Consider the following 288,358-nt stretch of genomic DNA (forward strand, 5'->3'; position numbering starts at 1 on the left):
GACTTGTGATACCTCTATTGTTGCTTTTCTTTTTCAACATTTCTTTGGCTCCTGAGGGTCTTTTTTAATTTTTTTTCATTTTATTTATGATAGTCACACAGAGAGAGAGAGACAGAGAGAGGCAGAGACATAGGCAGAGGGAGAAGCAGGCTCCATGCACCGGGAGCCCGACGTGGGATTCGATCCCGGGTCTCCAGGATCGCGCCCTGGGCCAAAGGCAGGCGTCAAACTGCTGCGCCACCCAGGGATCCCTGAGGGTCTTTTTTTATTCCATTCAAATTTTAGGATTGTTTGTTGTCATTCTGTGGAAAATACTGGTGGTATTTTGATACAGACTCCATTAAATATGTAGATTGCTTTGGGTAGTATGGACATTTTAACAATATTTGTTCTTCTGATCCATAAGCACAGAATGTCTTTCTGTGTTTGTGTCATCTTCAATTTCTTTGTCATCTTCAATTTCTTTTATTGATGTTTTATCATTTTCACAGGACAGGTCTTTCACATCCTTGCTTAAATCTATTCTTAGGTATTTTATTATTTTTGGTGTAATTGTAAATGAGATTTAAAAAACTTTTCTCTTTCTGCTGCCTCATTAGTAGTGTATAGAAATGCAACAGATTTCTATATATTGATTTTATATCCTTCAACCTTACTGAATTCCTTTATCAGTTCTAGTAGTTTTTAGGTGGTCTTTTGGGTTTTCTGTATATAGTATCATGTCATCCACAAATAGTAAAAGTTTTACTTCTTTCTCACTAATTTGGATGCCTTTCCTTCCTTTTTCTTGTCTTATTGCTGTGGCTAGGACTTCCAATACTATGCTGAGACTATACTATACTGTGCATAAAAGTGGTGAGAATAGAAATCCTTGTCTTGTTCTTCACTTTAGGAGAAAAGCTCTCAAACGGTGTATGATGTTTGCTGTCTTGTTCTTCACTTTAGGAGAAAAGCTCCCAAACGGTGTATGATGTTTGCTGTGGGTTTTTCATATAAGGCCTTTATTATGTTGAGGCATATACTCTCTAAATCTACTTTGGTGAGGATTTTTATCATGAATGGAATTTGTACTTTGTCTAATGTTTTTCCTGGATCTATTGAAATGGTCATATGGTTTTTATCCTTTCTCTCAATTGATGTGATATATCACATTGATTGATTTGTGAATATTGAACCCTCTTGCATCCCTGGAATAAGTCCCACTTGATCATGGTGAATGATTTTTTGTAACGTATTGTTGGATTTGGTTTGCTAGTGTTTTGTTGAAGATTTTTTAAAAAATCTATGTTCATCAAAGATATAGGCCTGTGTTTCTCTTTTTTGTGGCATGATTATCTGGTTTTGGAATCAGGGTAATTTTGGTTGGCCTCAGAATGATTTTGGAAGTTTTTTCTTCCTCTTCTATTTTATGGAAAAATTTGAGAATAGATATTAACTTTAACTGTTTTTTAAATGTTTGGTAGAATTCACCTGTGAAGCCATCTGGTCCTGGACTTTTATTTCTTGGGAGTTTTTTGATAACTGATTCAGTTTACTTGCTGCTAATCAGTCTGTTCAAATTTTCTGTTTATTTCTGCTTCAGTTTTGGTAGGTTATATGTTTCTAGGAATTCATCCATTCCTCCTAGCTTGTCCAATTTCTTGGCATATAATTTTTCATAATTTTCTTTTAAGATCCTTTGTATTTTTGAGGTACTGGTTGTAGTTTCTCCTCTTTCATTTCTAAATTTGTGTCTCATCTGTCTCTCTCTCTCTCTCTCTCTCTCTCTCTCTCTTTGATGAGTCTGCCTAGAAGTTTATCAATTTTTTTGAACTTTTCAAAGAACCAGCTCCTGGTTTCATTGATTTGTTCTATTTTTTTTGTAGTTTTTATTTTATATCATTTATTTCTTCTCTAATCTTTATTCCTGGGATCCCTGGGTGGCGACAGCGGTTTGGCGCCTGCCTTTGGCCCAGGGCGCGATCCTGGAGACCCGGATCGAATCCCACTCCGGCTCCCGGGCATGGAGCCTGCTTCTCCCTCTGCCTGTGTCTCTGCCTCTCTCTCTCTGTGACTATAATAAATAAATAAAATTAAAAAAAAATTGATTGGAGCTCCACCAAAATTTCAGAATCATGAAAAGCAATACATGATTTTTGTACTAAATTCTAATGTTACACTTGGGTCTGTTTCTGTCTCTTATCATTTAGGGGATTAATATCATCTGAGGTTTTTTTCCTGCCCATCTCTCACATTGCTGTTAATATTATTTCATTATATATTTTAATCTAGTAGTGTAATTCCCCCTTTTATTCTGGATTAAAAAAATTCCTGTTCTTTTCATTCAGGTGAACTGCAGAATATTTTTGTCAATTTCTTTTTTTTTTTTTTAAAGATTTTATTTATTTATTTAAAAGAGAGAGAGATAGTGAGAGAGGAGCATGAGCAGGGGTTGGAGAGAGGGAGCCTGATCTGGGGCTTGATCCCAGGACCCCAGGATCATGACCTGAGTCAAAGGCAGATGCTTTAACCAACGGAACCACCAGGTGCCCCTTTTTGTCAATTTCCTACACCCTTTGGAATTTCATTAGGCTTGCATTAAAGTTATGGTTGTTTTGGGAAGAATATTTACACAATTATCTTTATAACTTAAATCACGATTTGTCTTTTCATCTTTTCAAATACTTTTACATTCCTTAGTAATTTTTGTAGTCATTTACATTTTTTAAATTTAACCTTTCATTGACTCATTCATTCATTACTAATTCACAGGGCACATTTAAAAAAATATTGTTTTAATTTCAGGATAGTTAACATATGGTGTTACATTAGCTTCAGATATACAAAATAGGGATTCAACAATTCTCTACATGACTTAGTGTTTGTCATAAGTGCCCTCCTTAATCCCTTCACCTATTTCACCCATCCCCCTACCCACCTCCCCTCTGGTGACCATCAGTTTGTCTCTATAGTTAAGAGTCTAGGGTTTTTAAAATTTGTTTTATATTGGTTTTAGTTTGTCTCTCTTTTTCCCCCTTTTGATCATTTGTTTTATTTCTTAAATTCCACAAGTGAGTGAAATATGGTATTTTTCTGACTGACTTATTTCATTTAGTATTCTACTCTCTAGATCCATCCATTTTGCTGCAAATGGCATGATATCATTCTTTTTTATGGCTGAATAATATTCTATTATATATATGTATATATGTGTGTATATATGAATGTACACCACATTTTCTTACCCATTCATCTATTGATATATACCTGGGCTGCTTCCATAATTTGACTATAAAATAAACATTGGGGTGTATATACCCTTCAACTCAGTATTTTCATATTCTTTGGGTAAATAAACAGTAGTATGATTACTATGACATATTGTAATTCTATTTTTAGTTTTTTGAGGAACCTCCATACTGTCTTCCATAGTGATTGCACCTGTTTGCATTCCCACTGATAGTGCCCAGAGTTCCTTTTTCTCCACATATTTGCCAACACTTGCGTCTTGTGTTTTTGATTTTTGCCATTCTGACACATGCGAGGTAATGTTTCACTGTGGTTTTGATTTACATTTCTCTGATGATCAGTGATATTAAACATCCTTTCATGTGTCTGTTGGCCATCTGTATGTCTTCTTTAGAGAAATGTTTGTTCGTGTCTTCTGCTCATTGTTTAATTGGATTATTTGATTTTTTGGTATTGAATTGTTTAAGCTCCTTATATATTTTGAATACTAATCTTTTATTGGATATGTCATTTGCAAATATATTCTCCCATTCTGTAGGTTGTCTTTTAGTTTTGTTGATTATTTCTTTTCCTGTGCAGAAGCTTTCTATTTTGATATAGTCCCAATAGTTTATTTTTGCTTTTGTTTCCCTTGCCTCAGGAGACATATCTAAAAAGATGTTGTTATGGCCCATGTCAGGGAAATTACTGCCTGTGCTCTCTTCTAGGATTTTTATGGTTTCAGGTCTGACATGTAGGCCCTTAATCATTTTGAATTTATTTTTGTGTATGATGTAAGAAAGTGGTCCAATTTCATTCTTTTGCATGTTGCTGTCCGGTTTTCCCAACAGCATTTGTTGAAGAAATGGTCTTTTTCCCATGGCATGTTCTTGCCTCCTTTCTCAAGGATTAATTGACCATATAATCATGGGTTTATTTCTGGGCCTTCTATTCTGTTCTGTTGATCTATGTGTCTGTTTTTGTGCCAGTACTATACTGTTTTGATTACTGTAGCTTTGTAATAGAACTTGAAATCTGGACTTGTGATACCTCTATTGTTGCTTTTCTTTTTCAACATTTCTTTGGCTCCTGAGGGTCTTTTTTAATTTTTTTTCATTTTATTTATGATAGTCACACAGAGAGAGAGAGACAGAGAGAGGCAGAGACATAGGCAGAGGGAGAAGCAGGCTCCATGCACCGGGAGCCCGACGTGGGATTCGATCCCGGGTCTCCAGGATCGCGCCCTGGGCCAAAGGCAGGCGTCAAACTGCTGCGCCACCCAGGGATCCCTGAGGGTCTTTTTTTATTCCATTCAAATTTTAGGATTGTTTGTTGTCATTCTGTGGAAAATACTGGTGGTATTTTGATACAGACTCCATTAAATATGTAGATTGCTTTGGGTAGTATGGACATTTTAACAATATTTGTTCTTCTGATCCATAAGCACAGAATGTCTTTCTGTGTTTGTGTCATCTTCAATTTCTTTGTCATCTTCAATTTCTTTTATTGATGTTTTATCATTTTCACAGGACAGGTCTTTCACATCCTTGCTTAAATCTATTCTTAGGTATTTTATTATTTTTGGTGTAATTGTAAATGAGATTTAAAAAACTTTTCTCTTTCTGCTGCCTCATTAGTAGTGTATAGAAATGCAACAGATTTCTATATATTGATTTTATATCCTTCAACCTTACTGAATTCCTTTATCAGTTCTAGTAGTTTTTAGGTGGTCTTTTGGGTTTTCTGTATATAGTATCATGTCATCCACAAATAGTAAAAGTTTTACTTCTTTCTCACTAATTTGGATGCCTTTCCTTCCTTTTTCTTGTCTTATTGCTGTGGCTAGGACTTCCAATACTATGCTGAGACTATACTATACTGTGCATAAAAGTGGTGAGAATAGAAATCCTTGTCTTGTTCTTCACTTTAGGAGAAAAGCTCTCAAACGGTGTATGATGTTTGCTGTCTTGTTCTTCACTTTAGGAGAAAAGCTCCCAAACGGTGTATGATGTTTGCTGTGGGTTTTTCATATAAGGCCTTTATTATGTTGAGGCATATACTCTCTAAATCTACTTTGGTGAGGATTTTTATCATGAATGGAATTTGTACTTTGTCTAATGTTTTTCCTGGATCTATTGAAATGGTCATATGGTTTTTATCCTTTCTCTCAATTGATGTGATATATCACATTGATTGATTTGTGAATATTGAACCCTCTTGCATCCCTGGAATAAGTCCCACTTGATCATGGTGAATGATTTTTTGTAACGTATTGTTGGATTTGGTTTGCTAGTGTTTTGTTGAAGATTTTTTAAAAAATCTATGTTCATCAAAGATATAGGCCTGTGTTTCTCTTTTTTGTGGCATGATTATCTGGTTTTGGAATCAGGGTAATTTTGGTTGGCCTCAGAATGATTTTGGAAGTTTTTTCTTCCTCTTCTATTTTATGGAAAAATTTGAGAATAGATATTAACTTTAACTGTTTTTTAAATGTTTGGTAGAATTCACCTGTGAAGCCATCTGGTCCTGGACTTTTATTTCTTGGGAGTTTTTTGATAACTGATTCAGTTTACTTGCTGCTAATCAGTCTGTTCAAATTTTCTGTTTATTTCTGCTTCAGTTTTGGTAGGTTATATGTTTCTAGGAATTCATCCATTCCTCCTAGCTTGTCCAATTTCTTGGCATATAATTTTTCATAATTTTCTTTTAAGATCCTTTGTATTTTTGAGGTACTGGTTGTAGTTTCTCCTCTTTCATTTCTAAATTTGTGTCTCATCTGTCTCTCTCTCTCTCTCTTTGATGAGTCTGCCTAGAAGTTTATCAATTTTTTTGAACTTTTCAAAGAACCAGCTCCTGGTTTCATTGGTTTGTTCTATTTTTTTTGTAGTTTTTATTTTATATCATTTATTTCTTCTCTAATCTTTATTCCTGGGATCCCTGGGTGGTACAGCGGTTTGGCGCCTGCCTTTGGCCCAGGGCGCGATCCTGGAGACCCGGGATCGAATCCCACATCCGGCTCCCGGTGCATGGAGCCTGCTTCTCCCTCTGCCTGTGTCTCTGCCTCTCTCTCTCTGTGACTATAATACATAAATAAAAATTAAAAAAAAATCTAATCTTTATTCCTTTCTTCTGTTACTTTTACATTTTGTTTGTTCTTTTTCTAGCTCCATTAGGTATAGGTTAGGTTATTTATTTGATATTTTTCTTGCTTCTTGAAGTAGGCCTGTATTGTTTTATATTTTATAACTGCTTTTTTGCATCCCAAAGATTTTGGATTATTGTGTTTTCATTTTCATTTGTCTCCATGTCCTTATTTTCTCCTTGATTTCTTAGTTGGCCCATTCATTGTTTAGTAGCATATTATTTAACCTCCAGGTATTTGTGGTCTTTCCAAATTTTTTCTTGTGATTGATTTCTAGTGTCATTGCTTTGTGTTCAGAAAAGATGCATGGCATAACTTTGATCTTTTTGAATTTGTTGAGATATGTTTTGTGGGTTAATACATGATCTATTTTGGAGAATGTTCATGTGCACTTGAAAAGAATTTGTATACTGCTGTTTTAGGATGGAATGTTTGGAATATATCTGTTAAATCCATCTGTTCCAGTGTGTCATTCAAAGCCACTGTTTTTTATGTTGATTTTCTGTTTGGATGATTTGTCCATTGATGTAAATGGGGTGTTAAAATCCCCTAGTATTATTATATTACTATAGATTAGTTCCTTTATGTTTGTTATTAACTGTTTTATGTATTTGAGTACTCCCATATTGGGTGCATAAATATTTACAATTGTTATGTCTTTTTGTTGGAATGTCCTCTTAATGATTATATAATGTCCTTCTTTGTCTCTTGTTCCAATCTTTGTTTTAAAGTCTGTTTTGTCCAATATAAGTATTGCTATCCTGGCTTTCTTTTCGCATCTGTTTGCATGGTAAATATTTCATCCCCTCACTTTCAATCTGCATGTATCTTTAAGTCTGAAATGAATCTTTGATGGGAAGCATATAGATGGGTCTTGTCTTTCTGTTCTTTCTGTCTCTCTTTCTTTTTTCTTTCTTTCTTATCCATTCTATCACCCCGTGTTTTTTGATTGGAGTATTTAGTCCATTTAAATTCAACATAATTATTGATAGGCATGTGTTTATTACAATTTTGTTATTTGTTTTGTGTTGTTTTTGTAGATCTTTTCTGTTCCTTTATTCTTTTTTTCCCTTTTCTCACCATAAGTTGGCTTTCTTTAGTGATACAATTGGATTCCTTTCTCTTTATTTTTTGCATATCTATTACTGGGTTTTGAATGTGATTACCACTTGATTTATAAATAACATTTTAGGTGTACAACAGTTAATATTAAGTTGATGGTCACTTAAATTTGAATCTTTTCTTTACTCCTCTTCTCTCCACATTTTAGGTGTATGGTGTCATACTTTACATCTTTTATTTTATGAGTCTTTTGACTGATTTTTATAGATACACTTATTTTTACTGCTTTTGTGCTTCCTACTTTTTCTTTCGTTTTGGTCTTTCTTTTCCACCCAGAGAGTTCCCTTTAACATTTCTTGTAGGGCTGGTTTTGTGGTCATGAATTCCCTTAACTTTAATTTGCGTGGGAAACTTGTTATCTCTCCTTCTATTCTGAATGATAGATAGCCTTGCTGGATAAAGTACTCTTGGCTGCAGATTTTTTTTTTCATTTCAGCACTTTGAATATATCATATCACTCTCTTCTTGCCTATAGTGTTTCTTCTGAAAAATCCACAAATAGCCTTATGGGTTTCCCCTTGTATGTAATTGTTTTCTTTTCTCTTGCTACTTTTAAAATGATCTCTTTATCACTACTTTTTGCCATTTTAATTATTACTTTTCTTTTTGTGGGCATCCTTGAGTTAATTTTGTCGGTGTATTTCTATGCCTCCTAGATTTTTGTTTCCTTCCTCAGATTAGGGAAAATTTCAGCTATTATTTCTTCAAAGAAATTTTATGCCCCTTTTCTCTTCTTCTGAGATCCCTATATGTGAATGTTATTACAGTTTATGGAGTTACTGAGTTCCCTAAGTCTATCTTCATTTTGTGTAATTTCTTTTTTCTTTACCAACTCAGTTTGATTACTTTACATTACTCTATCCTTTGGGTTGCTGATTTGTTCTTCCACTTTTCTGCTTCCCCCAGCCTGCTATTTATTCCATTTGGTATATTTTAAATTTCAATTATTGTGCTTTTCATCTCTGAATGATTCTTTTTTTTTTTTTTTATCTCTGTGAAGGGTCTGACTAATGTCCTCTACTCTTTTCTCAAGTCCATTGTGTCTCTTTATGATCATTACTTTAAATTCTCTAACAGGTGTATTACTTATATCTGTTGTGCTAGGTCTCTTGCTATAATTTTGTCCTATCTTGTCATTTGGGACATGTTCTTCTGTTTTATCATTTTGTCTAACTCTCTGTGTTTGTTTCTGTGTTAAGAAAGTCAGCTAAGTCTCCTGCCCTTGAAAGTAGTGGATGGAGCATGAGCTCTTAACCAGGTGGTAGTGGTCCTCTGCCAGAGGGGATATGCCTCTGCTGCCAAGACATAGCCAGTGGGGATCAATCTCCAAAGCATGTGTGGATGGGGTGTGTAGTGCCTGCAAGTTTTGTGAGCTGGTTCTCTTCCACAGGGGACTTGTAGCCACTACTGAAATCAAGGCTGGCTGGGCCCATCCACAAAGCATGTGGGGGAAGGTGTGCAGTTTTAACAAGGTGTGTACATCCTCTGTGGGAGGTGGTTGGTGGCCACTAGTACTGAGGCACAGCAAAGCAAGCGGTTGAGAGACTTGATGTTGGCAAGGTTTGCTCAGGTCTTCTAGGGAAGGGGACCCACAAAGCCTGCTGGTGCCATGCTGGTTCTCACAGTTGTCTGTGTGTTTGTTCTGAGGGGAGGGGTACGCAGAGGTGGGAATGGTGCCTGCCAGCTCCTTTGTTTTTGAAATCTCCTAGTGATCTCTGTCCTTCTGGGACAGTAAATAATTCTCTCTCCCATACCCCAGGCATTTTTCAAACTGATGCTTCTATGCTGCATTTCTACAGGCTATTTATTGTACTGTCTCCTTAAGGCTGGGGACTTGGCTTTCTATCACCCTCTTTCCCCCAGAGCTGAGCCCACTGATTGTTAAAGTTCCAGGTTTCAAGTCCCCCTGGTTGTGAGAACTCATGAAATTTGGCCCCTCTAGTTTTTGCCAAATATTGTGAGGATTTGTCTTCCCTGTGCAGGCTCCCCAGTGTGATACTCTTTTTCTCTCCCTTCTCCACACCAGAGGCTTCCTCCCTCCTACAGGCAGTCTCACGTGTCTGCCTAGCTCCTCACCGTGTCTCTGCCCTTCCTACCCAATCTGATGTGGCCTCTTCTCCACATTTAGTTGTGGAGCTTGTTCTTCCAGTCTGTGGGTCATTTCCTGGGTTATTTACATGATGTGTTATCTAGTATCATGGGAGGAGGTAAGCTCAGGGTTCTCCTATTCTGCCATTTTCCCTGGAACCAGAGAGCACATTTCTCTCTCTCTCTCTCTCCCTCCCTCCCTCTCCCTCTCCCCCTCCCTCCCTCCCTCCTGGAGAGAGAGTATGGGCAGGGGAGGGGCAGAGGGACAGGGAGAGAGAATCTCAAGCAGGCTACATGCCCAGCACAGAGCCCCACATGGGGCTTGATCTCATGACCTGAGCCAAAATTAAATTAGACACTTAACCAACTGAGCTACCCAGGTGTCCCAGAGGATACATTTCTTATGAAACTCAAATTTGCAGCCCACCACTAGTGAGTGTATAGGACTTTATAGAATGTGCTTTGTATTCTAATCCTATCACCTGGTATTATTTTATTCTCTACTTCATCTTCTTTTTATATTTATTTTAGTGTGGTTTTGATACATGAGGGCCACCTGGAATCAATCATACTGCATACATTAATGACTGAACCTTTATGCCCACAGCTTGCTAGGTCTTTGGATATAGGCTGCCCCAAGGAGGGTATGACCCTGGGGAAAGCAGTTATAGATAGAGGAGGCTGACCCTGAAATTTCTGTCCACTGCTGGCTCCAGTCCTCTCAGCTGAGCAGTGAGTCCATTCTTGAAGGGGGACCCGCACAGCATACTGCTGTGTTCACCACAGTTCTGAGAAACTTGAGGAGGTCATATCCTTGGCCCTGCCAAATGGGGGTGGACAAAGTGGTTCTCTATCATATCTGTTGCTTCTTGCTGTTTTGAATTCTCTCTGTTTTTCTCAACCACAGCTTTTCCTCTCTTCCCTGATGGGTGTTTATTTAACTTGCTTTAAAGTCACTGGAGAAGCCTGACTTACAGCTTTGATGTAAAGAGTGACTGCAAGACCCTCAGCATGTAGCTGTTCACACATAAGCCACAGCAAGACACAACCCTGACAGAGCAGGAGGCCCCATTTCTGGCCCTGAAAGGAGATCCCAATTAAATTGCATTCATGGCTTTACATTTAATTGAAACCTTTTGGCATGCCACTTTTATTGTTTCATCTTTCTGCAGTGTTTTTGTGGCTTGAAGATTTGCATGCAGTGCTAAATCCTAGACTTTCTGTAAGTAAATAAACCTGAAATTTCATTATTGCAGACTTGGCTGCCATTTACATTTGTCTCCATCTAGAAGATGATGTCTCTGATATTTTCAATGGACATTTTGTCCCTGAAGCAGTTTAATCAAATTCATCTGATGCCATCAGTTTTTAAAAGTCCTTAGATAGGAGCACCTACGTGGCTGTGTTGGTTGAGCATCTGACTCTTGACTTCAGCTGGGGTGTGGTCTCAGGGTCCTGAGGTCGAGCCCCATATTGGACTCTTATGCTCAATGGGGAGTCTGCTTTTCTTTCTCTCTCCCTCTCCCTCTTCTCCCCCTTCTCTTTCTCTCTCTCTCAAATAAATAAATAAATAAATACATCTTTAAAAAACAAAAAAAAAAGTCCATAAATAAAACAAAGTTATTTTTCCCCTTTTTACATTGTTTGTTTCTCAAATCATCTCAAGCATTTTCCTTAGGACCATTATCTAGGGAAAGGAAGGCAGATTTTGAAATGAAAATGATGGTAGAAGAACCACAAATAGGTTTTTATTAAAATAAATTATGTAAATAAGTTATTTACAAAGTTATATACATTTAATTTCCAAAGAAATATAAAAATCTATTTACAACCAGATATTCTCAGCAACTAATTTATTTATTTATTTATTTTGCAACTAATTTAAAACAGTAATCTGTGATTAAGATGTTTTAAACACTCTTGGTAATGGCAAATTTTTATAAAACTAAATAAAGATCCTAAAACCAAATAAAACTAAATGAATGAAGCACCTAGAAACTATGGATACTAGGAGACCACATTTTAGAGAACAGAGGGAAATTCCATCTGCTGCAGTGACACATAGGCTGGGTTGAAACTAAAAGATCATGACCTATACGTTCCCCTACTAATGCCATAGCCTGTGGCAGGTGGGAAAATAAAGCAGAAGGAGATTTTTAACTCACCTCCACTCTCTGGCTTTAGCTCTGAGAGGTGGAAGTTTTGCTGGGCAGAAAGGCAGCCTCCTTCACCACCATATATATATGTATGTGAATTTTTTGGTAAGGGTGCCAAGTATTCTTCTCTCTCCTTCTCAAATTCCTAGTCCTCATCAACTGTGCTCTCTCTTTTTTTTTTTTTTTTCCACTCATGGCAGCAAACTGACAGTTGCACAAACTAAAAGAGAGGAGTACAGGGATGTGTTATTTATTTTCTAAGATGTGTATTTACTTCAACTGAGAGGTTACAGGTCAGGGAAGAAATGAAAAGAATGTGGAGGGTGCTAGGAAGGCTTTCAGGGTAGTATACACCTGAGCAGAATAAACCTGAGGCTGTAACCAATGTCCTCTTGTGGCCAGAGGCCTGGAGCCACACAGATAATAGAAGGTGGAGTACCTCAGTGGGTCTGAGGTGGAGATCCAGTCAGGATTCAAATAAATGGAAGAGAGAAGAGAATCTCCTTATTCTGGTGGTAGACAAAAACAAGACCTGAATAGATGTCTGCTTAAGCATGAAAAACAAAAAATAACAATGCAGCCTATGAAGTGTTCTTAAATTTGAATTTTTCACACTATTATAAGCATTTAACAGTTATTAGAAAACTACTTTAAATATATTTCAGTGGCCATATATTACACTGAATGGGTGTACTAATCATATTAGCTATTTGTGTTATTTGTATTATTATTTTTCACTACCATAGATAAAGGTGTAACAGCCAAATCTGTGATAAATATCCTACTATAATCAATTTTTTTGTTAGAAGGGAATTCTAGAACTGAGATTATTGGTAAATTACTATTAGTTTTTAAATTATATACCATAATAAACTACAAACTATACTACATTCTATATAGTTACTTTCTAGAAGCTGTAGTACTTTTCCCACCACCAAATGAGAATGCTTATTTTATTTTATTTTATTTATTTATTTTTTTAATTAACTTTTATTGGTGTTCAATTTACCAACATACAGAAAAACACCCAGTGCTCATCCCGTCAAGTGTCCACCTCAGTGCCCGTCACCCATTCCCCTCCAACACCCGCCCTCCTCCCCTTCCACCACCCCTAGTTCATTTCCCAGAGTTAGGAGTCTTTATGTTCTGTCTCCCTTCCTGATATTTCCCAACATTTCTTTTCCCTTCCTTTATATTCCCTTTCACTATTATTCATATTCCCCAAATGAATGAGAACATACACTGTTTGTCCTTCTCCGATTGACTTATTTCACTCAGCATAATACCCTCCAGTTCCATCCACGTTGAAGCAAATGGTGGGTATTTGTCGTTTCTAATTGCTGAGTAATATTCCATTGTATACATAAACCACATCTTCTTTATCCATTCATCTTTCGATGGACACCGAGGCTCCTTCCACAGTTTGGCTATTGTGGCCATTGCTGATAGAAACATGAGAATGCTTATTTTAGTGGACAGCTGCCATCAATAGGCTCTTGTGTTTGTTTTCTTTTAATAACATAATTGGTGAAAATATTTATTATTGTTGTAACCATTTCCTTAATAGGAAGGTTGAACATTTATAATTGTTGGAAGCAATGATTATTATACTCTTTCTTTTGTGAAACTTTTGATCATGTATTTCCATTTATTCTGCTGGTACTAAGAAAAGTATTAATGGTTTAATTTTCTATCTAGGTAATGGGGAAAGACAGTTTTGTAACAGTCGACTGGTAGGTTATATCCCTAAATTAAACCATGAAAGCTGTAAGATCCTCAGTATTTCCTTCAAGTATTTATTTATTTATTTATTTGAGAGAGAGAGAGAGAGAACCAGTGGTGGCAGGAGCAGGGGGAGAGGGAGAGAGAGAATCTCAAGCAGACTCTTGCTGAGTGTGTAGTCTGATGAGGGGCTCAATTTCATGAGCCCGAGATCATGACCAGGGCCCAAATTGAGAATTGGACACTTAATCCACTGAGCTACCCAGGCACTCCATCCTCAGTATTTTTGAAGGCCTATTTTTAGAACTTAAATATCTATGAGTAAGTATTACTAATTATAGTAATAATATTAATGACATAATATTTATTATTTTTGCTATGTATTCTAAGTATTAAAGAAAAAATTGTTCTAAGGTAAGAACTATATATTATTTTGTTAATAGGCAGAAAAAGCAAGACTTAAAGGGGCAGAACTAGAATTCAAATACGATATATATGACTCCAATACATAGATTTCCATTCTTTGGTCATAGTCCTTTACCACATTCACACCTGCAAGTCCTTTTCAGAAACAGACTGTTTAGCTCTCAGAATTTTGTACCTTTAGCTGTTTTTTTTTTTAAGCAACATTTTTTTAAGAATGGAAATATAGGGATGGCTGGGTGGCTCAGCAATTGAGTGTCTGCCTTCGGCTCAGGGCATGATCCCAGATCTGAGGACTGAATCCCACATCAGGCTCCCTGTGAGGAGCCTACATCTCCCTCTGCCTGTGTCTCTTTCTCTCAGTGTCTCTCATGAATGAATAAACAAAATCTTTAAAAAATGGAAATATAACTTTTTTGTTTTAAAGATTTGTTTGAGAAAAACAGAGGGAGAGGGAGAGAATAAGTTGGGACAGGAGCAGGGAGAGAGGGAGGGAGAGAGAGAATTTCAAGCAGACTCCCTGCTGAATGTGGAATCGATGTGGGGCTGGATCCCAGGATTCTGGGACTGTGACCTGAGCCAAAAACAAGAGTTGGTGGCTTACCTGACTGAACCACCCAGATGCCCCAGAAATATAATCTTAAAACTAATAATTATCCTAGGAAAACATTAGTTTTGCTGGGTCAGTGGTACAAATTAGTATAATGACAGTAATGGAGAATGTTTGCAAGATATTTTGTATTTTACAGACTATCTCATATATCCATATTTGCAATATATTGTGAAATAAAAATGGAATTTACAAAATAGCATGTATCTCTGATCATAATTTTCTTGTAAAATATGTACGTCTTCACAAATATTTGCAAACATATGCATAGTCAAAATTTACATTTATATTCCAACTTGTACACTGGTGCATGAAGTTGTAAGTTTTAGTTTTTTGGATATCTCTTTATTTAAGAACTATAGCACTATGCATTCTTTTCATAATCATTGTGCTTGATTTTTTTTATATTTGAAAAGCAACCAAAAGAGAATTATAGGCAAGTGCCAGACTTACAAATTTTATATATGATTAACATATTTAATATATAAAGAACCTATGTAGTTTTATCAGACACACATAGGAGTCCTATTGTGGAATGGTAAAAAGTTATAACACTTGATCCTCATAATAATCTAAAGTACATAGGACAGACTTTTATTTTTTTTTAGAGAAACAAACTACAATTTAGAAAAGTGGGAGTGATTTTTCCAAACTCAGACAATTAATAACTTATGAAGCCAGAATGAGAAAACTTCCCTGAGTATGAATAGGCAGCTATAAACTCTTAAACCAGTTAATATTCCATTTTTAAGGACGAGCATAGCCAAATAAAGCAGCTGCAGTCCCTCGTAACCAGAAAAATGAGGAGAAAATGCCTTGGAGAAAATGAAGTCAGAACTTGGAAAATCAGGTGGTGATGGGAACCCCCTAGGTTGCTGTCTGACGTTGGGTGTGCTCTTTCACAATGGAGCCAGTGGTGTGAGGACACCCTGAAAATCCAGGGGTGCGGTACCCATGGAAAATAATTCCAGCTGGCCTCTGGCCTCCCACACGGAAGGCCAATCCTTACTGGATGTACTCCAGATTACTCTGAGAGGCACCAGCCACAACCGTGCTAGTGTGTCAGCTTCAGAGCCAGGTTTTCTCCTGACTCACATAAACACGGCCCAAATGTACAGCTCTGAAGCCAAGTCTCCATTCCCTACTCACAAATTTTTGTTGAAATTGTTAGTTATTTCAAATCCAGTTGCTTAAAATGGCTTAGTCTTCTCTGCAGACTTTCATTGCTCTCCTGTGTCTAAGTAGTAGCTCTCCTAAGAAGCAATCATCCCAGAGCATTCCTGTTCTAGAGAGAGTAGAACGTAGACAGATCAGGTTAGTTCCTTGAGCTTTCTTAAGTTCTGATATATTGTGTCGGACAAGCAAGTTGGACCAAGGTCCCATCTTCTCCAATATCCAGAGACAAATTCCTAATCACAAAATAGACCCAAACATACAAGCTGATCTCGGTTTAGATACACTAGTACGGGATCTGGAAGGTGACTCAGGAAATTCTTAAATCCTTAGCCAGCATTGGAAGTGAGTATAGGGAGATGATGCTTCTTTATGAAATTTTGGAATCTGGGCTGAGAAGGGGAGCAAAAACAGGACCTAGGAAATTTTAGTGGAGATTTTAAGATGCCCACAGAGTTGGAGTGATGCAACAAGAGAAAGAGATGGATGGGAAGCCCAGTGGTGTTCGAGTAAATACTATAGTGTCAGTGTCTGGTGAGGGTGACAGAGTAATATAAATACACTGTCATCTCTGTTTTGTTTAGTTTTCTTTGTCTTGTTTTTTGGTTATTCAGCATCTGTCCCAGTTTCTTTTGGAAACAGTATCTGAGTTTTCTTTTGAAAATAATCTTTCTTCCTATTAAATACAGTCTGGTGATCAAGGAAGGCAGATAGAGCAAAGTAATATATTTAGTTCATAATTTATTTAGACCTGGGTGGGAGAATGTGAGTTGATTTCTTTTTCTCTCCAGCATTTTATTATGAAAAATTTTAAACATACAGCAAAGTTGAACAAATTTTACAGTGAACACCCCTAGAACACATCTACTTGCTTTGTCACATATCTGTCTAACCATCCCTCTTAAACGTCTATTAATCCATCTTATTTTTAAAAAGATTTTTACTCATTTATTTGAGATAGAGAGCGCAAGAGGGTACAGTGGGGGGAAGGGCAGAGGGAGAGGAAGCAGACTCCCACTGAGCAGGGAGCCCAATGAGGGCTTGATCCCAGGATCCTGAGAACATGACCTGAGCCAAAGGCAGAAGCTTAAACAATTGAGCCACCCAGGTGCCCCAACATTTTTTTTATCTACCTATCTCCCCAAAGACATGTAAGTTGTTTCCATATCTCAGCCACTGTGCATAACACTATAATGAATATGGGGGTGCAAATATCTGTTCAAGATAGTGATTTTGTTTCCTTCAGATATATATCCAGGAGAGGGATGACTGGATCATATGGTAGATCATATGGTAGAATGGAAGTTCTATTTTTAACTTTTTTGTGGAACCTCTATACTGTTTTCCATAATGACTATAACCAATTTCCATTCCCACCAACAGCATATAAGGATTTCCTTTTCTCTACGTCTTAGTCAACATTTGTTATCGTTTGGCCTTTTCATAAGAAACATCCTAACCAATGTGAGGTGATATCTCCTGGCACCACCTACATTTTTCTTTATAGGTGAAGAAAACCCTTTGAGAGAACTAAGGAGCCTGCCTGTCCCTCTGAGGTCAAGCTTAAAATTGAATTACGCTAAGTGATCAGATCACTCCCTCTGTCAATGGCAGGAAATCGTAGTGAGAAAAGTAGAGAGACTATGTCACAATCTGGAGTTTCACCAATTCATGACAACCACAGACCATTATGGAGCCTTTTGTAGGAAAAAAAGAGAAAAGGGAGTTTATTCTGTCCTCACCAGACTCTAGTCCATTCCCTTCCATTGTCCAGGGCCTACCATCCATGAGTTTAAAACTCTACCCTCTGTTCCTCCCTCTTTCCAGTCTTCTCAGTCAAATATTCTGTAGCAAATGCACAGGAGTTAAAAATCTGTGTCTCCTAGTTAGTAATTAAAATGACATGAACAGAAAATTGCCATACATTTATTCAGCACACATTTTCCATTCAATTCAGGCCCAGAGACATCTGAGGATTCATAGAGATAATTTCACATTACAGGTAGCTAACCATATGAATACCTTCACACAGATGTTACTTAGGTATGTGTGCATCTTTTTCTCAAAGGAGAAACCAGCTGAGTGTCAGTCAGGAGGACATCAGGCTCCTCTACACTGTCCTGGAACCAGAAATCCATTGGCTGGGACTAGAGCTTGCTTTCTAGAAGCCAATTCTTCCCACCCCAAGTGTCTAGGCAAAACATTCTTTAACCACCTACAGAACTCTCCCTGAGAGTAGCTGTGCTAAATACCATTTTCTCCATACAGTTATATTTCCAGTAAGGTTTTAGTACCCCCTATAACTAGGAACCCAGGTAGCTATCTTGCTGGCTTATACCTGTTTCCTAATATAGGAAATCAGAGCCATGATGAAAAATCAGAGTAGCTGATGTTGGCAGGCAGGGACCAGGGGCAGGGATTATCCAAGAAGAGGAACAAGGGAAACTTTCTAGGATGAAGGAAATATGGGCTACACAAGTATATGCATTTGTTAAAACTCAGGTAATTAATACCTAAGACTTGCGCATTTCATGGCATGTAAGTTTTACATTAAAAATGTAAGTTAATATTCAACTCCTGTCAATGACATGTATAATACAATATACAGATATCAATATACTAGAGTTTGCGATTTACCTTGAGTTACATCATCAAAAATAAGATGGGCTAGGAGTTCCTGGGTGGCTCAGATGGTGAAGCATCTGCCGTAGGCTCAGCAGGGGAGTCTGCTTCTCCTTCTCCCTCTGCCCCTGCTTGTATTCTTTCTCACATGCACTCTCTCACACAAATAAATAAATAAAATCTTAAAAAAGAAAATGTTGTATATGCACATAGTGGAATATAATTCAGCCGTAGAAAACAAGGAAAAAAAAAAAAACCAAGGAAATCCTGCCATCGGTGACAACATGGACGAACCTGAAGGGTGTTATGCAGGAACATCTTCTTTCTGGCACCTCTCCTTAAAAACTCAGTATGGCTGAATCAAGATGGTATGAAGGGCTGAGGGTTCTGGTATGCAGGGCAGGCACCTCTGGATGCCTTTGGGAGGACCCACTGGAACCAGGGCTGAAAAATGGGAATCTCTGGCTGACTGGCTACCAGAGCCCTAAATTACCTTGAGGTGTTTTGGTTATGGTCCCAAAACTATGGAAGCAAACAGACATCACATATATTTTCACATACAATTTTTCTTATAAAGTTAATTTCATTGTTCAAAAAAAAGTAGAGAGAAAAATTTGACTTGTCACCTTAATAACTGCTACTAGCATTTTGTTATGTTTCCTCTCAGTGTGTTTTATAAACACAATGTAGGCTCATTATATTTGTATATTTTATATTATTTTTACCTTTATTATTCAATCATAAGAAGTTTCCCAGGGTACATCTTATAGTGTTAACTTAAAATTTGATTAGAAAATTATTTTCTGAGGTTTCTGAAGTATTTCAGTGAGCTTTTTTATGATGGGACATTCAATGATTTTCCACTTTCTAGTCATTTTAGGTTGTGTCCATATTTTACTGGTATAAATAGTACTGTGATGGATGGTTTTTTTTTTTTTAAGATTTTATTTATTTGAGAGGGGGAGGGGCAGAGGGAGAAGGAGAAGCAGGCTCCCCACTGAGCAGGGAGCCTCAATGCAGGGCTCCATTCCAGGACCCTGGGATCATGACCTGAGCAGACACTTAACTGACTGAGCCACCCAGGCACCTCTGGATGCCTTCTTGTACATAGTATTTCTTCCATGCTTTGGCACTTATGAACGAGAATGAATGGAAGTTACTCCTGCAGGCTGTTATGGTTTGCTGAAGAACATGTGTACCCTACCCTCCACATATGTAAGAACAGAGAGTGAAGGGTAAAGAAAGGTGCTCCACTGCCTGTCCAGGGTTGGCCAGTGCTCCATTCGACCAGGAATCAAAGCCAGGGAGCCTATTTTGCCGTGAATACACTGCTGTCCTTTTACAACTCAATATTTTCAATATTGAAAATCTTTCAACTGCTTAACATATTATTCGCCATTTCACACTCATGCCGCTGCTTCTTTTACTTCTCTAATTTTATATGTGATTCCAAAACTTTTATACTCAGTGGTATAAATAATAAATGTGTCTCCTTGTCATCATTAGTCAGTGTTATCTCTGCCAATGAATCAATATTTTTTGCTTTTCATCCCAAAGCTTTAAGGCATTTTGGTAAACCTTCAGTTTATTTTGTTTTTTAACACCTTTTTGTGCTTCCTCTTATATTTTTGATTTATTTTTTAAAGATGTTTTCATTAAGTAGAATTTCAGGGTTTAATTACACAAATAGTTTGTGGCTCTTTATTCATGTACCAAATATGAGGATGCCACATTTATTGTACCTTCATCTACATTCTGTGTTTTTTTTAAAAAAATTAATATTGTTTATTTTGAACTAGAACTTTAGAACAGTAATCATAGTGCCGTGTAGCAGGAGGACACAAAAGCATCTGGAAAAGTAGTTTCTGTCTCACTGACTGCCTATGAAGTGAATTTATTGATTTGTAACCTAGGGGTTGTTGACCTCTATGGTTGTCAGAATTAGCACTTCCCTCTAATTCTGAATGAAAGGATCTGAGCTCTCATTATGTTTGACCACAGGAAAGTTAGGCTTTCCCATTTTACACCCCGCCCCCCCCAAGGTCTCTGGGACTCCCTATAGAATACCCGAATGTTTCCCAGATCAGTCCTCGATTTTACTATGTCCTTGGGCCAGTGACCTCCCTCTGGCCTGCATCTCTAATCTTTGGATAATAACTTCTTATTCTTTCCAAACTGAATTTCTAAGGCCACTGCTCTCACCCTATAGAGCTGTAACCCAAATGGGGACAGAAGCCCATCGATTAAGTAGGCAGAGCTAGCTGAGATCAGGCTGTAACATTGAAACAAAACTCTACTCACAATGCTAGGTAACTGGATAATATTGGATGCAACATAGAAAAGAAAAATACTGGATATTAGATATGATAATTTTCAGGATTCATAAAGCAAACCCATTTTCCATTTCCAGAAACATCTGTCTTGTTACACACCCATCCTACCACCAAGTTGTTGGACTTCATTCATGCCCCCCAAATGGGGGCATGTCTTTTACGTGGTGCCCTACAAGAATCCAGACTTCTTAATTCCTCTACCAAAGGGAAAATCCATCCCTGCTGCCACTCAGTTTTTGCCCAATATCCCAACTGAAAAACAAAATCTGTAGGGTAAACACCTTTATCAATAATGAAGCCTCCATAAATTCCAAAGAGGATAGAGATTGATTTTTTTAAAAAATAGATTAAGCAAAACACCCATTCATAAGGAAAATTTTAAAAATACTATATGAGACAGTATTAATTCAAAATTGGAAGGCAACTACTAGGGATGAATATGAATAAAAGAATATGTGATAAAATAGTGCTACTCAAAGTATAAACAATAGTCATTGTGATTTGGAGAAAATGCCAAAAAGTAAATCTAAAAATTAGTAGAATTAGGGACGCCTGAGTGACTCAGATGGTTAAGTGTCTGCCTTTGGCTCAGTTGTGATCCCAGGGTCCTGAGATCCAGCCCTGTGTGGGGCTCCTCAGCTGGGAGTCTACTTCTCCCTCTGCCTCTGCCCCTTCCCCCTTCTTATGCTCACTCTCTCAAATAAATAAATAAAATCTAAAAAAAAATTAGTAGAATAAAATAGACAAGTAAAGGGTCTGTAAAGAAAACATGTGCGGAATTAAATGGTTTTAACCATTTACTATAATGGATCATGAAGAAGTATAATGAGGAAATGGAATCTTAGAAAAAGAAAATACTTAATCATAACTCATTTCTTGAGGGAATTCTTGTGGGAATCCAATTAACAAAGTTCTCAAATATCCTGAGTGTTTAAAAAATTGACTTAAAGGTAGAATCCTATTATTAATGCATCTGTTCTTAAATTCCGCAATGATTTTTTTTTTTTTTTGTCTATATTCCAGGGATAACATTTAGCACTGAGAAGCAGTACATCAGTGAACAAGACAAACCTATGCTCTGCCCTCATGGAATCACTGCCTGTTATGGGAAATATATATTTTTAAAATGTGCATACTTTTAATGACATGACTAGTTAAAACTGTGCTGATTGCAGTATATAAGGTAGGGGCTACCTACACGTGTGTAAACCATGAAGTAGGAAACAGTGGCACATTTGAGGAATTCCAGGAAGGCCATGGTGCTTGAGGGCAGAGAAAGAATGGGAAAGAATGAATGGGAGCCGCAGAAAGAAGGAAACCCGGGATCACGTGGGGGCCTTGTTGACCATATTAAAGATTTTGACCTTTATTCCAAGAGCAATAGGAAGCCATTGAAAGGTTTTATGAGGGCTTAAAAAATATTAATGACAGGAAACAACCTATCTATCCAACTGAAAGGAGAAGGCTTTAAAAATTATATTATAACCAGGGATAAAATACTTTTCATTATGAGAAATGTTTACTGGGAATGTTTAATGGCATAGAAAAATGGAGATAACTAAAGTAAAGTTTAATAGCAAGTGTGGTATCAACCATGTTAATAGATGTACATGAGTAGAAAAAGTTAGCAATGGTAAAATCTATGATTGAGGGCTTCAGCGAATCTTATTTCTTTAATCTTTTTCTGAGTTTTCCACAGTTTCTACAACAAATGTGCATTAACCTTACAACTTGAGGAAAATAACCATTGTAATATTTTAATTTTAATTTCTGATCTCTTCTGAATTGGTCACTTCTGAAATAATTTATTTGTGGACTCAATAAGAGTGAATTTTAAGGTAAACTTCATTCACTTTTCTTTAACTTTATTTGGATATGAATGAGACTAACGTGTGTGTGTGTGTGTGTGTGTGTGTGTGTGTGTGTGATTGCCACACCTGGTGGCTTGATAACTTGCAACATGTGTGTGGAAAAGAGTTGACACAGCAGGCTAGAAACTGTTCTTTGGAAATATCCATTTGCAAGGTGGCCCTTGACTGGCATCTGGAAACTTGGATTTCCAGAAGGTTTCCACCATTTGCAGAACTGGTAAGAGTGGCTCTCTGTGTCTAGACAGTTCGCACAATGTGGTTTCTGCTGAATACCTGCTTTCATTTTGGGAATTTGGAATTTTGGAACATGCTAGGCAAAGGGTGCCTGTTTGACCAGCCCCCAGTAAAAACTCTGGAGGCTGAGTTTTTAATAAACTTCATCGGTAGACATTTTACATATGTTGTCACAATGTATTGCTGGGGAATTAAGTGCTTCCCCTGTGACTCCACCGGGAGAGCACTCTTGGAAGCTTTCATGATTTCCTCTGGTCTTTGCTTTGATTTTGCTTTGATATTTTTGCTGTAATAAATCATAGCCATGAGTATGGCTTTATGTTGAGTCTTGGAGTCCTCCCAGCAGATCATCAAAACTGCGGGTGGGCTTGGGGACCCTCGATACATGTTGTTGAAACTCTTATGCCAGAATCGTGTTTTTAATTGACTATTAAAACATCATTTAGGGGTGCCTGGGTGGCTCAGTTGGTTAAACATCTCACTCTTGGTTTGGCTCAGGTTGTGCTCTCAGGGTCCTGGGATCAAGCCCCCAATTGGGCTCTGTGCTCAGCAGGGAGCCTGCTGAGATTCTCTTTCTTTCTCCCTTTGCCCCTCCCCCTGCTTGTATTCTTTCTCTCTAATAAAATAAAATAAAATCTTTTAAAAAAAATCATTGAAATGTGGGAATGAATTTAAGTGGAGAAGCATGCTGATGCCATATCAGTAAAATGTGATAGTATATTTATATTTGCATATGACTGTATAGAACTAGTGAAACTTATACTCATTTATAGAAAGTATATTACTGACTTGGTTTGGATATCAATGATTCACAAAGACAGCACAGTTGTATTTGAAAACAAAAATTTCTAAAAAACATCCAAGTATTATGTAGGTCATCTAAAACCAGATAGTTTATACTTTACCATATTTTCCTATTCAGCTCAAAGTTACTAGAATTCAACACAGTGCACAGTTTTAGCTTCAGACTTCATGAATGTGTATGTATGTCTGTATTAGTACTTTGTTTTGCCTGACATTAAATTATGAATACTTTCATATCAGAAAATATCCTTTGAGACCAAAATCTCACTTGCCACAAGGTTCTATCTTATGGATGTTCTGCATAACCAACTCATCTCTTCTTATTAATTATACATTTAGGCAGTTCCTCAATTTTTAGTATTTAAACAATACTGCTATTAATATCCTTGATCCAGATTTTTGAAGGATGATATTTTTAAAGAATAAGGGGACTATGTAACTGATAAAAAGATATCTAAAATTTAAATATACAAAAATATTTAAAAATTAGATTCTAAAGATAATATAATTGAATATTTACATAATCTTGGAGGAAGATTTTTAAAGCATGGTTTCAAACAATGGCAGAAACCACAATACAAGGATTGTTTGCATAAGAAATAAAACATATTTGCTATAAAGGTAAAAAATCATAAAAGGTTAAAAGACAACAAAAAGTGGGAATAGAGAAACAAAGAAAATGAGAAAACTGCGACCCAAATAACAGTAAAAATAACAGTGGTAACTTACATGTCTATTAGAAAAAATAAACACAGCAATTGATAAATGGGAGTCAGTGGGGAATTTGCAATGGCCAAGAGAAATATGAAAAAAAACCTTTTATTGAAGATAATAAAAATGTAAATTAAAATAGCACAACTATATTTATTCTATCTTGTCACACTAAGTAAATGAAGAATTATAAGACCCAGTGTGAACAGGAGTTCAATGCAAAGTTCTTACCACAGGTAAGAGTATAAATTAGAATATTTGGCATTTATCAGCCCCTCCCCTGGTATTTGGTAATTGAAAGAAAATTTATGAAAGTTAACTCTAGGACTGATTATTAGAAAAAGCTTTGTGAACACATATAGGCAGCATTGTTCATTAGAAGGCAACATAGGCTTTCTTGCACATTAATTCCGTTCTCTTGATTAAACATAAAGCTAGGGTGGTGGGTGAAGTAGATTCAGTAGACACGGCATCTTGTCTTCACCAACACATATGACATGACCTCTCCAATATGCTTATCATCAATAAAGAGAAATGTAGTCTTAGATAAATCTCAGTGTATTTCTGTGGGTGTTAGACCTGTTGAATCAGAATCCCTACAGGGGGTCCAGAGAATTTGTAAGCTACCCAGGTGACTCATGGGTACACTAAGGTCTGAGCATCTGTGGATGAGATGCTAGAAACACAATGGGAATTAATTCATGCATAAAACTTTTCATATTATCTGCAGTGTGTCCCCTAAGATGTCCTGATAATTCTTTTCATCAGTGACTCAGATGATGATCAAAGGATTGTTCCTTACAAATTTCAGATACCACAGAGCTGGGAGAGTTAATGAACGCCTTGAATGATTGCATCAGATGCAAAGAATTGGGACAATAGATCAAGATGAAATTTGATGGAATGAAGGTAAGGTCATGTACTTTATTCCAAATGTCACTGCGCAAGGGACAAGATGATAAAGATAATTTTGACTTGGCAGCACTGATTATGAACACATCTCGGGTCTTTAGGCACTAGTCTTTGAGTTAATTTTGGCACAGTATGAGTTAACTTTGTGCACTAACTGCCCAAAGGGCTAATAGGATTTTAGGATGCATCCATGTAAATGAAGTAACCAGAATGCCCAAGACAATAAACCTTTATTGTGGGCCAATCAGTCCACATTCAATGTATTCAGGTTAGGTGCCAAACTCTAGGGAAGCTATTCATAAATTAATCTACATGCAGAGAAAATCGACAAGGCTGAAAAAGCAACTTGACATTATGCATATGAAGATGTATCAAAGAGGGATTTTTAGCCTAAAATGGAATAAATTAACATTGGAGAAGGAGATACATGGATTATTTATTTTTTATTTTGCCTTTTTTTTGCTTGACTTGTTTTAGTATTATAAAAGTAATACATTTGCATTATTTTAAAAGTTAAAATGGAAAAATATCTTACTGCATATACTTTTAGACCCTGTAGTATTTTAACACACAAAAATAATATTTAGGAGAGCTAATTCAATGTCCACTTACTTATATTTTGTAATATTTTGCAGAGTTTTAAAGGTGAATTCTTTTGTGTTTATTTTCTCAAGAAATTTATAATCATTTTGTCAGGTGAGAAAAAGTTCTATTAAGATTTTGGTTGAATCTGTTTGGAATTTATGGATTAATTTAGGGAGTTTTTCTGTCCCAAATAAAACATCTTTTTATAGAGTTCCATCTTTCTATAGAGTTCTTCAATTTTAAAACTGAGATATAATTCAAATACCATTAAATTTACCCCCATTAAAATGTGTATAATTCAGTAGATTTAAATATATTCAGAGAGTTGTGCAAACATCACCATTAATTCTGAAACATTTTCATTTCCCTAAAAGAAGCTGTCTGCTTCACTGAGTATACTGTCTTCAAGGTTCATCCATGTTGAGGCATATATTAGCACTTCTCTTTTTATGGCTGAATAATATTCCATTGTGCATATAAACCACATTTTTATTTTTATTTTTTTTTTTTTTTTTAATTAACTTTTATTGGTGTTCAATTTACCAACATACAGAAAAACACCCAGTGCTCATCCCGTCAAGTGTCCACCTCAGTGCCCGTCACCCATTCCCCTCCAACACCCGCCCTCCTCCCCTTCCACCACCCCTAGTTCGTTTCCCCGAGTTAGGAGTCTTTATGTTCTGTCTCCCTTCCTGATATTTCCCAACATTTCTTTTCCCTTCCTTTATATTTCCTTTCACTATTATTCATATTCCCCAAATGAATGAGAACATACACTGTTTGTCCTTCTCCGATTGACTTATTTCACTCAGCATAATACCCTCCAGTTCCATCCACGTTGAAGCAAATGGTGGGTATTTGTCGTTTCTAATTGCTGAGTAATATTCCATTGTATACATAAACCACATCTTCTTTATCCATTCATCTTTCGATGGACACCGAGGCTCCTTCCACAGTTTGGCTATTGTGGCCATTGCTGATAGAAACATCGGGGTGCAGGTGTCCCGACGTTTTATTGCATCTGAATCTTTGGGGTAAATCCCCAACAGTGCAATTGCTGGGTCGTAGGGCAGGTCTATTTTTAACTCTTTGAGGAACCTCCACACAGTTTTCCAGAGTGGCTGCACCAGTTCACATTCCCACCAACAGTGTAAGAGGGTTCCCTTTTCTCCGCATCCTCTCCAACATTTGTTGTTTCCTGCCTTGTTAATTTTCCCCATTCTCACTGGTGTGAGGTGGTATCTCATTGTGGTTTTGATTTGTATTTCCCTGATGGCAAGTGAGGCAGAGCATTTTCTCATGTGCATGTTGGCCATGTCCATGTCTTCCTCTGTGAGATTTCTCTTCATGTCTTTTGCCCATTTCATGATTGGATTGTTTGTTTCTTTGGTGTTGAGTTTAATAAGTTCTTTATAGATTTTGGAAACTAGCCCTTTATCTGATATGTCATTTGCAAATATCTTCTCCCATTCTGTAGGTTGTCTTTTAGTTTTGTTGACTGTATCCTTTGCTGTGCAAAAGCTTCTTATCTTGATGAAGTCCCAATAGTTCATTTTTGCTTTTGTTTCTTTTGCCTTCGTGGATGTATCTTGCAAGAAGTTACTGTGGCCAAGTTCAAAAAGGGTGTTGCCTGTGTTCTCCTCTAGGATTTTGATGGAATCGTGTCAATTCACAAGACTTGAGATTTGAAGTCTTATGTTTGCATCAGATGACAAGGATTGGTCCATTTCATTTCAAGATGAATTGTGAATTGCAATTATTGAAGATGTACTTTTTCTTCAATGGAAGTGTACCATATATAAAGAATTTGATGGCCGCACATTTAGGATCACACTTCTGGTGTTTTCACTTCATTGATCTATTTGCACGTTGTTACTTTGTGCCACTAACTGATGACCAAGTTGTAATAGATTTTAGATGATCATGCAATTGAGAACCAGCAATGCCAAGATTCATATTTTAATTGCCACTCAGTCGCTCATGTTTCAGGTTAACAATCTAAACTATTGGTCAATCTCTAAAAAGTCATGCAGATTGATAGGCATGGCTTAAAAGCATAATTACCTGGAAATTGAATTTTAACAGGGATTTTTACTTACAATGAATGAATAAATTTCGAACATCATTGGTTTTATTTTTTTCAGAGTGTTCTTGTTTTTGTGTATAGATCTTTTACCTCTTTGGTTAGGTTTATTCCTAGGTATCTTATGCTTTTGGGTGCAATTGTAAATGGGATTGACTCCTTAATTTCTCTTTCTTCAGTCTCATTGTTAGTGTATAGAAATGCCATTGATTTCTGGGCATTGATTTTGTATCCTGCCACGCTACCAAATTGCTGTATGAGTTCTAGCAATCTTGGGGTGGAGGCTTTTGGGTTTTCTATGTAGAGTATCATGTCATCGGCGAAGAGGGAGAGTTTGACTTCTTCTTTGCCAATTTGAATGCCTTTAATGTCTTTTTGTTGTCTGATTGCTGAGGCGAGGACTTCCAGAACTATGTTGAACAGCAGTGGTGAGAGTGGACATCCCTGTCTTGTTCCTGATCTTAGGGGAAAGGCTCCCAGTGCTTCCCCATTGAGAATGATATTTGCTGTGGGCTTTTCGTAGATGGCTTTTAAGATGTCGAGGAAAGTTCCCTCTATCCCAACACTCTGAAGGGTATAAACCACCACATTTTTAAAATCCATTCATCAGTTGATGGACTTTTGTTGATTTACACTTTTTGGCTTTTATGAATAATTCTGCTACAAACATTGTAAGCAAAAGTTTTTGTGTGAACATACATTTTCAATTTTCTTGTCATATGCCTCGGAGTGAAATTGCTGGGTCATATGATTAATTTTTTGAAGAATTGCCAAAGTATTTTCTGAGGTGGCTATGCCATTTTAAAATCCCACCAACAATGTATAGGGTTCTAATTTTTCTTATCTTCAGTTGTTATTGTGTTTTCTTTTTATTATAGCTATCTTATTGAATGTGAGGTGATATCTCATGGTTTTTATTTGCATTTCCTGATGGCTAATGACATTGAACATATTACCATGTGCTTATTGGCCTATTTGTTTGTTATCTTTGGAGAAATATCTGTTCAAATCCTTTGTCCATTTTTTAATTGGATTATTTGCTGAGTCGTCAGAGTGCTTTGTATATCCTGGATACAAGTCCCCTATCAGGTATATGATTCGCAAATGTTTTCTTCCATTCTGTGGATTTTTTCACTTTCTTGCTAGTGTCTTCTGAAGCACATATATTTTTTTGTTTTGTTTTGTTTTGAGATTTTATTTATTTATTTATCTGACATAGAGAGCTTGCACAAGCAGCGGGAGTGGCAGGCAGACAGAGCAAGAGGGAGAAGTAGGCTCTGCTAAGCAGAGATATGGGGCTCCATCCCCAAACCCTGAGATCATGACCTGAGCCAAAGGCAGATACTTGACTGACTGAGCCGCCCAGGTGCCCCAGAAGCACATATGTTTTAAATTTTTGTAAAGTGTAGTTTATGTTTTTTCTTTTGTTGTTTGACTTTAGTGTTATACCTGAGAAATCATTGCTTAATCCAAGCCTTAAAGACTTGTGCTGTGCTTTCTCCTAAGAGTTTTGTAGTTTTAGGTCTTTAATGTAGGTCTTTGATCTGTTTTGAGTTAATTTTTGATACAGTGTGAAGTAGTGGTCTAAATTCATTCTTTTGTATGAGGATAGATAATCCTCTTAGCAATATTTATTGAAAAGTCTACTCTTTCACATTGAACTGTCTTGGCACTCATTGAAAATCAATTGGCCATAACTATAAATTTATTTCTAGACTCTATTCTATTCATCTGTGTGTCTATTCCAATGTCCTTTTTTTTTTTTTTCCTATAGCTCCTTTAAAAGTTTTCTCTGTAGTAGTTCAACTGTGTTAGGTTTGATTTTGATTTTGATTTTCTCTTAGTTTATGCTATTTGGGGTTTGCTGGGTTTCTTAGATCTGTAGGCTTATGATATTTTTAGTCATTATGTTTTAGAGTATTTTTGACTCTTGCTCTCCCTACTCTGAGAGTGCAGCTTTTACATAAGGTTATGGTCCTTGTTCCTAAGACATTTATGGAGTTCTCAACAAGGCCTCTCCATACTGCCTGGACTAGAAATCCCATATCCTGTAGCTCTGTATGAACTTTCTTGCCTCTAGTTAGCCCTCAGTCCTGCAGTATCTACTCTTTGCTGGGCCTTGTGGCATCTCATCCTGTGAATATATAGCCTAGCTTGGTCTAGTAACCCACTGGACTTCCCATGCCAACTTCAGGACCCCTCCTCTGTGCAGTTACTTCTTCTCTTGAACAATAATGCACACATTCCAGTTGCCTCAGTAGTTCCAAACTCTGGCTCCCAGTTCACTAGCTGAGTGACACTGTCGTACTCTGCTTGGATTTCACCCCTCTACTCAATCAGCTGGAAATTGTCCCCAGGCAGCAATCTAGGAAATACATGATGTTCATCTGCTACATTTTCCTTCTCTTAAGGATCATGATCCTGCTTTGCTTGTGGTTCAGTACCTGAAAGCAGTTGCCTTATACAGTTTGTCTAATCTTAGAGTTGTTTAGGGTGGTTACTCTGTCATGGCTGGAAGTGAAACCTGCCTTTTCTTATTCAATACTGCAGAGTACGTAAAATATGGAGTCAGGCCCATTTAGTTTAAATAAGGCTGACAAATTTAGATGCCCACAGGAGTAATCCAGTAACATTAAAAATAAGTAAGGTGGTCTAGATATAACGCCTTTAGCTACTGCACTCTATGTATTTCCTTTGAGAATGTGAGGGCCAAACAAAACATTCAAAGTATGTTTCCAGCCTATTACAGTTCATGAGCCACTGATAGCAATGTCTGTTGAACATTGGGTCCTGGCTTTGCCATGTTAGTGTCTGTAAGCCTCTGTTTTCCATTTGTAAATTTAGAATAATTACACTTAACTCAGAAGACTTTTGTAAGGATTAAGTGACATAAATACACACAATACTTGATATATAATCTTCATTCAATAAATGCAAGCTCATTTACTAGCTAGTTTTATCTACAGGTTCTGGATCCACCATCAACTCAGCCAAATGAGTTAAGTCTTCTGGCTTCTGGGTCTGATGACTGCCTTTCCCAGAAAGACTGTTGAGACCAGATCCTCCATGCTTCTCATTCTTTTTAATCAGTCAAAGTATAAGTGAAATCCCTATTGTGCTTGCTACTTCCTTATTCTTGACCTAGCCACCATATTACATCCCAGACGCTTTTGCTGTTCTCTCTTCAATGGCTGCTACATAACCAGCAACACCCACCCCCCTATTTTCACCCTCTTGCCTGAGTACTCCCTCTGCTTCCTTACCTTTAATGAAATCTGGGTCTTTCCAGAGAAGACCTGACACTCCATAAGTGGCTGTGGCTGTTGACTTCCATACAGCCTATGTACCTTAGGACCAGAGGCCAGGGCTGGTGTCTTCCCAGCTTACTATTGCCATCTCTGCTTCTCCACTATCTTGTAAAAACCCTCTCCACCTGAGGCTTTTTCCATTTAAGTTTATTACCCTCCACCCTACTGCTTGCTGTCACACACCAACTTACCCAGTCATTTCCCTGCCATCCATCTAAAACACTGGCACTGGCTAATCTTCTTCACCCCAGTTCCTCCCATCTTTCCACATTACCTATGGATGATCATGGCATAGGTGACCTGTTCTATGCTATTAAAGAAAAAAAAGTAATCTCCATACCCAGTGTAGGATGACCTTGAGATCAAGAGTCACCTGCTCTATCACTGGCACTCAGAGCCAGGTGCTCCTCTCTTTTGACCTAACATTCATTTCCACAGGACTCCTCAGCACATTCAGTTCCTTTGCCACAACTATGCTTTACTCACAGCAACGAGGTCAATACTCAGCCAATCCTCAATGACTTCAACAATTAGCTTTCTGCATTCTTTTTCTTGAGTTGCCAAGCCTTGGTGGAAAAAATAGCCTAGTTCTATAAGTTCGTATTACTGTAAATTCTTAGATCTTAAACTGAACATGGCACTTACTGCCATTCAGCAGTTCTTTGGTTATTTCTAGTCAATTCCTTTTATAGATAGCAGGTTGTACCTTGATTCTACAATTCACTAGGTTGTATGACCTTGGGTAAGTGATTTAATCTCTCTGATTCTCCATTACTTAATCTCAAAAATGAAGACAGTGGTACCTGTGTCAAAAGATTGTTTTAAGGATTAAAAACACAATGTATATTGTGTTTTCAATATACAATTAAAGCAATTATTTAATTGCTTATACAATATAAGCAATTTATCCATTGGCTGGAACTCAGTTAATACTTGTCCTTGTTTTAATGGCAAATCCCAAGTTTTGCTCTTCTCTTTATGTCCTTTCTTTCTGCTTTTCTGCTTTTCTTTCCTGTTGATCTCTACTCTTGACAGCTGTCTTGATTTTATGTAGAATAGAAGCCAACACTTGTGGATCTTCTGCTTTCCTTTCATCTCCAGATGACCAGGAACTGTATTCATTTCTTTGTACTCTGAATGACTACCACAGTCTTAGCACATGAAAATATCCGGTGTTTGTTCCATTGGATTTAAAATGTCCTTATTTTTATGTTCATTCCATGAGATTAGGGAAAGATAAGGCAGCAGGAATCACAATGCAATAATAAGTTTGGAAATTAGGCTAAATATTTGCTTGTGATGGTTGGTGAAAAATAAATCCCCTGGTATTCAAAATCTGCCTGAAGGAGACTCAAAAATCAGGAGATGTCTAAACGAAAACACTCATTTAGCTCTGATAATTAGCAACATAAACAGAAAACAGATGAATAAGCTGGATTTATTTGTAAACAACCATTTATGGTCCAAATCATTTCCCTCCTATGACAGAGACTTCCCTGCTCAATATTGCAACATCTCTCAAATATAAACAGTAAAACCAAATGGCTGCAGACAATGATCAATGTGTTTTATGATAGTAATACAGAGGGAGAACAAACATTCCCCTACTAACTAAACACAACCAACCAAGCAGAACCATTTTAACCTTTCTTGGGTCAGGATTGGAGTCTAATAATGTTTTTCAACATATACCCAAACTGAATTTTCTATGACTAATTCTGACATAAATTTTCTTTTCCTGAAGCAAGCTTAGATTTAGGAGAGAACATTAGAATTATGTTATTTTCTTGAGGGTATTTATTTTCCTAGAGAAGATTTTAGGCTAAGATCTTGGTATAGAAATTTGAGATGGGGAATTTCAGCAGAGGAAACTTGTGGATTTAAACTCCATTGAAAAGTCATTTTCTCAACAACTTTTTTTCCTTAAGAATATCCATTTTATTTATGTTCCCCCAGTGGGGATTATATAGACTTTTGTAAGCCACTGGTGTTCATGGGGTTTGAGGAGGGAAAAGGTCCCTAGTAATTTGTGAAATGTGAGTACCTTGATAAAGCGAAGTCAAACTGGTTGCGAGTCAAACATGCAAACATTTAGGAATTTAGATAATTCAAAGATTATCTACCTTCCACACAAAATTTCATGTGCAATTGCAGTGATCTGTTCCTAGAATTGATTATATAGATTTAATGGGTTTTCTGCTTTTGTAGTAGAAAAACTATATAACACACATCCTCCAGTTTCTTTTCTTTAACTCTTCTCCATTCAATCAATACATGTTTATTTTTCTTTTCATTAATTTCTCAGACTTTTCAAAAAGAATCATCTGAGATTGAGAAGGAAACATTGACACAAGTTTAAACTGACATGAAAGATTAACGTATAAAGTTGTGTTAAACCAAACTATGCACTAGATTGATCATCTATTAGTTAGGAGTCTAAGTAGCAAAAACCAAACTCTAATTAAACTTAAGCAAAATGCAGTTGACCCTTGAATACTGTGGAGTAAGGTGTGGTGACCCTCCCATGAGGTAAAAAATCTGGTTATAACTTTTGACTCCTTCAAAACCTAACTACTCATAGCCTACTATTGACCAGAAACCTACTGATAACATGAAGAAGGAATCAACACATATTTGGATGTTGTATGCATTATGTACTGTAGTCTTACAGCTGGAGAAAAAAATGCTATTAAGAAAATCATAAGAAAGATAAAATACATTTATAGTACTGTACAGTGTTTATTGAAAAAAATTGACATATGAGTGGACCCGTGCTGTTCAAACTCATATTGCTCATGGGTCAACTGTAGATGAAATTGTTTGAAGGATTCTAGAGAATCTTATGGGATTCAAGGCAATATAATGCTGTGTTTCAGGAATAGTCTGAGAAGGAACTGCTTTATACATCTTCTTTCTCCATTTTTTCCCATGTTTTCACTACACATCTACATTATTCTTGACCCTATCTTTACTGGCTTACTCAGCACTTGAGACCACATAGATGGACTGGTTAAAAAAGGAGGGTGGGATTCCTAGAAAAGCTATGTGTTGGGCTAACCAAACAGTATATATTAAAATATATACTATACATATTTATATATATATAAATGTTCACTATAAATCATTATAAAAATAATTTGTAGATGTATCTTCATGCAATGAATGATACACATTCTAGGTAGATCATTAGTTTAGTCCTTGTTGTCTGAATGCACAGTCACATAAACTTTTTTTGTTTACGCATTTTTGTGCTGATTATTGTTTCCCTACCCCCATACCCATTATCTACCCTCTCTGCATTATTGTTTACCCTAGGAGCCTGATCTCTTCCCTGTGTATTGCCAAGTTTTGTTGACTGACTTTCAATAGGATTTAGCTGATGGAGATCAGAAGGTGGTATGAAGGGTATCAGAATATTTATTCCCTGACTCTTACTGCTTCAGCGCTACATCTTTGGCAGTTGCTGTGACTGTCCATGAGTACAGCTCTCTACTTGTGCTTCTCTTCTCCCTGGGCTCCAGTAACACTGTTTTATCACCTTGTCTCCCAAGCCTAGGGGTGGTGTTGGCTCCCTGTTCATGCTTAGGGTACCTTGACATTCATTAATACTGCCCATATATTTGTAAGTGGTATTTTCATTAAAGTCTCTTAATTTGAGCTACTCAGGAGAATTCTGTTTATTGTCAGGACTTGTATTTGGTACAAAACCTAGGCCCAGTAGCATGGGAATTCTTGGGCAAGATTGCTTTCTTACTTAAGGAAAATAACCTCTCACTTTGAGAGTATGAGGGAATGAGGAAATGGTGAGATGCTGAAAGCAGTGGCTTTACTAAACTGGATTACTAAACTTACCATCAGTGGTATCTCTGCAGCTGCTATTCCAAATGTGATATTCCTGCTGGAGAAAATGAACACATTCCATGGTGTATAGTGAGATATATGCATGCCAAATGGTGGGAAATAGATGCTGACTGTTCAGCCAGCGGGTCTGGACTTAGAAAGAATACGGTAGGTAATGGACCTCACAGAGTAGCCAAAGAGTTTGAAGGTATTTGTATTTTCCAGTGCTGAAAACCTGATATGTCACCATTTCCAGCGTGACCTGCCATCCCCATCATGGAGGGTATAGCAATTTATTTTTAAAATACATACAAATTCCTGACAGAGATGTGCCTCACCCTGATAGCACTGCTCTGTGGATTTATAGACTGGCCTGTCCATTGTCATGGTATTCCATGCAACATTTCATCTGGCTAGGAATGATAAAAGAAGTGTCAAAGATATGTGCCCAAGAAATTCACTAGTAGTAGTATGTACCACATCCTAGAAGCAGTGAATGACCTAGTGAAGGGAGTTGGGAGACGAAATCCTGCATGATTGGGATATTCTCCTACAGGATGCAGCATATGCTTTAGATCAGCATGAATATTTGATCACATAACTCTTTAGGCTTTTTAAAACATCTGGTCACTGTTTCTCACAAAACCATAAGATTTAGCTTATTCAAGGCCACTCCTTCAGCTGATTTGAGGATTCTTCAGGAACTTTTATTCATGTAGACTAAAAAAAATCACATATCTAGAGTACCACAAGTGCCGTATCTTGGTCATAATCAATAGCAGCAGTTAAAAGTTTTTAGTAGACTGACCAAAATAGTCTTAACATTTTTCAATACTGTTGTGCTATTGTTACTGTTAATTTCTTTTTATGTTTTATTAAATGTATAAAAACAGCCATGAATATTATTTTCTTATTTTATTTTTATTTTTTATTTTATTTTTAATTTTTATTTATTTATGGTAGTCACAGAGAGAGAGAGAGGCAGAGACACAGGCAGAGGGAGAGAAGCAGGCTCCATGCACCGGGAGCCCGACGTGGGACTCGATCCCGGGTCTCCAGGATCGCGCCCTGGGCCAAAGGCAGGCGGCCCAACCGCTGCGCCACCCAGGGATCCCTATTTTCTTATTTTAAATAAATCTTTCTTTAATATGAATTGCCTTCCTGGACCCAACTTATGCTTTTTGTCTTTGATTCAAATTATCTGATATTAATATTGTGACCATTGCTTTATTTTTGCCGGATACTAGCTTTATATCTTTGACCATATTTTTATTATAGCCATTTTTGTATTATTTTTGGATTTTGTTTTATGACACATCTGAGAGGATTTTTATTTCCTAGGGAAAGTGATTCGATGTACACTGGTTATAATTAACTTACTTTTTCTAATTTCTGGCATTTTCTATACCTTCCCATTTGTCTTGTTTTCTTCATCTTCTATCTTTTGCTCTGTGGACTATGCTTTCTTTGCTTTCAACTTTGCAGTGCTGTGGAATATTACAAGTGATATCCTGAAATTTTTTATCCTGTTCTTCTCTGATTATCAGAGAGTTGAGTATGAAACAATGTGCGCCCTCCCATTATTTTACTTCTTTTTCTCCCTTGTGTTAGCTGTTTGTACAAAAATCACATGGAGGTAGGTATTAATCTGAATTTTTCTAAAAACTGCACATGGTACATTTTCTAATTGTTTATATATTTGGAAGTGTGAATTTCTTACTGCCACTCAGGATAGGCAATTTGGCTTTAATCATTTGGACATAATCACTGTATGTCCTCTGGCATTTTTGTGAGTGGTGGGCAGATATAAAGTTATCAGGTAAGATAAAGAATGGCTACAAAGAATCAAAAAACATCTTAAATCCTACAAATAAAGAGAAAGGGGGAGAATTGGGGCTATGGAAAAATCTCATCAACAGAGTTCAATACACAGTGGACATGTTCCTGCAGGATGTACAAGAAAAGGATGATGATGAAAGTAAAAAAGCCATGGAAGACAGAACCAAAGATTTCACACAGGTAAAGCCTATGATCCTGCAGAAGAGACCCTAAACAAATGGAATGGTGGAAACAGTTCAACTGCTAGATAGAAAATTGTTCCTGATGGGGCAGCCCCGGTGGCTCAGCAGTTTAGCGCTGCCTTCAGCCCTGGGGCGTGATCTTGGAGAACGGGGATGGAGTCCCACGTCAAGCTCTCTGCATGGAGCCTGCTTCTCCCTTTGCCTATGTCTCTCTCTCTCTTCTCCTCTCCGTGTCTCTCATTAATAAATAAATAAAATCTTAAAAAAAAAGAAAGAAAATTGTTCCTGAGCAAAATTCACTGAAAGAAGTACCATCAAACACATTCTGGAAACACTTTTAATAATAAAGATTGAGTACAAAAATCCTGTGCATTTCTAGGCAGATAAAAAGTAATCTAAATGGGAAGGTACTTACTTGATTTCATTTTGGTTCATGATCAGTTTGCTAAAGTCTTTCCAGTCTTCCTAGTAAGAAGCAGACAAGCTAAATGGGAAACTTCTGGCCAGATGTCATTGTAATCCAGAAATATTTTACAGAACTTTTAAAAATCAGGCAGGGTTTAGTTATTTTGAACTCTTAACTGTCCCAGATACAGCAATTGCTCCTTGTTAAGTGGATGTTACTGACCAACCAATGATGTTGGTGATCTTTTACTGTCTCATGCTGTCCCATGGCAAGTACTTATTTCATTTCACAGATGCCAATTTCAAAATAGAAGCTTGGGACACTGAACTCTAATAGGATGAGACTCAAACTCTCTTTGCAACATTGAACAATCAGCAAGAGACAAGGAGAATGGGAAAAAAATCTGCTTTTTATATAATTTCCCTAATTCCTGTGTGCCCTTGTATATACTGGTCTGAATTGATGTTAGATATCTTGGTCCTTTTGAGTCAGTTGTCACAAGGATTTTCAGGCAGATTGGCATACAGTCATGGGTCAATGGTTTTAAAATCCGAGTCTTCACAGGGCCTGGGTACCGAGTATCCTGGAACGGTCATGGTTCTTCTGAGATTTGAAATGCTATTCACTGGATGGGAGTTGTGTCTGCTGACCAGGGAGCCAGGTTTTGAGTGTTTAGCTAGAGCAGTTGCTACTGATCATCAATGAATGACTCAGAAAAGATAACTTCCTTCTAGTGAAAGAAAGCAAATAAATAAAAAGCTATCTCAACCCTCTGGGCTACCTTAACCTCTGTGCATTTTAGCAAACAAGTTGTGTTGAGGGGCATGAAAGGCATAATGTTTGTAGGTGGAGACCCAAGCCCTGTCCACCCCCACTCTTAATACTTGAAAATGCTTTGAAATTTTAAACACTCTGATATAACCTGAAGGTGATAGGGACACTTCTGGAACCCTGCTGGGATGCTGCCTCAGGGAAGAAATTGTGGCTCAGAGGCACCACACTGTGGAATGTAACCTGGCCTAGGACCAGAGCACTGGGCTCCAGATCCTGCCCCTAAATAACTGCACATACCAATTCTCTTCTCCTTCCTTTGCCTCTGTTTTCTCAACTCTAAAACAAAATGGTTGGTGTTGATTAATATAAGGATCAATAGGGGATCCCTGGTTGGCTCAGCGGTTTGGCGCCTGCCTTTGGCCTAGGGAGCGATCCTGGAGTCCCGGGATGGAGTCCCACATCGGGCTCCCGGCATGGAGCCTGCTTCTCCCTGTGCCTGTGTCTCTGCCTCTCTTGCTCTCTCTCTGTGTCTCTCGTGAATAAATAAAATCTTTAAAAATCAATCAATCTTTAAAAGGGGGGGGGGCAGATCCTGGGTGGCTCAGCAGTTTGGTGCCTGCCTTTGACCCAGGGTGTGATCCTGGAGTCTCAGGATCGAGTCCTGCATCGGGCTCCCTGCATGGAGCCTGCTTCTCCCTCTGCCTGTGTCTGTGCCTCGCTCTCTCTCTCTCTGTGTGTCTATCATTCATAAATAAATAAATAAATAAATAAATAAATAAATAAATAAATCTTAAAAAATATATAAGGATCAATAAAGAAGTAAAGCATGTACAGTATGTTCTTACCTAATTATGGAAACAATTAGGAAACTGCTTCCTATAGATTAAGCTTCACTATTTGTTTTGTGGGAATGCATGTATGTGCTTGTTCTTATTCAACGGTTAATTGTTGGGCAATCTGAAGAAGAAAGAAGTTTGTCCATAACTTAGGTGGGTAAGGTGGCCTAGAAGGGGAACCGGAAAGGAGCACCCAAAAGCCAGCTCTGATAGTCACATCAAGACAAGCATAAAACAAAATCTCTTGAATAAATGTGGAAATTGACCACTGAAAGGGAAGAAGGCTTATGCATATTTAAGATGTCAAGTCTGGTACCACTTCCAATATTGCTCAATACATTTCTTCTCCCAAGCATTATTTATCAGATGCTTACTCTCTGCCGGCAACAGAGATAGAACAGAGCTCCTGCCAGTAGGATAATTACAATCCAGAGAGTGAAACAAGCAAATAAACAAAATAGTTGCAAATCCGTGGGGTAGGTGCTTGGATAAATTTATGCACAAGAAGCTTTGGTTGTATCCAGGGCTGCTGCACGTAAGGCACCGTTTCAGGGGAAGGGGCATTGGTAAGGCTTCCTGGAGGCAGTGACTCCTGAACCCCGAAGGATGAGCAGGGGTCAGTTCATCAAAGGAATGGATGGAGGAAACTCACGGATGGGCGCTGTTGGAAATACATGGACAGATTCTGGCAAGTGTGCTGCATGAAGCATGGGTGGCCTGGGCTGTTTAAATGTCAGGAGGGCATCCGCCAGGTATAGGGTTTAGTAATCGTGTATTGAGTGACTGCATGAGAAATTTGGTCAAGTGCCCTGCTAAAGCCCAGATAAGTGTCTTCTACTGCCTTTTTCCTCATCAGCCTATCCTAAATCTGTTAGAAGAGAAACAAGATCGGTTTACCACGATTCATTTTATGTAACTTTAATGGTTGTAGTGATCACTGATTTGTTTTTCGATGGTCACAAGTTGGCCTCTTGATAAGGGTAGATAATAAAATTCCTCAGTGTAGAGTTTACGGAATCTACCTTTTTTGGTGTTAGAATTCTGTTTTTCTCACGTTTATATTTTCCAGAATTCAAAGATGGAAGTGGTTTAGAGATTTTATCAGTAGGTTCTCTCTGAAAGTGGTATAGAAGAGTCACCCGCCCCCCTCCCCGCCAACAGATTCCTCTGTATTGATCAGAATTAGGTTCTAGAAAGGAAGTAACTTTTGTAGAATAATGAAAAGTGTGGATTTGAGAATGAAACCAAATCTAGGGGTGGAGCCTACTTCTCCCACTGGCTAGCTGTGTAGCCTGGGGTAAGAGTAGCAAATGTGACAACATCTGTGAAAGCAATGATTAATTTTCCTTTTCTGTCCCCTCTTGCGTAGGTTGTCCCATTGATTTCCTCTTTTTAATTTTTCCACAAAAAATGACAAAATTTTAAAGGGATGGTTTTTCCCAGTAGCACCATCTCAGGGTTTCCTTTTCCATATTCTATTTTAATTCTTCTATGTACTCCGATCCTTTATTATATTACCCCATTCCACACTAGCAGCGCACTGCTTGGATTATTTAAAAATGTAGTGTTTCAAGGAAGAATGTTGAAATTTTTTTGTTGGAAATTTTTTAAAAGTTTGATAAATCTAGAGGTCAATTTAGAAGTGAATTTCAGACTTCATTGATAAGTTGATCATCACTGTGACAGAGTTGGGACACAAAGCCAGGTTTTCCCCCATAGAACCACGATACCTTCTATCTGATGATACTCCTCATGTTTTATGCTTTTACAGTTCATATGAATTCAGCAGTAGCTTTATTCTTAAGGTTCCTGTGGCTGTTCTTGTGGCAGCTGCCAATGACCTCTATTCCCCATTAATGGAGTTGATAGAGGTTCATAATATGCCATTGTTGCTTCAGATAATTTCTTCTGTGAAAGAAATAAAAGGTTACCGATACAGTGGAAGCCCATCTTCTCCTCTCCCTCCCTCTCGGGAGCTAGCCAGTACCTTGGAGTTTTCATGCATGTCTTAAATCTTTTACCACAAATGCATATCCGTAAATATAGTATTTAATTATGAAGAATATAGCCAATTTCTCATATATGTTTTCATATTTAAAAGAAGCCAGACATCATTTCAAGATGAATCAATAAAGCTGATGTATCACCTAACAAAAATGTGGGAGGAAAAGAAATCTACCAAAACATTATATTTAAAACAGATGCTCTAGTATCTGAATTGATTCAAAGGAAAGAATATTTTTGAAATCACGGGGTGAAAAAGGAAAAATGGTCACTGCAAAAAAATTTGTGTTACTTTATATTTCAGGAGGGAGATATGTTAAAATAGTTACTTTGGTTAAAACTAATCAAGTATGGAAAAATTGATCCTAAAGGAGGAAATGAAATAAAAAGAAACCCAACGAGGCTTTTATACACTTTGCATCCTGAGGACTGCAAGATTTCCTGGCATGTTAGTTAAAAGCTCTATAATTGGAAAGCTTACTGATGAAACAAATTAGTACAGGGCATTTCTCCTTTGTCTTATTAGACTTCCTAAATCATGGAATTTAAATTATATGTGGAGATGCTCTGTTAAAACAGACTCTCCTGCTTCTCAAGTAATTGAAAGCACCTGGATGTTTGCCCCTGGCCCACAACATCTGGGAAACATCCATCTCCCCCGCCCTACCCCTCCCAAGTATCTATACATGAAAAAAGCAAATACCACTATGGTCTCCCAGGTAGTTTTCAGAATTTTCCCTTATTCGATCTTTTGTTGAATTTTAATTTCTTGCTAAAATGATGCCATAGACATAGCAAAATAAAATCAAGATGAATGGAAGCATAGTTTAAACTCGCCTGCAATTCCTGTATGTTTTTACCTGGGCCATGTGTTTACCCTGGCTTCAGGTCTATGCCAAGACCATGGCATTTCAGGCTTATTTCACTTGGGTTTGGGATTCTTCTGTGGCATGCGGCCTCTGAATCGTAGCCCCTGGGAGCCAGGAAAATTAGAATGGAACTCAGGTGCATTCTTCCTTGGATGTTAAGACATCCCCAGGCTATTAGGCTTCTGAGGCCAACGATGGAGTGCTTTTCCAAAGCCCTGGGATGACTTAATTCTCCATGATGGGTCCCAGCCCTGACGTCCTCTTATCTTTAGCTTGTCAGGTCTTTCTTTTGAAGTGAGGTGGAAGCAATTACTACAATTGCAGAATGGAAGGGATCTTAAAATTTATAGGTCTGTAGATATTTTGATTGTTTATTAAAAACACCTATAGGATTTGTAGTAGAAATAACTATACTGAAGCCATAAAGCACTGATATTCAAATAAATATTTGTATAACTCTATTATAAATATAATGTTTGGAACAATGTAGAACAATCCTATGACCATTTTAGGATACTTAGGCCAAAAGGAAGTAAATCAGTTGTTAAACTCTTATCAATATTTAACTTGGAATATGTCCAACAGATATGTTTGAGATTGCTCTCAGTAAATATGACTTTAGGAACGGTTTCTAAAGACATTGATTTTTAAAAATGGTTTTGAACAGTGAAAGAATAGACTTTAAAAGAAAAAAAAAAAAACTCCCCGCACAATTGGTAGGCTTTTTGGCAATATAAACAGATCTCAAGCTTTGAAACCAAACAAGGAAACTAAAAATATACCAGAAAAGATTTACGTTAGGTTCAGGTGTCTAACGTAGTGATTCAACAAGAATATGTGTTCTGCTGTGCTCACCACGGTGTAGCTACCATCTGTCACCATAGGAGGCTGTTACAATATCATTGACTATTCCTTATGCTGTGCCTTGTAATCTCATGGATATGGATTCTCATTCGATCCATAACTGGAAGCCGGGATCTTCCAATCTCCTTCACCCATTTTGCCCATCCCTTCCTCCCATTTTTCTCTGGCAACCATCAGTTTCTTCTCTATTTATAGGTTTGGTTCTGCTTTTTGTTTGTTCACCTGAGCTTTTTTGATTCCACATATGAATGAAATCATATAATCATATAATCATATAATATAATGAAATCATATAATCTTCCTGAGTCTGACTTATTTCACTTAGCACATGCCCATCTGTGTTGTCGCAAATGGCATGACCTCATCCTTTTATGTGGCTGTGTAATATTCCATCGCAAATGGAGTAATTTTTATTTTTTTTCCTGAATATTTGTTGTCTATTAGAGACAGGTGTCACCTACACAGACCGAATTTCCAAGTCTCTGCACAAATCATCTGCTTCATTGGCCTGTCACTGTCATAACCACCCTCCCTAGCTCTACTAAAGTTCCTGCCTGGAATCCTTATCACTTAAAACCTCTTTGGGGAATTAGGGGTTGCTGAGAAAACCTCAGACTAAAAATACTTCACATTAGACTGAACTGATTATATATCAGAACCTTTTCACTATTCTCTAATAATTCTAATAAATTCTTGCCTCCCCATTCTTCAAATCCCAACTTGAGGACCTTCTCCATGAAGCCTTTAATAGCATCCCCACATGCTTCCTTTGCACCCCTCTTTCAGTTGGATGGATGGCTTCTTTTGTGCTATCTCCACACCTTGTATAGACCTTAATTGCATGTTTATGACCACGGAATCACACTCAATTACTGACAGCCTTGTAAAATAAACTGTGACATCTTTCAGAATAATGTATTTTTTAAGACTCCAAGCATTGTAGAGAACCTGTCATATGGTACACTCAATATAATCCATGCTTCAAGAGTGGATAATGGGTAGGTGAAGAAAAGTCCTGCCCCCTGGGCCCCCACCCCTGCCCCGTGTGGCACATCACCTTTGCTGATCGTCGCTCTGGAAGCTTGAGAGGAAAGATTACTTCAAAACCAATTTTGAGAGGAATGGGGAGTGGTTATTTAATAGGTGGAGTTTCAGGTTTGCAAGATGAAAAAGTTCTGGAGGTTGATTCCACAATAATTTGATTGCCCAGGAAGGGGACATATGAACCCAAAAAATCCTAAGTGACTTAAAGATCTCTTGACTGTGTCAAGCAGAGGTAATAACCATGTTAACTGCTCAAACTTGTCTTTTTTCTTTGTGGTACATAGTATTTTGCAACTTAATTCTTGCTTGATTTCCGTACAACTCTGTGAATGAGCACATGGCTTATTCTTTATTTTAAAGACCAACGGATGAAGATAAAAAGAAATGATTTGTGTGAATTGAGGTGAGGATCTGCTGAGCTTGGCAGTCAGCTGTCCTGTGTTAACCATACAGGCTGGGCACTCAGTCCTACAATGACTGTTCCCACCTACAGTGTACTAGGCTCAGGGGAAACCACCTGCACCCACCTTCCACAGAGGCTCTCTGGAGGCTGGTCCAATAGGCTGCTTAAGGAGGTCATCCTAGAGTAAATAGGAGAGGAAGAGTTTTCTCTTAGAGATGGCAACTGTCCTGTATCAGGACCAGAGTTCTTTGAAGCAGCTAGTCTTTTTGGTGGTAGACCACATCAAAACCTGTGGTGAGGTCCACTCTCCATTCATGTTCCCTCGATGCTACTGATAAAGTAACTAGGCCTGGTGGATCATGGGAGCCTGAGTGCTTTGCCTGTACAAAATCAATGTTTGTACCTGTTGTCCTTGTATGGTTGGCCATCCCTGAAGTTCAGCTGTTATATAAGGGGAAAGCTGAATGGGCATATGCCCCAGCAGATATTATAAATGCCGCTCCCCAAGCCAGCTTCAGCTGGGCCTATTGGATCAAAATATTGATCTACTACCAGCCCTTGGTCTCCTGGATTGTCCGGACATCCCCGGCATTAGCCTCAGCCTCGGCGGTGCTTGCTGCTGTAACAAAACTACCTTTACACCAACTCAGAGAAGTCTCTTTGAATGCCCCCACGGTCCAGTTTTGGGACTATGACAGAGACCTCTAAGGCCTCCCTTCTGGTAACCGGGATGGAGGCCGGGTCTCCAGGCCTCTGGACAGTTGGGTGTGGCCATGGAACTGAGTGTTGGCAAATAGGCTGTGAGCAGGAATAGTGCACGCAGCTTCTGGAATGGCTCTGTTTAAGCAAATCACTTTTCCTCTGCTTCTTCTCTGCCCTCTTCCCAAGGATCTGCCCAGTGAGCTAGCTTCAACCATGCTGACTTGGATCATCTCAAGAGCAGGAATTTTCAACTGTTTTGGTCTCAGGACCTCTTCAGACTCTGAAACTAGGGTTTGTTTGTATGGGTGAATTTACCACATTTAGAAAGTAGAATTAAAAAAAAAAATTATTCAGTCCTTTAAAAGTAACTATAATAAACCTATCACATATTCACATAAATGGTACACTTTTATGAGAACAATGTATTTTGCAATAGACACTTAAATTATGTATTACTATATTTAAAATAATTATATTTAGTACGTGTTACTCTAAGTAATATTTTAATTAAAAAGAACTGTATTTTCTAAGACAAAACGTTTAGTCAGAAGAGGGTAATTATTTTACATTTTTGCAGATCTTTTAGTGGCTGCTTTAATAGAAGACAGCTGGATTCTCACATGTGCTGCTGCAGTCAATCTGTTGATATGTTCTTTTGGTTGAAGTATATGAGGAAAAGTTAGCCTCATGCGGATTAGTAGTTGGAAAAGGGAGGAGTGTTTTAGTAGCCATTTCAGGAGATTTTATTCTCCTTTGATATTGCACCAAATGACAAGTGGTAGGTTCTCTGTCTTTCTTAGAAATCAATAAAGAAAATGTATTTCAACAGAAAACCCTATTATTGTGCTCTACATAAATGTGCTGGCTGGTCTCGCTTTAAATTTACAACCACAAACCTCAAGTGGGCCCTAGGGGCTGCCTAGCAATCCTCCTCCATCCTTCACTCAGTTCCTTCTCCCTTCTTTGGAGCTCTTGCCTCTTGTTTCACAGAGAACATTGCAGTCAGGACAGAGCTCCCAGATCTTCATGCTTCTTCCAAATTTCCCCGCTTCCCTCTATTTGTCTCCATTTACTCCACTGTCCTTTCTATTGCAATGGATTGTCTGCAATCCTCAAGGCAGTCTATCCACCCATGCTCTGCAGCCTACACACAGCCTTTATTCCAGAAATTACCCCTTGACAAGTGGTAGTTTCTTAAAAAAAAAAAAAAATTAAAAGATTTTATTTATTTATTTATTTATTTATTTATTTATTTATTTATTTATTTGAGTGTGTGTGCTTCAGTGGGGGGAGGGGTAGAGGGGGAGACTTTCAGGCCAACTCTGCCCTGAGCTTGGAGCCTGTGACTGGGCTGGATCTCAAGACTCTGAGATCATGACCTGAGCTGAAATCAAGAGACAAATGTCCAAATGAGCCACCGAGGTATCCCAACAAGTGGTAGTTTCTTAAAGAATAATTGCACTGTGAAATCTGAAACTGTATCAATGAACTTTCATATTGGGTTTCATGAAAAGTCCATTGGTCTACTTGGTATTTTGAATGGATCTTTGGCCCATTCGTGATGTTATAGAATCGGGTCACTGAGTTATACAGATCTTTAAAATGTTGACATATTTTATTATACAACATCAAAACACCCCAACTATTTATATCAGGACCAGTCTCAGAAAAATAATTTAAGCAATGTAAAGATGTTTCTACATCTCTAAGTACTGGGAGGATGTCAATTTCATGATACAGGTACAAATTTTCCAAGATTGTAATTTTTGCTTGAAGCCTCAAACTTTGTAATTGGCAACAAATTCTGTCCATTGTTAATTAAAGTGATAGATTCGCTTTTTAACGTTCAGAAAAGTATCTGTCAAACACCCAAAATCTGAATATTTGTCATTCCGATTTCTTTCAAGTAAAACCGAATGCTTCATGGAAAAAAAAAAAAGTGGCTAGTTCAGCTTGAAATTCAAAATTGCACAAGTGCTTTTCTTTGAGACAAACATGCTATGCGTTAAGCTTTCGTGACGGCTGCCAAATCCATCAGAAAGAATATGAAAAAGAAGAGTTAAAGTTATGCTTTTAGCTGCTTCATCAAAGATATTTAACAGGAAAGCTGGCTTTCCCCTGATGAATGTGTGGCAGGAAAGAGTACAGTGACAGCTAGCCTGCTTGTACATTTTACTGTTTCTGCCTTGATTTGTGCCAACGGTTTTACCTATCATTGCTTTCGTCCCATCAGCCCAAATGTGAATGCGGTGGCCAAGACATGGTATCTTAGTATTATGAAAACAGTTTTGACCTCTGGATCTCCTAGGGACTCTAATGCTGAAATATTGAGGAAGAGGAAGATGTTCATGTTCTTGGAAATCTCCCCAGTGCCCACATGGAGCTGCAGCAAGAGGTTAAACGCAATACCACAATGCTCAGAACCTGTACTCAGCTAGGAACCTTCTTCCTAGCTGAGCTAAATTGTCAGGAATGGGCAAGTGAGCTCCTTACGAGGTTATGAAACCTTTCTTCAGGGCCTGGGAGGATGGGGTAGGAGCAGGAAGAGGTGTGGACTGGTGGGTTGCCAAAGTCCCTGCAGCCACGAGCTTCCTGGGAAGCATAATGGACCGTGTCGTTCCAATGCTTCTGAAAACCCAGATGAGAAGAGATGTCGGAGATTACTTTGCCTTGGAACTCTTCCACCAAGGACTTTCTGGCTTCTATAGCCCCATTTGGAGATTACAAACCCATCCCTCTGTTTGCTAGTCCTACAAAACAACTTCCCCTCCGTCCCACCTCAGCTCAAGGGATCAGAGGGAGCTACATGCTGGGTGGGCTTTCTATGCTCTTTGAGTCTGCTCTGTAGATACTGCTCCAGAAGGCTCGCAGGGTCCCTTCCAGGCTACTGGTGGTCTCCCTTGAAGAACGTGATCGTAAACGAAGATTGCTTCAAAGTAAAGGACATATGAGGGAAATGGGAGAAGTTATGTCTGACCCATCGCCTTTGGAATAGGAATTCTGATGGCATTTTGGGAATTCTGTTTGTGGCGAGGATCTATTTGTAGTGTAATTCTGATGATGTCTTGACTTTTCTTGTTTCTGGTCTAGGATTCACCTTTCTTTGGTCTGCTAACTTGGTTACTGTTCGTCCTCCTGTGTTTTTAGCTTGCAAAAATCTGAATCAGCTCTGGAAGGGTGACAATAGACCCCTTTATCTGGTGTTATGATGTCCAATTGGTCATGGTCCATACCCTGAAAAATTCCTTGTATTTAATCAGTACATGAGGACCCAGGGCCACTTTAAATGGTTGTAAAGCTTGTCCATCTGACAGACAAAGGTGCCTGACCCAGGAGTAAGTGATGGTTGGCATCTAGCATGGCTCTGCTCATTGAGCTGTGCTTCCACAGGGCTGGACCTGCCCAGAGTGGGGATCTTTTTCTGATATCTCCACAGAAGGGTTGCCTTTCTCTATTCATACAAAGATGCTTTTATAGAGGTTAGTGGCCCTATCGGGACCCACACTGGCCCATCCTGGGTCCTTTGGATGATGTTTTTCCTTCATGACCTGTTCATGTATGTTTTGCCTTTGTCTGTAAAGGCCTTCCAGATACAAACCCAATTGTTTGTGTTCTTCTTGCCCAAAGGAATAGGGCCCTGGAGGAGTGGGCCAAAAGCTATACTTCCTCCCAGCTGGAGAGCTGCACTTATTTCCTTCTACCGAGTAAGTTGCAACAGCTAAGTTCTACCAGTTAATCTTCTTCCTGTATCCACATCTAACACATACCCTTGTACTCAGCAAAAGGAAGGCTGTTTTTTCTGTGTAAACGTAGGAAAGAGTATCTGATCAGCCAGAGACCAGGACACGGTGGCCAAGCACCAAGCACTCACTGGGAGACCATGTGAATGAGGACACAAATGTGGTTTTGCTCTTATCACAACCAGATGAACCAGAGAATGACCAGATCATGCACAGACGTAGTAGTGACTACTCCTGTTGCTGTTACAGTTCCTGTTGTGCAACTCTTTGTGCAGGGTTGCAGCACACAAGCAGAATCTGATACATACGATTTCTTTCTTTGCCCTGCCCCTTCACATCAAGTGGTGCTGTTAGCTAATGGTACACTTGCTAGTCCTCAAGTGCCCTTGGATCCCTGGATTCCTTTCATCATGGCTTACATGACCAATTCTTTTATTAGAAAGTCTAAAAAAAAAAAAAACAAAGTCATTTGGGAATGTGGCGAGTTTCCTGCCCTTGGCTGGTACACTCAGAATCATGAAACTATAGGATCCTGGCAACAAAGAGAAAATCCTATAAGCTTGGGGGTTGAGGGGTGGGGGTTGGGTGAAGATGTTGGCAGTAAATGATTTTGATTTTCTTAACAGCAACAGAGGAAGCTGGAGATTCATGGAGACTTTTCTTACAAACTCTGAATGAAAATGATTTTCAACTTCGATTCTATTCCCCAGAGAATATCAGTTAAATATGAAATAGACTGAAGATGTTTTCAGACATGTAGGGTCTCTAGGAATTGACCATCACAACATCATTTCTCAGGAACTTACTGAAGGAGATGCTCCACCACAACGAGAGAGTAAATAACAAAAAAGGAAGACATGGCACTTGGGAAACAGGAAATCCCATGGGAGACGGAGGTGAAGGGAATCCTCAAGGTGAGGGCCAAGGGAGATCCCCAGGTGGCAGTTGGGTAGCTGGCATAGGGAGCAATCAGACTAGTGAAAACACGCCAATTAGCTCCAGGAGATAAGGCTCCACAAGAAGAAATTAATGGAGTCTTAAAAGGACATTTAGATAATGGAGAAGAATTTGAAAATGTATTAGTGATAAATATATAGAAAATAAAGCAAAAAATGCAATTATTAATACTATCAAAGGCAAAAGTTGTTTAAGAATAGAACACGTAATTATAGCACACTTCCTGGCTCAACTGCAGGTAATGTGAACACTGCCTATTGATCTAACTCCGGTTAATATATAAACATGTTGAGAGTACAGGAGATAAGATATGTGTGATGTGTGTGTGTGTGTGTGTGTGTGTGTGTGTGTGTGGTAGTGATAGTAGTGATGGTGGAAGTGGGAACGAGATGCAGAGCAGTACAAAGGTTCCAACCAGATAATAACATCTAAAACTTTCTTGAGAAATCAAGAAATATTACTGTAAGCTTGCTATTGAGATATATGGAAGTGAACATTTAAAGAATCAGCTGAGAATTGTTTAAAGTGGTTGCCTTTGGGCTGCAGGACATGGGAGGGATCTATGATACAGAGGATGGCTATTTTTGTTTGTGATTTATTTTTATCTTTATAACAAGCTTTATAAACTTTTAGTTTTGTGTAGGTATCATTTTGAAAAATATGGAAATAAATTTAAAATACATTAAGAGAAAATACTTATAGAGTATATTAATATAATGGAAATAATTTTGATTTTAAGAAGTTTGTTATAAGACAAAAGCAGGGTACAAAAATTGCATATCTAGTGTAAGCTTACTCATTAAAAAAAATAACAAAACCCAAGCTAAAACCTAAAAATGGGGAAAGAGACACAAGTGTGATGGGATTCATGTGATTTTTTTTCCTTTTCTCTAATTTGCCTTATTAATAAATAATCTTTCATAGGACAAAAACATAAACCTTTAACAAGTGGATCTGAAACTAGAGAGCTGGGCAGGAAACACTGTCCCCATGCTGCTTGCCCTGGGCTTGCTCGAGGACTATAGCCAGATGGCATGCTCAGCACTCAGGCCACACTGGTCTCTGAACTGCAGATGAAAATCCCATTTCCTTTCCAGGTATGGTCAAAACTCTCCATTTTCTAATCTCTCTTCCCTTCTTGACCTCTCTTACTCTTGACTGTTGTTGTTACTTTACTGTTTGTGATTTGTTTGTAGTTGTGTTTCCCAAAAAGAGATGTCCAAGTCTTTACCCCACCTACTTTATTAAGAAGTAGGGACTTTGTGTTGCTTGTGAAGTTAAGCATGTGAAGATGAGCTCATCCTCGTTTTAGGGTGAGTCCTAAGTCCACTGACTGGTGTCCTTATATGATAAAAGGGAGGGAAATTGAGACACAAAAACACAGAAGAGACACAGAGAGGAAGGCCATGTGAAGACGCCTGATGAGACTGGAGGGATGTAGCCACAGGCCAGATGGCGCCAGGGGCCATCAGAAGGTGGAGGAGGCAACAAAGAGTCTCCCCTAGAGCTTTTCAGGGGAGCATGGCTCTGGTAGAACTTTGATCTCAGAATTCTGGCCTTCAGATCTCTGAGACAATAACTCTGATGTTTTAAGCCTCAAAATTGGTGGTAGTCTGTGGTGTCAGCCCTAGGAAGCTTCTACAACAGGCTAATGCTGGTGGAGAAGAAACAAGCCTTGGAGCCCTCATGTTGCTCAGGCACTCCTCTCATTAGCCAAACATTTACTAAACACCTGTTGTTCATTAGGCTCTGTGGGCTGGAGGGGAGAATATGGAGGCCCAGGCAGCTTGATGAAGGCACTGTGGGCCACGTGGAAGCATCTGGGCTTCAGCTCACAAACCGGAATAAGCCACTGAAGGATCAGAAAGATGAGTTCTGTGCTGTGGAAAAAAGAACTCAGGAGCTTGGTGTCACAGGGAGAATGGGTTACAATGGACACTTGAAAAATGTCAGTGAGGACGAGTTTTCCCATTGGAAGACTTAGGCGCCTTCATTGAGGAGACTCGGGTGGGAGAAACTAGTGATATTTGAAACAGAAAACTCAACATGTCTGTTGTTTTCAAAATATCAGTCACAAGAAAGCCAGGCATGAGAAAATCTTGGCTGGTGGAATTATGCAGAAGAGAGCATGACAAAATGTTGTAAGGTGATGGATTTTAAAAGATTCATGTTAGTATATCTAATATTTTCTGAGTATCCTATATGTACTAGTCCAAATGCTTTTTTACTTGTTATTTCGCTAAATTCTCCAACGGCCCTATGAGGAGAGTACGGTTATTACCTCTGTTTCAATCATGAAAATTTGAAGCTTAGATTTGAGTGAGATTACAGTTTGTCAAGGGCAGAGCTGGGACTGTTAACTCGAGAGACTATGCCCCTTAACCTTTACACAATGTTGTACCCCCTCCGAAAAGTTTAGTTAGGTGGATAAATAGAATGGGCCAGAAATTATACAGGTTTGGATGAAGGCAGTCACAGTCAGTATGGGTGGGAAAACCAACATGAGGCCAATTTCAAATGTTGTGTCCATCGGACTTGGGAACAAATTGAAGGGGAAAAAAGTGACTTGTCACACAAGCAGAGACATTATCCACAATTTTTTCTTTCTGCTTTTGAAATGTCATATTATATTCAGGATTTTGTTTCAAATATTAAGAGTTTTGCAGAATCAAGTTAACACAGTCTGCCTACCTAAAGCAGTTTACTACATCTTAAGGTACAATAGACACAGGTCAAATCCCGTCTGAGCCACAGACAGGATGTAATTCCATGAAACCCTGTCAGTGAATTCTGTAGCAATGACGATTCAAAACTCAAATACCCACAGGCTAGCTTCTCTCCTGGATGGTTAGACTTCTCTAGAACTTATAAATCAATTAACACATTATTATACAAGACAGTTGTGCATCATCAATACCCTTAATTGTAAAATAAGCCTGATTTTTTTTCCCACTTAACTTATCTGGGAAACCCTTGGCACACATTTTATACCACATTTATAATTGCCTGTATTGGTTTCTAGGCATGCATAACAAAGTACCACAGACTAGGTGCCTTAAACAACAGAAATTCCCCCCCCCCCCTCGAGGTTCTGGAGGCTAGAAGTCCAAGGTCAGTCAGGGTGTGGGCAGATTTGGTTTCTTTTGAGGCCTCTTTTCTTATCTTGCAGGTGGCCACCTTCCTGTTGTGATCTTCCATAATCTTTCTTTTGTGTATATCTGTGTCCAAATCCCTTCTTGTAAAGACATCAGTCATATTGGATGACTGTCCAGCCTAAAGACCTTATTTTAACTGAATTACCTCTTTAAAGACCTTTGTCTCCAAATACAGTTACATTCTTTGGCTTCAACTATGACTTTGGAGGTGAGGGTGGCAGTGGACGTCATTTGGCCCAAGGTCAGAACCATATTCACACTGTAGTAAGCCATTTCTTGAGATGATGGGATCCAATCTCACAGGCCATTTGTACAATCAGAATGGAGCCAAAAGTGACTTCACTACAGGACGCTTAGGGAAATAACCTCCCTCTTCCTTACTGTGTGGCCTGTTTCCCAGAGCTAACTAGGGGTTTCAGTCATTCTTTGGCTTTCTTGCTGGCCATGGGGAAATCTACATCTGATATTTGAAAGGGATGAGAACATGGGTGGTGGAAGTTGCAACCATTTGTTTAGATACAAGTACATGGAGAAGCTGAATGAAATGTTGTGATCTCAGAGAGTGTCTTGGAACTGTCAGGAAACTTTGAAGGTCAGTCCTCTGGGGCTTCTAAAAGTATGCCCCCTTTTCCCCTAGTGCATCTCTCCCTCTGAAAGGTCATCACACATTCATCAACTTGACATCATGGAAGAAAGATTTTCTCCAATCTTGTTTTTCCATATATGTGGTTCAAAGGTTTTTTTGAGGAGAAGATTTTTAGGGGGAAATATTATGGAGGTATGTGTAGATCTCTTAATAAAACAAAGGGAGGGGGAAGGTTTTTTGCAACATTTTAATTAAAACATCTATTTCCAACTAAATCATTTCTAATAACACAAAACACTATAATAACCCCCCAGTGTTTAAACTCTTCTTCCCTCTCCCCAGTGGAAAGATTCTTCTGCTTCTGTCTTCAGTGAATGGCTTTCTGTACCTGCCTCACCTATGGCCTTCAAAGCTGAAACTACTGTCTAGAATTTTCTCTTGAGCTTTAGTTTCCCCTAGGTCTTGCCACTTGACAGCTTCATGGGCCTTATACTCAGTATATACACTCAATATATACAAAACCAAAACTCTTAGCATCCCTCAGAAATCTGCTCATCCCTCTTAGTGCCCTGTCTTGGTTCGTGAAACTTAACCACCCAGTTCCTTAAAGAATTTAGAGGTACATTTGCTTTATCCTCACCCCTCATCTTCCACATCCAGACCCCAAATCCTACTGACTTCTGTCTTAAACACATTTATATCCTGGCATTGCTTTCCTCTTCACTCTCTTAACTTTAGGTCCCAAATAAGCCTTGTGCATTTGCTTTCCTGGGTGTCTCACTGTCTCCCATATAATTTCTTTCTTTCATTGGCCTATAACATGAATTTCAACTTTCTTATCCAAACATTCCAGGCTCCCATCCTGTGCCTCGCCAATTATCCAGCATACTTCATCAAAGGATGAAATACATCCTTTGCTACAACTATTTACAAACAACTTACTGTTGCTTTAACATAACCTAATGTTCCCTGGCTTGAGATCCTGAGCCTCAGGGAACAGGACAAACTCCCATTTCTCTTGCAAGCAGTACCTCCTGGGGATGCCTTGTGTGGTCCCCACAGCCTGGCCTTGGTACTCTTTGCTGTGTGGCTCTTGGCATATTTTGCAATCTTTTGCATATTTTGCAGTTCCTTCATTTAACTTATCAACGGAACTGAGCTAGTTTCCTTGTCTGTCGTATATATCAGATTTCCAGTTCCTTATACTCAGGGACAGTTTTTTTTTTTTATAATTTTTTTTTTTTTTTTTTTTTTATTTATGACAGTCACAGAGAGAGAGAGAGAGGCAGAGACACAGGCAGAGTGAGAAACAGGCTCCATGCATCGGGAGCCTGACGTGGGATTCGATCCCGGGTCTCCAGGATCGCGCCCTGAGTCACAGGCAGGCGCCAAACTGCTGCGCCACCCAGGGATCCCTCAGGGACAGTTTTAAACACCTTTGTGCCTCCAGCATCTCATCAGGACATGGCACGTGGTAGTCCCTTTAAGTATATTGAGTCAATGTGAAAATGCTTTGAAAAGTTTTAAGTTTGATGGAAGTAGAAGAGATTTTTGACAACGTTGTCACTTAAACATCTGTAATGAGTTATTATTTAATTGTAAGAAGAATGATGGAACCAGGGGCAGAAGCTTTAAGTGCCAGTCTGTGTCAATCTGTAGTAGTTAATTTCCTCAACTGTAAATTGGGGATAGTGATACTATCTAAGCCAGCTGTTGTGAGAATCAACTGTGGTCAGGTGGGCAAAATTCATTTTTAAACTATAAATACTGTTCTGTGAAAACATGAATTATGAACTAATATCAGTTGTGCTCAAATCTTTCCAAAACTGAATGTATGTATTTGTATTTGTATACACGTGTGTGTGTGTGTGTGTGTTTGTACTTTGTCTTCCTTGACTATTTTCCCTCGAATGGTGAGACAGAAATTTCCTCATTTTTGAGGGAGAACAGTAGGTTTTGTTGGGTAAGATTAAGTCTCAGTGAACTGCTCATTGTGTGTCAGTGTAATTAAATATAGAATGACCTATCAAAATTCAACCTGTTCTCAGAAAAAATTGGGTCTTATTTGAGTCGAGAGAATTGTTTCAAGTTTGAAAACTTCGTGGTTGAAAAACCTGAGTACTACTTTTATTTTATGTGAAAGAACCAATACGTTTTACCAGAACCTTTTGGTAATTTGAGAAAAGGTGGGAGTTAGCACTGATTTTTGAATGTAGGAATGAAGAATAAATAGCACCTTTACCCACTCCATGGACCTTTTCTGCTTTTACACCATGTATGTGGGAAGTGCTCAATTATTAGGGTGATTATACCTCCCATTTTGTTTCAGAATAGTCCTGGTATGTCCTTCTGTCTGGGTAGAAATAATAAAGCATCCCTTTCATTCTCTAGATTATCCTCGTTTGGACAATAAATCATATATATGTGCATCCTAACCTCAGTATGTATTGATGAATGAATGAATGAATGAATTCCTAGCTTCATCCAACATGAAGAAAACAAAGATAGACATTTCAACTGCAGCACTCTGCATTATATCATCCAGCAGTGTTTTACCTGGAAGCATAATTCAGCCAAAGAAATAGATTCAGATTCCCTAATATAGAAAAAGTAGAAAGATACCTCTTCTCTCCTCATTTCTCTTCTCCTATCTCTGAACTTGCCCCATTTTCTTCCTTAAAAAATTAACACAGCGAGAGCCTGACAGAGCAATGGAGCCATCGAGGTTCAGGAGAGGGAGAAGCTATTGTGATAGAAACAGAAAGATTCTAAGGATCACTAGATTTCAGTGTTATTATCTTATTATGTGTGATTTTAACTTTAACCTGGTGATGAGATTTATAATGTTTACTTCTCGAATTAACATTGGTTCCATTGGATTAACAATTTGAGTTGCCTTAATCTGACTTTTAAAAATGGGATTAATATTATTACAGTTATGGGTATATTCTGTTTGTCCTTTGACCTTTCCATTTCAGAACACCTAGAGGTCATGGGAAAACATGTCCTTTCACGAGGCTAAAATGAACACCTGCTGACCCCTCTGGAGACTGGCTGGGAGTAAATGCACAGGTATGGGAGTTCTTAGGGCAGGAACTCTAGGGCTCCTTTGGCAAGAACTCAGGCAGACAGAGCAGCATCACTCCTGGGGACAGAAAGTGTGACACAAGCAGTCCAATTAGCATTAGCAGAGGCTGTCTGGGCAGGGAGCCTGCTGTGGACTGCAAAAAGCCTCTCAAGCTCCAGGCCATGGCTCCCAGGTATTTACTTAACACACCCGGGAGCCAAGACAAAGGAAAGTTTACCGGGTAGGATCTTGCTAAGGGAGCAAATGCCTCAGGGAATGGAGGAAGCTAATTAAGGAGGAAAATCAGAATCCTGCTGGGATTTCATTTCCTTAAGTGCTCCAATCATGGGCTGGTTTACTTGGCTCTGCTGATGTCATTTTGTGGTCCTCCTCTGGGTGCAGACCCCACCAAATGTCAGCCTCCTGTATTTGAGAACACCCACAAGGACAATGAGTGTAAGGACAACGAGGGCCTCCAACCTCAAATCTGGGATGCAGCAAATACAAGATAGGGTGCCATGACTAAGAATGAAGGGAGGGACTGTGTGAGCTCATTTATATGTGGAATCTAAAAAAAGTCAACTTGGGACGCATGGGTGGCTCAGTGGTTGGGCATCTGCCTTCAGCTCAGAGGTGATCCTGGGGTCCTGGGATTGATTCCCACATCTGGGTCCCCGCAGGGAGCCTCCTTCTCCCTCTGCCTGTGTCTCTGCCTCTCTCTGTGTGTGTCTTTCATGAATAAATAAATAAATACAATCTTTAAAAATAAAATAAATAAAAATAAAAAAAGTCAAGTCGCAGAAACAGAGACTAGAATGGTGGGTGCCAGGGGCTGGGGTAAAACCTGCCAGTGACAAGAGGAACAAGTTCTGAGGATCTAATGTAGAGGGTGGTGACTATAGGTAATGATACTGTATTATATCCTTGAAAGTTGCTAAGAAAATAAATCTTAAATGTTCTCAACCACACATGTACACACACAAACAGGTAACTATGTGAGGTGGTGGATGTGTTAGTTAGCTTGATTCTAGTGACCATTTGACAATGTATACACACATCACATCATCACACTGTGGCTGTGTCCCCTTCATAGAAGAAGCACTGGGGCAGTCCACAGGTGTGCAGACGCTCACGCTGTGCCAAGGGGCAAGGACAGCAGGTAGGTGTGAGTTCAAGGTGGTAGGACAAGGGCTCAGACTGTTAATGGAATCCTCCAGTGGGTGAGCTGGCATCTTCCGGCTCTGCCTGACATCCCAAATCATCATGAGGAAGGTTACTCCATAAACAGGTAAATCAGGCTCAGCTGAATTGAGAGGTCTCTCGAGCTCCTGAGTGAATAGTTGCTATCTTCCCAACTTCTTGTTTGGAATCTGACTTTTTTAAGAAAAAGAGCTTTACATTCTGTAATCTGAGGTTGTTTCAGGGGACAGAGGTCTCATTTTTCTTATGGTTGAGTGTCACCTTACAAACAACTTGTCTTTGGTTGTTCTGATAGTGTGGCACAGTGGACATTTGTTGGGACAGTTAGGAAGGGGAAGGTAAAAGAGTGGTTGCAATCTGGTCTAGGGAGACAGACCCAGATTTTAGTAGTTGCATTGTCACTTTCTAGACGGTTCCCATTAGTGAAGTGGACTAACAATTAGGAATCTAATGAGATTTAAACCCATGTGTTTTCGTTGTAAGCTCTCATTGAATGAGACCAATTGGTTTATGAATGGATTTGTTAGGGAGGATGAAATCACTGTTGTTCTACTCACTTTCACCGTCTCTAAGGAGTTATCATTTGGTCAATCATTGACAGATTTTGGTTTTGCCTGACTGTATTCCTGTCTGCAAGTTCTTGTATAATAGGCATAAGTCTCATTAAGCCTCCTGGGACTGATTATGACCCCCGACGTGGAAAGGTACGGATCGGTCTTCTGAGATATACGTTAGACAAATTCCATCGTTATAGTAAACATAATATCTAACATCTTTTTAAAATTTCTGTGTGCCAGGGACTGTCGTAATGTTTTAAATGAAGCTTCCCATTTAATCCAGTAATAACCCTAGGAACTGTCAATATTAAATAAATGTCCTTTATTAAGTAGATCAGATAAGCAGAATTTATCAGGGGGTTCTTTAAAATTGTAAGCCCTTTCCCCCTGCTGTAGTGATTTTTCCCACCAGCTCTACTGAGATATAGTGGACGAATAAAAATTATATGTATGTAAGGTATACAATATGATAATTTGATATACATATACATTGTGAAATGATTGCCACAATCAAGCTAATTAATACATCCATCACCTTACAAAGTTACCTTTGTGTGGGGGTGGGGGTGGTGAAAACACTTAATATTTACTCTCCTAGCAACTTTCTAGTCTATAGTACAGTATTATTAACTATAGTCATGTTGCTATACGTTAGATCCCCAGAACTTATTCGTCTTAGAACTAGTTTATTATCTTTGACCAGCATCTCCCCATTTCTCCGATTCCTACCTAGTCCCTGGCAATCTCATCTAGTCTCTGTTTCTGGGAGTTGACTTTTTAGAATTCTACATATAAGTGAAATTGTAGAGTATCTGTCTTTCTCTGTCTGGCTTATTGCATTTAGCATAATGTCCTCCAGGTTCATCCATGCGGTTGCAAATGACCGCATTTGCAGTCATTGATGAGATATCCCCTCCCCCCTTTTTTTTTTTTTGAGATATCCCTTTTTATGGCCATATAATATTCTATTTTCTTTATCCGTGTATTCACTGATAGACACTTAGGTTGTTTCTATATCTTGGTCATGGTAAATAATGCTGCAATGAATGTGAGAGAGCAGATATCTTTTTTGAGATCCTTTTTTCATTTCCTTAGGATATATACTCAGAAGTAAGATTGCTGGCTCATATGATAGTTCCATTTTTAATTATTTAAGGAAGCTCCATAGTATTTTTTATAAAGGCTGTACTAATTTACTTTTCCACTAACAGTAGTACACAAGGGTTCTCCTTTCTTTACATCCTCACCAACATTTGTCTCTTGTCTTTTTGATAATAGATGTCCAGGGGTACCTGGTTGGCTCTGTTGGTAGGGCATGTGATTCTTGATCTCAGGGTCATGAGTTTGAGCCCCACATTGGATGTAGAGATTACTTTAAATTTTTTTAAAAATTTGATAACAAAAAATAAAATAAAATAAAAAATAAAAACTTGATGACAGACCACAGGTATGAGTTGGTGTCTGATTTTGGTTTTGATTTGCAGTTTTCTGATCATTAGTGATATTGCATAGGGATTCAAAATATCATTGGATATATTTGATATATCCCTTGAGGCCTCCAAGCTGGTGCTCACTCTGGTTAGGCATGCTGGTGTTCCTTGGGCAACACGGAGTTGCTCAGACAGGAAGTAGACTGTACAGTCTGCCTTGATCTTCCAGCTCATTCCTGGGAATTGTGCCATATAGTTCCATCTTTCTCTTAGTGACCTTTGGGGCCCTATCTTTTGCTTTGCTTGCATTACTTCTTTCTGCTCCCTCACCCTGTACTCTGGGCACTTAGATGCTCCTCTTTCTCTCCTTATCCCCATCAAAGTCTACTCTCTACACTAAAGCAGTGGTTTTCAGACTGTGATATAGAGTACATGTGTCAGAATTCTAACCAGGGTTTGTAAAAATTGCATATTCTGGGCCCCATTCCTGAAGTTGGGATGCTGGGAATCTGCATTTTTATTTAATAAGGAATAGAGTAGTTGTCTTTGCACGTTAACATTTCATAACCGATGTTGAAAAATAGTCTAAGGATGCCTGAGTGGCTCAGTGGTTGAGCATATGCCGTTGGCTCAGGTCATGACCCCAGGATCCTGAGATCAAGTCCTGCATCAAGCTCCCTGCAGGGACCCTGGTTCTCCCTCTGCCTATGTCTCTGTCTCTCTCTGTGTCTCTCATGAATGAATAAATAAAATCTTAAAATAATAAAAATAATAGAAAAATAGTCTATAGTGTTACATCTTCCAGGGAACTTAATTTTTTAACAGAAATTGTCACTACAGCAAAGGCTATTGAATTAAAAGAAGAAAAAAATCCCTATATTGATGTTTTTAGTCCTAAATTTATATTAAAATCCTGTGTGAAGGTTTTTCTGTTTGTTTTTAAATGAAAATTAAAAACCCAAAACTCCAAAAGACCATTCCTGGGCCATGCTCTATCAGAATCTCTGGACGGAGGACCCATGCATCAGTGTTTCTTAAAAGGCTTTTCCAGATGATTCTAACGTAAAGCCCAGGTTGACAACTACTGCTCTGAAGAATGGAAGGGGGATCAGAGAAGTCGAGCGATGTCTCACACTGAGTTTGTGTTTGAGGCATGTGGGGGTTTTTATTAAAGTGGAGATTCTGATTTTGTGATCCAGATGTTGCCTGAGATTTGCATTTCTAGCAAGCTCCTCGGACCACACTGTATGTAACAAAGCAGTAGAGACCTTGTTCTCAAACTTTGATGCATTTTGAGAATCCGCAGGGGACTTTACAATAAGCTGATGCCCAGGCTCACTCTAGAGCAATTAAGTCAGAATTTCTGGGAATGGGTCCCAGGACTGAGTAGTTTTTGAAACTTCCCAGGTGATTCCATTGTACAGCAAGGGCTGGGAATCAGTGCAGGAGAGGGTTAGTAAATACATCTAAATCCCAAAGAAGGCAGGAGGTTTTAACCACACTGACCCCCCAAGAGCAGAAGACGTTTAACCCTTACTTGGTTTTGTCACAATCTAGCATCACTGAATTTTTAAATCTTAGTTGGTTTCCCTTGGTTTATTGGAAAATTATTCTCCCTTAAGATTTCCACACTTACCTCCATGCACCTGCCTTGTTCCACCTTCATGGTGAGCACATGCTTCTGCAATTTCCTGGTCCCCAGCACGACTGGGGTGAGCTTCGCACCCAGTTATTCTGTTAGACATGGGCTGTGCTGACTTTCTAAGTAAGACATGAAAAGCCCTTCCAGTTTAAAAACATGTGAGGTCACAGGAAATCTTTTTAAAACAAATAATTGGTGCTCATGGAAACAAGACGCTTAGTGACATTGTCTAAGAAAGTTGTCTGGGGAGACTTCCCACAGCTCTCAAGTGGCTCTTGGTTATCAGTTGCTGGGAGCATCCCAACTGGCGGGAAGGAGATCTGTTTGATGGCATAGAAGAGCTGCTAGATAGAGAATTTTAGAATTTTGCTCCATGTTCAACTCCATAGGGACAGATATTTCACTTTTTTTCTTGGTGATCTAATAGTTTTTGATTTGCAAACAAACCTAAAAATAAAGTCCTATACCAACACTAGTTCATTGGACCTTCATTTTTTTCCCCCAGTGTGTGCTAAGATGGGTCTCATCTAAGTTATTTACGTGAACCCTATTGCTTTTCTCCTGAGATTATTCTAACATGTGACATAACCAGGGAAGCCTTACCTGGTGACTTTTGTGTCTCCTATAGGAAGTGACACACAAGCTTTCTGCTTTCTTTGAGTCATCCAGGGATAAAGGTCTCAGCACTATATTCCTATTTAAGTTTTATAGTTGTTCTCTGCAGCGGGGAAGGGACTTACTCTGTCACAACAAGAGGAATTCTCCCAGTTATCTTTTAAAGAAATTTTAAAAAACAGAAAAGGCCTTTTAATATTTACTGCTACAGTTGCCATTTTACTTCTGCATTTACCATGTTTAGTTTTACTGCCCTTTGTATTTTGTTGTCTTTTATATCTACTGCCAAATTTATCATATTACTTGCATAAGGAATCATTAAGTTCTCAGTCAGAAGCACCACCTAATGTACTCCTGAATTTCTGATTCTTGGAAAATATGAGATAATAAATGCTTGCTATTTACACTCTTAAATTTTGGGTTAATTTGTTACACAGCAATAGATAGCTAATGCAATAATTTAATGTAGTTATAATCACTGTTTTAAAGTTCCTTTCTGGGGGGGCACCTGGGTGTCTCAGTTGGTTAAGCATTTGATTCTTGGTTTCAGCTCAGGACTTGATCTTGGGGTTGTGAGTTCAAGCCCTGCATTGGGTTCCATGCTACTTAAAAAAAAAATAAAATGAAGTCCTTTTCTGCTTATCCTCTCATCTTTCATCCATGGATTTGCGTCTATTGTCTGATTTTTCTCCCTGTTTTATAATAAAAGTTCCAAACAGGGGGGCGGGGAACTCACAAGAATTTTCCTACTTCTTGACACATATAATAATAATTTTTAAAAATTGTGGTAAAGCATACATAACATGAAATTTACCATTTTAACTATTTTAAAGTGTATAATCCAGTAGTAATGTTTTCACAGTATTGTACAACTGTTACCTCTATATATGTCAGAACAATTTTTTTACCCCAAAAGGGAACATATATCCATTAAGCAGTCACTCCTGATTTCCTCCTTTCCCTGCCCCCTGGCCACCAATAATCCACTTTCTGTCTCTATGGATTTGCTTATTCTGAATATTTCATATAAATGGAATCATACAATATGTGATCTTTTGTGTCTGGCTTAGTACAATGTTTGCAATTTTTCATGTCATAGCATGCATGTATCAGTATGTCATTCCTTTTTATGGCTGAGTGATAGTCCATTGAATGGACATACCACATTTTGTTTATCCATGTATCAGTTGATGGACATTTGGGTTATTTCCACCTTTTGGCTACTGTGTATAGTGTTGCTATGAGCATTCATGTACAAGTTTTGTTTGAACATCTGTTTTCTTTTGTATATGCAATTCCTCAGAATGGAATTACTAGGTCATATAGTAATTCCATGTTTAATTCATGGACCATGTTTAATGGTTTAATTCATGTTTAATTCAAAAACCAGCAAACACTTTTTTCATGATGTCTGTACCATTTTACATTTCCATTGGCAACTTGAGAATTTCTCTATATCCTTGCCCTTGTTATTTTCCATATTTTTGTATTATGACCATTCTAGTAGGTATGAAGTAGTATCTCATTAAAGTTTTTATTTGTATCTACTAATTCCTAATAACATTGCACATGTACAATCATTTTTATTGGATTCTGGACATTGTGATGATTGCCTTGTTGAGTGTCTAGATTTTGTTGCCTTCCTTTAATCTGTGTTGGATTTTATTCTGGAAGGTAATTAATTTACTTCTAGATATTTTTGGTCCTTTCAAGGTACTTTTAAAGCTCTGTTAGAGGGGCATCGGGGTGGCTCAGTGGTTGAGCGTCTGCCTTTGGCTCAGGTCGTGATCCCGGGGTCCTGGGATTGAGTCCTGCATCAGACTCCTTGCATGGAGCCTGCTTCTCCCTCTGCCTGTGTCTCTGCCTCTCTCTGTGTGTCTCTCATGAATAAATAAATAAAATCTTAAAAAAAAAAAAGCTCCGTTAGAGCATATGTAAGGTAGCCTTTGCTTCCAGGCTAAGCCCTGTTCTTAAGGTGCAGCCTTTTGCAGATTCTAATGAATGCCTTGAGTGTTCAGTGAGGTTTCTCCACTTTGGTTGGTCAGATTGAAGTGTTGCTTACCTCTGTGAAGGTTCTGGTAGTTGTTCAGCTTACAGCTTCACATAAGTATCTTTCCCTAGTAATTACTCTTGTATAGTCTTATGCTTTAAAGGCACATCTTATTATTTGGTCAGACATTCAAGACAATCTACATGCAGATTTATGGAGTGATTTATCTATGTACCCATTCCTTTCTGGTGCTCCATAAAAATTTTAGCCAGTTTTGCCTCGCTGAACTCTAGTCTTTGGGTTCTCAGCTTATTAAGACCACTGTAGGGGCAAGATGGCGGAGGAGTAGGGTCTCCAGGTCACCTGTCCTCAGCAAATTACCTAGAAAACCATCCAATCATCCTGAAAACCTACGAATTCGGCCTGAGATTTAAAGAGAGACCAGCTGGAACGCTACAGTGAGAAGAGTTCGCGCTTCTATCAAGGTAGGAAGACGGGGAAAAAGAAATAAAGACACAAAAGGCCTCCAAGGGGGAGGGGCCCCGCGAGGAGCCGGGCTGAGGCCGGGGCGAGTGTCCCCAGGACAGGAGAGCCCCGGCCCGGAGGAGCAGGAGCTGCACCGACCTTCCCCGTGGAAAGGGGCTCCCCGGGAATTGGAGCAGGATCCCCAGAAAGGCGGGGACGCCCTCGGGCTCCCTGGGACAGTAACAGAGGAACTGCGCCCCGGAGAGTGCGCCGAGCTCCCTAAGGGCTGCAGCGCTCGGCGGGACCGGAGCAGCTCGGAGGGGCTCGGGCGGCGGCTCCGCGGAGGGGGCTGCGCGGCTCCGGGAACAGCTCAGCGGCGGCGGCTCGGGCGGAGGAAGAAGCTCCGCGGAGGGGGCTGCGGGGCTCCGGGAACAGCTCGGGGGCGGCGGCTCGGGCGGAGGAAGAAGCTCCGCGCGGAGGGGGCTGCGCGGCTCCGGGAACAGCTCGGAGGGGCTCGGGCGGCGGCTCCGCGGAGGGGGCTGCGCGGCTCCGGGAACAGCTCGACGGCGGCGGCTCGGGCGGAGGAAGAAGCTCCGCGCGGAGGGGGCTGCGCGGCTCCGGGAACAGCTCGGAGGGGCTCGGGCGGCGGCTCCGCGGAGGGGGCTGCGCGGCTCCGGGAACAGCTCGGAGAGGCTCAGGCGGCGGCTCCGCGGAGGGGGCTGCACCGCCGGGAGCGCGAATCCAACAGCGCAGGCCCCAGGCACAGGGCGCCGGGACACAGCCCAGGATCCGGCCTCCCCCGGGACAGGCAGAGGCCGGGAGGGCCCAGGACAGCAAGGACGCTCCTGCCTGGAACTGAGCAGATCAGCGGCCCCGCCCCGGAGCCCCCAGGCCCTGCAGACGGAGAGCCCCGGAGCTATTGCGGGGGCTGACTCCAGGGTCCCAGAGCTTCCCCCGCCACTGTGGCTTCCTCCCGGGGACTCACGGGGTGAGCAACCCCCACCGAGCCCTGCACCAGGCAGGGGCAGAGCAGCTCCCCCAAGTGCCAACACCTGAGAATCAGCACAGCAGGCCCCTCCCCCAGAAGACCAGCGAGACGGACCAGTTCCAAGGGAAATCAAGGGACTTAAACTACACAGAATCGGAAGATACTCCCCCGTGGTTTTTTTTGTTGTTTTTTTGGGTTGTTGTTTTTGTTTTTTTTGTTTGTTTGTTTGTTTGTTTTGTTTTGTGCTTTTTTTTTTCTCTCTTTCTTCTTGATTTCTGATTGCTTCCCCCACCCCCCCTTTTTTCTTTTTTCTCCTTTCTTTTTCTTTCTTTTTCTTCTCTTTTTCCCCTATTTTTTTCTTCTCTCTCTTTTTTCTTTTTCTCTTTTCTTTCCTTCTCTCTCTTTTTCTCCTTTTCCCAATACAACTTGTTTTTGGCCACTCTGCACTGAGCAAAATGACTAGAAGGAAAACCCCTCAAAAAAAAGAATCAGAAACAGCCCACTCTCCCACAGAGTTACAAAATATGGATTACAATTCAATGTCAGAAAGCCAATTCAGAAGCACTATTTTACAGCTACTGGTGGCTCTAGAAAAAACCATAAAGGACTCAAGAGACTTCATGACTGCAGAATTTAGATCTAATCAGGCAGAAATTAAAAATCAATTAAATGAGATGCAATCCAAGCTAGAAGTCCTAACGACGAGGCTTGACGAGGTGGAAGAACGAGTGAGTGACATAGAAGACAAGTTGATGGCAAAGAGGGAAACTGAGGAAAAAAGAGACAGGCAATTAAAAGACCATGAGGATAGATTAAGGGAAATAAATGATAGCCTGAGGAAGAAAAACCTACGTTTAATTGGGGTTCCCGAGGGCGCGGAAAGGGACAGAGGGCCAGAATATGTATTTGAACAAATCCTAGCTGAAAACTTTCCGAATCTGGGAAGGGAAACAGGCATTCAGATCCAGGAAATAGAGAGATCCCCCCCTAAAATCAACAAAAACCGTTCAACACCTCGACATTTAATAGTGAAGCTTGCAAATTCCAAAGATAAGGAGAAGATCCTTAAAGCAGCAAGAGAAAAAAAGTCCCTGACTTTTATGGGGAGGAATATTAGGGTAACAGCAGACCTCTCCACAGAGACCTGGCAGGCCAGAAAGGGCTGGCAGGATATATTCAGGGTCCTAAATGAAAAGAACATGCAACCAAGAATACTTTACCCCGCAAGGCTTTCATTCAAAATGGAAGGAGAGATAAAGAGCTTCCAAGACAGGCAGGAACTGAAAGAATATGTAACCTCCAAACCAGCTCTGCAAGAAATTTTAAGGGGGACTCTTAAAATTCCCCTTTAAGAAGAAGTTCAGTGGAACAATCCACAAAAACAAGGACTGAATAGATATGATGACACTAAACTCATATCTATCAATAGTAACTCTGAACGTGAACGGGCTTAATGACCCCATCAAAAGGCGCAGGGTTTCAGACTGGATAAAAAAGCAGGACCCATCTATTTGCTGTCTACAAGAGACTCATTTTAGACAGAAGGACACCTACAACCTGAAAATAAAAGGTTGGAGAACCATTTACCATTCAAATGGTCCTCAAAAGAAAGCAGGGGTTGCCATCCTTATATCAGATAAATTAAAATTTACCCCGAAGACTATAGTGAGAGATGAAGAGGGACACTATCTCATACTCAAAGGATCTATCCAACAAGAGGACTTAACACTCCTCAATATATATGCCCCGAATGTGGGAGCTGCCAAATATTTAAACCAATTAATAACCAAACTCAAGAAATACCTTGATAATAATACACTTATACTTGGTGACTTCAATCTAGCTCTTTCTACCCTGGATAGGTCTTCTAAGCACAATATCTCCAAAGAAACGAGAGCTTTAAATGATACACTGGACCAGATGGATTTCACAGATATCTACAGAACTTTACATCCAAACTCAACTGAATACACATTCTTCTCAAGTGCACATGGAACTTTCTCCAGAATAGACCACATACTGGGTCACAAATCGGGTCTGAACCGATACCAAAAGATCGGGATAGTCCCCTGTATATTCTCAGACCATAATGCCTTGAAATTAGAACTTAATCACAACAAGAAGTTTGGAAGGACCACAAACACGTGGAGGTAGAGGACCATCCTGCTGAAAGATGAAAAGGTCAACCAGGGAATTAAGGAAGAATTAAAAAGATTCATGGAAACTAATGCAGAGAAAGCATTTGACAAAATACAGCATCCATTCCTGATCAAAACTCTTCAGAGTGTAGGGATAGAGGGAACTTTCCTCGACATCTTAAAAGCCATCTACGAAAAGCCCACAGCAAATATCATTCTCAATGGGGAAGCACTGGGAGCCTTTCCCCTAAGATCAGGAACAAGACAGGGATGTCCACTCTCACCACTGCTGTTCAACATAGTTCTGGAAGTCCTCGCCTCAGCAATCAGACAACAAAAAGACATTAAAGGCATTCAAATTGGCAAAGAAGAAGTCAAACTCTCCCTCTTCGCCGATGACATGATACTCTACATAGAAAACCCAAAAGCCTCCACCCCCAGATTGCTAGAACTCATACAGCAATTTGGTAGCGTGGCAGGATACAAAATCAATGCCCAGAAATCAATGGCATTTCTATACACTAACAATGAGACTGAAGAAAGAGAAATTAAGGAGTCAATCCCATTTACAATTGCACCCAAAAGCATAAGATACCTAGGAATAAACCTAACCAAAGAGGTAAAAGATCTATACCCTAAAAACTATAGAACACTTCTGAAAGAAATTGAGGAAGACACAAAGAGATGGAAAAATATTCCATGCTCATGGATTGGCAGAATTAATATTGTAAAAATGTCAATGTTACCCAGGGCAATTTATACGTTTAATGCAATCCCTATCAAAATACCATGGACTTTCTTCAGAGAGTTAGAACAAATTATTTTAAGATTTGTGTGGAATCAGAAAAGACCCCGAATAGCCAGGGGAATTTTAAAAAAGAAAACCTTAGCTGGGGGCATCACAATGCCAGATTTCAGGTTGTATTACAAAGCTGTGGTCATCAAGACAGTGTGGTACTGGCACAAAAACAGACACATAGATCAATGGAACAGAATAGAGAACCCAGAAGTGGACCCTGAAATGTACGGCCATCTAATATTCGATAAAGGAGGAAAGACTATCCATTGGAAGAAAGACAGTCTCTTCAATAAATGGTGCTGGGAAAATTGGACATCCACATGCAGAAGAATGAAACTGGACCACTCTCTTTCACCATACACAAAGATAAACTCAAAATGGATGAGAGATCTAAATGTGAGACAAGATTCCATCAAAATCCTAGAGGAGAACACAGGCAACACCCTTTTTGAACTTGGCCACAGTAACTTCTTGCAAGATACATCCACAAAGGCAAAAGAAACAAAAGCAAAAATGAACTATTGGGACTTCATCAAGATAAGAAGCTTTTGCACAGCAAAGGATACAGTCAACAAAACTAAAAGACAACCTACAGAATGGGAGAAGATATTTGCAAATGACATATCAGATAAAGGGCTAGTTTCCAAAATCTATAAAGAACTTATTAAACTCAACACCAAAGAAACAAACAATCCAATCATGAAATGGGCAAAAGACATGAAGAGAAATCTCACAGAGGAAGACATGGACATGGCCAACATGCACATGAGAAAATGCTCTGCATCACTTGCCATCAGGGAAATACAAATCAAAACCACAATGAGATACCACCTCACACCAGTGAGAATGGGGAAAATTAACAAGGCAGGAAACAACAAATGTTGGAGAGGATGCGGAGAAAAGGGAACCCTCTTACACTGTTGGTGGGAATGTGAACTGGTGCAGCCACTCTGGAAAACTGTGTGGAGGTTCCTCAAAGAGTTAAAAATAGACCTGCCCTACGACCCAGCAATTGCACTGTTGGGGATTTACCCCAAAGATTCAGATGCAATGAAACGTCGGGACACCTGCACCCCGATGTTTCTATCAGCAATGGCCACAATAGCCAAACTGTGGAAGGAGCCTCGGTGTCCATCGAAAGATGAATGGATAAAGAAGATGTGGTTTATGTATACAATGGAATATTACTCAGCAATTAGAAACGACAAATACCCACCATTTGCTTCAACGTGGATGGAACTGGAGGGTATTATGCTGAGTGAAATAAGTCAATCGGAGAAGGACAAACAGTGTATGTTCTCATTCATTTGGGGAATATGAATAATAGTGAAAGGGAATATAAAGGAAGGGAAAAGAAATGTTGGGAAATATCAGGAAGGGAGACAGAACATAAAGACTCCTAACTCGGGGAAACGAACTAGGGGTCGTGGAAGGGGAGGAGGGCGGGTGTTGGAGGGGAATGGGTGACGGGCACTGAGGTGGACACTTGACGGGATGAGCACTGGGTGTTTTTCTGTATGTTGGTAAATTAAACACCAATAAAAGTTAATTAAAAAAAAAAAAAAAAAAAAAAAAGACCACTGTACTCTGCTTAGATTCCTCCTCCTTCTGTCAACTGTCTGGTAAATGCCTCCATATACGAAGCTGGGATGATCATAGGATTCAACTCATTTATTTTTATTCTATCAGGTGTCACAATCCTGTGCTGCCAATTGTATGTTGTCTAGAAATAATTGTTATATATTTTGTCCAGTTTGCTAGTTGTTTACAGTACAAAGGTACTTTTCTACCGAAAGTAGAAATATAACTTTTTTTTTTTTTTTTTTTAGGTACTATCTCATAAGAGCTAGGAAGCTTCTTTCCCAAAGCTCAGTTCACCTGCAAACCTCCAATGCCTCTCATTAGTCATAGTGGGGTAATAAATTTGCTTGTTTCTGAACCAGTCTCTTTTGTTATCAGATTATGATAATTGCAAATCAATCGCTATGGCGAGGTGGCCTTAGTTCTTGATTTCCTTAGTCCAATCAAGACTCACCCTTGAAACTGAAGGTGGAGTCTGGTGACCTCTAGAGTATTTGAAATCCATGGGGCAGGGGTATATTCAAGAATGAAAACTATGGATAATGTTAGGGTGACAGAGGTGGGGATTGGATTCTGGGGTAGGCAATTAGCAAATATTCACTACATCCATTTTATAAATGATAAGTGGAAGGACAGAGAAGTTAGGTGACCTGATCTGACATCCCAGGTATAGTCAGGGATTGAATTAGGATTTAAACCCTAACTCATTTGACTCCAAAGGCAATGAGGATGACAGAGCAATGTAATTAGATTTTATAAATTATATAGCACTTTGATATACCTTCTTTTATTTTAATTCTTCCATCAATCTATTGGGTTAAGCAAGGCAGATATTGGCCCCATTTTACAGATGAGGAAACTGTATCTCAAAGAAATAAAGTGACTAATTAAAAAATGCATGGCTTATGCACAATAGGGACTGTTACCCACAGCCTCGTGTTCTTTCCATGGAATACAATCATTCCAATATTCGTTTAGTTATTTAGCACAGTTTTTTGTTTTTTTTCCATTTCCCTTACCTGTTAAAGAGAATAGATTCCAGAACTTCATTGTGACCATTTGGTTTTTGTTTCTTAATTTTACAGCCGAGTTCCTTTCACTGGGAGTCACAAACCACATAACGAAAGATAAAATAATGTGTTTGTTTTATTCCTTTTCTTGGTGAAAGGTCTTGGCTCATGGGATAAGTTCGCTTTGTTTGGCAACTTGAGATAACCAGAAATTGATTACTTGAATCATTTTAATCTCTTTATCACTTTAATCTTTTCATGCAGAATTAAAGATGGTCATAGGTCAGAGACTACAGGCGAGAAGATCACCGTACATGCTTTTTCTAAAAGTAAAGAAAACAAGTGGAAGACAGTATCTTGGAAAGAACAAGGGCTTTGGAATCTAGGAGACCTGAACTAAATCCTACCTCCTTACTTAGTCACTTAGCTATTTTAAGCCTCAGTTTTCTTGGTTATGAAATAGGGATAATAATAAATACTTAGAAGGATCATTTTAAGAATTAAATAAAGTAAGGAAGGTTCATAATGTAGCACCATCATACAGTGATGGTTCAATAACAGCTATTACTATTGCTATAAATACGGAATTATAGAAAATTCTGGAGTTCCTAGAGCAGGACATTAACATTTGTATCTTTGTCAGATCCTTTCTTCCAGGCTTATCAAATCAATCAGGAAGAGAATCAGGGTCCAAGGTCTTAACCCTAAAATGGATTAGGCTGAAATGGTTACTTTCTCTTAGACTGAAACCATTGTAGACTTGAACCCCTTCATGTCGAGCAGTGAGCCCTAGAGCCAGAATGTGACCTTGAATATCTTTCTAGGCTTCAATTTCAACATCCATACAATGAGGATGATGATAATAAATGTTTCCACTTACAGAAATTGTTAAAAATGAAACGAGATCAGGGGCACCTGGCTGGCTCAGTCAGTAGAGCATGCATGCAACTCTTGATCTTGGGGTTGTGCGTGCAAGTCCCACATTGGGTGTAGAGGTCTTAGAGATAAAATGTTAAAAATGGAAGGAGGTGACCTATATAAAACACTCTGTGACTAACATCTACCAACAACCCAAAAAGTGCTGTTTTATATTGCTCAAATTGGATAAGAACCTGAGGTAGAGAATGAAGATAATTTCCTGGTTCCCCATGAACTCCTTTTTTTTCCTTAAAGTTTGTTTATTTATTTATTTATTTATTCATTCATTCATTCATTCATTCATTCATTCATGAGAGACACAGAGAGGCAGAGACATAGGCAGAGGGAGAAGCAGGCTCCCTGCAGTGAACCTGATGTGGGACTCAATCCCAGGATCACAACCTGAGCCAAGGGCAGATGCTCAACCACTGAGCCACCCAGGTGTCCTGGTTCTCCATGAATTCTGCATTTAATTCCCAACATGTAGGCTTTCCCCAACCACATAGAATTATTTATTAGCTTTTCCTAAATGCCTATGTCACCTTTTTTCATTATTTTTATTTATTTATATTTTTAATCTCTCAAGAGCTGGACAATCCCTTGAAGCTAGACTGCAGAGAAAGCTACTGAAGGTGTAACAGGTGAATGTTATACAGGGCAGACTGATTCTGGGCAGAAGCTGTAAACCCTTAAAAAGAGGATGGGAAAAAAATACTGAGTTAGAAAATGTGGCCAGCAGAGGAAAGTGAGAGGCATAGAGTTGGGGGGCAGAAGGAACTTGAGGAAAGTGTTCAGTGCAATGGTGTGGAGCAAAGGTGGTTGTTTTTTTTTTAAGGATTTTATTTATTCATGAGACACACACACACACACACACAGCACAGGCACAGGCACAGGCACAGCCAGAGGGAGAAGCAGGCTCCATGCAGGGAGCCAGATGTGGAACTCGATCCCAGGGTCCTGGGATCATGCCGTGAGCCAAAGGCAGATGCTCAACCACTGAATCACCCAGGTGCTCCAGGAGCAAAAGTTTCAAGAAACTGTGAGAAGAACTATAGGTTTCAGGGGAGGAATAATGGCATATTTCTAGGTCTGAGAATGGAGAAGTGGGTAAAGGGACTGGTCAGATAACACATCTGTCCCATGGTGGCCCACTGTGATGCTAAGTGGGAAACAGAAGAGTCTCAAGAGGGCCTACCTCCCAGACATGGTGGAAGGAAACTCCATTAATTGAGCTGATCTTCTAGGCGACTTAGTGTCACATACTTGCCACGTCAGTAAATTCTCACAGCAACTACGTGAGGTCACATGACTAGTCAATGTTAGAAATAACCATCTTGTATCATCCCGTTTAACATAGTTATCTTGCCTTCTGTGAAACCTGTGGATTATTTCCATTGGAGATGGCAGCAAATTTATATAAGCAAAGATTTGGTAGATGAGCAAGTAAACATCAGTTCAGTAAGGGACTAAGTATGGTGGACAAAGCAAGATGGAGAATGTAAATTTGGCGTAATGGGAGCAATTATTGAAAAGCTTGGATTCGTGCACTGTAAATGCCAACTTGGAAACAGTCTAAAATTTTTTGATGATTCAAATGATCTCCCCATGTAGTAAAATAATTTTTAATATAAAATTTATGCTTCTTCCCTTCTCCCCCTGCCCTCAACACGAGCGTATTCCCTATTGTATCTGGATTCTTATGAATCTAGGTTTAAGGTGTTTTTTAGGACTCTTAAGGAAACCATATAGTTCAGTGAAGATTTCCCACAATTTCCCACCACACCCCAAGGACTTCCTGTTGGTCACATTATGGTGGCCTCAGTGAGCTCAGTCTCTTTCCTCCGCTTCAACCATGAACAGGTGAAGGGTATATACCAATTGTAAAATCCATCGAGGTACTTGGCCTACCTTGGAGTCAACTCCTACCCTCCTACCTCAACAAATTTAGCCTAATGAGAGAGATGTGGGCCAAGGCATTCAGGTTCTCTGCCTCCATATGCTCTAGGAAGGTGGGGGTTGGGATCTTTGACCCCGAAGGCTTTTCTTTTAACTGGTTCCTTCTCTAAATAACTTCCAGTCTGACAAAGTGACCTCAGCATTGGCCGGAGGCCAGCAGAATATCCCCCCAAGAGCAGGATTCAGGCCCCCATGCCATCACCCTCTGAAAAGAAGTCCCTTGGAGTATGCATTTTTCATCTTATCTCACAAAATTCTTACCTGCAAACATCAAGTTTGCCTCTTTACTTTCCTCCAGGCCATGAATAATACACAATCAGTTTGCTTTTCAAAGCTACCCTACCCCTACAACCAAGTTTGTATCTTCCATTTCTGTAGCATCTGCCCTTTGCCTGGGTCAGTTTCCAGAACCACTCTCTCATTAAATTAGCTCTTTTCTTTTTTAGCTTATCTATATCTCTTCATAAATGCTTAAACTGATAGGTAACTAAGTGTTCTCTTCAAGGAAAGATTTCCCTCTGAGATGGGTTCCACAGCCGCACCATTTATTTCTGGATGGACACCTTTCTCAGTAACTGCTGTCTACCAGCCATCCCTAAATAGAGTTTTCCTGTGACTGATAGTCTGGCATTCCCTGAAGTTCTTGCTTCTTCCTTTGTCGCTGGACAAAGGCATTAATGATCACAACGTCCCACCCTCTATCAGGGTGTTAGTGCAAGGACACATTTGGGATAGAGAGTGTTGTAGTTCCCTTCCAGTAGGATGCTATTGGTCACATTCCCGGAAACCATTTCCCTTGATCCCCAACTCATCCAAAGCTGGGAAATATCCAGAGAATCAGCTGCCCCACCAAAGTCTTCTACCAGTAGGATTTCGATGTGTCCTGATTTTCTGCTTTGGAGCCAGATTTCCCTACCATCTGCCTCTGAGAGAACAGAGTTGGGGATGAGAAAGATGGGATCTGATTCCCTGCAGCCAAGGAGCTTTGTGGAAGCATGTTGAGGATCTGTTTAGGACTAGGTTCATTCTCATGTGTAATGTAGCATTTTTCCCCCACCAGGAAACAGGAGGCCTAACACTAAAAACAGTGTTTGGCTTTTATAAGTCACTCTAAAAATTTAATGAGACCCTAGTATTGAGATTCTGCTCATAGTACTGAGGTGGTTTCTTTTAGCCAATGACTAGTCCCTGCGGTCCCTGGGAGCTAGAAGAGGAAGTGAGTAAGAGAAAAAGCTGATGAGGAGAAAGAATGACAGGTCCCAGATTTCCTTTGTTTTCCTTTCCTTTCCTTTCTTTGGCTCAGGGTGGGAAATAATAATCTTAGGAGTCTACCCATATCACCACCTTTGGGCTACAGATACAGAATCCTTAACAGTAATTAAAAGTAACCAAAAGGAGACCTCTTTTGGAAACTTCCAATTTGTCAGAAGTACAGACTTGTAGGCTTTCTTGTCCATCCTACCTGAAGTACTCCTTTCCTGCCTTCTCTTGCACCTGCCAATTCTTTTAACCCACATTCTAATAAGCGGTACATTTCAAAGTCAATTTGTTCAAACACAAACCCCAAAATAGCACAGCAGCATAACTCAGGTCAAATTTGAGAAAGTTACCTTTCTCACACATTCTATGGGTTTGGAAAAATATAGAAGTTCAAAAATTGTGGGGAACTACATGTCTTGGTGTGAGAATAAATTTAAACAGGAGAAAAGATCACGACCTCCAGGGTTTCCTACCTAAGGAGAGGGAGGGCGTCTGGTCCTTCATCTCCCCTTCCCATGCCAAGTGCTTGGCTAAAATTCTATCTTGCCGAAAGACTGCCGAGGGAAGGGCATCTCATACTTCTGGAGCTTGATTCCTAACTAAAACATTGTCAGCTCAGAATTCAGCAATTTTTTATTTTTTGTGGGTGGGGGTGGAGTGAGGTGGGGGAGACATTCCTTTGTTTTTGGAAGACCACCACAAATACCTTATTTTGGGTTGGAAAGGAGAGGGAACATGTGGTTGCCAGGAACTAAAATCCTCTGCTATTCCTATAAAAGGTTGACTTCATTGTGGGCAGAGTTTAATCTTTGCAGATTTTATTTCCTTTAGGAAAATACTGCTTTTCTAAATATGACTTGGACTGCACTGTTATTGAAAGCTATTTGTTATTCTCATGAAGTGTGTGTGTATGTGTGTGTTTTCACAGTTATCCACAGGCTGTATCTACATAATGTAATATGACATATATTATATATTATTTTATACCTGATATATATTATATATAGTATATGTTATATATATAAAATATATAGTATACTCTTTGTACCTTGGATAAAATATACATATTGAATATACTGTATATTTTCACTTGAAAACAATTTGTTTAATGCAATTCAATTGTCACTAAGTCAGCGAGGGGTCAGGGAATTACTATGCTTATTTTAACTTTTTCTGAAAAAGCCTTTAATGAAGGCTGAGATTTCAAGAGCTCTTAGCACACAGAAAAGGGTCAGAAGTTGACAAATGGTACTGGAGAGTGGAGCATAACCTGATGGACATCAAAGATGGGAATGTGGGGACATTGGAATAAGAGGGTAGCAAGAAGTTTAGCCTGAAAGAAATGAAGATATCATAAGGAAGTAGCCTGATGGAATTAAAAAGGGGGAACGAAGCAGATAGTGTTGGACCCTGTGTGCAGTGAGCTATGTGAGTTGCATAAATGAATAGGCCGAAAGCTTGGAATCTATGACAGGATCTGTATTTTAAAGCTAGAAGGGACTTTGAAAGGGAACAGAGCACTAATGATGCGCCAAGCATAATGCTTTCATATGTGTATTTTCAGGGACGGCGATAGCTCGGAAGCTAGTTAGTCGTAGATTCAAATCTGGACTCTGCCACTTTTTTGTTTTGTGATCCTGGGCAAATTGATTAACTCACTCTTTTCTTTTTTTTTTCTTTTTTCTTTTATTTTCTTTCTTTCTAAAAGATTTTATTTATTTATTCCTGAGAGACACACAGAGAAAGGCAGAGACACAGGCGGAGGGAGAAGCAGGCTCCCTGCAGGGACCCCAATGGGGGACTCAAGGGACTTGATCCCAGGACCCCAGGATCACGACCTGAGCTGGAGGCAGACGCTCAATCACTGAACCACCCAGGTGCCTCTTAATTAACTTTCCTGAGCTCCGATTTCCTCATGTAAAACACAGGGAGAGAAAGTCTTCCTTTGGAAGGGTTTTGTGTGAATACAAATTAAAAAGTTCAGTGAAGTGCATGGAATATTGTGGCTCCTCCGTGACTGCCTATTTTCTGCTATCCCATTGATAGTGGGGCACACGGAGACTTAGAGATTAGGTGTCAACTTTGATAATGAGAGTTGGTCAAAATCAGGTTTCCTTTTCCCTGGTCTGATTTTTCCCTCCCGTTACACTTGGTCACCACTCAAATTTGAATGACCTCTACTAGGCAACCTGGATGCATGTGGTGATGCCAGGTCACTAGGCAGTTTCTAGGAAGGCAGCTACTCCTTTCTGTTTCCTAGAAAAGCATAAAAAGCAGCACTGTTGTGGAGACAGCAAGGCAGATGGCCAGTCAACTGTCCCCGAAGGTACATACTTGAATCCTGTGGTTGGGTTAGAAAGGAACTGTGAGGTACTGTAGAGTAGTGATGGCAGGCACTCAGCAGGTCCGAGCAGAACAGTGCAAGCATTTAGTAAGGAAAAGCTTTTGGGTTCTTGTGGACAGAAGATGAAAGCTATTTTTCAACTTTGAGATAATATTTCCTCTGTCACTTCCTGGCACAATTATCTGGACATTAACAAGACACATGACTGAACTTTGAACTCACTGATTGGGGTTTGCAGGGAGCAGAAGTTCCAAAAACCCTGTGAGGTCCTTGTCCGCTCCTACCTAAGCACTCTGAGCCTCCCCAGTTGTCTTAGTCACTCTGGACAGACTTAATAGGGCACAAGTCCAAGCTCCTTCTCTTTCCCCATTTGTTTTCTATGGCAAAATCTACAAGGATGACCATGTCTGTATATCGTACAGGCTAAGAGCCATGTGACTTGTGGTTTTCCAAACTTAACTGGTAGCTCTTTCCAATGTGTAATACCCACCCTGCTCCTAGGAACACACCCTGGGAGCAGATATGTAGATTTGTTGATGTGTGGACATGAGACATCGTACCCTCTGTTGGGGGCTGTGGTCTCGGTGGGCAGACGGGAAACAGGCCCGCGGAGTGGCCTGTTCTCAGACGGTAACTGGAAGGATTGATGTCATGCCACAGTCTATATTTCACAATAAGGCACTAAGCCTACCTCTCTATCCTCTCAGAACTGAACCATGTGCACAAGCCAAAAAAAAAAAAAAAAAGGAAATCTAAAAGCAGAACATGAAGAATATGTTCCATGATAAGCTTAGGAGGGAGGTGAAAAGTTTAAGTGAATGAAAAACAGAATCATTGTCAATGGTTGGATATTGTGATTTGACGTACAAATGCACCCAGCTATTAAGCAACTGGCAGCTGTCTTTTGGGGGCAAAAGAAAATACTACAGGATATAAGATAGTTGCTTAGCTCTCCACCCCCTACCCACTACCCCTCAACCCTAGCATGATAAAATGCAGGCTTTTACCAATTCTTGTGTGCTGTGGAGGAAGAAGTTTAACGGCAATGAAAGAGCAGACCCCTGCCACAGGGACATGAAGGTGGTATAATCAGAGAAGGGAAAAGACCCTATTATTTAGGATAAACAAGAAGGGGAAAGCCATTTCATTCATTCCCAATGATCCACAGAAAACAGGCCACAGCTCTTAAAACCTAGTGGCTAAAAAAAAAAAAAAAAAAAAAAAAAAAACAAAATAAGAAGGGGATCCCTGGGTGGCGCAGTGGTTTGGCGCCTGCCTTTGGCCCAGGGCGCGATCCTGGAGACCCGGGATCGAATCCCACATCAGGCTCCTGGTGCATGGAGCCTGCTTCTCCCTCCGCCTGTGTCTCTGCCTCTCTCTCTCTCTCTGTGACTATCATAAATAAAAAAAAAAAAAAAAAAAAAAAAAAAAACCTAGTGGCTAATTTTTATTTGTGAAGAGATCTGCCTTTTTTTTTTTTTTTTTTTTTTTTTAATGGGTTTTCCATCTGTGTTGGTGGAATTCCAGTCAAGAAACTCCGATCCTGGCTCCTTTGATCTTGTGCTCACCTTTCAAAGCTATAAAAAAAAAAGGTCTTCTTTTTCCTTTATGTAAAAGTACTTCCAGCCAATATTTAATGTGAAAGAGATGTTTATCGGACTGGGGATGGGCATATTGAAGCCATTCGGGGGCTGGGGCTTGGTCCTCTCTTTCCATCACTTCATTTTCTTATGAAGTGATCCTTGTCTTTATCCCCACCAGCCTGGATCCCTTGACTGATGGCTCCTGCTGGGAATCTGTACAGCCGAGCGAGGTATAGGCACCAATGCATCAAGTTATTATAAAAATAAGTGAGAACAAGAAGAATTAAAGGGAGATTGCTGTGTAAGGGAGAAATGTGTATTAATTCAATGGCAAAATCTGTGACTGACAGCAGGCTGTGATTATTTCAGAGAGCTGACAATTCGAGGACTGTCCCCACCAGATCTTGATGTGGAGTCCAGACTCAGAGGCGGTATTTGGAAGATAATACTCAGTGGGCGCTGCTGTTACATCCCCCCTTCCTATCTCGAGGAAAGCTATCTGTAAGTTATTTAAATTCAGCAAATCAAATAGGTCTCTTTGTGGATAAAACAGAATTTGTTATTTTAAAAACCAACCCATGACGATAAAATGGATCTTTTTTTCAAGTGAAAGAGCTTTTCTCATTCCCGGACACAAAGCCTAGTCATCTGAGACAATTCTACTAACCAGCTAACTTACATATAATTAGCATTTCTTATGTGAGGTAAACATGGGTATAGCATTCCTGCTACGCCTGACATTTAAAGCAAAACACTCAGGGAGGCAGAAATGCCTCCGCTTTAAGGAAAATGGATTTGTGATCGACCTTAGTGAGCAAAATAAGATGAATATTTGCACAGCAAAAAAGAAGTCATTATTTGATTCAAAAAATTCCTGTTAATTTCCTTTAAATTGCATACAAGGGAAAAAATTTTTAAAAATGAATTACATACAAGGAATAGTATAGTTTAAATACATGTTTCTTAGCCATAATTTAATTAATAGGCAACTCTTCAGGAACCTTGACTGCAATAAAAACCAGTAAATTTCTAAGCAGTATTCTCTTAGCTTTTGTTTTTAATAAAACAACCACCACAGACTGCCTGCATTACTCACTTCTGCAGGCAACAGGTCTTGAAGAGATTTTTTTTTTTCCTGTTCTACTAATACAGAACTCTAAAAGCATATGGAAGAAAGAAGCCTTTTTATATAAGGCCCATAGGATGGAAACTTTCTTGAAAAGCAATTAGTGAAATTGTGGTAAAGGATAAAGGAGGGCAGGACAATGTTGGCTTTTAAATATCTATTTATCACACATTCCATAGGATGGAAAAGAAACGCTGGAGCAATAGGTCAGCTGTTTAAATGTCTCTCCCCAAATCAAAGAGGGAGGGGACTTTATGGATCCCAGCTGTGCTTACTTTTGGGTTTCCTGGCTTTTTACCATTCTGTAGTTTGTAGTCTACGTGTCCAAAGCTCAAGGGAGATTTCAGCCCAGCAGCTCTTGCCCAGCATGGTTTTCCTCTCTCTCCCTCCCCTCTCCTCCCCTCTTGTCTCCTCCCCTCCCAACCCCTTCCCTGTTTTTGGTAAAGAATAACAGATACTTGTATTGCTCAGCATAGTGCCATGATACACTTAAATGCCAGAGCAAAGCAGGGCAGTATGGGGCGGGGGAGAGAAAGAGAGAGAATGAGAAAGAAGGGATGAAGAAAGAATAAAAGGGAAGGAGGAAGACTAAAAACCAGAAAGTGAGTGGACTGTATTATATTCGGTTCCAGAGAAAAAAAAAAAAGGAAGGGAGAAAGGAAGGAAGGAGCCAAAAAAATGAAGAATTGAGAGGACCGAAGGCTTTATCTGTTTTTTTTTTTTAAACTTCCTAAGGTTTAGCATTCATCATCATCACCTAGAAAGCTTGTAAAATAAAGAATCCCAAGACTTGCTGACAGTTTCTGACTTGGCAGAGGCCCAGGAATCTGCATTTTAACAAGACACAGCTTAATGGCCATAATGTGGAATAATAGCAAAAATGGTGAAAGGCAGGTCCTCTCAGGTATCTGGGACTGCAGATGTTGCTGGAAGATGGGCTATGTGGACAAGCCACAGAAGCAGGAGGAAGAAAGGACATTTCAGAAGGAATGGGGGAACGTGGCAGGGAAGTGAATAATGAGTCAAACAAAAATGAAACTAATGAGATATGAGGGAAGGGGGTTCCAAAGGTGGGGTGAGTAGTTACAGAGATTCTTTTTAGCTTATAACATCCAGATTTGCCTCTTGAGATGAAACACAAGACAGGAAAAGGAGAATAAATAGAAGAGGACCAAGTTGCATCAATTAAATTAGCCAAAACTTGTAACTAAGTTCCTTGATTGCTTGGTCAGTCATATGTCCCAACATTTGTCTTTGAGATATTTATTGCCCAATAAGGAAATCATAAGAAACTACTGTCAGGAATAAATGACTGATTGAATCTGTGGCCCTTTATTCCCAGAAGTTCTGCTTTGGTGCCTGCCTTTTATGAGAGAGGAAGATGGAATTTTAAAGTAACTGCAAGGAAGTCCGATCTAGAAGAGATAGGATTTGAAACCACAGATAGATGGCAGCCTGCTATCCCTTGCTTCAGAAAAGACCACTTCAAAACCTCAAAGTTCAAGAGCCCAGTTTAAGAGTTGAGAGTTCAAAATGGTTTGGTTTGCTACTGATGATTACAAAATTTCATATAAGCGAGTTAGAGGCCATTATGGTGTTGGATGGAAGCCCAAAGTTGGGTTTGCGTAGCACTTCGTGTAAGTTTGAGAAAGGCAACCGTTCATCTGAAGAATAAAGGGGGCTGGAGATTATTGGTGGTAGGTTGGGGGTGGCTAAAGCCATCCCAGTCTCTTTTTTGGTGTGCCAGTAATAAGCTGCTACTCCCTGAAGCAGATTCACATAAGGCCTCACAAAAATATGTATAAAACCACAAAGAGAATGAAAACATAAGTCTGAAAGAGGCTGATAAACTATTGCCTACATTCTGGAGGGGACTCAGTTGACTACAAAGACCTTGAAATAACCTGTGGATACCCTACCCTGAAATGAAGCAAAGTGCCACGTCTCTGCCACTGTAGATTCTTTGTCTCAAGAGCAGACATTCACTGTTGAATCCACTCCGTGTCCTTGGGTCATCCACATGAAGATGTGAGAAGCCATCTTTCTAGACACTTCCCTGTAACCAGTGCTGCACCATAGCTCTCATACACTATTGAACATTGAGCTAAGTATCGAGGGGGCCTCCCTGCATCCAGGGAAGCAGTCCACTAGCTCCAGGAGCCTCAGTGTCCACAATCTTTCCTGACCTCTACACTAGAAGGACGAGAGTGAGATCTCCGTCACCTAATTTCATCTTACCTATTCTTTTTCTCCAAACTCCACTGCAAAAGGAAAGGATGGACTTTCGCTCCTTCCTCTGTGGCAGGGCCTTTGCTTCCTGAGTTCTTCCTGTGTTATACTTGTAGCAGAGCTCTGATCAAGTCAGCAATTAAGTGAGCCCTCAAAGAATGTGGAAAATCCTTTTCTCCCTGAGCAAAGCCATTTGACAGTCAGAAGCTGAACATTTAGTTTTGTTTCTCTTGCATTCCTGCTGTTGACAGTGCTAATTACCCCTGACCGTCATCCAGATTAGATGGATGTTCAAAAAAGGAAAACCACATTAAAATATTTGTCATATTTCACCAATATATACCCAGTTTATCATTTTTTAAGTGTTGCTTGTTTTTATTTGTGGGCCTTTTCAATTGGTATGTAACCCCCTTCTTGAATAAGGGGAGCCATCTCAGGACCATTGGACTGGTCTTCTCTTCTACTTGGAGCGTGCACTTCTGCCCCTTGCCCACCCCCTTGTCTGCTTTCCTCGAGTCTCTGTTCAAATGCCACCTTTACAAAAGATCTTTCCTGACTCTTCTATCTCAGCTAGGTGCTCCTGTAACAACTCTGCATTGACTTTTCTCTCATCTTCTTTAGAGCTCTTATTGCTACCTGATGTGTAGTTTATTTATTGGCTAATTTTTCTGTCTCCTCCCACTGGAACGTCAGCTCCTTGAGGGAGAGCTATGTTTTGTTCCCTATTGCGTCCCCCAAGGCCTCGCTTGGGACTCTTCCACATTTATTAAGATGCATTTTATTTTTCTGCTTTGACCTCATTTGGGGATGAGTTATGAATGAAATTATAAATCATTTTTAAACTCCTAGAAGTAACTTTAGGTAGTTATTTTAAAACTTACAGTATTGCCATCTGTCTCATAATAGTTGCTTTTAGAATATTTTCGTCTAAAAAAAAGAATATTTTCATCTATATTTATAAGCCCAATTGATTTGTTCTTTCTTTTACTGTATTAAAATCTCCCTGTGCTGCTAATAATTTTTGCTTTAGTTAATGCAAAATTGTTTGAACACAAAGTCTCATTGCTACATCTTGTTATAAATTATACCATCTATCCATATGAACTGTCCATCTTAATCTCACTTAATTTTTTCCTTGAATATTACTTGAGTTTTTAACTATCATTTGCATAGTGTCCTCTCATTTTGCTTATTTCCAAACTTCTATTTTCTTTTTGTTTTGGTCTGCTTATTTTAAACAGCAGATGATTATTATTTTACTCAAACACTCAACCTTAAAAAAAAACTTCTAAATTTTTTCATCCATAACTATACCCATACATGCTTTCTGATAATTTAGAAGCACTTCTCAGACATTTTATTTTATATTTAAGTACTTCAGTGTATATTTCTAAAAGAAATAACCCTTTATAACACCACAATACTTTTATCACACCTAAAATTTAAAATAGTTCCTTAATATCCCCATATCTATTCCCAGTACAAATTTCCCAAATGTGTAGTTTTTTAAAGCAGAATTTATTTGTTTGAATCAGAATCTAATTATGGTTTGTACATTGCAAAGGGTCATTATGTCTCTTAAGTTCTGTTGAGTCTAAAGATCTACCTGTACCCCTGTGTTTTTTTTCTTACTAATTTATCTTTTTTTAAAAAAAGGTTTAATTTAGTTATTTGAAAGAGAGAGAATGAGAGAGAGAGGAAGAGGGGCAGATGGAAAGGGAGAACCAGGCTCCCTGCAAAGCAGAGAGTCCAACTTCGGACTTGATCTCAGGACCCCAGGATCATGGCCTGAGCCAAAGGCAGATACTTAACTGATGGAGCCACCCAGGCGCCCTTACTATTGTATCTTTTAATCCATTCCCCCAACTTAAGCTTCTCCAAGTTGTCAGAGAGAGCCTTTGGACTTGACAATGAATGCTATTCTTCACTGATAGCCTCCTACTTACTTGACATTTCTCAGGTTCCATTTAATATACTGGACTGAGTCAGGTGCAACAGGTTATCTGTCCCTGCTGCTTCTATTATGTTCACTGCTTAATAGAGGTTTCACCAGATAGTACATATCATCAGTGAGAATCACATATAGTCATTTATGTCAACTCTCTGAAAATCCTCACCCTTCTACTTTCACCTATTATATCCTGGGGTTGGGGAAAAGGGTGCTGTTAACGGCTAGGGGCCATTGTGACATCTTTTATTATATCATTAAGTCTGTCCCCACTTGTTAGTGTCTCTCTTTAGAAAGTGTGCACATGGAATTTCTTTATTTTCAGCTGCCAACCTGAATTACCATTTTAAAAAAAGATTTATTTACTTATTTGAGAGAGAGAGAGAGAGAACAAGAATGCCCCAGTGGGGGGAGGGACAGGGTGAGAGGAGAGAGAGAACCTCAAGCAGACTCCCCACTGAGCAGGGAGGCCGGTATGAAGCTCAATCTCAGGACCCCGGGATCATGACCTGAGCTGAAGGCAGACACCCAACTGACTGAGCCACCCAGCACCCCCCCCACTTGCTACTTTCTAATGCAATTGAACAGTAGTCTGTTTTCATTTCATCTGTGCATTCTCCTTTACATCTCATTGAAGATATCAATTAGAACTTTTTTTTTAAAGTTCTGTTTAGTTTTCACCATTACTATTGTTACCCGAGGCCATTTTCTCTGATTTTTCAAAACTCTTTTTGCCACTCTTCTTTTGGGTGGCAGTTTCTTTTCTTTTATTTAGTTATTTTTCACTTTCCATTTATTATGAAGAGGGTTAGACTGATGAGCAATAGCCACATGGGTTTTGTTAATGATCTTGTTGGATCGTGTTTACTGTCCTTAGGTAGTTCTTTTCCCTCTGCTTCCCTCCTTGGGTAGGGCAGGTAAATGTAGGGATCCTGGATGAAGGGAGTTGGCTGGCCTGGGCTAGAAAAGTTTCATCTTTTCAAGATAGAAGCAGACCTGAAGAATGCCCTCAGAACTGCCCTTTTAATGAATTCTTGGGTGCCCAAACCCCACCCAGTTTACTTTATTACTTGCCCCAAGCAAAGTTCAGGTAAAATGAGGTACACAGGGTACTCCAGGTATGCTTTCGACCTTCTGTGGTTTGCTCTCTGGTGACTGACTAATCCTCAGTTTGCCTATTCACCTAATCTTTGTTCATGGGATCCCAGGGACATTGACATCTGGTTAAAAATGTAGTTGCTGGGATGCCTGGGTGGCTCCCTTCGGCCCAGGGAGTGATCCTGGAGTCCCGGGATCGAGTCCCACATCGGGCTTCCTGCATGGAGCCTGCTTCTCCTTCTCTCTCTCTCTCTCTCTCTCTCTCTCTCTCTCTGTATGTGTGTGTATCTCATGAATAAATAAAAATCTTTTTAAAAAATGTAGTTGCTGCTGGGAAGAAGGAAGGGGTTACCATGGTGACTAAGCATGAGTGAGGTTTTACTGATATACAGAGCTATCCCCCTACCCCTACCCCCATGTAGTTTTGTGGTGGAAACTTTATTTAGCAGAGTTTAAAAAATTAATTCCAGGGGATCCCTTGGTGGCTCAGCGGTTTGGCACCTGCCTTTGGCCCAGGGCGCGATCCTGGAGTCCCGGGATCGAGTCTCGCATCAGGCTCCCAGCATGGAGCCTGCTTCTCCCTCTGCCTGTGTCTCTGCCTCTCTCTCTCTCTCATAAATAAATAAATCTTTAAAAAAATTAATTCTGGTATAGTTAACATACAGCATTGTATTAGTTTCAGGTATATGATATAGCAATTCACCACTTCCATATATTGCCCAGTGCTCATCAAGATAGTGTCTTCTTAATCCCCTTCACCTATTTCACCCATCCCCCCACCGACCTCCCCTCTGGTGCCCATCAGTTTGTTCTCTATAGTCCAGAGTCTGTTTTTTGATTTGTCTCTCTTTCTTTTCCTTTATTTGCTTTATTTCTTAAATTCCACATATGAGTGAAATTGTATGATATTTATCTTTCTCTGACTGACTTAGTTTGCTTAGCATTATACTTTCTGGTTCCATTCATGTTATTGTAAATGACAAGATTTCATTCTTTGTTATGGCTGAGTAATATTCCATTATATATACCTATATGTCTGTGTATATATCTATATATATATTTTAAAGATTCTATTTATTCATGAGAGACACATAGAGAGAGAGAGGAAGAGACATAGGCAGAGGGAGAAGCAGTCTTCATGCAGGAAGCCCGATGTGGGACTCGATCCTAGAACTCTAGTATCTCGCCCTGAGCCAAAGGCAGACGCCCAACCGCTGAGCCACCCAGGCGTCCCTATATCTATATCTGTCATATCTTTATCCATTCATCTATCAGGAGATGCTTAGGCTGCTTCCAAATTTGGTTTTGTAAATAATGCCGCAATAAACATAGGGGTGTATATATCCCTTCAAATTAGTGTTTTTGTAATCTTGGAGTGAATATCTTAGTGCAATTACTGTATCATAGGGTAGTTCTATTTTTAATTTTGCGGGGAACTTCTATACTTTCTTCTACGGTGGCCACACCAGTTTGCATTCCCACCAACCGTGCAGGAGGGTCCCTTTTTCTCTACATCTTCACCAACAGTTAGTGTTTCTTGAGGTTTTGATTTTAGCTATTCTGACGGGTGTGAGGTGACATCTCATTATGGGTTTGATTTGTGTGTCCCTGATGATGAGTGATGTTGAGCACCTTTTCACATGTCTCCTGCCCACCTGTATGTTTTCTTTGGAGAAAGGTCTGTTCATGTCTGCTGTCCATTTTTAATTAGATTATTTGTTTTTTTGTGTTGTTGAATTGTATTGGTTGTTTATATATTTTAGATACTAACCCTTTATTGGATATGTCATTTGCAAATATCTTCTCCCACCCAGTAGGTTGTCTTTTCATGTAGCAGAATTTTTGACTCCACTCTACTTTAGAAGCCTGCTACACAGAATTATCCATTTTATTTATTTGAGCTGTCCTCACCACATGAAATCTGGAAATACACTCCAGAATTGGCCACTCTGTATGGGGGGCTCAAGTTTAGTGGACTTTATATTCATTACTGTAGTATAATGGTTAATCACAGAGCTTACCACTTCCATAGCCCTATCTAAGAAAAACTGTTCTGTCCTATATTATGCCCCACAAATGAAGGGGAAAGCCAGGTGTGTTTTACAGCTTAGGAGCCTCCCCTTTATCTCACTACATTTTAGTTGTCAGGAAGGACAGAGGTTATCTAACCCAAAGGTAGCCAATCCTGTAAGAAGGCCTGAAACAAAAAGTTTGTCCAAATAGGGATTAGCTGGGCCAACTCTCAAGAATTCAAGTGAAATAGGGTGAGAATCAGGCAGTGGCAGGAAGAACAGAAGAAATGATGATGTTCAGAGAACATCATCAACTTAAAGTTACAAAGAAGCAGAAAACATTTCACTTAAATAAAAGACTTATCATCAAGGGTGATGAATTTAGTTGATTGTAGGCAGAGCAAGAAGACACAGCAGGAGCAGACATTGTGACAACAACTCAGTCACATTAAAGGTGTGCTTTAGAGTATCTACCAACCTGCTGCTCCCAGAGATCCAGCTCCATCTTCACGAGATCTCTCACAGCTGCAGACTGCACCTGGACTGAGGTGTGGTTATGACAATCGTAGCCTCTGACTTTTGGGGGAAAATGATTGGGTTCTTAATCATCAAACCATACACACTTCCAAAGGTGAGAAAATAGAAAAGTGTTAGATATTTTATGGGAAAAAATTTCTCAACTTGCATTTCCCCCCTCTTCTTGATGCACTTAAAATGCATGGGAGAGGAGTGCCTGGGTGGCTCAGTTGGTTAAACATCTACCTTCCACTCAAGTCATTACATCCAGCTCCTTGTTTAGCTGGGAGCCTGCTTCTCCCTCTCCCTCTGCTTGCTGCTCTGCCAGCTTGTACACACACACACACACACACACTACTCTAAATAAATAAATAAATAAATAAATAAATAAATAAATAAATATTAAAAATTATAGGGAGAGATATGGTGTCCTGTTCTGAAATATTTGGGAGAATTGTTAGCAGAGTGAGTGCCATCCTCCTGATGAACCCAAATGACACAGACTTACCCCTGATAACATCTAAGCAGTCAAGTCCAAGAAATGAACCAAAATGAAGTTCTCATACTTGATGGGCTTCCTTCTTCATATTTAAGCAGAGATATTTTCTCAATATTGTTTGATAAAAGTTTCAGCTTTGTTGTTAGAGGACAAAGCACTAAGGTGATGGCTGCATTAGTTGGTGAAGCTTGAAGATCAAAGATCCTGGCCAGATGGAGTGTGATTGAGGAAACATTATGGATTGGAAATGATCTGTTATGAAAGAGTGGAAGAGGAAACAGTAAGATTCAGAAAATAGAAATATTCGAGTAGAGGTTAAGCTGCTATACAAAAAAAAAGAGAACCCAAAATATAGGAGCTTCAATAACAGAACTGCATTTCCCTGTCACGTGACAGTCTAGTGCTGAGTGGTCCGGGTCGGTGGGGCAGCTCTCCTGTCTTCAGTTAGTCATTCAAAGACACTGTTTCTTTCATCTTGTTGGTTCTCTGGTCCCTAGGGTGTTGTCCTTGCTGATTGTTTGAAATCGAATCAAGCTAGAAGATGGAGAGCAAGCAATGTCCTTTAAAGCAAATGATGTAGAAATTGCCCACATCTCTCCCACGCACACTCTTCCACCTCCGTTAGTGTGAACCAATCACATGACTGTAACTGACCGCAAAGTTGGCTTGGAAGCAGAGACTCTAGCTGAACATCCCTGTACCCAGCTAAAATGCCACTCCTGGGAATGAGAAAAGTTGAGGGTTTCTGGTGACCACTGGTCACCTGCCACACCAGGCTAATTCCTATATGGGGAACACATTTGGTGGAAAGTAGAGAAACTCAGGTCAGTGCCTTTCCCTAAGGCACAAAGCATCTTTGTGCGTTACTGGCTGAAAGGTAAGTCTCTGAAATCTGTCACAATAACATAAATGAAACTTTTTAGCTACTACCTTTTGAAATTGTTTTCTTTTCAACTTTATCCCCAAGGATTCTGTGTCAAAGTACAGAACATTTTCTTTGCCTTTCTAGGAAGGGCAATCTAGACCCTCTCTTTTAATGCCCTGAAAGATTAGCTCTGCTCAGGGATATCCTTAAATCCCAACCTTTTTGTTTTTCTCCAGAGCCTTCTTCAAGGGCTCCATTGTTTCCCCACACAAAGGAACACAAAGCAAACTCTCCAAAGGGGCCCGGGACCCTTAGTGATTTCCTTCTGTCAGAACTCCTTGGGCAGCTCAAAAAGCTTAAATACAGATTAGACTTTATTGGCTTATGTAAGTTAAAACATCGAGGGACAGACTGTAGGTACACCTTGATCCAGGGGTTCAAATGATGTCTGCAGGATATTATCTCACTCCCTCTCTGTCCCTGTATGCTACTTTTCTGAGTGTTGGCTTACCCTTTTGGCAAGTTCTCATTCATGGCGGCCTCTGATATTTTAGGTATTCAGTCTCACTGCTCCAATTGTAGCAGGAAAGGAGAATATATTCCTTTCTCATCAGCTCAAGCAAAAGTACCCAAGATTGTACATCATTGGCTCTGATAGGATCATTGGCTCATCTCTGAATTGATCAATGTGACTGTGGAATTGAATTCTTTCAATGGCCGGGACCACATCATAGGAAAAGGTTAAGTCAACACAAAACAGTAGAAATGAATATCAAGGTGTTGTTAGCAGAAGGGAGCATGGATGTAAAGGCAACAAAATGAGGACAGATGTCTACTACTGCATCCATTTTCCTATGGCATTGATGAATCAGAACTAGTCTTAGGATGATTTTTAAATACTTGCCTGTGAGTGAGGATATTTTCCTAAAGCCCTTTGAACTACTTGGTTTCCCTGTAGTGTACCTTGGTTTCCTCTTACAGTGCCATACTCCAAATGTTTGTCGTTGTCATGTCCATGTCCTTTCACCCTGAGGGGAGGCATATGCTTTCTCACCAGGACCTACCGATCATGAGTTGTATCACAGTAATTGCCATTTTGCAATTGTAACTCCTTGTAGTTTTGGTTTTATAGTCCATTTTCATTTTCTGTAACTTCATGCTGAGCTTTATTTCTAATGCAAATGAATGGCTTAAAAAAATCATGACCTACCTTAAGATAATGGGGAATATCAAGACTGGAGCATTCACAGCAAGAGTAATATGTAAGGGATTTCAGGAAAGAAAACCTCCTTTATTTCTTAAACAGAATAATAGATCTCTCCAAATATAGTTTGACTGGTCCTGTTGATAGGTTGTTATACACACTGGCATATTCTCTAAGGTTTGCAATAGATAAGACATATGCCACAATCATAGCAAGACCCTGTTTACATTAGTGAAGACTAAATATGGAGCAAGGAATCTAGTTTTGTCACTGTTCTCTTGGAACAAGCTAGATTAGTTAGGACTTAAATGATGTGATGTGGGGTGAAGTGGTTCAGAGCACAGACTCAGACTTTTTCCCCTAGGTTGACATCTTTCTTCTACCACTGCCTTTTTTGACCTTAGGTAACTTACTTGACTTCGCTTTTCCCTAATTTCTTCATCTATAATATGGAAATAATAATAATATTGACTTCACAGAGCTGATGTGGTGCTTATATGAGTTAATATGTATAAAATGTATAGGATAGTTAAAACTGCAAAAGTAATGTAAGAGCCATGGAAGTACACAGTAAGAGCTTTGTTTGCTATTATTATTAAATTTTTTAATGAATATTCACTTATAAATATTCAAGGAACAAAGTGAGGGAAGCATTATTCAGTAGCACGTTCCTTGAAGAGAACAACCAAAGCACAAAACCCACATTTTCGTTTTATGAATCCTGCCTAAATTATCCACATCTGAGTAAGAAAGTGGGAATGACATACTAATGGAAAAACAGGCTAATAAGCCTCCCCTAGTTTCATATTCAAGGGGTGGAATAATTTATGGGAAAGCTCTCAAGGCTTCTAAATGCTGCAATCAAATCACTATATGGAGAAAGCTACAAAATCAAATTCCAAACAATGAAAACATCAGTTTCTTAATGGAACAGTTCCAACCATCTGGCATTCATATGTTGTTTGCAGGGGCGGTTATTGTGCAGACATAATGACCCAGTCCCACTCCTAGGCAAGAAGCTTTCATGAAGGAAGTTTACCCTGGCCATTTGTGGCTGGTTAATATTACCAGAAGAGGTTTTTTTTTTTTTTTTTTTTTTTTAACTGTTCCACTGTTAATGTTTCAAATTCAGACTTTTTTTGGAGAGAGAACACAAAAAGAAGGAGCCGCAAATATATTTGTAGAGCACAAGAGGGTGGGCAGATTTCAACATCTCAGAAATAAAGTTTTCTTCAAGGCAATTTTTAAAAAAGAGGTGCCCAGTTACATAAACTAGATACAATCTAGATGATCAGTTATCGCTTCCAAATAGATTGAAATTAAATATTGGATAATTCTCTTACTGTACCTTAAAAACTGATTTTGAATAAAACTGGAAGTAGAAATTAATGATATTTCATTTTTTACTTGAGTGAACTGCCGATTTTGTTAGTGTATTATTTCCCCCCTTTGCTTTGGAACTTGACCTACAGTCAAAGGTTCATTCATTTACTTAAACTTAATTAATCCAACAAGTATTTACTAAGTGTTAGATACTGAGTTAGGCATACATGTGACAGAGTGTAAAAAGATGAGTTTTTAAGGAATGGGAACGGGGGGCACCTGGGTGGCTCAGTCGGTTAAGCATTTGCCTTCAGCTCTGGTCATAATCCTAGAGTCCTGGGATTGAGCCCCGCATTGGGCTCCCTGCTCAGCAGAGTCTGTTTCTCCCTCTCCCTCTGCCCCTGCATGGGCATTCTCTCTCTCTCTCTCTCCCTCTCTCTCTCTGAAATGGAAACTGGTGGGTTATGAGAAGGGCAGGTTGATATAAAATGTTAACAGTGAGAGTTTTTTGTTTGTTTGTTTTCCCAAAGATAATTAGGTAAGATGAAAAAGAAGATGGAAGACAAGAGAGATATGCAATAAAATTTAAAATTCAATGTAAATAAAATTTATATTGGAGTGATTAAAGAGAAAAAAGTACTATGGATAATGGAATCAATAACATGAATTTCACACATTATAAGCTCTCCTAGGATGCAGGGAGAAAAGGCAAAGAGATAAAAATGATAAGAGAGCAAGTGAATGGAGAATAGAGAACAAAGAGCCAGTGTATGGATAGGGAGAAGGAGACAAAAAAAAAAAAAAAAAAAGCAGCAGCAGCAAAAGCACAATTAACTATGTAGTAGAAGAAAACTTTCCTGAACTTATTTTATAAAGATTTGAAAACCTATTTGTAAACCTATTGCATAAAAATCTATTTTTGTAGATATGAAGGGGTTTTGAGGTTATAATGTAGTTCTTTTTTCTTTTGGGGGAGGGAACAGAAAACATTCAAAGATATGCAAAGACTACAGCATATACCACCCTTAAAGCCTTGATGAGAAATGTAAAAATTAGTTCAAGTGACTGAGTATTGTATCAAGTTGGGAGCATTTAAAAATTATTATTAAAAGAAAAGAATAAAATAAATAAATTAAGCATTCAGCACTAGAAACTAAAGAGAATTATAAAATTAACCGAAGGAAGTCAGTAGGAAGGGTTTCACTGTAAACAAAATACTTAATGAGATACTTAGCAGAAAATGAAAACATTGATAAATAGATCCTGGATCTTTATTTTAAATGAAAAGTAAAAAAAAAAAAAAAAAAAAAAAAAAGCTTTAGCAAAGCAAATCATTTTCTAAAAAAAGTTTTTATTTATTCATGAGAGACACAGAGAGAGAGGCAGAGATATAAGCAGAGGGAGAAGCAGGCTCTCCTTAGGGAGCCTGATATGGGACTCGATCCCAGGACCCCAGGATCACAACCTGATAGCCAAGGGCAGATGCTCAACCACTGAGCCACCCAGGTGTCCCGCAAAGCAAATCATTAAAAAAATTAAAATATTAATTTATAGTACTAGGATAAACAAAGGGGTAAATACCCTCACAATTCCAGTCTAAGCAATTTTAAAATCTCAACAAAGTGACTATTACATGACAATTTTTTAAAGATCAGTAGTAACTTAATTTTAAAAAGACAGTAACTATGAAATATACTTGTTACAGGCTGAGTTCTCTGGGAAGTAGATGCTGGGGCTGAGCTGGGAGTGCAAAGAGTTTGCTGGGGAGGAACATCTATGAAAAGAAAAGGTGGAGAAGCAGGATAGGGCAAGGGGAGCCATCAGACCATGATACAGAACCAACAAAATTTTTGCAGGCCTTACATGGGTCTTGGGATCAAAGCCAGTCCATTAGAGAAGATCCACATTGGGATTTGTATCACCTCCTTCCTCAGTCATTGGCCATGGCCCACTGTGAGACGAGCATACTGTTGACTAACACTTTGCTCCTTGGTTGGCTGAAGGGGATGTCGTAGGAAGAATGTGGCCTCATCTCAAAAGCCACAGAGGACGCTGGAAGTGCTACAAGCCTCAGATTATCTTTGCAAGTGGCCAGTGAGTTCTGTCTTGAAGCAAATCTGGATGGCACGTCTTCACTCGTGCTGTAGAGCACCTGCTCTGTGTGGGTTCTTCTGCAGACTTGTTGAGGTAGCAGCACCTCCAGGTATTGGGTGGGCCTCTTTTCCTGAAGAGGGAGATGAGGGGGGATGGCTAGAACTGTTACCACTACAGTTTGTCTTAGGGCCACAAATGGTACCCAGCTGCTCCTCCACTCCTCTGGCTCCTCCCCCTTGTACCTTCTAAATCCCCTCACCCTCAGCTAATATGTCCACCAGTCTTGGTAACGTAACTCATGGTGGGACTCAGATCCTTAGCCTGGTGAGAGTACAGAACCTCTTCCACGCTGGAGATCCCAGAATTGTATAGAGGGAAGCACAAAGTCCCACAGTGGGTCATTGACAGTGATGGTAAGTGGGGTCACTTTGTGTGCCCTCTAATTTCAGGAACCTGTGTGTTTTTCCTGTTGGTGATAAAGCATCACATTAAGTTCTCTGCTCCAATGCAGAGACTGCATCCTGAGAGAGTTCTCCATCCTTGCAGAGTCCTGTCTCCAAGTTCGTACTTCAGCTGTGTTCTTCAGCAGCTTCTTCATCCCTTCACAGGAGCTTCTGGCAAGACCACATGATGCACCTTCTTCACTGTAAACTAAATGCCTCAGTTGAATGTTGTATGGGACTCCGTGCCTATGGTTCAGGCATTCCATAAGTCCCGGATAGTGATGCTAGCTGAGGCCCTGAGGGCAGGAATGGCAATGGCCATATAGATGTTTATTCCTTGGGATATGAGCCACAGCCCTTCTAGCTTGGAAGAGGCTCAACCTAGTCAACTTGCCACTAAGTTGCCAGTTGGTGTCCTCAAGAAATGGTCTGTACTGGAGCTCTGAGTTGGTCCATGCTTATGTCCATACTTGGGCTTGGAGGAGGTCTCCGTAGCTGGCATTTTGGACATTTAGGAGCAGCACCAGAAAAGTCAGCTTTGGTATGTGGGAGTCTAGAGCCTCCCTCTCTGCCATGGTGGCCCCTTCATTCATGTGTCCACTGTGCTGTTGACAAAGGCTGGCTCAGCATTCCTGCTTGTGGAGAAGTGTGGAAATTCTACTTCTGCCCTCTCCTTTATCAGTCAGAAGAATTATGGAAGGAGGAGGATCATGTTCATTCAACTTCATCTTGGAATAGATTATGATATTGAGTGTAATTTACACTTGCCAAAACCTATCCCTAATGGGTCAGGTCTAAGTTTCTACAAGTCAGTCCTGATCTTGTTCTGGGACGAAGTCCAGTTATAGTTATTGTTGTTAACCTTTCAGAAACTTAAAGTCTCAGAAATGGGCCTTATTATTTAATTATTTAATTTTTTTAAAAAAAATCTTTGAATGGTTCTCATTTATTTAGAATAAAGACTGAAATTCTTACCAGCCTACAAGATCTGGCAACTGCCTATTACTCTTGTCTTGTTTCATGCTTCTATTTCCCCCTTGCTCATGGCTTTCTTTCTTTTATTTTTATTTTTTTTTACATTTTTAAATTTGAATTCAATTTGCCAACTATAGTATAACACCCAGTGCTCATCCCATCAAGTGCCCTCCCCTGTGCCCCGTCACCCAGTTACCCCAAGAAATGGGTTTTAAAGATAACTTTTCATAGGTATTGTTCTAGATCTTTTCTTGGGAATTAGAGATAAGTCAGCCTCATCAGCAAATTCTATCAAGGCTCAATGGCCTTTCCTTCTGATCATACTGCACTGTCTCAGGAGTTTTTAAAGTGTTCTGTGTTACTGTTTCAAACTCCTTATAGTCCATCTGCATGGTGCAAACTAGCAGTGACTCCTGCGAGGTTACCTCTTGTCTGCATAGTAATCCTCCCAAGGTTGTGGCCACATCTTATATCAAATTGGTTCCTATTCTAAGGTTTGTAATCTTTCCATGGTGCCCACATGAGGTGGCCAAGGATTCTTAGCAGTTATGAATAAGGGCTCCAGCCTTAGTTGGTGTTGTGGGCGGAATTGTGTCTCCCCAAATTTATATGTTGAAGTACCAACCCTGCAGAATGTGACTATATTTGGAGATAGGGCCTTTAAAAAGATAATTCAGGTAAAATGAGGTTCATATGGGTGGGTTCTGGCCAGTGTCCTCATAAAGGGATTAGGACGCAGACACGCACAGACTACGGGGAGACCAAGTGAAGACATACGGAAAAAACTGTCATCAGCAAGCTTAGGAGGGAGACCTCAGAGAAACAACCATACCAACACCTTGATCTTGAACTTCTAGCCTCCAGATCAGTGAAACAACACGTTATTGTTGTTTAAGCCACAAACACTATATACTACTTTGTTCTGGCACCGCCAACAACCTGATATAGTGGATGCGAATCTCAATCAATGAACTTAGATATTCAAGAAGTATTTTCCTATATTTCAGATTAAATTCTTACTCTGGATCTCCCATTCTTCAGGGTTGCCAGGTAAGCATGAGCTCAGTTCTTTTGGAGTTTTCTTCCATTCTTAGGGAATGAACTATACACACGGATCCAGCTCAGTCATCCTTCCAGAGTTTTGTATAATGTCAGTGTGTTGCAGGGACTCATCTACCTAAGGCCCATTTGGTTTTAGAGCTTGCCTCTAAGACTTCCTTTGTCCAAAGTCCCCTGTTGCTGTGTCACCCGTGAGACACAAGCATCTGTTACTAAGCTGTTCTAGATCTTATCTACCTGGACACATCTTGAAGTCTTTTCTTCTCAAGGGTGTTGCTTGGAAAATTTGCTAGGAAGAAGGGCAGAGGTGCCTTCTCTTCTTGGGATACACAAACCTTTCTCTGTCACTCTCCTACTCCAAGAGAACTGTTTTTCTTTCAGGCCTATACATAACACTCTATGCCTATAAATTTTTTTATCCTAAGAGCTTAGACTCTCTGCAAAGATTTTTGGCTCTTTTGTTCTCTGTTCTGCACACCTTTCTGGGCAATGAGCACAGAGAAGAAAACATTGAATAAAAACCTTAAAATGTGGTCCTGTCATATAATTAGCATATCCCACTAAGGGCAGAAGAAACTATACACTATTAATTATAGAAATATATTCCATGGTTACACAGAATTAAGATACTAGCTGTGGAAATATCACAGGCTTTATACATAGGAATAATCTACTGACTTATTATAAAGTTAATTTTTCTTAGGACACGTTTGTTATGTGTTTTGGTTTTACACGGGAGCATAATTGCTTTCTGCTCTCAGGTGTCGTAGTGCCTATATGTGTCTAATCACAACAATAACTCCCAGAGGATGTGATGGCTGAGCATTATTCCATGTTTGTTTTAGGAATATTATTGTGTGGATAGATTCAAATCATTTCACGTACATGTAAAAATATAGCATTTAGGCATAATCTACAAACAATAAATTACAATGATCTTAAATGTCCGGTTCAATGAGTCTGGGCAATTAAATACACCCATGTTACCACCACCCAAAGCAAGATATAGGACATTTCCTTCACCCCAGGAATTCACTCAATCTCTATTCCCAAGGCAATCATTGTTCTGTTTCTAACATTATAGAGGAATTTGGCCTGTTCTAGAACTTCACAGAAATGAAAGCATACAATATGATTCTGTTTTGTGTGTGTCTTCTTTTGTTCAGCATGTTTTTGACATTAATCCATATTTTTGTGTATATCAGGAGTTTGTTCTTGATGTCACTCACTCATCTTCCAAGCATGTCCTTTTTTTTTAGACCTTTGGAATTTACCGTGTCTCTGCTTCTGGCAGAGTATATGTTGGCAGAGGCATTCGGTACAATGTAATCAGTGCTTCATCAAGCAGAGTTTGGGCACAGGTGTAACATCTCTAACTTGCCCACTATTGGAGAATGCCCACTCCAGAAGGCAGTACATCAGAATTTCTTCTCTTCTCAGGTCAATCCATAGAGGTCACTGACCAGCTGAGATTACAGTCAAAATGTGTGTGAGTATATAAATTAGTTAAGCCAAGTTAACTGATAGATTGCTCACATTTATTGGTTCGAAGAACAAGAAATTTCTTTTTCAGGTAAAAGTCCAGAGAGGGTGTTCATATCAGTAGATAGGCTCTCCTCCATATGGACACTAAGGCGTCAGGACTTCGTCATCTTCAACCCATGGCTCCAAGGTTGGTGTGGGCATCACAACATCCCAGTAAACCAAAAGGGACAAAGACCATAAAGAAGCACTTGTGAGGGAATTTTATAGATAGTCCCAGACATGCCAGAAGTCACTTATGCTCAGATTCTACTGGGGAGAACTGAGCTATGTGGCCTCAGCTACCTATAAGAGAGGCTGGGAAATCTAGTCTAGCTGGTGCCCAAGAAGGCAAGAAGGGATATTACTGTAGTCAGAGGCCTCTGCTACAATATGTATGCTCCACATTTATTTGTAGAGCAGTTTCATGGCTCTGATTAGGTTCTCAAAGTGGTCTACACCCAAAAATGTTTCAGAGCCTCCTGTACCACTAGTACTGCTGCTTTCACCTTGCTCTCTACAAGGTATAAGGGCTATGAAGTCAAAACAACAGAGATGACAAAATACGCCTGACTTAGGAAAACCCTCTGCCCCACTTCTGCCCAGGGTGGCCCAGGGCTGTTCATATCCCTCGGAATACCCTTTGCAGGGCTTGGAGCAGACGTCATATCGACTACCAGAACTCACAGGATCCAGCATATTGGAATCAGTCAAATTTTTTTGAAAGAAAAGACATCTGTTTATGGTTTGTGGTTTTTGTGCTTTGTGTAAGGACTTCTTCTCTACCCTGAAATGATGAAGATATTCTGAAAATCTGGAGGTTTTGCCTTGCTATTAAGATCATTAAGAACGTACTTTTGTTTACAGTGTGAGGTAGGGATCTCATTTTTAAAAATATAGAAAAGAGAGTGCTAATTATCTCAGCACCATTAGTTAAACAGATCATCTTTGATTAATTTGCATTGACTTATCTGTCATTTGTATGTATGGTTCTGTTTCTGAACCTACTATTTTCTTTCACTAGATTATTGAATGACATAATAGACCTTGCAGGTCTACGTGGTTCTGTTTTGGACCCTGCTTTTTTTGTTCATTGGATTATAGACCAATCACTGTACCAATACTACACTCTTACAATATGAAGCTTTTGATATCAAAAGGGAAAATTTTCCCTCCCTATGCTTCTCCAGAATCGTCTTGGTCATGCTTGGCCTCCTCCAATTCCTCATGAATTTTGGAATCGCTTTGTCAGGGTCTATGAAAGATCCTATATTATAATTTGGAGTAAATTGTTTTGGGGTCATGGAGTCTTCTCATCCATGAACATGATGTATCTCTCCATTTATTTAGGCTTTTCTTTGTATTTCAATAAGGCTTTATAATTTTCACCACAGATACTATGAGTTTTTATTCAAGTTCTAAGATTGGTTGCTATTATGAATGAGACCTTTAAGAATTTATAATCTCTAATGGGCTATGGCTTCTTTGTATATTGACCTTTTATTCAACAATGCTGCTAAGCTCTCTTATTTGTTCTATTAATTCATTAGATTTGCTTGAATTTCTTAGCAGATAACTACATCATCAATAAATCATATTTTCTTGTTTTTTTTTTGACCCTTATAGCTTCTCATTTGTGTGTGTGTGTGTGTGTGTGTGTGTGTGTGTTATTGGCAAGGGGTTTCAGTACAATGCTGAGTAGAAATGGTAAAGGTGGTAAAGCTGTCCTTAATGTTTAATGAATTAAGATTAAGAATAATGTTTCTAGAAATAGGTTATTGGTAGCAACTCTTTATTGTATTTAGGACATTTCTTCCTTTCCTAGTTTGCTAAGATTTTTTTAAAAAAATAAATGAATGGCAAATTCCTTTGTATTTTCTAATATTAAATCGTCCTTATATTATGGTGTCAAACTGATGTGCTTATGAAGTATATATTTTTAAAACCCATGCTGAACTGGGTTGGCTAACATTGTATTTAAGAATAACATTTTTTTTTTTTTAAGAATAACATTTTTTAATGCCTTTTGAGATGGGCTAATAATTTTCCTTTCTACATTTTTTTTCTGATTTTAGTATCAAGATTTTATTAGCTCATAAAATCATCGAGACGCTTTCCTCCTTATCTTTGAACCATTTGAAATAGAGAATGTCTATGAAGATTTCATAAACCTTTCTCACTAAATCTTTGAGCTTTCTTATAGGTAGACTTAGAAATGGGAATTCAGTTTATTTAATGGTTATAAATATATTCATGTTTTAAATTTTTTGAATCAATAGTTTTTATAATTTATGTTTTGGTAAGAAATATTTATTTTCACTAAGTTTTTAATGTTCAGAAAGGATGTATTACTATACTATTCTCTTAGCATTAAAAAATTCTACTGAAACTATAATTATAATCTCATAGTCTTATTTTTTCCTCCACTGTTTTTTTTTAGCAATTTACCTATTTTTATTTTTGTTTTATGACCCTATGACTTCTTTGTATAAAGGTCTATTGCTAGCTCTAAAATTACACATGTAACACATGTTTTTTTTTCTTCTTCATTTGCTTTTTTCTTCTCCTTTTGTTTTCTAGCAAAGGCTTTTTTACTTGGGTGAGGAAGACCACGGGAAAGCAATTGCTAGGCCTTGATTGCTTCACACTACCCAGATTATTTGTGCAGAAATGTGTGGTGAGAAGCAGGTGAGCACAGAGGCACCACATTAAGGGTTTTCATTTCACTGCAAGGTAGCCCTCACACTAGGCTGCTGTGCACACAATCCCAATGTCTCCTCCCCATTCCTGGAGTCTCCTTATGCACTTCTACCCTCAAGAGCATTTTGTTTGGTTTTGTTTTCTATTTTTGTTTTTGTTTTAACTAAATTGGGCTGCCTCACCCACCTCTGCTGCTGGCCTTTTAAAATAGAAAGGTTTCCTAAGGAGAATGATTTCTTTCTAGGCAAGGGAAAAACACCAGAGAGGCACAAATGCCCCATTTTAAGAAGGAAGAAACCTGTGCCCCGGAGGCACCTGAAAAACTTTCCCAGGCATGCTGTTTTCTCTGAGGGTATTGTTTCACCAAAATATATTTTCTGAATCAGTCTCTACATTAACAGACCAGAGGGAAAGTTTCCAACAGATCTTTCTGTTGATAGTTTTGATTACTCTCTTGTAGAAAATTTCAAAGCCTTTGTGCCAGACAGAAGGGAACATGGGGAGGCAGAGAACTGGCACGACCAGCAAACCCTTCTGAACAAATGATAGAGCCTAATGCAGTGACAGCCAATTTTTCTATCCTAAATGCTTCATAAATTATAGCTCTTGGACCACTCTCTGGATAACATGCGCAATCTAACAAAGTCTATAGTATCCTTTCAGATAATAATATAAACTATATTTGAAATATTCCTCATTAGAATTCTCTTCATTTTGCTGAAAATATTTTTTTTTCTCATATTTGACAGCACTAGCTGTCTTTTGAGTCTTAGGCTCTGCTGAAGTCATTAGAAGAAACAAATCTAGAGAAACACTGCTTGGCAGCGGATAAGAGAGAAGGGTTAGGGCAGAAAGCATTTGGATGACTATCCAGGAAACAAAAGAGCCTGAATGGCAAGAAGGCCACAGGCAGGTGAAAACAATTGAAGAAAGCATATCACGGTATCTTGCATCTCTATCGAAACATTATCCACTTCAGTGTTTTAAGAAGCTGAAGGGTATTACTTACTTTGATAAAGACAATTCAGAACCCAATAAAATAGACTATCCTGGTATTACTATCCCATTTTACAGAGGAGGAAACTGGCTCATTTGGAGCAAAGTACTAGTTTTGGTGAACTGAATTCTGTCTTAGAGTTCATTTTCTCTCTTCTTTTACACTGGGCATCCAACCTACACGTGACTTGCAAATTATTGTCCTAAAGCTGGCTGCAGAGCAGTCTCATGCAGACAGGTCCACACTTGTCAGAAAGACAGGTCTGTCCAGGCTGACCTTGAATTTTGTTCTCCATTTCATTTTAGGCCACAGTAGACCAGCTAAGGAGGAAATAAAGTGTTGTACAGCAAATAACTTAGAACTACATATGCCTACATACTTGTGAACAGAACTCCCCATTTGATGTGAGGACCGCAGAGTAGGTGGTTATATATTAAGGCAGTTAAGGTATAATCAAAGCACAAGCAGCCATATTCCTTAAGATGGGAAGAGATAAAATCAATATATTCGAAAATATTCAAGGGGAGTAGTAGGCAAGAAACTCATTGACACTTTGCTTCTGACTTATGAGGAAGGGGTAAACACCGAAATGACTTTTAAATTAAATAATCTAATAATGTTTACTAATAAAATTAAGATAATACTTTATTTTAAATAAAAATATAAAATGTCCTTTTCGCTAGATATTCAAGTTTTTGGCATTAGGAAACCTAGCAGGAAATAAAGAGTGTGTAACAAAGAGAGGAAAATTAGCTAAGTGATTTTCTTTTTTTCTTTTTTTATTTTTACTTTTTTTAATTTTTTATTATTTTTTTTTAAGGTAAGTGATTTTCGAGTTGGGTAGAGCTGTGGTTGAAAACAAGACCCTTTCAGCATGTACTCTTCTCATCAGTATGTACTTTGTTTTAGACTTTACGGTGGATATTTTCCTATTTGTCCAACTTTTTTTTTTAAGAGTTTAAGGTGAACAGCTCTCAGTATTTGAGATAAGCATATGCACACGCATCTCTGTAGCGTACGTGAATATAATAGGCGCTGTGCCTGCATCAACATTTCTTTTTTTTTCACATTCTAAGTAGATTATTGTAAAAATAAATCATAATTTGGTAGGAAAGGAGGGAAAGTGGAATCGCTTCAAGTTGATTTCTTGAAAAGGGAGGCGCTTGGCTGGCTCTGTCCCTAGAGCCTGGGTCTCCATCTCTGGGGCTGTAGGTTCCAGCTTCACATTCGATGTAGAGATTACTTAAAAAAAAAAAGAAAAAAAAAAAAACCAACCAGAGGGATTTGAAAGATTATTTACAAAAAGAAACCGCTTCAGAGCCCTGAGCATCCCGGAGAAACCACAGGCCAGCGCAGTTCTAAGCAGCGCCGGGCGGACAGGGTCGCGCGTTCTCTTACCAACGCGTCCCTAACCGGTAGCTGGAAAAGTTTCCATCCCTTGCAAGAAGTCTTCCCCTCCCCGCCCACTGCGGTTTAAAGGGACCTCTCCCTTCCGAGCAGCCCAGGACCGCCGCGTGCCCCCCGCCCCCCCCCGCCCGGGTCGCGGGCCCCCCCTGCCGCACCGCTCCCCGGGCCTCCCGGGTGCCCCCGGCAAGGGCTCGCCCCGCTTCCCCCCCTGCTCAGCAGCTGCCTGGGATGCGCGGCGGCTTTGGCAGCGCGGCGAGCGGCGGCGAAGTGCCCCGAGTCCGGAAATCCTGGGAAGCCGGGGTGGGTGGGAAGCGGGAGGTGGCGGAGAGGTGGCGCGGCCGGAGAGCCCCCGACCGACCGGCGGCCGCGCAGGGCCCGCGCCAACCCCAGCGGCGGCGGCCGCCCTCCCGGGGACGCTGCCCGGGCGCGGGTCCCGCGGCGCCGCCCGCCCACACCTCCAGGTGTGCATTCCCCGCCCTTCATTACCCTCCGGACGCCGAGACTTGGCACTTGCAGAGTTGCCCTGGGAAAGCGGAAGAGGAGCGCGCAGCCCTCGCCTGGGGAGCTGCGGGCGCGCTGGCACGCGGGCTTCGGGCTGCAGACCGCGCGGGTGGGGGCGCGGACGCGGACGCGGGAGCACCTCTCCAGCTCGGGCCGTGCCCGGGGGAACCCGGGGTGCTCGCGGGTTTAGCCGCTGCCTGCGGGAGAGGCCCCCCTGCAGGGGTGCGCGCCCGCGATGCTTCCCCGAGCTTTCCGAGTGGGAAGAGCAGAGCGACCGAAGGAAAAGGCACCGTCTGGGGGAGCCCACCCAGCGCGGCGAGCCGGCGGGCGCTAGGTGAGCGCGGGCGGGGGGGGGCTGAGCATCCGAGCCTGCGGGTCTCCCGCCGCGGGGGGCTCGCGCGGGCTGCGGGGGGCCCCGGGGGGCGTCGCGCCAGGCGCCGAACGAGCCGGGGGGAGGGAGCAGCGGTGCGGGATCGCCGACCGTGCTACGTGGAGCGGGCCGAGAAGGAGGGGCAGGACGGAGGCTGGCGGCCGCGGCGGCCCGAGCGCGGCTCCGGCTTCCCGGGGGCGGGGGGGCAGCGGCGGGCGCAGGTAAAGGGGCGGGCGCGGGGCGCGGGGGGCGGGGGACGGCGCCCCCTGGGCGCGGAGCCAGGGGCCGCCGCGCCGCCTGCGCAGCCGCTGGGCGCGCTCGGCTCGCGCCGTCCCGGGGCAGACGGGCTTTGTGGCTGCGCGTGCGAGTGTGCGAGTGTGCGAGCGGGTGCAAGTGTGCGCGCGCGCGCTCGCCGGTGTCGGCTGTGGGTGGGCGTGCGCGCCGCGAGCCGGCCTGCAGGAGGCGAGGCTCTCCCGGCCTCCGCCACCAGCCAGTCGCCCGCGCCGCGGGAGGGAAGTTGCCGCAGCCGCCCGGGCCGCCGGCCCCTCCGTCCCCCTCCCCGGCCAGGTCGGTGCGCCCCGGGGCCCGCGCTTTGTGCCGCGTCCGCGGCCCGGACCCGCCCGAGTGACACGTAGGTGGCCTCGGGTTACCTGGGTCTGGGTGGGAGCGGAGAAGGGCTTGCAGGGGGTGGGGGCTCGAGGCGACCGCGAAGCCGGGTGCCCCGACGACTCCTCGCGCTCCCGGGCTGCGGACTTTAAACTCGGCGTCGGTGCGGCCGCCCAGCAAACACGCTTAGCAAGTAACTGGGGCTCTGAAGGCAAGGGAGGGACCTGGCTGGGACTCGGTGGTTTTGAAACCGACAGGCTCGTTTGGTTTGTGTCGGACTAGTTTGTTGTGAATGGATTTAAATTTTATTCTTTTTTTTTTTTTTTTTTCTTTGCTGCCATTTGGGCCTTTGACGCGTAAGGGATGACGGCATCCAGGACTTGTTGCTGCCTTCACTTTGGGGCCTGAGATTCTTGCTCTGTGTCCCTGCTGCTCTTTCTTTTCTCGTTTGTTGAAATCTGTGGATTTTTCATAAACGTGGGTCTTCAGCGAGCGCTCGCTTGTTAAAGTTGCACCGTTGCCCACTGGGATGGGCGCGTTGTGTGCAAACCCGAATATGGGAAGCAGGTAACTGCAGTTATCAGGGTAGAATCCTCTATTCCTTCAGGCTCTAACAGTCCGTGTCTTTCACCTATTTGCATAAGTGTGGTTTGTCCAGCGTGAGCACAACTGGGAGGCGAGTGGTCCGTGATGCAAAGCCTGCGATTCTGGTTAAAGGGGGACAGCGCTGGGAAAGCTGCTCGGTTCCCCTAGGGAGCGATCCCCTGGTCAGACGGAAGCCTAAGCCCCGAGGAGGGAAAGGGGTGTAACTGGAGTTAGGGCTGTCTGGACCCGAGTGAACTGCATTCGCGCGTGCACACACACACACACACACACACACTCGCATCCACTTGTTTCTGCCCTCGGTTCTCCGAATCCGGCAGGAGTGAGCAAATTTGCCTCCAGTGCAAACTTGAGAGTGACGATCAGCATTTTAAGTGTGTTAAGGCTGGGTTTTACCCGCCGTTTACTTTGAGGCTAAAGAAGCAAAGAAACAAGAGAAGGGGGGAGGCGCAGGCGGGAAGAGGGGTTGGCATCATCCGAGCCCACGCGCGCCGCGTCCCCTAGCGGTGCCACCTTAGCCCATCAGCTCAGCAGCTTGTCCTTCGTCTCGGGGCACTCATCTGGAAAATGGACGGATTTGATGATCTTGGCTGTTCTGTTCTTCCCAGCTCCCCCCGAGTCGTTAGAACCCGGCGTGTGGTTGTCCCGTGCTGGAGCAGTAGGGAGAGTCACCTGTGAGCGGGTTATCCCAGAAGGGAGGTGAGAGGGCAAGAGGGTCAGAGGGAGATGCTTGGAGGGGGGAAGGACCTGCATCTGGGGGTTGATTTTCCTCTATTTTTTCTTTCCTCCTCCACAGGGGCATCAATACAACCCCCACCCTTTCATCTTCCATTATTCTATCACAGTGAGCGAGCCTGCTGAGCCTTAAAATCCATGTGGAGTGAGGGGGATCCCTGTGGTGGGACCTGATGAAGTCGCCTTTGCATGGGTGTCTCTTGGGCTCCCCAGCTGCCCAGTGCTGTGTGGGCGCTCAGAGGAGCTCAGTATCCCTGTGAATGAGGAGGAAAAATACCGAGGTGGGAAGGGCAGCCCTTTCAACAACTGATGTTTGGAAACTTCTATTTTTGTTTGAAGCTAATATTTACCAAACAGAAATTTCTTTTTCTTTTTAATTATACCATAGACCTGTCAAGGCTATACTGAATCTGTCCTGTTTGACGGACTGGAAGATTCAAAGTAAAAATCTCACTCGCTGGATCTCTCACTCGCTCGGTCTTTTTGATGCATAATAACATTCAGTCTGAAGTTAGTGATTTTTTTAGGGCCAAGAATCTTATTTCAAATGCTTAGTAAGGAAAGTTGCAATCTGGGCAGAGTACACTGTATCATTTTCACTGGGAAGCTCTAAGTGTTCAGCAAATAACAAGACAAAATGTAGTTTGAGGTCAAGATTTTATTTTTTTAAAGTTTTTTTTTAAATCTTTATTTATTTACAATAGTCACACACACACACACACACACACACACACACACAGAGTGAGAGAGAGAGAGAGAGAGAGAGAGAGGCAGAGGAAGAAGCAGGCTCCATGCAGGGAGCCCGACATGGGACTCGATCCCAGAACTCGGGGATCATGCCCTGAGCCAAAGGCAGATGCTTAACCACTGAGCCACTCAGTCATCCCGAGGTCAAGATTTTAATGCTCGTGCTTAATGTGTGGCATGTCTTCCTTTAGTGTTTCTTGGTGCCTGTAGGCATACATACTTGAGGAACGTGATTTATTTTAAAAAATGAAGTGTGATGTAATAAAAGTGAGACATAAGCTCTTGGTTTAAAGTCTCAAAGTTTGCTCTGGCCTTGTTAACTCAGCATCATACTATTTGGTTTCTGGTTTTTACGTATCATATTACCCCTTCCCCAAATCCCTATTGTGTTATTACTTTAAAAATCTCATGGAGAACTATTACGGATGTCTTACAAAAGTTGAGAGAAAAGAAAATTTTAATTGAATAAGCAATTACTGAATTTCTCCTAGAGAGGCAGACACAAAGATGATAAAAATGAGGCTCTAGAAAGAGCTGCAGTGTGGAGGGAAAACATGCAGCTAGCTTCAATGCATAGTAGCTGGATTGCATAACTAGGTGGCAGCTGTAGAATCCAAGAACCCTTGGCATGCTAGGGAATGGAAAATGAACTTCTCGTTCTGGGGAAGCCTTCACAGGAGGGTCTTAAAGGGTGAAAATGATGCATCTCTTAAAAGATGAATGGTGGAGAATGATGTAGTTGGAGTCTGCGGTAATGAAGGCTGGAAAGGTACCAGGTGGTAAATTAGGAGGGGGGCTTGGGTGTTATTTTAAGAAGCTGTGCTACTGTGGGGTTGGGAAGGGCTATTAGCCTCCAAAATGCAGGAAGACAATGGTGACGTCTACTGGGGCATCTACTGGGGCATCGAGAGGGGTGAAATGTTTGTAAAGACTGAGCTTTGATTCCTTTACATTTCGTTGTAACTCATGGCTCGTGAATTTTAGGGCACTGCCTCCAGCTTATCCAGATTATATAAAAATTATGGCATAAACGATATGTCATTTCTTCCTGCATAATCCTCCCGAGTTGATAGTGGTCTTTAAGCAAAAATTAATGATGCTTGGGAGGCCTTCTGAGCATGTGAGTTAAAGTCACTCTCCAGGCACGGAGCTGACCAAGAAAGCATTTTGTTTTGTTTAGGGAAGGGCCTGCTAGTTAATGCTAATTTAAACATGACTCTAATAGCAACCAACATTCTTGACCCTGTTTATCTTATACAGAGTATTTAACCACAGTGGTTGAATATTTGTAGTACAGAAGAGGAAGAATTATTATTAGTTTTGAAATGGGGCTAATGTCCTTGTAAAGGGTAGGCGGAAATGAAACAGGGAGGAGGTGGGGAGAGGGCAGTACGTTGGGTGGGGTACTGCAGGGAGGGCTGACCCAACCCTGAAAAGCCTTTAAATGTAATTCTAATAGAAGTAGCTTAATGGTGTAGACAAATCCTTCGAGAACCTCCTTTCTGATCATCTGCTTTTTTTTCCTCCCTAAATCTCGAGAGCTAAGGTGTCTAGTTCGTAACCTCTCAGATAGGAAGGATCCCTGTGGGGTCCATCTGAGAGAGAGGCATTCAGCCCCCTGAATTTCTTCTCGTACCACAATAGCTCCGTGTCACAGGTGGGAATAGGTGGCTTTTAAGCTGTATGTCAAAGGTGGAGCTGGTCTGGCCAAGTCTTCTAATTACCTTCAACCTGGAGATGCTGGGCTACTCGGGAGCCTTAATAAAAGGAGATTAGTTAGGTCAGCTGCTTTTTACTATCTTCTGGATACAATTTGAATGAAGGATCCTCCCACCACTTTGTTTAATTTTTTTTTTTTTTTTTTTGCAAGGGAACTTGGGTTTGGCACGTTTAATTAGTTAATTTGAAAGAGTCCAGGGTTAGTATACTCTGTTTCTTAGAAGGATACTTTTTTGTTTGTTTGTTTCTTTGGTTTTTAGGGAGGGATGTAAGAGAGGGTGGTGGTGCTGGTGATTTTATTTAAGTGCCCTGACATGTTTTCCCCCTGCAGTTTAGTATGATTTCAAAGTAGCATGGTTCATGCTGACTTATGGGGATGAGGCAAAGAAGACTGTCCTAATGCTTTGACCTTAGCTTCTGTCTCCTCATCAGTGCCATAGAAACTTTAACCTCGAAGTTCATGTAAAATTCGAATTTCTTTCAGAGATGAAAGAGGATTGTTGTACTGTGTGCATGGATTTAGGTTTATATATATATATATATATATATATATATATATATTTATATTTTAAATTTCTGTAGTACTGCTTTTAAAAAGCACTAGAGTGACAGGGCAGCTCTTAACTTTAGCCCAGTGCTACAAGAAACATGTACAAGCCTGAAGGAGGTGGACCAGGCTGTGTTTGTTGTATTTAATATGGAGATAAGGGAAAAGAATTTTGAAACCAGCCTCTTTATCTGAAAGAGAAAAAGAAAGTTTGACCCATCACACCTGGTCCTAGGTCTCTTTGGGGTGGGATTTCCCGGGTTGAAACTTTTGTTAAAGGGAATTTTGTTCCTTATGGTCATCACGGCTGCCTATGCTTCTGAAGGCTTCAGGACTCACTTTGCAGGGAGTGCTACCTACTGTGAACCCTTTCTTTGTAGCAAGTTTCCCTTTGTCCGTTTTCTTAAATATGAAAGCAATAGGCTAGGTTTGGTTTCATGTACATCTGCCATCCTCAGTTTTCTTACTCTATGGTTAAGTGGTTCTCCTTGACCAATCTCAGAGCTGCTTTCACTCTAAAATTCTGCCCCAACAGAAGGATGTGTCTGGCTCTTTGGAAGGAGAAATGATTCAAGGGCAGAGGAGGCAAGTTCTCTGGACTCTAGCAGCCCTTGATTGCCTGCCATTTAATAAGCATTGTGCTAGGTGCTCGGGGCTTGGAGTCTGGGTGGGCCTCCTACCCTCCAGGAGGTACAGACATGTTAACAGACTCAGTGTAACAAGTGCTTCAGTGTAGGAAGTGTGATGAGCAAGATAAGGTGTGGGAGGACCGGCTCACCTGACCCTGAGGGGCCTGGTGGTGGCGGTCAGGGAAGACTGCCAAAGGATTAGGATTTGGAAGGATGCTAGGAACCTAAAATAGAAAAAAAAAAAGGGGATCAGGATAGAGGGCATCAAAAGGCTTTGTATTTCCAGATTTGCTATTATTGGGTAAATCAAAGTTTCTCTCTTTTTGCATCTGTAAAATGGGACGAAGAACTGACATTGTCTGTCTGCTAATGCTAGTTTTAATTTAGTTGTCCCTTAATTTCATCTCTCATTTGTTCATTGATCTGTTCCATTGTCAGTAGATATTTGTTGTACACCTACTGTATACTGGGAAACGGTAGGAAACAAGATGTGTAAGGTTCTTTTTCGGGGAGCTCTCATTCTATCATTTTAATGGGAGTTCTTTTGAAATGCTTCAAATATGGAGTATGTTGAATTCTTCTTCCTCTTGAGTCCCAGTGGCTTCAGGTAAGTTAGCTTTTCCCTCATAAACAGGAGAAGAAGGAGAGAGAGCCTGGTATTCTCATTGTCGTTTTATAAACTTGGAAATGTTTAGCCAAGATTTACCTGTTTGTGTCAAGTCTAGAGACAGATGCAGCTGTGTCTTATCTGGAATCTTGGCTTGCTTCCATCTCATCTTGGATATCCTTTTTATTATTGTTTCAAGATTTTATTAGAGTGAAAGAGTGTGCACATGAGCAGGGGGGAGGAGCCGAGAGAGGAGCAGACTCCCCACGGAGCAGGGAGCCGGGCAGGGGGCTTGAGCCCAGGACCCTGAGGCCCCAACCGGAGCCGAAGGCAGAAGCTTCACTGACTGAGCCACCCAGGGACCCTCATTTGGATACTCTTCATTTTGACCCAGCCTGTGTTTGAGTTTCTATGTTCAGTTTGACTCCCTAGAATGATCCAAATCTAGTGTTTCTGGGGGGAGTCAGAGTTATTTTTGAGGTCACGCTATGACAGTACTTTGCTGTTAACGCATTCTACTTATTTCAATCACTGAGGGAATGAACACGGTAGAAAGTGTTCTAACCAGAACGAGGGAGCTGCATTCATTTCTTAAAAAGACGTGGATTTTGTAATGACTCAAACACTCTAGATGTGTCTAAAGTAACCGTAGTGACCTCCCTCAGCAACCTTGTCAGCACTTACGTAGCCTTCCATACTTGTGCTTTTGCTTGTACAGACCTACAAACGTGTGTATGTATTTATGTGTGTGCGTGCAGATATGTTTATATGTACACACACACCCAGATACCTGTCTGTGTGTGTGTCTGTGTGTGCACACGCCCGCCCCTGCCCCTGCTTGTCCTGGAGAGTCTAACTAAGGCTGCCACCGTGGCTCAGCACTTTGAAGCCCCGGCAGCCCTCGTGGCTCTTGAATCCGTGCGCTAGGGTGTGACTTCGGGAAGTTTCTATCAGAGAGAGATGACCGTCTGGCATTAGGAGCAGGGAACAAACTGCGTCACCAACCAAGACAACAAATCTCATGGCAGAGAATGCGATCCTCACAATGACCCTGCTTCATCTGGGCCTCGGGTGAGGGGAGGAGAGGCCTTGCAGGGCAGGCATTTGGCATCTGCAAACCTTGTTAGGTGGGAAACAAGGCATCTGTGGTAGGCCCAGGGAGCACTGGAACAGAGGAGCCAGGTGGGGTGACTTAGGCAGGTGTCACGGGGCGAGTATGGAGCGAGGACCCCCTTCGAAGCTGGTAATCAGATGGCGAGGGTGGAGGGCTCTTGCTAAGGGAGCCTCGCAGCTGAAACAGAATTGCCTTTTGTGAAGGGGCTGCTTTGCCAAGATCTTGGGCCGTGGTGTGTTGGAAGAGGGGTTATTGTCCTGTCAAGAAAAGGAGGCATTCATTCTGTATTCAGGATTTATCGTAGCTCCATACAGAACTGCTTGCTGTCCTTGGAGTAGGCCTAGAGACCCAACGGTTCAAAGGCGAGGGCAAGGATAACTGCCTTCCAAGTTCAGTAGAATCTGTCCCCTCCTCGCTTTCCCTGAGACCCAGTCGGTTTGGTTTCACGCAGCTGAAATCTTGGAGCACTTCTGCGATTAAGTCCTTATGCTTGGCTCAGGACACTACAATAAATAATAATATTAATAACAACAACAACAGCAACCCACCAGGAGCGTATGGGCCCTGCTCTCAATAGCTCATAAACTCAGAGAGCCATGGAAACAAATGCCTAAGGTCAGGCCGATAGTGATAGACGTTTTGAATGGAGGTTTAGACAAGGTGCCCAACTCAACATCTGAGGCTGGAGAGAGTAACTCTGCCTCGGAGTAGCGGAAGGATTTGCAGCCGGATTCTGGCCTCAGCGCATGAGTTGGCTGAGAAGCTAATTCTACACGGAAGACTAGAAGGCCCAGGTGCTGCGTGTGAGTGACAGGTTAGGGTTTGTGGCAGAGTGGTGGTAGGCTTTGGGTCAACCTTGCAGGGCCAACAGAAGGGTGCAAAGCCACTGAGGACCAAAAAGAGAAAAGAAAAGGGCACGTTGATGCCATTAACAGATGGGACATGACAGTATAAGAATTCTTCCAATGAGGCATGTTGGCTTTAGGCAGAGGTTTACAGCTAGTAGCTGGAATTTGAGTTTGAAGCTTAGCTGAGAGGTCAGAGCTTGGCAGTATTGGGGAGTAAGTGCTGTATGTCAGAGTGAATACTAGTGAAATTTATGGGATAAGCTGAAGAGAACTTTCAGAGTGAGAAGGAAGCATGGCATATACTTGGTGCTTTTTTAAAAAATATACCCCCCCAGCCTCATTGAGGTGTACTTGACATATAAAATGGTAAGATATTTGAAATGTATAATGTGATGATTTGATGTACATATATATTGTAAAAGGGCCCCCCACCCCCAGCATACTTGGTGTTTTAAAAGGGACGGGGCGTATTTTGATTCTGTGGGCTACTTCTCTTCCTGGCAGATGACTGAAATAGTCTTAGAGGCTGTCAAACATTCACTGAGCACCCATGATGGCTTCTCTTGATGAGCTGGCCCTGGGATGCCACAAAGAGGATGGAGTTCAGCTCAGTGTTCCTTGGGGTGCAAACCGTCCATCCCGGCGAAGGAAAGGACAGTTCTGAAACTAATTAGAAGATTGGTGGTGGTTTGGGGGCTGAGAAGAATTGCAAAATACAGTTTTAATTCACTGCAGGGCTCATGGCAGTGAAAGTCCCATTGCTGTCGTTGCTACAGTAAAAGACAAGCTGAGACACTCAGCAAAACTCTGGAAGGCCCACTTGCCTAAAGACCAGATGCAAAAGTCCAACAGGTTTGTCATGGGGATTTATAAAAATCTGGTCCAGGACATGGAAGTTGCCACTGCCTGATTAAGGTAAAAGTAGGATACGGTGTTACTTTGCTGTTTACTTGGTTAAAACAAAAACAAAACCCCTTTTCTGATTAACAATGTATTTCCATTTTGTATAATTATGTTGGGATGGCTTCTTGCATATGAGCTAGAACAAAGATAAACCTATCCCTAGTCATTTTCTCTCAAGGCCATTGTGATTCTTTAAAATTACACTCTTTCCCATCTGGTGGTAAAAACTGTACACGCTCATTTTAGAAGTTGGAAAGTACAGGAGACTTAGCCATAGTGCTGCCATTCAAGAATAACTTCCTCATTCCATTTTGGGATAATTTCTCGCAGGTTTTTTTTTTAAATTTTTATATTTTAATTTCTCACAGTCTTAAAAACTAAATGGTCTCACCGAATATTCGGTAGCATTCTGTGTCCTGTCAGAAGTACAGGTGCCCTTAAAATCTTTGGTTCTTAATTTCCAGTGACAACAGGATAGTCAGTGTTTAATATGGATCATGTTTCATTATTTCTAGTCTCTGCTTTTCTCTCTCTCTCTCTCTTTTTTTTTTTTTTTTAAGGATGTGTGCTTCTCTGCCATCTTTAGGTGCTGGTGTTTCCAGAGCTCCAGCCTTCCGCCAACAGTCTCCATGGATGAGCTTATCTACACAGTGGACTGTGGTTTCCAGGCCTTTGCCTGGACTGTCCCTGCTGCCTGGAGTTCTCTGTTTCCTTGGTACCTGTATGCTGACTCTCTTTCCATTTTCAGGTCTCAACTCAAATGTCACCACCACTTTCATGCAGCCTTCCCTAACTACGACATTTAAAATTGTATGACTTTTCCCATTTATCCAGCTTGCCTGATTTTTTTTTCCTATGCTGTATTTTCTTTTGACTTCTGAAATGAGGGAAAGTGGTCTAAAAATTTTCGTTCTAGTTACTGCTGTTAACATTCCCAGTGCTTAGTACAGTACCTTGCACATAGTAGAACTCCGATTTTCTGAATAAAAAAGTTCTTTGAGCAGACTTTTTTTGGATGAAAAAAATTAATATACTGAGCATGTTGTAGTACGTAGCATTGAGTGCTCGGGATTTACAACTGAGGGAAGGAGGGAGCCTTGAACAGGTAACTCAACATGTGATTGGAATTGTTGAGAAAAGCAGAGTGTCCTGGAAGAGAGTAAGAGGGAGGGTAGCTTTGGGGTAGGGACAGGTGGGGAATGTTTCTCTGAGAAAGTGGTTTTTTTTTTACTGAGGCTGGAAGGATGAGCTGAATCAGTGAAACTGAAAGGTGAGGATAGAAGGAGAAAAAAAACATTGATAAAGAAAAGGAAGGGCTGATGTGATTAGAAAAAAAATTAGGAAAATAAGCAAAAGTCAGAGTCTTCTTTGGTTGAAATTAGGTCATTTTTTTTAAAACGATGGAATTGTGTAAGGATGGAGATCGATCAGCTTTGTTTGGCCTTTTTGATATATAGTACTTCATTTTCAATAATTCTGAATTATCAAACAGTATTTTGTTGCTAATTTTGCCAGTCATTGAGGGAGGAGGAATATTCAATCTGAAAGTAGCAACATTTTATTATTTTTTATTTTTTAAAAGATTTTACTTATTTATTCATGAGAGACACACACAGAGAGGCAGAGACTCAGGCAGAGGGAGAAGCAGGCTCCATGCGGGGAGCCCGACGTGGGACTCGAACCTGGGTCCCCAGGATCACGCCCTGGGTGGAAGCCAGGCGCTAAACCGCTGAGCCACCCGGGCTGCCCTGAAAGTAGCAACATTTTAAATGGAACTAGCTTAAATTCTGTTTTGTGCTAATAAAAAGGTTGTGAAAACGTCAATCCAGGCAAAGTAAACATTCTTGTGAATACCTGACTTTGTTGGGAATGCTACTGGTGGGTCAGTATGATGCGGCCAATTATTGCGTTATTGTACACACTTAAACTTTTGCATAAACTTCGTTTTATCTATCATGGCAACTAAGTGAGATTTGTACAGTTTCTCTTTCTGGTCAATTGAGGGTTGTGTGTTGTGCTGCTTGAGAGGGGCAGGATTTTCTCCCCGTGACACGTACAGATGATATGTTTATTAAGTCAGCCACTATAATCTGATTCACATTTTCTGTGCCCTGATTCTGTACTGGAGCTGTCATAGCCTGATAATGGTCTTTTAGTCTCTGTCTACAAATGGGCTTTTGTCAGTTTGGTTATAGCGCTTTCTCTGTGTTAGCAAAATATTAAAGATTCCTATTGGGCCTCTATTATGTATTTATTAATGTAAAATAATCCTCTGTGCATTTGGAACCACATCCTACTGTTTTCCTGAGATTAGTGTTGCCGATCTTTTTTGTCTTGTCTGAAAAGACTTCGCTCATCCTTCTGAATTTTTATTTTTTTTAATTAATTTTTATTTTTTTTATTATTTTTTTAAAAGATTTTGTTTATTTATTCATGAGAATACACAGAGAGGAGAGAGAGAGAGGCAGAGACCCAGGCAGAGGGAGAAGCAGGCTCCATGCAGGGAGCCCAACGTGGGACTCAATCCCGGGACCCTAGGATCAGGCCCTGGGCTGAAGGCGGCACTAAACCGCTGAGCCACCTGGGCTGCCCTCATCCTTCTGATTTTTAAACTTTTGGTGTCATTTTGTTTAATATATTTTTGCCTGTAAATGACATTTAATTGGATTTTGTTTCAACATACCTCTCACAGGAAACATATGGCTTTTACATTTATTGTTACAACCAACACGTTTGAACTTCATTCTTACCCTTAAGTTTTCTCTTTGTTATCAAAGGTGCCATAGCCTTGAATAAAACGTACTAGCTTGCCTTTTTTCGCCAATATTTAGCCACGTGGGCTTACATAAATTACATAATGTCTTTAAGCCTACAGATTTCTTTTTTTTTTTTAAAGGTTTTATTTATTCATGAGAAGCACACAGAGAGAGGCAGAGACATAGGCAGAGGGAGAAACAGGCTCCCCATGGGGAGCCCGATGTGGGACTTGATCCCAGGACCCCGGGATCACTGCCCTGAGCCTAAGGCAGAGGCTCCACCACTGAGCCACACCCAGGCATTCCACGCCTACAGATTTCTATTTGTAAAAGAACAATACACACACACACACACACACACACACACAAATCCTGAATTGATGGTATAAAAATGCTTGATGCTCTGAATGTGTTAGCTTTTACTATTTTCATTGTTAGGTTCAGTCATGTGAAATCGTTGGTAGTTGACTGCTCTTGACCTCCAAAGTGGCAGGTTTTGTATGCTTCCAATCTAATATTATGCTTCCTGCCTTTCTTTTTGCTTTCTGTGTATGATTTGTTTCAGTCCACTAGTATTTTGAAATGACCAAGTCTAGTTTTCAGTTTTACAAGTGATGGCCTCTGTTTTCCAGAGGCAAAATCCTGGATTTCTTTGGTTCTCAGAATCAAAGAACTAAATTACTTTTGATCCCACTCCTCTGCACATCCAGGAATTTACTATGCCTTAATTATTCTTGTCCTCTTTCCCCGCCTCAATTTCCATTATACATTTAATACATAGATTTATATGTTTTACCTCCTAAATTGTCAAAGCATAGACGTCAGATTTTTGTCTTCTATTTGCAATAAAACCTGCCAGTATATTTTGTATGTGTCTGTTTTGACCCTAATTAGCTCTGGGGGCCTAGAGGCCCCTTGCTTTAGCGGGCTTGGAAGAGGTCTCCCGTGTAGTCGGGTCATATTTATCCGGACAATGGCATCTTCTGCATTCCTGAGTTAGACTCAGGATTTTTCCTACATTCATCAGAGCATGAGTCTTGTTGAAGTTCAAAAGGGGCAGTGTGCATCTTTCAGATTTATGTGGTCCAAGAATGTACTGCTTATCCATCTTTCAAAGAGTGTGGTGGAAATAACGGCTTGATTTTGGCTTTTTCCCCTCTAGTACCGTTGCTGATTTTTGCCATTTTGTATGCCTCCTTGAGCATTTTAATGGAAAGTTGGGAGGAGGTGTATTCGGACGTCTGCCTTAGTGGCTTCCAACTTTTTTTTTCTTTGACCATGCCCCAAGGTTAGCAATGGTTGTATACGTGAAGAAAACAAGTTTCATGTAGCTTAATTATAAATAGTAAACTATAATACTTTTTGTTCCTATATTTTCTATTATGTTTATTTTCATTAAAAAGTGCTCATAATAACTAAGAAATTTTGAAAACAGTACTTTGGTCTCTTGCTGTTGTGTGTGGAGTTAGGGCCATTCACTATTCAACGTGTCTTTATTATGTGCAATACCACATCCTGGTAGCTGGGAATAGACTAGTGCATAAAGCAGTTGTTATCACTGGAGGCATGAAACATGGGATCTAGTGGAAAGCAGGATGTTGACCGAATGATCACTCAAACATATACTTGTAAAATATGATGAGTACTAGAAGGGTGGAAAAAAACCCAGGGAGTTTCAAAAGAGGTAAAATGGGGAGCCTTATCTGACTTAGGAGTGAATCAGGATTTCCCTGGGAAAGTGACATTTGACTAGATCTGCAGAATGAGACGGGGTTAACTCTACAAGGCCGAGGTGGGTTGTGTACACATGGGACTATAGAGTCACGGAAGAATTGAGTAACAAGCAAAATAGAGGACTAGAAATGAATGGCGGATGGAAGGTGAGCCTTTTGGTCTGATGAGTTGGCAATTTTTTTTGTGGTACTTAGTGGGCCTTCCTATTTGTGACTTTTTTTTTCTCCCACTTGACGAAATTCAAGTAGGAATAGAAAGGATATTTTTGGGAAATAGGTGTAGGTATATGTTGAAGCAGTTAATTATAGCAATTTTTGTGCATTGCTAAAAATAACTAGTACTTACTAAAGGCTTGCTCTGTGTTAGGAACTGTACAAAATTCTGCATGGATAGCTAGATATAGTTTCGGTTGGATTAAAAAAATACTCATATAGTGTTTTACTAAGTTATTAACTATGCATAATTCGGAAGAAAGGAAAAACTGAAATTAAGTCTTGGTAAGTGAAGACCAGGTGAGTAGGTGAGTGTTTCATAGCTTCTCAGTGTTGTTATTTTTTTTTTAAACTTATTTTGCCATACTAAGATTTTAGGGTTCTCCCCTCGCCTTTTTTTTTAAGCTGTGTGAAGAATTTTTAAAAAATATTTTAAATTGGAAATTCATAAAATAAGTTTGTAACTAAATGAGACAGATGGGAGATCAGGAGTCAAGTGCCAGTTTTGCCACTGCTGCCTGTGGGGACCTGTCAGCCTACCCACACTTTCCAGGCCTTTAGGTCCTTGTTTTAAAATAGAGGGCTTGGTCAGACTGAGAAAGACACATACCATCTGATTTCACTCAGAAGCAGAGTCTAAATAACAAAGGAACAGACAAAAGCGGAATTGGACCTATAAACACAGAGAAGGATCTGATGGTTGCCAGAGAGAAGGAGGTGGAGGGATGGGTAAACTGAGTAAAGGCTTCCAGTTATGAAATGAAGATGTCACGGGAATAAAAGGCACAGCCGAGGGAATACAGTCAATGATACTGTGATAGCACTGTATGGTGCCAGGTGGTAGTGACCCTGGCAAGCAGAGTGTCACCTAGAGAGAAATTGAATCACTCTGTTGTACTGAAACTGATGTAGCTTTGTCTGCTGTACTGGAGTAAAAAAAAAAAAAAAATTAAAAATCAAGGACTTGGAATCAGTTTGCACTAATCATTACTGTATTCAGTGACTCTACAGTTTTTATTTTCAACTTTGCTCTGGCTGTTGAATGTTCAAAGAAATGATGACCCCATGCCATTGAGACAATTTTGTCTGACAGGCTCCAGCCAAATGCAGGAGACTCCAGGTATTTACGTCCTTGTGTGTATTGTAAGGCTCTGTGGATGACACAGCTAATGCTTCTCTTGGTAACAGGGACTTTCCTGAGCAGATCCTTACAGCTTTACCATCCTGGCTTGCAGTTTGCCCAACCTTGAAATTAAATTTGTTTTTTTTTTTTTAAACCTGTGAGAGTCCACGAAGATGAAAAAACCATTACCTTTGTATTTTCCGAGTATTTGCTTTGGGGGAAATGTACAGTATCTAAGTTATATGTAATCCACATTTTATAAAAACCCATTTAACAGTGAGCGATGTTATTTCAAAGAGATTTAAAGGACTAAGGAATCACATGGAGGACTAATTCAGTTTTAATGACTGTTCCAAGTTTAAGGAATATTTGATAAAGAATGGGTCTTATGTGGAACAGATGGAAAGGACTTGACAACTCCATTTTTCTTACACGAGTATTAAATCAATTGATTAAAGGACTTTTTTATATTGGTAATTTCAAAATAATTTTAAGTCGCTATTTCACTTAGTGCTTTATTTCACTTGTTCTTATTTTTGAGTAAGATATACTTAAGGGAAAAAAAGATGCATGCTTTTTCTGTTGGAGCTTTCTCTTGATTTCTCATTTATAATAAATATTTATTCAGGACATTCAGGTAGCTGTGGGTATTTTACTTTGTGTGTTTTGATGCTGACTCATCAGCTCATATTCCTTTATTTGCTGTTGAATTATCTTCTCCTTAAGCCGACACCATATGGAAACCTGGCCAGGACCTCAGGGCTCCTGATCTGGGACAAGGCAGAGGCAGGTCGTACAGTTGGTGTTTGGGATCCAGGTTGGGCCTAAGTTCAGGCAGGTCAGAGACACAGGTATTGCTTCAGGCTAGTACTAGACATAAGTGAATCAGAAGGGTGGGAGTATGGGATTAGATTAAGTTCAAGGCAGACAAAGCCAGGAAGAGGCACAGGGTGTTCTCATGCACTGCCTAATGTTCTAAGGAAAGGCATTCTGGATAGCTCTAGGAGAGAGGTTGTGTAGACAAAAAGCTAAAGCTCCCTGGAGGAATTTTATCTTCAGAGTTAGGAGCATCACTTGAACATCTCTGCTTGTTTGAGGGAATGCCAACCCTCAAGCAGGGCTTTGTCACCATGACCTTGGGAAATGCAGTCTTGGCAACTCTTTAAGCATTTGGCCACCTCAAAGTGGAGGACCACAAACCACAAATTCTTATCTGATTCAGGGATTAGGGACATCATTGAATACCTTCTCTAGGAGCAAGAATTAGCTCAGGTTTCGTGTCTAAATATGTTATTCCTGTAACAGTTACTGTAAGACATACTTAACATTCCATTAATTTTGAGAAAAAAGTTTTAAGCGTGTCCATTGCTGTGATGACAGAGGTTAGTGGACTATTTGGGGCTGATTCTGATTGAGGGAGAAAGCACCGACCTAATCATTTACTTACCAAGGTCCTTTCCTTTTTTGTCCCATTTTATTTTTTTATTTTTTAGATTTATGGTCTTTTTTTTTTTTTTTTAGTATTTATGTTTTTTTAAAATTTTATTTATTTATTCTGAGAGACCCAGAGAGAGAGGCAGAGACACAGGCAGAGGGAGAAGCAGGCTCCCTGTGGGGAGCCTGATGTGGGACTCGATCCCGGATCTCCTGGATCACGACCTGAGCCGAAGGCGACGCTCAACCGTCCCATTTTAATGGTGGAATAACTCAGCTAATAAAAATCTTTCAATGAATATATCTTAAAGTATTTACAACTTTTCAACTCCTTTAAAAAATGTTTTTAATGTAAAAACACTGATTTGAATATTCTTTAAAATGCTTAAAAATTTTCTGAAACCAGACATTATGAAACCATTGCATTATGGCAATATTTAAATAAACAAACCCACTCATGTTTGCAGTTCCCTAATGTAGTATATTTTTCATTTAATCATGTTAATTTTATGGCCTATTTCCACTGTGGTCTATTTTATGGTCTACTTCTACCTAGAGTTAACAAACGTGTTTTTGTTTCTACTGACCATTTTCTTTTTTAAAAAAATTAATTTTTAAAATTCAAGTAAACATACAGTGTTATATTAGTTTCAGGTGTACGATATAATGATTCAACCTTTTTCTGCATGACTTAGTGCTTATCACAATAAGTGGACTCTTAATCCCCCTCACCTGTTTGACCCATTGCAAACCCCCCCCCCCCCCCCGCCCCCCAACTCAGGCAACCACCAATTCTCTATATTTAAGAGTCTGGTTTTGTCTTTTTCTTTTTGTATTTAAAATTCCATATATGAGATGAGTGAAATCATGGGGTATTTGTCTCTGACTTATTTCACTTAGCATTATACCCTCTAGATCGATGCATGTTGTTGAAAACGCCAAGATTTCATTCTTTTTAAAAATTTTTTTGTAACTGAGTGATATTCTATGTGTGTGTATGTGTGTATATATACACCACATCTTTATTCATCTATGTATGGACACGTGGGTTGCTTCCATATTGTGACTGTTGTAAAAAAATGCAATAAACATAGGGATGCATATATCTTTTTGAATTTGTATTTTTGTTTCCTTTGGGTAAATACCCAGTATAATTGCTAGATCATATGGTAGTTCTATTTTTAATTTTTTGAGGAACGTCAAATTGTTTTCCACAGTGGCTGTACAAATTTGCATCCCCAGCAACAGTGCATGGGGGTTCCTTTTTCTCCAGAGTCTTCTAACAGTTATTTCTTGTGTTCTTAATTTTAGCTATTTGGACAGATGTGATTATTTCATTATACTTTTGATTTGCATTTCCCTGGATGAAGAGTGACGTTACGCATCTTTCATGTGTCTGTTGGCCATCTTTATTCTTTGGGAAAATATCTAATCATATCTTCTGCCTATTTTTAAGTTGAATTACTTTTTTTTTTTTTTTTTGGTGTTGAGTTGTATAAGTTCTTTATATAGTTTGGATACTAACCCTTTATCAGATACGTCATTTGTGAATATCTTCCTCATTCAATAGACTGTTTTGTTGATTATTTCCTTTGCTGTGCAGAAGCTTTTGTATTTTGATGAAGTCCCAAGAGTTTAACTTTGCTTTTGTTTCCCTTGCCTCAGGAGACCTCTCTAGAAAAATGTTTCTATGACTGATGTTGAAGAGCTTACTGCCCATGTTTCCTTCTAGGAATTTCATGGTTTCAGGTTTCAATTTAGGTCTTTATTTTGAGTTTATTTTATATATGCTGTAAAAAAAAAAAAGTGATCCAGTTGCCTTCTTTTGCATGTAGCTGTCTAGTTTTCCCAATACCATTTGTCGATGAGACCATCTTTTCCTCATTGTACATTCTTGTCTCCTTTGTCATAAACTCATTGACATTTGAGCATAGGTTGATTTCTGGGCTCTCTGTTTTGTTATTTTGATCTATGTGTCTACTTGTGTGCCTCTACTGATGGTTTTCTATTTACTGTTAGATGTGGCAATGTAGTCTGAGTCATTATATTTTTAATATCCATAGTAGTCCATTTGGATTAAGTTGTTAAACTGCTGTTCATTTGACCATTGTCCTATTTTTGGACATTTAGTTTTCTCATTTCTTTGCTATTTTAAAAGAACACTGCTCCCAATAGCTTCTTACTTAATTTTCTGAGACTAATAAAGAGCGGGATCAGAGAGTAATATTATATGACTTCCAAGTATATTAAAAATGGCTTTCTAAAAAAAAACTTTTAAAATTACACAAGTAATATGTGTTTATTGTAGAAATCAAAAGTATACAGGAAAAAACTAGCTACAGTTACCACCTGGAGATCCAATTGTCAACTTTTTATGAGATATTACCTTCTAATGTCTTCACATATTTTATAGGGTCAAAATCTTATTGGGTATAATGAATATCCTGTCCTTTGTCATAATAGTATATCATAATTAGAAGTGACCTTAATTCCAGCAGTAGCTCTACCTCTCACTTCAGTGAACACCTTTTGTGTGTACGGCTCTTTCTGCATTTCAGATTGTTTTTGGAGATTTTATTTCTTTTTTCGGAGAGAGATCAAGCACATGCACAGGGGAGAGGGGCACAGGAAGAGGGAAAGAAGTAGGCTCCTTGCTGAGTGCAGAGCCCCACAGGGGGTTCATCTCAAGACCTTGAGATCAGACCTGAGCATAAACCAAGAGTCAGAGGCTTGACCGACTATGACACCTGGGCACCCCTCAGATGATTTCTTTAGGTTCCTACTTACAGAATTTGCTGCCTCAAAAAGTAGGGATGATTTTTACGACTAGTGATGAGAAATTATTAAATCAATTTCCAAAACAATGATAACACCTCACACTACTAATCAGCTGAATTTCAAAAAAAATTTGGAAGATTGAAATTTGTATAGGTGTATAGAACTTGGAAAATGATTAGAGCAATGAGCTTTACTAATCGGTCCTGGATGATGCTGAGTGGAACTGATCTGACCTCACTGGTGGATATGTTTCTCTCCTTTGTGGTAGTATTTTTCACTGCCTCACAGTTTTGTATTCTAACAGAGAACATCTTCCTGAGGTTTTCCTTTGTCCTGGACTCTTTGAACACACAGATTTTAGTATGCCATAAAATATTTTGGTTTTAACTCCATTCACTCTATCAACTGATTGTGGAATATTCCTGGTTAGTAGGCTTCTACAAAAGAATTGGTTAACTACTAGCAGATGGAACAAATATTCTAAAAATGGATAGCAAATAATGAAAAATTATGTAATATTTATAACCATACTTACTTAACTGTGATTTCCTGAAACTGGTCTCCATAATGCCTTCTAGATGCTATTGGTATTAAGGATGGGGTGGGGGAGGGCACCTTTATTCTTCTGGGGAAACGAAGTGACCTTCCTTAAGAAGAGAGTGGTTTACCATTTCATCCATAATTAGAAGTAATCACATATGATGTAACTACATTTGACAATAAATGATTGCTTATTTGACTCTGGAGATACAAAATGAGTCTAAGAGGGAGGTCTTGTCTTTAAGAAACTGACAAACTGTAGAGGTGGGGACTCACTGAAAATAGTGCATTGGTTACTTGTGCATTTTCCTCCTGAAGGAAAAGAAATGTAATAAGCACAAGAAGGAAATGTGGAGAGAAAAAGAGAGTTTGAATTTAACCAAAGACCAAGACAGGGCACCCACCTGAGGATCCCAAGCGTGTATTATGGAAAGGACCACACATTCCACTGTTCTTCCCAGTAATTGACACCAAGAGGGGACACAATTCACTCTATGAGCCAGATGGCTGTGGGGACAAGGACTAAAGAGAGGGTACAGCTCTTCATGGTGCTGGGAGGAGAACAGATTTCATCTGTGGTTCTTGAAACATTAGATATGTTAGTATAATTAACAGTGTCTCCAAGCACAATTTTTAAAATGAATAGAACCGTGGGGTTAAAAAAAATAATGTTACTCAGTATGGGTCAAGGGCAAAATGCCAAAGCTTATCTCAGGAAAGCAATTCTATGGGCATCAAAGAAAGATCGTTCAGACAAGTGGCTCTTTGCTGGCATGGCTCTGTCCAAGGATAGACCTTCCACATTGCTTGTGGAATGAAGGGCGTGGTACCTTTCGAGATACTGCCTGTGAATGTTACTTCTCACAAAGTCTTTTTGGTAAAAATTGAGCCAAGTGAGCTCAACTCAACACTGAGTCCTTTCCTTGTAACCAGTGAAGTGCGTATCCATGTGCCTTCAGTGTCAGTCCCGTTGAGGGTAGTGCAAACATGAGTCAGTCTGTGAACTACAGCTAGTCAGGCTATGAGAATACCCACAGGCGTGTTCTGTAGCTTTTTTCACCTCAAGAAGTAGAGGGAAGAGCAATGAAGGCCCTGCCATTGTGTGCCTCTGGCTAGATGAACTTGGCTCCATAGGCATTTTATTTAAGCGCAGGGTTTTATTTAACGATAAGACAGCCATGGCAGTATGGTTGGTTCTAGCACAAGCATGGTTTTTCTGTATCATGCGAATTTAAGACGTGTTTCCACTAGATACTTCATTGATTTATGATGTCTGGTCGGTCCTGTGGGTATTTGTGACAGTGACACCTGCCGAAGTATGGTCACAGTGTAATGTGAAGTAAGTCTGATATCAGAGGCAGCACAGAACAGGGAGTAATTAACCTGGGTGGGGAGGAGGTTCATAAAAGTTTTCACTGAGTGATTCTGAGGCTAAGACTGGAAGGATGGCATAGGTGTTCGCTAGGCATAGAGTTTGGACAAGAGAGGCTATTCTCCTCCTTGAGCCAAGTGAATGAGTACGGACGGTTAGTTGCATGGATCAGCATTATGTGTTAGGGAAGTTCCAGGTGGATCCAAAGTGAGGGAGCTCAAGGAGCAAGACAAGTTATGGCCAAAGCAGGAAGTAACTGGAAGGCACTATGTATGCTGTTGTCCAGGAGGTAAGACTGGAGGGAATAGAGAACTGTGGGAAGGCTTGAAAAACGGAATTGGCATGGTAACATTCTCATCAGGAAGATGATTCTCCACACAGCAAAGAGAAATGGTAAGTGGAAGTGACTGGAATATCCAAAGGGGGGGATAATGAGGCCCTGAAATAAGGCAGTAGCCGTGGATTTAGAGGGAAGGAGGCAGAGGTGAAAGATATTTAGGAGGATGAGGAGTAATAATGGAATCACCAAACATTCACCAAGACGGAGAAGTTGGAGAGAATAAGGTAGGCAGGGGGAGGTGTATGAGTTTGCCAAGGCTGCCATAACAAAATACCACAGCCTGGGCGGCTTGAACAATGGAAATTTTTCTCATAATTGTGGAGGCTAGAAGTCCAAGATCAAGGTGTTGGAGGGTTGGTTTCTTCTGAGGCCCCTCTTCTTGCCTGTAGCTGGTCCTCTCCCTGTATCTTCACATCTTTCCTCTGTGTGTGCAGGTCTGTGTCCAAATTTCTTTTTCTTGTAAGGACACTGGTCATATCGCATGAGGGCCCACCCTGAGGACCTCATTTTGACTTCACTAGCTCTTTAAAGGACTGTATGCCCAAAGAAGGCAGATTTTGAAGGCCTTCTTTGAAGGGTTGGGACTTCAATGTATGAATCTTTGGGGGACATGGTTCAGCCCATAACAGGACAGCTACCTGGGGACTCTAGTGAGCATCCAGGCTTGAAAGGAGTGGTCTAGGCTGTGTGTGGTGGTTGAGCCAGAGAAGACAGGTGAAAAAAAAAATGGCCCAGATTATTCAAGTGATGGACAGTAGGGGTGAGCAGGAGGGGTAGCGCGGCACCTAGAGGTTCTTGCCCCATGCCTACTGATGTTTCCTTGATGGATGTGAAAGTTATGGAGCTTCCTTGAAAGGATTATACGCTTAGAAGAAATGCCCCGAGCAATGGAAGAGAGCAGTGATGGCATTAAGGGCTGCCATTGTGGGCTCTGCTGAGATGAGGCTACAAGGATGAGCAGTGGCCTCTTCATCTTGTCCTTGAGTTTTCTCCACGGGACCCCCGGAGGCTGTGTGAATGGGAGCAGAACAGGCAGTTTGGAGTTTGCTCAGAATTGGTGTGTTAAGGTGAAAAAGGAGCCTGGGTGGGAACATATGGGTGTGTGGAGAGCTCAGGGGTGGACTTTGTGGCATTTTGATTGGCCAAGGCCGGGGAGCCAGGGAGATGGAGGCATGGGGAGCCGGGCGACCTGATATCCAGGGGCAGATATGTTGTATGTGGGTGACAACAGCCGTATGGATTCCAGTTCCAGTTGGAAAGGGGGATTTTGAAGTGGCACAGGGCGATTCTGGTTAATGAGGGGGCTAAGCAGAGAGGTCAGACTTTTGAATACGTTGCACTTGTTCTGATAATGATTTACTTGATGACTGGGTTGTCTGGAGGAGGGACTAGAGGTTAGAGGGATTTACTAGAGTAACCTTTAAGGTCCCTTCCAGCCCTCGTGATTTAACAGATGTCGTTTTTTGAGTCACCGTCTGTTTTTTTTCTTTTTTCTTTGTCACTTTGGAATTGGAGCAATCTAGACGGCAACTGTATGACAATTCCATCTTTTATTGATCCCCTTGTAATTGTAAATGTTTGACAGATTATGGGATCCATTAATGCTTGGTTCGTAGAGTTCACACAGGGTGAAGGAGTATGCTGGTCGGAAAGTGTCTCCACCAAACTGCTGGCTTTGGAGGCCTATCATGGGCAATTACAACAGGAAGAGAGGAGTTACTGAAATTCTTTTTAAGGTAACATTAATTGGATTCATCTTTGACCACAGGGTAAGGGTCATCGTTACTACATTTACCATTTTGGGTTTGGAATTTAGCCCCCTTTCTTGTGGATTTGTTGGTCCTGGGCATTCTCAGATTTAGTTTTGTGGTAGGATGTTTTGTCTGCAGTTTGCATCTGTATTTGGCAAGAGAACGAAGTGTCGTTTTAAAAACTAGGAACCAAAGCAACAGGGAATTGTATGGGCCCAGTTTGTGTTCAGTGTTAGGATTTCTTCTTGATATCTGAGGAAATCACTCTGATGCTCATCCCTGCGTATAAAAGAGTGACTCTTGGGTTTTTGTTCTTGTTGTAGCAAATATAGACTCTGATCCTGAGTTTGCTTACCTGGGGAAGAATGTGTTCTAAAACCCATAAAACTTAGTTTGAATACAAGAGAACTTGATGAAGTTCTATGAGTGAAACAGCAGAACCTTCACAAAGCGACGGGCTGAATCCAGCCGGTGGGTCCTGTTCAGCTGTAGGAATTCTCCTCTGTCGCCTGGGATTTCCTTCCTTCTCTCCTCTTTTTGGCAGATTCCTCCACGATGAACAGTTTCTCAGCTTTTTACCACTTACCTCCAAGGAGCCGGCGTGAATAATTGCTTTAGGCTATTTCCCCAAATTTAGCTCCCTCTAATACTCGATCCCTCTCCTCCTCCTGCTACATCCCAGATACTGTTCTCCTTTTTAGGGACAAGCTTGGACTGGAACCAAAAGATGTGATTACTATTATTGGTTCTAATCCCAGTTGAGCCATCAATTGAAATCCAAGTTCGATGGTACTGGTCATCGCATTTCTGCCTTGGTGGACTGCCAGGAGCTGGAGGGAGAGGGCAAGGGAGATTTGTGTGTGGTAAAGGAACAACAATTTAGCCATCAAGAGGTGAGGCACTGGTGCTCACCTGTTACTTTGCATCACAGTTGCCGGAGAGCATATTTAAAATGCAAGGTCCCAGGTTCTGATTGATGCAATTTGGGAAGGATCCAGGGCTTAGCATTTTTAAGCATCTCTTTGAGAAACCGTGGATTTCAGAACTTGAATTTTTGTAATTCTCAGTTTCATTGTCGTAGTATGTTCTGAAGCTGGGCCTGTTTGAAATGGCTTTTACACCGAATCGTAAACTCTTTCATTGCAGGGTGTTCTCTACACACCTCATATTTGAAAATTAACATGCATGCAAATGAGAGGTTGGTTCCACAGTATTTTCGCTTGGGCAGAACCATCCGGCAAGGATACTCTACTGTCGGTTGTTTTAGGTGCCACTCTTTGAGAATAGTAGCTGTGTTCTGAGTGGAGGGTGGAAAGTTCTCTGAAGGATGTGAGAAATGAAGAAAGAAATGGGTGACCTGACGGCTACCTTCATCTGCCTACTATACCTTCAAGTGTTTGAAGGATGCGATTCTATTTAATTACAGAAGAGCAGTTGGGCCCCGTGGTTGGGCTTCTAAGTCAGTATGACTTGAACTACATCTGAGAATTTCTAGTGAGTAATCTGCTTGAGGACTTCATGGCTGGCCTTGGGAGGTGGTGAGCTTCCCATCATTGGAAGTTTTCAAGCAGCTACTGGCGAATGTAGACAAGATTAAAGCATTGGTTAAGAGGTAGAACTAGACTAGAAATTTCCTTCCATTTGGGAGATGCTATTAATTTTATGAACAGCACCGTTAAGTTTTAGGACCCTATACAAGAATCCAAGCTAAAGGCTAGGTAAACTATAGTTGGTCAACTGAGTATACACACACACACTTATGTGCACTGATGATAAATGCCAGGCTAGTTTGGGGTTGCCTTTGAAGTTTATTATTTGCAGGTGTAGAAGCTCTTAGTTTTCGCTTGTAATGTTTCTGGAAGCAAAGTGCTCTCTTGAACTGTCTTTGATGATTTGATGTTTATACATCAGGTCTGCTGTGAATTTGGAAAGCATTGCAGAATCACTCCTTTAGAGATCAGAGGAAGACTAGAATAAGTTAAAAGTTTTGTTCTGAGACTTTGTATTCTTGTTCTTTGGCTAGGGATCTGCTTGTAGAAAGGGGAGTCATGAAATTTTGTGTGAACTCAACTAGACAACGCAAGGTTTTCCTGTCATTAGCTAATAATAATGCATATTTAGAGTCTCATGAAAGTATGTTGCCTGTGGCCTGAATTTTTATTCTTGAATAAATTAGAGATTAAAATCTGGTTTCTAGTTCGAGGATACTAGATACCAACACACGAATCATATATCTGATGTGGATTTTGATGTCATTAAAGGGAAATGGCAGCCGCCACGCATTATTAGCTTTGCCCCTTTTCTTGGTTTCATTGGTCTTTTCTCTTTCTGTTGAAAGGCCCTAGTAAATGTTGACTTTCCCCCTCTAAGTGCCAATAATTCTAAATTTTAATGTGTTTTAAGATAGGTGGTTTTAGTTCCTGTCTTATTTTCCTGGTTCTCTTGTTTCCACTGCTCTGATTCCCAAGACTCAAAATTGGGGCCAGATGTGTGTCAACATTGAGAAACCCTGACTAGCCCTCTTGTTCTCTCCCTCCCCAGATATTAATGCAAGAAGGAAACTGCACCACCAGGGACGGCCACTGCTAGCATTCTCTTATTTCTGCCTGCTATCCTCCTGCAGATTGCTTATGGGATCTGCATTTATTTTTGTTGTGTGCTTTAAAATTTTAACAGTTAAAGGGAACGCTTTCCCATAACATCATGAGTCTCTGAAAACATTGTATGTAGATATGTGGGTATGTCCTGTATTTGTTCTGAATTTTGATGACTTTAGAATGAGATTTTCTTGCACAAAGTTCTACCCATAATTCTAAGACCAACTGACCTATGTATCCATATGAATATGTTAATCTTTTCTGATTTTTGAAACAAATGAAAATGTGAACAATATTAACAATAAATAACAAATGAAAACTTGTAAAATATAAAAATTATAGGTCATGTAGTAACTTAGGATATATAGTAAAGCCACTGTTAGTGTTTTTTTTTTTAATTAATTTTTATTGGTGTTCAATTTACCAACATACAGAAAAACACCCAGTGCTCATCCCGTCAAGTGTCCACCTCAGTGCCCGTCACCCATTCCCCTCCAACACCAGCCCTCCTCCCCCCTTCCACCACCCCTAGTTCGTTTCCCCGAGTTAGGAGTCTTTATGTTCTGTCTCCCTTCCTGATATTTCCCAACATTTCTTCTCCCTTCCTTTATATTCCCTTTCACTATTATTTCCGAAATGAATGAGAACATACACTGCTTGTCCTTGTTTTAAAATACGAACTCTTTCATTCTGTATTCATACAATTTGTTTGATCATGGGTTAGAAACTATAGATAAAAATCCTTCAAATGCTTACAAACTAGAAATATTAGCTGTTATTAGCTGTTAACATTTTGATATGTGTCTTCATATACTCAGATATGTTCAGCATTATTTTAAAAAGTTTTAGTAACTTTTCTTATTTTAAAAGTGATACATATACAATTCAGAATCACTGGAAAAGATTAAAAAGCATAAATCAAAAATTGACAGAAATTTTTCCACTTAAAAATAAGCATATACTAACCATTTTAAAAACCAGTTTTTTTCAGGTATGTACACGTCTGTAAACCCACACTTCTTAGGAAATAAAAATGGAGCATAATATACTGCCTTTTTTTTTTTCACTTAGGAACATATCAAACATTTTTTAAAAATTTTATTTGTTTGAAAAAGCAAGCGAGCACATGGGCAGGGGGCAGGGGCAAAGGGAGAGGGAGAAGCAGACTCTTTACAGAGCATGGAGTCCTTGTTCCATATTGAAACTTGTGATCCCAGGACCCTGAGACCATGACCTGAGCCTAAGGCAGATGCTTAACTGACTGAGCCACCCACTCGGAAATAGAATTGGAAATAGAATTGGCATAATGTGGAATTGGTAGTGTAGATATTTATGCAGACAGTGGTAACTCCAAATTCATGATGAAAAAAGCAGGTGAGTGTGTTAAGGAAGAAGGAATGAGCTAAGGGATGTGTTGAAGAAGGTTAAGTATCATGCTTAACCATCATAGGGTCATCTTTCTACCAATTTGTATATGTATTTTTTCTTTATCTTCCTAGTGACCACTGGGAATGTGTGGGATTGACCAGGAAGACTCTTGTATTGTCAAGGGTTTGCAGTGATTTGAAAAAGCTGAGAAGATTCTGTTACCAGCACTTTGTTTCTTGTGTGGTGCGGCTTTTTGTGTGTTGTGGGTGCTCAATAAACATTTGTTGCATGAATGAATGAATAAGGGAGATTCCTGGTTAGGAAATATAGTTGTGTTTAAATACTTTGCACTTTGGGGTAGATCAGTTCTTTATTCTTTGTTTCTCGTGGCCATGTCCTCATTCATTTTTCCTCTTGTTACTCAACAAGGCTTTATTGGGGACTATCTGTCAGGAACACTGGGCATTAGTATAAAAAGATAATTATGGTGCTGACTTTGTCCTCAGGCAGCACAAAGTCCAGCAGCTGTGTCATAAATAGAGTTTACTGTGATGAATGTTATCTCTTGTGTGCAAGGTGCAGAGATGATGGCATATATGAGGGCACACGAACTTGGTGGTGGTGGTGGTGTGTGTGCTTATGACTAAGAAGGAGACTCCTGAGACTTGGTAATGAAAGATAAAGAGGAGTTTACTTTGTGGAAAGGTTGTGAAAGAAGGTATTTTAAGCCATGAGAATAGACAAGAAAAGGCTTAAAATAATATGGTTTAATGTTTTAGGAACTTCAAGTAATTTGGTTGATAAGTAATGGAAGACTTGGTCATGCATGAGGAAGAGGCCAGATTATGGGAGGTCTTGTGCAGTATGTAGATGAATCTTTTGTCTCCTCCCTCCCAATTCTTAACAAGTGAAAAGATTTCTACAGTTTTTTTCCCCCAGATAGATCACTATGGCAGGTTAAGTTGGAGAGGGATAGAGAAGTGCAATAAGATTAGTGATAGAGATTCTTACAATTGTCCTGGGGAGATGACCTGAACTAAGTAGTGACTGACGCTAGAGGAGAGAGAATGGATTAGAATCTATTGGAAAGTATTGCTAACAGGATTTAGTGGCATGCTCAAGGTAGGAAAATAATAAGTTGGATTTGGGATTTTTAAAATTGGAGGTCTTTAAATTATTGATGGGTCAGTTGGAGTGTGGGAGAATATTCTGGAATGGGATGCATATTGAAGAAGCATCAGCTGCAGATGTCTGTGAGATCCATTCAGTATGAATAAGCTGGCCTAGGAAGAGTGAGCAAAAGGAGAACAGAAAAGGACTGAACAAAGAACTCAGGGGTACACCAATATTTCCAGATGAGTAGAGGAAGAGGGTCTTGCCAAGATGCGTGAGAAAGATCTGTCAGAAAGTTGGTTAAGAATCAAGGGAGCATGATGTCGCGAGTAGGGCTAATTTAGAAGGACAGTGGTTAACAATGTAAAACGCCACTGAAGGGTCAAGTAAGATAAGGACAGAGAAATGTCCTTACTTAGAGGAAAGCGGTCTTTTCTCACAATTTTGAGAACAGAAGCCATGGTGCATCATATAAGGATGCAAAAGCGATGAACACACAGTTACTTCAATATTCTTGGCCTTAGGGTGGTGGAGGGGACTGGGTGGGGGAGAGGAAGAAGTAGTCATTAGGGTTAAGGGAGTATTGCTCTGTTTTCTTTTAAAAATAGGAATTATAGGATGTTTTCACTCTGAGGGCTGGGGATGGTGAAGAGAACAAAGCTGAAGGTACAGAAGAGAGAAAAGAATGAAACAAACTTTAGTTCAAAACTAGATATGGCCAGTTGAGGACTAGGACGGATGGGGGGAAATGTCTTGCAAAATCAGCGTTGGCCAAAATTGGTGACTCTTTCTATCATGGGAAGGTGGAGGTTTTCAAGGCAGAGGCTTTACAAATGTTTATGGGCACGAAGAGCTACGTTTACTGGGTGTATGACAGAGCCTTGATGATGTCTTCATGGAACGATGAGTTGGCCGTTTCCTCCTAGGTCTGACTTGTTGGGACAAACTTTATTGGAGTCATTAATGGGACTTTGACGCTGCTAATGATATAAGAACGCTGTGTAAAACCAATAGTTGGCACAATGTTCAAAGGTACATGTAAATAGATTGGTACTTTTGAATTATTGCTTAGCCTAAATGCTGGTTTCCGTTACATTCTTATTTCTGTGAGCCAGGAGGACCTGAAGGTACAGTTAGAGGTGTTGGGGGATAGTGAAGATCTGTGGCTCCAGCATCTTGCCTTCACTCCCGTAAAGACTGGTTTAGTTTTCATACTCCGTCTCACAGATGGATGCCTTCAGCTGGTTGGTACTCTTGGGAAGGAAGGAGGCTCCTGATCCTACCACGTTGCATGGACACCTGGGCAACTCTGCTCATTCCATAATTGCTGTCACCATTTTTGAGTCTCTGAATCCCAAATAATAGTTCACCTTACTCCATCCCCACAAAACAGAAGGAACTTTTTCTTCCCAGTGGGAAAACTCTTTGAGGCATTCTCAGAAGTGCCTGCACATTCAAAGGCACTTACAACTAAGCAATTTTTATTTTGCTTAGTTTTTAAAAAAAGATTTTATTTATTCCTGAGAGACACAGATGGAGAGGCAGAGACACAGGCAGAGGGAGAAGCAGGCTCCGTGCAGGGAGCCCGATGTGGAACTCAATCCCAGGACCCCAGATCACACTCTGTTGAGGCAGATGCTCAACAACTGAGCCATTCCGGCATCCTCTAAGCAAATTTTATATTAGGTTTCCCCAGAGGATGAGTTCTAGAATGATTTGCGTGCCATCCTCCTTTTTGCACTTAGGCCAGCCTTTCTCTGAAGTACTTGAGATGTGAATGTGTACCTGTGAACTCTCTTCTACCTTAGAGTAATCTGGCTTGCCCACTAAGCTCTAGAGATTGGGGCAGCCATAGTCTGTCCTTCTCTGTTTGAGAATGAATCTCCCTGAGGGCAAGTGATGCGGAGCATTTTCTCATGTGCTTGTTGGCCATGTCTATGTCTTCTTTGGTGAAATTTCTGTTCAAGTCTTTTGCCCATTTCATGATTGGATTGTTTGTTTCTTTACTGTTGAATTTAATAAGTTCTTTATAGATCTTGGATACCAGCCCTTTATCTGATAGGTCATTTGCAAATATCTTCTCCCATTCTGTAGGTTGTCTTTTAGTTTTGTTGACTGTTTATTTTGCTGTGTAGAAGCTTTTTATCTTGATGAAGTCCCAGTAGTTCATTTTTGCTTTTGTTTCCCTTGCCTTCATAGATGTATCTTGCAAGAAGTTGCTGTGGCCAAGTTCAAAAAGGGTGTTGCCTGTGTTCTCCTCTAGGATTTTGATGGAATCTTGTCTCATATTTAGATCTTTCATCCATTTTGAGTTTATCTTTGTGTATGGTGAAAGAGAATGGTCCAGTTTCATTCTGCACGTGGCTGTCCAATTTTCCCAGCACCCTTTATTGAAGAGACTGTCCTTTTCCAGTGGATAGTCTTTCCTGCTTTGTCAAATATTAGTTGACCATAGAGTTGAGGGCCCATTTCTGGGTTCTCTGTTCTGTTCCATTGATCTATGTGTCTGTTTTTGTGCCAGTACCACACTGTCTTGATGATCACAGCTTTGTAGTACAACTTGAAATCTGACATTGTGATGCCCTGGCTCTGGTTTTCTTTTTCAATATTCCCCTGGCTATTCGGGGTCTTTCCTGATTCCACACAAATCTTAAGATGATTTGTTCCGACTCTCTGAAGAAAGTCCATGGTATTTTGATAGGGATTGCATTGAATGTGTAAATTGCCCTGGGTAGCATTGACATTTTCACAATATTAATTCTTCCAATCCAGGAGCATGGAATATTTTTCCACTCTTTGTGTCTTCCTCACTTTCTTTCAGAAGTGTTCTGTAGTTTTTATGGTATAGGTTTATCTCTTTATCTCTTTGGTTAGGTTTATTCCTAGGTATCTTATGCTTTTCGGGTGCAATTGTAAATGGGATTGACTCCTTAATTTCTCTTTCTTCAGTCTCATTGTTAGTGTCTAGAAGTGCCACTGATTTATGGGCATTGATTTTGTATTCTGCTACACTGCTGAATTGCTGTAGGAGTTCTAGCAATCCTGGGGTGGAGTCTTTTGGTTTTTCTATGTACAGTATCATATCATCTGTGAAGAGAGAGAGTTTGGTGAAAATTAACAAGATAGGAAACAACAAATGTTGGAGAGGATGTGGAGAAAGGGGAACCCTCTTGCACTGTTGGTGGGAATGTGAACTGGTACAGCCACTTTAGAAAATTTTGTGGAGGTTCCTCAACGAGTTAAAAATAGAACTACCCTACGACCTAGCAATTGCACTAATGGGGATTTACCCCAAAGATACAGATGCAATGAAACGCCGGGACACCTGCGCCCCGATGTGTCTAGCAGCAATGTCCACAATAGCCAAACTGTGGGAGGAGCTTCGGTGTCCATCGAAAGATGAATGGATAAAGAAGATGTGGTCTATGTATGCAATGGATATTACTCAGCCATTAGAATCAGCGAATACCCACTATTTGCTTCAATGTGGATGGAACTGGAGGGTATTATGCTGAGTGCAGTAAGTCAATCGGAGAAGGACAAACATTAAATGGTTTCACTCATACGGGGAATATAAAAAATAGTGAAAGGGATTAAAGGGGAAAGGAGAGAAAATGAGTGGGAAATATCAGAGAGGATGACAGAACATGAGAGATTCCTAACTCTGGGAAACAAACAAGGGGTAGTGGAAGGGGAGGTGGGCGGGGGGATGGGGTGACTGGTGACAGGTGCTGAGGGGGGCACTTGACGGGATGAGCACTGGGTGTTATACTATATGTTGGCAAATCGAACTCCAATAAAAAATACACAAATTATAGACATGAAAAACAAAAGAAAAAAAAAAGAATGAATCTCTGTGGTTTAAATACTTTTCTATTGATTCCATGAGACCTAGGGATTCTACTTACAAATGGGCTCCCAATGACCTCCTTGGATTTCCAGAGTTTCTGATCTAGGTGTGCAAATCAGTGTAACCAACACTCCAATATTTTAAAGAGAACTCAGCCACTCCTCATACTTTAGACTTTGGGTGGATGCACCTTTCTAGAGCCTGGCCCTCATATTCCTCTTTCCTGCCTGTTTGAGTTGTGTAGTTTGTTCAGTTTGTTCAGTTAGCCTTGGCAGGAAAAATCCTATCTGTATTTATGTCTTTAGATCCTCTGGTTTATTTAACTTTAATTAGGGATAAGAGAATGCCCATTTAGTTGGCTCTCAAAAGCTGATGGATATTGATTTGCATTTATCCTCACTCTTCTCCCATTGTTAGTTGACACTGTGTGACACTTTTCTCCATTTTAAAAGATAAGTTCTTTCTGAAATATGTTCTGGTTTTGTTTGATTAACTTTGACACACAATGAATACTGCCTGATAAATTAAGCTTATTTATTTTGCCTAAAAATAGCTACAATACACACTCTAGTATTACAGTGGTTTACTGTTTCGTGTGCAGACTGAGGTGGCTTAGAAGTAAGTTCAAAAATTGATTTCTCAAGGGAATTTTACAAGGACAGCATACTAGAAGAATATGAATGAATGTGTAATTTGAATCCCATTCCTTTTAAGGGATTTACTTAGGGCAGCTCAGTGTTTCCACCTATTTGACTTTAATGCAGGAAAAATTAGGAAACACAACAGAAATAGTTAATTATGAGCTTATTATCACTAACTGTCTTTAATGTGTACTTTGTTCTAGCTAGATTTCATTCTGACTGCAAAATGAGAGAACTCTCTGGACACTACATTTTTGTAGAAGGTAATAATCCTATTTCACTTTTTTAAAAAAAGATTTTATTTATTTATTCATGAGAGACATATAGAGAAGCAGAGACACAAGCAGAGGGAGAAGCAGGCTCCATGCAGGGAGCCCGATATGGGACTCGATCCCAGGACCAGGATCACGACCTGAGCCAAAGGCAGACGCTCAACCGCTGAGCCACCCAGGCATCCCATCCTACTTCACTTTTAATTAAAAAGTGACAAAGTTACTTTTCTCTACTTCACAGTTTTGGTGGACAGCGTCCCAGCACTGTCCAATAGAAGTTTTTCGCAGTGATGGAGATGTTCTGTTTTTGCACTATCCACATATGACTATGACTGTCATCTTGGACAGCTCAGGCCCTGACTTTGGACTTAAAACCATCCCCTGTTACTAGCTGTATAGCTCCACTGGTTTCAGCAGGCTTTTTCTTTTGGGCAGGCCCAGCTCCACAGTGAGTGGTACAGTGCTTGTTGGGGTTCCAGCCTTGCCTCTCCCACTTTAGCACGTGTTCTTGTGTGGTGAGCAAATGGTGCCATTGGCAAGGATGATTCCCCCCAGCACCACTGACTGCTGACATGGGATAAAACCCTGGCCCTGTGCTTCAAAGAAGTCTCCCCACTCAAAGTGGGGCCTATTGTATCGCAAGTCACAAATCAATACTAAGGGACTCAGGTGTAGTGATAGACAAGTGTTAGAATTCTTTCTGTACCCAGATCTCTTTAGAATAGACTTGTCTTGTGTTCCTTCATGTTCAGGAGGCCCTGAGCTGCCAGTGTGTGTGTGTGGTTTTTTTTTTTTTTTATCATGCTTACTGACTCATGAAAAAAAGTTCCTTGCACAGAATCGAGAGTGATGGGAAAAAGGGGCTGAATAGTGGATTGCTACCTGGTTGTTTCAGAAGGCAGAGCTGTGCAGTACAGGGCTATTCCCTGCTATTCTCTTTGGTACCCACTTTTATTCTGGAAGAGGAGGTAGAGTGGAGGAAGTCTGAACCTTCTCCGTTTTAGTTGTTCTTTTTCAGCAAAGCATTCATGAGACATTGCTTTTAACTCTGCTCCACCTTCACTGTACTTCATAGACAATCTACTGTACTTAATACATATGACTGCCAGGTTTTTTTTTTAAAGTTATTAATGGCAGGCTGTTATTCTTGGTTTCAAGCCATGTTGAGGTTTTTGCTTGTCTTTATGTGTGTTTTAACAGGAAATTGGGTGGAGACCTATCAAGGAATTGGGGCTGATGTCATCTTTATTCAGAAGTCAGGTTATGACCATTTGCGTGATTTATTGATTTAAACCAAAGCTTTTGATCCTAATGAAATGGTTCTTCAGTTGAACTGACTGATCTCAAAGATTTCAGACTTTAGTATTTAAGAGGGTGGATACAGCCTCCCTGAGAATCTGTAGTATATAGGAATTATCGATAGATGAATCAAATTCCATTTCCAAGTGGTCTAAAGCCTATCCCTCTGCCTTCCTTTGAATTTATGATTAATAGCCTAAACCTTTATATGAACCAGCTATTTCCTTTACAGTGATATGATCTTATCCTCATGACCAGGAAATGAATTTAAGAAGCCTCAGACCTGTTGGCTGATCCTTTTCTTAAAAGAGAGCTTGCTCTTGACTTTATCTGTATGAAAGCTGTTGCTTTTGGCAGACACGTTTCACCATTCAGATGGACAGCATTAAATCTCTTCATTCCATAGGTCAATTCATATAATGGTGTGGCAGGTACATTTCTCAGCTCTCTTATTCTTGGGGAGGCACACTGCGATTGAGTCCAATTCAAAAAATAATGCTCTTGGCAGTCTTACTAAGTATGTTTTGTTCATGTCCAGGACTTATAAATGGCAGCACCTGCCCTCAAATCTTTTCATCACTCATCCGTGAGTTTCAATTGGTCCTTATTGACTAATTCTAACCCTCCTTCCTAAGAAAAATTCTGGAAATCCTTATAATTGAATAGGTAAGATTGCCTTCAATTTGGATTACAATATAATATATTTCTGTTTTTTAAAGAAAAGACCAAATTTGCTTTTTATGTGCCATTATCAAAAAAAGCACATGAGACTGGTTTTTATTCAATAGTCTTGCACAATTAACACTTAGACACTTACCAGGGGCTGCAGTCCTGAGTTACCTACTTTCTAGTTGTATCAAAGGCCATTTGAGGTAACTGATGGATTAAAAGAACAGTCTAGTGAGCGGTTCTCAAAGTATAGTCCCTGGTGCAGCCCCACCAGTATCACTTGAGAACTTGTTACTAAGGGCAAAATGTCAGCCCATTGCAGACCTACTGAATCAGAATCTCCATAGGCGTCAGTCAGCCTTCTGGTGTTTGAACAAACCCTCCAATGACATCTGGGTATTGTAGGCTGTAGTTTGAGAACCACTAGTCCAATGCACTAGTTAACACATCTGGCTTTCAACCTCGGTTCACTTGGGGGCACTCATTAAAATACAGATTCTTGGGGCATCTGGGTGGTTCAGTGGTTGAGCATCTGCCTTTGGCTCAGGTCATGATCCTGGGGTCCTGGGATCGAGTCCTGTATCAGACTCCTTGCAGGGAGCCTGCTTCTCCCTCTGCCTCTCTCCATGTGTGTCTCATGAATAAATAAATAAAATCTTAAAAAAAAAATACAGATTCTTGGTTCACATCCATACAGAATCTGACTCAGTGGGCCTCAGGTAGGGCCCAGGAATCAATGTTTCAATGTTTTTTTTTTTTTTTTTTTTTTTTTGGAATCAGTGTTTTTATATTCTGTTGGCAAAACCTGCTTTGGGAACCTCTGCTCTCACCTTGTGTGCTGTTAGGTCACTCAATAGTATACATGTGGAATATAATGCATTTATCCCTACACAGGTGTCTTTATAGAACTCTGATTTAAGACAGTGGCTTAGAATCAGAGGTTTACTTAAGAAGACTTTAAAAATACAGGTGACTGGATGCTACTAAATCAAAAGCTCTGGTTAGGGGTGAGGAGTGGTATTCATTTTTGTGTATGTTCTGGGTTTAAGATTCTCAGCCCTCTGGGAGCCATGGATTTTTTTAAAACAATTTTGTTTTTATTAAGTTGTTAATTTTAATTCCAGTATGGTTAACATATGGTGTTATATTAGTTTCAGGTATACAATATCTGATTGGACAGTTCTGTATATACTTGGTGATGCTCATGACAAGTGTACTCTTTAATGTGTATATCCACACACATGCATCTCCCCCCACCACATCTTCTTTATTAATGGACATTTGGGTTGCTTCCATAATTTGGCTATTAGGATTAATGCTGCTATAAATATAGGGGTGCATGTATCTCTTTGAATTAGTGTTTTTGTATTTTTTGGGTAAACACCCAGTAGTGTGATGCTGGGTTGCCGGGTAGTTCTATTTTTAACTTTGTGAGAAACCTCCAAACTGTTTTCCACAGTGGCTGTACCAGTTTGCATTCCTACTAACAGTGCAAGAGTGTTCCTTTATCTTCACATCCTCGTCAACACTGTTTCTTATGTTTTTGATTTTAGCCATTCTGATAGGTGTGAGGTGATATCTCATTTCCCCGATGAGGGATGTTGAGCATCATTTCATGCGTCTGTTGGCCATCTGTATATCTTCTTTGGAGAAATGTCTGTTTGTGTCTTCTGCCCATTTTTAAATTGGATTATTTGGGGGTTTTGGTGTTGAATTGTGTAAGTTTTTTTATGTTTTGGGCACTAACCCTATATTAGATACGTCATTTGCAAATCTCTTAAGAACTATGGCTTTTTGTCGTCTACTTTCATTGAGCGTTGGTAGAGAAGACATGGCCATATTAACATTTCTTTCTGTTTGTACTACATGTTGACTCTTACATTTAGTAGAAGAACATAGTTTCTCTCTCTCCTGATAGTTAATATGCAACGCTTCACTTTCTCTGTTGCTTTAGTTACCAGAGAGCTTGGTAAAATTTTGCACTCAACTTAGAAATCCCTATTTCCCTTGTCCACTTTAATCCAGGAGTCTTTTTACCGCAGCTGTATTGAGATATTACTGATCTATAACATTGTCTAAGTTTAAGATGTACAACATGAGTTGCAGTATATATTGCAAAGTGATCACAATAAGGTTTATTAACATAACCATTATCTCCTATAATTACCTTTTTTTTATGATCATGACATTTAAGATCTAATCTCTTAACTTTGAAGTGTGGAATACAGAATGTTAGTTATAGTCACTATGCTATACAGATCCCCAGAACTTACTCATTTTATTGCTGGAACTTTGTACCCTTTGACCAACATCTCCCCATTTCCCCCACTCCCTAGCCCCTGGCAACACTGTTCTACTCACTATTTCTATGAATGCGCTCTTTTAGATTTAACATACAAGTGAGGGCATACAATATTTGTCTTTCTTTGTCTGACTTACTACACTTAGCATGCCCTCAGGGTCTGTCCATGTTACAAAAGGCAGGATTTCCCCTTTTTATGGCTGAATAATATTCCTTTGTATATATATATATATATGTGTGTGTGTATGTATATATATATATATATACATACACACACATTTCCTTTAGCTGTTCATCTGCCCACGGACAGTTAGGTTGTTTCCATGTCTTTTCTATTGTTAATGTTGCAATAAAAATAGTGCAGATATTTCTTTGAGATAATGACTTTATTTCCTTCAGATATAAGCCCAGATGTGGGATTTCTAGATCATAGGGTATTTCTGTCTTTGTTTGAGGAACCTCCGTGTTGTTTTCTTTTTTTTTTCTATGTTGTTTTCTACAGTAGCTGCACTAATTTACATTCCCACCAAGAATGTACAAGGGTTCCCTTTTCATCACCTCACCAACACACTTGTTATCTCTTGTCTTTTTGATAATAGCCATTCTAACAGGTGTGAGGTGACATCTCATTGTGGTTTTGATTTGCATTTTCCTGATGATTAGTGATGTTGAGCATCTTTTCACGTATCCATTGGCCATTTGTATGTCTTTGGAAAAATGTCTATTCAAGACCTTTGCCCATTTTTAAAATCACTTTTTTTTTTTTTTGCTGTTGAGTTGTATGAGTTCCTTATATATTTTCAGATATAATTAATTCCCTTGTCAGATAGATGGTTTTTCTCCTGTTCTGTAGGTGCCTTTTCATTTTCTTGATTATTTTTCTGTGCAGAGACTTTTAGTATGATACAGTCCCACTTTTTTTTTTTTTTTTTGCTTTTGTTGTTTGCACTTTTAGTGTCATAGTCAAAAAATTGTTGTCAAGGACATTGTCATGTTTTCTTCCAGTGGTGTTATAGTTTTGGTCTTGTATTTAAGTCTTTAATTCATTTTGAGTTAATTTTTGTGAGTAGTGGAAGATAGGATACAGTTTCATTCTTTTTGCACATGGAGATCCAGTTTTCTCAACACCATTAGTGAAAAGACTATCCTTTCCCGCACTGAGTATTCTTAGCTCCCTTGTCAAATATTGGTCATATATGTTGGTATTACTTATCAAGACTCAATTCTGTTTTAGTTGTTCACGTGTTTGTTTTTATGTCAATACCATATAGTTTTTTTTTAATTTATTTTTTTATTTATTTATGATAGTCACAGAGAGAGAGAGAGAGAGGCAGAGACACAGGCGGAGGGAGAAGCAGGCTCCATGCACCGGGAGCCCGATGTGGGACTCGATCCCGGGTCTCCAGGATCGCGCCCTGGGCCAAAGGCAGGCGCCAAACCGCTGCGCCACCCAGGGATCCCAATACCATATAGTTTTGATTACTATAGCTTGTAATAAAGTTTGAAATCAGGAATTGTGGTGCTTCTAGGTTTATTCTTTCTCAGGAACAATGGCTCTTTGGGGTACTTTGTGGTGCATATGAATCTTAGGATTTTTCTGTTGCTATGAAAAATGCCATTGGAATATTGATAGGGAATGCACTGAATTGGTGAATGGCTCTTGGTAGTATGGACATTTTAACAATATTCTTATGCATGAACACAGGGTATCTTCCATTTGTGACTTTCAGTTTTTTTCATCAGTCTTCTAGTTTTCAGCATATCTGTCTTTACTGCCTTCATCAAGTAATTATTCTTAAGTATTTTATTGTTTTTTATGCCATTATAAATGGGATTGTTTTATTTCTTTTTCAGATAGTTGGTAGTATATAGAAACAAATGATTTTTGTATTTTGATTTTATATCTTGTAACTTCATTGAATTTATTCTAACAGTTTTTTTGGTGGAGTCTTTGAGATTTTCTATCAATAAGATCATATCACCGGCAAACAGACTTTTCTTCCTTTCTGGTGTAGATGCCTTTTATTTATTTATTTTTTGCCTAATTGCTTTAGTTAGAACTTCAAATACTGTATGTAGGAGTGGTGAGAGCGGACATCCTTGCCTCATTCCTGATCTTAGTGGGAAAGCTTTCAACCTCTCAGTATTGATTGAGCATGTTAGTTTTGAGTTTGTCATATGTGGCCTTTATTATTTTGAGGTATGTTCCTTCTATTCCCAATTTGTTGAAAGTGTTTATTATGACAGATGTCAAATGTTGTGAAGTGCTTTTCCCACATCTGTGGAGAGAATCATAAGATTTTTATCCTTTATTAATGTGGTCATATCTTGCTTACTGATTAATGTGGTCATATCTTGCTTACTGATTTTACTGTGTGTTGAACCATCCTTGCATCCCAGTGTTAAATCCCACTTGATCATGGTTTATTATCCTTTTAGTGTCCTATTGAATTTGGTTTGCTAAAATTTTGAGAATTTTTGCGCTTGTTTTTTTTTTTTAAGATTTTATTGATTTATTTGACAGAGATAGTGAGCACAAGCAGGGGGGAGGGGCAGAGGGAGAGAGAGAGAAGCAGACTCCCCACAGAGCAGGGAGCCTGACATGGGGCTCAACTCCAGGGCCCCAAGATTATGACCTGAGCTTATGGTAGATGCTTAACCAACCCATCCACCCAGGGGCCCTTAGCACATGTGTTTATCAGGGATATTGGCTTATGTTTTCTTGTAGTATCTTTATCTGGATTTTGTATCAGGTTACAAATGGTTTTGGGAGTATTCCTTTCTCATCAGTTTTTTGGGGAAGCATTTGATAAGGATTGGCATTAATTCTCTAAATGTTTGGTACATTCACCAGCAAAACTATCTAGTCCTGGCCTTTTCTTTATTGGGAGGTTTTTGATTACTTGTTTCTGTCTCCTTACTTGTGTTTGATCACTCAGATTTTCTTTTTTTTTTAATAATAAATTTATTTTTTATTGGTGTTCAATTTGCCAACATACAGAATAACACCCAGTGCTCATCCCATCAAGTACCCCCCTCAGTGCCCGTCACCCAGTCACCTCCACCCCCCACCCTCCTCCCCTTCCACCACCCCTACTTCATTTCCCAGAGTTAGGAGTCTTTATGTTCTGTCTCCCTTTCTGATATTTCCTACCCATTTCTTATCCCTTCCCTTCTATTCCCTTTCACTATTATTTATATTCCCCAAATGAATGAGAATATATAATGTTTGTCCTTCTCCGATTGACTTATTTCACTCAGCATAATACCCTCCAGTTCCATCCACGTTGAGCAAATGGTGGGTATTTGTCGTTTTTAATGGCTGTTGCTCAGATTTTCTATTTCTTTATGATTCAGTCTTGGTAGGTTGTATGCTTATAGGAATTTATTAATTTCTTTTAGATTGTCCAGTTTGTTGGCATATCAAACTCATGATATCTTGTTCTTGTAAAACCTTCTGTAAGCTGGCTGAAACTTGTTTGGAGATGGACAGAGTCTAGAAACTATGCAGAAGGTGAAATATCTGCCCTTTGCTTTGAAATAAGCTCATTTGGAGAACCTCTCCCAGCTCTGGATCCCTGTCTCCTTTGTGTCTTCCTGTATATAATGGACGTACTACAACTGTCAGTATCCTGGTTGTGAAAGAGTTAATGTTTTCCATTACCAGGCACTGACATAGGCAGTAGGGGAAATCTGGTTCATTTTGTTTCAAAATACACCATACCTCAAATAAGTACAAACAGCTGCAATGCAGGATTAGGGCCAAAAGAAATCAGTGTGGTGCTATGAACTCCAGCTGAGAGGAGTTCATGTAACATGGATCTGAGATCAGGCTCCAAAATGAAACCATCAGGCCCCAGCAGGAGAAGAGTCCTTGCTTGTCATCCTGGTCACCTCCACAGCCACCACTCAAGCTGGGATGGCTCTTCAGGGAGGTGACTGTTTCCTCTTCCCTCTGGATCCACTTCTCTGCAGTGGACTGAGCACACCACCTTCAGTTTCTTGGAACCCAGAACCGTAGTAGTGTAAAATGAAGAAATCTTGGAACACAAAGGATTTATAGATCTGTTGCCTGCTTATTTTATCTGCATGACTTGGCTTAAAACGACAACCACACTAACCCCAGCCCTACAGCACACTCCTTCCTTTTAAGCCCCAGGAAATTCTCGGTCAGGTAGAAACTGCTGCCACTGAGTCTGTTCGGTGGTTTTTCCTCCTTCCAGATTTTTCAGGTAACATCGGTTTGGCAAGACTTTTTTTTTTTTTTTCTTTTTCAGGTTCCCTTTTATACCAGAATTCCCTTTTTAATTTTATAATGCTTTCTCTCCTCTTTGCCTTAGTCACATATCTTTTCACACTAGTGAGCTGTTTTTCCTGTAGGACACTCTCCATTCTTTACATACTTGGATTTCCCCCTGTGATTTTTCTGGACAAGTAGGACAGCATTTTTCAGACTGATGATTAGATGGTCAGAAGTCTTTAAAGTGGTGTCTCACAGCTGCTTTTAGGTCTCCAGCTGGTTTTTAGGTCCTGTCTCAAGCTTAGGGGTTTTGTGGCTACTTTGTGGTTTTATTATCTTTGCAGTTTGCAAAAAGGCTTCTCCGCCTTTCCATTTTCTGCTGCTTTCCTGATAAACAGCTTCAACAATCATTTAAAAAGATATCCACTGTCACATTTAAAATCCTTTCATAAAAGAAAAACAAGACTTAGAATACCATTCAAGTAAGTTAGGGAGGGGCCTTCTTTTGTTTGTTTGTTTTCATAGTTACTAAATCTCTGTGAACGAGGAGAGTCATTTAATTCCCTTTGCTCCACATTCCTAATTTCTTCAACAGGGATGATAATGTTTGAAATGTTACTCATGAAATTGTTATATTAATGAACGAGGCCAGCCTTTCCTTACTGACCTTTCAAGTTGGCAAAAGCATGTATGTGAATTCTCAGGAAACGATGGTATTTACATATCCTCCGCCCAGCTGGGAATAATTCATGCTGTAGCACAATACTGTGTTCTTTAGATTTCTCTCCCTACTTACAGTTCTAAAGAAGTCTGTTTTAAAGAGGTTTTATTGCCAGGAGGGACTTCACCGAGGAAAAGTGGTGGATGTTGAGAGCAGGGAAAGAAATTAAATTAAGCGCCCCATTTTTCCCATGGCAAGTAAGGTTACCAGAATTGTATTCAACAGGTATTATTATTATTTTTTCCCTCCTCAAAACATTGGATAAGATGCCTGTGTCTAGACTTAGGAAGTACAGGATTTTTTTTTTTTTTTTTTGGAAGGTAACTTATCTCCAGTTTAATTAGAGATTAGTGAAGGAAACCAGGTTTCTTATTTGGCTCTTGAACTGCAAAAATAAAACGCTCATATTTTTGAATAGCACATTGTGGGCCAAACAACATCTGGAAGAAATTATTCTCACTGGTAGGCAGAAGAAATTTCATAATCCACCATCTTCAAAGAACGTGGTACCTTGTCCCATTTCCCCCATCTCCTGGAAACAGGAGACGTCTTAAGGCCACATTGCTGGGACATCTGCCTTTTCCTTTGTTTTGTGTCGCATGCAAATGTATGTTTCTGGCACTATTCTGCTTCTTGAGCTTTGAAAATAAAGCACAACTTGGTGGTATGAGGCTGCCTGCACTGTGTGCTGTGGTCCAGACTTCTCCTTTTTCAAAAGACCTATTTGACTCTTGGCAACATGCCTCTTACACTCAGCCATTTGTCTGAGACATCTTTTCCTGTCTTCTCTAAAATCAGGCGCATGTGTGTCTGGGGTAGTCATGTAATTTGTAACAGTAACTCCTAACCAGATTAAATTTTGTAAAATTCAATTTATTCTCGGGCATGTGTATTCGTATGTTAAATGGTGACACACGAATACTCCCCTCCAACTAAACGTGTTTTCCTTTAGATGGTGGGGCTCCTGCCTCCCCTGCGTCCTCTCTCCTCATCCCCTACTCTCCCTCCCCTTTTGAACTTAAAAGTTGTAAGTAGAGTACAAAAGTGTGAAGGGACTTTTTAATCTCACCAAGCCAATTAGGAATGACTTGTTGACATGGTGTTGACACCCTTAAATAGTTTAGAGTATCTTTCCTATATACAAGGACGTTCTTCACATGGCCACAAAACCACCATCAGAATTAGGAGATGAGCATCATTCTTGTGTCTGAGTTGCAGATCCTACTGAACTCTCCCCAAGTTGTTGCAATAATCTCCTTTATAGCAAAGGATCCAGTCCAGAATCTTGCATTGTATTAATTTGTCATGTCTCTTGTCTCCTTTCACATGGAACAGTTTCTCAGTATTTTTCCCCTCGTATGACCTGATCATTTAAAGGTTATATATAGGATGGGCACCTGGGGGGCTCCGTTGGAAGAGCACGTGACTCTTGATCTCAGGGTCATGAGTTTGAGCCCATGTTGGGTATAGAGATTACTTACATAAATGAAACTTTAAAAAATTAAAGGTTATAAGAAAGTTGTCTTGCAGAATGACCTTCAATTTGGGTTGAACCCATGTCCCTTTTGATTAAATTCAGGTTTTGAACCCTGACAGGAATATCACTGAAGTGATGCTGTGTTCTTATCATTGCATTCTGTCAGGTGGCACACAACATCAATTTGTTCGAATTTCCTGTGATGTTTACTTGGATGACTTGAGTTAAGGTGGTGTCTTCCAGACTTCTCCACTGTAAAGTTACTGTTTTCCCTTTGTAATGAATATGGATTTTGTGGGAAAATATTTGGGTTTATATAACTATCCCATTTCTTGCCAAACTTTTATTAATTTATTTATTTCAAAATGAACTCCTGGATTTCTGTTTTATTTAAAGGGTTATAAAGCTGTTACTGTAATTTATTTTGAAACTCAAACCTTTTTATTCTTGGCCAAGGGGGTGCCTTTCAACTAATTTCCCTGTTCTTTTAACATGGCCCCATAAGTCTTTGAGTGCTGTCTTTCTGGCAAAATAAGATTTTCTGAGTGATACTGTGTACCACCTCAGGGCTTAATAAATATGTATGGATTGTCTTTGTATGCTTCTCCAAAGTGTCTGTGGGGGGGACATAGAGATACACAATTTCAATACAATTTTATTGTATAAAAAATGTATGTTTTTATTATATAAAATTCAGTTGTATGTAAACGTAGTTTTAATAACTCAATTGGCAAGTATTGTAGTATCACATGTTAAGAATGTTTCTAAAATTTGCCAGTCATGTGTGATAATGCATTAAGCATCCTTGTAGCAAAATCGTTGCCCTTAGTATTAGTTCTTTACCTAAATTCCTAGATGCCTCTGTTAATGGGACACTGGGCTGAATCATTTTCTTATCACAGTTATAGACTTCTATATTCTGGCCATCTATTTGGATACTTTGCTCCCACTCCCATTTACTCTCTCTCCTTCTCCTTGTCCCTTCCCTCACCTCCACTAGGATGAATATGCATGTTCATACTCCTTCGGTTGTAGGCCATTTGGGAATTCTGGCTTTGGAAACATGCACTTGCTCTTAGAAGGAACCATCCTCCATCTCCTCCGTTGACTGTGATTGGCAGAGTCTAGCTTGGCCTGTCGCTTGGTTACAGAGGTTGTAGTAATTATCCTCATCTTGGAACTAAGGGACTGCAAATACTCCAGCATGGCTCAGAGGTTCCCTCCCTAAACATCCCTCAGTAAAACTTACCCATGTTATGCTTCAGGGTACCTCTTCACTTAGGTGCAAATCCTAAGTCCCATTAGTCTTTGCACTGCTCCGGGTCCCTATGCAGAGAGCTTAGGGTCATGGCGTGAGACACCAAGAACACCCAAGAGCTTGGACAATGGATATGGGCCGTGGAAAGAAACAGGGCAGTAGTAAATCTGTCTTTTATCCAAAGAGAACTTTGTCCTACCTTTCAGGAGGATTTTCTCAGTCCTTTTAGTTGACTTGACTTTTCTTCCTTCATTCCCATCCCTTCACCCCTGCTCTCTCCCATCATGATTGAGTACACTCCCTTGTTCATCATTCTCTAACTCTGAAATCTGTAATTCTAGCCCATTCCTGAGCCACTATTACTAAACCACAACCCCTCTCCCCCGTTTTCTTAGCAGTATAACACAAACTAGCTTGAGTTTGAGACTACAGAGTATGGCCAACATATCTTTTGCCTTTAGTAATGACAACTGTTCTGAGATTTTTCTGCCAATTGTGTTCTAACAATTCCTGGTAATTTTGCCACATTTCAGGATAGTGTATCTCCTGGTCAAGAGCGCCGTTCAAAAGTGAAAACTGGATACTTGTCAACGCACTATTTTAAATCAGAACAGTGAGTTTATTTAAATAATTTTGGGGCCAGTTTCTTCAGTCCTGTGGAATACTGGACTCTGAACAGATAAGGGACGTGTTAAATAGGGCGATGGTGGTGCTTTTGTTTCTCCCTGGGCAGGCAGCGTGTATTCCTTTCCTTGGAATGCGTCAGCTGAGTGCCATATGGAAAGAATGAAAGACTTTTAGGCCAAATGTAGAATGAAAGATCTGATTGAAAAGCTGGAGAAGCAAATGGAAAAACTGATCCTATATGTAGGAAAAGAAAAGATTTAAGAACACAAAATATATTGTCTTCAGTGAATATATTGAAGCAAATCTTGGGCCTGATGCTTTGAAGAAGAGAGGAAAGTTTCTGCTGCCGCAGGTAGAGCTGGTGTTTTATAACAAAACATGAGGAAATGATTTGGTTTCTTAAGTGCTTTTCTGATTTCTTTGTTCCAACTCTGCATGTGAAGCAAATGGACCCTGAGAGTGATCACAGCTTTCTTCATCCCAGCTGGACCATTTGCCTCACCAGTTTTATGGGAAGCAGTGGTAAGCATAGGAAATTAAGATAAAAAATGTAGCATGTGTCTGTAGTCACCCGTTTTTCCCCCATTACTTTTCCTTTTCAGGCTCTTTGAGCCTGAAATTCTCTTCTTATTGACTTTAGAAATAGAACAGTATTGATTGAGTCTCAAAAGGTGAAGAATGTTTTTCTTGTGACTTTCTGGAGGGTTTTTTTTTTTTTAAAGATTTATTTATTTTAGAGAGAGTTGAGGAGGGGGCGCAAAGGGAAGGAGGTAAGCAGACTCTCACAGAGCCCGACTCAGGGCTCGATCTCATGACCTCCGAGATAATGACCTGAGTCGCCAAGTGTTGAATGCTTAACCAACTGAACCACTCAGGTGCCCTGATTTTCTGGAGTTTTTATCTTAGTTCATGACAGCTATATGCACTTCAGCTATGTTGTTTTTCTCTTAGTAGTTATAATAACTGCATTTTTGGTCCTGTGATGATCATAGGTATTGTTTGCATTGACAGGCTACAAGCGACTCATGCTGACACTCTCCTGAGCACCTCATTTTTATTTAACATAGAATCAGTTGCATTATGCCATCGAGTAGATTTTTGAGGGTGAGATATACCCTGATAATATCTAATAAAAGCACTTTGTTCTTGCTATTGCTCGTAAAGGACAGCTGGGATGAATGTATGCTTTTTGAATCATTGCATATTTCTGATGAAATCATGAAAGTTTCTCCTATCTTCTCATCTGTTGTGGTCAGGATGGCGACTATGTCCAGCCCAATTTTTTTCCCCTTGATATTTGACTTATTTTTCCCCTCACTTGATTTTTATTTAATGGGGATTGTTTTAACTCTTGCGGTTTAGCAACTTAACAGACCCGTGTTTTGGTTGCAGGTCAAGTATTTCATATTTTCCCTGGAATGTGGCGAGGTCTCTCCCCCCTTTTAATTGTGGTAACATATATGTAACATAAAATGTACTGTCTTAACCATCTTCAGGTTTAAGCAGTGGTAAATATCTTCGCATGGCTGGTAAGCAGATCTCTGGAACTCTTCATCTTATAAAACTGAAACGTTGTACCCATGAAACAACAGCTCCCCCTGTCCTCCTCCCCCCAGACCCTGGCAACCACCCTTCTAGTCTCTGTTTCTGTGAATTTGACTACTCTAGGTGCCTCATATGAGTGGAGTCACTAAGTATTTATATTTTTGTTACTTATTTCACTTAGCATAATGCCCCCAAGGTTTATCCATGTTGTAATATGTGTCAGAATTTTCTTCTTTTTTTAAGGCTGCATAATATTCCACTGTAGTTATATATACCACGTTGTTCATCCATTCACTTGTTGATGGGCACTTGAGTTGCTTCCACTTTTTGGTGATTATGAATAATGCTGCTGTGAACATGGGTGTACAAATATGTCTTCTGAGGCCCCGCTTTCAATTCTTTTGGTTATACATCCAGCAGTGGAATTGCTGGGTCCTATGATGATTCCATTCTTAACTTTGAGGAACCCCCATCCTTTTTGTCTGTAACAACTGAGCCATTTTACCAGTAGTACATAAAGTACCACCAGCAGTAAAATAAAGATTCCGGTTTCTTCACATCCCTGCCAATACTCATTTTTCTTCCTTTTTGATGGAAATTATTCTTTTTTTTATTTTTAAAGATTTTGTTTATTTATTCACGAGAGACACACACAGAGAGAGAGAGAGGCAGAGACAGAAGAGGCAGAGGGAGAAACAGGCTCCATGCAGGGAGCCCGATGTGGGACTTGATCCCCAGACCTGGGATCACGCCCTGAGCCAAAGGCAGACGCTCAACTGCTGAGCCACCCGGGTGTCCCATTGATGGCAATTATTCTAATGGACGTGAGATAGTATCTCATTGTGGTTTTGTTTTTTGTTTGTTTTATATTCACTTTATTCATACACACTTTTACTTTACCTTTAAAAATTGCAAGTTACCTTAAGAACTGCAAGTTAGAGGACTAAACACCTGGTAATCATACAGTAAATAATTAGAAAGAATTAGCCAATTATAAGACTGTTAATCCTTTCCTAATCCCCTCTAGTGAGTCAGTGCTTGGTACATAATTGACTCTCAATAACTATAGAATTAATTGTTTCAATCAATAAATTGAGTGCTTAATAACTATGTGCTAAATGAATGATCTTTATTTTTTTATATATGGAATTATGGAAGATATTTTTAAATTATAATTAACATACGCTGTTATATTAGCTTCAGATGTGTGACATAATGATTCAACATTTCTATGCATTTGATTCCGGTCCAAGGGGTTAATGTAGAAAGACCCTGAACTCACTTACTTGATGGAACACACCAAATTACACATCTATATATAGAACAATTCCTCCTGAAGAACTGAGGGCTTACTGAACAGCTTCTGCACAACTCATTGTGGTTTTGACTTGCATTATTGTGTCATGTGCTTTTGGCCATTTGTATATGGAGAGATGTTTATTCAAGTCTTTTGTCCATTTTTAAATTGGATTGTTTGATTTCATGGTTCAGTTGTAGGAGTTCTTTATATATTCTGGATGTTAACTCCTTTTTAGATTTAGGATTTGCACATATTTTCTCCCATTCCATGGACTGTATTTTCACTTTTGATTGTGTATCCTTTGCATGGAAGTTCTTAATTTTGATTTAGTGCATCTTATCTGTTTTTTTTTGTTGTTGTTGTTGTTGTTGTTTGTGTTGTGAGCTCTTTCAGTCTTCTTTAATGTCTTTTAAGAAAAGTTAACTTTTGTTAACTATTGTGCCATTAGTCCTCAAACATACCAATTATTCTTATACTGACTCTCTACTTTCTGTGCTCTGTACCCATAATGTCTAGTCAGTCTAGTAAATTCCATTAGTATAAGTATGTGTGGATTTGCTCAAGCTCATCTTCCGTGCCATCAACTTGGTTTTCTGTAGTGGCACTCCTGCCTGCTGTAGTTTAAAATTTTTAGCGTCAGTGGTGATACTATTTTTTTTTTCTTTTTCTTTTTTGCTTTTATTTTATTTTTTTAAGTTATACATGTTTGTAATTTAAAGTGTCAAGTAGGGGCACTTGGGTGGCTCAGTTAATTAAGCGTCTTGCCTTCGACTTGGGTCATGATCCTGGGGTCCCAAGTTAGGCTCCCTGCTGAGTGGGGAGTCTGCTTCTCCCTCTCCCTCAGCCCCTCACTTACTCTCTCATAAATAAATAAGCAAGTAAGTAAGTAAAAAAAAATAGTGTCAAGTAGCTGTATGTGGCTCTCTTAAGAAAGGGAGCTCTTTGCTCCCTACCATTTTACCCTCACCATGGCCAACATTTTCAGTTGTTTTAGTTGCTTTGTTCAGTATTTTCATTGCCTCTTTGGGATCTTTACTCATACTTTTTGATATATCAGTTTGAAATATTTCTAGATGTCCAAGGGGAAAGATGCGCCACACACACACACTCCCATCCTGTACCTCTTCATCCTTATATGGTTAGGTCATGATTTCGATTAGGCCATTCGTTATTCAGTGTTCATGCCATCATGACCTTGTTAATGTGGTTAACAGTGGAGTTATCGAGAATTCCATGACTCCTTTTGCTCTTCTGCAGATTCTTTAAAAAGGAAATTTTAATCATTTTTTTAATGTTTGTTTTCTGTGTACTCATTCAAACCCAAACTCTTGTCAGTTCTAAAAGTCTGGTCTCCATGTATGGATCCAGATGAAGAATTATTCTATCAAGGCTACTTTTTGAGTCCCATTACCCATCATCCAGGGATCTCTTTTCTAATTATGCCAGAAATTCCTTGTGTTTTCTCCTGTTTTGAACTATTCCTGTATTATATGCCTCTCTCCTTACTTTCCTCCCTGTTTTGCTGAAGAACATCCTCCAATAGAATTTTAGGTTATAAATCACTTGCTTCATTGCCTCATTATCTTCTGGCTTCCTGGTTGCTGTTGAGAAGTCCAAAGACTTTCTGATCATGAATTCTTTATTTATGCGCACACACCCCCCCCAACTGCCCCCAATTTCTGATTGGTTACGGGATTTTTTTGTCTATGCCTACCATTTAAAAAATTTTCATGATGATGTGCTTGGTGTGGGCAGGTAGGCACCCAGTGGACCCTAATAGCCGACAAATTTATGACTTTAACATTTTAGGAAATGGACCCCCTCTCCCCTATTTCCTTTATTCTTTCTTTCTGGAATTGCTTTTCTTGAGCCATTGGATCTCCTGGACTAGGCCTTACCTTTCTCCTTACTGTTCTGTTTTCCTTTTTCCTTTTTTTCTTTCCTCTACATTTGGGGCAAGTTTTTTCACTTGACATTTGAATTAGCATTGCAAAGTATTTTGTTTTTGTTTCAAGGGGTGCAGTGTTATCTTTCTGGTGTCATTACTGGTTAAGTGCTTTCATCTGCTTAGATTCAAGAGAAGCCTCTTAGTCCTTAGATGATACAGGCTGGCTTCAGATGCTGTGCAGCACTGGTAGGGGGAATAAATACTAAGAAACAAGAAATAAGCCATAGCTCTGATTTTCCTATATCACATCTTCTTGTTCCTCCAGGTTTGAGGTTCAGAGGTTTTTTTTTTTTTCCTACTTGGTTTCTGCCAGACTGTAGAGCTCTGCAGAAGGATACACAGATTTCAGGTCTGAATTTTTTTCCCACTTCATTGAAAAGGCTCTATATGTGATACTTTTCTAAAGCTTTGAGGATACATTTATTCTTTCCTCATTTTAGCATTGATGACTTCTTTCCCCCTTTAGTACTGTTCATTCATCTGTTATATTTTGGGGATGCAGCTTTGAAATCTTTACCCATGTAAGCCCCTCCCCCCACCAAGCTGTAGTTTTCCTACTGTTTTATGATAACTATCTTTTGCTTTATTTTTTATTATGTTTTCTGCTTTATCGACTACATTTAAGTTCATAATTCAGATTCTGTTTTTTTGGTTAATGCAGACTCATTCTGACCTCATAATTTTTAAAGTTTTTTTTTTAATGTAGCACACCTATTTCTTATGTAAATATTTGCTTTGATCCTAGAATCTTCTCTTGAGCTATAATATTTCTCATTTGCCTGGTGGATTTGGATTTTTCTCTGTTATCCGTGGAGAGGGAAGTCTATGCATATTCAGTATCGAGTATTGCCCTGTGTTCTTTCAAGAGACTGAAAATGAGTCACTGTTTGATTCAAGTCTAGATAGAGGAAAATGATTATATTAATAGTAGACTAATTTGCCAATTAGAAATTCATCTTCGTTTGCGATCTAGGGAGGGAGCCAGCATCAGCTGGAGAAGTAAACGAAGGGGAGTTTGCCTCAAAACCAGAGACTTTCTTTTAGGTATTTGGTGTGGTCCTCAGTAATTAGTAAGGTCATTGTCACTTGGCAAGGTTGCCCATCTCAGAAGCCAGCTGGTAGAGTTTTCCCCCACATGTTTTCTGGGGCAGTCATCACGGCCACATGTAAATCAGAAGTAAATACAGACAGAAATGACTTAGTTGAAGCCAGGAAGCCCTTTTAAGGAGTGAGTGTATTTTAACTATACTCCAGTGCTTCTTGGCTTCATGTCTACCCCTCATGCCTTTGAACTAGGAGTATTATCATGAATCTATTAGGGTCTCATTTGCTTATTTTCTGCCCATGTAGTGCAGTTTCGCATGAAGGGGATATTGTACCTTAGTCCTTCTATCAATCTTTCCCTTATTCTTGTTTGAATTTTCAGAAAAGTATACTAGAAATAGCTGGATTCCATCTGTGGCTCCTAGGGCTGATTCAGGGTATTTCTTATTCTTATATTCAATTGGTTATTTCTCTAGTAATCTGGCACAGAGGAAGGAGTCTATGTGGCTTTCTTACTTGTGGATTGTATTTTGTACATCTGTTTTGAATTGTAGGGGGAATAATGAATTAATTCATACCCAATGACTGTAGAGGAATAGATGAATGGGCCAGTAAATAAATAAGTGATGGCTGATCTTTTGCAAGTGAGGGGCGTGAGAGGTGGTTTGTGGTTTGGGGAAGAATGGTACGGATCAGAAGAGATGCCTACAATGGAGAATGAAGAGAAGTACAGAGAGAGAGGAGGGGCAACAGTAATGACCCAAGGGTGGCTGGGGTCAGCGGGGCCAGCTGACCCGTGGCTCCTGTAGCTGGAGCACAGTCTTCCAGCTCAAGAGAAGGAAATGGAGAGCTGGATTGATGGCGGGTTGGAAGAACTATGGGACAGGCATCCAGATACTTGGAAGAGTTTGAAGAGGGATGCATTTCTTTAGAAATGTGGTGCAGTCCTGTGGTTGACATTACGAGGCTCTGGGAAAGCAGGGGACTGGTATGTCACAGTGAGCTGGCTTCCTTGGTTAGGGACTGAATGGCAATATTTAGGATGTCATCTTGTTTACTTCCCCCATGATCTGTGCAGTTTGTTAAAGACGCTGGGAAGTACATATGTACTTATGTATGTAATTGGTTTTATAAATGTAATTTTAGGACTTCACTCCCACAAGAGAGCTGATTTATACCCTTTGTGGTAGTATTGCTTAGCCCTTGTATTTTTAGAGTTAAGAACCCATATGCCGTTTCATAAAGGGCTCCTGTAATGTAAGAGTAGATTCAACAAAGGCCTCCTAATTAGGTAAGTCTGAAATGCTTTAGGAGAAGGCAGTTTATTTTCTGCCTTATTTTCTTGCTTGCTTCTTGAAGATAGGAAACTAACAATCTGGGCTATCACTTATGTATCTCAAGGATGTGTAACATAAATCAAAACTGGGAACACATAACAGTTTTCTACAGATGAGAGCAGCAGCACAGGATTCTCTTGTTTCAGAGTTTGAGGAAATTAGTTATCCTGCAGGACCTCTGACTGCCATCCTGCTTTTTTTTTGGGACGATCTGAAATTTTTTCTCAAACCCTAAGCATTTTATGTCCTTAGTTTCTGTTCACATAGGGGGCTAGTCTGTGGAAAGAGCACAGCCTTGGAGTGGGGCCTGGTTCAGGTGTCAGCACCCTAATTTTTGGGCTGTGTGTCTTTGGTTGTGTATGCTCCACAAATTTTTAAAGCCTCAGGGTTTTTGTCCATGAAATGAATTAACAGTATCCACCTCAAACTGTATGCAAAATGAGTTGCTCAGCATCTTGTAGGCTTTCATTAAATCCCAGTCTCCTACCTTCCCCCTTTGCTTGTTAGCAGTGATACCATCTGGAATATTTGTGACATCCACTTCACAGACTAGCTGCTCTCTATTCACCTTTCAGGCAATTTGTGTGCTCTGAATATTGAAAATCTTTTAAGGTTATATTGCCTAATGACTTAGTTATTGGATCCTAGCACATAGTGTGAGTCTAAGAATAGAATCTCACTTGCCTGCTTGTTTTGTTTTTTGGTTATCATGCTATTTACATATTCATCTGTCCACCCTACATATGATAGAGTAAGACAGTGTGAATTATAAATACATGAGAAGGGAAAAGGAAAATAAAAAAGGGGCGGGCACAAAATGATGCCAGGAATACGTTCAGTATAAAGCAGTACAGCAAGAGGATCTTATAATTTTCTCAGTGTAGGCTTGGCATTCAGGCAAAAGGCACTCCCGTATGCATATACCTTTCTCCCAGGCTGTTCACTTAAATTTGTGGTATTGATAAACAACCAACCTTCCCTCCCCTCCCCAAAGTGAGGATTAATGAGAACATCAGGGCACCTAAGGAATTTAGTATTGAATGTTATGCCAAAATAGTTTGACAGCTTTACTCCTTAGCTGTTAATAACTAGAATCACTCTAACAGAGGGAAGAACGTAGGAAGAAGCCATCATTCTAAACAAAACTTAAAGTGATTGAAACTATAGTATGAAGGAGAATATGCAAAAACAGGATAAAAATCAAAGCTTTAAGTTCATAGAAGTGGCTGCTAAACCTAGATTATTTCTTAGGAAACAGTTGTGAGGTTTTGTGATTTGCCTGGCATCATCCAGCCAAGTGCAGAGTAGTGCCAGAGGATTCGGGGCTCAGAAGGCTTGGATAAAATGTCCAGCTCAAGACTTAAATCTTTATTGCTACTATAATGAAAAGTATTTTTTTCCAGTAGTTAAAGTGTTCAGATATCATCTTGCATGCTGGTGAAACTTGAAATTATATTTCCAGACAAAAGCTTCCTGAGGTCAGGGGCTGGCTCAGTTTTATCCATTATGCTCCTGGGTTCACTGTAGATGTTCAGTAAATATCTTTTGAATAAATGAAAGGATATTATTAGGTGGTCTGAAAACAACCTAAAAATGAGAACTTTTCTTAAAAGGGAAGAATTTTCATAAATTCTTAAAATGAAAAAATTTCCCTGTGGATCAAATTGCAGTGTGGAAACAATCACATCAGTCTTTGGACAGAACTTGGGCCACACTTTACTGCAGAGAATTCATCTTTTTGAGTTTTCTTAATGAACATGCTAGTAACAGAAGGTGCGTTTATATTTTGTGCCTATCCAGCATCCTCTCTCCGAGGATGTGAAAAAGACTCTTCCCGGCTCATAGGCAAGACTGCCTAATGAAACTACCCTCCTTCTGCCCCCCACCCGTTGGAGTCCTTGATTCATTCTTGTAACTGACTCCTATAACTATGGGTTGCCTTGCCTTTCTTTAATCTTTGTGGTGACTAAGTTTCCTGAAGAAATGTAAACATGGAACATTCTCACTGTCTTGTGTTCCATACTAGACTGGGAATTGATTGTGGCTCTCCTTCTGGTTCTGTCATTAACAAAATGTGTGACTATAGTTTCTTCTCTTCTCCACACCTTAGTTATCCATCTGCAACTGGGTACCCTTGAACTGGCTGATCTTTAAGACACTTGATGTTTTGGTATTATTCTCTTTGCCCTTTGTTTTTTTTTTTTTTTTTTAATTTTTTTTTTTTTTTATTTACTTATGATAGTCATACAGAGAGAGAGAGAGAGAGAGGCAGAGACACAGGCAGAGGGAGAAGCAGGCTCCATGCACCGGGAGCCTGATGTGGGATTCGATCCCGGGTCTCCAGGATCGCGCCCTGGGCCAAAGGCAGGCGCCAAACCGCTGCGCCACCCAGGGATCCCTCTCTTTGCCCTTTGGATTTAAACTGGCAGTTATCGATTGTGGGTCATTTAATTCATTTATTGTTGAATGATAGAATGGGGTCTCCCCTGGGCCCACTGTCCCCAACCTTACAGTTTGAAAATGCCTCCTCAAAACACCTAGCTTAGCAAGAATAGCTGGATTCAGACTTCTGAAAATATATCAACCTAACATGATTTGGGTGAGTGGTATGGGAATCCTGGCTCAGAAATGCGAGATGCTCCCTTCTGGGTTCTTCTTTTCTTTAAATTTCTAGTTGATATGTTGTACGGCGATTTTTGCTTTCTTTGGCCAGTGGTACTTCACTCTCATGCACTAGTCCTTTCAGGCTAAATGTGTATTTTCTCATCCTTTTCCAGGTACACAGTTCCTCCTAGCATGACCGTGATCTGATCAATAGCTAACGTAACTTGACTCCTGTGTCTGGCGCTGTTGTGCTGGAGCCTGGTCACTGCCCACAACTACAGAGCTGCCATGGTTGCTGCCCCCACTTCCACCCCTGTAAATTCACAACCCCAGGTAAGTGATTCAACCTGGTATAAGTTTGGGGTAATCTTAGTTTTGTCAAATATTTACACTGAGTTTCAGAAGGTGCATATGTAAGCTTCTAGTTATCATTTGGTGGGCGTTTGGATAACAGTGCTTTTGTGAGGCAGGTGCTATTTATTTAGTTTAAGAAGCAGCTGGAACAATGAGAAAGTAATGATAGTGGAGCAGCCACTGTGCATGGGGGTCTTGATTTTCAGTGTTTAGAATGTCTGGCTGTTACTACCAGTCAAGACAAAGGTAAATCCTGTGCTTTCCCTCTCTTGGCTTTTTTAGGGTTTTAATGAAATATCTCAGAACAGATCTAATCTTACACGTTTTCTGAATGTAGTCTCATTGTCTGCTTCCTATAATTACTATTTTGCCTGGACCTGTTTTAGAAGCTTTGAACAGAAGATGCAACTCCAGAAACTTGTGAACAATAGTCATAAGTTGCTTTTTCTGTCCAGTGAAGAGCAGTTACGTGGCAAGAATGTTGCCTTCAGATTACTTTACAGTCTGATCTATTGGAGTATTAACTGGATTCTTTCAGTTTTAGCAGATGGTGTGGTAACAGCCTTTGCAGTCATTAGGTCTGAAATCACATCCTGATTGTTGGATGGCCCTTAGTCATGCTAACCTCACTCAGCTTGTGTCTCCTCATGTCACCACACTTCGTGGGATGGTTGTATGGAGTAGATGATAGGAAATATGCAGAGCACATAGTAGGTGCACAAAATTACAGCTTTCTATCTGCTCTTCCCTCATTTTCTCCCCCTCCTTTTAGAGTGTGACCTCCCCCATCTCATTCATGATAATTTTTAAGTCAAGGTTCAAGAAAAAAGTATACCTTTGAAAAAGAGCCATATTGTTTGAAATTTAACTATTGATGATGCAGAATGTTTTTGCACACTTTTTTGTGGTCCTGTATCATTTTTCAGGCTACTAGATGCTGTATGTATTTCAACTTAGGCGTATGTGAGGCAGGGGGAGAAAGAGCGGGAGAGAGAACAGAGCGTTTTTACTTCATGTGTATCTAAATGCTTTTTTGTCTCTTCTAAAAAAGACCTTGGAATTTGATCATATAGATCAAGTCCTCCTATTATTCAACATTTTAAAGCATTTGATATTTTCCAGAAAGTTTAGCGTTACCACCATCATGTGTATTTCTCTTTCTGGTAAATGGATCTTGCTTTTTCAGTATTTCATTGATTTTGGCTCTTTGGTTTCCATTTCCCTCAACGGGGTCTTTGGTGCTGCAGAGACTTCATAAGTGGGTAATGAGATTTAGTGCCCATTACTGAGGTCACCACGTCAGAGTCCTCTGCAGCTGTCCCCATGTGACAGCCATTCTGAGCCTTTGGCGAAGTGAGGTAGGCCTTAGCAGAGGTTTTCTGGGCAAGGATTTCAGCACCTGACAATGCTGACATTTGTCAGCATCTCCAGTAGGAGCATTTTATCTGTGTGCTTCTTTCCTCTTAAATAAGCTACTATCAGCTGGCAAGCAAGAGGAATATTTCTCAATGACTCATTTAGTTAAAATGTTTAACACTGCCCAAGGTAGAAAGAGATTGTATTTAATATAAACACTTGGGGAAAGTATGTGCTCTTATAAATCCTCTGTGGGAAGGTAAATTGGTACAGGCACTCTGGAGGGTAATTTGATAATATCTATTGAAATTATATCCCTTTGCATATACCCTCTTCCTAGCTCGGGAACTACATTAGAAACACACTTGTACATGAGCCCCAAGAGACATGCATAAAGATATTCACTGAAGCATTAGTTGGAGGCCAGGATATGCAATAGTGGAATGACAGTAAATTCAGGCATGTTGATATCATTTAAGTACCATGCAGCAGGTAAAAAAAAAAAAAGATAAATACATATCTCAACACAGCTCTATCTCTAAGCTCTAAGATACCTGGTAGAGGAAAAAGTAAAATGCAGACTAATTCAGGAAGATGTCATTCAAACTATAAAACAAGACCATAAGTTTTTAGGGATGAACATATGGTACATTAATGTAAGCAACATAGTGAAAGGTCTAGAAGATACATTGTCAGTGGGAATGATGATTTCCCCAAGAGGGCAAAAATTGGATCTTGGGAGATTTAAAAAAAAAAAAAGTCCCTCTAAAGTTTAACCCTACCTGACAACATCTTATTCCTTAATAATTTAATTTTTCTCATTAGGGAGAATTGAAACGTAAGTAAAATTTTCTCATTGAGAATCGCCAATGGAAAGAAGAGAAGTCAAACACTGGACGGGATGTACAAGGGCTCTGTAGTTACTCTGCCCTGGGGAGAAAGGTACCCACCCCATCAGGGCCTCAGTTTCCTCATCTGCCAGACGAACATAAAAATGATAGAGCCAACTCCATGGGATCATTTTAAGGATGAAATGAGATAATATGTAAAAACCTTAGAACAAAATCTGGCGTGTACTGCTCAGTACATTGTTCAGTGAGCATCCTGAGGATAAATAAGATCAACAAGGCTTTTGGCCTTCAGGGTTTAGAAATGTAGTGGAGGGGGGAGGGGGAAGAAATGTAGTGGGAAACATACAGATGAGGAAACAAAATTCGAGAGCTGTGTCACACCTGCTAGGACAGTAATATGGGGACCTTAGGAGTCAAGTGGGGCACCCAGGAAAAGACTTAGAGGATCTGAGAAGGCTGCTAGAAGGAAGACCACCAGGCTGGGAGCTAATGTGTCCTTCCTTTGGCAAGGAAAGAGAAACAGCATGTGTGAATGTTGAATGTCCCAAGGGGAGAGCGAGACCATAACATTCGGATGTTCATTCAGGAGAGCTGTAGTCCACTGGGGGCTGGGGTCGTAAGCAGAGACGTGCTAGAGCCAGCCCTGCCAGCCCACAAGATCTGATTGTTAAATTTCCAGGAATTGTGTGAGCCAGTGGACATCATGTTTGTAGCCTGCAGTCAGCCAGGGTGGAGTATTTAACCATGGAATTGGGCAAACACAGTCCCTTACTCCGAAAGGGCCCATTGTTAGATATTTATCAGCACGCTTCAGGTTGTAGAGGAGGTTAGATGGGTTAGGTTACAAGGTTGGAGAAGGTTCTCGCAGTGCCTTTCCAACTACGTTGAGGAATTTAACATTAATCGTGAAGCCCGCATAGCTTTGGAGTCTGGGGGCTGGGTTCCAAACCTGACTTTGGGCCGTTTTGTTGAACTAGTTCATTAATCCATCTCCATGAGGGTAGCAAGCCCCATTATTCACCTACGCTGAGGAACAGTGGCCTCCGATTGTGGGAGGAACCCAAGCCCACCTGGAAGGAAGGAGTCAGCTGTAAACTAGGGCATTGGGCCCCAGGGAGAGGGAGCTGATTCTCCTGCAGAGGTGCAGACCCCTGGGTCACTTTAGGTCCCTATCTCTGCTCGGTGACGGGCCTCCTGATTATCTGTAGGTCAGTTCTTCACATGTAATTTGTGGTGTCAGATTTTAGCCCAAGGCTGACTTGCCCTTGCCTTGCCTCCGACACTGTATTGATGTCTACTCTCCTATTATCAAGGTTTCTCCGGGTTCAGAGAAGGTAAAAATAGTTTAAATCCACCATCTCGCAGGCAAGGCGAACTAAGCAGTTCACTCCATCAGCCTCAGCCTGGCTCTGGCACGTCCACTCACATTCTTTTAGAGTGAATTCAGGGACCTGCATAGAGATAAACCCACATTCGAGTGTGAGAGGCCTGACCATCCTTTTCTAAGGCAAAAACAACAACTTAAAAAAAAAAGCTTTTTGGTTTTGCTTTCCTCTATTCATTTGGTGACAAAGAGCACTTTTCTAATCAAGGCTGCCTAATACTAGATAGAAGCTAATTAATATGAACAAATAGCCTGCGATTGTTTCAAACAATAATAGGGACGAAAGCTTCCATTGTCACCCCGGCTGGGGTTGCTGCTTAGTTAGTGAAAGATAGGCCTTGTGCTTTGAAGTGGGACACGTTTGTATTCCCCGCTTTACTCCTGACCAGACAGTGGGGTGGATTTTGTTTTCTCATGTTGAGAAAGCACCTTGTTCTTACGAAGCTAGATGAAGACCAAGGTGAAACTGTACAAGCAGCAGCAGGAAGACCATATGCAGCTCATTTGCCGCCCTGTTCATCCAGGCATGGATAGAAAGTTCCTTGCCCAAGGGAAGCTTCAGGGATGTGTCTGCAGAAAGGAACATGTTCACCATTAGGTTAAATTTGTGTGTTCGTATCCTGCAGATACGGGCACAGGGTGGTGGGGTGGAGGGTGGGATAGAAAAATCAAAGTCTCGCCACTCTTCGTGGCCAATTTTCTGTTTCCAGAACTCTGTTTAGCATTTCTTGAATTATGTTGCATCCAATGACGGTAGATTACAAGTTTCATTTTCCTTTTGAATGGAAGGGTCAGTAGTTCACTACATGCATGAATGGTTTGGCCTCTTTCAAACGCAGGACTGGTGTTGAGACTTTCAAAGGTATTCAGAGCCTCACACCTGGGATTCCAGCAAGAGAGGACTCTGTTCTCTCAGTATTTGACAAGGTTTCATTCTGTCCTTTGTGAAGCGGCTATCTTGGTTTTAAGCCCAGGAAACAAAGATTTTGATCTCGCCAAGTGATTTCCTGTAGCTTTCATTAAAGATATGAATTGGGGTAGGTAAGTACTCAGTGTCTTAACAGATTGCTCCTCTGGTTCTTATCCACTGCTCTGACGTAACACAAGTAGGTCTCTACTTGTCTGCTGGAAGACAGGCATTTTTGAACATCATTACCATTAGATTCCTCTAACTAAATCTACCGTATTTCCAAAATGTGTGTTTTAGAGGTTTTATTTCTGATATTAGAGACTGGATACTGTTGGATGAAAGGAGTTGAATTCTGTATTAAATGGGTTGTGTATTTTGAGATTGAAAGACTTGTTTTTTTTTTTTTATTTTTTTTTTTAAATTTTTTTTTTTAATTTTTATTTATTTATCATAGTCACACACAGAGAGAGAGAGAGGCAGAGAGAGACACAGGCAGAGGGAGAAGCAGGCTCCATGCACCGGGAGCCCGACATGGGATTCGATCCCGGATCTCCAGGATCGCGCCCTGGGCCAAAGGCAGGCGCTAAACCGCTGCGCCACCCAGGGATCCCGAAAGACTTGTTTTTTAAAGAACTTTTTATGATGGCGGTTTTCAAGCATTAATAAAAATAAAAAGAAATAATGTAATGAATCCCAGTATAGCCATCACCCAGATTCAACAGGTATTTGTATTTTGTCATACTTGTTTCATTTCCTCCCATTTTGGGAGATGAACCATTATAAAGCAAATGCTTGGCATCATGGCCCCTCACCTCGACCTTTGTCCATCAATATGCATCTCTAAAAATAACTTGCTTCAATAACCACAATACTATGATCACACTTGACAAAATTAAAAACAATCCCTTAATATCATTTTATACTCATCCATATTTGATTTCCCCAACTGCTTTTCCAAAAAGTCGTTTTGCAGTTATGTTTTCCTTTAGACACATTGATCAGATCAGTTTACTCTTCTCTATAAGACTATTCGATGAGTTTTTAAGGATTAAAAGCCAGTTCCATTTCCTCCCTTTAAGGGGGAGGTAGATTGACATATTAGCCAGAATATTTCATCACTGAAGAATTAAAGAAAAAAAAAATGAGGCCTACACGGAAGGCTCCAAAGTAAAAGAATGATTGTAATTATTAAATTGTCAGTCTCTAAAGTGAGGGATCGCAGATAGCTGGAGAGTGCTTTTAGACCAAAGTGTGAATAGTTGGAATATGAAGTACGTTTCCAGTGCCACGCAGTGAAGACACAATGTGGTCTGGCTTCATCTAACATGGAATCGAGAAAAGAGAATTCCTGGGCTTAGATGTAAGTGAATTTTGCTTCAAGTCCCATACCTAGGGCATGTTTCAATATAGTCATCTCTTTCAGTTGTATTTCTTTCAATCTCTAGAATTCAAATAATATACACTGCACTCCCAAGTTTAAAGGTCAACGTATCTGTGAAGTCCTTTATCTGCTTAAATGGCAAAATATCTGTTAAGGATTCTATTGGTTAGATATGTGACGTTTATTACTTTTCCTGCCATCATTATTCTGAGCATTCTTTACAGGGAGAAGGTGGTTACCTCTGCATATGGTCTGTGTATATGATGTGCTTATGGAGGATGCCAGAAGATCCATCAGAGGAAAGCCGAGTTAGATAAACAGTCTACGGAAAACTCTAGTGTATTGCCAGGAATAAATGCATGCATAGATAAACACTGAGATTTCTGACTTACTCTATCTTGAACCATGTTTCTATTAGAGGTAAAATTTGTTCTCATATTGCAATTTAAATTCATCTGTTCTCCCTTTGTTTATACGCTCAGATAAATCTTGAGAGGATATTTTATTTCAGAATATGAGGGCACATTTTCCCCCCCAAACTAACTTAAGTAAGATAAAGATGAGGGAGGAGGGATAAGGGAGTTAATTAGCTCACATGACAAGAGGTCATGTGATTTTTTTTTAAAGTTTTTTTTTTTTTTTTTTTTTTTTTTAAGTGATCTCCACATCCAGTGTGGGCTCAGACTCACAATCCGGAGATCAAGAGTCCCGTGCTGTACTGACTAAGCCAGCCAGGCGCCCCAAGGCCATGTGATTTTATTTAGAACGGGTCCAGGCAGTGGTGGTTGGGAAATGTTTAACAACATACTCATTACGTTTTTAATTTTAATTCCATTATAGTTAGCATATGGTGTTATATTAGTTTCAGGTGTACGATAACAGTGATTCAGCAGTTCAGTACATGACTCAGTGCTCATCATGACAAGTGCCCTCCTTGGTCCCCATCACCTATTTCACCCCTCCTCCCCGGTGACCATCAGTGTGTTCTCTAGGGTTAAGAGTCTATTTCTTGGTTTGTCTCTTTCTCCTTTTTCTTCTGCTCATTTGTTTTGTTTCTTGAATGCCACATATAAGCAAGATCATATAGTATTTGTCTTTCTTGGACTGACTGACCTCAGCATCATACCCTCTACATCTGTCCACGTTGTTGTAAATGACAAGATTTCATTCTTTTTTATGGCTGAGTAATATTCCATTGTAGATTTGTACCACATCTTCTTTACCCACTCACTTACATGAGGACACCTTTTGGATTTTCTGTTCATAAAACAAAATTGTACAAAGACAAACATCAGACCTTTCACATTTGCTTCTTTTTCTTTCCAATATTTTCTTTCTAATTAGCTTAGTCTTTAGTAATTAATGGAGCTACTTCTTTATCCTTCAGAGGGGATGTGATTTTCTCCCTTTTCCTGCGCATTTTCATGCCATTTGCCTGCTTTCCTTTTTGCATGCCTAGCTTCTCCAGCTATTTTTCTTTGAACCTTCATTGCAGCTTTTCTGGAATAAACACTACGGTGGGGTGGTGCCCAGTGTGTTTCCCAGTGGGAAGAGAACATAATCACAGAGTCCAGGAGAATTCTGTCTTTTGAGAACCGTACCTTGCTATATATAAGAAGACCGTCATTTAAAAATCTGCCCTTCATCTGCTGCATGTGATGATGCTGCTATTTCATAATTGCATGGCATCCCTTAGGAACTGCCCCTCAGTTAAACTTAGCCCATTTCGTAAATGGCATTCCTAGGCAGGCGCAGGCTGGGAGAGAAGTGATAGTGGACTGTTGCCTGCTTCTTAGTGTTAGACAAGATGTTAATGAAAGGGTCATCGAGAAGATGAGATCTTGAAAGGCTGGGTTTGCAATAAAGCAACTTTCAAAGATTCAGACCCCCCTTGGGGAGCAAGAACCCTCCAGTCTTGCAGGAAGAGGGATAGAGATTTGATTGAACTAGATAGCTGCCTGATGTCAGAATATTTGCACTTAGTTGGAATGCCTACCAGTCAGCATGGGGAGGTTTGGGAGCCTTAGTGGAGGCCTGGAAAGAAGATCCATTCATCTGGATTCAGCTTTGAGCTTCAACTTTAAGGGCTTTGCACACTCCGGAACTCTATTTAGAATGACCCTAATTGTATTTGATCAGGTGACCAAAGAAATCTGGCAAAAACAGTGCAGGGGAGGACCCAGAAGAATCCCAGCCCTGTGGCTTGTGTTCTGGACTTATTTCTGACATTCTCGATTATATGTGCGTGACCAGTGGGAACTCAGGATTCGGCAGTCATGGTCAGGCAAAGATCCTGTTATCTCTGTGGGACACATCAAGGTGGAGGAGACTCAGCTGCTCATCAACCCATTGTCTCATTTGGGATTAGCTTGAAAAACTAGGGCAGCACTGCACTTGCAGATGGGGATTCAGTTCTGTGACAGCAGAACACAAAAAGGTGGAAGAAACAAGGTGGTATGATGGGGAATCTGTGAGGATGATAGTTGGAGCTAAACAGAGGATGATAGTTGGAGATTTTCAGATGATGTATCAGGAATATCTATTTATTCTTAGAAATTTTTTGCATATTTTCCTTAAAATTATTAAAAATAAAGTATTAAATGCTCCTTGTTGGTTGCACATTTTATTGCCTTTCTCAAAACTAGACACAGAAGAGCAAACTTTTTGTAAGAATGAAAGTATGTAAGTGTAGGTAGTGGAAAATAGCAAAGACTTAAATAGGTAAATAATTCTAGTTTTAAAAACTGAACACCTGAAACTAATATTATCAATTATATCTCAGTAATAAAAAAAGAAACGACTGTTAGGTGAAAGAATTATCCAGAAGAGCAATGTGTAAGTATATGAAAGGTATCAAGCATCTAAGAATAATAATAAAATAGGTGTAAGAGTTTTTTGAGATTATTTATCAAACTTTAGTAGATATTAGAGAAGACTTACATAGACATCGTGTCAGTGCGTTGTAAGATCCATTGATTTGATGTCAGTTCCCTGCAAACGCATTTTCTAGATTGAATGTGATCACAATAAAAATCCTAATTTTTTGGGGGGGAACCTCACAAGTTAGTTCTAACACTTATATAAAAAAATGAAAGGTCAAAAATAAATGATTTCATCTTAAAGAAGAACAAGGTAGGAAAAGCTGCTCTTCCAGATATCACAATTTATTATAAAGTTATACTGAATTAAAGCAGTAGGGAATTTGTGTAGGGACAGATAAAGCATCAGAAGAAATAGATACCAATCCACACCCATATCACTGTAAGAAGAAGAACAAATTTAATTGGAATAAGATAAGAATGGAAACATTCTGCTGTTAGACTACAAAAAAAGGGGCTAATGGAAAAGAATTTTTCATTTTTTTCATGGATGAATGACTTCCTATTTTCATCTGTGAGTTCAAGAAACTTGTGTTTGGAAGGTGGTCGTTGGTTTATGAAGGTCAAGCTCTCTGGGTTATTGAATTAAAGGTTTCAAGAGAACAGATGTTACAGAGACTGAGTAATAAGCACCCCATCCTTAAAAGTGGGTGACGTTTTTGTCTCCATTTTATAGATGAGGAAACTGAGGCCTTGAGAGGGGAGTGTTAAATAATTGGCATTTGAACTCAGATCTCACCACTTCTAAGGCCTCATAAGCTCAATGGCTGCTACTTATCTATGATGGCACCTTCCATACCCTCCCCGTCTCCCAGAAAATAGGAAATTGCAAATGAAGTATCAGCCCATCCATACCCAGGGTTGTTTTTTTTTAAGATTTTATTTTTTTATTTATTCATGAGAGACAGAGAGAGAGAGAGAGAGAGAGAGGCAGAGACACAGGCAGAGGGAGCAGCAGGCTCCCTGCAGGGAGCCCAATGCGGGACTTGATCCCGGGACTCCAGGATCATGCCCTGAGCCCAAGGCAGATGTCTAACTACTGAACCACCCAGGCAGGCGTCCCCCAGATTTTATTCTTTATTCATTTCTTGGGCCTGGTGAAGTCTAGCAATAGTGTTTGTTGCTACCCTTTCCCCTCCCTCCTTCCACTCCCTCTTTTATTGATAACACAACCCATTGGCCATGACTTGGACTCAATTAGCTGTGTGTGTGTGTGTGTGTGTGTGTGTGTGTGTTAATATGTCAAGCATACAGAAAAGTGTAGAGAGTGTTATAAAACAGTGAAATATCTATTACCCAGCTTTGTAAAATTTGACCATTTTGATGTAATCATTTCAAAATCATTGGGCCTTTAATAAATGAAACAAATAATTACAGGTAAAGCCGACATCCCTTGTAGTCTTGGCCAGTGTTGGACACCTCCCTCTTGGCTCAGGTTGTAAGTTGGTATTTGTCATGTCCCTGCATGTGTTGGTGGATATGTACACATACGTGGGAATATAGAAACAATATTTAGTATTTCTGCAAGTTTTTAACATTCCCGAGATTGGTGTACTGTGTCACACTGCACAAACTGCTTTAGCCATCAGCCCACAGAAGGCTCTCCATTGTTCCTTCTAACTGCTGTGCCTTCCTGTTTTTGTTGCAGTTTTCCCTTTCTCTACTTGGTGAATATCATCATGATGTTGCTTCTGAAGAGTAGCAATGAAAAGTCTTGCTCATGCCTCCTTGGGCACACGTGTGAGTTTTTCTAGGGTTAGAATCTCTCCATCCCATGTATGGACGTGTCCGACTTTAGTGGTTTGGGCCAAACTGTTCTTCAAAGCAGTTGTACTCAATTCTCCTCCCACCAAACACCAAATGACCGTCCTCACAAACTCTTGATGTTTTCAGACGTGTTAATTTTTGCCAACCTGGTAGAGATAAGTTGTATCTGACTGCAGTTGATATTTAACTCTCTCCGATTCCTTCTAAGGATAATTATCTTTTCATGTGATTATTGGCCATTCAGGTTTCCTCTTCTGTGAATTACCCATCCTTATCTTTGCCTGTTGGATTGTTGGGCTTTTCCTTTTTTGACTCGTAGGAAGTTTTTTTGCGTTTCACTGTAAGCCTTTTTATGTGTGCATTGCCAAAACTTCTTCGAGTCTTCAGCTTTTCTTTTCACTAAGTTCTCTGCAGCACAAAAGTCTCAAATTTCTAATTAGTCATTGTTTTGGCCTTGTTTGGAAAAAAAGAAAATCTATGGGTTATAAATATATGCTATGTTTTCTTCTAAAAGTTTTAGAGATTTATTTTTCACATGTCTTTATATTACCTAAAGTTGATTTCTGTGTATGTGGCATAGATAATCAATTTATTTTTTCATATAGACGAACAGTTAAGCCATTTTCCTCGTTGCTGGGTAAAGCATGTCTCTCACCATGTTTCTGGCTCTCTATTCCTTTGGGCTACTCGAGTATTTCCGTGACAGTATCACAATGTCTTATCTACTATGATTTTAAAATAAAATGTGGCATTCTATAGGGCATCTGGTTCTTTGTTCTTCAAGTTATTCTGACTCATTTATACCTCCATATCAATGTTCAGGGAACCTGTCAAAACTCTATGAAGAACCCTTTGGGCTTTTTGATTTTATTGCAGTGAATTAATATATTAATATTGGGAATATTGGCATCTTAATATCTTTCTCTACCCCTAAAATATTTTCTCTGTCTGGGTTTTCTTGTAAGCTTTGACTATTTAGACTTAGGAACATTAGAGATTTTGTTCTTGTAAATGAATTGTTCTTAAAATAATGACCTAAAAATTTTTTTTTTTGGTATTTCTGTAGGAACACAGTTGATTCATGTGACTTGATATTTCATCGAGCAGACTTGCTAAACTCTATTCATACAGTCATCTTTGTATTTTCTATGTAACTGATTATCTCATTTGTGAAAAACAATACGTTTTTTCTTTTCCAATTCTTTTTGTTTTTTGTTTTTGTGTTTTTGTTTTTCTTACTGTTTGGCCATCACCACCAGTGCATGCCAAAAAATTGGCAATTTGTTTCATTTCTGTTTTATTTTTTTTATTTTTTTTATTTATTTATTTTTTTTTTTATTTTATTATTTTATGATAGTCACAGAGAGAGAGAGAGAGAGGCAGAGACACAGGCAGAGGGAGAAGCAGGCTCCATGCACCGGGAGCCCGATGTGGGATTCGATCCCGGGTCTCCAGGATCGCGCCCTGGGCCAAAGGCAGGCGCTAAACCGCTGCGCCACCCAGGGATCCCTCATTTCTGTTTTAAAAGGGAATACTTCCATCAACAATGACACTTGCTGTCAATCTTTTATTAAGTTAAAGAAGCTCTCTTCAAAATCTAGTTTGCCAAATCAACGTGAAAGGACACTACAATTTGCCAAACAGTTTTCATGTCTGTTGAGATGATCATTGGCCTTTTTTCTTTCCTTGAATTTGTTTGTGTGGTGAGTTATATTAATAGATATTTAAGTGTTAGATCATCTTTGCATTCTGAATTAAACCCTATTTAGTCTTACTATATAAAATTATATTTGTAGATTCCATAAGTGTTCCAATATAATTATAATATGTAAATATATAAATGTATAATATATTATGGATATGTAATATATTCAGGAGCTCTTGTTTATATTCCTAAAAAAAATTGGCTATTAATTTCTTTTGTTCTTAATTTCCTTGTTTGTTCTTGTAATATAATTATGTTGCCTTCAAACAAAGATAACCAAATAAACTTTGAAAATATAAAACCGAAGGAGTAGGGGTGCCTACCTGGCTCATTTGGTTAAGCGTCCACCCCTTGGTTTCTGCTCAGGTCATGATCTTGGGGTCATGAGATCGAGCCCCACATCTGATGCCATGCTCAGCACCGAGTCTGCTGGAGATTCTTTCTCTCCCTCTGTCTCTCCTGCCTGCAGGTACACATATTCTCTCTCCCTCTCAAGTTTCTGAAAAACAAAACAGTAATATCAAGTAATTTTAGGGAGGTTTGGAAACAAATGGAAGGTACAGTGCTGAAGATCAGTAGCATTTAAGAGGAGAGCGGAGACATTGGAGTGAAAGCTTGCATCAAGGAAAGAGAGTCACCTTGAGGCTTCACGTCAAGTATGCATGTTAAATCTCACATTCTGGTAATCTTTGATATCCCTGGGGCTGCTCCTGCTGCCAACTGTTCTGCTGGTTCTCACCTGCGGTATTCGGTGTGCCCTTGTTCTTTCAGGCAGTGAGTTTGTGTTTGGTTGGGGCTGCACAGAGGTCCAGCTCTCTGGAGAGGTCTGCTGCTCCTTAGTGCTAGGCAACGTGGAGCAGGAAATGGATGCAGATATCACACGCTCAGGACCATGGTTTGTGGTCATTCCCCTTCTGTGGCTTCACAGACTTGACAGGTAGTTGAACTTCAGATTGCAACTGTATATGATTTATAGGCTTGGGGTCATGACTCAGAAGGGAGACTTTTATCTGTTTCCTAGCCTGGAGCCTAAGCTGAGACAGACTTCCTTGTTTTCCCCAGGGCAACTGGATAGATTTTTTTTTTTCTCTTGGTCTCCTCTTTTACTAATAAGGAGATCTTTAAGACTTCTAGCTTAGTGATTGTTCTCAGCTCTAGCCCACTGCCCCCATCAAGGCTCAGAGCTCCTCTTCTTCCCAGTAATATTTAATGCCCTGTCTCCATAATCTAACAGTGTGCCTCCAGGGCAGCCCATTGCCTTGGCTTGGGGTTCCCTTATAACTCAAGAATGCATTAAGAAGAGGATTACATTTTCTCATAACCTCTTCATCCGTTTAGTGACTTTTTTCTTTTTCATTCCTTCCTCTTAGGACCAACTCAAAATTTTCTCTTTGGAAATTTGATAAGTATAACGTTGCCCAGTTTATCTCTGCTCCTTGCCAGGGGCTGTAGCAGCTACAAAGTATTTTCACGGGTGTGCAATTTGCTTTTCATAGTTTCTCTTTACGTGTGTCTACATCCTATTCACATACATTGTTACTGTATAAGAAGTAGCATCTTGTGTACCTTTTCAGGTGAACTTTCGAAAATATTGTAGTTGCCTATTCTCCACATATGGTTAGATGTCTAGTTTTTAGGGGCACCTTGGTGGCTCAGTTGGTTAAGCATCTGTCTCTTGATTTTGGCTCAGGTCATGATCTTAGGGTCGGGAGATGGAGCTCTGCATCAGGCTCTGCTCTGAGCATGGAACCTGTTGAAGATTCTTTCTCTCTCACTCTCTGTCCCTTCCTCCCTCCCTCTCTGTCCCTTCCCCTCTCCCCCGAAAAAGAATACTAGCTTTCAAACATTTGTAGTTTCTATCAGCATTGTGACCCATTTTCTAGTTCTAGCAGAAGATCATTTCAGTTTTTTTGTTTCTCATTTAAGGCTCTAAATGGGATAAGAACTATTTTTTTTCTCAATAGAGACTTGTGGCATTGAATTCTGTTTTTTTTTTTTTTTTTTTTTTTTTTTTTTTTTTTTGGGGAAGGGGGAAGAAATGTGGAGAAGGTCTGATTATTTAAGTTGAGGAGCTTGATTTGCAGGGGCCTTAGCATTCATACCTTACCTCGCAAATAAGAAAATCACCATCCCGAGCAGTTAGGGGCCTTACCTGAAGACCAATTAGCTGTCCCCAGCACCAGAATCAGGAAGACGCATTCACTCCATTGTTGGACTTTAGCAGAAGTGGATGACTACACTTGATTTATATCATATTACTGGTCCTATATCCAGCAGAGAGTAAAATCTCTCTTTTAGAATGTCAGCTGCATACATATTTTTTTTTTTTTTAAATCTAGTTACTAAATCACAAAGCTTTAATTACCAGGCTGTGAGCTTTTGCCAAGTGTTCTCTTTTCCACCTGGCCAGTGAATTATATTATTGTCTTTCAGGAGATCAAAACTCACAGCAGGTAGACTGTGAGAGGATCTGCAGCAGGCACCAGGGGTATCATTTTGGGAGCCCTCCGAGATGTGGTGTAGTGCGATGCCCTCCCCTACCTGGCATTCCGTAAATTGTGAATGCACAAATAAATGAAGTGCATAGTGAAGATGAACACCGTATGTGCCTCTTTAGAGTTCAGGTTTGGTGGAATTGTTATGACTTCTCCCGAGATCACATGATGGGTGAGGTAAACTTCGCAGATTGGGAACATCTGCTCTGCAGAGCAGCCAAGAGGCCTCCTCCCTCCGCCCCATCATCCTGAGATGTAATTGGTGGATGTGAAAAGGGCATGCGTGTGGACCTCTCTTTTTAGCATCGAGGACAATATTTTTGGAATAATCTTGTTTTATTTACATCTTTGTTCCTTGGGCAGTGCGGAATTCTGGAACTTCTTTTATTACAGAGAAATTTCAAAATACAGTGATTTGGATTTTAAGCATAACAAACCTCCAAAAAGTGTTGAATTTTGTCTGATTACATGTTTGTTTTCCCCAGATTTCTTATGATGAATATGATAATTATTCGATGAGGTGGTTTTTAAACATTTTTGAGAAGTATTGTTATAACTGAAGTAATATGTCTTGACTCTTGAGTAATAAGAGAAAATGAACATTTACATACTTCTCATTTCAAGATCTTGTTGATAAGGTGATTTTAATTCTATTAAGTTATTTTTATAAGTATACTGTCAAGAATAATTTTTGATATTTGCTTTAAGTTTTAGAACCATATGAAGAGCAGTTACGTAGATGTCTGTATTTTGGGGGTTTTGATGTTTGTTGCCACTGTTTTTACTCTATTGTTTTGTTTTAAAGATTTTTTTTATTCATGAGAGACACACAGAGAGAGAGAGAGAGAGGCAGAGACACAGGCAGTGGGAGAAGCAGGCTCCATACAAGGAGCCTGATGCGGGATTGGATCCTGGGACCCCGGGATCACACCCTGAGCTGAAGGCAGATGCTCAACCACTGAGCCACCCAGGCGTCCCTTTAATGGAGATTTTGATTGCTTGTGTTCTGTCCTTTGGAATTCTATAGCAAGGAGTTGGTGATATCCTGTGTTGTCTCTCTTTCTCTAGATATTTGATTTGTTTGCTTTTTGTTTTTTTGTTTTGTTTTGTTTTTGTTTTAATACGTAAAGAATTTTTATCTTCACCCTTGAGATTCCAAAATCTAACCAAGCTATATACCTAAATTTTAGGTAAAATTAATATCTAACCAAGCTATATACCTAAAATTTAGGTAAAATTTTAATTTTAATTAACTCTGTTTTGTAATTTATATAAACGCAAGCCAGTAATCTGAGATCTTTCTTCTTAAGCAGTAACTTACGTTTCAAGCTATCTTGCTGAAGCTTTGTCCTAATCTTTCTTGGTTTCCTAGATGTTTCCATCTCTGTGCATCCTTTCCTTTTATCCTTCTCATCTCTGACCTCTTCTGAGTGCTGGGTGAATTTCTTCAGTATGTCTTAGACTTGCCATTTCAACTTTCTGGAATTTTTACACTTTATTTCATTGCTTAAATTGCTATGTTTAAGTCATAAGTTGTATTTTTATCTCTTTGGTGGGCACAAGAGTGGTTTTTCAAAGATGTTCATTACTTAACCTCTAGGACCTATGAATATGCTGCTCTACTGGGCAAGGTGTGAGTCAGTTAAGGATTTTGATGTGAGGAGATTATCCTGTGTTATCCAGGTGGGCTCAGGTGTAATCACAAGTGTCCCTAAATGTGGAAATGGGGGCAGTAGGCAGGAAGGGTCAGTATTAGAATGGTGCAATATGAGGAAGACTTGATTGGCTATTGCCAGCTTTAAGGATGGAAGGGGCCCATGAACCAAGGAATGTGGACAGTCTCTAGAAATTGAAAAACACAAGAAAAATTCACCCTAGAACCTTCGGAAAGGAACACAGCTCTGCTAACACCTTGATTTTAGCTCAGTGAGAGACCCCTTGTGGACTTCTCACCTCCAGGACAAAAAAAATTAATAAACTTATGTTTAAGCTGTGTAGTAATTTGCTACAGTAGCATTAGGAAACTATTACAATCTCCATGTAGCTTTTACTGGCTATTTTTTGTTTGCTTGTTTATAATGGCTTTTTCTATTTTCACTGCTAGTACCCTAACAATGTACATTTGAAAATACAAATCAGAAATATCCTATAATTTAATCTTTTTCTTTTTACCTTATTCCCCTCTATCCCCCCCCCCATAAATCTGCTCAAGGGGAGGTGTTTTCCTGTTCTTCAGAATGGTCCTCTCCTTTTGAGGTTGCATGTTTGTCTTACTGTATTCGATTTTTTTTTTCTGTTGCTGTATCCTTATAGGCAAGACTGTCTGAATATGTTATAGTCCATCAGAGTTGAGTTAGAGTCTCCCAGAGCTTGATTGGGGTTTCTGCCTAAGGCCCTTGGGGCCTGAAGAAGTGAGGAAAGGGTAGTTGGCAGCTCTGCCTGGGTCTCCTTCACTTATATTCCAGGCCTGCTGCTTTTAGCAGATAAAAAAGAGGAGATTTTATTCTTCTTTCAGTTCAGTCCTGTTAACGCTCAATCTAGCTGACATCCCTCTGACTTTTTCTGAGGCATATCCTACCCTTACTGTTTTCATTCGGGTCATATTTCGTGCTGTCTCAGTATTGCACTGGCAATTTTTATGAAGTATAACGTCCTTACCCAGAATTCTCTTAGTTTAGAATTTTAAATGAGATTAACCTTATGTACAATTTAGCTCAATTTTCTCATTTCACAGATGACAAAACTGGAGTTCAGACAATCATGTAAGTTAGGTCATTAAATGTGGCATGGTGTTTACTATTCAAATTTTTGAGAGATAAGAGATTGGCAGAGGGCTTGGACACTTGCCACTTGCTGATGAAATATATGGGATACCACCAGGGAATATCCATCAGTTTTCTTCTTCTTGGTATATTGGGGCTTCAAAAGACCATTTACCCTTTTATGTTTTCTTTTTTTTTCCCCCCTTTTATGTTTTCACCCATAACTGGTTAGTTTTTCTGTGTTGGTAAAAGTGAAGAAGCTGCACATGCCATCTCTTAACTTTGTTAGCAGTTGATGTTTGGAAGTTGGAATGCTGTGAAAAACTATGTGCTTGGTATTTGATTTAAAGATCTACTTGCTCAGAGAAAGTAAATGGCTATAAGGACTAAAAGAAGAGAGTTTTACATTTATAGGTAATACATTTTTTTGGTATACTGTATGTATATCCTTTGGAGAAAGGAAACTTGTAAAGTCTAAACATTTCTGGAAATTAATTTATTAATGTAGCCAATATATAGTGAGCATCTAATCTAACCATTGGATGCTATACAACAATGAACAAGAAAGTCAGACTCTCTGTTCTCATAAGAAGTGTTAATTAAGCAATTATTATACAGTGTGCTAAGTGTTGTTGTGGGATAATTGTAGTAGAAAACACCTTGCTTAGACTTGAGAATGTCTATGAAACTGACTATAAAGAATAACCTTTCAACTGCATGAAGAATGAGAACAGGGGAGCCAGGTGAAAATCGAGGGAAGGTTGTTCTAGGCCAGTGGGACTCAAAGTGTGGTCTTTGGACCAGCAGCATCAGTGTCACGTGGATCCCCATTTTACATCTCCTGAACCAGAAGCTTTCAGGATGTGGCCAGAAATCTGTGTTTTAGAAACCCTTCAAGTGATCCTGGTAGAGGAAACCACTGTTCTGAGAACCAGAGATGAGGGAGAGCACAACACGTTGTGTAGGGCTGAAGCGGAGAGTTGGAAGTCATTAATAGTTTGAGGTGAGGCTGGAGGGCAGGTGAGGCCTGATAAGGTGGTTGAAGAGTATAGATTTTTATCTTAAGGGCACTTGTAAGCCATTGAAGCATTTTCAGTAGAATAGCTTGGTCAACTTTGTCTTTTGGAAAGATCACTGGAGAGAGGAGCTTGGTGCTGGGTAGAGAGAACACTTAGGAAACCACCATAGTAATAATGCTGGTGGCCACGAAGGTGGAATAAAGTAGACCAGTTGAGTATATGCTTAGCAGGGAGAGTATGGGAAAACCAGACCCCTTGTGCTCCAGAAGTCCTGAAGTTGAGGTTAGACATCATGAATTTAGCCTTGGTGTCAGTGTGGAATTGGTAACAAATTGCATTCATCCAAAACTGGTGTTATTCTAAGAAACTGTCATGGAAGTACAGTGGGACAAGTAGACGAAAAGAGGAAGGTGCCCTCTTCCTTATCTGAAGTTAAAAAATTCAAGTTCTGAAAACTGAAGATTTTTTCATATTTCACTTAGTGGCAAAACCAGTGCAGAATGAATTTATGAAATTTAGTGTATATATGAATATATTTTGCTAAAGAAAATAATGTGTATGGTTATAGAACAAGGCTCCAAATTTTGATGGAGATATTACATTTTCCAAGGATTATCTACTGTGTAACTGTCCTTAAGGCCAGAAAAAAATTGAATTCTGAAGGATCTGACCTCAGAATCTTCGAGAGAATGTGTTCCTGTATTAGAAAGAGGTTGAACCAAATACTATGAAATCTAAGCTATATAAGGAAAAAGGGGAAGATGGGGAGAGCACTCCAGTGGGGGAAAAGTAGGATGCTTAAGGAAGTAGATGATTTCAAAGAACTTATGTACTGGGGATCAAATGAGAAAATTGGAGAAATGGGAAGTGTGGTGAGTAATTAAAATGTCTCACTTATTTCCAAGGATGACAGTTCTGAGTGGTTACGAAGTTCAGGGTGTGACCATGGGAGTGGGCAGCTGAGTTGTAATGGAATAGAAGGTCATTAGAAATGAGGTCAAGAAACTGAGAGGCAAGAAAATTAGATGACTGGCAAGGTTTGGGGTGGAATGGGATGCAACAACCCAGGTTCTCAGATCTCCAAAGAATGAGACTTTTTGGAAGGTACGAAAGGTACCAAGATATGTAAGACAAGGTCTTCACTCTTTTCTTGGGCCATGATCACCTTAAGGAACAGCTGATAAATAATGATGCTCATGGTAAGTGTAATGATAGAAACATAATCTAAAAACTCTTAGAGTCTAAATGAGGAGAGACTAGATGTCTGGACAAGTCAGAAGACTAACCATTTAATAAACATTTCACACTGTTTGGGAAGGTTCAGTGTTTGATAAACATTTACATACAACCTGTGGATATCCAATAGAACATTTGATCAAAAATAGTGATTAAAACTCAGATTTGCTAAGTCATCGATTTAAACATACAAGATAAAAAGAAAAAAAGATCTGAGCAGTCTTAAATTTCTGACTTAGGAGTCTCTCAGACACACTCAGGGCTTTGGGAAAAGTGATTTTATTCTCTTTGATGTGAAATTTTCTCATTTCTTCTATATATTTTTATTTCCTCATTTTATTTTAAAGAGTTTTATTGAGCACCTATATTCTGTTGTAAACTTGCTCAGTCCTTTTTGGACTCAAGTGAGTATAATTAATAAATGAGTATATCCTAATTAATGCTGAAAAATAAGAAAACACATAATAAAACATTATCACTTCACATTATAGCAAAACTTGAAGTACACTTCACTTTTTTGGTAGAGCAGTGCCAAAGTGTCAACTGCTCTTCGGAGGTTACATTAGGTAACGTATTTCTTATGTCCTCCAAAGAGAAAAAAAGTTCTCAAACGTCATAGATGGGTTAACAAATGCTATTCTGGGGATAAGGAGTCATGGGGGTAGACAGTGCTGACCACAGGAATGTCGAACAGCAAATGCTGGCTTTGGGCAAAGAAGCTTTGATGCATAGTGACCTCTTTGAAATGTTGGTACTGATGGTCCTTGTGGGGATTTGCACTACAAACTGTCACAGATCGAACATACTATGTGAGAACAGAAATGCAGAATAATGGAGCAATAACACCCCATCCATAAACCAACTATGTTTACGGATTCCCTAAATAACAGGTCAAAATAGGTATCACTATGGTAAATATTCCAATTGCAATTCTCTGCAAAATTTTCATCTGTCTCATGTATTTTAAGCAAGATTTCTGGGCCATGTGGCTTTTCTAGTAGACCTCAGTGACATGCAACCACCAAGCACAGACCTTGTCATTTGTTTAACTCCAACTGTCTTTAATCTTGAGGACAGTAATACAGTGTAAAGCCTTGGGGTTTCAACATAATAATAGAATGTTATGCAGGATCAGATTTTCAGATTCTTTGCTTTTTTTTTTTTTTTTTTTTTTGCCACATTTACCATACTATAGGTCTTTAAATTTGGATCTGTGGGTTTCTTTTCTTTCTTTTTCATCTTTCTTCCTTTCTCTTTTAGTTCACAGCCATGAATGAACCACAGTGCTTCTACAATGAGTCCATTGCCTTCTTTTATAACCGGAGTGGAAAGTATCTTGCCACAGAATGGAACACAGTGAGCAAGCTGGTGATGGGACTTGGAATCACTGTCTGTATCTTCATCATGTTGGCCAACCTACTGGTCATGGTAGCAATCTATGTCAACCGCCGCTTCCATTTCCCTATTTATTACTTAATGGCTAATCTGGCTGCTGCAGACTTCTTTGCTGGGTTGGCTTACTTCTACCTAATGTTCAACACAGGACCCAACACTCGGAGGCTGACTGTCAGCACGTGGCTCCTCCGCCAGGGCCTCATTGACACCAGCTTGACGGCATCTGTGGCCAACTTACTGGCTATTGCAATCGAGAGGCACATTACAGTTTTCCGCATGCAGCTCCACACACGGATGAGCAACCGGCGGGTGGTGGTGGTGATTGTGGTCATCTGGACTATGGCCATCGTTATGGGTGCTATACCCAGTGTGGGCTGGAACTGCATCTGTGATATCGAAAATTGTTCCAACATGGCACCCCTCTACAGTGACTCTTACTTAGTCTTCTGGGCCATTTTCAACTTGGTGACCTTTGTCGTAATGGTGGTTCTCTATGCTCATATTTTTGGCTATGTTCGCCAGAGGACTATGAGGATGTCTCGGCATAGTTCTGGACCCCGGCGGAATCGGGATACCATGATGAGTCTTCTGAAGACTGTGGTCATTGTGCTTGGTAAGTTTTGTCTTGACTGTTAACTTACTTTATGGGTTATCAGTGTCTTCATATAAACCATATTCATTTATGATAGTGGTAGACAACCGATGAATATGCAGAAATTCAAGGGCATGAGGCACTTCATAACAAATGTCTGTGAAGAAGTCAGCATGCAAGTCTTCCTACCATCATAGATTGGTTTTGGAGAAATGTCTCAGTGATGTAGTATAAAGGATGATGATGTGAAAGAGGTCATTAATGAATTTAGCTATCAAGTATCGAAAATACCAGCTTTCAAAAGGTTTCCTTACAGCCCAAATTGTGTTACTTTTGCCTTATAAATCTTCATTACAGATTTTCAGATAGTAAGTGCTTTTATATAATATGAATGTTTTCATCTATAGTTATTTTTATGAGACTGTTTCTAAATAAGTTATCTTTCACATTCTGTAGTTACTACATACATGGAGGTAATAGTACCCCCATGGTATATAAAACCATGGTATAGTACCATGGTTTTATATAGATTTGCTGTGCAAAATGGATTGGAATTAATAGCATTCTATGAATATCTTTATGGAAACTTATATTTTCATTAATTTTATGTTTTTTAGTGGTGGAAATTCATATTTTAAGGTGAAGAGCAAGATTTTATTTTATATACACTCAGATAACTTTTGCCTTTGTTATTTTTCTTAGAGGTGAACCCATGGTAATAATCAGGGGAAGATATTTATTCATTTATGTACCCAGAAAATAGTTCTGAGCATCTAATACATTCCAGGCCTTCTGCTGACTCCTGGTGAGGTACCCAAGAAGAGGACAGGCACAGAACATTTCTTTTTGAGCTTAGAGTTCCTGTTTAAAAGTTCACCCAGGGTGGGTACCTGGATAGTGTAGTTGGTTAAACATCTGACTCTTGGTTTCAGCTTGGGTGTGATTTTTGGGGGCATTAGATTGAGCCCTGTGTTGGGTTCCATGCTTAGTGTGGAGTCTGCTTGGGACTCTCTGTCCCTCCCCCCACCCCATTCCACCACCCCCGCGCACTCATGGTCTCTCTCACTCTCTCTTTGTATCCCAAATTATAAATAATCTTTTAAAAAAATAAAAGTTCACCCAGTGAAAATTTGCTAAAATAATTACTGTATTTAATTACATTTTCTCCGTAGACTACATTCAGGCTAGGGTTTGATCACAATTTAAAAATATTTTTAAAAATCTTTAGCATTTCATCTTTTTCCCAGGGAAATTCAGTGGAAAGTTCCTCTAATGTTCCTTGCATCAGTTTGTAGAGTAGTGTTGAATGAATGTAACCTGGATTGTGTGGTTCCTCAGAAACTCTGGGACTTAGATTAATCTGAGTCACTGGAAAGAGAGCCCTAATTATGGCTAAATAAGCTAACATTCTGGTTGATACATCAGTCTCATCCATTTTGGCTAGATTGAATGCATCAAAGAGATCATACCTGAGTACCCTGCTTGTGACCCTGTGGTAGGCCTGTAAGAGTAAAAACAAAACCTTGAAATTGCTGCACAACGGAAGCCCTGTCTTACTTTACCATGAATGTTATGTTTGTGTGAAATGAAATAACGTGAGTTATTTTACTTCTGCATTGACTGAAATATTCGCTTATTTAGTGATGTTCTGAATGTTGGTTAAAACTTGTCTTATGGTTGCACCTTCTATTATTATCTCAAGTGCTGCTTACAGTTCATAGAAACACCAGTAAAGAATGACTGCGGACCTTGGACTATGAACCTAACAAGTTCTTGTTTTAATTTTGCCCTTTGTATAAAGCCTAGCACATTCTGGTATGTAATAAGCTTTAGTAATCTTTATAAAATTAACTTTTGTGCCTCATTGGATTATTTTACAGGTTAAATGAAAATTATTTTGAGGGTTTATGGGGCAACAGTTTCAGGGTAGATCTGCCCTTCAGAGCCCCTTCCACCCCACCATGCCAACCCCAAATGTGAAAATAACAGAAATAATGTTGCCCTCTGAGGTTTAAACTAGTAGCCTCTGTAAAGATTGTATATGTGTAACCATCTCTGGAATAAGTAACATTATTTCTCTATGTGTGTGATGGAAGAAATTTTAGAACATGGAAAACTGCAATCAGAATAATAGGTGAAGAAATTTAGTGAAGCAAGATATGTGTGTGTGTGTGTGTGTGTGCGCGCGCGCACGCGCGCGCATGGGCAATTGGAATAGGGGAAGGAGAAATAAAATAAATGGATTGTAGCCTTTTTTAGAAAAGCAGCAAGAATGGGAGAATGGGTGAGGTGAGGGCATGGGTGGTTGGAAAGCTTAGAATAGGGAATTCACAATCCTGAATGGCTCAGGTTTGTAAAGACGATGCCTGATACCATCCATGTATTCCTCTGCTGGAATCTTGGGTAGTCATAACTATTGCATGAAAGCCATGGCTTGGTCTTAGAGAAGCAAATGCAGTCTACTTGAAGCTCTTTTGCTGTAAATTAGTTTATTGACAGTCAAGTTTTGTGGGTGCACATCTGGTTTTTAACATTGGCCTTTTTTGCCAGACTTTGTGGAGGCAGGCAGGGGCTGTAGCGACTTGTTGTCTGTTTGGTCCACATTACCTGTCCTGGTATCTGGCACAAAGTAGGTGCTAATTGAGTAACTGTTGAGTGAATGAGTGATACCAAACCAAGCCATTGAGCCTTCAAAACTGGGGAGCAGAGAGAGCCACAGTGAATTCACTAAGTTAATGCCACTGTGTTGAGCTCTGCGGCAGAAGCCACACCTACCTACACTCCTGTCATGTTATGGGCCTTCTGATCAAATACAACAGTTTTGGGAAATGCCTCAATAATATGTTTGTTTTACTTTCATTTACTGTGGGGGTGATTAAGGTTTAATTAATTTTGTTAAAAACCTCCAGTTTCCATTTTGCCATGTCAGAATGACCTCTGTGCTTCAGACCTGTTCAGTTCCCATGATCAGCAAACGATGTGCTGGTCAACAAGTCAGACTCCTAGGAGCCAACGTAAAGACATCTTTGAGATTTCTCATGGCAATACCCATAGCCATTTCTCAGCACAAGGTTGTCTATAAGCTACTTTTGAGTTGAGTCCTGGATCTTAATATTTTTATTTGTCAAATACTTCTATGGCACTAATCATGTCCCCAGCACTACTCTACCTGAAAAATCAGTATTTGTAAATACTATTACCAATACCCTACAGAGTAGGTATCTACTCATTACCTAGTAATGGTACCTAATTATCAATTTATCTTTGTTTTCCAGAGGTGAAACCTGAGGAACAGAGAGATTAGGTAACTTGCCCAAGGTCACACAGCTAGTTAAGGACAGGAGCTAGAAAATACATTTCAGGCCCTCTGGTTCCAGAGCCCATGTGTTTTGGTGGTTTTCTGGGGTTGTTTTTGTTTTGTTCTGTTACCTCCGGTGCAATCCTGCCTCTCCATAATAAAAACAACTACCAGCATAAACTGTATTTTGTTAAAAAGTTCCAACAGCTCTGGTATTTAATTGAAACATTGTGATCCCATTTGTTGCCGCTGATACAGCCTAGCTGCCTGTGCCTTGTTTTCTGTGATGAAGAAATCTCCAAGGGAACATTGTTTTCCTCCTTTTCCTTCATTTCACTAGCCCCTTTCCACTGCTCGGTGTTGGGAGTACCAGTCACCGAGCGCTTCTGATTGAGGGAGTGCTTTGCTTAAGGTGTAGTTAACTTAAGAGTAGTGGTTCCAACAAGAAGCCCTGTCATCCTTCCCTGGGCTTGAGCTCTCCTTACTTGACATTTTTGCCAAGAATTCCTTTTGAGTGCATCCCATAGTTGAATCAGTGGCGGTCAAGAAGTTCTTCCTTATTTGACCACAGTCTATCTTGAGTTTTAAGTCTACGCCTTTCATGCTGTATGCCTCGTGTTGACACTTGTGTTGGGGACAATTAGAAAAGCAAAGTGAATAATATTTACTGTGTGGAGGCTTTTGCCTCTTAGTCCTGGGAGAGAGTAAGGGACAGAAAGCAAAATAAATCCAGATGGGGCTTATCTCTTTGGGGAACAAGGAGGAGTCATGGTTTTTCTAATTCCATTTGCTCTGGTTGGAAGTGATCACCGCTGAAGCCAAATTACTACTTATTACCTGTGTCCCCTGTGCCAGGGTCAATACTTGACGCCACTCTTCATGCACCGTATTACACCAAGGAAAGTTGTGTTTCCCCTGTTTTATACTGAGAGAACAGGGTTAAGATGGGGCAAGGAACTTGTTCAAGATAACTCATTTTATAAGTGGCAGAGGTGGAACTGAGCTGCAAGCGGCTGCAGACCATGACCTACCATCATAGGACGCTGGCTCTCCACATACCATACAAGAAACTGTTACTGGTGATAATAATAGTGATGGTGGCCAGATGAGTAGAAGCCCATTGTTTTTCACTCCGATGGAGATAATTCAGCTAATATCCCATTAGCAAATCTTTATATACTTCTCAATTTAGTTCAACAAACACATCAAATACTTATATGGCACTAATTATATGCTAAGGGATAAAAAGACAAAGATGGTAAACTCCATCTTAACAGAGCTCAGGGTGTTGTAGAGGAGATAAAGAGCTATGGAAACAGTTGGGTCCATGTGCCAGGAGACATATGGGCAGAGTGATCCCAGGTGGAGGTCAGGGAGGCCTCCCAGAGAAGGCAATACCGAGCTGACGTCTTGATACATGTGGAAGAGCTCGCCATTCTGTAGGATGGGGTGGAGAAGCTAAGCAATAGCAGAGCAACGTGCCTCACCTTTGGGGAACTGGAATAGGCAGGTGTGATTAGCATATGGTGGCAATGCTGGAGAGTTTTGACTGGAGGGTTAAAGCCTTCCTAATATACCAAGGCACTTAGGCTTCTGCCTGTAGGTGATCAAAGGTGGTGAGGGATTCCCCCCAGATAAAGAACACCAACTCCTTATAGGAGTTACCCTGTAATTTATCATTCAAAATAAGATGCTTTGGTAGTGAAAACAGGCACTGGTTGCTTGGGACACAGGAGCAACAGGCAGCACCCAAGTCTGGTCAATGCAGGCTGTGTGGTCATCTACTTCTAGATTCTGCTTTTTGTTGGTTTGTTTATATTCTTTTAACATTTTCTTTTGGCTTTCTAAAAGCACATTTCAACATGGGATTTGATCCATTATATAGATGATAACTTCTTTTTTTGTTTTTGTTTTGTTTTAAAGCAAGGGTCTGTCCAGGTTTAGAATTTTAGAGCCAAAAGAGTCCTTGTACATGACAACTAGGACCAAAAAAATTACACCATTCAACACTCTCCTTACAAAGAAAGAGACTGAAACTCCCACACTCATTGAGAAATTTAGATCTGAGTTATCTGGTGGCCCAAGCCAAGGCCATCAGAGTCATCTGGTGGCCCAAGTCGCGTTTGCTGACTTCCAGAAAGAGTCTGTTCTTCCTGTATATGTCTCCATCCTGTTCATTCTCATCCAAAATTTCCACCATTTTCTTCCTTTTGAACATCAGCATGTATTTATGTGGTTAGCCTGGATAGGTGTAAACATTGTGGCTGTAAAGGTACCTGGCACCCACAGAAGGGGTCATCTTGAATTTGGCCTCAACTATAACCACCTGGTAACCTCTATCATGAACTTTGACAAAAGTCATTGGAAATTGAATTACTTGCACAGTATGTAGTTTTTTTTTTCATAGTATATAATTTTTACACATATTAGCATCCTGTCAGCTTTCTTATCAGCAATTGTATTAATTTCTCATTTGTCTTCGTGTTTTTATCAAGTTAATTTTACCCATAGGGTGAGTGAGTGAGTGTGTGTGTGTGTGTGTGTGTGTGTGTGTGTTCTCAATTAATATTCATCAAGGTAAATGCCTCTGGGATCTATTCTGACTCAGCCATTAACCATCTGGGTGATTCTAGGCAAGTTACTTTCTCTATGCATTCATTTCTCTGTACTTTCATCTGTAGGAGGAAGTTGGCTAATATGATTTCCAAGATTATAGTTCTGCTGATTACTCTGTATAAATAAAATGATAAGGACATAACCATTGTAGGTCAACCATGTAGAATTTTCTAGTAGAAAACACAGAAATAGAAATGGAATAATAGCAAGGGCTTATGAGCTCTCTCCATATCAGCTTCTTTAAAGACTAGCTTTAGATATATATTCCCCACTAAAGGGAGTGGCACATTTATAGAAGATAATCTCAAATAAATTGTTTTGTTTTATTTTCCCATAGAGAGCTCAGTGACAGGAAGAGAAGGCTTCCCCACTGTTGGAAAAAAAAAAGGAGTGGATACAAGAGGCTCTTATTCCCTGGCCACTGGTGACCAGCTGCACATCCTGTTGCTCTGTGGAGGAACCAGAGCCACCCTAAGTCTCCTAAGGTCCCTGTGGCATCCCTGTTAAGACCTCTTTGAGGTGGAACCTAAGAGAATATTCATGAGAGCCCTGATTGTCTGGCCAGCCATGAGGTTGGCTTGGCACCATGGGTGTGGTCAAGAGAGACACTCGACAGGAACCCCACAGTGCTGCCCAGACTCTGAATCCGGGGCCCTGGTCGAAAGCAAAAACAACTTTCAAATACCGAGTTCTTTATGCCCTTTTGTTGCCCAGCTTCATTCAAATATTTTTACTCAGAAGAGACTTTTAAACAGAAACAAACAAACAAAAAAACACACAAAATACCGCATTAACCTCACAGAGTTTCTTGTGAGGTGTGAACAGAACAGTCAGAACATGAAGCTCTTTCTTATTTTAGGTCTGCTTCAGACTATATTCCTGACGCTCCTGTCGGACCCCATGTGAATGCTGCACAGACATTTGTCCTTATCATTGAAGGTCCTAAAAGATCGCAAAGATTCCTTGAATGGTGTGTGGTGACTACTGGGAATCACTGTTGCTTAGGGCCTGAGAGCTTAGATTTGGAATGCAATAGGCCAGAGTTTAGAATTCAAGTTCTGACTCCACTCTCACTGCTTTCATAACTATGGGTGGATGATTTAATCTCTCTGAGCCTCAGTTTCAGAATTTTTTTTTTAAGATTCTGTTTATTTATGAGAGACACAGAGGCAGAGACACAGGCAGAGGGAGAAGCAGGCTCCTCGAGGGGAGCCCGATGCGGAACTCGATCCCAGGACCCCTGGGATCATGCCCTGAGCCCAAGGCAGATGCTCAACCACTGAGCCACCCAGGGGCTCCTCAGTTTCAGAGTTAATAGGATGTTAAGATCTTTCTCGAATGATCAGCAACACTTGCTGAGCTGACTCAGGTGAAGCAAAGGTATCACAGGGTCTGGCTAATGTAAAATGCTACGTGGTAGCAAATTTCCGTTACTATTAGATCTTGTCGGCAGGTGCACTTGCCTCCTTTCTCTCCTGACGTGCCCACAGACGAGCATACGTACAACAGTGGATTTAGTGGTTGAGGCAGTGCTTCCTTTTTATGATGTGTAAAATTCCTACTGTGTTTTAGCAGCTTTGGCTCCTCCATTAAGGGGCTGTACCTTCTATTCGGGGTGGCCCTTTCTCTTCCAAAGATACATCTGTACTGCACAGTGGCCTGCGTCTTCCTTCTTGAGCCTCAGCTCTATGTATTGAAAGTCCCATTAGTGTCAAAAATAATGGCAGTTTTTTTTAAAGATTTATTTATTCATGAGAGAGAGAGAGGGAGAGACACAGGCAGAGAGAGAAGCAGGCTCTCTCCATGGAGCCTGATGTGGGACTCGATCCTAGGACCCTGGGATCACGCCCTGAGCCAAAGGCAGATGCCCAACCACTGAGCCATTCAGGCATCCCAGTAATGGCAGTTCTGACCTGGTAACTCTCTGAAGATTAAATGGCATTAACCATTAAAATGAACTTAGAAAAAAATGAATTTTGAAATGGAACAGGTGACTCTGCCAATATCTATTAGAAAGAGTCATCAGGGGGTGCCTGAATGGCTCGGTTAAGCATCTGACTCTTGGTTTCAGCTCAGGTCATGATCTCAGGGTGGTGAGATTGAGCCCCGCGTCAGGCTCCAAGTTCAGTGCAAAGTCTACTTAAGGATCTCTCCCCCTCCCCTATCCTTCCCCCTCTACCCATGCCCTCCCCGCCCCCACCACCCTGCTTGCATGCTTTTGTGTGTTCTCTCTCTCTCTTTCTCAAATCTTACAGAAGGCTTCTCAGGTCCTTCAAATGGACCTACTGTTCTAGGGCACAGCTGGCATCCCAACCACCTTTTAGGGCACCATTCTGTTTGCTTTTGACCTACAATGAAGGACCATGTTTGTCATAAATGGAAAAATAGACAGAGGATGGGGTCATGACACCTTATTGCTGTTCCCTGTTTGGTCCCAGCTTTACAGTGTGACCAACTCTGCTTACTTTAGTTGAGGCCTCATCACTCTTCACCTGGAAAGAAAAGGATAAAGGATATTTAGGTCCTCTTCTAATCTCTCCCTACTACTTCATCAGTCTCCTTGGAATATCATTATAGGAATTCCACAACGGCAGGTCTTTGTCTTATTTCCCAGCACCTAGAATAGGGCCTAGCATTTAGCAAACTCTAGATATTTGTTGAATGAATGTTCTGGATAGAATTTTACAGGCTCTCTAGTAACAATAGAAATATACCTATAGAGCTTGAAATTCAACATAGTTTAATAATGAGCCTCATTCAAAGGAGTATTTGTTATAAGGTGGTTATAATAAGGCAGTTCCACATCCTGCCTGTCAAGGACAATTTTTTTAGGCTGAGTTCCAGTGTGAGCTTGTTAATAATAGTTTATTTTTTCAACAAACATGTATTGAATGTCTCATAGGCCCTTTGTTAAGAAGTAGGGATGCAAAGATCAGTGAAAGTATGGATCCTGTTCTCAAGAAACTCTCATTTTAGTGGATCAGGATAGATTAAATAAATGCAATATAGTATGATAAATAAAATATGCAAGATGCTGTCTTCTGATTGGGCAGTATTAGGAAAGGCTTCATGATGATGATAAGGAATTACATCTTAGATGATTTGTAGGAGTTGCCATGTGAACCTTGGCAAAGAGATAATTTCAGTAAGTCTTGGTACTCTGAATTAAATATTCAGTCCCTCAAAACACCTCCATGTTTTGCAATTAACATGTCACTTAGATATGACAATAACTCCCATTAGGCTTGCAAATCTGGAGGTGGGAGAGAAGGCTTGCATAATTTTAAGACAATATTGTGCTTATCATTTTTTTGCCATCATTTTTGCAGTGACAAAATACACTTTTTTAAATTGGCCACAATTAGCAGTTTCACATCAAATTGTGAAGTAAATGAGTTTGACTTGTTACTGACCTATAAGGAAACGGATGAATTTCTACATATGCAAAAAAGAAAAAAATTCTACATATGCAAATTAACATCTTGCAGGGGAAATAAGAAGGGCTCTGTAGTGACATGTATGTTTCAGGACCCGAAAGATTCTTGCCAGGAAATATTGACACGTACACTTACAATAAACATACATACGTGCATGGGAATTGCCAGATTTAGCAAATAAAAATAATTTTTATGGGACGTACTAATAAAAGTACTCATTGTTAATCTGAAAGTCAGATTCAACTGGGCACGATCTATTTTATCTGGCACACAGTGGTGGATGGGAAGTAAAGCATTTTAGATGGCAATCAGCTCTCTCTATGTAGATTTTCTTCCTCTGTCTTAAGGGTTTCCATATTATCCTGAGATCAATTTAAGTACATGAAGGGTTTCACTTACTTAATTTCTCTGAGTTTTATTTTGAGTTGTCTAAAATAAAGGGACATGTCTGGCTTATAGAATCTTATATTTGTGCCTCAGAAGTTACTTGGGTTTATGAACATACTGTATACTACATACATCCAGTTCTAAACCGAATTATTCTCTTTTTACACATTCTTCATCACGCTCTTTGAAAAAAGTATTTTAACGAAGTTTGTTTTCCCATATAAACAAAGGATTTTTTTTTTCTAGTGTTTGTACCTTTGGTATTTTTTCTTTGAGGTTTAAATTACAGCCTGCCTTATGCCTCTGAGAAGCTACATTTTATTCATGTATTTTAGTGAAGATGATAGTGTCTAGACTGAGTGTGGTCATGGCTTTACTTAAACCTTGGCAGGTCTCCTCCGCCAATAGAGAAGTTATTGTGATGATCCAAAGCAAATAAGAAGTTCTATTAGGGTGACACAGCAATAACAGGGTCTTTTTTGAAGCAGTGGGATTTAATCTGGCATCGGGAGACTGGAAATTCATGGCTTCACCTATTTATCCCGCCCAAGCAGACCTTTGTTGACACAAAGAACACTGCATTTTAAGCAGGGTTTTCCATGAGTTCATTCTGAATGGGTTTTTCTGCACTTCAAAAAGCTTCTCTTCATGGGCCCGGCATGAATTCATTTGCTCGAGTTATTTTCCTTTCTTTTAGGAGAGGGAAGATACACTTAGGGGCCCAGCCTTGCAGGACCTGCCCAGGAAACTGAATGAAGTGAAAAGTTGACAAGCCTTTGCTGCAGCCAGCAAGTGATTCACCGTGTTATGCTGCAGGGATTTGTGACCTTGCTGAGCACGTGGTGCCTTGGAATGCTCCTTTCTGTGTTACCCCAGCCCCAAAGGAAAAGCTGCGCTATAAATTGAGGAGCTGGAATTAGTGAGTTTTGGAACAAAAACAGGAGTCTGTGTTTGGACATTCTACAGAGTACACATGTAACGATCAAATACACAAAAGTTGTAGAGATTAGAAGCGCTAGCTTTATTTAATTTGGCAAATTGTAATGTCTTAGTTGGGGGGAGGGAAATGCGAAGATATTTTCATTAAAAAAAAAAAACCAACAACAGCAACAACACATCATTTCCGAAGTACCATGCTTGTACTCTAGCATTATTTGCAAGTACCAATACATCACAACAGTTTACTTAAAACACAAGAGAATGCTGTGGAAACTAAATTTGAGTGGTAAGTCTAAGATAATAAGATAATAATAAGACTGCTATAATTCTATAATGGAATTTCTTAATATAGTAGTTCAGTCTGATTTGGTTCTTTTAAGGCCTTACGTAAATTTAGAAGCAGGAACAGAAAACATTAAAAACAGAATTAGAAAGTACATTCATTTATATGTTGACCTGTCTGTAATACATCACATAATAAGTGATCTAACTATTACAGTGTAATACATTGCATGTCCCTCAGCATTCAGACTTAACAGCTTTTATAATAGCGTTGGAGGTGGCTTTATTACTCCATAACTTATTGAGATTATGGGATATTTTGACCCATCGTTTTGTGTAGACCTCAAGGACATTTTTGTTCTTTCAAAACAGAGATATTTAAATCTGAGTAACATTTTTGTTAAGAAGGTATTTTCTGGAGTGTATACAGCTAGTCCATTTTAATTCCTTCAACAATTGAATGTATAGCACAGTTAAAGCATTTCTAGTTTGCTACATTTTTTTCGGATTTAAAAATCTGCAATTTTTAAAAAAAAATTTAAAAGTTAATTTATTTACTTATTCATGAGAGACAGAGAGAGAGAGAGAGAGAAAGAGAGAGAGAGAGAGAGAGAGATAGGCAGAGACCATAGGCAGAGGGAGAAGCAGGCTCCATGCAGGGAGCCTGACATGGGACTCAATCCCAGGTCTCCAGGATCATGCCCTGGGCCGAAGGCAGGCACTAAACCACTAGCCACCCAGGCATCCCTCAAAATCTTCAATTCTTAGGACAATCAATTGTTTTTGTATAGATTATAAAACGACTTAATTTATCAGTTTTTTTGAACATATCAGATTTTAACAAAATGTCTACCATTTCAAGTTTTCATTTTTGCTCTCACATTGATTTATCCTCAGCCTTACTTTATAGCTAAATTTTATAAAAAAAAATATTTGGAGGGGGTTAATTAGTAATAAGTTATTACACTTGGCTGTTAATTTTATTTTTAATTTTTTTTAACCAATTTTAACTTTTCCTGAGTCAATATTTATGGTTTTGTTTCTTAAAAAAAAAAAAAAAAGCCCATAAAACAAAAAAAAAACCCCACAATGATAATAATGGTTAACATTTGAGGGCTTTCTAGATCAAGACTCATGAAATCCTACTACTTTGCCCCAAATATATATGATATAAAAATCTCAAGCAATAATCTTAATCTCTCTGAATTTCAATTCCTTCATCTGGCAAATATGTATAATACATTTTTGTGAAGATCATATGTGATAATGATTGTGAAAGCTCTTTTTATAGGAAGTGTCACATAAATGTAAGTTATGAATGTTTTTGCAGCTGCTGCTTATATAGAGCAGTGACCAAAAAAAAGTTTGGAATGCTAAGCAAGAAATGCGATGTAGTGTGGTTGCAAAGGCATTAACTATATTCTGACTTCCAATTTGCCACTTACTTTGGGCAAGCCACTTAACCGTTATGATCGTTTCTTCCTCTGTACCATGAAGGGCCTCACTGTGCCAGTGTCTCAAGGACCACCAGCATGTAAATCACTTGGGCTGCTTATTGAACAGGCTGATGGCTGGGTCCCAGCCCAGACCTATTGAAGCAGGAATCTCTGTGTGGCATCCAGTCATCCATAGTTGAGTCACATAGACCTGGCCTTAAACCTATCCTTGCTCATTTCTAAAATCTATTTTTCACCTTTCCTGCATAAAACAGACACATTATGGGTACCACTTACACAGTGGGTTAAGACTGGTGATTGCCCCCACATTATGTGTTTGTCTCTATTGCAAAGCGAGCAATAGAATGAGGAGAGAAATGTAATAGAAGTTGGAGTTAGGGAGAAAATGGTATTCCCAAGACAAGACTCTTGGCTCTTGAAAAGCTCACTCTAAAGAAGATTGGTATTTTTGCACTAAATAGACTTTACTCTCAAAATATTTGAAATATCCACACTAGTTAACTGTTATCACCCAAGGAAAATTTGTCACCTTTAATTTATGGCTGAAAATGCAACTGACTTATTATAAAGGTCCCTTGAGAAATCATGGCATGTCTAAGATGTTTTTTTCAGGTAGGCGTGCAATTTTCTGTTCCTAGGAGAAAATTTTTATCCCCCCAAGAGAAGCAATAGGGCAGCAAATATTCTTTTTTGGGCGGTTAACCTGATGCAGTTTTGTGTGTGTCTACATGGAGACCTTTATAGAGAAGGACAGATTGATCATTTAGTTGTTCATGGGCTACGTAAAGAATATTCTGTGCCCGCTGTTCCTTCGTTTTCTTCTGGAGGCAGCATGGCATAAAGAGCGTGGGATTAGGATTGATTTGTCCATGGGTTACAAATTCCAGTTCAGCTGACATAAAAACTTTGACCCTGGGCAATATTTTTTGACCTTTCACAGCTTCTCCCCAATAGTGATATTGGGGAGAGAGCATTATTTGTCGCTCCTCAAATGGGGAGGTTATTTTGAGAATAAAGTGAGATACATGAAGTGCTTAGAAATGCTGTCTGGCACTTCTGCGAGAGAGCATGCTCCACCTATTGTTCTGCATTCATGAAAGTGCCACAGGTGGCAGCAGTTAATCTTTTGAACTGTTTTCCCATCATGGTCATTCCTTGGAGCCACATAGCCGCTTTTATAGGCCTATATTATCATTTTCCTACTGTCTACCCATAGAAATGGAGCTGAGAGCCTTATATAGGGATTCAGCCCATCAGTTTGTTCATTCATCTACCCAGGCATCCCTTAATTATTCATTTAACCAATGAATATGGAATCCTAAAATCTTGGTGTGGAATGAGACTTACACAGGATCATGGTATCTCCATCTTCTTCCAAAGCTGGAAAGACACGTGGTCTTTCAGCCTCTGCTCAAACATCTTAGACGCACAGAAGGCTTTTGTCCCTATAGAGACCAGTCTGTCCTCAGATATAGATGGACTATTACAGATATTTAGTTCACACTCTGGGATGGAACTGTTTTCTGGGGTACCTCTCACTGGATCTAGTTATTTCCCCTTAGTGCTATAAAGAACACTACAAACTAATTCGGCACAAACCAATTCAGTTCAAATGACCTGTGTTGCCTTTTGTGTGTTGGAATAACAAATACCAAGATGTATAATCCTTACTCATTTACCAATATGACCCAACTACAGGGTAGGATGGCAGTGAAGTTGATGGCAAATGCAGTTATGAAGCGAATATGGCCCTGCCATCCTAAAGTCCACAGTCAATAGGAAAAATTCCATGTGTATATAGGTGATAATTGTAAAAGGCAGGAAGTGACAAAAATACCAAAAAAGGAGTACAGATAAAGCTATCTAAAAATTGAGCAAAAGGAGAAAATCCAATCAGTAGTATAATCAGGAGAACTTTACGTAAATGAGCTTTTTGGGTGTGTTCCAGTGTAGGTGATGGTGGAGGACTGAGGTATTTGTCGGACTGCATTTACCTCTTTAGATCCTGAATCCCTTTGTAAAATTTATGACTTTTTTCTTGATTACCGAAGTAACATACTCATCAGAAGGGAAAGAAGGAAAGACTAAGAAAATTAAAAAATCAAAATTAGGAAAATTTAGAATTCGAAACCATTTAGAGGAAAACCAAAATACTAAAATGAATACAGTTTCTTTCCAGTTCTTTGTTTTAATGAGTACTTTACAGTTGTGATTATATGGTACAGTTTTGTTGCACAATTGAAAAACCTACCCTGTGCTTGTTAATGCCATTAAGTAATCTTTGAAAACATGAGTTTTCTTTTTCTTACTATTTGAAGTATAATTAACATGCAGTGTTCTATTATTTTTCGGTATACAATATAGTGATTCAACTGTTCTATTTATTATTCAGCACTCATCAAGAGAAGTATACCCTTAATCCCCTTTATCTATCTCACCCACCCCTACACCCACTTCCCCTCTGGCAACCACCAGTTTGGTTGGTTCTCTGTAGTTAAGAGTCTGTTTTTTGTTTTGTTTTGTTTTTTGTTTTGTGACTTGGTCTTGTTCCTTGGTCTTCTTTTTTTCTTTGTTTTGTTTCTTAAGTTCCATGTATGAGTAAAATCATGTGGTATTTGCCTTTCTACCTGATTTCACTTAGCATCATACCCTCTAGGTCCATCCATGTTGTCACAAATGGCAAGATTCATTCTTTTTTTTTATGGCTCAGTAATATACGAGGGTGCGTGTATGTGTGTGTGCGCGTACACATAAACCACATCTCTTTTATCCATTCATCATTCATTCATGGGCACTCGAGTAGCTTCCATAATTTGGCTGTTGTGAATAGTGCTGCAGTAAACATGGGGGTCTGTATATGTTTTTCAAATTAGTGTTGTTGCTTTCTTTGGGTAAATACCCAGTATTGGAATTCCTGGATCATATGGGAGTTGTGTTTTTAATTTTTTGAAGAACTTCCATACTGCCTCCCACAGTGGCTTGCCCCAGTGTGCATTCCCACCGAAAGTGGACAAGGGTTCCTTTTCCTCACATCCTCACCAACACTTGTTATTTCTTGTGTGTTTCATTTTAGCCATTCTGACAGATGTGAGGTGATAATATCTCATTGTGGTTTTGATTTGCGTTTCCCTGATGATGAGTGATGTTGAGCATCTTTTCACGTGTGTTTGGGTCATCTGTACGACAACCTGAGTTTTCTCCACGGACTTCAGACATCCCATGATGGATCAGTGGGCATTGAGGTTTTATCTGTCTCTTTTTGCTATGATAAATAACGTTGAGATAAGTATATTCTAATGTGAATCTTTACTCTCCTCACTGAGACTTTATGAATCTTGATTACTAGTGTTCTCCATAAAGGGTGCACCAATTTTCATTCTTACACAAAGGAGTGAGACTGTTTTGTTACATTCGTGCCAGTATCCGGACGACTTTTTTTTTTCCCTCTTAATGGTGCCATCTTGGAACAATTTATGTTATTTTTATTCACGAGCACAGACATTAGCAGGCCTGGAAAAGAAATGGAAGCCTTTCCAGGATTGAGAAACTAAGAATAAACAAAAATAGGAATGCATTTAGTCCCATTTAGGTATCTGTACCACTTTGAAGTACCTTGTTCCCCATAAAAGCCTAATTATATTTCTCTAGAAACCTGAAGGCATAACTGAACAGTATAACACAGGGATAATGAAGTTACCTGTAAAGGGCCTACCGCCTGGATTCTCATCCTGACCCTACTACACAGCAGTGTCAACTGGGGTCATGGATCCAGTTGCCCCATGCTTTCATTTCCTTGTCTGTATAATGGGAGGTAGGGCAAAAATAAAAAAGGCTCAAAAGATTAAGTAAGATGATTATATAAGATGCCAGGAATGTACGTGGTAGATACTCTTACAAAATACATAACTTGGTGTTTGTATAGAATTATCATACTGCCGTGTTGAACCCTAAAGTCCCTGGATTAATCCTTATGGTGGTGGATCTTTATTCATTATGTTGTGAGAAAAAGCAGCAGAGCAGAAGGATCAGGACCCATTGTGCTTTTGGGATTCAGTGGGATAGGTTTCCCTTGGACTGGGATCCTGAAAGTCTCTGGAAACAGCTCAGCTCTGAGATCCCTCAATGACTTTAGTCCCTAATGCAGAGGTTCCCATAATTTCTCAGTGTCCTTATTCCTATTTTTTTCAGTGCCAAATAAATATGTAAGAGTTTAATTTATTAAGCAGTGAAGTCAATTTAATAAGTGTACATTGCCTGGGTGGCACTATCGGTTAACTGGCTGACTCTTGATTTCGGCTTGGGTTGTGGTCTCCAGGTTCTGAGATTGAGCCCTGTGTCGGGCTCCATGCTTAGCAGGGGGTCTGCTTGAGGATTCTCTCCCTCTCCTCTGCCCCCTCCCCCTGCTTGTGTGTATGTGCTCTCTCTCTGTCAAATAAATAAATCTTTTTTTAAAAAATTTTATTTATTCATGGGAGACACACAGGCAGAGGGAGAGGCAGGCTCCCTGTGGGGATGCAGGACTCGATCCCGACTGTGGGATCATGACCTGAGCCAAGGGCAGATGCTCAACCACTGAGCCACCCAGGTGACCCTCAAATAAATAAATCTTTTTTTAAAAGTGCACAGTTCCCAATAAACTTAGCAGCCATTTTGTAAAACAGCAACAACAACAAGAATAAATTGAAAGAAAAAGATCATTTTTATCTAATTCTTAACAGCAACCACTAAGGGCGGTGTGCACCTTTTGGGCACCGTGCGACTTCTCAAAACCTGGACTCGGATCTAATACTGCCATCCTCATTTCCTGTTCCACAGTGAATTTTAGGCAATATTGGATTTTTATTCTAGCAGACAATAGTGCAAAAACATCACAGAAAGCAATTTAATGCCATCTAATGTTGAAACTGTGAACTGCTTCAAGCTGGCAGTTTTCACTCGGTTTCTGACAGATGTTGAGTGTCACTGATTTTCTCAAACTTAAGATCCCCGGCAGTGCTCTTTTTAAATTAACCGTGGAACCCTAAGGTGCCTTGGGGGTGCAGTTTGGGAACCAGGGCCATACCGTATTTCTGTTTTCTGGTTTTTACTTCGGTTTTGTTTCTGGCTAGTTGCCTCCCCTCGTTCTCCAGTTCCTGTTTTTATTTATTTCTTGGTTCTGGCTGCCTCATTTCCTTCCCCTTTGCACAGGGCCATCCTCTGTCTAGTGTCCCATCAGGCAGCAGGGGTCTGTGTGGTCGCTCCTGGCCCTGCGCGGCCCTAGATGCAGCCCTGGAGGTCCTGATCAGTTTGGTCGCTGGCTGAGGTCAGTCACGGGGCTCTAAACCTTAGAGGACTGTTTCAGTTTGCAACCCGGGGGAGCGTCCTTTCCACTGTAGGCTGCCTAAATGCAGGCCAGTGATGTGGCTTATCATTCAGGGTCCATCTGTGGCACTGTCCCTTGGTGTGGGTGGACATGCCCTCCGCACAAGACCTCCCAGCTCCTCAGGGCCAGTCTTTGCTCTATAGCAACAAAGAACTGCCCAGACCACATCTCGCTGCTGCTGTTCTTGGCCTGTCAACCCAGAAAATGTATTTGAAACAGTTGCTTGTGGTTACTTGTGGGCTCTGGATTACACTGCTTGCTTTTGTGTCCTAGGTTTACTTACTGCTCCATTTCCCGAAACTCCATATTCCTCCTCTATAAAATGAAGATGATAATAGGTCTTAATTCATATGAGAATCAAGTGAGAAAATGTGTGGTGCTTTTACTGCAATGCCTGACATTTCATAAATGTTAGTAAAATGCTTAATAAATGTTAACCAGTACTGATATTTTTTTCCGACAGTGAAAATTTACTTCCAAATATTTCAGATTTTGTTAGGGGTGAAGTAACCACTCATTTTTTAAATTTAGTGACTGTCTTTTTTGCCACTTTCTGAGAGAAAGCATCAGTCATTAAAATGAAGAAGCACTTTGCATTCTTGTAACGTTTGGTTTTTATGTTGTAAAATATCTTCATAAACCTGTATAAGCTCTTAGGAGTCTCAAGAGTGTCCTGTTGGCAAATTGAACTCTCATTTAAACAAACAAACAAACAAACAAACAGACAAACAACAAAGCCTAGGTGTTATAGAAAAAAAAAAAAGAGTGTCCAACTCTGTTTCAGCTCAGGTCATGATCTCAGGGTTGGGGGATTGAGCTCCCTCTCCAGCTCCCCACTCAGCATGGAGTCTGCTTCTCTCCCTCTCTCTCTCTCTCTCTCTCTCTCTCTCTCAAATCTTTAAAAAAAACATTCTCATGACATTATACATATATATGTCATAGGTTTGACAGTGCAAGTATTATTGTTCCCATTGTAGAGGTGATAAAACGGAGTCTTAAGAGATTATTCATTCATTATTGCTGAAGGTAATTCACTGTTTGCTGGAGTCCACACCCTCACTCGGGATTTGTAGTTTCAGAACTAGTGCCCTATACTTGTTATATTGCTTTTTTTTTTTTTTTTTTTTTAAAAAAAGGTTATTTATTTGAGTCAGAGAAACAGAGCATGAGCAGGGATGAGAAGGAGTAGCAGGTTCCCACTGAGCAGGGAGCCCAGTGCAACACGGGGCTTGATCCTAGGACCCTGGGATCACGACCTGAGTCGAAGGCAGACACCTCACTGACCAAGCCATGCAGGTGCCCCTGTTGCTTCTTGATAACATTTCAAAAGTTAAAAATGGAAAAGGAAGGGAGAAAAGAGGGAAGGAAAGAAAGAAAGAAAAGGTGATAGTTACTCATGATTTTTGTAAGCAATGAAAATTTGCCATTTCTGCTGTGTCCAGTACATCTCTGGGTGATAGTGGTTTTAATTAGTGCAAAGGAATCACAATAGTTTGAGGGAACATCACCAATGCTTTGTTGCTAGAAATAATTTCAGAAGAGAAAATGCTTGGCCTTTGAACTGCATACCAAAAATAGTGTATTTGCACCCCCCACCACACACAAATATATAATATAGGGGGTGCCTGGGTAGGTCATTCGGTTAAGCAGCTGTCTTCAGCTCAGGTCATGATCTCAAGGTCATGGGGTCAAGCCCCGTATAGGGCTCCCTGCTCGGTGGGGAGTCGTCTTCTCTCTCTGCTCCTCCGCCTGCTTGGGCTCTCTCTCTCTCAAATAAATAAATGAAATCTTTATAAAAATTTAAGTTCAGTTTCTGATCAACAGAAAAATGCTTCAGAAAAAGAGACAAACTTTGCCCTCTCCCTATCTTTCTTTTTTCCCGAATGTTCACATGCCTAACCCATTCACCCATGCTAGAGCCATTGCTGCCTAACCGCTTGTTGGGCACAGTGGTATGGAAATACATCATCAGGGTATAATTTTGCACACAGCAGAGAGAACATGCTATTATGGAACCAAGTCTCCCCTGGATAGCTTGGTGGTAGGCTGTGTTTTGATTTCAGTGTTAAAGTGGAAGTAAAACCCAGGCTCCCTCTCTCAGGTCTGTAAGAAGTTTGCTGGTTCCGTGCTTGTTTGGTGGTTTTCACATCCAAATGGCAGATGAGGGAGGGAAAAATGGTCTTCTAGCTTCAGGCTTGAAGGCATTGGCTTGAATGTGCTGAATCATGGTAAGATAAAAACGTAGCTTGATTCTCTGCGTCGCTGCCTAGGAAACTGTGGAAGTCGCAGGTCGGCCAGGCTAACCATTTCCTGGCCTGCTGGTGGCAGGTTTCTTGGGGGACACCCTGTGGTGGTCTTCAGACGAGTGTCATGGACATGGTGGTAGCAGCTTTAGTTTAAGTATCAGCATTTGATGTGAAAGAGCTCGACTGAACATGGTGTGAACAGTTAAGAGTCTGATGGCAGTCGTGCCTCAATAAAGTGGTTTAAAAAACATTAAAGCTACAAAAAAATATAAGTGATATATACCTAGAAACTCTTGAGAGAAGAGGAGTCTAAAGTCTCCATTCTGCTTGTTTTTTGGTTTGGCTGATACTATAAGCAATTGCCAGGCAAACTGGCTCTCTTGAGATGATGGATCTGTTTTCCATGCTTTGCAACATCTTGCCACAAACTGGATGGTAAAACACCCATTTCTTAACTCACAGTTCCTGCCGATCAGAATTCCAGGCACTCCTCCGTGGGTTCTCTGCTCAGGGTCTCACCAGGCTGAAATGAACGTGTTGGCTGGGCTCTGTTCTGCTCCGGAGGCTGGACTAGGGGAGGGTCTACTTCTGAGTAGAGCTCATCTCTCTGTGTCTGTAGAGTGCTCGGCAGCTTCTTCAAAATCAGCAGAGGAAGAGAGGGAGTCCCTGCTGCTTCCATTCTAATCTCTGGCCTCTAGATTCTTATTTTTTATTATTTTGTTAAGATCTTATTTAGTTATTCATGAGAGACACACAAAGAGAGGCAGAGACATAGGCAGAGGGAGAAACAGGCTCCCTGCGAGGAGCCCCATGTGGTCCTCCATCCCAGGACACTGGGATCATGACCTGAGCTGAGGCCAGACGCTCAACCACCGAGCCACCCAGGTGTCTCTCTAGATTCTTTTTAAAAGAGCTTACGTGATCAGGTGCAGTTGACCCAGGATAATCTCCTTCGATCAACTTAAAGTCACCTTAATCATGTCTGGAAAATCCCTTCACCTTTGCCATATGATAGAACCTAATCAAAAGAGTGACTCCTATAACCTTGGCCATATTCTGTTTGTCAGAAGCAAGTCACAGGCTCTTCCGACACATAAGGAGAGGGCACTGGGGGACCCCTTCGGGAGGGCATCCACCAGAGATGTGCCATGTGTTTTTATAGGATTAGAGTTGGAAGAAAAACTGACTTTTGAAAAGCACCATTTTAGAAGGAATCCATGTTAGGGACACATCCTTACAGAGCGCATCAATGTACTGAATTTTCCTTTCCCCTCGGTGGCTGAGAAATTACTCCTCACTGGTTCTCTTGCCTCCTGGTGCAGTCCTTCACTTGTACTTCTTCCTTGCACTCTGTTCCTGCAGTGTCACACCTCTAACCTGACAGTTGCCTTTGTCCGCCCACCTCGAGGATGGCTGGGAGTCTTACACCCTGACCACTTCCTTGGCGCAGCGGCGCAGAAACACATAATCACAGTGTAATTGTGACCTTGCTGCTAAACCAGCAGCTCCATTGGGGTCAGGTTGCAATCTGAGTGTCTGCCGAAAGGCCTGGTGGGGTGGTTTGGGGGTGGGGGTGGGGGGTTGGACCTTAGGCTTGTTTAGATCACACTATTAAAATAGAAATGAAAATTTATTTTCTCCTTTTTGGTCTGTAGGAGACATGCTGGTTTCATTCATGCTGGGTGGTTTTAATGTTCTAATAGCGGTATTATATAAACAGTCTTAGAGACGTGTGCAGAGTCGCTGCCTGTGTTTGTTTATATTTTGTGGGGGGGAAAAAGGATTTAAGGCAGCTTAAAAAGATACATACAGTTCAGAGGACAGAGTTGAACCTAAAATAAGCAAGAAGGAGAAATAGGGACGAATCAATGTCAGAAAGTGACGTGGAGTCGGGTAAGGATGAACTTTCTAGCAGTTAATGCAGACGTAAACACAAAAGCTTCAGGATTTGGTGGTGGTAAGGGAAAATCAGGAAAAATGGTGCATCTGAATAATGAGCCCAAAGAGACATTCCTCCTGTGGGTCATTATCTGAGATGGACACGTTGGCCATGGTGTGATGTGCCGGACAATTTATGGTGTTCACGTGGAGTGCCATGGCCCATAGGCCATTTCTTATAATATTTGTCCACGAAGGCTGGTGGCCTGCTGCCAAAGTGCAATTCAGTGAAAGCCTTGCTGTGGGGTGCTTGACTTTCTAAAATACCGGTTGACTCAATTTGGAATGAAATGTAGCACAGTATGTCTTAGTCTCTTCAACACTTAACTGCCCAGCACCCAAAAGTTTAAGAAACCTTTAAAATTTTGCTTTCCATCCCTTGGATTATGTTTTGAAGTGACTTTGGTTTATCTTCCAACTGTAAAGTCATTACACTCTTGAGAATGAACACATAGCCCTACATGGTCTAGATTTTTTTCCCAGCAGCCATTAAGAATCTTTAATCTTAGCTATGTGGAGGACTGAGTGACAAGTTCACCATGCATATTATTTCATAGCCCTTTTAAAGTCTTTTTTTCAGATTATATTTCTCCACAATATGACACTTTTTTTTTTCTCTAGTTAAGTATAGATTGGTTGAAGTCGGTGGATTTTTTTGTGTGTATGTGTGTGCATTGTGGGTGGGGATGGTAATTAACATTCTCTAGAGAAACCTGCGGAGCTTCAAGAGACATCTGCCTCCTTTGGAAACTGCTCCAACTCAGTTTCAAAGAAAGGAAAGGGAGAACCCATGGCCAAGGCAAGGATCTCTGGATAACAATGAAGGATGTCTTGTAGCACAAGGGACTAAGGACTGTGTATTATATTTATTTATTAACCACTAATTTATTCCTTTTTAATTTTTTATTCATTATTCATGAGACACAGACACACAGAGAGAGAGAGAGGCAGGGATACAGGGAGAGAAGCAGGTTCCATGCAGGGAGCCCAATGTGGGACTCGATCCTGGGACTCCAGAATCACACCCTGGGCCAAAGGCAGGTGCCAAACCTCTGAGCCACCCAGGGATCCCTAATTTATTCCTGATTATCAAAGCAAACCCCTTCTAGTGTGGATGTTTTATAACATATGGAAATGTTTGAGTAAGAACACAAAACTCCTGAATTGGACCACCACCATTTTGACATACTTCTATCCTGTGTGTTTTTTTCCTATGGCAGCATTAGCTTTGTGACTCAGAGTGAGGGCCTCTGCCCCACCATTTGTTAGCTGAATTGCTCAAAGAGCTCTCTCAACCTCAATTTTCTCCTTTGTAAAGCACACAGTGGGAGTGCTATTCTCAGAAGAAGGAAACCATCTCACAAACAAGATTGTTCTTGAAGCTCTGTAGAAGCACAGTTGTTAAAGACACTCTATATGTAATGATAAAACAGTTGAAAAGTTAGGGAGATACCTGCATAAGAAAATAAAAGAAAAAGTGATTAGAATGGCTAATTCTAAAAGGCTAGAACTAGAACTTTGTAAGTTCTTGGGTGTGGCGATGGAAAAGGCTAGAGCTTTGTAAGTTCTTGGGTGTGGCGCTTGCTTTCTCCTGGGAAGAGGCAACTTGTGAGATGATGGCATTTTCTGTGGGCAGGAACAAGACGAAAAAGCAACAGGGAACTTCTTTTAGTCCTTTATCTCCTGACAAAGATAAAGGACTTAATACTCGTCAAGTCTGGACACGTCTCATTAAGACAATCTAGTAACAGCCTGCCTTCCCCGGGGAGGAGCATAGCAGGCGCCCAGCTGAACGTCAGAGCCACTCCTTCCACTTGTAGCATCTTACCTTTCCTCTCTGTCCTGCAAGATAGTCACAGTGACCTTCCTAGTCAGTGATTCATATGGATCCACACTGCCTAAGAAGGAAAGCTGAAATCTCTTACCCTAACATGTTCATCCTTCCAGAATCATATTGCAGCCTCTTCTGGAGACTCAGGCCCCATAATTCCCCTTTCCTTGCTGTGTTCCATCCAAAATGGGCTATTGATCCTTGGGCAGATCATGCTGTTATCTGCTGTTCCAGTCTGCTGATTCCATGGGCTTGTAATAGCTAAAGCTAAAAGTGGATGTACTTGCTTAAAATATATTAACAAAAACCTTTCATCACTACTTTTGCAAAAACTTGGACTTAAAGACTTACAGAATCAAGTGTGTGTGTGTGGGGGGGTGTATGTGTGTGATGACAAGTTGGTGCTGACTTTCTTAGGATGGACTTTTCTGATTTGGCTCTAGGACTGACGTGGAATAGTGGTAAAGGCGACTTGTACAAACTTATGCTTAATGTAGTGGCTGCTCTGTCTGTATTTTCCATATACCATGGTCTACCATTGAGTCAGGTAGTTTATCTCATTACTTCTATACAGATAGATAAAAAGACAGGTAGCACCTGTTGTATGCTAGATGAATTCCTGGGTCTGGGAATATAATGGTATACCTGGACTTGAACACAGACTTCAGTGTGAGCGGTGGCTTGACAAGTTCATTGACATCAACTTGAGGTTCCTCATCTGGGAAACAGGAAAACGGATCCTACTTCCCACACTGTGTTGAAGGGTAAAGGCACGATGTCTGCTGTGAAGGCCTCATCCAGTGCTTGTTTACTCCCTTGCCTCGTTTCTGTGCCAGAACTACTGGAGGCTGAAAATCTGATGATGCCAAGTTTGACCAGTTGCTCAGTCCGGTTTCACTTGTCGAGGCAACCTGCAGGAGGGTGCTAATCCTAGCGCCCTGTGCATTGAAAGCAGCCCTCTCTCATGGGGAGGGGGAAGAAGGATGGAATATCCAGGTGCATTTAGGATGGAATCTCCAGCCCTTTCCTCTGGACGGTGGCTGCATAATGAAAACAACTGTGATGTTGAGACACTGTCCTCATGAGAGACATTACGGCTGTATGGCAATAGTTGGTCCACATTTGGACTATTCCAGTTCCTATAGTTGATGAAAACCTGAGCATCTAAGCATTAGCTCCATTAATAAGGCTTCAGGGCTCTCTGAATGAAAAATATCTGAAAACAGTTTCATTGTGAAAGGAGAAGCTCATTTAATTTTGCCTCTTCTATCTCTGCTTTTAGAAATAAAAATAAAGGAGAACTCTGCTGGCAGCAAAGAAAGGCCTTCGACCTCTATTAATCCCCCCCCCCCTTTTTTTTGGTAACCTGTCGTTACCTTTTTCAGGGTTATCTGTTATTTTCAGGGTTTTATATTCTTTCTCTGGGGTTAGGATCAGACATTTGCATCTGTGAGGAAGTCAAAAATCGCCTTGGAAGGAGGGAGCTTCTTGGCAATGTCCCAGCTTCCAAGCTGCTGGTTCTGGGATGGGGAGTTGTACTCACCTTCAGGAGGAGAGGAGCACAGGGGAGCAGCCCAGCCTTGTGGGTGGCCAAAGAGCAGGCTGTGTTTGGAAAGAAGTTGAGTTTTTCCTTCCACTGTCTTTTAAGTATTTAAAACCCGTGACTTAACAATTTCATTTCTGCCTTGCTTCTGTGCTTTCCTCTCTTCCTTCCATAGTCCACAGAGACCCCGTTGCTTTTCATCCGTCCATCTGCATCTCCCACTCTGGGCTTTCTTAGGCCTTCGAGGTTTTCCTTAGACTGATAGAGTGTCTGGTTAACCTGACTACCCAATGAGTCTCTCTGTGACAGACTAGAATGTTCTATTCAGTGCAGTTGCTTAAAACGTATTTATCCACTTAGGTTATTTATTATTCTGCTTTATAGTTCCCTCTGGGTTTCTTTCAAAGATATTATGTAACAAAGCATTAATTTATCTAGGAGGATTCTAACTCAAAGCTTTAATAATTGAAATTAATCTATTAAGAGATTTTAATAGCAAAGTGTAATAGTAAAAATAGCTTTCAATCTGAAATTATTTAATGCCTTAAAATATTTTAAAATAATAATAAAAAGATTTAAAAATAGCTTAATAAGTATTTCTTAAATATTTAAATGGTAGATATTTTAAATAAGTAGTACTTTAATTCCTAGTTTAAATGGGAAATGTTCTTAAAATACGCTTAGGGAGAAAAAATGGGAAAAAAACCCCACAGATCTGTTATTTCCCTAAAAACAAATCAGGGACTATTGATGGGAGGCTGAATTACTCAAATAGAAAAGAGTTTAGGGATCCCTGGGTGGCGCAGCGGTTTGGCGCCTGCCTTTGGCCCAGTGCGCGATCCTGGAGACCCGGGATTGAATCCCACGTCGGGGCCCCGGTGCATGGAGCCTGCTTCTCCCTCTGCCTGTGTCTCTGCCTCTCTTTCTCTCTCTCTATCATAAATAAATAAAAAAATTTAAAAAAAAAGAAAAGAGTTTAGTCTTTATCCACTGTAATATAACTTCCTTAAAAATCCGTTTTAGCTTTTCCCTGAAATCAGAAAAGTAATGTGTGTGTGTATTTTACGGATGATCCTTTCTTTTTTTTTCTCGTATGAACATTTTAAAACAATTACACAGATACACAGAAATAGGAAATCTCAGATATTCTTTAAATAGCAAGCCATTCTGTTTTCTGTAGGTCCTGTTCTGCTCTAATCTCTGAATTATTATAACATTGTAAGATAAATTGGGAAATACTGAAAAAGAAATAAAATAGTCATCTACAGTCCCATCATGCAGACAATCATGTTCTCTATCTGAGAAGGACTTTGTTTTCCTGGCATGTGAATGACAGGAGAGAATAAAGAAGAGATCAAGATATTTCCTGCAAATGCTTACAGATGTTACCTTACAAGAACCCTGATTTAGAAGAGTCTAAGGTCAACCGGATTATTCTCCCTTTATGGATAATCTATTTATTTTGTTGGCCTTAGTGGTTGTGTGAGTCTTTCTTTATCTTTATGCTCCTTTCTCTGTACTCTCTTCCAACTGAGAGCCTTTTCCATTGGAAGCCTGGACCTTCACCCCTCACCTTTTTTCAGTGTGAAGGGAGTTAGAACCGTCAGTGCCTTGATGCCTGCCAGGTCTCCAGTGAATCATTCTGGGTGGTTCTCCACCCATGTCTGTTAGTCTTAGTTTCTCTCTACCCCTCCCTGGAGTACTCCCTGAGTTCTGTGATGTTACTCACTGGATAGTGTATTATCAAGAACAGTTGTTGTCTGTGACATCATTGCCACCAAATTCTTAAATGATATTATAATCTCTTAGATTATAAGAGTTATTAGATTAGTATTCTCCTTTTCTCTCCTTTGTGAGAGGGAGATGTTCAGTGCATTTTTAATATTTTCAAACATATTCACTGTTGTGACTAGGTGTCTGTATTATAGTAACAGACACTGTATAGATATTTATAGAAGTTTTATTCTTAATTTTCTTGAATTACAAAATTATAGAAATCTAAATCTATTTTGCATCAGTGAAAGATTTCCTCATATCATAATTTTTAGAAACTTCCTTTATTCTTGAGTTGGCCTTTAAAGTGATTCCAATACCACTACAGAAACTTTGATCTTACTTATATAATTTATATATCATATCTGTTATGTTTTTCATTTGCTGAATATATTTATACATTATATGTAGAAAAGCATTATAATTTGAAAACTGTTGTCCTAGAAGAAAACTTTTTTTTTTAGAAGAAAACTTATTAAGTACTTGATAATAGGTTAACAACTCTAAAGGCTATAAAAGTCAAATCCAAGAAAAATATTTAAATATGAAAAAAATTTTACCACAGAATGATTGGAATGTGTGCTTCTATTAGATAATATTTTTCAGGTGACCATTTTGGCATATACGGGGTTGGTATTAGAAAAAGAGAAGATAAGCTTGCATCTCTACTATAGGCTAAAATTATGGAGATGACTTTTTTTGTTTTTTAGAGAAAGGGAGAGAATCCTAAGCAGTGATTAAACCCTTAATCACCCCAGAGAGCAGATGCCAACTACCTCCAGAAGGCTGACTCTGGAGAGGAGAGAAGGGAAGTTCACCCCAGACCACTCACCCTTGCCCACCATTGGCTCCTGGGCCATCCATGCCAAATAGCTGCATTATTTGTGTTATTGGTGCCGATTATATATTTCCTTTACAATGGAGGGAATCAACATTATAATAATTCAGAGATTAGGGATCCCTGGGTGGCGCAGCGGTTTGGCGCCTGCCTTTGGCCCAGGGCGCGATCCTGGAGACCCGGGATCGAATCCCACGTCGGGCTCCCGGCGCATGGAGCCTGCTTCTCCCTCCGCCTGTGTCTCTGCCTCTCTCTTTCTCTCTGTATGACTATCATAAATAAATAAAGATTAAAAAAAATATATTTAAAAAAAAATAATTCAGAGATTAAAGCAGAACAGGACTCATGCAGAGAGTAGAAGAACGACTTGCTCTTCAAAGAATATTTGAGATTTCTGATTTACATTATCTCTTTAATTGTTCTAAAATTTTCATATCAAAAAAGGGAAAGGCTTATCCTTACACACCACTTTTCTGATTTCAGGGAAAAGCTAAAATGGACTTTTAAGACAGTTATACTACAGTGGATAAAGGCTAAATTTTTTTTCCTATTCTGAATAATTCAGTCTCCCATCAGTGGTCCCTTGCTTATTTGTTTTTGGGAAATAACCAATGACAGACTAATGGGGTTTTCCCATTTTTTCCTCTTAAACATGTTTTAAGACTATTTTCCACACAAGTACCTTTTGTTTGTTTGTTTTGGTTTTCAGAGCACTTTTAGAGACATCTGAATCATAAGGAATAACACAGAGTAAATGAGAAGAATGGGAATTCATAATTTATAGAGTAATCAAATTTTATCAGTGGAAACGGCCCAATGTGTCTTAATAGACGTACCTCTCCAGCCACTTCCCTTTCAGGGGTGTGGAAAATGAGGCCCAGTAAGTTCTGGTGATCTACGTTCCCAGTTAGATTCAGATATAGATCCATCTAGCCCAGGACTTTTCCCTGAATGACTCTATACTTTGATATACATGTACTTATATGATGTGCAGAAAGAATCCCAAGTAGAAATTCGGGGCCTTTAGGATTGCATCTTGATTTATTTGTGGTGTTTTTGAATGTGTCTGTTTTTTGGGTTTTTGTTGTTGTTTTTTAATGGTTGGTCTGGCTATTACAGTATACATGTGTGACTTAACACGGTGTGCTGATGTTTCAAATACCTAATTATGCTTCATAAAACTCAGGAGGAGGATTGTCTATGCGACCGTATTTCTCTTCCTTTTGTTTTTCTTCCTTCTTCTGTTCCAAGATTCCTTCTTTTGCCATTTCCATTCTGTTTGAAAATTGTTGTTCAGCCATTCTTTAAGGGTAGGTCTGCTAGCATCAAATTCTTTTCCTTTTCCTCTATCTGAAGATGTCTCTATTTTCTCTTCATTCCAAAGGATAGTTCTGCTGGATACGGAATATGAAGATGATTTTTTTTTTTCTAGGAGTTGGAAAATGTGTGGCTTTTCCTGGCCTTCATAGTTTTAGATGGGAAATTTACTGTAATGTGAATTGGTGTTGCCTTACTGATTCTTTCTTTGTCATTTATCTCCGGATATTGTCAACAGGTTTTTGTTTTGTTTTGTTTTTTTCAGTTCTCAAAATTTAGTGATGAAATGTCTTGGTATATTTCTTTGGGTTTATTCTCTCTTAGTTTCATGCAGTTTGGAAAGTTTAAACCATTGGTTCTTCTTCTTCTTCTTCTTTTTTTTTTTTTAAGATTTTATTTATTCATGAAAGACACAGAGAGAGAAAGGCAGAGATGTAGGCAGAGGGAGAAGCAGGCTCCCTGCAGGGAGTCTGATGTGGGACTCGATCCTGAGACCGTGGATCACACCCTGAGCCAGGGGCAGGTGCTCAACCACTGAGCCACCCAGGCGTCCCCATTGATTCTTCTAATAGTCTTTTAAACTCTCTGTCCTGTCCTTCTGGGACTCATGATATAGAAGAATGTTGTGTCTTATTATCCCAGTTCCTGCCATTGGTTTTATTTTGTTTAGTCTATTTTCTCTCTCTTGTTCAAATTCAGCAGAGTCTATGGATTATCAGGCTCATTGATATCTGTCCTCTGTCATCTCTACCATTGAACCCATTAAGTTTATTCTTGTTATCCCATATTTATAACTTCAATTCAGTCCTTTCTTATAACTTCTAGTTCTTTGCTGTGATGTTTCTATTTTTAGAGTTGTTCTAAAGAATTTGTAGCTGTATATCGAAGCATTTTTTGATGACTGCTTTGACAAGGATGCCAATAATTCTAACATCTGATTCATCTCTGTTGGTATCCATTGATTCTTTTCTCAATCATGTAGTGATTTTCCTAGTTTTTGGTATGATGGGTGATTTTTTTTTTTCATTGTATATGGACATTTTGGCCATATTGTCCATGGAGCATCTGATTCATCCCCTCGCCAGGGCCGCTGGTTAGCTTGGTGGCCTTGGGACTCTGTTTAATCCTTGCTGGGCTGCCTTCTGTTGCTAGGTTGGGACTGTGGAAAACCTAGACTTGGTTAGCTTTCTCCTGTTAGGTGGGAGGTTGCAAGACCATTCAATCTTAGGGTCTCTAACCAGTTCACTTTCCTTTTCCTGCATTTAAGAGGTGTTTTTTTTATTGATGTTGTTGTTAGTTAGGTTTTTTTTTTTTTAAATTATTGCCTCTTAGGGTTTTCCCCCCCAGGGTTTGTGTTTATACTTAGCTGGAAGCCACAGGGAGAAAATTGTGTATGCCACCTTGTCCGGACCAGAAGTCTTACTAGGGGACTTTGTGGGGTTGGGAGGAACCCATTAAGACTACTTGTAATAGAAAAAAGTGAATTTGGTCAGCGGCTTCATTTCTGCCAAAGTACTTTATTTCTTTACATTTCTGCCTCTCGTGGTTCCCTGTAAATGAAACAACACAATCTATCCTCTCCCCACCCCCCTCCACTTCTGTAATCATGCTGCCATCATAGGCTTCTGTGAATGGAAGTTCTCATACTTTTGAGAGTGTGGAAGAACAGTTAAATCGAAGCTTCAGTTTCATCTGGCCACTTTTTGTGGTGGGAAAGTGAGTCAGCAGATGCTCTATCCTTAGGCCACCACTTCTCCCTCTACCTTCCTCCTAATCGCCTCTTGTTGACCTCACCACACTTAACTTCTCAAGCCTGGGAAAATGGGCTTTTAAAGACAATTCCTTGAATCTTGTACATCAAACTCAAGAAGGGAAAGAAACTTTAAGTGTAAATGCCATCTGGCTTTGTTTATTCCTCACCACTCTTCTATTTCAGAAACAGTTGAGCGGATATAGGCTTTTCCTCTGAAGAGCAATTTGTAAGAACAGATTGAAGAAAGGATTTGTTTAACAATTTTTATGAATGATAACTAATTACCTTAGTCACTAGTTCTATAAGTGAAGATGCCCCAGCCCTTGGCACGTATAAGCAAAAGTCTAAAAAATACAAATAAGGTTGCTGATGGACATTTTGGATAAGGGTTCACATAACCAAATATTCCTTTTCCTTTTAAGAGAAATGACAAGTTTAGGGGTAAAGAGGTAGGAAATATAACTGCTATAATTTGAATGTGCCCTTCTCAAAGTGATGTGTTGAAATCCACCCCACCTCAAGGTGATGGTATTAGGAGGTGGGGTCTTTGGGAGGTGCTTGGGCCATAAGGATGGAGCCTCCATCCATGGGTGAGATTAGTGCCCTTATAAAAGAGCACTGAGCTCTCTAGTCTCTCTTACCACATGAGAATACAATTGAGAAGTTGGCAATCTGCATCCTGGAAAAAGGTTCTCACCAAAACCTAATCATGCTGGCACCCTGATCTTGAAGTTCCAGCCTCCAAAACCATGAGAAATAATTTTTTGTTGTTTATAACCTACCTAGCTTGTGGTATTTTGTCACAGTAGCACAAATGGACTAAGACCTAACTATATACATACACAAATAGAATTCTCAAGTTCTAGACATAATGCAAAGATTTAGAAGTGAATGATACTTATTTGGTTATTAAAAATGTAATTTTATACTAATGTTCTCAACAGGGTCAGGGAGGCATGAAGCAGTATGTGAGAACTGTAACATCAAAATTGGAAAATTTTGATACTTCGACAAATCTTTATGTAAATAGAAAATGCTATTTCTAGATAGGAAAGTGTTTTCAGCACAGAATACAGTCACAGTTTTGTAGGACATTAGAGGAAGACTTTATCTTAAATTATTTTAGGTATGAGATTTTTTACTGTTCTCAGCTTTCATTTTAGTTCTATAGTAGTAAGAAAAGTGTCCCACCAAGGATATCCATACCTTTCTTCACAGAATCTGTAAACATGTCCCCCTTACATGGCAAAAGGGATTTTGCAGTTGTGATTAAGTTAAGGACCTTAAAAGGAAGCAATCATGCTAGATTGTTGGTTTGGATATGGAGAAAGGGTCTATGAGCCAAGGAACACAGGTGGCCTCTGAAAGGTGGAAGAGTCAAGGAAACCATTTCTCCCCTAGAGCCCCAGAAAGATAGCCAGCCCTGCCAACCATTTGATTTTAGCCCATCTCAGACTTCTGACCTCTAGACCTATAATATAATAAATTTGTGTTATTTTGCACCACTGAGTTTGCAGTAATTTGTCATGGCAGCAATGGAAAAATTAATAGAAATACTGGGTTACTTTTAAGGATGTTGCTGTTCATCTTCTATAAATTTCTGTATAAAAGCATTATCTAGACCGCTGATTTTGTCCCCCTGAGGACATTTGACAGTGTCTGAAGATTTTTTATTTTCATGACTGGGGAATACTACTGGCACCTAGTGGGTAGAGTCCAGAGATGCTGCTAAACATCTTACAATGGAAAGACCACCTCCACACTTCCCTGCCCCCCTGCCCAGGAAAGCATTATCCATCCAAAATATCATTAGCTCAGGTAGAGAAATCCTGAATTAGGTTGATTTACCTACTCAAAGCAGGCTGCACCATGCAGTTTGCTCTAATTAACTGCCAAGTCTAGACCTGCACTGTCCAATAGGGTGTCTGTTAAGGCATGTGATTATTTAAATTCATTGAAATCAAACAAATTTTAAATAGCTTCTCTGTCATATTTGTCATATTTCAAGTGGTCACTAGTCACACTGCCTTGTGGCTGCCATATTGGATAGCTCTGATGTAGAACTTGTCTATCACAGAAAGTTCTGTTGGGTGCCAGGGTCTTAGTCCCTTGCTACCCAAGGAATCATATGTGGACAAATAAAATTAACAATATCTGGGAGGTGTTAGAAATGCAGACTCCCAGGCTTCACCCCAGACCTATTAAATTAGAATCTGTATTTTAATAAGATTCTCAGGTGATTCATATGCACGTGTAAATTTGAAAAGTGCCCTGCTACATGACTTTCTCTTGCTTGTTTCCTCTCTCTTCTTCTATGTTCCTCCCTCTGCTGCTTCTCTTTTAGTCACATAAATGACTTCTTTCCAACCTCTGTTTCTAAGCTCTTTAAGCCAGAACTATGTCTTATTTCATCTCTGCATTCCAACTGCAAAGACACTTAACACATCGTCTTGCACAAAATAGCTGCTTGGTATTATTGTTTCTGGCTTGAATTTTGTTGAACTAATTTCCAAACAGTGTAGGTTGTTTTCCTTTCAACCCGAAGAATGGCTATTTTCATCTTTTACTTTATAATTTAATTTGGGCATTTCCTAGAGTTTCAACTATGAAAAAATATAGCCTTTTCAAACCACTGAAAATTTCATAGTGAATTGAAGGTTGCTAGTGATTTCATGATGTGAAGAAGAGAATGCATATGTATGTATGTATCCCATATTCAGATTTTTCTCTGTAATGTAGCAAACCTTTTCATTTTTTTTCCTTTTTTTAAAAAGATGTTATTTATTCATGAGAGACACAGAGGCAGAGACACAGGCAGAGGGAGAAGCAGGCTTCTCGCAGGGAGCCTGATCTGATGTGGGACTCGATCCTGGACCCTGGGATCATGCCCTGAGCCAAAGGCAAATGCTCAGCCACTGAGCTACTCAGGTGTCTGGTTTTCCTTTTTTTCTTTTCTTTTTTTTTTCGTTTTAAGAGAGAGTGTGCATGAAGGGGTTGGGAAGAAAGAGAAGAGGGAGAGAGAATCTCAAGCAGGCACCACACTCAGTGCAAAGCCAGACACAGGGCTTGATCTCAACACTCTGAGATCATCACCTAGGTCAAAATCAAGAGCCAGATGCCCAACAAACTGAGCTGCCCAGGTACCCCCCAACCTTTTCCATTCTTAATATTAATTGCAAACATCTCCAGAATCATCATTTGTTGTGATGGAATGATTTGTATTGCATTAAAAAAAATGCCTAATATTTGTCTGAGTCACCTGAGGGTTATCAGGTTTTTTGGTATAAATCAAAATATGTTACTTTCTATGACAGTTAAGACTACAAGGAATTGTTCTTTCTTTACACCAATGCAATGAAAACATTCATAGGTTGTTTTGGAGTTAAGGTCACATACACTACATGGAAGGCCTGATGAGTATTGTAGCTTATAGCATAAATAAGAATTCTATAGAAAAGGAGAAAATTAAACTTTGAGTTTAATTAGCCTTAGACTATTCAGGCTGTAAGTGATCTTCCTTTTGCAAATAAGGAAACGGAGACTCAGAGAAGTTAAGAGTAAGACGAAGGAGGGCCTTAGGCTTGTATTTTATGGAAAGGGCAACACTGAAGACCTCTCTTGGAGACTTCATCATCTTTATCTCATAAGTGCGCGGTGATCCTGGAGTGCCTCATAACTCTTAAAACCTCTTAAATCCAGCTATTTTCATTTTAAATGTAATACTCTTTTTATAGCTTTATGCTGCCTCTCTAGTGTCTGTGGAGGGGTGGGATGAGGGAAGCAAGGAGTAAATAGGTGGAGAGGTGGAAGCCCTTACTACAATACTAGTATTGAAGTTAGATTTAAGTTAATGTTTCTTTGCACATATCAACTTAAAGAATTTTTACTTTCCATGTAGATGAATACAGGGGCCAAATTATATTAATTCTTTGATGTCATAGTTCTGCAATTGACAGCTACTAGACAAAACTAAACCCCTCCCCCCTTTTTTTAATCCCTGAAAGTGTAACTAGCACTGGGAAAAATAATTTGGTCCAGAGATTTTTGTATGGATTGCCTAGACTTATAAGCAAAATGTTGTTTTAGGACATTATTCCTGCTGAGGATAGGGGCCATGGCTTTGACCGGACTCTTGAGGGGTTGATGTCACAGAAGTGATTAAGAGTTATCAGTTATCAGTTATTTCAGCTTCTGAAATATATGTGTGAGGCCAGGGAGATATGGCTTGTCTAAGACTACAAGTCTGATTAGGATTTCTTGAATCTCTTGTTTCTCCCCATTAAATCACCCTTCAAAAAATTTGTGATTGAAGATTCTATATTATCTTTATGAAATAATTCTAAAGTTGTCAAATTCAACAATTGTGGTATAGAAATTGCATCACTGGGCAGCCCAGGTGGCTCAGCGGTTTAGCACCACCTTCAGCCTAGGGCGTGATCCTGGAGACCCGGGATCAAGTTCCACGTTGGGCTCCCTACATGGAACCTGTTTCTCCCTCTGCCTGTGTCTCTGCCCTCCCCCCTGTCTCTCATGAATAAATAAATAAAATCTTAAAAAAAAAAAAAGAAATTGCATCATTGGTGAGTGTAGTGTGGGTATCTGCTTAAAGAAGAAGAAGAAGAAAAAAAGCTGTTTTTAGTGAATACCAAGTTCTTTTTCTTTCTAGGTATCCTCAATGTCTCTGTCTTGCTAGAATTAATTCTCTAGTTGTCTTTTGCTTCTACCTATGTCTTCTGATTCTCAAACAAAGTGTGATGGAAATGCTCTCCATTGAAGAACACAGGTGCCCATAACATGGAAGAGAGAACTAAATGACCTTCCATTCTCAAACAGATGGCACAGATGCAGAGTTTTCTCCCTCTGTGATCTGTTTGCAATTCTGATCCATTGGTGCTTTGTAAACATGCTAAGGGTGTTATAGGATGGGAAGGTGGGATGTAGGGAAAAATGTTTCTTCCTGATTAAAAAGTTGCATGTTGATATACAAGTTACTGAACCCAACCCCCAACTTCTAAGCCATGTTTAAATATATTATGTCTTTGTTAAATATTCATGTAGACTCTAGAAGCCTTCAATCTGCCAACCTCACTCTTGTTTTACTATTATAGTTTCATCTATTTGGAACTTTCTAGTCTTGTATTATTCCATCTTACTGTGCAATTCTTGCAGATACTTTGCTTTGTTTTTCTTCCCTGCCTAAATGTAGTTACTTTCCACATTGTACCATGGTACACGATGGGGAATTAAAAAAAAAATCAAATACTTAATTTCACATTCTGAGATACCTTTATAATGTTCCATGCATGGGTTGCTCCTCATAAGTTCAATCAGGCATTATAAAAGATCCCGTGTAAAAATACATTTAAAAGGTATAATTGCACCTCAAACATTTTACGTAGTTAAGCTCAGAAGACCACAAAAGACTGGAAAATATAGCAGGTGTCTGAAAAATAAAGGTTTATTAACAGGAAGCGATTGGTAACATTTATGAAAAAGGAGAGTTTTAAAAGGTATCCGCAGAGTTTTAAATCTTAAGTGGTAACAAGACGAATTACAAATTGGACTTGAGGCTCCTCATTAGCATCCTGTCCCTGAATTAAATTGGAAAAGCCCATTACTCTCTCCAGGGTAAACTGAGGCAGACATCTGACTAATAACTCTTTGGAGCTATAGGTAGGCAAATGAATCGACACAGCTTGTATCTTCTCTGATGGCATTACTCTCTCTGTGAGCCTATCTGATTAGGATCTTTGAGAAATGTCTATGAAGTAGGTGGGTAAATGTGGGAAGAACAAGAGGAGGGTCCACCAGGGTGGTTCAAAGGTTCCCTTCCATTCCCAACAAAGTGAACATGAACCCCCTCTCAGCCTCATTTGGTTGGATGCTGCTGCTGCTCTCTTAGGAAAATTATTTTTTATCTGTCCCCCCCCCCCCCTTAGCCAAAACTAGCCTGGGCTGGAATTCCCTCGGCACTCACCCGCTGCCAGCCGCCCCAACTGTTTCAGGAGGGTGGGGTTCAAGCCCACAGAGGAGGCTGGAGCACCTCCTACACCAAGCACCACACTCCTGGCTTATACTGCCTAATAAGTCCCCACCATGCCCTCCCAAACTGTAACCTGAGAGAAAACAGAAATGTGAGGCCTATGTCCACTCCCTAAAGAAGTTTTCTCCCTGCCTTATCTGTTTACCTCAAACCGCTCAGCTGGGTCAGACCCTGTCATTAAAAAACAGTCTCCTCCAGTTTCCCAGCTAGGAATCTGGCCTCTGTCTTAGGCTTTAACTGGGCGGGTGGGGGGTGGAGGGGGTGACAAAGAGGGTCATCTCAGTCCTGCTTGTCTTGACTGTGGGCCCACACTGTCAAGTAACCTGGCCCCAGTGTCTGCCCCAGAGAAACTTGGAGCAAGCTGCTCAGAAGCTCCGCTGGCTGGGCTGTAGGCAGTTGCCCCTGCACCAGAGCTCTGAGCATACTCAGAGCAGAACAGCACTTTTTTTTTTCTTTTTTTCTTTTTTACTGTCTTCTCAGGCTCTCCAGAGCCAGGATTTCATCTTTTTCCAGAACCCTAGAACAGCATAGCAGACTGAGGTGATTTTTTGTTTTGTTTTGTTTTTTGTTTTTACTGTATGGCCATTGTTCTCTGTCTGAAGCCCAGTAAAAGCAAAGATCCTTTAATGTGTAGTCGTTTGTCTCTTAGCTCAGATTCTTTTTCAAATGAGATAGGGTCGAAAAGTAAGAAACTAAAAGAAAATACTTTCAACCTAAAGTAGAAGGAGGACTGGCCCTAAAATTTGAGAGCCTATCAAGAAATGCTGGTGGGGGGAACCTGGGTGGCTCAGTCGGTGGCTTCAGCTCAGGTCATGACCTCAGGGTCCTGGGATCGAGCCCCAAGTTGGATTCCTTGCTCAATGGGGAGCCTGCTTCTCCCTTTCTGTCTGCTGCTGCTCTCCCTGCTTGTGTTCTCTCAAAAAATTGTGCTCTTGGGAGAGAGAACACTATTTATTTATTTTATAAATAAACCTTTTTAAAAAATGCTGGTGTGGTGCCTTCAGAAATTTCTCATACAGGAGGGAGGAGGATAGGGGTGATGGTCTTCTGGTCTGGTGGTCATTCTCTGGCTACAGCGAAGACGTAACAGGGGATGCAGCTCCCCACTTTGCTACTTTAGGCCTGGAGAACCAATAATAGTTCACTGCAAATATCTCTATTTCTTGTAGATTTATTTCTTGGGTTTTTCCTGCAGGAGGGAGGAAGAATGGCCTATTGGTCGGCGGGCAGGCTCCTTCAGATCTCACAGTTCTCCTGAAAGTAGTTTTCCCCATTTGACACAGAAGGAAATTAAGACTGCAAAATTGGAGAAGCTGTCCCAACATCACACCACTAGTCAGGGAAAGAAACCCTGTGCGACCTCAGGCCTATCTCTTTTGTCCACTGAAATATGGGTATCTACCCTTCAGGTCCTCCAAGTCACACAGCCTGGGAGATTGAAAAAAGTTTTATCCCAAAGAAACTTCAATCTGTGTTCCTGCCCAAGAGCTAACTTCTTGAGTTCCAGGGGAATAAGCCTGAATATTGGCGCCTCTTCCCTTAATTATTAAATATGCAGGATGCGTGGGTGGCTCAGCAGTTGAGTGTCTTGCCTTCCGCTCAGGTCATGATCCTGGGGTCTCAGGATCAAGTCCCACGTCGGGCTCCCTGCAGGGAGCCTGCTTCTCCCTCTGTGTCTCTGCCTCTTTCTCTGTGTCTCTCATGAATCAATAAATAAGATCTTTTAAAAAATTATTAAATATGCTCCTTATAAAAAACCTGAAAATTGCAAAAATATTTCCGTTAAAATTTAAAATCTGCACTACCACTACCCTGAGCCTTCGAGGGAACCACTGTTAACAATTTAATGTGTGTCTTTCTAGACCTTTTGTAATGTGTGTAGAGTATGAATGCACGTAAGTACCCCTTGGAACTTTATGCTAAATGGAACAGAGTGTGCTAGAACTTTATGGGTGTATAGTTGGCCTGTCTTCCTATGTGGATAAATACCTACACGCAGCAATGCCTGTGTGATGGCTGTTTACTACTCCACTTATGTATACTATTGATGGAGGTCGAAATTGCTGATTTTATACCATCACAAATATTCACAGTTTTATTTGCTGCTTCAAGTATTTCTGTTGATACAGTTTGGACTTGTTAGAGAGAAGAGGACATTTTAAATTTAGGCATTGCCAAATTGCCCTTCAAAAAGATTGTCAAGTGACTTTCCTGTCAACAGTGCATGGGTGTGCCCATTTATTTATTACTCATCCCGTCTTTAATAGGGTTTTAAATCTTCCCCCAGTCTGCTAGCTATTCTTTTTAAGATAAGAACATCATATTTAACACTGATGTGCTTTCGTTCTGAAGTCAGAAGGGCTTGCTAACATTTCATTCCTGGATCAGAAAGCTCACCCACCGAGCCACAGACAGTGCTGGACCACCAGGGGCCACCCTGGGATGAAGCCTGTGCCACGAAGGTGACTGCATGGTCTTGAGCAGGCCAGACATAGGCTTCCTGCCATTGGATGGGAAAAAGAAACTAAAAATGGTCAGTACTAGTCTTGGTCAATCTCTTTCTCAATCTCAATCACTTTTCCTCCTCCTTCCCAGCCATTTTTCTCCCCTTACTGAAGGCTAATTAGCATATAACAAACTGCACATATTTAAAGCACATACTCTTTATATATAATTGATAGTAATCAATGCTTGATGTAGCATCTAAAAATACTCTGTATATATATGAGCTTATATATATGAGTATATATATGTATATGTATGGGTGGGTATGCACATATATATACACACACACAGTATAGACCCAGTAACTCCATCTTAATCAACATGATAGTTAACAAAAAACTTTGTAAAACATATTAATGCCAACAGACCCTTTTCTCCTATTCACAACAAAACTGTGTAAAAGTGTTGTCTAAGCCTGCAATATCCAATTTCTCCTGTTTGCTCTCAAAACTACTCCAGTCAGTCTTCCATTCTCAAGACCCACTGACCTATTATCAGTGACCTCCTTGGCACTCAGTCCTTTATTTCAGTTGCTTGCAGGCTTTCTGACTCCTCTCTCTCTCTCTCTCTCTCTCTCTCTCTCTCCAGCATCCATTCTCTTAGCAACATAGATAAGCGTTACCATCAGCGTACATCCGTGATCACCTTCCCATGTTCAAAGCCATCATTGTCTCTTGTCTAGATTTCTATATGAGCCTCCAGCTGCACTCCTTGCTTCCACACCTGCTCCCCCAGTCTACAAATGCCATCCCCCTCTATAAGCGATTTTGTGTATTTTGTTGTCTTTCACATCCCTTCTAGAACCTAAGCTCAATGAGAGGAGAGATTTCTTTTTTCCAGATTCACTGTGGCATCCCCAGTACCAAGGATGGTACCTGGCATAGAGTACGCATACATATACTTAGATGAATAAAAAAGCCAGTAGACTGTAGTCTCAAAACCAAGTAATTCAGCTCCAATTCATTTTTGCTCCTGATGCTGTTTATGCCAAGTAATTCTAATAATAATGTAACTAATTAAGTATTACAGTATTGAATAAAAATGAATACAACAAGATGTTTCTGGGAAAACTGAGGTGGATATTTTGTTAATATTTAATGACAGCAAGTTGCAAAAAGAAATTGCTTTAGATTTGCTGATGAGAACAACTCTAAGTTTGGAGAAACCATACAAAATCTGCAAGATTTTTGTACTCAAACTGCTTTACAAGAATTTTAAAGTTCTGACTCCACTTTGAAGGAGCCAATTTGGAAGTAATGTGTGATGCTTTTATTGGTGTGGCTTTGTGTGGAAGATGTTACAGAGCTCCAATTAGCAGACCCAAATTCACATATAAAGTCTTGGCTCTATATTAAAGGATTGGCAAATGAATACATATTGGTATTTTGAGTTCAAATAAAACATTTAAGCATCATTTTTATAATTTCATGTTCTAAATGCTTTTTAAATTTATTGGTAGCTTTAATTGGGTCTTATTATAGGGTATCTGTGTTTGAGCTTGCACATGCTTTTTTGGTTGCTGTTAAAGCACAATTGATGGCATATTATACATATTTTTCTTTCTTTTTTTTTTACTTGACAACATATCTTGGAGATCATTTGGTATCAGTCAGGATAGAATATCTTAATAACTTTAAAAAGTTGAAAAGGATTCCACTTTATGAATACAATATAATTTACTTTTCTACTTGTGATGACCTAGACTATTTCTTATTTTTAAAAATAAACAACACTGAGAAACAACAAGAGTTGGTGATGATTTGGGGAAAAAGAAACCCCCATGCACTGTTGGTGGGAATGCAAACTGATATGGCCACTGCAGAAAACAGTATGGAGGTTCCTCAAAAAACTAAAAATACCACATAATCCAGTAATTCAACTACTGGGTATTAACCCAAAGAATATGAAAACACTAATTTGAAAAGAGAATGCCCCCTTATGTTTATTGTAACATTATTTACAGTAGCCAAATTTTGGAAGCAGCCCCAAATGACCATCGGTTTATTGATGGATGAAGAAGATGTGGTGTGTATATATACAATAGACTATTACTCAGCCATGAAAGAGAATGAAATCTTGCCATTTGTAACAACATGGATGGAGGTGGAGGGTATAATGCTAAGTGAAGTCAGTCAGAGAAATACAAATACCATATGATTTTATCTGTAGGTGAAATTAAAAAACGAACGAAGAAAAAAATAAAAAGACAAACCAAGAAATAGAGTCTTAATTACAGGGAACAAACTGATGATTACCAGAGGGGGTGTAGGGGTGTGGACAGATGAAATAGATGATGGGAATTAAGAGGACACTTACCACGATGAGCACTGGGTCAGGTATAGAATTTTTTAATCACTATAATGTACACCTGAAACTAATGTAACACTGTATGTTATATTGGAATCAAACTATACTGGAATTAAACTGAAAAATAATGCTGCAAATAATTCCTTGCACATGCGCAATTGTGTGTAAGTCTATCTGTGCAACAAATTCCCAGAAGTGATATTGTTGTAGTTTATTATGAATTTTTTAAATTTTCTTTTGTTTAAATTTTTATTTATTTATGATAGTCACAGAGAGAGAGAGAGGCAGAGACACAGGCAGAGGGAGAAGCAGGCTCCATGCAGGGAGCCCGACGTGGGATTCGATCCTGGGTCTCCAGGATCGCGCCCTGGGCCAAAGGCAGGCGCCAAACCGCTGCGCCACCCAGGGATCCCTGTTGTAGTTTATTTTGAATGCTTTAGAACTGATAGACTTTTGTTTGGGATTTATGTCTTAGAATTTGCTTTGTGATATTTAATCTTAGTTTTGTTAGTTTCGAGCAACCAATGTTTTGCTCTGTATATGTAGTTAAAATAATTGAAATTCATGTAGGAAAATATGCTTATGATTTTAAATCTGGAGCTCTTTAACCTAAATACCCGCTTCCCAATTGAGTGATTGCTTTTACAGCTTGTTTTTAAGACTTAAAAGTTTTTGATAATGAGAGGTATCATAGGCACACAGCTATCATATTCTAGCAGAACAGACTGTGTCTCCCTCCTCTTCTGCCAAGAATCTGTGCTTCATAAATATCAATCCAGAACATTCAGCCACTGTAGGAGGGCTAGCCAATATTAAAAAGAACAATTATATTTACTGTCTCTGCTGTTCTTCTTTTCATGTTGACTTTTTTTTTAAAAAGTATATTTACAATATATATTTATACATGTATAATTTTTTTAAAAGATTTTATCTATTTATTCATGAGAGACAGAGAGAGGCAGAGACACAGGCAGAGGGAGAAGCAGGCCCCATACAGGGAGCCTGACGTGGGACTCGATCCTTGGACCCCAGGGTCACGCCCTGGGCCGAAGGTGGTGCTAAACTGCTGAGCCACCTGGGCTGCCCATATATATGTATAACTTTGAAACATTTTGGGTTGCAAGAATATTTCACAAAATTTTCTGAATTTGTTTTTAGGTTAAATATTTTCCCCCATTTTGTTTGTAAGGAAGTGAATTATAAATGAAATTGTTATTACATTTCTTTGTCCTCGGAGTTTGTCTCTTGAGTAATACATATCTTGCTGATCCGTGCCAGTAGTTCATGAACTGTAAAGAAATAAAATCCATAGGATTCTATCATCAGCTACATTCTGTGAATATTTTCAACCAGATTTTAGTACTCATTTTTCAGACTTGCGTCATTTTGGGAGAATCTTAACTCATAGCTAAAAATTAAATACGTTGCAAAACCAATTATAAATCCCTGTTTATGTTGTAAAACCAATTATAAATTCCTTGTTTATGTTGAACTTTTGCTAGGGAAAGATTCTGGGGGGTGGATTTTATTTATCTTTTTAAAGGAATAAATATTATTCAAATTACCTTGGAAACAGCTGGACCACAGTCATGCGATATGTTTAGTATCACTTTCTGAGTTAGTTGATGTTGGTCTGGAGTTGACAACATTGATTTTCAGTGAGATTTAAGATTTATTATTTTTAAAATAAGGGGTGAAGTTTGCTTTTTAAAAAAAATTGCAACCATTAGGTTCAGAAGGCAAAACAGATTTCACTGTTCTGAGAATGGTGAATTATTTTCAATGTAAAGAATATGTTAAGTGGCATCCTTCTTTGTTTGGGTCTCAAGTTTACTGTGTGTAAAAGAAAATAAATCTCTCTTTTTTTTTTTTAAAGACACTAAAATGCAGTGACTGTTCTGGATGTGGGTATGAATATATATATATATATATATATATATATAATATACACACCCATATATATATACACACATGTGTTATGTATGCATTCATAGTATACATGTGTGCATATTTATAAATTATATTTGTATAAGCTTAAAATCTGTCATTTGATAATAGTAAGCACTCACAAGAAAATGCTTTGGTAGGCGTTTGGAGGAGCACTGTTTATGGTAATGCTCTGGTGAGCCAGTCTTATCCTCGGCTTATTCACTCCAGAAAAGAGCTGGGTAGAAATCAGAAAACATGTTTAGGGAGGAAAGGGAGAGATGGTGATCCATTTTAACATAGTTTAATATGTATTGGTTTTATTTCAAGTAAATTTAACCATTTCCTGTTTTGTGTGCTGATGGGTCGTATACTACTCTCAGAGAATATTAGCTATAGCTGGAAGTGGGGTATGGCTATGGCTATGGCCTTGGATGTGTAAGGACACATAACTCAGTGCATTTTTAGTTGGCTAGCTGTCTCTTGATTTCTTAGAATTTGGAGCTAACGAGATGGCCATGCTATTTCTGCATTATTTAAACATTATTGCAACCTCGTATTCACTGTTCATAGATAAGAACGTTCAGAGAAGCACACTTCTCCCCTTGTGATTGTTTAACACGGTATTTAGCCTACCCATTAGATGGCATCACTGGGTATTTTAGGGTTAGGACAAAGCTGGCTTTGGTGGCAGTTTACTTCCCAAGGGAGTCCCCTATTCAGGAAAGTCTTCTGCATCATAAATACACATTCCCTGAAGTGTGGTGTCCCTGCAGTGGATTTTGCATTTATTGCAGTATCTTACATTGAAACAGATGTATTCCAGGAAACACAAAACAGCTTCAAATAAATTATAGTTAATGTTCTCACAGATTCAAGAGGACATTGTACTGACCAAATTAGGGCACATCACTATATATAAACACCAATCAGATAACAAAATAATGTTCCTAAAGATAAAAGATCTAGTTCGCTTCCCCATCACTAATAAACAGTCATTCCATGTTAATTTCCTATGCAATCAGAAAAAAAGGCACACATTTAGAATTTAAAAGAAGCAACACTTTAATAAAAGTACAAGATCACATACTAAAGTATCTCTAGACTGCAGGACTCCTAAGTAATTTTTAAAATTTCCTATTTATATTTTTTCTACATTTTTCAAACTTTCCATAAAGGGAAAAAAAGATGTAATAATTCAAGGAATTAGCTTCAGACCATTCTTTAGACGTCAATCGCTGAAAGGAAAGCAGCTGATATACTATGCTGGGAAGAAAAATTAGGTTAATGAGAATTATCCTTATCCTCTCATAAATTATGGATCTTCTTTGAGGTAAGCAGCCTGTTATAAATTATCAGGACACAAGCATACGAAAACAACACACCAATACAGGTATGACACTTGGAAAAGTGTTGTGAATATTCACATTGAGTATTATGCATGAATGCTGATTATGATGATAAGTGATTAGAAGTATAAGACGGATAGTAAGACATTATATGCCAAGGGATAGAATATATTCTCTCTCCCTATTCCCTGATAGCTAGGGTGTGGGTATGAGACTTAATCATGGCCTCTCTTATGCCCCTACATGGAACTTTGAATCCTGAGGGATTAACACAAAGAAAGGCCAGGTTGATTAGTGATTTTTTCTAGGTAGCTCCTGCAGGATCCAGGGTCTGATGTGGCAGCAACATGGGTAATGCATTAACCCAATGCATAAACCCAACATGTTTCCCCAGAACTCAGAAGATTCCATAGATAATCTGGTATCCATCAGGATTGGTAGCAATAGACTAGTTTTATGCTACAGTAACACATGCATATGTGGTAAGACTTTTGCCTCCAGGGTCCACCTCATTCCCTCTTGAATGCACTGTAGAACCCAATCAGAGAAAGACCTTGCATCCTGTTGGCATCAGTGTTTATTTTCCAAACCTTACTCAGTGACCTTATTGCTAATTAATTTTCCTTGTTTTGGATATGTCTATTGGGCAGTTACATGTGACTTTTGTGTGACAGACACATTGATTGTCCACTGTAGGCAGCTACTGTTCTAGGTGCAAGAGATCCAGACGTGACAGAGACGGCATTTACTTCCTTTACAAGGCTGACATTCTCATTGAAGGAAGATAGAAAATAAACATGTTAAATCAATAAGAGAATTTTGGGTCTATAGATAAGCAATACAGAGATGACAAGATAGGAAAGAGTGTAGTGGGGAAGGTGTGCAGCATTAGGATAACCAGGGGTAGCTTTTGAGGAAGCAGTATTTAATAGTAAGTAAGTAGATGTGAGGATCTACAGAAGGAGTGTTCCTAGGTAAAGGAGGCGTCAGTGCAGAGGCCCTGAGACCGGAATGAGCTTGGCATGTGTGATTAGAATCTAGTCAATGAGGGATGAGCGGCCAGTCCTATGGGGCGTTACGGATCACGGTAAGGGGTTCAAGAAGAAAGCTTTCGTAGGATTTTAAGCAGGAAAGTGATGTAATATGAATTGACTTACACTTATGAAAGATCATTTTGGCTCTTCTGTGCAAGTTTTAGGGAAGAGGCATGGAGGAAGAGGAATTGGTTAGGAGCCTGTTGCAATAGGCAGATGAAAAGTATTGCTTACTTGGCTAGGATTGTAGCCATGGAGAAGTGGTTTCTACTCACTGTTGTCAAGCACAGATGTTCTTCTGTAAGAGGTGACACTGGCATGCAAGCTGCTGCAGCATATGCTTTCCCATGTCCAGTTGCAGGATGAGATTGACAGTCTGTTGTAGGATGGGGGGCGGGGTAGGTATGTGTATGGTACTCAGTAGTTTAGCGTGAAGGAGAGTGTAAAATACTCCAAGCGAAACAGTGTTGGCATTCTCTGTGTATGGGAGAGCCAGTGTTGTGTTGCTAAAGACAGTTTAGCTAAAATTTTTATCCAGAAATATTCAAAAGAAAACGTAATGAATAATACATTCTGCTTTGAGATCTATATGTTGCTGTTGTTATTTTTAAGATTTTATTTTTGTGTAACCTCTACACCCAGAGTGGGGCTCGAACTCATAACCCAGAGATCAAGAGTTGCAAGCTCTACACACTGAGCCAGCCAGGCACCCCGAGATCTGTATATTGCTCATATCCTTCCTTAAAGGATAAATGTTGCTCTCGGGAGTGAAGGAAACATTGGAGTACCCCACACGATGAATGAAATCATGCAACTTTAAATGTATGAAGCATTTGCTTTGACCATGAAGAAGCAGAAGTGTATTAATTTTATCTTCTCGGTGTTCTAGGAAATGGATTTTATAAAGGGTTGAGTTTATTCTTTCAGAAAAAACTTTAATTTCAGAAAGTCGTTTACATCTCAATTGCAGTGACCCCCCTCGACTGCTAGACCTAAGAATAAGCTTTTTTTATCTGTGGTCTGTTATCTAACAGCCTCTTTTAAGATGATACGTAGTTTAGAAGGATTTCTTACCATTTTGTTTATGTGTACCTTAATAGCAGAAATCATAACTACAGAAATTGGATGGAATTTGGGGATCCCAAGATACTGCCCATGCACAATTTAGTGGCAATGGAAGGAGTGCATGTATTTGAACATTTATTTTCTCCTTCAGCCTCTACCACAAGCCTCTGAGATTAGACCGTTTCTTAGATCCTTGGAGAAACAAGGAGAGAGAGGCCGACGAAGAGGTTGACTTGAACACAACCCTGATATGGAACTGGGTTAACCTTGACTTGTTTTAGATCTGTGGGATGTCTGGTTTTGGGGGTAAAAACACAAAATTTGCCAGCCAGACTGGAAATGTTTTCTGGTTTTCCTTTGTCAAAAACTTGGGCTCTTTCCCTAGCCGCCTTCTCTGTCAAAGGTTTTCTCTCTTTTACGTTGATTCTTATGTTCCATATGTAAGCAAAGTTCAGCTCGTTAGGGAAAAGTCACTCTAGGAAAAAAAGACTCTAATTGTGGGACCAGATGGTAAGCATTATTCAGCCGGTGAGGTTGTGTAGATTTGAGGGAAGGTGTGGTAATGTGATCTGGTTCTGCAGCTGTGACCTGTTGTTCCAAAACAGCCTCCTTCCCCCCTGACTTTCACGTCTACATTCCAGCACCTCTTCTTCCATCTTTGTGGGCATCGGAGCCCTCACAGATGGATTTGACAGATGCGTAAGAAAGGAATGAAGCTCGTTCTAAGAGGAGAGTAGCTTCAGCTATTTTATTCTAACCCACAGATATTTTTTGAGTATCCATCTACCCGAGTTACTTGTAACCTGGACAAATAGTGCAGAATGTAACCACTCCTGTTCAGCATGCTGGGAGACAGTTTTCCAGGACTCAGCTTGCCATGAGCCTACCATGCCCTTAAGGCATCTGCATCTGAAGTCTGGCAGGTGCCTCAAGACCACAGATGGGGAAACTCGCACTCATCATCCCTAGTCTCCTCATCTTCCCCCAGAAACCCCGATCAGCCCTTTTTCCTGTGGTTCCTCCTTCAGTGAAAGGTAGCATTGTTTTTCCTTCACCCCCCTGGGAAATTGGGACTCTTTGTACCTTACCCATTTCATGCACTCCATCTCCTAAATACTCTACTGATCCTTTCCTACTCATCCACGTTGCCATTGCCATGATTCAGGCTTTCATCATTTCCCTTCTCGAATTTGGAAACATCCAGTGTTTCTGTCTTGATTCTAATCCAGTTTATTTTCTTCTTCCATTCTATTATTGTGTTCTGCAGTGAGGCCAATGACATTAAAATCTTATGGGGGAAGTAGGTGGAGATGGTTCTTATAATCTCCCATGGGTTGTTGCAAAATGTGGCCGGGCCTGAGAACTAGTGTGCCACCCTGGAGAAATTTCAAATGTCTTAGCCAGATACACAGGCCTTCATGACAGACGTTACAATAACCATAAACTACTTATACTTCCTCTTACTTTCCTACTATTGCATACGATACCTTGGTTTTAGGCCTTGGTCTGTGGGACTATGTCCATCAGAAATGTTCTGGAAAGCAGTGTCCCCACTGAGCATCACATCATTTCATTTGCCATCTTGGTATAGGCATTGAGTTGACACATGAGAACCTCCCAGGTGATTTAGGGCTCCCATGCTTCTCTGCATTCCCTCTCTTTTTCTTCTTCTTATCCTCCTTATACTCAACAGCAAGTCCTTGGAATCTCTTAGAGTCGAGGTGGTGTCATTAGAACTTTTTGAAATGCCAGGTTTTCTACAGTCCAAAATGTGTTTCCACATTCTGCCCTTGGAGGAAATCTGCTCTGGTAGTGTGCTCTCCATCAGCCTTCTCTCGTGCTACCCACAATGGCTATAGGTAGTATAGTCAAGTTGATGCACAGTGTATAGAGAGCTTTTACATGTCTTGCCTTAATGTGATTCTCACCACACCCTGTGGAGTAGACAGGGTGCTGTCACTTTTCTACTTTACCAACACGGAGATGGAAATCCTTTTTACTCTTACTAACCTGCTACAGGTATGCACTTGAGTCTCTACAGATTAAGTTGATACGGTCCATAATCCATGTCTCAAGTCCTAGCACCCAGTTGAATTATGGTTGGCTACTTATTACTTATAGGGGCCTGGGTTTGTGTAGTTTTTGGTTTTAGAAGCCTGGGGGTAAACCCATACTTTGAGCAAACTCGATTTTGTAACATTCACTCACTGTCTATTTTTTTAAAGATTTTATTTTTAAATAATCTCTGCATCCAACGTGGGGCCCAAACTTACAATCCCAAGATCAAGAGTTGCACGCTCTACTGACCGAGCCAGCTAGGCACCACCACTCACTGTTGTTTAGAAGCCTCAGCACCTTTGTTCCATATCCATAGTCCATCTTCACTTTTGATCAGTTTGGTCCTTGGCACCTCCGTGAAAGAGAAGGGAAGAGAATATACTGGAAAACTGTGTGATTGGTTTTAGATGTTGATTTTTGAGGCCTGTACTGTGAGTAGCCTCAAATGACTCAATCAAGTCTTGAAGAACCAGAGTATTGGGACTGTGGGTTGGGCTTGATCACAGTACTAAAAACAGTTCCTTTCAGTGAAGAAAGGAGATGATTCCAAGTTCCTCAATGAAGTGTCCGCATGTATTAGCTCCTGTATCAGCCTGGTGTTTCCCACTTCCTGTCTCTGATCAGGCAAGTCTTCTTGCCTCTTTTTTTTTTTTTTTTTTTTGGTCTAAAAGTAAGACCCAAGGGTTAGTTTCTGAGACTCTGGCTTTTATTGAAAAGATCTTGCTCTTTTTTAATTTAAAAACTGGAAGAAATTCTTAAACAACAAATGACCCATAGCTGAATGCAGTCACTTAAAGTCTATGAGAATAAGGATGTTCCCTTCTGCTGCCCGGGAGGAGAAAAAGATCATTTTATTGAAAATAAATCTGTTGAGATGCATGTTGCTGGTATCTAATCAAGCTCTGATTTTGAGTTCAATTAGAGCTTTGATAAAAGAAAGGGAAAGGAAACTTGCAAGAATGCTCTCCCATTCATGAAGGGCCTGCGTGTTTTTAGTTTCCAAGTAAATGGAATAATGGGACCATGCATTTTCCATCCAAGCATTTTCCACCCTGAGAATCATTCCCTTCCTGGCTTCTCAATGAATAATGCATTATTTCTGAAACCCAAGAGGCATTCCTTTGACTTCCCTTTATGTTTAGCTTTCTGAGTGATTTTCAAGCAAGGAAATTCAAGGACTTGGAATGAATGCTTTATTAACATTTTTACTTGAAGTTCAAATAGGTCCTTGGCTATTATCTCCTGATATTTGAAATATTTTTTTCTTTCTATCTAAGGCAAGTCTAAGGTATTGTATTTAATAGAAAATGAAGCACCTTGGACAGTCTTCAAAGTGAACAGCAGTTGAAAACCAATACACATTTGTGTTTTCGAACAAAGAGCTTGAGGAGGGTACTTTCCTCCTTTATTTTCATTTCCCTGCGGAATAGGTTCAAGGAAGAAAGCTCGCATTTAAAACGGGGCTGTTTTTGGAGACTAAATCTCATGTGTTTACATTTTACAAAACTCACTCCTTGAGGCTAGTCCAAATCCACGACCCCAGTCCAAGCCTGAATCTACCGAGGCCAATGCCATTGCAGTCTGAAGATGCAGTTGCACTTCAGTGGTCATCCATGTTCACCGTGTGTTCCCTGTGGAGCCTGGTTATATATATGGGGTGAAGCTGTAAGGGGAGGTGATGGTGCCCACCGATTCTGCTGACCCGTGTCCTCTTGGCCGACAGCAGATCCTGGAATAACAAGGTAGATTTTAGTGCTGTTTCACAATTTCCATTTTTCCTGGGAGCCAAATGAGTGATTTTAGGAACAAAGTCAACTGAAATTAAGAATATAGTCTGTATTTCCATGCTTTTGGACAGTTCTAGTGAGATCTTAACAATTCAGTATGGTTCGGAGGAAAGGAAAAGTTGATCTAAAGTAGTGAAACAGCTAAAGCATAAAATTTGGTTTAAATTATTTAGGTTTGAAATGAGTCAATCAGAGAAGGACAAACATTATATGTTCTCATTCATTTGGGGAATATAAATAATAGTGAAAGGGAATAGAAGGGAAGGGAGAAGAAATGGGTAGGAAATATCAGAAAGGGAGACAGAACATAAAGACTCCTAACTCTGGGAAACGAACTAGGGGTGGTGGAAGGGGAGGAGGGCGGGGGGTGGGGGTGAATGGGTGACGGGCACTGAGGGGGGCACTTGACAGGATGAGCACTGGGTCTTATTCTGTATGTTGGCAAATTGAACACCAATAAAAAATAAATTTATTATAAATAAATAAATAAATAAATAAATAAATAAATAAATAAATAAATAAATAAATAAATAAGGTTTTATGAAGTCCAGGAAGCAGAAATACAATATAGTGTTTTCTCAGTCCCTTCATTTGAAGGGATAATGGTTTCTCTCTCATATGGTGTTGTGCAGATTCAGTGAGTTAGTATTTTTAAAGCATACAGAACAGCGTCTTTTAAGGGTTGGTTGAATAAAAAGTAAACATCCGTCATATCGTTGGAAATATGATGCTGAGCAGATAAAAACAGTATTATTGTTGTCATTGCTAAAATACATACTTAACAATTATTTTCTTAGCACTCATTTACTCCTTACACCAAACCTGATGAGCTAAATGTAAGTTCTCTTTTTTCCACGTCAGAAAACGGAAGAAAATAATTGCCTAAATTCACCCAGTTATTTTTTTATTTTTATTTTTATTTTTTTAAGATTTTATTTATTCATGAGAGACATAGAGAGGCAGAGACATAGGCAGAGGGAGAAGCAGGCTCCCTCTAGGGAGCCTAATGCGGGACTGGATCCCAGGACCCAGGATCATGACCTGAGCCAAAGGCAGACGCTCAACCACTGAGCCACCCAGGTGCCCCATCACCCAGTTTTTAAAATAACAAAGCAAGGATTTGGGTCCATTCAACCTGAATTCAGAAAATATGCCTTAATTAAACATTAAGGGGCATTTGTCACAGGCTTACTTTTTGCCCTAAAACAACATTATACTGCTGAAAACCCCACCCTTGTACGTGTTGAGGTGTGTATACCCAATGCAGTCATTCATATCTCAGTTGCTAAGCTTTGCTCAAAGTAATGATCACCATTGTCTTGTAAATACTCAAATTTTAGTAGGGTCTGAATCAGTGAGATTTTATAAATTATTTTAACATTAAAACTTTCTTCTGTTCTTCTCCCCCACCCCAAAAATTAGCATTTCATTTCAGATGATGATCCGGTGGCTTTGAATCTCAGCATTTTTATATTGAACTGAAATCATTTCACATTACAGTTGGCTTGCTTCATAATTATGAATTTTTTTCTGTTCTTCTTTTTGAAAATCTTGATCCCTGTCTTTGTAGGTGCCTTTATCATCTGCTGGACTCCTGGGTTGGTCCTGTTACTTCTCGATGTGTGCTGTCCTCAGTGTGATGTCCTGGCCTACGAGAAGTTTTTCCTTCTGCTCGCTGAGTTCAACTCCGCCATGAACCCCATCATCTACTCCTACCGCGACAAGGAGATGAGCGCCACCTTCAGACAGATCCTCTGCTGCCAGCGCAGTGACAGCACCAGCGGCCCCACGGAAGGCTCTGACCGCTCAGCTTCCTCCCTCAACCACACCATCTTGGCCGGAGTTCACAGCAATGACCACTCTGTGGTTTAGAAAGGCAACTAAGATGAGAAGCCAGCCATCCTTGATTGAGGGATGAACAGCCTCCCCCTACCCAGATGCCAGGGCAAGGTGTGGGGTGTGAGAGAGAGAGGAAAAATAAACTCGTGTACTTAAACACTAACCAATGGCAGTATTTGTTCCTAGACCCAACAAGACTTGAGAGATGTTGCAAATTAGCTTATGTGACCACCCTCATCCTGATCCCCCTTCCTTTTGAAAGTAGAAAGTGAAGATCTTGCAATGGAATTCATAAACAGACTCTGGAGTGTCCATTTAGACTACACTAACTAGACTTCAAAAGATTTTGTGTGGTTTGGTGCAAGTCAGAATAAATTCTGACTAATTGAATCCACAACTTCTTCTACATACAGGCTTCCCTTTTTTTTTATTTCTAAACGATACATTTCATTTAATAAACATGTTTATGCCTGTCAGCATGCTTGTGATGGATAAGACTATAGGCTGTTTTTAAACTATCATTAACTCCATTTTTTTCCTTATGTAGGGAAACTGTAAATTAGAATTATTTTTTAGAAAGCATGCATGTAATGTATGTATGCAGTATGCCTTACTTAAAAAGATAAAAAGGGTATTAAAATTTTTAAATCTTCTAGGACATAGAAGAACCTAGATGTCAAAGCCAGTATTTGTTTAGGCTATGAAACAGTGCTCTAATATTACCTTTTATCAAAGTGTTATAACACATCTAAAACCGGGAATGTAAATTTATTACCAAAAGAATATGTACTCTAAAAAAAAAGTTACCAGAGATGAAATGCAGTACTATTGTTCCTACATATTTATAATATCCAAGTGCATTCTAATTATCAGTACATCAGAGGAATGTTTTAATAGCCTGTGTTTTTCTGTATTATAAAATAATACATAGTCATTGTAGAAAACTTGAAAAATACAGGAATGTATAAAAGAGAAAAAAATAATTACTGGTAATATCACAACCCAGAAGTAACCACCGTTAACAGCTTCTCCCCTTGTGTATGCCTCTATGTATATTATATACCTTTTTATATAATTGGCATCATACGTAAACAATTTTATAACCAGTGTTTTTCTTCCACTGCAGAGTTGTCACAATTTCCTATGGCATTAAAAATTTTATAAGAACATAATTTTAATGGCTATACAATATTCCACTTAATGGATGCAACTCCGTTTATTTAACCGTTCCCACATTGTTGGCTACTTAGGTCATTTCTAATTTTCGCTGTTATAAATAACGTTGCAGAAATTCTGTGTACATAAAACTTTGTCCATATAATTGATTATTTACTTAGGACATATTCCCATGAAGGATTTTCTTTTTTAAATGTGAAATGTCTTTTTATGCTCTTACCTTTTCTAAAAAGGGATTTCCTGCTTTGCACCACACGAGTGGCAGTTGAGAGGAAAGCTACTTAAGTTGCCTTTTTACATAGGAAATGCAGTGGTCACTTGAGTTGAGAGTGACTTCTTTTTATATCACAGATGGACTGGAAACAGTTGTCACAAATAACCAGGACGCCCTAATTAATATGTCTAGCAATCCCAAATTTCGTCCAAGGAGCCAATTTCCAGCTCTTGGTAGCCACAACTGTAATGTAGAGGTGAAGACAATGCAAAGAAATGAAACATACCAAGTGAATAAAGGATCTTCATATTAAATGGCTCGAGACCCTCCTGGAGCAAACGGGTTGAGTGTGTTGGTATGTGACTGGATACTGTGTATTCCTTCGGAATCACCTCCAATAGACTGCCACCATCGTAGGTGATATCTGTTCAATGGATTGTCCAGATGAACTAGTTATTGCACCAATTTGTTATAATAAGTAACCAGTAAAGTCCCAGTCATGAAGCAGGTATGGGAACGTTGGGAGTATGTTTAAGAGAAAGATGTCCAGAAGAATTGTTTTGTCTAGGAAGGAAGAAGTGCGTTCAGTCAGCATTTGAGCAGAGGGCAGACTTGTAAGGTGCCCACAGTGAAAAGAACATGGGGAGCCAGTTAGAAAGGTGTTTGCACATTCTTTTTACAAAATACAAAGCATTTTATGTGGGAAGTGAATGAAGTGAACTTGGACTTTCATGTGAGTATATTCTGGACTTTTTGAAATTAAAAACTTACTAATTGGACCTTAATAAATTCATTTTCAGAGTTTGGCAGTGCGTGGTTGTGGTCAGTGCTGTTTCTCTTGCTCAAAGAGTCTTCCAGTTTGTGTTGCATGGTGCCTTTCTTCTGTGAACGACTTTATTTCCCTGCCACCAGGGCTTCTGAACTCTTGAGGTGAAGCCACCATGTGCTTCCCCACCTCAGAACTGCTGCTTTCCAATGTCAGTAATAAGTCTCATTCTTTGTGTGAGTTTCTTTTGGAAAAAGTGATTTTTATGAAAACCTTATGGTGACTCCATGAAAAACTCTCACTCGGAGTTTATAAAGTAACAGTGATCTTCATGCATATTGATTTTTTCTTTTTTTTTTTTTTAAGATTTATTTATTTATTTTAGAGAGGTGGGGAGGGGCAGAGGGAGACAATCTCAAGCAGACTCCTGGCTGAGTGCAGAGTCCCATGCGGGGCATGACCTCATGACCCATGAGATCATGACCTGAGCCGAAACCAAGAGTCGGACACTTAACTGACTGAGCCACCCAGGCACCCCTTCATGCTTGTTGATTTTAATTACTAACAAAAGTCATAGGAATTTTCCAATTATATGCCAATTATATTCTTTGAAATATATTGCTAAGATGTTGGAGAAGATAAAACATTTATTCAAATGTCCCAATGAGTATTTGGAAGAGTTCTGAATCTTTACATTTAGGTGGTTTTAAGATTGTTAGAAATCAGGTATCTTAGAACTCTTCTTCACAAATTAACCACCCCTCACATATTGCCTTTTTTAAATTAGCAGCCATCATTTTCTAGAGTCAGAACCTCAGCTGATATACAATTAATGAGTCTTATTTTTTCATTTTCTTTTCCAATTAACTATTAGGTTCCACTCTGTCTTCCTCCTAATTTATTCTACTAGTCCCTAAACTTTTGAAATGTAATTTTGTGATATTGTTTCTAGCCCTTTTTCTTTGAAAGATTTTATTTATTTGAGATAGAGCATGAGCCAGGAGTAGAGGGAGAGAGAGAAGCAGACGCCCTGCTGAGCAGAGAGCCTGATGCAGAACTTGATTCCAGGACCCCGAGACCATGATCTGAACCAAAAGGACATGCTTAACTAACTGAGCTCCTCTAGCCCTCTTTAAAAAACCCAACTGGTGATTCTTGCTAGATTAAAACTGTAGGAACGCATCTGTATCAGGTTCCTTCATTACACCAAGGTAAGAACATTTTTATGGCAAGACTTTTGAAACAAATTACTTACTTTTAACATCAAGTGAGCTTCACCTGACCCCAAACCCTCCAAAGGATGGGGGTTTGTATGTGTGTTGGGGTGGGCTTGGGTGTAGGCATCACCTGAGAGAAGAAATGTGTATAACTGAGAGCCAAAATGGGTCAGCGATCTTCCAACACGGTGTGTTCATTCTGTAACATTCACCTGTACCTTGATAGTCTCCCCCATAAAATTCTCTAGTTCTTCTTGTAAATACTTACAGACTATTTACGAATCTGTTTAATGGTGTGACATCTAAAGGCCATCTTAAAATCTAAAGCAGAGATTGGCAAACTAAGACCCACTGGCCAGACTACCAGTTTTTGTATGAACTAAGGATGAGCTTTACATTCTTAAATGATTGGGGAACAAGGGAGGACTATCTTGTAACACATGGAGATTATGTGAAATTCAAACTTCAGTGTCAAATAGTTATATTGGAATACAGCCACCCTCGTCAGTATATCGTTTCTGGCTATTTTTTGTACTGCAATAGCAGAACTGAATAGTTGCAACAGAGATCATCCCTTGAAGTCTAAAATACTTACTCTCTGACCCTTTACAGAAAAACTGTGCCAACCCCTGATTTAGAGATTTCATTTTCACCCATGCTGCCCTCCTCATTTGACAGTGTATTGTTTACTGGAAGGGGGAGGGAGAAGTTGGGCATCCTATGATCTCTTGAGCTCTCGACTGCAGAAACGATTATCAATTGCTTTTTTTATACTAAACATAATTTTTATTTTGTAACAATCTCAAAGTTTGCCAAATTTACAGAACATTTTCTTGAACCATTTGGAAGTTGCTGACATGATGCCCCATCATCCTCAAATGCTGTGTGAGTCCTGCAGACGTTTTCTTTCACAGTCCGAATACAGCCATCAAAATCAGGAAATTCACACTGATAAACTACCATTTAATTCACAGCCCTGTTTAACTTTCACCAATTTTTCCACCAATGTTCCTTGTAGCAGAAGAATCGAGTCTAGGATCACTGGTTGTATTTAGTTACCACAACTCTTGAGGCTTCTTCAATCTTGAAAAATCCCCAAGTCTTTCCTTGACCTTCATGACCCAAGATCACTGGTCATTTTGTAGAATGTCCCTGAATTTGGGTTTAATATTTCTCTATGATTAAGTTCATGTTACTTTGATAAAAATAACACAGACGTGTTGCTGTGGTTCTTCTCACTGCATCCTATCAAGTAGCCCATGACGTTGATTTGTTCCATTACGGGTGATATCAACTTTGGTTACTTGATTCAGGTGTTGCCTGTCAGATTTCTCCACTGTGAAGAAAACCATTCTTTTTACTTTTTTACTTTTTATTTTTTTTTTTGCTTTTAAAATTCTTTATAATAATAGCATTTTGTAAGAAATATTCTATTCCTCATGGAATTTTAATGTCTAGTCTTAGCATCCATCAGTATTCCTTAGATGAATGAATCATTACTGCGATGTTTGCCAAATGATTTTTTTTTTTTAAGATTTTACTTACTCATGAGAGACACAGAGAGAGAGGCAGAGACACAGGCAGAGGGAGAAGTCCCGATGCAGGACTCGATCCCAGGACCCTGGGGTCACCCCCTGAGCCGAAGGCAGGGCTCAACTATGAGCCACCCAGGTGCCCCTAAATGATGAATTTCTAATTCTTTTTTTCCTCTGAATTTCAGGTTAGCTTTCTACTGTAAGAAAAAGTTTCGTCCTCTCCTATTTACTTATATCAATATGGGCTCATAATTCCAATTTTATTCAGGTAGTTATAATGTTGCTAACGTTTTAAAATTAAGCTTTCTTTTTGAGGTAACTGTAGATTCACATGCAGTGGTAAGAAATAATCTGGAGAGATTCCTTTTATCCTTTACCCAGTTTCCACCAATAGTACTATCTTGCCAAACCAGTGTAAAGCACAACCAGGATACTGACATTGATAACGATGTATAGAGTGGTTCCCTTACCACAAAGATCCCTCCTGTTACACTTTTATAGCCACAGTCCTTTCCCTGACCCCCATCCTGACCCCTAGCAAGTGCTAATCTGTTCTCCAATTCATCAAATACATTTTAACATTTTCACACTGAAACTTCTAGTACTTTTTTAAAACAATGGTTGCAACTTGGAGGGCCTGATACTTCCCTACAGCTTGTGTGTGTGTGTACTTGTTCAGAGACAGAGTTTTGTGATTATAAAAATTACACAGACATAAAAATTACACAGAAATGGATCAAGTAGAAAGTAAAAACTCGCCTCACGGGTGGAAGCGAGACCACAGATCTCTGTTGCGTTACCTAAGAAGAAGAGACCCTTACAAAGGGATCTTATATTTCATTTTATACAACTTTCAGTATCTTCGCATTGACATCAGGGAAGCCAGAGTTCATTTTGCTTTGATATAATATTGTTTATAACTGGTTTGCATCTTATTTCTTGAAACTTTCGGGAAAGGAATCTTTTTTTCTTTTTCAAAAAGATTTTATTTATTCATGAGAGACACAGAGACAGAGAGAGAGAGAGAGAGAGAGAGAGGCAGAGACACAGGCAGAAGAAGAAGCAGGCTCCATGCAGGGAGCCCGACGCGGGACTTGATCCCGGGTCACACCCTGGGCCAAAGGCAGACACTCAACCCCTGAACCACCCAGGTGTCCCCTTCCACAACCTGATAAAGGTTTTCCCTGCCACTTAAGAATGCTGCAGTTAAAATTAAGTAGGAACAATGAAGTACCAAGGTCCGGGCTTTCAAATTAATGTTTTATCAATATTAGTTTGTGCTTTCTGAGTGTGTCTTGTTTAGCTTACCTTGACATGCTTTGGGAAGATTTTTAATATTAGTATACGTTGGATTTGTAATGTGATCTGTAATGATCTTACAGAAGACACATAATTTGTATTTTGGTCTTTGCAAAACCCCTCTTCCACATGAAGAAACTGGGTCTCAGAGGAAAAATCAGGGACCTAATATTTGTTGTCTATAGAATTATTTCAACATAATTGCATCTATTCTATGTGGCAATCCGTAATTCCTCGTACGTCCTTATCTTGGCTCCCCAAACAAATTTTGAGTTCCTTGAGGGGTGAGATGTATTGCATTATTTTTATCTTTTAAAGAACCTGGCACAGTAAAAGCTATAGAAGGTAACAGGTCATAAACAGGTGCATGATTCGTTCTGTGCGGTGCTTAGGCTTGTATAGGCATTCAGGTATGACTGTATCCCAAACTAGATTATAAATTCTTTGAGAATGAGATCATCTTGTACTTTATGCCTTTTTATGATGCAAATTACTGGAACAAAACTACAAAGATGGTGCCATTTACTTAATGGTTCTTTATTGAGAACTATAAAACCATAATTAGACGTGATAGTTGATATGATCTCATTCTCTACTTGTTCACAAGGCCTCTTTGAGAGCCCTCCCTATACCAGGCACGTATGGTACGGCTGTGAATGAGATAGGCAAGATCTTTAAAAGGAGCTTAGAATTTAGTAGGAATGCAGGAGAAAATGGAGAGACACAAGTTAAAAATAAAATTACAAATTGTATGGAGTTGTGAAGGAAACTCTGGCATGACAAAAATGAAAGGAAAATAAAAGGAATAAAGACGGCGGGGAGAGAGACTGCTTTTTAAAGAATAGTCTAGAAAGGCTCCATTCCTATAGTTAGTATAGGAACTGTCCCCTCAAAATCCTCACCTTGGGCCTGAGTTGCACAAAGGTGTGACTCTGTGAAGCTCCTGAACCTGAATCCACTCTGGGAACTTGTGCACACCCAAACCACCCATTAGAAAAAGGGCACCCACCTAGCATAGGTAGATAGGAATTCCCAGCAAGATGCACAAATGCTTGGTAGGAGATTGCATATCATTTTGGAAAGAAAAGCAAGTATAGACTGTGAGACTGAGGCTTGAAAGGCAGGAGGCAGCCATGATGTCCTGAGCGATTTAGAGAGTCATTGTGTCCTGATAATTATGGGGAATGGGTTAAAGGATTTAAGGAGTGGCACAGTCCGGTTTACATTTCAGAATAAATTGAAGACAAGGAAGCCCAGAGGCAAAAGACAAGATCAATGGCTGTCTCACTCGCTGGGATGAAAGATGAAGGTGGTAATGGAGGTGCAGAGGAGGAGGTGGCTGGATTTGTGAGGGCTTGGCACCCGGAGAGTGTGCGGATAAGGTCCTAAGCCATGACCTTGGCCCCCAGATGGATGGGGATGTGATGTGGTGAGGTAAGGAACACAGATGAGGAGCAAGTTTACAGGAAAGCGATAATGAGTAAAATTTGAGGTAGCCATGAGCTGCCCAAGGAGAACGATGCAGTAGCAAAGTGGCCATGTGATACACGAAGCCCAGGGTACCCCGCTGGCCTGAAGATCCGGATTTAGAGTCCGATGTCTTCTGCTGTCGTCCAGCCACATTCCTCCTCAAGCCAGGAAGCACAGAGTCTTTGATATGTTTAAGAGAAAGAAAGAAAAGGAAGGAAATAGGGAGAAATAAAAGGGCAGAACTTGATATCTGAAAATATTATCCAGGAATAAGTGGAGAGGTTTCTTGTAAACAAAATAAGGTTAGCTATCTATAACATATTTGGGGTTTTTACTTGGTAACAGATTATATATAAATATATATATATATATAATCTCCAAGGTTGGTAAATATGTATCTACCTTAACGTGTAATTGAAGTAGACATTTTTAGAGCTTATCTATATTTTATTTCCCCCTCCTTCCAAGGCTCTTGGAAAACTACCTGCCTGCTAGGCAAGTCCTTGTGACTAATGGCCAGCGGACTATATGAGTGGATGCGACAAATGTCATTTCTAGGCCGAGAAACTAAAAAGCCCTTGTGCTACTCTCTAGATCTTTTTGCCGAAAGCCAAACATGGAGACATGAACATGAAGAGACTGAGGTCCCCATCAGCCTGAGACCTTGACTGATGAGGCAGAGAAAAACCCCTGCCAATTCATACCCAATGTACAGCATGATCAAGAAATAAACACTTGCTGTGTCTACGGTGGGCTTTTGCGGTTCATTTGTTACTGCCACATAACCTAACTTACGTTGACAAATAGTATTAAATTTTGATGAATATTAGGATTCTAATCTTTTCTAGGTCGTAAGGAAGATACATTTAAATTTTTTAACTTTGGGGGATTCCTGGGTGGCGCAGCGGTTTGGCGCCTGCCTTTGGCCCAGGGCGCGATCCTGGAGACCCGGGATCGAATCCCACGTCGGGCTCCCGGTGCATGGAGCCTGCTTCTCTCTCTGCCTGTGACTCTGCCTCTCTCTCTCTCTGTGACTATCATAAATAAATTAAAAAAAATTTTTTTAAATTTTTTAACTTTGGTAGAGGATACTAAAATACATTCCAAAAAAAAAATCATACCAGTTTAGAGTCCAACAGTATATACACAGGCAAAAACCTGAATCTAGACACAGGCAGACTTTATACCCCTCCTAAGAATGAACTCAAAATGGATCAAAGATTTAAATGTCAAACACAAAACTTAAACTCCTAGACGTTAGCAGAGAAGTAAGTCTAGATGACCTTGGGTGCAGCACCAAGTTGTGTTTTAGACACAATACCAAACGCATGATCCATGAAAGAAATAATGGGTAAACTCGCCCTCATTAATATTAAAAACATCTGCTCTATAAAAGACACAAGAGCATGAAAAAATAAGCCACAGACTGGGAGAAAATATTTGCAAAAGATATATCTGATAAAGCACTGTCATCCAAAATATGCAAAGAACTCCTAAAATTCAACAATAAATTAGTCCAATTTAAAAGTGGGGTAAAGACCTGAACTGGCACCTCACAAAAGAAGTTCTGTAGGTAGCACACAAGCATATGAAAAGATACTCACGATTTTCTGCCATTAGGGAATTCCACAGTAAAAGAGAAATGAGAGACCACCACACACCCATTAGAATGGCAAAAATCCACAATATCACATTCTGGTGAGGCTATGGAGTCATCACAACTCTCACGCATTGCTGGCAGGAACACAAAATGGTGCAGCCACTTGGGAAGACAAATTGGTGGTTTCTTACAAAACTAAACTTAATCTCAGCATACGACCCAGCAGTCACTCTCCTTGATACTCACCCAAAGGAACTGAAAACTGTCCACATAAAAACTCTACACATGGATGGAAGTTTATAGCAGAGATACCACTTTTTTCAGTGTTTTTTTTTTTTGTTTTTTTGTTTTTTTAGAAGCCCTGCTGTTCAGACGGTCCTTGGGGGCACCAACTTAGATCTTTCTGATATCTGAGGAAAATATTTTATAGTCACAAGCTGAGCTTCATTGTTCGATCATGTTCTCCTGACTGTGCCCTCAATTTCTTCTATGCCGGAAGCCTGGCATCATTTGCCATTTTTAGAAATTGACAGTTTCAAACAATTCTGGCTCCTTTCTATTTAACAGTCCTTTCTTTAGCTCATCTGTCCCTTGTTGTCATTTACTATAAATGACAAAAGGAAGACAAGCAAAATCTCCAACACTTTACCTGGAAACGTCTTTCTTAAACCACCCAGTTCACTGGTCCGTGTTCTACTTCCTGTGGTGTAGGTGTCAGTGTTCCTAAACGTTCTGCTCCTGTTTTAAAAGGATCCCTTTGCCTTCAATTTCCAATACTGTTTTTCTTTCGCTGTTAAGTCTTCACCAGCGGGGCATCACATTTATGATGCCAGCTTTGGAAATGTCGCATTGTCACTTCTTTGGTGTTACTGGAATCTATTATTGAATAATTTCTTCGGCTGGGATCCCCCAAAACTCAGTCCTGTGCCTTTTCTCTTCCTTTCCTATCTTTTCTTACTAGATACTGTCATCCAGTTCCATGATCTTAAAAACATCTGTAAGCTGACAGCTCTTAAATTTTTATCTGTGACTGCTGCACAGGCTCTGAACTCCCTACCTTAAGGGTTTTCAGGATGTAAGAAAAAAATGAAAGCCCTAATTTGTTTTTCAGGGTTCTGTTATTCACAGCTGAATGTATTTCTAGTTACGTATTCATTGGATCATGTCATAGTATCTCTACTTAACGTTGAACATTTCAAAAATAGGATCATACTTCATCTTACATGCTCTAAATTCCTTAAAAAAATTTTTTTTTTGCTTCCCAGGGAAGCACCTATTAAGCATGTGCTGGGTTAAACATTATGGCACATATTTGAGAAAGTGTGGTCAACAGGGAGGATGTAGCACGTCCTCACAGAATTTATAATCCAGAAGGGAGAGAAGCCATTGGGAGAATGATGATTACAAGTGAGATGGATATGATGGGAAGGGGGCTTTACCTTGTCTGAGAGTGGGGATGAAGCCCAAGCAAGGTTTCCCTGAGAAAATCCCTTTAAAGTTCACAGCTGAGGACTGTAGACATCATCTATGAAAAAGAGGGCAGGAAAGGTTGATGGAACATCATGCATAAAAGTTTTAAGGCATGCCCTCAACCTGAAAGATTATGTACATGGAGCATGAAAAAGGGGAGCAGAGTAAGATGATTATCAGGAACTATGTCGAGTGGAATCCTGTAATTTGTGCTGAGTTTTTCTTTTGAGTAAAGGGCAGGGAGCCACCCAAGGGTTTCAAGGCAGGGAGAGAAGTGATGGGCTGTGTTGATTCAAAAGCTTACTGACTGTGTAATAGTTGAGAGGGGGGGTACATGTGGATGGAAGGAGGTCAGCAGGATGCACTAATGTGAAAAGTGATATTCGCTTAGACTAGGCTGTTGGCAGTAAAGATGGACAAAAGTGGGAATATTTTAGATGTACATAAGAGATGGAAGCAGTCAGGATTTAGTAATGTGATGGACTGTGTGTTGCAAGGGGAAATGAATAATAATGTTCTCTTGTCTCCGACTTAACCACTGCGTGGTAGTGGTGCCATTTACTGAGATAGGAAAACTTAGAGAAGGAACAGATTTGGGGTGAGGGTAAGATGAAGAATAGGAGTTCATTTGCAGATGTGTTTGGTAGTGGCTATGCCTGGGATTTCTACAAGGAGGTCTGTTTATTCCTGAAGCACAGGACTGAATGTATGTTAATGTTTGTCTTATTAAAAGATGTCACTTTTGGGGGCAATACTTGATATACTTTAGACATTTATTGGTGATATCCCTCTGAAATCCTCAATAATATTAAAAAATAATGATTGTTCCATCTGGTCTAGCAGAACTAGCAACTTTCATTTTTTTAAAAAAAGTAAAAATCTGTTAAAAATGTAAAAGATACCACTTTTGTATTAATTATATTCCCTTCTTACTATTGCTGCATTACTATTTCCTTTATGTCTTTGGTAGAGGTTGTCATTAGTATTTTCCAAGAAATAGCTATTGGGTTGTGTTATTCATCCTACTACCTTCTTCTATTTGAATTTAATTCTTGATTCTATTTTTGTTAATTTTATTTGATAGCCTGGCCTTATTTTGTGACATGTGAGTTAAATGCTCCTCACATACAAAACATTTTTATTTTTTAAGTCTTTAAATTTTTTTTTAAGAGTTGAGAGGAGAAAGAGAGAATGAGTGGAGGGAGAGAATCTCAAGCAGACTCCCCACTGATAGCGGAGCCTCACGTGGGGCTCATTCTCATGAGATCATGACTTGAGCCAAAATCAAGAGTTGGGGGCTCAATCGACTGAGCCACCCAGGCACCCCACAAAACATTTTAAAGATGTGAGTTTACCCTGAATCCTAAATTCAGATTTGGAAGCACCTATTCAATTTAATTTAACTTTTAATTTTAATTTTAATTTAAAGATTAATTCATCATGTAGGGGCGCCTGGGTGGCTCAGTCAGTTAAGAGGCTAGTTCTTAATTTCAGCTCAGGTCATGATCCAGGGTCCTGGGATCCAGCCCTGCATTGAACTCGGGCTCAGTAGGGAGTCTTTCTCTCTCTTTCTCCTTCTGCTCCAACATCTGCTCATGCATGCTCCTTCTATCTCTAAAATAAATTTTTAAAAATCTGTCATGTAAAATTGAAATTACCCTTTCATACAGAATAATAATGAAAGGAATGATATATTCAGAGTATAGAATTATGCAGATAACTAAACATATTTTTAGTTTTGGAAGTGCTGTGGGAAATAATACTCATTAAGAAGTACCCTCGGTGTTCACTGCATTAATTTATACACATATACTGGAACAGAAATGGGCTATAAACTTCAAGTATCATCTATTTTAATGAGGCATCAGCCCCAAGCAGGCCATTTATGGGAAGACTCCTACGGCTCACCATTATGGGGAAGACAAACCCAACTGAAGCCCAAATGTCACCGTCTCCACTGGAGATATTTTCTCTCCTTAATGCCCATAGCACAGGTCTCAAGAAGGAAGCAGAATGATGCAATGCAGTGGCACTCAAGACTCTCCAGAGCCAATACCTACCTTTACTGGCAGTTTTCTGTTTAAAAATTATTACCATGGAATGAGATTCTTAAATAATGCAATCCACCTAATTCATAATTAAAAAAAAAAAAACCTATGTAATTCTGTAGCCATAATATAATGGAAAATGTAGAGAAGGAAACTGATTTACAATAAAATGATGTACAAAAAGGCACTACAGAAAAGAAAGTCATCACCTGTTTGCACTAGTTTTGATGAATAAGTTTAGATTTTAGAGAAACAAGAAATTGTTCAACCAAATATAGTAAACCCCACCAATAATACAATCAGTGAAGTCTGGTAGATTTAATCACGTTAAACCCGGTGGCACATTATTTAAAGGTCAATGAGATGATTAAGGCAAACTGGAAGCACTGACCTTCTGAGATTTCTGGGGTTGCCTGCGTGGGCCCAACACCATCCCCTCCCAACTGTAGTTTGGAGCCTCCTGGTGGCAGTTGTCTTACTCCAGTTCAACACTGATGGGAAGAATTCCAGATCCTGTTCTTTGAATTCTTTGAACTGGGTTGCAACATTACTGCTTCCCTTATTAATTAATGAGTGAAGCTAAATCTTTGCCGTGTTTTCATTTTCTTTCACTATGAGAATTAAGATTTCTTCTAAAAAAAAATAACGACCACCTAGCACTCTCATCCCCTAAAAAAAAAACAACAACAACAACAAAAAAACATGTTGTTTTGAACAAATGCTGAAAGCCCTGGTGGTGGAAAGAGGCTGAGAATCTTGAATGGAGAAAGTAGAACGTGCATGAACTTGTGGCATAAGGACGTGCCAGGAATTGTAGACAGCAGCTATGCCTGCTGCAAACACACAAAAGCAAGACAGGACCCGCTACCCCTGGGCAGACCCCGAGGTCCAGTCCTCTGACACCAGGTGGGACCAGCCTGCAATCCTTGTGACTCTCAGACCACACCTCTTCTGTCCAGCGTATCCTGGAGCTTCCTTCTCTAGCCAGATGTCTCAAGGGAGAAGTTTCTGAGATAAAATAAAGGAAAAAAATGGAACAAGGAAGAATTTCCCAGAGGAGACTGAATTAAACTTCAATAAACTATGTTTTGAAATAATTGAAACTAGACCTCAAAAGATTGAATTCAGTTATAACAAAAGTCACATTTTTTATCCCTCCAGGATGTAACTATAAATTTTAATTATACCATGCAGAAACTGGATCCTGGCATACATATCCTGTCTTAATTTGTTTTTTTCTCCCCTTATTCTGGACATTTGTATACACATATATCTCAACTTTTAAATTGCTGCATGATATTCCAAGGCATGCATGTACTGTAATTAAAATAAAGCCGGGTGAACTTAAAGTGTTTATAATTTTTCCCTCAAAAAAAAAATGCTGAGATAAGAATCATGTATCTTTGTGCACTTGTCTAATTACTTCCCTAAGATAAATTTCTAGAAGTGAAATTGCCTGTACAGCAACTCTTCGTGTTCAATTTTTGATGCTACTTCTTGGGTGACCTTGAAGATTTTTAGTTATTAGTCCATTTCCTTATGCTTTCATCACTATTGGTTCTGAGCAATCTTTTGATTCTTAGCCAAACTGGTATGTCTTTATTCTTCCTCTTTATGTAATTTTGATTTTTTTTGATTAAGAGTTTTTTCATAAGTGTATTATTTTTCTTTGCATACTCTTTTTCTATTTTTTTTATGAGTTCTTGGTCATTTTAATTTGGAATGTTTTTATTTGTTATAATGGCCCCTTGCTTTTCTTATATATGGTGAATGTTTTCCCTAGCTTTGAATACAGTGTGTTTGGCCACATAAAAGTTCTTCATTTTCCCCTAATTCTATATTACTTTCATTTATGGTTCCTGAATTTTACGACAAAATTAGAAATGCTTTGTCCCCTTCCATTTTATAAATGTATTTGACTTTTGTTCTATTTATTTTTTGTGTTTCTATTTTTTTTCAGTGTTTCAGTATTCAATCTCACTGCAATTTGAGTATGATAAGAAGTGGAGATGTACCTTTGTTTTTTCGAAGAAGAAAGTCTTTGTGTTTTCATCTTCTGGTTCCCTATTATTTTGTTTCAGTTATGTAGCTTATCAACAGCCAAAAGCTTGATTTTGCTTTACTATTTTCCACAATATGTATGGTAGAGTTACTAAGTTTATTCTCTTTTTTTTTTCCTTTATTATGCCTTTGTGTATCTTTAATTTCTTTGTCCTAATTTTCCATCTTGAAATTATTTTTTCAATTTCTTCCAAGATACACATTTAAACATATTTTCAGGGGCACGTTGGTGTCTGCATCCTGCGCAGCACCTGGTTCCTGCTGAGTCTGCATCCTGGGCTCTTGAACTGCCTGCTGCAGACCTGAAACTTATGAAAAAGAATTTAGAAAAATGGGAGTGTTTGCTCCTGGAGAGCGGAATTGGTGGAATTAAGTGAAATGAACCCGGTGGGATAGGATTTGAAACCAGGTGAGAAACATGTGAGAAATCCAACCTGGTTGTACATCTGAGAGGCTGCTACCTTATTAGCATCACAAGACGAAGCACGCTGCTGTCACCTGAACATAATAAATTAATTAAGTTAAAGAAGTATTTTCCAGAAACAGCTTAGCTTCTATCAATAAAAAAGAACACCTCTGTGTATTTCCCTTTTTCAAGTTCAGAAATTTATCAGTTTTACTTCCTTCCTACCCTTTCCTCCAAAAAATTCTTCATATATCTTAAAAATTGGCGTATTTATTTTCAGATCCTTTTTTCATAATGCAATTTCTCTTTGGAGGATCTTTACTAACATATGCCAGTAAGTCCTTAGATTGCTCTGCTGATTATTTTGCCAGTTAGGATTTTTTATGCCATTTCTTCCTCTTTCTTTACTCTTTATGCTGAATCATTTTTCTTTCTTTTTTTTTTTTAAAGGATTTTATTTATTTGACAGAGAGAGTGAGAGAGATCTGAGCAGGGGGAAAGAGCAGAGGGAGAAACAGACTCCCCACTGAGCAGGGAGCTCCATGCGAGGGGCTCCATCCCAGATGCTTTACCGACTGAGCCATCCAGGCCCCCCAGAATCATTTTTCTTTTGGCCTCCATGCATGATTTTTTTCGTCTAAAAAGCATATTTTGTGACTGCTTATATGTGGGGAAACATGTTTCAGTTTTCCTCTCACATGAACATTTTTTGGCCCAGTATATAGTTCTTGGGTAATAATCTTTTTCTTAAGAAATTTTTAACATTGCTCAATTGTCTCTAGTGTTGAATGTTGCAGGAGTGATAAATGGTGCCAGTCTGGCACATTCTCAGAGTGTAGCATTTAATCTTGGAATTCAGAAATCAGAAGTCTCTAACTCGGTATTTTTCCCCTAAACATCTCTTGCATGCTTGAGAAGACCTAATATTTAGTAATGGCTGGAAGCAAAATTGGATGTTTCCATTAGATCAAGCATACTGATTGCATTTTGGCACCTGTTGTTATTTTGCTGTTTTTCTGTTTTTCCTGTTAACAACTGAGACAGACATCCTGAGATCTACTTTGATGGTGCCATTTGTCATTTTTTCCTTGGAGGATCTATGAATTTCTACTTCACATATTTTGAGGCTATTTTATTTGGAGTACTTATGTTTAAAATTGTTTTCCTAGTGACTTAAATCTCCTACCATAATGCAAAGTGGTCCTTGTTACCTCTAATAGTCCTTTTAAACTTAAATACTTAAAATTTGCTATCAATATAGTTCAATGCTTCTTTAACTTTTCTCATCAGGACTCAGTGAGTTCTTGCAATGTAAACCTCAGTCAGTTCAGAGAAAAGATTTTCTATTACCTTTTTTTTTCATTTGCTCTCTGGTCTCTTTCTGGAAGATCTAATTATGAAGATGTAGGATCAGCTTCATCGATTATACATATTACTGGCCATTCCTCTTATCATTTATATTAATGTCTCTTTTGCTCCAAATTCTTGAATAATTTGCACTAAAATGAAAGCCCATTGTGAGCAGGGATTGATTTGCCTCTTGTTTTGTCCCCAGTGTCTTGATGTGAGCGAGAATGGACAGCAGAAGAGGGACTTAGGTAATATTTATTGAACATGCAAGTGAATTCTTGGGGTGCTACTCTAACTTGTTTTCAGCAGCCCAATGTTCATCCTACTATTTTTGGCTTCTATTATTTATTTTTAAATTACATAAATCAGGGGCATCTGGTGGCTCAGTGGTTGAGCATCTGCCTTCTGCTCAGGATGTGATCCCAGGGTCCTGGGATCGAGTCCTGCATCGGGCTCCCTGCACGGAGCCTGCTTCTCCCTCTGCCTATGTCTCTGCCTCTCTCTGTGTGTCTCTCATGAATAAATAAAATCTTTTTAAAAAATTACATAAATCACCTTTTCCCCCCCCCACAGGAACTCCTTTTTGTTTTCTGACTGTAGGTTTTCCCATAGCACCCTAAGGAAGTGTTATGCATCCCTAAAGTCAATTAAATTGCCTTGACAATACACACTGTGATTTTTCAAAAATACTTTTCCTATGTTGGCCAACTCTATTTTTCTAAGAAGAGCTCAGTACTAAGCTAGTGATCCTCTCTATGGCAAAGTACTTTTGATATCTTTTAAAAATTTAATGTAGTTTAAAAAGATTTTAAATTTATTTCATCTTGATCAGTATTGGAGCTCATCTGAGCCTTTTAGCAATACTTGTGCTACTTTTTGGTGTCCCGAGTAAGGCTCAACCTGACCAGTTACCATTGACCGGAGGAGTCTGTGAACAAGCTTTTCTCTGGGTATGGTAAATGGATGGAGATTCTGGAACTCATGCAGTTTCAATTTACAATCAGGAATTATGACACAACACAACTTCACAGTTACTCTGAAGACCTTGTATGGATCTCACTTTTGGTGAAGCATAGGGTTAAGGAGGAAAAGAGTCAACATCTAAAGCTTTGGGGGCACAGGATTTCATCATGACGTTCAGAACTTAAGGCGAGGATGGAGTGTGCAGACACACGATCACTCCTTAAAACAGAGCACCTGCTGGAGGGGTGCAGTGGGAATCTCCAAGACAGCCAAGTTCTGACTCTGATTTGCCTCTCATTCTTCACGGAGAGGCTCTGTCCACACTAAGACTCATTCCCCCTCTGGTCACAGACCCCAGCTGGGGTGGAGACACCTTTGTTCAGGTCAAGGGGAAGAGGGCCATCTACTGGTAGTCTGCAACCAGGAGGATTGTTACCAGAGATACAACTTCCATGCCAAACACCTGAGACAGAGCTCCAGGGGGTGACATTTGATTAAATTCTCAATTGATTGTGTTTGCTTCTCAGGAATTTCCTACCCAGGGGTACCTGGCTGACTCAGTTGGTTAAAGCATCTGACTTTGGCTCAGGTCATTATCCTGGGGTCCTGGGATGGAGGCCCATGAAGGGCTCCTTGCTCGGGGGCGGGGGGGGTCTGCTTCCCCCTCTCCCTTTGCCACTGCTTGTACCCCCCCATCCATCTCTCTCAAATAAATAAATAAAATCTTTAAAAAGAAAAGAAATTTGTCCATCTGTCAGAGTTAAGTTCAGTAAAGGGGATCTACAGTTGCTGACTTGAAAGACATCCAAGGGCTTCAGATAACCACAGTAGAAGAGAGGGGGGAATATAGATTGTAAATAAAAAGAGCTTCTGGGATCCCCATGTAACATAGGAATGTGGTGTGTGTGTGTGTGTGTGTGTGTGTGTGTGTGTGTGTTGGGGGGCGAATTTTGACCAGAGGGGCAGGGAGACGTGGTCGACAGTGATTAATTTACGGGAATCGTTTTAGCATCCCACCTTCCACATGAGAAAGGTCTTTTACCGCCTTGGTTATTCCCCTCCATTGCTCTCTGAGAGCACTTTTCTCTACCTCCACTGCTCCTAGAAACAGTGAAAGGATGCAGGAAGGGGGAGAAGAGATGGGGGGAAAAGATAGAAACCTGCTCTTCGTGTAAGTCAGAGGGAAGACAAGGGTTTCAAATTGGGTACCGTTTAATGGTTTTTGAATTGCATGTTTAAGATGGATTTTTTTCAAAAGAAATTATTATTTTTGGCTGTTTTGACTGCGTGTCTTTGAATGTGACATCACCCAGAAGCACTGCTGCCCAAGATTCATAATGGTCACAGCTTTCATCTTTGCTCCCATATCCCTATTACTGCCTATTCTTAATCCAAAATTCAGAATTTTGGCTCTTTCTTAAAATGGGTCTCCAAGCCTTAGCACATGAACATCTGACTCTGGCCTCTCTGGCTCTATGGTAGGAAGAAACTGTATTAATATTTACTACATAGCATCATATGTCCTTGTGATTTCTTATTTTTAAAAAGATTTTATGGGCAGCCCAGGTGGCCCAGCGGTTTAGCACTGCCTTCAGCCCAGGGTGTGATCCTGGAGACCTGGGATCGAGTCCCATGTCAGGAGCCTGTCTCTCTCTCTCTCTCTCTCTCTCTCTCTGTCTCTCATGAATAAATAAAATCTTTTAAAAAAATTTATTTATTATTTATTTATTTGAGAGAGAGAGTGTGTGTGTGTATGAGCAGGGAAGGGGTGGGGAGGAAGGGGCAGGGGGAGCAGCAGACTCCCTACTGAGCAGGAAGTCAGATGCGGGGTTCAATCCCAGGACCCCAAGATCATGACCTGATCCAAAGTCAGACGCTTAACCGACTGAGCCACTCCAGGTGCCCCTGTGACACCTCATGCAAGAAATTGATGATAGAAAACACATCTTCGCTTGCTTCCTCCTCCCACCCCCGACCCTGCCTTTTGCTTTACAGTTACAGGCAGTGCTGGGGATATTTGCACCAACATCACAAATCCTTTTTATTTTTTTATTTTTTTTTTTTTTTTCCCTTTTTATTTTTATTTTTATTTTTTTTAAATTAACTTTTATTGGTGTTTAATTTACCAACATACAGAAAAACACCCAGTGCTCATCCCGTCAAGTGTCCACCTCAGTGCCCGTCACCCATTCCCCTCCAACACCCGCCCTCCTCCCCTTCCACCACCCCTAGTTCGTTTCCCAGAGTTAGGAGTCTTTATGTTCTGTCTCCCTTCCTGATATTTCCCAACATTTCTTTTCCCTTCCTTTATATTCCCTTTCACTATTATTCATATTCCCCAAATGAATGAGAACATACACTGTTTGTCCTTCTCCGATTGACTTATTTCACTCAGCATAATACCCTCCAGTTCCATCCACGTTGAAGCAAATGATGGGTATTTGTCGTTTCTAATTGCTGAGTAATATTCCATTGTATACATAAACCACATCTTCTTTATCCATTCATCTTTCGATGGACACCGAGGCTCCTTCCACAGTTTGGCTATTGTGGCCATTGCTGATAGAAACATCGGGGTGCAGGTGTCCCGACGTTTCATTGCATCTGAATCTTTGGGGTAAATCCCCAACAGTGCAATTGCTGGGTCGTAGGGCAGGTCTATTTTTAACTCTTTGAGGAACCTCCACACAGTTTTCCAGAGTGGCTGCACCAGTTCACATTCCCACCAACAGTGTAAGAGGGTTCCCTTTTCTCCGCATCCTCTCCAACATTTGTTGTTTCCTGCCTTGTTAATTTTCCCCATTCTCACTGGTGTGAGGTGGTATCTCATTGTGGTTTTGATTTGTATTTCCCTGATGGCAAGTGATGCAGAGCATTTTCTCATGTGCATGTTGGCCATGTCCATGTCTTCCTCTGTGAGATTTCTCTTCATGTCTTTTGCCCATTTCATGATTGGATTGTTTGTTTCTTTGGTGTTGAGTTTAATAAGTTCTTTATAGATTTTGGAAACTAGCCCTTTATCTGATATGTCATTTGCAAATATCTTCTCCCATTCTGTAGGTTGTCTTTTAGTTTTGTTGACTGTATCCTTTGCTGTGCAAAAGCTTCTTATCTTGATGAAGTCCCAATAGTTCATTTTTGCTTTTGTTTCTTTTGCCTTCGTGGATGTATCTTGCAAGAAGTTACTGTGGCCAAGTTCAAAAAGGGTGTTGCCTGTGTTCTCCTCTAGGATTTTGATGGAATCTTGTCTCACATTTAGATCTCTCATCCATTTTGAGTTTATCTTTGTGTATGGTGAAAGAGAGTGGTCCAGTTTCATTCTTCTGCATGTGGATGTCCAATTTTCCCAGCACCATTTATTGAAGAGACTGTCTTTCTTCCAATGGATAGTCTTTCCTCCTTTATCGAATATTAGATGGCCGTACATTTCAGGGTCCACTTCTGGGTTCTCTATTCTGTTCCATTGATCTATGTGTCTGTTTTTGTGCCAGTACCACACTGTCTTGATGACCACAGCTTTGTAATACAACCTGAAGTCTGGCATTGTGATGCCCCCAGCTAAGGTTTTCTTTTTTAAAATTCCCCTGGCTATTCGGGGTCTTTTCTGATTCCACACAAATCTTAAAATAATTTGTTCTAACTCTCTGAAGAAAGTCCATGGTATTTTGATAGGGATTGCATTAAACGTATAAATTGCCCTGGGTAACATTGACATTTTTACAATATTAATTCTGCCAATCCATGAGCATGGAATATTTTTCCATCTCTTTGTGTCTTCCTCAATTTCTTTCAGAAGTGTTCTATAGTTTTTAGGGTATAGATCTTTTACCTCTTTGGTTAGGTTTATTCCTAGGTATCTTATGCTTTTGGGTGCAATTGTAAATGGGATTGACTCCTTAATTTCTCTTTCTTCAGTCTCATTGTTAGTGTATAGAAATGCCATTGATTTCTGGGCATTGATTTTGTATCCTGCCACGCTACCAAATTGCTGTATGAGTTCTAGCAATCTGGGGGTGGAGGCTTTTGGGTTTTCTATGTAGAGTATCATGTCATCGGCGAAGAGGGAGAGTTTGACTTCTTCTTTGCCAATTTGAATGCCTTTAATGTCTTTTTGTTGTCTGATTGCTGAGGCGAGGACTTCCAGAACTATGTTGAACAGCAGTGGTGAGAGTGGACATCCCTGTCTTGTTCCTGATCTTAGGGGAAAGGCTCCCAGTGCTTCCCCATTGAGAATGATATTTGCTGTGGGCTTTTCGTAGATGGCTTTTAAGATGTCGAGGAAAGTTCCCTCTATCCCAACACTCTGAAGGGTTTTGATCAGGAATGGATGCTGTATTTTGTCAAATGCTTTCTCTGCATCTAATGAGAGGATCATATGGTTCTTGGTTTTTCTCTTGCTGATATGATGAATCACATTGATGGTTTTACGAGTGTTGAACCAGCCTTGTGTCCCAGGGATAAATCCTACTTGGTCATGGTGAATAATTTTCTTAATGTGTTGTTGGATCCTATTGGCTAGTATCTTGTTGAGAATTTTTGCATCCATGTTCATCAGGGATATTGGTCTGTAATTCTCCTTTTTGGTGGGGTCTTTGTCTGGTTTCAGAATTAAGGTGATGCTGGCCTCATAGAACGAATTTGGAAGTACTCCATCTCTTTCTATCTTTCCAAACAGCTTTAGTAGAATAGGTATGATTTCTTCTTTAAACGTTTGATAGAATTCCCCTGGGAAGCCATCTGGCCCTGGACTCTTGTGTCTTGGGAGGTTTTTGATGACTGCTTCAATTTCCTCCCTGGTTATTGGCCTGTTCAGGTTTTCTATTTCTTCCTGCTCCAGTTTTGGTAGTTTGTGGCTTTCCAGGAATGCGTCCATTTCTTCTAGATTTCCTAATTTATTGGCGTACAGCTGTTCATAATATGTTTTTAAAATCGTTTGTATTTCCTTGGTGTTGGTAGTGATGTCCCCTTTCTCATTCATGATTTTATTAATTTGAGTCTTCTCTCTCTTCTTTTTAATAAGGTTGGCTAATGGTTTATCTATCTTATTAATTCTTTCAAAGAACCAACTCCTGGTTCTGTTGATCTGTTCCACAGTTCTTTTGGTCTCGATATCATTGAGTTCTGCTCGAATTTTAATTAACTCTCTTCTTCTGCTGGGGGTGGGGTCTATTTGTTGCTTTTTCTCTAGTTCCTTTATGTGTAAGGTGAGCTTTTGAATTTGAGATCTTTCCAGTTTTTGAATGTATGCTTGTATTGCGATGTATTTCCCCCTCAGGACTGCTTTTGCTGCATCCCAAAGATTTTGAACGGTTGTATCTTCATTTTCATTAGTTTCCATGAATCTTTTTAATTCTTCCTTAATTTCCTGGTTGACCTTTTCATCTTTTAGCAGGATGGTCCTTAACCTCCACGTGTTTGTGGTCCTTCCATATTTCTTGTTGTGATTAAGTTCTAATTTCAAGGCATTATGGTCTGAGAATATACAGGGGACTATCCCGATCTTTTGGTATCGGTTCAGACCCGATTTGTGACCCAGTATGTGGTCTATTCTGGAGAAAGTTCCATGTGCACTTGAGAAGAATGTGTATTCAGTTGAGTTTGGATGTAAAGTTCTGTAGATATCTGTGAAATCCATCTGGTCCAGTGTATCATTTAAAGCTCTCGTTTCTTTGGAGATGTTGTGCTTAGAAGACCTATCCAGGGTAGAAAGAGCTAGATTGAAGTCACCAAGTATAAGTGTATTATTATCAAGGTATTTCTTGAGTTTGGTTATTAATTGGTTTAAATATTTGGCAGCTCCCACATTCGGGGCATATATATTGAGGAGTGTTAAGTCCTCTTGTTGGATAGATCCTTTGAGTATGAGATAGTGTCCCTCTTCATCTCTCACTATAGTCTTCGGGGTGAATTTTAATTTATCTGATATAAGGATGGCAACCCCTGCTTTCTTTTGAGGACCATTTGAATGGTAAATGGTTCTCCAACCTTTTATTTTCAGGTTGTAGGTGTCCTTCTGTCTAAAATGAGTCTCTTGTAGACAGCAAATAGATGGGTCCTGCTTTTTTATCCAGTCTGAAACCCTGCGCCTTTTGATGGGGTCATTAAGCCCGTTCACATTCAGAGTTACTATTGATAGATATGAGTTTAGTGTCATCATATCTATTCAGTCCTTGTTTTTGTGGATTGTTCCACTGAACTTCTTCTTAAAGGGGAATTTTAAGAGTCCCCCTTAAAATTTCTTGCAGAGCTGGTTTGGAGGTTACATATTCTTTCAGTTCCTGCCTGTCTTGGAAGCTCTTTATCTCTCCTTCCATTTTGAATGAAAGCCTTGCGGGGTAAAGTATTCTTGGTTGCATGTTCTTTTCATTTAGGACCCTGAATATATCCTGCCAGCCCTTTCTGGCCTGCCAGGTCTCTGTGGAGAGGTCTGCTGTTACCCTAATATTCCTCCCCATAAAAGTCAGGGACTTTTTTTCTCTTGCTGCTTTAAGGATCTTCTCCTTATCTTTGGAATTTGCAAGCTTCACTATTAAATGTCGAGGTGTTGAACGGTTTTTGTTGATTTTAGGGGGGGATCTCTCTATTTCCTGGATCTGAATGCCTGTTTCCCTTCCCAGATTCGGGAAGTTTTCAGCTAGGATTTGTTCAAATACATATCCTGGCCCTCTGGCCCTTTCCGCGCCCTCGGGAACCCCAATTAAACGTAGGTTTTTCTTCCTCAGGCTATCATTTATTTCCCTTAATCTATCCTCATGGTCTTTTAATTGCCTGTCTCTTTTTTCCTCAGTTTCCCTCTTTGCCATCAACTTGTCTTCTATGTCACTCACTCGTTCTTCCACCTCGTCAAGCCTCGTCGTTAGGACTTCTAGCTTGGATTGCATCTCATTTAATTGATTTTTAATTTCTGCCTGATTAGATCTAAATTCTGCAGTCATGAAGTCTCTTGAGTCCTTTATGGTTTTTTCTAGAGCCACCAGTAGCTGTAAAATAGTGCTTCTGAATTGGCTTTCTGACATTGAATTGTAATCCATATTTTGTAACTCTGTGGGAGAGTGGGCTGTTTCTGATTCTTTTTTTTGAGGGGTTTTCCTTCTAGTCATTTTGTTCAGTGCAGAGTGGCCAAAAACAAGTTGTATTGGGAAAAGGAGAAAAAGAGAGAGAAGGAAAGAAAAGAGAAAAAGAAAAAAGAGAAAGAAGAAAAAAATAGGGGAAAAAGAGAAGAAAAAGAAAGAAAAAGAAAGAAAGGAGAAAAAAGAAAAAAGGGGGGGTGGGGGAAGCAATCAGAAATCAAGAAGAAAGAGAGAAAAAAAAAGCACAAAACAAAACAAAACAAAAAAAAAAACAAAAACAAAAACAAAAAAACAAAAAACAAAAAAAAAACCACGGGGGAGTATCTTCCGATTCTGTGTAGTTTAAGTCCCTTGATTTCCCTTGGAACTGGTCCGTCTCGCTGGTCTTCTGGGGGGAGGGGCCTGCTGTGCTGATTCTCAGGTGTTAGCACTTGGGGGAGCTGCTCTGCCCCTGCCTGGTGCAGGGCTCGGTGGGGGTTGTTCACCCCGTGAGGCCCCGGGAGGAAGCCACAGTGTCGGGGGCAGCTCTGGGACCCTGGAGTCAGCCCCCGCAGTAGCTCCGGGGCTCTCCTTCTGCAGGGTCTGGGGGCTCCGGGGCGGGGCCGCTGATCTGCTCAGTTCCAGGCAGGAGCGTCCTTGCTGTCCTGGGCCCTCCCGGCCTCTGCCTGTCCCGGGGGAGGCCGGATCCTGGGCTGTGTCCCGGCGCCCTGTGCTCCGGGGCCTGCGCTGTTGGATTCGCGCTCCCGGCGGTGCAGCCCCCTCGGCGGAGCCGCCGCCCGAGCCCCTCCGAGCTGTTCCCGGAGCCGCGCAGCCCCCTCCGCGCGGAGCTTCTTCCTCCGCCCGAGCCGCCGCCGCTGAGCTGTTCCCGGAGCCGCGCAGCCCCCTCCGCGGAGCCGCCGCCCGAGCCCCTCCGAGCTGTTCCCGGAGCCGCGCAGCCCCCTCCGCGCGGAGCTTCTTCCTCCGCCCGAGCCGCCGCCGCTGAGCTGTTCCCGGAGCCGCGCAGCCCCCTCCGCGGAGCCGCCGCCGCTGAGCTGTTCCCGGAGCCGCGCAGCCCCCTCCGCGGAGCCGCCGCCCGAGCCCCTCCGAGCTGCTCCGGGTCCCGCCGAGCGCTGCAGCCCTTAGGGAGCTCGTCGCATCTCCCGGGGCGCAGTTCCTCTGTTACTGTCCCCGGGAGCCCGAGGGTGTCCCCGCCTTTCTGGGGATCCTGCTCCAAGTCCCCGGGAGGCCTTTCCGCGGGGAAGGTCGGTGCAGCTCCTGCTCCTCCGGGACGGGGTCTCCTGTCCTGGGGACACTCGCCCCGGCCTCAGCCCGGCTCCTCGCGGGGCCCCTCCCCCTTGGAGGCCTTTTGTGTCTTTATTTCTTTTTCCCCGTCTTCCTACCTTGATAGAAGCGCGAACTCTTCTCACTGTAGCGTTCCAGCTGGTTTCTCTTTAAATCTCAGGCCGAATTCGTAGGTTTTCAGGATGATTGGATGGTTTTCTAGGTAATTTGCTGAGGACAGGTGACCTGGAGACCCTGCTCCTCCGCCATCTTGCCCCTCCCCCACAAATCCTTTTTAGAAACCTTCAACTAAATTCCAGTGGGGAGATAGTCAAGTGGAGAGATTTTCACAAGTATCCAGAAAAAATTCACTTCTTTCCTGGACAACAGAAGTTCAGAGGTAAAGTCAAACAGAGCAGGTGAGTTCCTTTGAATAAAAGCTGGTGGGCGAGCAGTTCTAACCTCAAGCACGGGAAGGGTTACTATAAACAGGATTGGGACCAGTTTCTTTCACTCACTGGAACAGGCTGTAGAGTGTGGGGCCATCAAGCAGAGGCGGCCTTGGCTTTGGAGATGAGGCCTCAGAATTTATCCTCTGAAGGTGAAATGAAAATGAATGTATTTATGTATGTAGACACTCCATAAAGAAGTGGAACACCTCTGCTGCTGAACTGTTTCGAGGCCTTCAGCAAAAGACCAAGGTAGGTCCCGTATTTAATCCAGAAAACCCAAGCATGAATATATAACTGGCATATAATTGAAGTAAACAGTAATTTTCTCAATTGTAATGTAGTGGAAGGACGGTAGTCTGTGTGGAGTCTAGAAACCGAGAGCCAAAGAGTGAGTCATTTATCTCCAGCCCAGTTGGAGAAGGGGCCGTGCAGACTGGAATGAGTAGTGGAGCCCAAGATAGGATTATCTCTCTGGGGGAGACACCAGGGGGGTTTACGTACTGCTTTGTTCTGGTTCAGTGCTCACTGAGAAACCTTTCTTTTTCAACTTCCAGGTTTTATTTGTCGACGTTATTTTATACGAGACATTTATTGCCCTCGTCTCAAAGCTCCATTTCTACACTGAGTATTTTAAAAAATAGAAACACTTCAAAAAATCACTCAATTTCACTTAACCACCATTTTTGGCAGGTCTTTTTTTTTTTCCAGGCTTTTCTAGGAACATGTATTATAAGAAAGGTGTGCAAACAATTTTTTTTTAACAATTTTGTTTTCTGTTTTTCGGTTGCCATCCTCTCAGAAGCATGTCCCACACGCCTAAGTCATACACACAATCAGCACTTTTAATATCTCTGCACAAGTATCACAAGGCTTGTCGAGAGATACAACACAAAAGAATGAAATACAGAATTTCTGTGCGACCACGGGAAACGTTTTACAATAGATGTTGGGGCCAGCAGGGGCCTCCCCTGTGCCTGGGGCCGCATAGCTCTCTGAGCAGGTGCAGAGGTACTTTTCGTGAATATAGGACGTGGGCACCCAACTTGCCTTTCTCCAGAGACACAAAGGGGTTTTTCTACCCGCCTGGTCATCCAGTTTCAGTGATGAACTTAGACCACAGCCCAAGACCGTGCCTTTCAGGTTTCTGCTCTCACAGACACATCTCTGACCTACCACCACCCTCACAAGACCTCAGCTTTTGGAATATTGAAACCCCAACAGGGCCCAATGCCCAGCACCTTTGCTGGTGACAAAGAAAACCTCAGATAAAAGCATTGGAAACAGAAAATTATTTTTTTTCTCAAAGTTTTTAAAGCCCCTCCAGACTTCAAGAGAGCTGGGCTCCTCAAATAACTTAGGTTAGCTTGTTCCTGGCAGAAAAACCTGTTTCTTCACATGATGGCCATCTGTACAAAAAGGTTCACATAAATGTGTCGGCATCAGTCTTGTAAAAGTCAAGGGTAAACTTGTTTTGGTTAGAGAGTAACCTAAAGGAAAGTGCTCTAGCTTTATTTATTTGGGGGAATAGTGCTGGGCAGAGTGTTCTTGCCATTAAAAACCGCTTTATTAGAATGGAGAGTCCCCCCACCCACCCCCCATGACTGAAGTTTGTGATCTGCTTAGTATTATTAGCAGCGGGAACACACGCCAGCTTTGCTTTCTCATTTGCCTTGGAGAGATACTGGGTGGCAACATGCAGGGATGCAACGGGAGGGCAGAGAAGGGACAAATAACCCACGTTGGCTGCATCCTTTATCGACAGTGTGCCACCTGCCAGGCAACCACGGAGCCAATAAGCCTTTATCCCACATGCCTGTGAGTCTTCTAAGGGGGAGCCAGTCAAAGCTGGATCAACTTCAACCCTGGAGAAGGTGTACTCAGTGAGTGTCTTATGTTATTTCTGGGGGTGGGTGGCGGCAGCGGTGGGGGAGGATCATGTGTTCTCATGGTGATGTCAGAAGTTTATGTAAGGGACTTGGAACTGGCACCTTATCATTCTGTGCTTCTGTGTTAGGGGCCAGAGCAAGGCACAAGGCCAACCTCAAAGTTAAAGTGTGGGTGAGTGTACTTTGCTCAGGATAAGGCCATGGCAAAAATGGAAATGCAGAGAGTGGCGAAGAATTGCGGCCACTAATGCACCTGGTCACACTGAGGATAAAGGAAGACTTCCTGTGAAAGTGACCAATGAACTGCTCCTTGGATGCTCGAGGGGGAGTAAGCTTAGGGGTTTGGAAGGACGTGCCAGCAGAAAGAAGGGAGGGGGGAAGGCAAGGATACATGGAGCAGCAGGATGTATTGGGGGGAAAATGGAAGTAATTGATTGAGGAATGGGGGAAGGTGACTGAAGATAAAGGCCTCAAATTGCATGAGGCCAGGCCACGAAGGGCCTTGCATACAAAGCAAAGGAGCTTTCACAATTTGGGGCCATGGAGTGCCCAGAGTCTCAGATTTGTCTTTGATAAAGGTCATTCTGGGAGAGAATGTAGGAAATACTGATATGGTCCAGAAAGGTGTCAGGGAGACCAGTAGAGAGAGTAGAGAGGCCGTGGAAGGTGATGTCACAAGATCTTGAATGAAAGCAGCAGAGGTGAGAACAAAGGGGGGGTAAAAGGTAGAATCCACAAAACTTGATCTAGTTGTTGGAACTGAAAAGAAGCCTTGCTTCTCAAAGGGTGATGCACAGACTAATAGCATCAAGTTCACACGAGGAGCTCGTTTTCTGGTTGGGGTGGGGGTGAGGGTGGGGTGAGATAGATGTGTAGCCCGGTTTGGAGTCTATCACTCTTTGGTCTCTATGGCTTGTTCCAGGGGGGAGGGCCCGTGTAGAGTTCTGGGTCTCAGGAGAAAGGTCTGGATCTTGACTCTAGGTTTGGATGAGGCCACCCATGGAAAGGGATTTAAACCCAAAAAACTGAAGTACCAAATAATTGAGTACTGAAGTCAGAGCCTAGATGCAAGGAGTGAGCTAAAGAATAAGGAGAAGAATCATCCACCTGCCAGGTGGGAGGAAACCCAGAAGGGTCGTGTTCTGCAAGCCCAATGAAGAAGGGTAATCAGCAGGCACCAAAGCCATAAAGAGGTTAAGTGAGGTTTTAACTAAAAAGGTCTATTGGACTTGGGACCAGCAGGTTAAAGGTGACATCGAGGAGGCCGACTTCAGGCGAATGATGGTTTGCGAGGTTCAACCAAGGTCAGGCACAGTCCTTACGTGGGTAATCCGGGGTTCAGACCGGGGTTCTGTCCCGCATCCGTTTTCCTCTGGTACCTCTCAGCTACTGATCCAATTCTAAAGAGAAACTAATGTCTGGACTTCTTCACCACCAGAGTCTTGGAGGGTGGGAGGGGGGTAAAGATGCATAAAAGAATGTTGTAGAAAAAAAGTACCTGGTAAGTTTGTTAAGCTACAGCTCTCAGATATCCCTTTAGACCCTGGTAGAGCAGATACACTTGGGCTCCCGCATCCGCAAAACTGAGGATCCCCTTCGGCCTTGGTCCCCGGTGACCCCAGCAGCCTGGGACATGCTCTGCGACATGGCCACTCTGTAATTTCCATACAGCCTCGAGGACATGAAAAGACTCTGGGGCTCTTTCTTCTTATTCCATGCCACTGGAGGTTTTGACGCCCCGGTCAGGGAAGGAGGGGATACAATATGTTGGTCCTTAGCTTTTCCACCCTCCCTTTTGAGGAAGTTCTTCCTTTTTCCACGTGGGCAGTAAATCCTGTAAGTAATAAAGTGTCAAATCACCGCAACCTAAGGATCCATGAAAAGTCCTCTCCTTTTTCCTGCCAGTTAAAATACTGACACACAAAAATAAACTATCTGTCCAACATTGTGGTTTCAAGTATTTTTCCAGGCAAAATAGGCAAGGGAAAAGAATGTAAAGAATCTTAACGGGTATGCATTCTTGGGAGCTGAAGCAAGACTTAATGATTTCCAGTTTATGGGGGCTGTGTGGCCTCAGAGAGGGGTTTGGGCTCTCACCCCCTCCCCTGGCTCCTCCCTCACACCTTTATCTTGTTGTTCTATTTTTCACAGTCTCTCAATCAATTTATTAGATTACTGGAATGTTGTATTGCTGAAAATGATTTGAAGCTGATCTTCTAGTATTTTCCTATTTATGTACTCTATTACAGAGAAATAATTACTTTGCATTTTCTTTTTTTAAAAAAAAAATCTTTATTTATTCCTTCCTTTTTACTGACTTATTGCATGGGTTGAAAGTGCCAGAGTAAAATCAGGTTAGGGTAACAACAATAGGCATGTTTTGTCTTTGTTTTTCAGGTAAGCTTTCATCTGAGTCCCTGTCATATACTATCGCTATTTGAGGTAGGTGTGTCAGCATCCTTCTATCCTTTAGGGCTTTTCACCTGTCTTTTTGCTACCTTTTTTTCCCTCTAGAAATAGATATTGAATGTTCCTGAATGCTTTTGACACATGATTTTTTTTAACTATAATTAAAAACCTATATCAAATTACTACATTTATTTAAATTGAACCATTTTTAAACTCCTGGAATAATTCTCACTTGGCCATACGTTTTCATTCTTTTTTAAAGAGTTTTATTTATTTATTTATTTGAGAGCGTGCTTGCAAGAGCATGAGAGAGCATGAGCTGGGTTGTGGGGGGGAGGATAGAAGGAGAAGCAGACTCCCTCCTGAGCAGGGAGCCTGATACAGGGTTTGATCCCAGGACCCTGAGATCATGACCTGAGCCGAAAGTAGACATTTAACCAACTGAGCGACCCAGGTGTCCCATAAGTTTTCCTTTTTGTGATAGACCATATTGATGGTGGGATAACACAGTAGTTAAGAGAAGTGTTTTTGGAGGCAGACTGCCTGAACTTAAGTCTCGGTTCCCCTATTTACTAGCTGTATAAACTTACACACATTTCTTAACCTCCCTGTGCCACTTTACAGTGAGGATATGAGCCCCTACCCTATAGGGCTATTATCAGGATAGATTATGCCAGTGAAGTATTTGTATGATGCCTAGGATGCCTGGGGAGGGGTGGGTGGTGACAGCTAGGAGGAGTGGAATTTCTTTTTGGGGTGATGAAAATGTTCCAAAATTAATTGTGATGGATACACACCTCTGTGAATATACTAAAAAGCCACAGAGTAGTACATTTTGTTTTTTAAAAGATTTATTTACTTATTTTGAATGAGAAAGAGAGAGAGAGAGAGAGAGAGAGAGAGAGAGAATGAATGAATGGCAGGAAGGAGCAGAGGGAGGGAGAGAGAGAAAATCCTAACCAGACTCCCCACTGAGTGAGGCGTCTGATGCTGGGCTTGATCCCACCACCCCAAGATCATGACCTGAGGTGAAATCAAGAGTCAGATGCTTAACCAACTGAGCCACCCAGGTGCCCTGAATAATACATTTTAAATGGCTGAATTGTATGGTACGTTGATACCCAGTTTACGTTAGCTGATAATATTAATAATTATAACAGTATTTCGTGTTGCAAGTGAGAGCTTGGGTTCTCTAGTAGGATTGCCTTTCCCAGCTCCTCCACCTCCCCGCTGCGCCACCTCAGGCAGGTCACTTAACCTTTCCTGCATCTTAGGTTTCCCGGGTGTAAAATGAAAATAACGATGGTATTTACCTCTTGGGATGTTATAAAGAATACCTGAATATCAATACAATTAAAGCACTAAGAACGGTATCTTGGAGAAAGTTCCCAGGAAGGGTTAACTTTTATTTAAAATATTTGTTAGTAAATATTTTACTTAGGATTTTGAAAATCTTTATTCTGAATTATAGTTGTTTTCTGTTTTTTTTTACTCCTTCTCTTGTAATAAAGGAGATATTATGTTATTATTCATCCATTTAAGAAATTATAAGCAAGAAAAAAGAAATAAGATGAACTCACAATCCCATTGTTCTGAGATAGTCATTGCTATCATTTTGACATAGTCTTTTTGCTTCTGGCTCATTCTCTCTCTCTGTCCCAGATAAATATGTGTACATATGTGTTTCATTATGTATTATAAATTAAATATGTATATTACATGTAATATATCTATTAATGCATATAACCCAATTTGTAAGGATAATTCGCAAAATGTGGCTATAATTTAAAATTAGTCTGAATACTTACAAATATTGATATTTTGTTCTACTCTGTAATTCAGCTCTCTATGTATAATTTATCTGAGGGTTATTTTGGTTTGTGTGAACTGATCTAATGTACCTTCTTGCGTTGCACATGCAGGAAAGCTAAAACCTGCAGCTCCCACACAGTCGGGTAAAGAACATTACTGATGTGATTTAGATTTTGTGAACTGAGTGTAATGATGCAAGACTTGACTTTGAAAAAAAAAAAAAAAGACTTGACTTTGCCAGTAAGTTGAATGGGGAGAGAGATGGAGTATATAACCTCCATTTCAGTGATACAGAAATTAGCGAAAGCAGTATGTTTTCAGATTCAGCAACTGTAGAAACAACTCAGCAATTTGGACCATTAATTTGGAGTCATTCCCGGAAATTCAGCCAATAGCCTATTTTTTTCCAGTCCTCTTAGTGATTCGGTAAGCATCTTAGTACTATGCAATGAATTCCTTTCTGCTTCAACTAGTTGGAGAAGATACTGGGTTTTTGCAACTGAATGTGATAGATGCATAATGGTTCTAACTTTATTTTTCCCAAGTATAGTTCGTTAATTAATCCATTCTCTTCCTACTGATTTAAAATGTAACCTTTATCATAAGCCAAATACTCATATATATCTTTGTCTGTTTAAAAAAATTTTTTTTAAAAATTTTTTCCTAGTCTCCTGTCTTTATTGATCTGTGGCTATAGCAGAATTCTAGGACACCCAGGGCAGTGGGCAGGTCATATGTGTCTCTGCCTCACATTGTTATTTTTATTTGATTTTTTCCCCCTATTCTATTCTATGGCCAATGCCACCCTTTTTTGATTACTGCTTGAGGATAATCTTTAATATGTTTTTGGATAAGTGCCCCTGAGTCCAACATTTTATAAACCTCGTGAATTTTTCTTCCAGATGAGTGTTTTTGTTAAGTTCTAAATATATCTTCATTGAATTTTGATTGATTTCAGGAGATAACTTCCATCTTAGAGTATTAAATAGTCCCATCTTGAAACCTATGTCTCTCCCCTTAAGCAGTCCTTATATCCAGCTTTTTGTTGCGGCTGCTCTTGATATTGATCTTACAGATTTATTTTCATGACAGTCCCCAAATATTTTCTATTGTTTGTGGTTGAGAGTGACATAATCTGCATTGTAGATTTTAGCTAGCTTTATCTGGAATATATTGATTTGTACATGTTTAATTTTTAACTACCTTCCTGAACTCTTTCATAAATTCTTATAATCTTTAGTTACTCATACTCAGGCTATTGGTTTTATCTATAAAATGATGGTGCTTCCTCCTTTCTAATAGTTACACTACATCTTGCCTTATTGTGTAGTTATCATTAGTACAGTATGGTGGATTAGGTATGCTTTTGAAGGATCATCTGGGTGGGATCATGGGAAGAAGAAATCCTTATGGGTTGGGCAGTTTTCTTGAGATCAAGAGGTGTGTTCTGTGTTTGATTCCTCCCAGACTGTGATGCAGCACACATTCACCCACGCTTCCGCCGTTCCTTCCAAGATTCCCTTGCTTGGCATGATCTTACTATCCTGTATTTAGCCGCAGATGATCTCATGATCTTCCCAATGGAAGAGAACACAAATTTATATCAATGGGAGCACTTGTTTTCTGCGTCCAGAATCTTTTCCTGCTATCCATTCCTTCTATATTTTTGTGGCAAAGCCATGGTGTTCAGAAGCTATTTCTGACTATGCCAGCCATTAGAACATGAAAGAGAATCTGTAAAGATTTGGAAGAATGGAAATATCCAGAGTTAATAGGAGTGTAGAAAAACAAGACCCTGTTGTTGTATAAATGAGTCCCTACGAACTCACAGGAGAACAATTTGGCAATATACTTCGAGATCTTTATAATGCACATGTGCTATGTTAATTAAAATTCCTCCGTTGTAACTAACAGGAAGCAACTTGAATTGACTTATAAGAAGCTTCATCTTCTTTTTTTTTTTTTTTTTAAGACTATGGCATCATCACAGGCAGTTTGAAGGTAGAGTTGCAGTTGGGCCTTAAAACAGCATAAGAATTGGGGTGCCTGGTCTCAGTCGTTTAAGCAGCTGCCTTTGGCTCAGGTCATGATCTCAGGGTCCTGGGATAGAGCCCCACATGGGGCTCCCTGCTCAGCGGGGAGTCTACTTCTCCCTATCCTTCCCACTTGTGCTCTCTTTCTCAAATAGATAAATAAAATCTTTAAAAAACCCAAAACAGTGTAAGAACCAGGATACATGGGGCATTAAGGACTCAGGTCTTGACTCCCCTGTTGCCCCCTGCTCCATGCATCTCTTCCTCCTCTTACCTGCACTTGCTTGTCATTCATGTTTGTTCTTGCCAGGGAGTTGGGCTCTCAGAGGTACTGTGTGGGGCTTCTGACACCTATCTACTTCTCCAAATTCTATGTTCTTGATCTTGAATGTGCCTCTTTGCCCATGGTGTTTAAGCTTCCCTCAATGGCCACTTGGTGTTCTGACCTCTTAATTTTAGACTCTGTCCTCCTCTTTTACTCAACATTGATGTTTCAACATTCTGTCTTTTTCGGTCTGACCTTGGTCTCAAGCTTTGTTCCAACTGCCTTAGTAATAAGCTATATCTGACATTGTATCACTAGATAAACTGCCTGAATTCCTACTTCAACAAGGAGATAAGGGATTTTTTAAATAATTTTTTTTATTGCACATTGACTCTCAAAAATTACTGGCCCTCTCTATAATTTGGGTAAGCGTGTAAGTGACTTTGTGCCATTTTTGGTGTGGGGTCTACTTGAAAGAGAAATAGGACCTGTTCAGGCATCATTCTGGTTTGGGGCTGCCAGTCTCTGCCCTAAGATAGTAAGGACGCAAGCCAGCCTAGTCTCTCATTTCATCTTTCTTGGCTTATGATAATGAAGTGACTCAGTTTGGGAGTTTATAAAACAATGAGTCATCCAAACTATAGAATGAAGAGTAGTACTTTTTAAAAACTAACCTTAGTCATCACTGGCTACTCCATTCCCCTTTCTCTCCATAGGCTTATCTATGATATGTCTCTATGGTTAGTTACCAGTTCTTATTATTAGGTGAAACTCTGAATGTGGAGTGATCACTACCACAGTGGTCTTCTCAGGACACCATGTCACTGGGATATATCCTGTTAGTCACCTCTTGAATTATTAGTGGTTCTGGAAAACCATTTAAAAAATTCCCGAAACTATAGTGGGAGAGGGTTTGGAGACTTTTTCAGCTTTAGGCAGGGAGAAGAATATCTTTCAAGTTGGACGTTTCCTGAGAAACTCATTAATTCGAAAGCCTTTCTTCTGTGGTTGCTTTCTATTTACAAATATTTAACAGCTCCTTGGCAGCAGGAGGCAGGGTTAAGAGCTGTGTACTTGCAACTCTTTCATGCCTTTCTGGGATAATGCTTCTGTTTTTCTAAAAATGGAAAAATTCATTAATTGATGTCCAACTTATTTGTGGTTTTAATCACCATACCATGGCATGGGCTGATGTCTTAAATGTTAACATGTATGGGGGAAAATATCTCTGAGAAACCAGACCAGACACTTAATACCATGATAATAATCTATTTTTATGTATGCTAGAAGCAACTGGATAGAACAATTTGAAGTCATTAAAACTGTTCTCATGCATTCTCAATAGGTTTTCCAGAGGACTATTAGTACTTACCCTTATTTGTTCACTAAAAGGCCATGTAGAGAAATAAACTCATTTCTCTCTTTAAACATTGGCTCTGATTAGCAGGCCTCCTTTTTTCAACCAAACAAGTGAAATTTTATGACATCGATTAGTTTGGTCAGTCGTTAACTTGCCATCTGTAGTGAACAGATTATTTTGTAGGGAAAATTAACTGCTTTATTCTTTCAACTGGTGTTCTTCTCCATAGCCCGAAATTTAAAAAAAAAAAAATTTTTTTTTTGTTTTTGTTTTGGTGAACTCTCCAGTACACATTCTCTCCTGATCGTCTCATATGTGTGTCAGCTGCTGGTTCCTAGCCAAATGTGGAATTCATTAACTAAGCACTGCCAGGGCCTTTTCTGTGGGATTTCCCCCCCCCCCCCCACCCCTACCCCTTCCTCCCATTTCTGGAGACTTCTATTCCTTCTGAATGTCCCTGTCTGGGAAAGATTATTTTGGCCAAGCCTGGGGGGGGGGGGCGGTGGAGGGGAGCATTGGGAAATAAGAGAGGGCAGCTCTTTGTTGGCAAGCAGAAGTGGTGCCTCACTGACTTCAGAGAAATGTGAGTGGGGCTGGTGGGAAGCTCAGAGAGTCCCGGAGTTTTTAAGAAGTGTAAGTGATCTCATTCTTTTTCCTTAAATGACTTCAATCCCATGAAGCCAGAAGGATGCCTGAGAGTTTGACATTCAAGCTCTTTTTACAGAGTCGTGGATGCACAGATATGAAGTCCAACCATAGCAATGTGTGGTGTGGGGGCACTAAAGTGGTACTACTGAGCACTCAAAAATGAGTCACTTGCTGGATTTGTCCGGTTTACGGGACTCTGTTACTATTGCCCATTGCATGGTTGTCCTAACCAGCAGAGTGGTCCTCAAATGGTAGGCACCAGGGGCCAACCCAGTTGTTAAAAAATTAAAATACTTCCAGGATCCTCCGGGTCTTCCCCAGATGCACTAACTGAACTGTTACTCATTTAGCAAGAGGGAGGCCTTCCTTGGATGGCGACCTTTCTAATCTCTCAGTGCCTGGGTCACATCAGTTGGTAAATATTTTAATGATCACTCCTAATAACCAGTCTTCTTTCCAATTCATTCATTCATTCATTCATTCATTCATTCATTCAAGACACAAAGAGATGGAAAAATATTCCATGCTCATGGATTGGCAGAATTAATATTGTGAAAATGTCAATGTTACCCAGGGCAATTTACACGTTTAATGCAATCCCTATCAAAATACCATGGACTTTCTTCAGAGAGTTAGAACAAATTATTTTAAGATTTGTGTGGAATCAGAAAAGACCCCGAATAGCCAGGGGAATTTTAAAAAAGAAAACCATAGCTGGGGGCATCACAATGCCAGATTTCAGGTTGTACTACAAAGCTGTGGTCATCAAGACAGTGTGGTACTGGCACAAAAATAGACACATAGATCAATGGAACAGAATAGAGAACCCAGAAGTGGACCCTGAAATGTATGGTCATCTAATATTCGATAAAGGAGGAAAGACTATCCATTGGAAGAAAGACAGTCTCTTCAATAAATGGTGCTGGGAAAATTGGACATCCACATGCAGAAGAATGAAACTGGACCACTCTCTTTCACCATACACAAAGATAAACTCAAAATGGATGAGAGATCTAAATGTGAGACAAGAGTCCATCAAAATCCTAGAGGAGAACACAGGCAACACCCTTTTTGAACTCGGCCACAGTAACTTCTTGCAAGATACATCCACAAAGGCAAAAGAAACAAAAGCAAAAATGAACTATTGGGACTTCATCAAGATAAGAAGCTTTTGCACAGCAAAGGACACAGTCAACAAAACTCAAAGACAACCTACAGAATGGGAGAAGATATTTGCAAACGACATATCAGATAAAGGGCTAGTTTCCAAGATCTATAAAGAACTTATTAAACTCAACACCAAAGAAACAAACAATCCAATCATGAAATGGGCAAAAGACATGAAGAGAAATCTCACAGAGGAAGACATGGACATGGCCATCATTCATTTTTAAAACTTACTCAACCAATACTTACCGCTGTCCTGCTGAGTGCAAGGCATTGTTGTAGACGCCAGAGAAACACGAGTGACTTTGATGGACTATGATGGACAACTGGTCTGGTGGCATTTACATTCAAGTGGAGAGAACAAACCATCACCATGAACGCAAAGATGTAGACGTGATGGTTTAGTAGTGATGGGTGCTGTGAAGGCAGGATAAACCTAATGAGGTACAGGGGTCCCGCCCTTATCTGTGGGTTCCCTTTCAGCAGTTTTAGTTACCACGTCAGCTGGGGCTGGGAAGCAGATACACCTGCTTCTGACGAATGATCAGATGGCCAATAGCAGCCTAACTGTACGTCAGGACACCTGCATCGTTCACCTCCCTTGGTCCCCTCTCCTGGACATGTCATCTCACATCACCTAGGAAGGGTGAGTACAGGACACTAAGATATTTTGAGGGAGAGAGAACGCATTCACGTAACTTTTACTACAAGAATATTGTTATAATTGTTCTGTTTTATTATTAGCTGTTGTTGTCAATCCCTTACTGCACCTATTTTATAAATTCAGCTTTATCATAGGCATGTATGTTTAGGAAAAAAACACTATTTGTAGGGATCAGTACAATCCCCGGTTCAAGCATCCACAGGGGTCCTTGGAATGCATCCTCCATGGATAAAGGGGGGTGGCTCTAACTGCTAAGGAGGGGCTCCTTAGATTGGGGGGGTTAGGGGAAGCCTCCCTGAGGGGAAGCATTAGCTGAGACGCTAATAGGCAATTTTGATGTCTCCTGGGCCCCACAGTGTGTCTCAGGGCTGGCACGCTGCAGGCTGGGGCTCTCCTCCAGGTACTTCCAGAATCCTGGCTCAGGCACTTCTCTGGCGATGGTGGAAGTGGAAGGAAGGGAACACGTTTTTCCAGATTTTGCCACATTTGCTAGCAATACTGGTGAAGGAATTTGCGTGGACAAACCCAGAGACCAAGAGGGGAGGTACCACACTGTTAAACAGCGGAGGAGATGGATAAAGTCAGAGGTGAAATAAAAAATGGGTTCATTACTGTAGTCAGTCAACCATATTGTCTTTAACTTTTCTCTTTTAGCCAAGATAGTCACATTTTTAAAAACTTGCTGTTTCGCTCTCCATGTGCACAGCCACCTGCTCTTCTAGTTTCGGATGCAGTCTCTTGGGATCTTCTTAAACTTCTTGGAGGATACAAATTGGAATATTTTTTTCCCCTAGATTTTCTTAGTTCTGTGAAATGTGGCTTTTCTTTGTTTTGGTTTTTTCTTAGAGGTCATTATTTTTTTAGAATATTCTCATCTTGGTCCCTCTCACCGGTGCTGTGATTTGTCTCAGATGTCTGCTGATGCCTGGATCTCTGTTCCCTCTTGTGAAGGTTTGGGTTGATTAACAGGTGGTACAGCTGTGAGCTTTTCCAATCCGTCTTTCTTCCAACTGGCCTCTCCCCTGCATGGGAGAGCTGCCGCCAGTTTGGGTGTACTTGGCAGACTTTAATTTAGAGAATAAAAGCAGGCAAATACCTAAATGAGGATCACTTTACTCTGCGGTATCAGTATCCACACGGGCAACCTTGATTCTATCCATATTTAGATGTGGCTATTTTAGAGAATAGCCTCTAGTTTTTGTTGAAGGCTCCATGCTGGTGCCACCCATCCTTCTGCATGGCCAGGCATCTGGGGAAGGAGCAAATGGCTGAGAGGAGCAGCTGTTGCCTTGGCAGAAAGAGACTTCTATTTTTCTGTCCCTTTCTTTGTACCTGCCTCTGCCTGGCCACAGCCTCTCAAGGGGTTAGCCAAGGCGAGTGGCTTCTATCCTCACTGTCATTCTCTTGTCTCTCAGGTTATCTGTCAACATGATGCTGTCTCCTTTCTATCTTCCAGAAGTTTATCAAATCTCTTGTCCACTGAGGCCCTGGATAGTGAGAGAGACACACGTGTTTCCTCTTTTGTCTTGAACTGGAAGCTCACCTAAACCTTTACCACCTCACCATAAACCCTTCCCAAATTAAGATATCCAAACATGAAATCCTCAAGTTAAAGGATATAAGCAAACTGATTTATATTACCATTGTCCATTTTCTATCATTTATAGCACTTTGTGGTTCAATTTTTCCTTTGTCACAAAAAAAAAGGATATTAATCTTAAGGATTTCTTTTCAAAAGGCACATTCTCATAAAGCCCACTCTCAGTTGCCTTTTGGTGCTAGTTGTTCCAGGGCCAGATCATGCAAAGCAGTTTCAGGCTTAATCTAATTTAAACTGAACAGTCTTTCCCTTAAAACTGCTCTATGGCTCTTGGAAATGTCTTTAATCTGTCTGGGGAAGACACATTTAGACATGAATAACGATTATTTTGAAATCTCTCTGCTGAAAAAAAAATCTCAAGTAAACCCTTTGGCCTCCCCCTCCCCCTCCACTCCTTCCTCCCCACCAAGCCACCTGCCCCCAGCAAAGAAATTTCCTGAAGATACACTGTTCTCACGCCAGTGATTCTGCCTAAGAGATTCTGGGCTCACAAGTACTTCAGGCAGCTTGCCCACCCTGCACCCTGGTCAGCAGCCAGAGGTTATCCAACAGCACAAACCTCTAGTTACTTACCCCCAGCTTTAAGATTTAAGACTTAGGGAGGATGACCAATTCTTTCATCTCTTTGCCTTGAAGTGTTGGTGGGAGCCTTCTTTTTTCTTTTTTTTTTTTGGCTTGGGGAAATGAGAAGAAAATCCTGACTGCTTACAATGTCCTTGTAAATGGTGCTAATGGTGTTCGTAATAGTGTGCCTTTCTTTCCCCAGAACACTGGCAATTTATCCCTGGCTGGAATTTTGTTTGCCCACTGAATCATGAAAGGCATATAATTGCAATTCCTAGAACTTAAATAGGAAACATTTTGGCTTGTTTTGGAATTTATTAACTCCAATGAACCAGTACACACTGAGGAAAAAAAAACATACAGGACACTAATTAATCCTTTATATACGTACATTCTCATTGTAACACGGCTGCGGATAATTTCACACCCTCAGTATTTTCCAATATTTGAACTATTTCCAATTGAACTCTTTTATTTCAGTTGTGGGTTTTGTTGTTGTTTTGTTTTTGGTTTACAACTCGTATAAGGTAGAAAGTCTGGGATGAGGCCATGTAGCTTACACCATGGTCTCAGTTGTATACACTAGTATGTAACCAGTTGTGTGTGCCTCAGAGGTCATCAGTGCAGGAGACCCACAGAAAAGCTTTCTTCTGTAGGGACCAGTAAGGATCTAGGGGCACTGTATGTAAACTTGGGCTCCCTTTACTTACTTCCATGAAGCCAGAATGCTTTGCCGCTTACCCAGATCCCATCCTGGAAAGGGACCGAGGATGAGTGAATCCATCTGAGAGCCAGAGAATTTCAGATGAGATGATGGAGTTCCTAAAGGACTGTTTAAATAATGTTAGGGGACTGGGGATCCCTGGGTGGCTCAGTGGTTTGGCATCTGCCTTCAGCCCAGGGCATGGTCCTGGAGTCCCGGGATCAAGTCCCACGTCGGGCTCCTTGAATGGAGCCTGCTTCTCCCTCTGCCCATGTCTCTGCCGCCCCCTCCCGCCACCCCATCTCACATAAATAAATAAATAAATAAATAAATAATAAATAATAAATAAATAAATAAATAGAATAAAATAAAGTTAGGGTACCAAGTTTATTGTGGTCAACAAAAACATAGGTTTCCTCTCTATGCAGCAGGTGGGAATACATGAAGAAGCAGTAAAAAAGCTTCCATCTACTCTGTACTATGGTGTGGATAAATCCGTGACTCTGATAGTGTATTGAATGACTTTTTTCTCCAGACTGAGATTCAAATGTGTTCACGTTTCTTATTTTTCCAGTTGCTAATTTAAACACTCACAAAGTCTTCCTCTTGAGTTCTCTCCTTCTATATCCTCAATTGTCCAAGGAAGGACCTCAGTCAAAGGAGACCGGCTCTGCCGTAACCTTCCAGAGGAATCCGGGAACTGGATGAATCAGTCCATCAGACCTACTGCTGTAATTGTTGCTGTCAGACATCTGATTCCGCTTGTCCCCTGTTGCGGTGATGTCTTTGCTAGTCCACATGCATCCCTGTGCTGTGGGTTTAGACCGACAAGCCTTGGCATGGGTCACTGGTCCAGAGGTGCTTGTCACTTCACCCTCATGCTGTTAAAGAACCAGCCTCTCCCCTACCGCATTTCATACCCCTGTGTTGAGCTCCGGCACATCCCACATGCTTCCCCTTTCTTCTGGTTAGTGCTTTTGTGGGGCTGTGCTATTCTTTGTGAGCAGAACTTGGTCAGACCAGCACAATCCATTCTGACAAGTTCTCTAACTTTGAATCTCAGCATCAGGAGTTGAATTTCCTCCAGGAAACCATTGGCTTTCTGGAAATTAGTCTGGCCCACTTCAGGGTATATGTATTAAGGTGTCTCTGGGAAAAGCAAACTCCATCTAGTGGCAAGAGGTTCTCCTTTGCCTTTCAGCCTTGAAATGAATGACCTCATTCTACATTTGCTTAACTAAGCCAGGCCCTGCAAGCGATATCTCCTGTTGCTGCTAGTTGAAATTCATCTCAAGGAAAGAGAGGCACATATACAATGAATTTTTTATATTGCAATTTAAAATATGCAAATAATGCAAAAGGTATAACAACTCAAATACTGCCCACATGGTGGTTTATTGAAATATTACTTCTTATTTTCTTTTTGCTGCTGGAAAACTTAGAAATATTTAAGATAGTTTCCCTCTCGATCTTGTTCCTAGTTTTAAGGGCTTTGTTTCCTTTGCCTCAGATGCTTTTGCAGTGCCCCTTGACCAACCGCCCCCCAGCAGAGAGGTATGCATACCAGAACAGTCCACTCTGGGGTAGAGGGACTCAGGACAGGGTCCGTGACAGTGCTGAAATTCCAGGGTACCTGCTACTCTAACATGGTTTACGAGGAGCTGGACAGGCCCTAGGTAGGCATGTCTCTGTGGCTCCTTGAGACCTTTCATCACATAAATAGAGTTATTGCTGGAGAAGGACCAGAGTGAGGGCCTCTTAATTGTGGGGCCTAAGTCAGGGCCCCCTCCTGCCCAGGTCTATTGTTGGTACTGGTCTGTGCTATGGATTATTCATGATGAGTGAGTCTCACTGGTGCCAGTTGATAGATTACATTACATTACAATGGCAAGTTTAGAATTTTCTGTGCTGAGCAAGTCCTTTTGTGGTGTTTGTGAAATATTGTCAAATTGGCTCCCCCCACCCTATCCAGATCAGCTTTGAGAACTTTCCCAAGTGTGAGCAAAGATGTGAAATCCTTGACAACGGGAAGAATTATGGTTTACCAAATTTCCAATGGGATAATTTCCCTTTCTCATTTCCAGCACATTGGAGGCATAGACCTCCAGGAATATTCTTCATCAGAGCTCTGGGAAAAACTTGATTTCATAAGTGCTGAGAACCCAGCCTGCACCCATGATAGAAATCAGGGACACGCTACGGTTTGTAAATAGTAAAGAAGAGAGAAGATTGTCTCCCTGCCTCTTCTCCTTCCTCTTTCCTTGTCTCTTCTCAGCATTTGTGACACTTTAAGGGCTCCAAAAGCCTGGGAAAATGTACAGCCCCCCTGACCAGGAATCAGTAGTAGCTTTCTTGGAGGGAGGAAGATTTAATTAATGAAAAAATGTATAAATGTGTGCTGTTAGTGTCATCTAGAGAAAAGATGGAACATGGGGTTTCTATCTCATTTCTTTGGTAGACAGCTCAGATTGAATTTGGAGAGTCTGTTCTTTCCTTGAAGTTCAGCTGTTGCTTTGACAAAAAAAAAAGGGGGGGGGGAGGCAGTGTCCTGGACCAACCAAAAATGATGGATGCTGTTACCAGGATATGTCATATATGCTAGCAGTCCTATGGGAGGTGGTCCACATAAAAGGCTGATGTGCCATGGTTCTGATGTGGATTGCAGCCACAAAAAAATACACCCGATAATGAGGAATATTTTGAAGGTGAAAATTTCAGAGAGTCAAGGAACTCAGATGTTGAATTCAAAACAGTGATTTCAGCATACCGTTTAGCCCCTTCATGCCTTCCCCTGTTCCATATTTTGATGGAGCCCATTGAAAAAGAAATCCAGTGAGAGGGAACTCTGTATTAGCAGTGGAAACTGGGGAAGGTTATTAGCTACAAGTTAGAAACTTTGAGGATTTTTTTTTTTGTAAGCTAGGAGTAGGTGAATCTGGGTTGATGGCTCATGATGGAAGACTGTTCAAGAAGCAGTTAGAAAAAGGCCTTCAACCCACAGAAGTCTGTGCACTCCTTTAACCCAGAATGGCAGAGCTGAAGATGATAGTGGTATAGTAGATGCTTTAAAGCTCCACTCACCTCCGCTTTCCCAGGCCCAGAAATCCATCCCCAGCTGCAACCCAACACCCTTCTCTAGGGGACTGTCCTCCAATGACAGGAGGTGTCTTAAATGGTGCTGCCTGAAAAGTTACCTGCTACAACCCCCTCCCCACTGCCCCTGCCCTGACCCCTCGCCAGAGGCTGGCCAGAGCACAGGCATTACCAGTTCAGTCTCTTTTTCCTCCGGGAAAGACAACCTGTGTGATATAATTCATGCTCAAGAACTTCCAGTGAGGTCAAGCTGAGCTACACTTTAGCTGAAACCACCGCTTTGCCCAATCCTGCTTCCCTCCCTCCCTAAGGACTTCCCCGAAGAACACCCCCTCAACAAATCACTGGCACAGGCATCCTCACCTCAGGCTTGGCTACCAGGAAACCTGACTTCAAACAGTGACCTTGGAGTGCATCCTCTAAGGACGGGATCCTGGGCTCAGGTCCCCCAGTGACAGCAGCAAGGACCCTGTCCCTTGGGGGTGGGCACAGCATGGACAGCCCTTGGTATGGTAGCAGCAGAATTGCTAATGAATCTCTTTCTGGTGAGCAAGTGGAAGCAAATACACTAGTTTGTGCAACGTCTTGGCCTCACAGCACCCATTGCTATTTGAAATTATCTTGTTTAAATCTTTGTTTTCATGCTTTTGCTTGTTCTCCACCAGAACGAAAAGTCCACCACATCTGAGACCTTGTCCATCTTCTTCACTCTGGTTTCCCCATAGCTACAACGGTGCCCAGCATTTAGTAGCTAGTCAGTGACCATTGGCTAAATGAATGAGTAAAACTTTCATAGATGGGTTGGAAGAAAGAATGGCTGAAAAGGAGATCGGTTATTAGGTGTGGGGGTCAAAATAGTCACTGAGAAGGCCCAGGTCCTGCCAATCGCACAATCACCATCCGTAGGGCGTGGAGTCCCCCTCCTGCCAGCTGGTAACATTTCAGTTAGTAGATCTCAGGGAATAGTCTCTGTTTAGCTTCTCAAGGGTTTAGCCAAGAAAACTGCTTTCTACTTCTGCTGTGTCACTCTTTTGTTTGCTCTGTTCTATATTCTGTCCACGTGACTCCATCTACTTTCTGGCTTCCAGAAATGTATCAAAATCTGAGGCCCCGGTGGTGAAGCAAACCCATGTGCTCCCTCTCTCACCTTGAACTGGAAGCTCATCAGAACATTTAAGATTCCACAATAATAACACTTCGTGTAATAAAAAAAATAAAAAATAACACTTCGTGTAGTTATTAATATGTTAGGGCTCAAGTCTTCCATGCCATTTGTTGCTTTCCGTTTGTTGGTTTTTTTGTTTGTTTCTGTTTTCTTTTTCCTGACTTCCCTAACAGAACAATTTCTAAAATCCCGTTTTGATTGATCTATAACATTCTTTTTTTTTTATTTTAATTATGACTTTTTATTTTTTCTTACAATGTTCTTAAGTATACCTCTTCGTATAGCTTCGCTCTCGTTGCTCTAGGTATGACATTGTATGTATGCAACTTAGAGTCTCTTGGTGCCAACCGCCCACCAGATCAAATGAAGTGTAGAAGCTTTGCCACCTCCTCCATCTGTCTAGCCTCCCCTGTTTATAGTATAATTCCCTTCACTACTTCCTCTACATACATTTAGAACCCAGTGGGGATGAAAGCCTTAGCTCCCAGCAACTCAGACTTTTCTGACACCACTTGGACAGGGCGGGATTGCCTCCTTATGAACCGGTGAAGGTGCAAGTTCGGGCCTCCACTTAGGTTTTGCTGGCCTGGGGAGGGGTGAGGTCAGTTTTGCTGCGGTGTTTGGCTGAAGTAGAACAGTTTTTGTTTAAACATTTTCTGTCTTGCTAGGCTGCCTTTTTCCTGGTCCTTTGGCTAATAAAAAGAACAGGCTTTATTTAGGGATTTTGGTTGTTTTTTGTTTTGTTTTGTTTTGTTTTTTGGTATATGTCCGTTAGTGTTTCTGGGCTGCCAACTTTTTCAGCTCCAAGTCTGAGTTATTTGTAGCAAAAAGCAAAACTAGGCCCCCCTAGACCTTGGGTCCGTCTACCTGATCTGCCTTCTTCTCTCCTTTATAATCTCTTTATGTCGGTTTTGTACACGATGTTCATGAGTTTTAGAGGTATTTAGTGGGAGGTACAGGGAAAAGCATATCTACTCTATCTTCCTGGAAGTGGAAGTCTGCTGTATAGATTTTTATAACCTTTGGATTTTGACTCAAGTGACTATATTACCTATTAAAATAATTAAATAAAAATGAATGCAATGGAAACAGTAAAAAATGGATTGGATCCTTTAGATAAATGACGTAATGCATTAGAAAATCAATTAAGGCATTTATTCCAACTCAGAGGGAAATTATATAAAATTAATATAGTGATAGTAAAGATACTGAATATGAAGGGCCATCTGGTGACACGCATTCTTAGAGGGATTCCAAAAAACCAGAACTGAACAGATGAAGGACAATCAGCGGGAAAGAAATTGGGGAATATACTTGACAATTCACAAAATGACAAAAAAAATTTTTTTAAATATGTGAAAAAATCCATGATATCTCTGGGAATTTTTTTTTAAAAAAATCAAAGCAAGGACACAAATTTTACCTTACCAAACAGGCTAAATATTAAAATTTGATGGCAGTCTCAGCTAGCCAGAGTATGAGAAATGGATACTTTCACACAGTGCTATTGGTTGTATAAACTGTTGCAAAATATCTGGAGAGTAATTTTACAATATACATTAAAATTCCTAAAAATTTTTATTGAGTCTGACCCAATATTTTAGTTCTATTATTGTTTCCTTAGGAAATAAGGAAAAGAGATGAGCAATGATCTAGCTATAGGCTGGTTTATGGCAGCTTTTTATATCATAGTAAAAATTAGACAATTTTACAGCAAAATCCTTGGAAGGAGTTACTGTGGATTAGGCATTTCCTAACCTTTGTCCACATATTAACCCATTTAATCCTTCCAACAACCTAAATGAAGTGTTACTATCATTCTCATTTTCTAAATGAGGACAACTGAAGCACAGAGGGATTCAGTCAGTTGCTGGGATTTGAATTAGTGCCTGGGTCCACAGCTCCCACCACTCTATCAACTGTCTAGATAATGCTTATGTCACATGTATACAATGGCTTATTATACAGCCATTAAAATATTGTGAATGTTCATATTTAAAATATAAAAATATATCCCAAATTGATTATTAATGGAACACTGGCAAGTTACTAAATAACAAGGCAATCTTGGAGGAAAAATAGAAGTGTAGATTTTTTTTTAAAAAGATTCATTTATTTATTTTAGAGAGATTTGAGAGAGCATGAGCAAGACGGGGAAAGGGAGAGAGAATCTTAAGTAGACTCTACAATGAGTGTGGAGCCTGATGTGGGGCTTGATCTCATGACCCTGAGATCAGGACCTGGGCCGAAACCAGGAGAAGGATGTTTAACTGACTGAGCCACCTGGGTCCCCCTATACATGTGGATTTTTCAAGTGCAGCATCTAAGTGTAAAAGATTCACGGCAGAGGATACATGATTTTTCCTTTAGCGCTGTGGTGCCTTGGAATCATCTTGCTGATTGTGTTGCAGATGCAATGATTTACCTAGTAATGATAAGTTCTGGGCAAGTGCCAGATAAATTCACATTTACTGCAATAAGAGGTCTTTCATCAGGAAAACTGAATTTTCTCCAAATTTCTCTAACACTGGATGAGTAAATACATATTTCCTTCCAAAATTGTCATAAGTACTTTAATATTAAAAATGGTTTCCATAAAGCTTTGCAAAACTGATCTCATAATTGGAAACTAGATTTGTCAGCCATAGAAACTGAGATAAGTATGTTTTCCTTAAAATATTAGAGGCTTATTATTAAAAATTATCTTAAAAAACTGTGACTTCTTATGCATTTCTTGTCTCCTTTGCCTTCTTAGAAACTGAATTTACTCATGATTCTTTGCTCTTTCAATGTCACTCCTTTGTAGGTCTTGCTTCTTCAGTGGTTTTTATTCTTCATTGCCTATCCCTTCCGAAAGACTTGGGGAATAGACTGAAATCGGGGTGATTCTTTTTTTTTCAGGCTACCATGAACAAAGTGACCTGAACAGAATGATACAGGACAGGATTATCTTGAGAGTCTCCTTCTCAGATCATTAAGTGACTCAATGAGTGTCTTAAAAGAATAAAGATAAAGTGAATGAATACATGACATTTAACGGACTCTCTTAAGATCCTCAAATGTAACACATCCTAATAATTTTAAAAAGCAAGGTAGCAAAAATGGAGTTGACATCAAATCATATGTTTGGTCCACACTTCCGTAAAGCATCGACTGAAATAAGGAGCATCATACTCACTACCATGGTGCTAACATTACTAAAAAAGAAAGTGGTGTCACGCCAACACTTCTAATTTTAATCACAGCTCTAAATAGTTAAGAGCACACCCAGAAAATGATAGTGTCTAAGTCCAGGGTTTTTTTGTGGTTAACATCTCTCTGACATAACCTTAGATAGTGCAGGTGGTTCCTCTTCTTAAGGGCACAACTCTAAATATGGCATATACTTTCCAGAGGCTGTGGTTTGAGAGAAGAGTAATGATGGTGACTTGTGTAATTACAGGTATGATGACGAAGCTTATAAGAAAAAATGCAGCCTCTGTGAATCTCTTAGAAGTTTTTAATTAAGAGGGACTCACGAAGGAAGGCATGTAAAGGTTTAGAAGTCATGCAATCATTTTCCTTCACCTTTGTTTTTGCTTTATACTGAGATGACATGATCTTTTAGAAGGTAAGGCAAATATCTAGACGCTAATGTTTTGTTTATAATTACATAATATACTGAAATAATATACCAAAAACTACTTATGTCTACAGTGATCTGTACCAAAGTTAAGGTTTATCAGTGCATCTTGGGAAGAGTGCTACTTAAGTAAATCTGAAATAAATAAAAGAATAGTGGCCTGAAATACATTTGCTGTAAAGATGGGAATTGCCAAGCATAGGCAAATCCTTCCCACAGGAAGGTGGTCTGTGGCTAAAGAGGTGAATTGGAAAAAAAAAAAAAAAAGGTGAATTGAGTACAGCATCAAGTGGTCTCCTCCTGAATCCCCACAGACCGACACACACACACCACTTAAAAAGGAAAGCTGCACATCAGTGCTGCAAATCAGGGATGGGTGACAGGTTCATACAAGAAACTGGTGCATTTCTGCCAGCCGTAATGGGAACAGGTGAGGATGTTGGAGATCATTAAAACAGGCCAGGTCCGCCCTCTTGAGATCCTCAGCACTTGGACACTGAGTGTGCACTCATTCTGGAGGGCCTCTGAGACTCCTCCCTGACACGAAAGGCAGTATCACAGACTGTGGAGCAGTTTTCAGCTTTGATCCTAGATCAGGCCCAGAGACAGAGCAGGGAGGGAGGGACACCAAGGATTTAAAGCTCATTTATAACAAGTAGTTAGAAATAGGAGTATGAAGCTGGGGAGAGAGGATGGAACTAAAGATAAAAATTTCAACATATTGTGGTATTTATAGCCTCGCATGTGAGGGCTGGATGAGATCACTAGGGGAGAGTACAGATGAGGGAGAGATGCTGCCCAAGGATCGGGCTGTGGCATGTTCCAATATTGAGAGGCTGGGCAAAGAGGGAGGAAAGAAAAATCCAACAAAGAAGATGAAGGAGGAGCAGGTGATTTCTGAGCTATTAACCGGATTCCAGAAAGGCTTCTTGATCGCAATGGTAGACCTGGACCCTTTTCGTTCATCCCCAAATTTCACTGATGTGACAGTAAATGTACATGAATAGGAATACAGCTGCAGGCACCTGCTGAAACCAACCTAAGTGCCATCACTTTGACAAATATTTGGTAGGCGGGAAGGTATCTCATATTCTTAATTCATAAATAACGCAGCACAGGAAGCATTAAACCGCAGCGTGCAGTACAGTTGAGCCAGCTGTCAGGGGAGGTGGGAAGTGAGATCACTAGAGTAAAGACTCCAGGCTCTGAGTCAGCAGTTACAGCGAGCAGGGATGGGCTGTGGGTTGTCAATCAGGGTGGTGAGCGAGAGGCTTGCATACAGAACAGGTGGACTGAGAGGCTTCACCACCAGCTGGAGCCCCATGAAATGCTCTCTGAGTAGATTGGAAGATTTGCCTGGGAGAGGCCCTTGGTGTGAGTTTTGAATCTAGGTAGAGAGGCACAGTAGAATATGGGAAGAAGCTTAGACTCTCACAGGAGATAAAAGGGGTAAAGGGAAACCAGCTGGCCCCAGAAATGAAATATACTGAAATATTCTCTCCTCAGAGTAGAGGCTTTTCATCACTTACATTGGCGAGTGTGGGAGCTGTAACTCGGCCTGTTTGTGGCCTCCCCACGAGCCACATCCTCAGAGCCCATAGGGGACCACCCCATTAAAGAGAGGCCTGCTGCATAAACAGACCAACAGATCTGCAGAGGAAGCCCACTCCTGCTACCAATATGAATCAGAATAACTCTCCACTTGTAATTATGTGTGTTCAATCAATGATCACCAGACATTTGTGGAAAGCAAAACCACGAGAGAGAGGAGAGGCTAGAAGAAAGGAGGAAAAAAAATAATATAAAGGACAAAAGAGCACATAAAATTTTGTGATATTTAAATATTTTATCCAGTAGATAGAGGAAATGAGAAGAATTAATGGATATTGAAATATAAAATTAAAATAATTGAATATCATTATTTCTCTGGCAACACATATTTACACATAGTCACATTATTGTAGATATTGCTTTTATTGTTTTCATGATTCGAATCAACCTATTTTCAACGCTAAATCTTAATTTGTTGCAGACCCAAATGCAAATATTATAGACACTGGACTGCATAGAAACAGGTGCACAGCTGACCGCGTGCAGAAGGAAAGGAAAAAGCAGTGGAAGTGTGGGGGCTGTTTCTTACATAGTCCAGAATCAGTGGTGGATCTTTAAGTGTATTTTTAAAAGTAAAATGAAAATAATATAACTGATAATAAGTTAATCAACCTATCTCAGAAACTTGAGTTTGAGTAAAGGTGTTTTGAACTGGCCATCTTTTATGAAGGGAGATACTACATTCCTTTTCCAACTGATCGATTCAGAAAGCTTATTTGTTAGAAAGTAAGCATATTTATTCTGCAGTGATAATCACTAAAAGAACTGAAACCAGAAATGGGTAAAGTGGTTTACACTTAGGCCAGGACTACAGATAAATCAGAAGAGGGGATCTTTTATTTTTTATTTGTACCCTTCTTAGGAGTGTTTTTAAAAAATAGGTGTGTGTATTGCTATTACTAAGTAACCATTATTTAAAAATTAACCAGGATCATAGAGGAAGAAACTCGTAAGTTTTTGAAACTATCGTAATGCTGATACCAAATTCTAACAAGGAAGAAAATGATAAACATTTGATTTTATGAGCTTATAAATACTGATGCAAATAAATGTCAACAAAACAGGCTTGGTAGTAAATTAAAAGATTGATGTGACACATCCAAAGAGAGTTTATTCCCAGAACTTAGAGATATTTTAACATTTGGAAATCAATTCATACATTTCTACTTATTAACAGACCAATGAAGGAAAAAGCCATAATCATCCCAATAGATTGAAAATTCAACATTCTTTCCCAGTTAATAAATTCTTATAGTAAAAGACAAATAGAGGTATATATTTTTGATGTGATACGAGTGGTTGAAACATGTATGACAAAATTAAACTCCTTAATATATAAAGTGCTTTTACAAAGCAACAAGAAAGATATACCCAATAGAAAAATAATAGGAAGCAAGTCACAGAGTAAATCAATTGTCCCCAAAACATTAAAAAAATATTCAACCTTATTTCATTTAAAGAAATGTAAGCATCAGCTACAAAATAAAGATTTTAAGCTATTATATTGGCAACTATTAAAATGCTTAATACTGGACAATTTGAAAGAAACAGGCTCACTTTCTCATCTAGTTGGAAGATGTATATATTGATAAAACAGTTCTGGAAGATAATTTGTCAATATATTAAAAAGCATTAAAAGTATATACATATATATCCTTTGATCTAGAAATTATACTTCTAGAAGTTAGAGCTAATCACTTGAGATAAATATTCACAAAATTTAGCAATAAGATTAATAATTAAAATATTGCGTTTATAATGAAAAATAAAAATAAATGTCCAACAATGGAATAATAATTAAAAATTATAGGTCCATATGATAGAATATTATTCAGCCATCAAAAGTGATGTTGCACATGAATACTTGTTGAAATGGAAGATGTTTATGATACATTCAGTGAAAAAACAAAGCTCAAAATAATAGTATGATCTTGTTTTAATTTAAAAATGATTCTCTATCCCTACATATCTATCTAGCTATCATTTATCTTTTTACCTACCTACCTATGCACCTATCTGAAAAAAATTGGAACAGTATTTATCATGATGTTAGTTAGTTAGCACTGGTTGGTATTTTTTTCATTTTCTCTATTCTACATTGTATATTACAGTGTATAGTGCTTATTATTTTTTGTTTAAAATAGCAAATATTGAAAAAAAACAAGTATTGCTTTTGCAATACAAAAAGTAAATGTTATTTTAAGGTAAAAGTATGCATATATTTTCCCTTTTGTTTAAAGTATGACAAAGGTTTAATATTCCTTTCATAAAATGACTCTTGCAAGTCAATCAGAAAAATGAACAACACAGCAGAAAACAGGCTATAGATGATTTCCAAAATAAAAACCATAAATGACCTAGGAGCAAGAAAAATTCAACCTCACTAGTAATTTAAAAAATAAAATCAAAATGAGATAATCTTTTTCTATCACCAAATAGACAAGTCTTCTAAAAATTAGAGAATTCTCTGTGACAGCAAATGTTTAGGGCTATGAGATCACTTGTACAACGTAGATAGGAACAATATTTCTAGATAATATGATAATACATAACAGAAGCCTTAATGCTATGCATGCCATTTGGCCTAGACATTCCCTTTCTCAGAATTTCCATGAAGAGTTAATTATGGACATGTGCAAATGAGGATGACCATTACAATATTGTTCATAATAGTGAAAATTAGAAAAAACTCCAATGTTCAAAACTAAATTCACTACATTATGGTATAGCCATAAATTGGAGTATCATTCAGAAATTAAATTGGACTTTTAGAAGAATAGTTAAGGACATGGAACAGTTTATAGAATACTGCGATGTGGAAAGAAGTGCTCTTTTTCTGCTTTATCACAAACCAAGGGAATGTGTTCTTTTGGTGCCACATGGAACGCTCTGGTGCTCTTGTCACATTTGATATTGAACCACCCAAAGTGGCTTGTTGGTGCCTGTTCCAGCACCTGGTAACAATGGTACTGGGTTTCTCTCGTCTCTCCTTGTGAATTTATACAGTGATTTTTACAGTGGGAAGGATCTATATTTAACAAAGAAAATGGTACTGGTAAGTAATGGGTCTGTTCCTGAGATACAGAACCTTACTGTGACTGTGGAGGAAATAACCTTACATAACTTGAAAACGTACTTAGAACCAACAACAACAAAAAAATAAACATGCCATTTTTTTTTTTTACATTTTTGGTTAAATCTGCAACTCCAGAATATTCTTCTGTTGTTTGCTGTTCAAGACTTAGAGAGGAAGTTAACAGCATAAGGGGTATAGTGTGTGCTTTGATGCACGTCACATGGAGATTACAAACCCCCTCCACAGAGCCATCTAGATTC

At 40.0% G+C, this 288,358-nt stretch overlaps 1 protein-coding gene and 1 long non-coding RNA gene across 6 annotated transcripts; both read left to right on the top strand.

The window, feature by feature from the left end:
- Positions 1 to 25,032: 25,032 nt before the first annotated feature.
- Positions 25,033 to 49,510, top strand: LOC121495568. Its single transcript, XR_005989018.1, has 3 exons — positions 25,033 to 25,127; positions 48,497 to 48,573; positions 49,236 to 49,510. It is a non-coding gene; the product is annotated as an uncharacterized LOC121495568 (long non-coding RNA).
- A 53,690-nt stretch (positions 49,511 to 103,200) lies between these two features.
- LPAR1 (lysophosphatidic acid receptor 1) lies at positions 103,201 to 236,259 on the top strand. 5 transcript variants are annotated; one of them, XM_041763939.1, is made up of 4 exons: positions 103,201 to 103,701; positions 159,221 to 159,380; positions 180,407 to 181,154; positions 233,795 to 236,259. In XM_041763939.1, the coding sequence occupies exons 2-4, from the start codon at positions 159,336 to 159,338 to the stop codon at positions 234,094 to 234,096; spliced, it is 1,095 nt and encodes a 364-aa protein (XP_041619873.1). In that variant the 5' UTR covers positions 103,201 to 103,701; positions 159,221 to 159,335; the 3' UTR covers positions 234,097 to 236,259. The 5 variants fall into 5 exon arrangements, with proteins under 5 accessions (XP_041619873.1, XP_041619877.1, XP_041619875.1 ...); XM_041763943.1 differs by lacking the exon at positions 103,201 to 103,701 and adding an exon at positions 103,937 to 103,958; XM_041763941.1 differs by lacking the exon at positions 103,201 to 103,701 and adding an exon at positions 104,018 to 104,368.
- Positions 236,260 to 288,358: the final 52,099 nt, after the last annotated feature.

This window comes from Vulpes lagopus, chromosome 7 (assembly GCF_018345385.1).
Source record: "Vulpes lagopus strain Blue_001 chromosome 7, ASM1834538v1, whole genome shotgun sequence".
In the NCBI taxonomy this organism is placed as follows: domain Eukaryota; kingdom Metazoa; phylum Chordata; class Mammalia; order Carnivora; family Canidae; genus Vulpes; species Vulpes lagopus.

Coding starts and splice junctions, on each gene's coding strand:
- LPAR1 (XM_041763939.1), top strand. CDS start 159,336: ATGGTTGCTGCCCCCACTTCCACCCCTGTAAATTCACAACCCCAG. Junction 159,381..180,406: donor CTGTAAATTCACAACCCCAG/GTAAGTGATTCA, acceptor TTTCTCTTTTAG/TTCACAGCCATGAATGAACC. Junction 181,155..233,794: donor GACTGTGGTCATTGTGCTTG/GTAAGTTTTGTC, acceptor CTGTCTTTGTAG/GTGCCTTTATCATCTGCTGG.